General features: G+C 43.0%; 1 protein-coding gene across 5 annotated transcripts; it reads right to left on the bottom strand.

Annotated features, from left to right (window-relative positions):
* Positions 1-6229: 6229 nt before the first annotated feature.
* LOC141145220 (NXPE family member 2-like) lies at positions 6230-217310 on the bottom strand. 5 transcript variants are annotated; one of them, XM_073631721.1, is made up of 6 exons: positions 217213-217310; positions 118322-118422; positions 62005-62696; positions 55920-55984; positions 51505-51720; positions 6230-6855 (listed from the first exon to the last, which is right to left on the bottom strand). In XM_073631721.1, the coding sequence occupies exons 2-6, from the start codon at positions 118415-118417 to the stop codon at positions 6320-6322; spliced, it is 1605 nt and encodes a 534-aa protein (XP_073487822.1). In that variant the 5' UTR covers positions 118418-118422; positions 217213-217310; the 3' UTR covers positions 6230-6319. The 5 variants fall into 5 exon arrangements, with proteins under 5 accessions (XP_073487822.1, XP_073487821.1, XP_073487820.1 ...); XM_073631720.1 differs by lacking the exon at positions 217213-217310 and adding an exon at positions 213889-213985; XM_073631719.1 differs by lacking the exon at positions 217213-217310 and adding an exon at positions 211769-212273.
* Positions 217311-217667: the final 357 nt, after the last annotated feature.

Below are 217667 nucleotides of genomic sequence, written 5' to 3'. Positions count from 1 at the left end.
ATTGACACTTTTTTGATACGTTGTATTAGAGGTGGAGCACATTTTAACCAAATTTACACATTTTGATATTTATTTAAGTCACACAGAGGAGCCGCACGTTCACTTTTAAGAAATATATATATATTTTTCACGCATTTATACATTTTAGCACAAATGTAGGGGCAAGTCACTCACAAAAGTACCCCCCTTTTTTGTTTTACACACTTATTCATTACTTGTAAGGTTTGGGAAAATTCATTTGAGTAAGGCAGCGCCAATTTCCCCATTAGCCCCCTGATCGCCCGGCGGTGATATGCGTCGCCCCAGGCAGCATCAGATTAGCGCCAGTAGCGCTAACATCCATGCACGCACCGTACACCTCCCTTAGTGGTATAGTATCTGAACGGATCAATATCTGATCCGATCAGATCTATACTAGCATCCCCAGCAGTTTAGGGTTCCCAAAAACGCAGTGTTAGCGGGATCAGCCCAGATACCTGCTAGCACCTGCGTTTTGCCCCTCCGCCCGGCCCAGCCCAGCCCACCAAAGTGCAGTATTGATCGATCACTGTCACTTACAAAACACTAAACGAATAACTGCAGCGTTCGCAGAGTCAGGCCTGATCCCTGCGATCGCTAACAGTTTTTTTGGTAGCGTTTTGGTGAACTGGCAAGCACCAGCGGCCTAGTACACGCCGGTCGTAATCAAACCAGCACTGCACTAACACTTGGTGACGTGGCGAGTCCCATAAGTGCAGTTCAAGCTGGTGAGGTGGCAAGCACAAGTAGTGTCCCGCTGCCACCAAGAAGAAGACAAACAGGTCTGTCGTGCCCATCGTGCCCTTCCTGCTGCATTCGCCAATCCAAGTTGGGAACCCACGACTTCTGCAGCACCCGTACTTCCCCCATTCACATCCCCAACCAAATGCAGTCGGCTGCATGAGAGGCATTTTCTTTATGTCCTCCCGAGTACCCCTACCCAACGAACCCCCCAAAAAAGATGTTGTGTCTGCAGCAAGCGCGGATTTATGCGTGACACCCGCTATTATTGTCCCTCCTGTCCTGACAATCCTGGTCTTTGCATTGGTGAATGTTCTGAACGCTACTATACACTAGTTGAGTATTAGCGTAGGGTACAGCATTGCACAGACTAGGCACACTTTCACAGGGTCTCCCAAGATGCCATCGCATTTTGAGAGACCCGAACCTGGAACCGGTTACAGTTATAAAAGTTAGTTACAAAAAAAGTGTAAAAAAAAAAAAATATATATATATATATATATAAATAAAATAAAAAAAAATAGTTGTCGTTTTATTGTTCTCTCTCTCTCTCTATTCTCTCTCTATTGTTCTGCTCTTTTTTACTGTATTCTATTCTGCAATGTTTTATTGTTATTATGTTTTATCATGTTTGCTTTTCAGGTATGCAATTTTTTATACTTTACCGTTTACTGTGTTTTATTGTTAACCATTTTTATGTCTTCAGGTACGCCATTCACGAATTTGAGTGGTTATAACAGAATGATGCCTGCAGGTTTAGGTATAATCTTGGTATCATTCTTTTCAGCCAGTGGTCGGCTTTCATGTAAAAGCAATCCTAGCGGCTAATTAGCCTCTAGACTGCTTTTACAAGCAGTGGGAGGGAATGCCCCCCCTCCCACCATCTACCGTGTTTTTCTCTGGCTCTCCTGTCTCAACAGGGAACCTGAGAATTCAGCTGGTGATTCAGCCAGCTGACCATAGAGCTGATCAGAGACTAGAGTGGCTCCAAACATCTCTATGGCCTAAGAAAGCGGAAGCTACGAGCATTTCATGACTTAGATTTCGCCGGATGTAAACAGCGCCATTGGGAAATCGGGAAAGCATTTTATCACACCAATCTTGGTGTGGTCAGATGCTTTGAGGGCAGAGGCGAGATCTAAGGTCTAATAGACCCCAATTTTTTCAAAAAAGAGTACCTGTCACTACCTATTGCTATCATAGGGGATATTTACATTCTCTGAGATAACAATAAAAATGATTAAAAAAAAAAATGAAAGAAACAGTTTAAAAATAAGATAAAAAAGCAAAAAAATAATAAAGAAAAAAAAAAAAAAGTGCCCCTGTCCCCCCTGCTCTCGCGCTAAGGCGAACGCAAGCGTTGGTTTGGCGTCAAATGTAAACAGCAATTGCACCATGCATGTGAGGTATCACCACGAAGGTCAGATCGAGGGCAGTAATTTTAGCAGTAGACCTCCTCTGTAAATCTAAAGTGGTAACCTGTAAAGGCTTTTAAAGGCTTTTAAAAATGTATTTATTTGTTTCCACTGCACGTTTGTGCACAATTTTAAAGCATGTCATGTTTGGTGTCCATGTACTTGGCCTAAGATCATCTTTTTTTTTTCTTTAAACATTTGGGCAATATAGTGTGTTTTAGTGCATTAAAATTTTAAAAAGTGTGTTTTTTTCCCAAAAAATGCGTTTGAAAAATCGATGCGCAAATACTGTGTGAAAAAAAAAATGAAACACCCACCATTTTAATCTGTAGTGCATTTGCTTTAAAAAAAATATATAATGTTTGTGGGTTCAAATTAATTTTCTTGCAAAAAAAAAAAATTTTTTTCATGTAAACAAAAAGTGTCAGAAAGGGCTTTGTCTTCAAGTGGTTAGAAGAGTGGGTGATGTGTGGCATAAGCTTCTAAATGCTGTGCATAAAATGCCAGGACAGTTCGAAACCCCCCCCAAATGACCCCATTTTGGAAAGTAGACACCCCAAGCTATTTGCTGAGAGGCATGTCGAGTCCATGGAATATTTTATATTGTGACACAAGTTGCGGGAAAAAAACAATTTTTTTTTTTTTTGCACAAAGTTGTCACTAAATGATATATTGCTCAAACATGCCATGGGAATATGTGAAATTACACCCCAAAATACATTCTGTCGCTTCTCCTGAGTAGGGGGATACCACATGTGTGAGACTTTTTGGGAGCCTAGCCGCGTACGGGACCCCGAAAACCAAGCACCGCCTTCAGGCTTTCTAAGGGCGTAAATTTTTGATTTCACTCTTCACTGACTATCACAGTTTGGGAGGCATTGGAATGCCCAGGTGGCACAACCCCCCCCCCCCCCCCCCAAATGACCCTATTTTGGAAAGTAGACACCCCAAGCTATTTGCTGAGAGGTATAGTGAGTATTTTGCAAACCTCACTTTTTGTCACAAAGTTTTGAAAATTGAAAAAAGAAAAAAAAATGTTTTTTCTTGTCTTTCTTCATTTTCAAAAACAAATGAAAGCTGCAAAATACTCACCATGCCTCTCAGCAAATAGCTTGGGGTGTCTAGTTTCCAAAATGGGGTCATTTGGGGGGGGTTGTGCCACCTGGGCATTCCATGGCCTCTGAAACTGTGATAGGTAGTGAAGAGTGAAATCAAAAATTTACACCCTTAGAAATCCTGAAGGCAGAGATTGGTTTCCGGGGCCCCGTACGCGGCTAGGCTCCCAAAAAGTCCCACACATGTGGTATCCCCGTACTCAGGAAAAGCAGCTAAATGTATTTTGGGGTGCAATTCCACATATGCCCATGGCCTGTGTGAGCAATATATCATTTAGTGACAACTTTTTGTAATTTTTTTTTTTTTTTGTCATTATTCAATCACTTGGGACAAAAAAAATAATATTCAATGAGCTCAACATGCCTCTCAGCAATTTCCTTGGGGTGTCTACTTTCCAAAATGGGGTCATTTGGGGGGGTTTTGTACTGCCCTGCCATTTTAGCACCTCAAGAAATGACATAGGCAGTCATAAACTAAAAGCTGTGTAAATTCCAGAAAATGTACCCTAGCTTGTAGACGCTATAACTTTTGCGAAAACCAATAAATATACACTTATTGACATTTTTTTTTTACCAAAGACATGTGGCCGAATACATTTTGGCCTAAATGTATGACTAAAATTGAGTTTATTGGATTTTTTTTATAACAAAAAGTAGAAAATATCATTTTATTTCCAAATTTTCGGTCTTTTTCCGTTTATAGCGCAAAAAATAAAAACGGCAGAGGTGATCAAATACCATCAAAAGAAAGCTCTATTTGTGAGCAGAAAAGGATGCAAATTTCATTTGGGTACAGCATTGCATGACTGCGCAATTAGCAGTTAAAGCGACGCAGTGCCAAATTGTAAAAAGTGCTCTGGTCAGGAAGGGGATAATTCCTTCCGGGGCTGAAGTGGTTAAATTTGTAAGCTATCTTGATCTGGCAAATAGTTAACAGAGGATCGCTCAGATAACAATGTACAGGAAGGAGAGGAGCTAAGGGGTGTGTGGGGGTTATAGAAAGCACAACCCCCTCCTGGCTCCTGGCTCTCTCCTCCTCTCTGCGGCTGTCACTAATGTAGGGACAGAATTTGTACTAGGAGAAAGGGGGATTTGGGGGGAATGTGCTAGGCGGAGGATTTGGGAGCGGGTGGGGGGGTTGTGCTTGGAGGGGGGATTTGAATGGGAGTTGTGCGAGGGGGGGAATTGGTGGGGGGGATTTGTAAGTTTACAACCTACAGACCACTGATCTCTGCCTTGTAGAGTACATTTTGGGGCTTGTCCACACCAGGTGCAGTGCAGTAACAGGTAAAATTACATGTTTTCCCATACCGCACAAAAATGCGCTGCCTTTTGCAGAGGTGTAAATTTAATGACACCCTGAGGCATCTAGCAAATGCACATACGCTTGCACCTGCTAAAACGCGTGGTACCATAATACCATGTGTTTTGGTGCTGCGCAATTTTAAAAATCATGCCGGCACACTTTTCATATGCATAGAGCAGCTCATTAAAAAATTTAACGGAACGTGCAAAAAAGCACGTGCACTTGGATGCACCTCCTGGTGTGTTCTAATCCAAGTATGGGCCTGACAAAGGGGCACTGTGTGGCTCTGAAACTTTGCCATATGTGTACCATGTGAAAAAGCTTTGGACCTTTCTGAAATATCCTTGGTGTGATGATGACATTTCTATACTTTTTCCTGGTGTGAACGAGCACTCAGACTGCTGTGCCCCAGCATTGTGCACAATTTTAAAGGGTGCCTTGACTGAACACAGATTGAAAAACACTGCTCTACCTAATTAAAATCTGGGCAATGAACACACTTCATCCTAGACATAACAGCCAGTAATTTTCAATCTGGCTCAGTTAACTTGTAAATCTACTTTTACCAAGCCAGGTGGTGAATGCAGGGCCACTAATGGCTGGAAATTTTGTGAATTCCTTACAGAATGGGAAGAGTACAAATCTAAGCTATTGTGTGGCCATATGGAGGTGCAATGGGCCTTTGAGGCCCACTGTATATTTTATGTTGACCATCATTGATATACAGCAGATACTACTTTCTTAGATATCACAACTGAAGTTCAAATACATAACTATCTCTAATCCCCCTTTCAGAACTTCATGAGGCTGGTTTACTGAAGAAGTTGAAAAGATTCACACAATAGCTTATGTAGATTAACTTCAGTTATCCAACAATGTGAAAAGAAAATGTCTGTTTACTTATTACATATTGCCGAAAAATTTGTTAGTTTTCGTTTCATTCATTTTGTTTTTTTTTGGAAATTTGTAAATTCGAAAATAAGAAAGGAAAATATGAAAATCCAAAAATTCTAAATAATAACTAAGTAATAATAACTATTAAATTATAGGTATCGGTATTTTCTTTTCAAATTTGGCTGTTAGTGAACGTAACGAATACAAATTTATCTGAAGTTACGAATTATTCAAAACATATGGAACGGAACGAAATAATAATAATAATAATAATATGTTTTTATTAATATTACTGTTATTTATTATTATTAATTTGTTACATGCCATTCGTTTAGATACGCCATTCGTTATTACGTATAATTTGCAACTTCGGGTGAATTTGTATTTGTTACATTCACTAACAGCCAAATTTGAAAGGAAATTCCAATACCTATAATTTAAGTTAAGTTATTATTAGTTCGTTATTATTTCGGATTTTCCTTCCTATTTTTAGATTTCCGAATATTCTGAAAAATTTGGAAATTCGGATATTTCCGAATTGCACATGTCTATTGCTTATTTCATCTGCACAGGATTGGATAATTGAAGTAAATAGTCACATTATTTATATGCAATCAGCCCAAATTTGCATTTCCTAAGGAAATCCTGTTACCTATGGATGGAGGAATGATAATTTCAGGGCTGCAAGCTCCTTGACAAGACTCAATGTGCACACCGACTGAATAGAATTTTCAAATGCATTTTTGGTTCTCAATTCTTTTTATTCAAAAAGACTTTACAGATGAAAATACACATAACTGATCATCACATATTGTATTTTGTATAGTTGCCTAACAAATGTAGGTCATCAGCATTTGAACTTCATTTCTAATTACCGTTTCTGCAGGGTGGATTGCATTTGAGTCAAATGCATTGGTCATATCCCATCCATTGACAAAACCTACAGTTAGGTCAGTGAAAATGATTTCCATTATGGAATAATGAATAGAAGCATGAAAATCGCTCATGGTTTCAAAGTTTTTTTTCATTTCACCTGTATTCTCAGTCTTAATGATAACTTTGGTTTGTGGACTTCTAAGAAAGAGGCGTTCAATAGCACTTCGTATATTAAGCAGCCGTTTAATAAAGTGATAAATAGGATATGCTCTAAAATGTACCCCTATATTTAGTACAATCACAGTACGCTGATCACCTCTAATTAGGTCAATTTCTCGTGAAATAGTACGCTCCTCCTTCCAGGACTGATATGAGGTAGTGATGAATGGATAGGTGTGCCTTTTCCAGGTTATCTTCATATTCCTTTTCAGGTCCAAATGGAAAATCTGATGTGCCCAATTGTCTTCATAAAGGTGGAATTGTGTCAATGCTGAGGAAAGAAAATCATTTAAATTGAGGGCATGCACATAATTAAGCTACGTTTGTACTATGTTAATAAGTATGTCTACACACCATAAGGAGCTACAGGCATTAGCAGCACTAAACTGCAGCACTTGTATCAATCCCAGAAAGATATTGATCTTAAGCACATAACAATAAATGAAAACCAGCACAAAAATAGAGAAGTCTCTGTAGAGTAATCAGCTGCAACAAAATAACCAACAGTGCATAGGGGAGAGTTGAAAAATAGTAATTATAATTATAATTAATTCCTCAGAATCTTCATCCCTTCACCACACCACGTGGAACACAGCTCCCTTAAGATTTTACACTCACCAAAAATCAGGTGAAAATAAGCCTTAAACTCCACAAATGAACGGGCTTCCTCTTCTGGTCATCGAGTCATGGTACGGACTACCGCTTTTGCTTCTTATGTAATTCCACCAGAATTAGATCTGTATGGATTCACACTGTGTTCTATCCCGGAATACCAGACTCCAATAGATTTCTACTGGATCCCAAGCTCATCAGCGATAATACCCAAAGGATAAAGATGCTCTCATAGCATAATTACATTTTAAACAATGTTTAATTAGACCCCAAATCCCCCTTACATATTGCATTTACAGATATAAGGTTAAAAATGAGCATGTAAACAGTAGTTTGCCTGCCTGGTGTCACTCCACCGCTCCTAGTATTGAAAGGATCGCGGCGATGGCCGGGTTGAGCTCCACGAGGGTATACAAGCTGAGTGGCCATGGAGCCCCGCCCTTTTTTTTGCATATTGTCATCGATTTTGTCAGGGCGGGGCTACACGGCCACTCAGCTTGTCTACACTCTTGGAGCTCAACCCGGGCATCACCGCAATCCTTTCAATACTAGGAGCGGTGGAGTGACACCAGGCAGGCAAACTACTGTTTACATCTATTGGAGTCTGGCATTCCAGGGTAGAACACTGTGTGAACCCATACCAATACTGGTGGAATTACTTTAGAAGCTAAAGAGGTAGTCCGTACCATTAACCAATGACCAGAAGAGGAAGCCCGTTCATTTGTGGAGTTTAACTGCTTGCAGACCAGCCAGTTTTACTATGGCAGATTGGCTCCGCTGCGCAAAATAACGTTATTGTACGTGATCTCATGAGGCCTGGTTAGCAGGTGTGCGCACCGCCGCGAGCTCTGTGAGTCTGAGCGCGGGTCCCGCAGACTTGATGTCCGCAGGGATACCCACGATTGTCTCATGGAGAGGAAGAATGGGGAAATGCTAATGTAAACAAGCATTTCCCCATTCTGCCTAGTGACAGGACACTGATCACCGCTCCCTTAATCGGGAGCGGTGATCAGTGTCGTGTCACACATAGCCCATCCCCCCACAGTTAGAATCACTCCCTAGGACACACTTAACCCCTGCAGCGCCCCCTCCTGGTTAACCCCTTCACTGACAGTCACATTTACACAGTAATCAGTGCATTTTTAATCGCACTGATCGCTGTATAAATGTGAATGGTCCCAAAATAGCACCATAATGTCGCAGTCACATTAAAAATCGCCGATCGCTGCCATTACTAGTAAAAAATGTATTAATAAAAATGCCATAAATCTATCCCCTATTTTGTAGACGCTATAACTTTTGTGCAAACCAATCAATATACACTTATTGCAATTTTTTTTACCAAAAATATGTAGAAGAATACGTATCAGCCTAAACTGAGGAAAAAACTTTTTTTTATATATTTTTTTTGGGATATTTATTATAGCAAAAAGGTAAAAAATAATGCGTTTTTTTCAAAATTATCGATCTTTTTTTGTTTATAGCGCAAAATATAAAAACCGCAGAGGTGATCAAATACCACCAAAAAAAAAGCTCTATTTGTGGGGAAAAAAGGACGTCAATTTTGTTTGGGAGCCACATCGCACGACCACGCACTTCAGTTAAAGCGACGCAGTGCCAAATCGCAAAAAGTGCTCTGGTCTTTGGCCAGCCAAATGCTCCGAGGCTGAAGGGGTTAAGGCTTACTTTCACCTGATTTCTGGTGAGTGTAAAATCTTAAGGGAGCGGTGTCCCACGTGATGTGGTGAAGGGATGAAGATTCTGAGGAATCAATGATAATTATAATTATAATTTTTCAACACTCCCCCATGCACCGTTGGTTATTTTGTTGCAGCTGATTACTCTACAGAGACTTCTATATGCTTGTTTATAACAAGGACATTGTGCTGGTTTTTCATTTATTGTTATGTGTTAAAGCCCAGGTTCACACTGAGCTGCGTGAATGAAGCCATGCCAGTTCAGCTGATTTCAGCTGAAATTTCAGAGACTTTTGTGCAGGTTTTTGCACAGATGTCAATGTAAATCGCAGCACGAAATCGCAAAAAGTAGTACAGAAACGCCTTTTTGAAATTGGTGCAGCGCCACAGATGCAGCGTCGCAGCAATTAGGACGGTGCCATTGATGGCAATTGCTGCCGATTTGACATGCGATTTGACATGTCAAATCGCATGTCAGAACTTACCAGTGTGTGTTTATTTTAACAGATTCATGAGCGCTGAGGGAAAGTGAATGATTGCTGTTCAGTGATTACTTACTTTTATTATATATAAAGGGGGTTGTGACCTGTCCCAACCAAAATATTAACAATGACATACCTCCATCTCTAATTTGTATGAGAGCAAGGGATAGAAATTGGAACGGGACTTTACATGAGGCATGTCAAGGAGTTGATATAAAGTTGTTGAATCAAAGGATAAATTAGATTAATTTTTACCAATACTAAATCAATGATCCATGGTATTAAACTTATATCAATAAACAATAATATAGACTGAAAGGCGTAATCACAAAGGATTTACATAATAATATTCATATAAAATGATTTAATATTATTAATCACTGGACATGATAGAGTTGGTACAAAATACATCGAACAATAAATATAATTGATACAAAGGTCAATACATAAAAAATGAATGAATATGAAAGTTAAAGGCATATCCATCAGTTGGTAACTCAACACGTTTCTTGGCTTTCAACCAGTCATCAGGAGTCAGATGCATAGTAGCTATAAAATAGGATAATGAAACGCCTGTTAGTAGATAAAGCCCTCTACTTGGGTAAAAGGTAAGTAAAAAGGAAACACCAGTTTCAATGATACTCACAAATCACAATCAGTGGGAGTGAATGTTACATCCATAGGTACACACCAAGGGATGAGTGTGTGTAAATATATTAAGCACTAAGGGCCACTAAGAGACATGGACCAGCATGGCTGTACCGGGTCACAAATTTGGCCCTGGACTTCATCCAGAACGGCCCACTTTAATTTTGCAAACAAGCACAAAAACAGTATATAAACTATACACAATTGTGCAAAAAAAACATAAGGAGTCCTCACTAACCTCTTTTATTATTTCACGTATTCTCCTGTGTATTTTTCTCATCCTTCTCACATCACTGCGTGAAATTGAGGGAGAGCCGCGCAGCCATTACTTTGACAGGCTGTCACAGAAACCGGCCCACTGAGCGATCGGCCCACCGGGAAACTCCCTGTAGTCCCGATGGCCAGTACATGCCTGTGGACCAGATATGTGTAAGAGTATGTGAAAAAAACATAACAAAAATTAAAAAAAAGAAAAAGATCAATTTATGTGGACCATAAGGGTATGCAGCAAAAACAAAAACAAAAAACACAAAAATCACAATGGTGGATGTGGAGGGAGGATGAATAGTGAAGTGGTTACCTGTCTCGTCAATGTGTAGCGCAGACTGATCACTTCCCCAATGCAGCGGTGTATGGAGTGAACTGGCTAGTGACCACCACTGAAGTACTCTGGGTAGGGGGAATCATGTGAAAGTGTTAGAGCAGCGTGTAGGAAGGAAGGGATCTCCCCTGCGTTACAGCGGTAGGCGGGCGGGTATCGCGAGGGGAGATCCCTTCCTTCCTACACGCTGCTCTGACGCTCTCACATGACGCTAGCGTGAACACGCCCCCTACCCAGGGTACTTCAGCGGCGGCCACTAGCCAGTTCACTCCATACACCGCTGCAGTGGGGAAGTGATCAGTCTGCACTACACATTGACAAGACAGGTAACCACTTCACTATTCATCCTCCCTCCACATCCACCATTGTGATTTTTGTGTTTTTTGTTTTTGCTGCATACCCTTATGGTCCACATAAATTGATCTTTTTCATCTTTTTGATTTTTGTTGTGTTTTTTCACATACTCTCACACATATCTGGTCCATGTCTCTTAGTGGTCCTTAGTGCTTAATATATTTACACACACTCATCCCTTGGTGTGTACCTATGGATGTAACATTCACTTCCACATTAACCCACTGCTTGCCTTTTTAAATTTACCTAATAATCTACACCTTCCCTTTTTACAGAATCTGATGTGTTTTGCGGCTTGGTTGCCCACTCCCACGTAGCGGTGTTTTGGGGTGCTCCGATGCCCTTGGCGGCTGCTTTCCTTGGGTTATCATGGGGAATTTTCTCTGCCTCAACCCCGGGTGAGACCCTGTTAACCCAGACCACCTATAAATCCCACTATAGGAGTTGTGATCAACCTGTGGTGATTTGTGAGTATCATTGAAACTGGTGTTTCCTTTTTACTTACCTTTTACCCACGTAGAGGGCTTTATATACTAACTAGCGTTTCATTATCCTATTTTATAGCTACTATGCATCTGACTCCTAATGACTGGTTGAAAGCTAAGAAACGTGTTAAGTTACCAATTAATGGATGCCTTTAACTTTCATATTCATTCATTTTTTATGTATTGACCTTTGTATCAATTGTATCAATTATGTTTATTGTTCGATGTATTTTGTACCAACTCTATCATGTCCAGTGATTAATATTATTAAATGATTTTATATGAATATTATTATGTAAATCCTTTGTGATTACGCCTTTCAGTCTATATTATTGTTTATTGATATAAGTTTAATACCATGGATCATTGATTTAGTATTGGTAAAAATTAATCTAATTTATCCTTTGATTAACAACTTTATATCAACTCCTTGACATGCCTCATGTAAAGTCCCGTTCCAATTTCTATCGCTTGCTCTCATACTTACTTTTATTGTTTTAGACTTTGTACTATATTACCAAAAGTATTGGGACGCCTACTTTTACACATGCATGAACTTTAATGGCATCCCAGTCTTCATCTGTAGGGTTCAATACTGAGTTGGCCCACCCTTAGCTATAACAGCTCCAACTCATCTGGGAAGGCTGTCAACAAGGTTTAGGAGTGTGTCTATGGGAATGTTTGACCATTCTTCCAGAAGAGCATTTGTGAGGTCAGGCACTGATGTTGGAAAGAAGGTCTGACGCGCAGTCTCCATTCTAATTCATCCCAAAGGTGTTCTGTCAATTTGAGGTTAGGACTCTGTGCAAGCCAGTCGAGTTCCTTCGCCCCAAACTCGCTCATCCATGTCTTTATGGACTTTGCTTTGTGCACTGGCCCAAATCATTTGACCCTTTGGGTCTGGTGTGGATTTTAAAGGGGAACCTCACACTATTAAAAAATTGCCTGAGGTCCCCTAGGATGTCCATACCAGATCTTTTGGGTCTGATATGAATTTTAAGGGGGACACCATGCAAACACACCCAAAAAAATGCAGAAGCCCCCCCCCCCCAAATCCAAACCAGACCCTTAATATAAGCATGCAGCCTGGCTGGCCAGGAAGGGGGGGAGGAGCATGCATCCCTCCTCCTGATCCATACCAGCCCATATGCTTTCAACATGGGAGGGTGCCTTGCCGGGGGGAACCCCCTGACCAAACACTTGGTACGTATTTTGATGAGGACAAAGTCCAGGGTTGTGGGAGTCTGAGGGCTGGGGGCTTATTGGATTCACCCAGATACCAACCCCCAATGTGAATGAGTGTGGGGTACATAGTACCCCAATCATTTAGAAAAAAAAATTGTAACCTAGAAATAAAGTCACCGGCATAACAAGTCTTTTTAAATAAATTAAATTCCCCCCAAAATTTCCTTGTTGTAAATCCAACATCAAGCGTGATGCCAAATTATATTCAAAAGTGGTGCCGTGCTCCCAAATGCTAATGTGCTAGTATCCCTTTAAATCTGTTTGCACAGCAATTTTCAAACTCAGCATATCATATCAAACATTAACAAAACAAAACAAACAATGCATCATTACATAAAGTGTCCTTTGGTATGAATTTGCTTGCATATGCTCAATCTTTCATAAAAAACAGGCTTGTGTTCACATATCCAAATGACTGCTTCCTTAATTAGTGTTCACCACTATGTGCTCCAGTCATCCACATGTATTAGTGATAATCCCCTCATTCGATGTGCCCTCACCTAGGGGATAAGACCAACCAGTGGCAGCCCGCCTATTAGAGGCGCACAAGGGCGCCGCTCCCCCTACCCATGCGTCCGGCCCCCTGATCTGCATGCAGGGTGCCGGACTTATGGATTCCAATGGGGTTTTTTTTTTTTAAGCATGCGATTAGAGCCAGAGGCTCTAAAAGGCTTCAAAAAAGGGTGGGCTCGGGGCGCAGAGCACTGCTCCCTGAGCCCACCCAGTTGTGTGAAAATAGCGAATGAATATTTGCTATTGTCACACTTATTCTTCTCCCAGCCAATCAGGAAGCAGGTCGTGAGACTTATTACTTACGCACGGCCGAAGGAGAAGCAGAGGAAGACCGACTGACCCACCAGCCACCAATGTGACTTCAGGGATGGCTAAGCTACAGCGGCTCAGCCATCCAGCATCCAGCACTCCCCAACTCGAACAGGGGAGAGAGGAGGAGGGGAGATTGGAGTCATCCCGGGCAGGACATATGCCTCCTAATCTAAGGAGGCCGTCCGTCTCCCGTGGGGGGGGGGTGTTTCCCTGTTCCCCGCACTCTCCGAATTAAGGTCTGTCTCCCGGTAGGGTGGCCTTGTCTCCCGCCAAGGGGTCGGGTTGTGTTGGTTTGCTGCCCCCCCCCCCCCGAATGAGCACCAGACGCAATGCAGAGGGACTACTTGTAAAGTTGGAGCTGTAGTAGCGAGCAAGTGCCGCATAAGCCGATGCCTCCTCTGTAGTGCTGGATCCTGTCTCATGCATAGTGACTCCACCTCTTATCCCAGCTAACCTCCCTAATGGTATTCCCCAGTGTGAATTTTCAGTACCAAAAGCGGTAACCCCCAGCCACACTTGGGATCACATCTCAGGATCCAGGCAAAGTTACTTACCTTGTCCCCAGGATCCTGCGATGTCTCCCTGCTGTGTGTGCGAGCCATGTCTACGCTCAATTCATCACAGTGCCAAGCTCCGTTCCCTGTGAGCATTACGCCGCATGGGGACGGAGCCCAGCGCCAAATTCCAAAAGTTAAAAACACAATACACATACAGTACACTGTAATCTGTAACATTACATAACTGTATCACATCCCTTTTGTCCCTAGTGGTCTGTCCAGTGCCCTGCATGCAGTTTTATAATATAAATACTGTTCTTTCTGCCTGGAAACTGGAGATTGTCCATAGCAACCAAAAAGTGTCCCTTTACATCAAAAATGGTTTTAGACCAGCTAGAAAACAGCGATAATAAATTAGAATAACTTGCAGAATTGAGCGATAGTGATTTGTGGGGAAATCCGTCATCAAGCACTGAAAGTAATGACAGCAACAATTCTGCAACTGAGCAAATTTCAGTGTTTTTGATTTGATTACATTATTGAATATTTTTTATTATTATTAGTTGTTATAATTATTTATTATATTATAATTTATGATTTCGTGATTCAAAATTTATCATACCCAGGATGTCTACTAGACTCTTGTTTGGACAGATTTAAGTGTGTTATTCCTAAGAATTACAGACCTACATTATAAAATGCCAAATTTCCAAAACATTGTACTGCTTTGAGCATCAAAAATCTGACCTAATCATACCACCAGGAAGGCTAGTGGTCTCCAGAGTGGTGCCAGCAGTAGGAAAAAATAGATCTTCAGGTCAGTGTGTTTCTCCACCCCAAACTCGCTCATCTATGTCTTTATGGACCTTGTTTGTGTACTGTTGCGCAGTCATGTTGGAACAAGAAGGGCCAACCCCAAACTGTTCCCACAAAGTTGGGAGCATGAAATTATCCAATATGTCTTTGAATGCTGACGCTTTAAGAATTCCCTTCACTGGAACTAAGGGGCCAAGCCCAACCCCTGAAAAACAGCCTGACACCATAATCCCCCGTCCACCAAATGATTTGGACCAGTGCACAAAGCAAGGTCCATAAAGATAAGGATGAGCGATTTTGGGGTGGAGCAACTTGACTGGCCTGCACAGAGTCCTGAACTCAACCCAATAGAACACCTTTGGGATGAATTAGAGTGGAGACTGCGAGTCAGGCCTTTTAGTCCACATCAGTGCCTGACCTCACAAATGCTCTTCTGGAAGAATGGTCAAACATTCCCATAGACACACTCCTAAACCTTGTGGACAGCCTTCCCAGAAGAGTTGAAGTTCTTATAGCTGCAAAGGGTGAGCCAACGTAATATTGAACCCTACGGACTAATACTGGGATTCCATTAAAGTTCATGTGCATGTAAAGGCAGGCATCCCAATACTTTCGGTAATATAGTGTGTGTGTGTGTATATATTGCATGGGTACTCATTGATTGCACTCACACACACACAGTGCCTTGGAAAAGTATTCATACCCCTTGGAATTTCCCACATTTTGTCATGTTACAACCAAAAACACAATGTATTTTATTTGGATTTTAAGTGATAGACCAACACAAAGTGGCACATAACTGTGAAGTGGAAGGAAAATTATAAATGGTTTTCCAAAATTGGCAGAATCCTATATCTGGCACCCCCCCAAGCAGACAGGCAGTGCACCGTACCCTGACGTCAAGTGATGTTAGGGTAGTATATTGGAAGATGATATAGTGCCAGCTTAGGTGATATAGTACCAGGTTAAGTGATATAGTGCCAGGTTAGGGTGATATAGTGCCAAGTTAGGTCGATATAGAGCATAGTTAGGTGATATACAGTAGTGCCAGGTTAGGTGGTAGTGGCAGGCTAGGTGGTAGTGGCAGGCTAGGTGGTAGTGCCAGGTTAGGTGATAGTACCAGGTTAGGTGGTAGTGGCAGGCTAGGTGGTAGTGTCAGTGGCAGGCTAGGTGGTAGTGCCAGGTTAGGTGGTAGTGGCAAGCTAGATGGTAGTGGCAGGCTAGATGGTAGTGCCAGGTTATTTGGAAGTGCCAGGTTAGGGTGGTATAGTGCCAGATTAGGTGGTAGTGCCAGGCTAAGTTGTAGTGCCAGGTTAGGGTGGTATAGTGGCAGGTTAGGTGGTAGTGTCAGGTTAGGGTGGTAGTGACAGGTTAGGGTGCTATAGTGGCAGGTTAGGTGGTAGTGGCAGGTTAGGTGGAAGTGCCAGGTTAGGGTGGTATAGTGCCTGGTTAGGTAGTAGTGCCAGGTTAGTGTGGTAGTGCCAGGTTAGGTAATAGTGCCAGAGTAAATACATGACAACATGAATATATAAGAGAATGCTGGTCATGTTCCCCTCTTCCTCCATTACCTGGGCTAAAATTATGTATCTATGGCTGTCCCTACTGCTGCAAAACCTCCTTCTCCCCCTCCCTGATGTAAACATAAAGAAAAAAAAACTTACATGGGCGCTGGCACTGATTCTGGCTTCTTCCTTGAACTGAAGTCAAAATGTGGCAGGCGGGGAAGAGGGAGGGGCTGCAGCTCAGACAAAGCATTAATGGCTAACACTGAGATGAGATGCAAATATCCCCCCTCCCTGGTCGGGAGTCGGGACAATGACATAATGCAGCCCTGCATCTTACTGCTGTGTGCACAGGTTGGAGATGTTGTTTTGCACACACACAGGGGTGGGCTTAGAGGTGGAAACACTGTTGCTGGAGCTGGCTCTGTCTTCTGTCATTATGACAAGCAGAAGACCCGGACTGCAAACTTTACACAACAGGACAGGGAGCACAGCAATTACAGAGCGATGCCCTCTGTGTGTCTCTCCCTCTAGCAGCTGAGAGCCTACAGAGAATCACTCTGTATAATTGCTGTGCTGATCATTTTAATTGGGGGGCACAGTATGATGTTGGGGGGGTCAGGGCCCCTGTGGCCCCACCTTGGTGACGTCACTGGTTGGGGGTAATTGATATTGGGGCTGGGTTATTGCCATGCGAACACTGGCTGGGTATGACCACCTAGAGTGGCCACAAACCCTTCTAGCCTGGTGGAAGGACCCCCTGGAATCCTCTGGTTACATCATGATAAACCTCTGCACAACCACTTTGAGGACAAATGCCAAGCAAGGTACATATGTGATTTTTCCCAGGAAAAGGGATGTCAGAAGGTTAATGCTATTTTCACACATGACCTTGCCTGGCTGCAGATGGTGTAGGCCAGCCACCTCTTAGCCTTGGCCTAGAGGGCTGCCAAAAGCTTTGGTCCAGTGTGGCTCCTGTCTTTCAGGCATACAAGCTGCAACACAGCTCTGAAGACACCCAATGGGAGGGGCCAAACTGGTCAAGCGAGGACAGTCATTGACAAGTGAATTACAGCTGATCCACACGCCGAGGCAGCTATCTGATGTTTACAAATGCTTTTTTAACTTTTTAATAAAGCCTAATAATACTACACTATGGGGAGATCACTATCTTCCTTTCCTATGTCACCAGTGGCATAGCGTGGTTTGTCAGCACTCGGGGCAAGGCAAGTAATTTGCGCCCCCCCCCCCCAACCTGTGGACTTTTATCACTCCCTGAGTCCCTTCAAATACAATAGTACTGACCTACCTGATTCCTATACTGACCACTACACCAACCTACTTTATTTCAACACTGACCAACCTGATTCCTTTACTGACCATTACGCACTACACTGACCACTATACTATACTGTCCACTACACTAAAACTACACTGACCACTATACTATACTGTCCACTACACTAAAACTACACTGACCACTATACTGCCCACTACACTACACTGACCAGTATACTGTCCACTACACTACACTGACCACTATACTGTCCACTACACTGACCACTATACTACACTGACCACTATACTGTCCACTACACTAAGAACTACACTGACCACTTTACTGTCCACTACACTGACCACTATACTGTCCACTATACTGATCACTACACTGAAAACTACACTGTCCACTACACTATACTATACTGACCACTATACTACACTGAGAACTACACTACAGTGACCATTACACTGTCCACTACACTACACTGACCACTATACTGTCCACTACACTAACCACTATACTATACTGTCCACTACACTAAGAACTACACTGACCACTATACTGTCCACTAAACTACACTGACCACTATACTGTCCACTACACTGACCACTATACTACACTGACCACTATACTGTCCACTACACTGACCACTATACTGATCACTACACTGAAAACTACACTGTCCACTACACTATACTATACTGACCACTATACTACACTGAGAACTACACTACAGTGACCATTACACTGTCCACTACAGTACACTGACCACTATACTACACTGACCACTATACTATACTGACCACTACACTATACTGACCACTACACTACACTGACCACTACACTACACTGTCCACTACACTACACTGACCACTACACTACACTGTCCACTACACTATACAGACTACAATACTACACTGTCCACTATACTACACTGACCACTATACTACACTGTCCACTACACTACACTGTCCACTACACTATACTGACCACTATACTACACTGTCCACTACACTGTCCACTACACTGACCACTACACTACACTGTCCACTACACTATACTGACCACTACACTATACTCTCCACTATACTGACCACTACACTGAGAACTACACTACACTGACCACTATACTACACTGTCCACTACACTATACAGACCACAATACTACACTGTCCACTACACTACACTGACCACTATACTACACTATACTGACCACAATACTACACTGTCCACTACACTACACTGACCACTACACTGTCCACTACACTACACTGACCACTACACTATACTGATCACAATGCTACACTGACCACTACACTATACTGACCACTACACTGTCCACTACACTACACTGACCACTACACTATACTGACCACTACACTATACTGACCACTACACTACACTGTCCACTACACTACACTGTCCACTACACTACACTGACCACTACACTACACTGTCCACTACACTATACAGACTACAATACTACACTGTCCACTATACTACACTGACCACTATACTACACTGTCCACTACACTACACTGTCCACTACACTATACTGACCACTATACTACACTGTCCACTACACTGTCCACTACACTGACCACTACACTACACTGTCCACTACACTATACTGACCACTATACTACACTGACCACTATACTACACTGTCCACTACACTATACTGACCACTATACTACACTGTACACTATACTGTCCTGCCTAGTCTTCCTATACTGACACTACATATACGGCGCCTGTCTCTTCTCCCCCCCCCCGTGTTTATCCATTCCTCACCTTATTGTCTTGCATCTGTCTGGAGGATAGGAGGAGGAGAAGACAGCTACCCTGGCGGCTCACACTCTCCAGTGCTCATCTCCACCGCGCTCCGGCCAGCATGTTCATTGTTTCCCGACGCACTGTGATTGGGCGTATGGGGGTCATGTGCGGAGGCGGGACTTCAGGAGCAACCGTGATCGCGGATAGGCCAGCCCCACGCCGCACATGACCCCCATACGCGCAATCACAGGGCGCCAAACACTGGACATGGCGGCAGAGCGCGGGGGACACAGGAAATTAAATTAGGAGGAGGCAGCCAGTAGTGACACTACTGGCACGAAATTGCGCCCCCCTAAATGTCGCGCCCGGGGCCAAGGCACCCCCCGCACCCCCCACGCTACGCCACTGTATGTCGCAGAAATGCTGTATTACATAATTACATAGTAGGTGAGGTTGAAAAAAGACACAAGCCCATCAAGTCCAACCTATGTGTGTGATTATATGTCAGTATTACATTGTATATCCCTGTATGTTGCGGTCGTTCAAGTGCTTATCTAGTATTGAGTCCGGAGATTTACTGAGAGAGAAGAAAAGGAACATAAGAGACCATTCATCCACACACCTGATACAGTATGTTTTTTTGACTCAGTGAGTGAATCTACCGTTGCCTGGAGATTATATTGAGAGAGTGGAGGTGAAGTACAGAGAGACTACTCATTTACAAACCTGTCATGCTTGATTGACTCTTGCTGTCGGTGAGTGTGGGACCATAGGAGGGGAGCACGCCACAGAGCTATATCACTAAATAAAGAATAATCACTTATATTGCAATACTGCACAGAACACTTTATTTGAAAATAAAAATGTAAGCACTGACTTGTAATTAACACTATTATTTTCTGATTTATTTTTCTGATTTGTATATTAAATTTATGATGCACGCACCATGTTTATGTATCATACTAAAAGTTGATGAATTCATATAAATCATGATTAGATAGGATGTATTATATACACAGATTAGGTCGATAGTGGCAGCACTGTATTTTTTCGGATTAACATTACAGGTTTTCTAACCAATCATCCAGCAGCAACCCTAATAAATTTACAGTATCTCACAAAACTGAGTACACCCCTCACATTTCAGTTAATATTTGATTATATCTTTTCATGTGACAACACTGAAGAAATGACACTTTGCTACAATGTAAAGTAGTGAGTGTACAGCTTGTACAACAGTGTAAATTTGCTGTCCCCTCAAAGTAACTCAACACACAGCCATTAATGTCTAAACCACTGGCAAAATAAGTGAGTACACCCATAAGTGAAAATGTGCAAAATTGAGCCCAATTAGCCATTTTCCCTCCCTGGTGTCATGTGACTCGTTAGTGTAACAAGGTCTCAGGTGTGTTAAATTTGGTGTTATCACTCTCACTCTATCATATTGGTCACTGGAAGTTTAATAAGGCACCTCATGGCAAAGAACTCTGAGGATCTGAAAAAAAAGAATTGTTGCTCTACATAAGGATGGCCTAGGCTATAATAAGATTGCCAAGACCCTGAAACTGAGCTGCAGCATGGTGGCCATAACCATACAGTTTAACAGGACAGGTTCAACTCAGAACAGGCCTCGCCATGGTCGACCAAAGATGTTAAGGACACGTGCTCAGCTTCATATCCAGAGGTTGTTTTTAAGAAATAGACCTATGAGTGCTGTCGACATTGCTTCAGAGGTTGAAGGAGTGGGGGGTCAGCCTGTCAGTGCTCAGGCCATACACCACACACTGCATCAAATTGATCTGCATGGCTATTGTCCCAGAAGGAAGCCTCTTCTAAAGATGATGCACAAGAAAGCCCACTAACAGATTACTGAAGACAAGCAAACTAAGGACATGGATTACTGGAACCATGGCCTGTGGTCTGATGAGACCAAGATAAACTTATTTGGTTCAGATGGTGTCAAGCGTGTATGGTGGCAACCAGGTGATGAGTACAGAGACAAGTGTGTCTTGCCTACAGTCAAGCATGGTGGTGGGAGTATCATGGACAGTTCATTGAGGGAACCATGAATGCCAACATGTACTGTGACATACTGAATCAGAGCATGATCCCCTCCCTTCGGGGACTGGGCCGCAAGGCAGTATTCCGACATAATAACGACCCCAGATACACCTCCAAGATGACCACTGCCTTCCTAAAGAAGCTGAGGGTAAAGGTGATGGACTGGCCAAACATGTCTCCAGACCTAAACCCTATTGAGCATCTGTGGGGCATCCTCAAACAAAAGGTGTAGGAGCGCAAGGTCTCTAACATCCACCAGCTCCATGGTGTTATGGAGAAGTGGAAGAGGACTCCAGTGGCAACCTGTGAAGCTCTGGTGAACTCCATGCCCAAGAGGGTTAAGGCAGTGTTGGAAAATAATGGTGGCCACACAAAATATTGACACTTTGGGCCCAATTTGGACATTTTCACTTAGGGATGTACTCACTTTTGTTGCCAGCAGTTTAGACATTAATGGCTTGTGTTGAGTTATTTTGAGGGCACAGCAAATTTACACTGTTATACAAGCTGTACACTCACTACTTACATTGTAGCAAAGTGTCATTTCTTCAGTGTTGTCACATGAAAATATATAATAAAATATTTACAAAAATGTGAGGGGTGTACTCACTTTTGTGAGATACTGTATATATATATATATATATATATATATATATATATATATATATATATATTTAAATTTTTTTTTTATTTTTAATTTTGTTTGGATTAATTTTAATTTGTTCACTTTTCTGCCAGCCTCCAGCCCGGGGCGCAGGTATAACTAAACAGCATTAGATTGCTTCATATATGTCCTTATCTAAGATGTCCCAATGGTAGGCTTGTAGCAATAATGCAGAAAACTCTATAAAATTCCTCAACTATATCTTCATATCTTCAGATACTGGCTTAGACCATACCAAATTTTCTAAAATTTTAGGACATATTGGGCTCCATTCACAGAACCAGATTGCATGCGGTATGTAGGTGTCCAGACACATATTTTACCTAAATACCGCATGTGACCCTGAAACCATCAATTTATTATACTGCTCTGCGGTATTTACCACAAAACATTGAAAATGCTAAGTAAATACCACAGGCATTAAACTCAATTCACAGAAGGAAATAAATAATTTGTTGTGATTGATGATGGATCTACACCGGGGCAAAATTGTTTTTATTTTAGTTTTTTACTAATGGACTTGTCAAAAACTGCCTCCTGTGTTTTTTTTTTTTTTTTTTTTGCACTACACTTCTACCATGTACTCCCTACTCATTCACATAAGGGGTAGTTGGGATCTGGGGGTCACTTTGTTAAAGGGGGCTTCCAGATTCCAATATGCCTCCCGCCCGCAGACCCCCACAACCACCAGCCAGGTACTTTGGCGGGCAGAGCCCCCCTGACCCAAAGCACCCCCCCATTACGAGGGCATGTGGCCTGGTATGTTCAGGAGGGGGGTGGTTGCTTATCCTCCCCCTTTGCTGACCTGCTGGGCTGCATGCTCAGATAAGGGTCTGGTATGGATTTTGGGGGGGGGGAACCTCACGCCAATTTTTTTAAAAAATTGCCATGGGAGTTCCCCTCAAAATTCATAGCAGACCTGAAGACCCTAGTATGGATTGAAGGGGGACCCCACACCGTTTTTTTTTTTTTTTTAAATTTCCGGCAATTCTTTTTTTTTACACTCATCGGTTGTTAAGGACTTGCCGGCTGCCCGCTCCTTAAAGTAGTGTTGCACCCTTTTTTTTAACTTGTAATCTATCCCATGCCCATCCACATTTCTATTGTAAATGGCAACTATTTCTTTTTTTCTAAATACCTTTTTTCCTTTATTACCTGGAGCACTTCCAGCTCCAGCAGCCTAGGCGATGCCGTAACTAGACGATTCCCATGGACTCCTAGGATATCGGCGTCCTCTATCCCAGGTGTCCATGAGAATCGCCTAATAACTTAAGCTCGTGTGATTTCCATCTGGGATGTACTCTGATTGACAGGTTGCCATAATAAGGAAGTGGGAACTTCCACAGACGCCGCCATTGCTATGGCAACCTGTCAGGAAGAAAGAGCGCAGCGCAGTAGCATTACTGAGCAAGCACAAGATCAGGAGGTGCATGCTGGTTAACCAGCTGCACCGATTCCCAGAAATGAATACAAGAGAGCCTCAGATGCCCACAACAGAAATGGACCTCGCCTGCTTCCGAGATCAGGTTAGGTTTGCACTATTTAAACATAAAATAAAATGACCACATTACTGACATTATCAAAATGTTGCAGTTGAAGTGTAAACAATTACGGTGGAGCTTTTAAAAAAAATTATGAATTAGGGAATTGGAACTTCGCTTTAACAACTATGAAAGTTATTAGTTGTTAAGGATCCCAGCAGCCGCCCGATCCTTAAGAATGCGGTATTTACTACTGGTAATAAATACGGATGCTGACACCAGGCATTAAATTACCATATATTTTCACTACTAAGATACCATCTGACTTCATAAAATAACTCATGCAGGGTTAGTAGAGTTTTTTTGTGAATGCGAAAAAACTTTTTGAAAAACAATGTGCAGTATCTTACTGTGTACTCAATGTTCCCATCCTTATCAGAGAGTTTTATCACTGTCTCCCCATTCTGACTTTGTTCTCGAAGAGCTTGGGCTAGCAGTCTGTGATGTATTGTTTGTCTTCACGATGTAAGTATCCAATGGATTGCGCTAAGATGTATGTGTTGTATTCATGGATTATTGCTAACTATGTGTAATTGTATGTATTTTTGTTATATTTAGTGCAATATAAACCTGACTATCCTGAAGAAGCGTGTTGACGTTTTTGGACTTGGAAAAGTAATTGGGTATCAATATAGAGTAAATTGGATTAAGATTTGTATGATCATTAGGGGGGTGTCTTACTCCCATTCTACTGTTGGGTATTATTCTTGCAATAGATGTCCCCAATTTTGGAGGTAATGTTTTAACAAATATGATATGCTTTTATTGATTGTAATGAACTTTATGGATTTATATCACCTCTGCCGCATATAGTGCCAATAAACTTTGCCTTTTTGGAACAATTTGTTCCATATATTTTTGCTATACAGGTGTAGCGCTACTCTCATAGGAGTCGCAGGATTTACTGTCCAGGTCTTCTTTCTGCCCCGCAGCCATCACACAACAGGCTCATTCACTCTTTCTCCAAAGACCAGTCTAGGGGATGTAGTTTTTGTTTTTATTTTTGGAGAAATTGCATAGGGATGACAGAAGTGGTGGAATACTCCAAAGATAAGAACTATTGTATGTATAACTGAGGACTTGGTTTTCCTTTCAGGACAAGCTTTGATGAAGTCTGGGCTTGTAATAAACAGTAGAGCCAAAAGAGCAAAGTCCCTTTAAGTAGGAAAGTGTCTGGACAGAGCTCTTCAGGACACCAAACTGTGTCCCCTTTAATAGTCCCACAGCTAACTATAACAGGGCACCAGAGGGATAGCTACAGCACAAGGTCCCCAATATGCTTCAATGTCTGTTCTCACAAGGCCCAAGGACAGATGGACCCTTCTTCCAATCGATGCCCTCCAGTGATGCCAGACAGATCTATGGTAGACAGCTCCCCTCAGTCAGTTTTTCTAAGCACGTGGGATCACAGCATTTCTCCCTCAGGTCACGCATCTGAGGCCTCCTCATGGCAGCTTGTGCCTGAGAGAGGAGCATGCACCCCTCAAGCTAGACTCCTCTATGCTGGTTAAAGACCCAGAGCTGTCTGTGCTCTCAGAATAAATACAGTCTCCCAACGTACCAGCAGGGTCTGACTTTCTGGAATAGGTGGGGGCTGTATCAATATTCATGCTGCCATCTGCATAGCTCACCACCTATCATCCAGAAACTTCTCAAGTTACCTGGATACAGAGGGAGATATCCAGAAGACTGGCAGCAGCAGAGCACACAGATCAGACCTAAATAAACAATCACAGCTCACTAGATACAGTAAGCCAAACTATGCTTTTGCCTACACAAAATTATGGCCACACTGCCTACAGCGTGGCAGCTAAATTTACCTATTAAAAACACACTCTAAAGCCCCATACACACGATAGGACTTTGTACAAACTTTCCCTTGGATTTTTGTACAAAGGGCGTTGCCCAAAAGTTTGTCTTGCATACAGACGACAGGACTTTTCCAGCCAACTTTCATCATATCACATGGTTTTTCAGCTCTTTACCACCACCCTTTGGTCAACTTGTGTATTGTTGTCTGATATCGTGTGAATCTCGCCACTTTTATTGGCGAGATTGACACCTTGCGAGCCGGGTTGACACTGGTGCGGGGATCCGACTTGGATCCCCGCCAATGCCAATGCCAGGCACTGTGTTTGGTATGAATCTTGAGGGGGAACTCCACGACAAATTTTAAATAAAAACCGGCATGGGTTCCCCTCCAGGGGCATACCAGGCCCTTAGTTCTGGTATGGATATTAAGTGGAACCCCCTACACCGAAAAAACAGCGTAGGGGTCCCCCCAAATCCATACCATACCCTTATCCGAGCATGCAGCCCGGCCGGTCAGGAAAGGGGGTGGGGACGAGCAAGCGCCCCCCCTCCCTAACCATACCAGGTGCATGCCCTCAACATGGGGGGTGGGTGCTTTGGGGGAAGGGGGCGCCCTGCGAGCCTCCCACCCCAAAGCACCTTGTCCCCATGTTGATGAGGACAAGGGCCTCTTCCCGACAACCCTGGCCATTGGTTGTCGGGGTGTGTGGGCGGGGGGTTTATCGGAATCTGGGAGCCCCCTTTAATAAGGGGGCCCCCCAGATCCCGGCCCCCCCACCCTATGTGAATGAGTATGGGAAAAAAAGTGTCAATAAAAAACACAGTACACAGGTTTTTAAAGTAATTTAATTAGGCAGCTCCGGGGTCTTCTTCCGACTTCGGGGTCCTCTTCCGACTTCGGGGGTCTTCTTCCGACTTCGGGGGTCTCTCTGGCATCTTCTCCCGGTGTCCGCATCTTCTGCCCGCTCCACCGCTATCTTTTGGCGCTCTTTTGCTAGCGGTGGTCCGGACTTCTGGATCGTCTTCTTCCCTCTTCTCTTCCAGAGATGTTGACACGACGCTCTCTCCAGCCGGAATGGTCTCTGTGCGCTCCGCAACGGACTTATATAGGCGGTGACCCCGCCCCCCTATGACATCACAGTCCCGGGGCATGCTGGGACTGTGAGGTCATAAGGGGGCGTGGTCATGACCCCCGAAGTCGGAAGAAGACCCCTGAAGTCGGAAGAGGACCCCCGAAGTCGGAAGAAGCCCCCGGAGCTGCCTAATTAAATTACTTTAAAAACCTGTGTACTATGTTTTTTATTGACACTTTTTTCCCTAGGTGAATGGGTAGGGGTACGATGTACCCCATACTCATTCACATAGGATGGGGGGCCGGGATCTGAGGGCCCCCTTATTAAAGGGGGCTCCCGGATTCCGATAAGCCCCCCCGCCCGCAGACCCCGACAACCAATGGCCAGGGTTGTCGGGAAGAGGCCCTTGTCCTCATCAACATGGGGACAAGGTGCTTTGGGGTGGGAGGCCTGCAGGGCGCCCCCTTCCCCCAAAGCACCCACCCCCCCATGTTGAGGGCATGCGGCCTGGTACGGCTCAGGAGGGGGGGCGCTCGCTCGTCCCCACTCCCTTTCCTGACCGGCCAGGCTGCGTGCTCGGACAAGGGTCTGGTATGGATTTTGGGGGGACCCCCACGCCGTTTTTTTTCGGCGTAGGGGGTTCCCCTTAAAATCCATACCAGACCGAAGGGCTTGGTATTCCCCAGAGGGGAATTCCCTCTCGTGCCCGCCGCAGTAGGAAAATGTGTTTTTCCTATTACAGCTAGCGCGAGATGTACAGTACCCTGCCGCCGGGAAACATTCTCGCGGCTGCGTACTGTAGTTTGTACAAAAGTCCGATGGCTTTGTGTACACACGATCGGACTTTGCTCCATCGGACTTTTGTTGCCGGAAAGTTTGTCCGTTCGCACAGCCAACAAAAGTCCGATGGAAACTGAAAAAGTTTGTCCAATGGAGCGTACACACGGTCGGATGTTGCTCCAAAACAGCTAATTTGCATGTTTGTTGTAAAAAAGTCAGATCGTGTGCGGCACTTAAAACTTATTGAAGTCTATCCTAGCACCTACCTAGGAGGGTGCTACCCAAGATATGGTTAATTTACTAAAACTGAAGGGTGCAAAATCCGGAGCAGCACTGCATAGAAACCAATCAGCTTCCAGGTTTTTTAGTCAAAGCTTAATAGTACAAGCTGAAGTTAGAAGTGGATTGGCTACCATGCACAAGTAGATCAACCCCACCATTCTCAGCTTTTTTGACTGCTTATGCATTGGGGACCATTTGTATCTGGTAAGCAGGTTTGTTGATTATATGGAATGGGATTTCATCAAGTCTCGATGTCCTTTTTAATGCTCTGGATACACAGATTCCTGCACTGAAAGTATTACACTTTGGACTGTTTTACTTATTGTTACATTTTACATTTTCACTGTGTACAGTTGTTCAAGTTTTGCACATGGATTTGTGGGATTCTTTTTTATTTTTCTATGAATCTGTTCACAACAACTGTTGTTTGGATGTGTGTGTAAAACAGTGTTAATTTCGTCAACAAAACCGCTTTCGTCAAAATTTTTAGTCAGCAGCATTTTTACAGTGTTGATGAAAACGAAACGAAAAGTACACCACATTTTCGTCCACTGACAAAAACTATGACGAAAATCAAATCCGTTTCATCTTGAAAACTGGACGAAAATGTGGGCAGGAACATTTACCCTCATGAATGAACTTCTGTTTTTTCACGGAGCTCCGCCTGCTTCCACAATCCGCTCCCAGCAAGCAACTGCATTCGACTGCACTGTGACGACTGCCAGAGACCAGAGAGAGCAGCACTGTGCATTACAGGCTAGCCAGGCCTTCCAATTCCCCACAAGACTGAGTCTGTCCCACTCCAGAGTCCCGACTCACGAGAGAACCACGCCGCCAGGTGTCCAGAGCAGACAGAACGCAAAGCAGACTGTGAGTGTGTAGAGTAGCAGTTGTGTAGTTCATTACAATTATAGTAGGCCTCTCCTCAGACCACCGTCTGTCCAGAGCACTGTGTGTGCATTACATGTCTCCTCTGACCACTGGCAGTGGTATCAAGGGCACTGTGCATTACAGGCCATCCCTCAGACCTGAAACCACCATCCATCCAGCACTGTGCAGCATTACGACAGGCCATCTCTGACCACCGGCATCCAGGGCACTGTGCATTACAGGCCATCTCTAAGACCTGCCTGAGACTACCATTCAGAGCACTCTGCAGCATTACAGGCCTCTTCAGATCACCGTCCAGAGCACTCTGCATTGTCTGCAGCATTTCAGGCCTCCTCAGACCACTGTCCAGAACACTGTGCAGCATTTCAGGCCTCCTCAGACCACCATCCAGAGCACTCTGCAGCATTACAGGCCTCCTCAGACCACCGTCCAGAACACTGTGCAGCATTTCAGGCCTCCTCAGACCACCATCCAGAGCACTCTGCAGCATTACAGGCCTCCTCAGACCACTGTCCAGAGCACTCTGCAGCATTACAGGCCTCCTCAGACCACTGTCCAGAGCACTCTGCAGCATGACAGGCCTCCTCACTGTCCTCAAACAATCCAGAGCAGTGATGTTAAGGACAACAAGACCCTTTGCAAACCATGTGGAGTGACACTCACTGGTAGAAATACAACAAACTTGAAGCATCATTTGCGGACATTCCAGCAAACTCATCCAGAAATTCATACAAAGGTAAGCAGAGTACACTTAACTTCACTTTTGGACTATAATGATTTTAGTCGACTAAAATGTACTGGAGATTTTAGTCGACTAAAATGTTAGAATGGCCCAGTCAAAGTCCAGACCTAAATTCAATTGAGGATCTGTGGCAAAAATTGTTGTTCACAGACGCTCTCCATCCAATCTGAAAGAGCTTGAGCTATTTTGTAAAGAAGATTGGGCAACAATTTCACTCTAGATGTGCAAAGCTGGTAGAGACATACACAAAAAGACTTGTAGCTGTAAGGTACAAAAAAGGTGGTCCTACAAAGTATTGACTCAGGGGTGCTGAATAGAAATGCACGCCACACTTTTTACATATTTATTTGTAAAAAAAAATAAAATCCCAAAAAATACATTTACGTTTTTGGTTGTAACATGACAAAATGTGGAAAATTTCAAGGGATATGAATACCTTTTCAAGGCACTGTAAGTATAACATGTTTGTTACTTTTAACTAAAAAAAAAAAAAACTAGACTTTAGTATCACTTTAATATGTACAGTCTGGAAGAAAGAAGGGGAAAGGGAAACATAGTTGAAGCCTTAAACCACTTAAAGCAGAGTTCTACCGAAAAATGGAACTTCCACTGATTGGATTCCTCCAGTGTCACATTTGGCACCTTTCAGGGGGGAAGCAGATACCTGTCTAATCCAGGTATTTGCTCCCACTTCCGGGCATAGATCGCTGCAGGCGTGATCTATGCCATGTCCGGCCCCTCCTCCGCCCCACACACTGTCTTCTGGGAGACACACAGGTCCCAGAAGACAGCAGGGACTAGTGAGGATGCGCAGTGCGACTCGCACATGCGCAGTAGGGTAACAATTGCGCAGTCGTGCCACGCTGTACATAAATAAAATCGATGTCCTTTTTTTTCCACAAATAGAGCTTTCTTTTGGTGGTATTTGATCAGCTCTGCTGTTTTTATTTTTTGCGCTATAAACAAAAATAGAGCGAAAAAAAATGTATTTTTTACATTCTGCTATAAAACATATCCAATAAAAAAAATTTTAAAAATCAAAATTTCTTCATCAATTTAGGCCAATATGTATTCTACTACATATTTTTGGTAAATAAAAATCCCAATAAGTGTATATTGATTGGTTTGCGCAAACATTATCGTGTCTTCAAACTATGGGATATTTTTATGGAATTTTGTATTCGATTTTTTTTTACTAGTTATGGAGGCGATCAGCGATTTTTAGCGAGACTGCGACATTGCAGCAAACCAATCGACACTACAACAGACACTAACTGACATTTTTTTGGGAACCAGTGACATTATTACAGTGATCAGTGCTAAAAATATGCACTGTTACTGTACTAATGACACTGGCAGGGAAGGGGTTAACACCAGAGGCGATCAAGGGGTTAAGTGTGCTCCCTGGGAGTGTTTTCTAACTGTGTGGGGGATGGAGTGACTGGGACAACACAGAGATCCGTGTTCCTGCTTAGCAGGAAGACAAGATCTCTATGTCCTCCCCTGAAAGAATGGCGATCTGCCTTGTTTACATAGGCAAATCCTTGTTCTGCCTCTGTGGGGAACGATTGCAGGTGGCCGGCAGACATCGCATCTGCCGGTCCCACTGAATGGCTCTCCCTCTGGCCAATAGGTGCACACACGCCAACACCGGCTAGTGCACGAAACGACATACAGGTACGTTTATTGGTGCAGCCAAGCCACCTTGCCGCAATACAACTGCAGCGGGCAGTCGGAAAGTAGTTAAATTACATCGAGGGGAGAATAAGGTTCAGGAGGACATTTTCAAAAAAAAAATTATATATACACAGTATATATATACAAACACACACACACACACATACATACACAGTTCCTTGAAAAAATATTTATACCCCTAAAATGTTCCACATTTTGTCATGTTACAACCAAAATGTAAAATGTATTTTATTGGGATTTCATGTGATAGACCAACACAAAGTGGCACAAAATTGTAAAGTGGAAGGAAAACGATAAACGGTTTTCAAACTTTTTTTACAAATAAATATGTGAAAAGCGTGGCATGCATTTGTATTCAGCCCCCCTGAGTCAATACTTTGTAGAACCACCTTTCGCTGCAATTACAGCTGCAAGTCTTTTTTGGGGATGTCTCTACCCGCTTTGCACATCTAGAGAGTGACATTTTTGCCCATTCTTTTTTGCAAAACAGCTCAAGCTCTGCCACATTGGATGGAGAGCATCTGTGAACAGCAATTTTCAAGTCTTGCCACAGATTCTCAAATGGATTTAGGTCTGGACTTTGACTGGGCCATTCTAACACATGAATATGCTTTGATCTAAACCATTCCATTGTAGCTCTGGCTGTATGTTTAGGGTTGTTGTCCTGCTAGAAGGTGAACGTCTGCCCCAGTCTCAAGTCTTTTGCAGACTCCATCTTCCCATCAACTCTGACCAACTTCCCTGTCCCTGGTGAAGAAAAGCATCCCCACAACATGATGCTGCCTCCACCATGTTTCACAGTGGGGATGGTGTGTTCAGGGTGCTGTGCAGTGTTCCTTTTCTGCCACACATAGCGTTTTGCTTTTAGGCCAAAAAGGGCACCTTCTTCCACATGTTTGCTGTGTCCCCCACATGGCTTCTCACAAACTGCAAACAGGACTTCTTATGATTTTCTTTCAACAATGGCTTTCTTCTTGTCGCTCTTCCATAAAGGGCAGATTTGTGGAGTGTACGACTAATAGTTGTCCCGTGTCAGATTCTCCCACCTGAGCTGTGGATCTCTACAGCTCTTTCAGAGTTACCATGGGCCTCTTGGCTGCTTCTCTGATTAATGCTCTCCTTGCCTGGTCTGTCCGTTTATGTGGACGGCCATGTCTTGGTAGGTTTGCAGCTGTGCCATATTCTTTCCATTTTCAGATGATGGATTGAACAGTGCTCCGTGAGAAGCTTGGGATATATTTTTATAACCTAACCCTGCTTTAAACTTCTCCACAAATTTATCCCTGACCTATCTGGTGTGTTCCTTAGCCTTCATGATGCTGTTTGTTAACTAAGGTTCTTTAACAAATCTCTGAGGGCTTCACAGAACAGTTGTATTTATACTGAAATTAAATTACACACAGATGGATCCTATTTACTAATTAGATGAATTCTGAAGGCAATTGGTTCCACTAGACTTTAGTTAGGGGTATTAGAGTAAAGGGGGCTGAATACAAATGCACGCCACACTTTTCAGATATTTATTTGTAAAAAATTTTGAAAACCATTTATCAATTTTCTTCCACTTCACAATTATGTGCCACTTTGTGTTGGTCTATCACATAAAACCCCAATAGAATACATTCTGGTTGTAACATGACAAAATGTGGAAAATTTCAAGGGGTATAAATACTTTTTGAAGGCACTGTATATGTATATATATATATATATATATATATATATATATATATATATATATACACATACACACACACACACACACACACACACACACGTACACTCTCTACTGTGCAAAAGTTTTAGGCAGGTGTGAAAAAAATACTGTAAATTAAGAACACTTTCAGAAAAAGAAGTGTTAATAGTTTACTTGTTATCAATTAAAGCAGGAGTAAATAGGGATGAGCTGAACACCCCCCGGTTCGGATCGCAGCAGAACATGCGAACAGGCAAAACATTTGTTCAAATACGCGAACACCGTTAAAGTCTATGGGACACGAACATGAAAAATCAAAAGTGCAAATTTTAAGAGTTAATATGCAAGTTATTTTCATAAAAAGTGTTTGGGGACCTGGGTCCTGCCCCAGGGGACATGTATCAATGCAAAAAAAGTTTTAAAAACAGACGTTTTTTCGGGAGCAGTAATTTTAATAACGCTTAAAGTGAAACAATAAAAGTGAAATATTACTTTAAATTTCGTACCTGGGGGTGTCTACAGTTTGCCTGTAAAGTGGCGCCTTTTTGCCGTTTTTAGAACAGTCCCTGCACAAAATTACATTTTTAAAGGAAAGGAAAAGTCATTTAAAACTACTTGCGGCTATAATTAATTGTCTATGGGAGAAATCAAAAGTGCTAATTTTAAAGTCTTATATGCATGGTATTGTCATAAAAAGTGTTTGGGGACCTGGGTCCTGCCCCAGGGGACATGTATCAATGCAAAAAAAAGTTTTAAAAACGGCTGTTTTTTCGGGAGCAGTGATTTTAATTAATAATGCTTAAAGTGAAACAATAAAAGTCAATATACAATATACAGATAAAAGTCATTGAAAAAAACAGCATGGGGGGTCCCCCAAAAATCCATACCTGGTATGAATATTAAGGGGAACCCCGAACCAAAAAAAAAAAAAATTGCATGGGGGTCCCCTCAAATTTCATACTAGGCCCTTCAGGTCTGGTATGGATATTAAAGGGTACCCTGCGCCAAATTTAAAAAAAAATGGCATAGGGGTCCCCCTCAAAATCCATACCAGACCCTTATCCGAGCACGCAACCTGGCAGGCTGCAGAAAAAGAGGGGGAACAAGAGAGCACCCCCCTCCTGAACCGTACCAGGCCACATGCCCTCAACATGGGGAGGGTGCTTTGGGGTAGCCCCCCAAAGCACCTTGCCTCCATGTTGATGGGGACAAGAGCCTCATCCCCACAACCCTTGCCCAGTGGTTGTGGGGGTCTGTGGGAGGGGGGCTTATCAGAATCTGGAAGCCCCCTTTAACAAGGGGACCCCTAGATCCCGGCCCCCGGTTTGAAATGGTAACGGGTACATTGTACCCCCTACCATTTGACAAAAAAGTGTCAAAATTTTAAAAAACCACATGACACATCTTGGGACAAGTCCTTTATTAAAAAATAAAAAAATAAAAATGTCCCACAAAGTCCATTCATCTTCTTCTCTTGCTCTGCCGAACTAAACCCCCCCCCCGCATGCTGCCACCGATCCGCCTCCATGAGAGGCTCCTGCCGTAATGACCGACCTCTCAGGTGACAGTTCTTTTATAATTGAGGGCAGGGCCACACGGTGACGTACCCGTCACCGCCCACAGACCCCCACAACCACCGGGCAAGGGTTGTGGGGATGAGGCCCTTGTCCCCATCAACATGGACACAAGGTGCTTTGGGGGGCTACCCCAAAGCACCCTCCCCATATTAAGAGGATGTGGCCTGGTACGGATCAGGAGGGGGGCGCTCTCTCGTCCCTCCTCTTTTTCTGTGGCCTGACAGGTTGCGTGCTCGGATAAGGGTCTGGTATGGATTTTTGGGGGGACCCCCACGCCATTTATTTTTTGGCGCAGGGTTCCCCTTAATATCCATACCAGACCTGAAGGGCCTGTATGGAATTTGGGGGGACCCCCACGCAATTTTTTTTTTTTTCGATTTTGGTTCGGTGTTCCTCTTAATATTCATACCAGACCCAAAGGGCCTGGTATGGATTTTTGGGAGGACCCCCATGCTGTTTTTTCAATGACTTATCTGTATTGCCAAAACCCGACAATTCATTATAGCCGCGAGTCATTTTGTGCAGGGACTGTTCTAAACACGGAAAAAATGCGTAACTTTACAGGCATACTATAGACACCCCCCAGGTAGGAAATTTAAAGGAATATTTCACTTTTATTGTTTCACTTTAAGCATTATTAAAGTCACTGCTCCTGAAAAAACTGCCGTTTTTAAAACTTTTTTTTGCATTGATACATGTCCCCTGGGGCAGGACCGAGGTCCCCAAACACTTTTTATGACAATACCATGCATATAAGCCTTTAAAATTAGCACTTTTGATTTCTCCCATAGACTTTTAAAGGGTGTTCCGCAGCTTTTGAATTTGCCGCGAACACCCCAAATTGTTCACTATTCGGCGAACAGGCGAACATCGGATGTTCGAGTTGAACTTGCGTTTGACTCAAACATCAGGCTCATCCCTAGTAGTAAACCACTGCAATAACAAATAAAAAATAATAAAAAAATAAATCCTCTCCCCTGAAAAATTATAGCATAATGTCTTAGTATACTATACAACCGTGCCCCATCAATTGCCCATAGTATGCAGCCACCCTGCCCCGCAAATGCAGCTAACTTTGCTCCGTCAATTGCAGCCTTTGTGCCCATAATATGCAGCCAGTATGCTCGCCCGCCAACCCGCTGTCTACCTGACACTTACCCTATCTTGGTGGTGTGTCAGGCGGTGAGCTGTGGGATGGTAGCTCGGCGATGGATGCTGTGTCCTCTGACTCCTCCGTGCCTGTCTTCTTCCTGTATTCCTTGGTGCAATGGAATCGCCTCTGCCTTCAGCCAATCAGGTGCCTCCTGATTGGCTGAGAAGCAGTTCTGTGTTAGCAAAGCAAATGTTCATTTGCTTTGCTAACACGCCTGGGTGCACTGTAAGCGTAATGGTTTGCGCTCGCAGTGCACCTTTTTTGAAGCCTATTAGAGCCTATGGCTGTAATCAGGTGCTTCAAAAACAACCCCTCGCTGTTGTAATTCAGGCGCCAGGCGCCGGAAAAGGGGCCAGATGCCTGAATAGGGGGTGACTACAACAGCCGTGGATAGATTCATGCAATGCATGAATCTATCCATAGTACACAGAGGAGGTGGCTGGAGAGAAGGGGCAGCGCCCAAGGGTCCCTAATGGATGCACTGCCATTGATATGATGTGAGCATCCTTTGCCTTCAAAACACCATCAATTCCTCTAAATACACTTGCATGCAGTTTTTGAAGAAAGTCGGCAGGTAGGATGTTCCAAACATCTTGGAAAATGCACCACAGATTTTCTGTGGATATAGGCTGCCTCAAATCCAGATAGACTTGATGATTTTGAGATCAGGGCTCTATGGGGGGAACCATCATTTCCAGAATTCCTTGTTCTTCTTTATGCTGAAGATCGTTCTTAATGACAATGGCTGTATGTTTGGGGTCCTTGTCCTACTACAGAATACATTTGGGGTCAATCACATGCCTCCCTGATGGTACAGCATGATGGATAATATCTGCCTGTATTTCTCATCATTGAGGACGCCATTGAGCCTGACCAAATGTCCAACTTAATTTGCAGAAATGCAGCACCAAACTTGCAAGTCATTAGAACAAATCTGTGGATATTATTCAAGTGCAAAATCAAGTGAGTATCCACAGCACATGTGTGAAGAACATCTGAGTAGCGTATATAAGAGACATTGATGACAAGTGTTTGCATATAGAAGCAGAAATTCCATCAGCGTAGTTTAAGGAGTGTTATGCCCCGTACACACGGACAGATTTTCAGACAAAAAATGTTCGATAGGAGCTTTTTGTCGGAAATTCCGACCATGTGTATGCTCCATCGGACATTTTCCATCGGAATTTCCATCGCAAAAAATTTGAGATCTGGATCTGAAATTTTCCGACAACAAAATCCGTTCTCGTAAATTCCGATCGTGTGTACACAATTCTGACATACAAAGTGCCATGCATGCTCAGAATAAATTAGGAGACGGAAGCACTCGGTCTGGTAAAACTAGTGTTCGTAATGGAGATAGCACATTCGTCACGCTGAAATTTTAAAAATATTTTAATGCAGCGCATTCTCTTCTTCTTTATAATGCTAGAAGAATAAAGTTGTTTTGCTGCTCATATTCACACAGAGTTCTCACAAACTGATTTCTTTATTATTTCAATGTACGTGTTTTGTGGGTGCAACCCCTTCCTCGCAACTGAAGTAGGTGAGAGGAAGGGGTTGCACCCCCAAAACATGTCCATTGATCACCCATGATGGGAGCTAGCACATTAGGCTTGACATTAGGCATGGGATCAGGAGGGAAATCTCCATTTTGAATCCCAATGTGTGTGCATCTTCAAAATTTGGCTTTTACAGGGGTGACATCACTCCATCTGATGAAAGCAATATCAACACAGTTTGGACATACTAATGTCTGATATTGCCTTCACTTTGTCAAAGTTGAACTTTGTAAGTTCCTGAGTTGCGTATGTTCTGTTTGGAAACATGCCTGTTGAACCAAAAAAAGGCTATTTCTAATGTGACCAAAAAAGTTATACAACAAAGATGTTGGTTTGTTCAAAAACCCTTTTCTAACGCACATTTGAATGTGCTTTTGAGTAAAATGTTTTCTAATCAACAATGTGTGGCTTCTTTTTTCAATGCTCAAAAGCAGTTTTTGTAGTAAGTTGGTGTTTACAGTGACAATGGGGGTTATTTACTAAAGGCAAATCCACTTTGCACTACAAGTGCACTTTCATTGCAGTTTCAAGTGCACTTTTGCAGTGCACTTGGAGTGCAAAGTGGATTTTCTTTTAGTAAATAACTCCCACAGTGCTTTTTAATTTGCCACAATGACGCCATTTTCGTGACTACCAAAAAAAATCACGAAAGAAACACAAGCAGTAAATAAAAGGAAATATTATTTCTGTTTATCCAAAAAATATTTATTTTAAAATGTTTCTTGATTGTGTGGCATATCAATAGCCCCCCTACCCGCAAAGTACTCCAGATATTTTTGTCTCACCTCATGTGCGCTTTGGGGGGGGGGAAGCCAGGAGGGCCAGCTTCAAGTGCCGTCTGGGTTGAAGTATCAGGAAAGCCGGCCTCAGTCCCAACATAGTTTGTTGCATTTTTCGAATAAAATTGTGCAGAATGCAGCAGGCAAGCACAATATGGTTCAGTTTATATTCCGCCATGTGGATTGGTGTCAGAAATAGGCGGAACCAGCTGGCCATTATCCCAAAAGCGTTCTCCACGACTCTTCTGGCTCTGGCCAGCTGGTAATTAAAAACACTCTGGTCTGGGGTGAGGGTCTTCATAGGGAATGGCCGCATAAAATGGTCCCCCAGCGCAAATGCTTCATCCGCGATGAAGACGAATGGGAGTCCTTCCACATTGTCTTCTGGAGGTGGCAAGTCCAAGTTGCCATTCTGGAGCTGTCGGTAAAACTTGGTCTGGGCGATGACTCCACCATCCGACATCCAGCCATTTTTCCCCACGTCCACATACAGGAACTCGTAAGTAGCCAACACCACCGCCACACAATACTATTAAACCCCTTGTAATTATAATAGTATGACCCCATGTTGGGGGGTGGGACTATGTGGACGTGTTTTCCATCTATTGCCCCTCCGCAGTTGGGAAAGTCCCAATGCTGGGCAAATTGGTAAGCCACAGTTTACCATTCCTGTGGCATTGAAGGAAACTGTGGAGTCAAACAAGAAAAAAATAATTAGTCATTTTGCACATAACATTGCAAGCAGATTAGACACAAACATTCTTGGCCAACATCAGTATAACATTTATTTGAAGGAGTATTTAAAGAAAATATATAAAGTACACGTATCAGATTACTCACCCCCTCTGATGGCCCATCGTAAAAATTTTAGGGGGGGTATGTTTTGGACAGGTAACCCTCTCCACTTCATTGAGAGTAGGGCTGAGCTTCGAGTTCGAGTTGAACCCATGTTCGACTCGAACATCGCATGTTCGATTGTTCGTCGAATTGCGAATGTTATGGGCTGTTCACGCCAAATTCGAGTGGCGCGTCACGGTCCATAATTCACTGCGGCATCGCAGTGCATTGCTGGCTGATGATTGGCCAAGTACGCATTATGACCCGCATACTTGGCCAATCACAGCGCCGTCAGTACAGAGAGCCGCAATTGGCCAAAGCCAGGGTGGCTTTGGCCAATTATGGCTCAGGGGGTTTAGTACACGCCCCACACTATATAAGGCCGCCTTCGTGGCGGCCTTGTGTAGTGTGTTGCGGCGGCGGAGAGAGATAGACAGAGAGACAGTGTCATTTGATTTAAGTTAGATAGAGTAGGCAGGGGAGTCAGTTAGCTGCACTTACAGTGTATATATACGCATCCTAGGTGTTGTGTGTGCATAGGTCAGCGGTAAGGTGCATATTAAGGTGCATGCCTGCTGGACTTATGGTCCAGCAGGCATGGACAGAGACGTTACCTATCTTTCACCACGCACTGGGTGACTCTTCTGGCAGCTGGGAAGGATGCAGGACAGGGCGCAGTAGTGTTGAAAGTTGTTCCGCCACCACGCCTCCAAAATTCTACTAATGGTGATTCTGCCACACCTCTCTGCTCCAACCCCTCCTCTTCTTCTTCCTGCATGGCCTCTTCCTGTGCTGATTTGACCTCGGAACTAGCGGTGCTCTGTAGGTATTCAAGGGGCTACACAAGCACGCAGGCAAAAAGATGCCATGCGGTGCTTGAGCTGGTGTGCTTGGGGGACAGGAGCCACACTGGGGCAGAGATTCTGTCAGCTCTGCAGGGGCAGGTTCAGAGGTGGTTGACGCCACACCAGCTTAAGCCAAGAATGGTGGTTTACGACAATGGCACCAACCTCTCTCTGACAGGGACAACTGACCCATGTGCCCTGTTTGGCCTTAACTTGGTGGTGCAGTGGTTCTTGGGCAGGTACCCGGGCTTACAGGATGTCCTGAGGCAGGCCAGGAAAGTCTGTGTGCATTTCCGCAGGTCATATAATGCCAGTGCTCGGCTGGCTGACCTCCAAAAGGAATTTAACCTGCCCAAGAACCGCCTAATCTGTGACATGCTCACTGGGTGGAGCTCAATGTTGGCCATGCTGCAGCGGCTGCACACACAGCAGAGGGCCATCAATGAGTGCCTATGCGACTATGGCACCAGGACAGGGTCAGGGGAGCTTGTTTTTTTTCCCCACGCCAGTGGGCTATGATCAGGGATGCATGCACTGTCCTGTCACCATTTGAGGAGGCCACGAGGATTGTGAGCAGTGACAGTGCATTCATCAGTGACACTGTCCCTCTTGTCCACTTGTTGGAGCACACGCTGCGTGGAATAATGGACAGGGCACTTGAGGCAGAACAGAGGGAGGAAGAGGAGGACTTAATTACCCCTTTATCCAGACAGTGTTCCTGCGTGCCCGCTGATCACACAGGAAGAGGACATAGAGGAGGAGGATTGTGTCAGCATGGAGGTGGAGCCTGGCACTCAGCATCAGCAGCAGTCTTCAAGGGATCATTTACAGTCCGAAGAAACCCATGGACTTGTAGGTGGCTGGGAGGAGGTGGCTGTGGATCATGTCATCCTTAGTGCCCCAGAGGACTCTGGACCGAATGCTTCAGCAAACCTACGCTGCATGGCCTCCCTGATCCTGCAAAGCCTGCAGAAGGATCCTCATATTCGTGATATCAAGGGAGGGATCATTACTGGCTGGCAACCCTCCTTGATCCACGTTACAAGGGTAAGGTTGCGGACTTTATCTTGCCGTCACAAAGGGTGCAGAGGATGAAACATCTTCAGGAGGCCTTGCAGAAAGGTTTATGCAACGCGTTTCCAGAGCCTGGGAGGTTACAATTTCCTGGTCCTCCTGGACAACGTGTTGCTGAGGCTTCGGTCAGTCATAGAAGGAGCGGTGGAGAAGGTGGCCGTCTGACCGATGCATTCAGACAATTTTTTAGTCTGCAGCCCCAAGGTATGATCAGTTCCAGCAACCATCGCCAGTTAGGGATGAGCTTCGTGTTCGAGTCGAACCCATGTTCGACTCGAACATCGGCTGTTCGATCGTTCGCCGAATTGCGAACGTTATGGGCCGTTCGCGCTAAATTCGTGTGGCGCGTCACGGCCCATAATTCACTGCGGCATCGCAGTGCATTGCTGGCTGATGATTGGCCAAGCATGCACTATGACCCGCATGCTTGGCCAATCACAGCGCTGTCAGTAGAGAGAGCTGTAATTGGCCAAAGCCAGGGTGGCTTTGGCCAATTATGGCTCAGGGGATTTAGTACACACCCCACACTATATAAGGCCGCCTGCACGGCGGCCCTGTGTAGTGTGTGTTCCGGTGTGCTGAGAGATAGAGAGAGAGAGAGACAGTGTCATTTGATTTGAGTTAGATAGATTAGGCAGAACAGTCAGTCAGTTAGCTGCACTTACAGTGTATTGTGTATATATATGCATCCCAGGTGTTGCATATATATATATATACACTGTATTCAGTTTAGCTAGATCCGTTCCTGTTATCTTCTATCTAGACTATTTACATTTAATGCAGTGCGTCCTGCTCACAGTGTTCAGCTAGATCCGTTCCTGCTATTTACATTTAGTGCAGTGCGTCCTGCTCACAGTGTTCAGCTAGATCCGTTCCTGCAATTTACATTTAGTGCAGTGCGTCCTGCTCACAGTGTTCAGCTAGATCCGTTCCTGCTATTTACATTTAGTGCAGTGCGTCCTGCTCACAGTGTTCAGCTAGATCCGTTCCTGCTATTTACATTTAGTGCAGTGCGTCCTGCTCACAGTGTTCAGCTAGATCCGTTCCTGCTATTTACATTTAGTGCAGTGCGTCCTGCTCACAGTGTTCAGCTAGATCCGTTCCTGTTATCTTCTAGACTATTTACATTTAGTGCAGTGCGTCCTGCTCACAGTGTTCAGCTAGATCCGTTCCTGCAATTTACATTTAGTGCAGTGCGTCCTGCTCACAGTGTTCAGCTAGATCCGTTCCTGCTATTTACATTTAGTGCAGTGCGTCCTGCGCACAGTGTTCAGCTAGAGCCGTTCCTGCTATTTACATTTAGTGCAGTGCGTCCTGCTCACAGTGTTCAGCTAGATCCGTTCCTGTTATCTTCTAGACTATTTACATTTAGTGCAGTGCGTCCTGCTCACAGTGTTCAGCTAGATCCGTTCCTGTTATCTTCTAGACTATTTACATTTAGTGCAGTGCGTCCTGCTCACAGTGTTCAGCTAGATCCGTTCCTGCTATTTACATTTAGTGCAGTGCGTCCTGCTCACAGTGTTCAGCTAGATCCGTTCCTGTTAAATTCCTACTGACCGGCAGGCTTGTCTGGTTACAGTATATAAAGCTACCTGAAGAAAATTACAGGTGTTCTATTTGATCCTATTAGTACCACGGTCAGGCAGCTAGACTATTTACATTTAGTACAGTGCGTCCTGCTCACAGTGTACAGCTAGATCCGTTCCTGTTATCTTCCTACTGACAGGCAGGCTTGTCTGGTTACAGTATATAAAGCTACCTGAAGAAAATTACAGGTGTTCTATTTGATCCTATTAGTACCACGGTCAGGCAGCTAGACTATTTACATTTAGTACAGTGCGTCCTGCTCACAGTGTTCAGCTAGATCCGTTCCTGTTATCTTCCTACTGACAGGCAGGCTTGTCTGGTTACAGTATATAAAGCTACTTGAAGAAAATTACAGGTGTTCTATCCCAGCTTAGTGCAGCTACAGGCCATTAGTATGTCTGGAAGGCCAAGAAGGAGAGGCAGACAGTCACAAGCCAATAAGAGAGGGCAAGCAGGCTCTGTGTCTAGTGCTGGTCGTGGAGACGGTGCATCCTCATCAGCACGTGGCCATGGGACACGCTTGGCCTTTTTTTCGGCAGCTGGCCATGTTGAGCCGCAACATGCGGAAGACTTGGTCGAGTGGATGACCAAGCCGTCCTCATCCTCCTCATCCTCTCTCACCCATGCCCAGGGTGCTTTGTCTGGCAAAGCAGCGGCCTCTTCCCTCAGCTCAATGTCATCAGTGACTCCTTCCCTAGCTCCACCATGTCCTCATGAGGATTCCCTCGAACTGTTTGACCACAGTGTTGGGTACATGCTCCAGGAGGATGCCCAGCGTTTGGAAGGCTCTGATGACGATACTGAGCTCGATGAAGGCAGTAACATGAGCGCGGACAGAGGGGGTGCCCAAGAAGGACAGCAATCTGGCAGTCATGCTCCCCCTGCTGCAGCATACTGCCAGGTTTGCTCCAGTGATGAGGAGGGAGGGGATGATGAGGCCACTGACTCAACGTGGGTGCCTGATAGGAGAGAGGAGGAGGAGGAGGAGGAGGAGGAGGAGGAGGAGGCGGCAGCACATCACCAACGAGGCAGGATGCCCTCCAGGGGCCAGCCTAAGGGCAGCACATTGACTGCATCACACCCCAAAGCTCCACATGTGCAGGGCGCTGCAGTCTCTGCGCGTTATTCAAAAAGTTCTTTGGTGTGGGCCTTTTTTGAGACGAGTGCATCAGATCGCACCGCTGCTATTTGCAACATATGTCTCAAGCGTATCTCGCGTGGCCAAAACATCTCCCGCTTGGGTACCACATGCTTGACCAGACATATGTTGACCTGCCATGCAGTTCGTTGGCAAGCGTATCTAAAAGACCCACACCAAAGAACAAAGAGGATCTCTCCTTGCTCCTCATCAGCTGAGATTTCCAACCCCACTAGACCTTCAGTCCTCTCTGAGACCTGCAGTGAGAGGAATGAAGGTGTAGAATTAGGTGTGTCACAGCCAAGTACTTGTGGGCAATCTGCTTTTGGTACACCGACGTCAGATTGTACCAGGCAAATTTCCCTGCCCCAGCTGCTGCACCGCCGAAAGAAGTTTGCTCCCAGCCATCCACATGCCCAGCGGTTGAATGCTAGCTTGGCAAAATTGCTAGCACTTCAACTGCTGCCTTTTCAGTTGGTAGACTCTGCCCCCTTCCGTGAGTTTGTGGAATGTGCGGTTCCTCAGTGGCAGGTACCCAAACGCCACTTTTTCTCACGGAAGGCGATTCCGGCTCTCTACCGGCATGTGGAAGGCAATGTCCATGCCTCGCTGGACAGGGCGGTCAGCGGTAAGGTGCATATTACCGCTGACTCATGGTCCAGCAGGCATGGACAGGGACGTTACCTAAGTTTCACGGCGCATTGGGTGACTCTGCTGGCAGCTGGGAAGGATGCAGGACAAGGTGCAGTAGTGTTGGAGGTTGTTCCGCCACCACGCCTCCAAAATGCTGATTGTGACACACCTCTCTCCTCCACCCCCTCCTCTTCTTCTTCCTCCATGGCCTCTTCCTCGGAACCAGCGGTGCTCCGTAGGCGTTCAAGGGGCTACGCAAGTACGCAGGCCAAAAGATGCCATGCGGTGCTTGAGCTGGTGTGCTTGGGGGACAGGAGCCACACTGGGGCAGAGGTTCTGTCAGCTCTGCAGGGGCAGGTTCAGAGGTGGTTGACGCCACGCCAACTTAAGGCAGGAATGGTGGTTTGCGACAATGGCACCAACCTCCTCTCTGCCCTCCGACAGGGACAAATGACCCATGTGCCCTGTTTGGCTCACGTCCTTAACTTGGTGGTGCAGCGGTTCTTGGGCAGGTACCCGGGCTTACAGGATGTCCTGAGGCAGGCCAGGAAAGTCTGTGTGCATTTCCGCCGGTCATATAATGCCAGTGCTCGGCTGACGGACCTCCAAAAGGAGTTTAACCTGCCCAAGAACCGCCTAATCTGTGACATGCCCACCAGGTGGAACTCAACGTTGGCCATGCTGCAGCGGCTGCACACGCAGCAGAGGGCCATAAATGAGTACCTGTGCGACTATGGCACCAGGACAGGGTCAGGGGAGCTTGGTTTTTTTTCCCCACGCCAGTGGGCCATGATCAGGGATGCATGCACTGTCCTGTCACCATTCGAGGAGGCCACGAGGATGGTGAGCAGTGACAGTGCATGCATCAGTGACACTGTCCCCCTTGTCCACCTGTTGGAGCACACGCTGCGTGGAATAATGGACAGGGCACTTGAGGCAGAACAGAGGCAGGAAGAGGAGGACTTCCTTAGCTCTCAAGGCCCCCTTTATCCAGACAGTGTTCCTGCGTGCCCGCCGATCACACAGGAAGAGGACGAGGAGGAAGAGGAGGAGGAGGAAGATTGTGTCAGTATGGAGGTGGAGCCTGGCACTCAGCATCAGCAGCAGTCTTTAAGGGATCAGTCCCAAGAAACACATGGACTTGTACGTGGCTGGGAGGAGGTGGCTGCGGACCATGTCGTTCTTAGTGACCCAGAGGACTCCGGACCGAATGCCTCAGCAAACCTACGCTGCATGGCCTCCCTGATCCTGCAAAGCCTGCGTAAGGATCCTCGTATTCGTGGTATCAAGGAGAAGGACCAATACTGGCTGGCAACCCTCCTTGATCCACGTTACAAGGGTAAGGTTGCGGACCTTATCTTGCCATCGCAGAGGGAGCAGAGGATGAAACATCTTCGGGAGGCCTTGCAGAAAGGTCTGTGCAACGCGTTCCCAGAGACTGGGAGGTTACAAACTCCTGTTTCTGGACAACGTGTTGCTGAGGCTTCGGTCAGTCAAAGAAGGAGCGGTGGAGAAGGTGGCCGTCTGACCGATGCGTTCAGACAATTTTTTGGTCCGCAGCCCCAAGGTATGATCGGTTCCAGCAACCATCGCCAGCGTCTGTTTTACATGGTGCAGGAATACCTAGGGGCAAGATCAGACTTGGACACCTTTCCCACCGAAAATCCTCTGGGTTACTGGGTCTTGAGGATGGATCACTGGCCAGAGCTTGCACAGTATGCAATTGAGCTACTGGCCTGTCCTGCATCCAGCGTTCTTTCGGAACGCACATTCAGTGCTGCTGGAGGCGTGGTAACCGATCACAGGGTGCGTCTGTCCACCGACTCGGTCGATCGGCTGACCTTCATAAAAATGAATGAGTCTTGGATCACCACCAGCTACCAAGCACCTGATGCTGATGTAACCGAATAATTTTTTTTGAAATCTCAGATCCCTTCAAAGACTGCCTATGCTGATGCTGAGTGACTATCCCTGAGTAATTATCCTCTTCCTCCTCAATCATCACGCTGATAGCTTGTAAGAACATTTTTGGTTCTGGGCGCCACCACCAGTGCCTAAGGCACAATTTTTCAGCCCCTGTTTAACAGGGGCGTGTAATTACAATTTTTGATGTAATACTTTGCAGCAGGGCTCGTTCCTGCGTTCCAACTAGAGTGTCTGTGAGGGGTTGCAGTGTTGTGGCACCAGCACCAGTGCCTAAGGCCCAATTTTTCTGCCCCTGTCTAACAGGGGCGTGTAATTACAATTTTTGATGCAATACTTTGCAGCAGGGCTCGTTCCTGCGTTCCAACTAGAGTGTCTGTGAGGGGTTGCAGTGTTGTGGCACCAGTGCCTAAGGCCCAATTTTTCTGCCCCTGTCTAACAGGGGCGTGTAATTACAATTTTTGAAGCAATAATTTGCAGCAGGGCTCGTTCCTGCGTTCCAACTAGAGTGTCTGTGAGGGGTTGCAGTGTTGTGGCACCAGCACCAGTGCCTAAGGCCTAATTTTTCAGCTCCTGTTCAACAGGGGCATGTAATTACAATTCTTGATCTAATATTTCACAGCAGGGCCCTGTGAGGGCTTACAGTGTTGTGGCCACAGCAACACCTAAGGCCCAAATTTCTGCTGAGTATATAGGGCAGGACCCTACTTTCAAACATCTAACTTACAAACGACTCCTACTTGCAAACGGAAGGAGACAACAGGAAGTGAGATGAAATCTACCCCTAGGAAGGGAAATTCTCTCCTGTAAGAGTTAATATGGGAAAACAAGTTCTCCTTTCCACTGATGCTTTCCAATCCTTGTTCCACAAAAAAAACCAAATTTTCAAAAAACATTTTTCATTGGGACAAAAAAGTGAGGTGAAATCTTCTGAAGAGGAGGAAAGACAGCAAAACAAATGTCACAGGGGTGATAACCCTTCCCTATGTTTTCCAAAAAGCTTAGAAAAGATTTTTTGGCTGGAGCTAAACACGTTAAAAATGTTCAAAATTACAAACAGATTCTACTTAACAACAAACCTACAGTCCCTGTCTTGTTTGCACCGCCTGTATACTGCTGTTCAGAGTATATAGGGCCTGGTGGCCCCACACCTTTCCTTATTTTAATTTGGGTGCGGGGTTCCCCTTAATATCCATACAAGACCCAAAGGGACTGGTAATGGACTGGGGGGTACCCATGCCGTTTGTCTCACTGATTTTCATCCATATTGCCATGACCCGACATGACATTAAACCCGCAAGCAGTTTTAAATGAGATTTTTTCCTTTAAAAATGACATTTGGTGCAGGGACTGTTCTAAACATGGGAAACACGCGTCACTTTACAGGCATACTATAGACACCCCCCAGGTACGATATTTAAAGGAATATTTCACTTTTTTTTTTTTTACTTTAAGCATCATTAAAATCACTGCTCCCGAAAAAACGGCCGTTTTTAAAAGTTTTTTTTGCATTGATACATGTCCCCTGGGGTAGGACCCGGGTCCCCAAACCCTTTTTAGGACAATACCATGCAAATTAGCCTTTAAAATGAGCACTTTTGATTTCGAACGTTCGAGTCCCATAGACGTCAATGGGGTTCTAACGTTCGTGCGAACTTTCGGTCCGTTCGCGGGTTCTGGTGCGAACCGAACCGGGGGGTGTTCGGCTCATCCCTATCGCCAGTGTCTGATTCACATGGTGCAGGAATACCTAGGGGCAAGATCAGACTTGGACACCTTTCCCCCCAAAAATCCTCTGGGTTACTGGGTCTTGAGGATGGATCACTGGCCAGAGCTTGCACAGTATGCAATTGAGCTACTGGCCTATCCTGTATCCAGCGTTCTTTTGGAAAGCACATTTAGTGCTGCTGGAGGCTTTGTAACTGATCACAGGGTGCGCCTATCCACCGAATCGGTCGATCGGCTGACCTTCATAAAAATGAATCAGTCTTGGATCACCAGCTACCAAGCACCTGATGCTGATGTAACTGAATAATTTTTTTTTTAATGTGAGATCCCTTCAAGACTGCCTTTGCTGATGCTGAGTGACTATCCTGTTATGCTGAGTGACAATCCTCTTCCTCCTCAATTTTTATGCTGATAGCTTGTAAAAACATTTTTGGTCCTGTGCACCGCCACCAATGGCTAAGGCTCAATTTTTCTGCCCCTTTTTAACAGGGGCGTGTAATTACAATTTTTGATGCAATACTTTGCAGCAGGGCTCATTTCTGCACTCCAACTATACTATCTGTGAGGGGTTGCAGTGTTGTGGCAGCAGTGACTAAGGCCCAATTTTAATGCCCCTGTTTATACAGGGGCATGTAATTAAAATTTTTGATGCAATAATTTGCAGCAGGGCTCATTCCTGAACTCCAACTATAGCATCTGTGAGGGGCTGCAGTGTTGTGGCACCAGTGCCTAAGGCCCAATTTTTCTGCCCCTGTTCAACGGGGACATGTAATTACAATTCTTGATCTAATATTTCACAGCAGGGCCCATTCTTGTGCCCACCAAGAGTAACTGTGAGGGCTTACAGTGTTGTGGCAACACCACCACCACCAAAGGCCCAATTTTCTGCCCCCTTTCAACAAGTGCATGTAATTACAATTCTTGATCTAATATTTCATAGCAGGGCCCATTCCTGCGCCCACCAAGAGTAACTGTGAGGGCTTACAGTGTTGTGACAACACCAACACCTAAGGCCCCAATGTCTGCAAAGTATATAGGGCATCCAACTTACAAACGACTACTACTTGCAAACGGAAGGAGACAGGAAGTGCGATGAATTCTACCCCTAGGAAGGGAAATTCTCTCCTGTAAGAGTTAATATGGGAAAAGAAAGTTAGGTGAAAGTTAGGTGAAATGTTCTGAAGATGTACCAGTTCAAAATTACAAACAGATTCTACTTAACAACAAACCTACAGTCTCTGTCTTGTTTGCACCGCCTGCATACTGCTGTTCAGAGTATATAGGGCCTGGGGGCCCCACGCCTTTCCTTTTTTTAATTTGGGTGCGGGGTTCCCCTTAATATCCATACAAGACCCAAAGGGCCTGGGGGGGGTACCCATGCCGTTTGTCTCCCATCATTATTGCCGGGACCCGACATTACATTAAAGCCGCAAGCAGTTTTAAATGACTTTTATTCCTTTACAAATGTCATTTTGTGCAGGGACTATTCTATGCACGGGAAACACGCGCCACTTTACAGGCATACTATAGACACCCCCCAGGTACGATATTTAAAGGAATATTTTACTTTTTTTTCACTTTAAGCATCATTAAAATCACTGCTCCCGAATAAACTGCCGTTTTTAAAACCTTTTTTTGCATTGATACATGTCCCCTGGGGCAGGACCCGGGTCCCCAAACCCTTTTTAGGACAATAACTTGCATATTAGCCTTCAAAATTAGCACTTTTGATTTCGAACGTTCGAGTCCTATAGACTTTAATGGGGTTCTAAAGTTTGCGCAAACTTTCGGTCCGTTCGCAGGTTCTGGTGCGAACCAAACCGGGGGGTGTTTGGCTCATCCCTAATTGAGAGCTGAATGCATAAATTATGTGTGTTTCTTTGGCCAGCCCCTCCTTACTTACACTATTGGCAGTCCACTGGACAGGTAAGAAGTGGCATAATACAAAAATATGAATACACACTGTACAAATTGAAACACTTTTTTAAATTCTGCAATTACCTATCAAGATAATAGGAGAACAAAACTTTAAAAAGTACCATTTGAAAGTATTCAGGCAGGCCCTTGCACTACATGCTTTGGTGAATTCATCCATAAATATGACTACAAAAGAGGTAGGTATAGTGTGTATGGGTTTGGCAAAGTCAGCAGATAGAGGATTGGTATCGGTTGGCTTAGCGGTTGGGGGGAGGGAGGGTTCCAAATGATTTTGGGACCCCAAAAAAAAGCCTCTGGCACTCTGCATGAATTTAAGGACACAAATAATATTTGTACACATTTTAGGGGGTGTTTAGGGTAAAGCAGTACAATGGAGCTGACAAAATACTTTGTTAAGTGACTAGGCTAGGTGTGTATGGGCCCAGGATAGCATGCTGGGGAGGTTAGTGAAGGCAAATATGCATGAAGGACAAAAAAGAAAGTTTAAAGGCTTCCAGTATGCATGAGGATAAAGGGGACATTCACAGCATATTACAATCATGGTAATTAGGGAATGATGAATGAAATACAATACATTAGCAAACATGAAATACATAGAATGTGATGTTAAAGGAGAAAACTTACCCTAATATAGTCCTTCTGCAGGACCCGATTGATGGCAGAACAGGTCTCTGGAATAATGATCCCCAGAGCCTGGGGGGAGATGCCTGTCGAGAACTTGATGTCCTGGTGACTTCTCCCCATCGCCAAGTACCGCAACGTGGCGACTAGCCTCTGCTCGGGAGTGATGGCTTGCCACATGCTGACTGCTAATATAAGGGGACAGCAAAGCCAACAAACGGTGAAAAAGGGGGTCCGTCATCCGGAGATAATTCCTGAAATCATCAGGATTATTCTCACGGATCTCCCGCAACAAAGGCATATGAGAGAATTGTTCACACTGGAGCAACCAATTCTTCGTCCATGAACTCCTCCCCACCCTGTTCATGGACTGGGCTTGGGTCAAAGCAAGAACCCCAACATCAAGCCCCCGCATAGCACGAACTCTACGACGAGTACGTAACCGCAACATGGCTTCAAAACAGTCGACTGGTCAGAACGAACTAACAGAAAGCACTGAAAAACAGAAAGGCCTGAGAAGAGCGAGCTGAAATTCAGAAACGAGCTGACAAGATCGCACTGAAAATCAAATATGTACTATAATAATAATAATACGCACTGACAAACAAATGCGAACTGACTACATGCACTGAAGAACAGATACGAACCCACAAGCACAAACTGAAGAGCAGTAATAACGATCTGAAAAGCACAAGTCTGAAAAGCGTGAATTGTCTCTCACCAAACTTCTACTAACACGAGATTAGCAGAAGTAGCCCAAAGGGTGGCGCACTTGGTATTAAACTTCCCTTTTCTAGTGCCGTCGTACGTGTTGTACGTCACCGCGTTCTTGACGTTTGGAATTTCCATCAAACTTTGTGTGACCGTGTGTATGCAAGACAAGTTTGAGCCAACATCCATCGGAAAAAAAAAACATGGATTTTGTTGTCGGAATGTGCGGTCATGTGTACGCGGCATAAGGGATGCATATGGTTGGTCTCTCTCTACCGTGTGGGAATAAACCTCATGAAGCAAATGCGAAGTGTCCAGCATATACAAAACACAGAACTATAATAGAAATGACCATCCTCATACAAGATGACCTATATTCAATGCTGTCAAAGCATCATCAATGGGGAAAGAGGAGAAACAAAAAGGAAGAAAGGAAAGGGAGAAAGCAAAAGAAAATATATCTTTTTGAAAGCATTTTTACTTTACAGCATTTCTTCACACCTGCCTAAAACTTTACAGACAGAGAGGGTGAATCTTAATGAGAAAGCCACGGACAGCAATAAAAACCTGACATCCCTCTCCACTCTATCCAAAAATTTTTAAAAAGTTTAAATACACTGTAACAAAAGTTATATTGCACATTTTTTTATCAATGAAGTTTTCAGTAGAAACTGGGACCTGGCTGTCCTGACAACCCATCCTGGATTTACAGTTTCACCAAGGAAATATCACACTCTTTTATACTGTTTCAAACGTACTTTTGATGTGATCCTTAAAATACACTATCCACTGTCTTAAAGTTGAATCGCCAAACAAATAGATGAACTTCCATTTCAAGCATGTGTCCAGTTCTTCCAGATTGTCATATTTCAGCATACTGCATGTCTTTGGATACCATACATCCTTCATGACATATCCACTAGGATATTCTAACTTCATTCCAAATGTGCATTTTTCTTTTACTTCAGTAACACCTACGGAAAAAAAAGAAAAATTATATTTGTTGGTTTGCCTCAAAATATGTGTAGCCCCTTGGTCCTAAACTGGGGCTGTTATGTAAATTTAGCTTTTGGCTGAGCTGTAAACAGCTCAGATTGATTGGAAAGGAAATAAAAAATACAGCGCCAGAGATATTGATGGAAAGAAGTAAAAGGAATTGAGGAGTTTGGGTAAGAATGCTGCTGCTAACTTGTCAGTGATACACTGATAATGTTATTACAGAGGAGCAGCGCAATCTTATACTGTCTCAACCAAACCTATTACACCCACTAATAAGCCTAATAATAAAAACTGGTATATAAACTGTGTTACATGGTTTACCAATAATTTTTTGCATGTAAGCGTTTCATTTTTAGACACATTTATTATGTCTATATAATATATGTTTTTACACTGCACAGTTTATATACCAGTTTTTATTATTAGGTTTATTAGTGGGTGTAATAAGTTTGGTTGAGACAGTATAAAATTGTGCTGCTCCTCCTTTCTTTGTAATAGCTCAGATTGATTGTACATTTTATCTGGTCTTTCCCTAATCTCAATTAGGTTGTGCAATTCTCACTGTCGCCAGTAGGTGTCACTGGTACCACAGGCCAGTATGAGGTAGTACAACTTGGTTGAGTTATGATCATTTATTCTTCTTCCAGCCAGCCCAGTAGGAGGTTCTTGACCACTGGTGCATTCTGGGAGAGGATTTATATTTAGAAGGGGCCATGTGCTCGCTCTCTTCCCTCGGCCCCTCTGGCCTGAGCAGGTGCTGCTGAAGTGAGCTCAGAATGCCTGTCTGGGGCCTACTAATCCTGAGATGGTCTTTAGACTGTCTTGCCCAGCGTGGAAGTAGCTAAACCAAATTGAGAAGACCCAGGGGAGGACCCTTGCTGGAGAGTGCCAGGATGAAGGCTGGTCTCTCAGGAGGACGCACCTACATCTGAAACGTCTATTGGTCATGACCTCATATAAAGTCCCAAACTTTTGTTTACTTTACATCTAAAACGTGCTTACACAGTGTTGCCGGCTTAAAGGTTCTGACACTGTGAAGCTGAATCTTGTTCTACATCTGAAAACGTGTTTGAAGTATCTCCGGGTCGGCTTAAAGGTTCTGGTATTGTGAAGCTGTATTTTTGCTGGATCCAAAGAGTGTGTAAGTGGTCTGCTACTGATATCTGAGACCCCATACCCTCTCTCCTACTACCTTCTTTCAAGTTCCACATTAAAACTTTGAAAAGATCAAAAGTGACTGGTGCCAAATTTCTCCCCATTATAGCCATGGACTCAGCCCTGGGGTAAATGCTAGCTCGCCCCCTGCCTCTGGAGGTTACATCCTGCCTTCAGTAGACCCAGGGGGGTGCTACATATGCTTTTGATAGTTATGTATGTTTATATATACACAATGTGCAGACACACAATATTAAAATAAGAATCACTGCAGGTGTCAGGATCACTTAAGTGCTCCTGCTCCTCATTCAAGCATCCAGGTTGTGGCTATTGCATTCTCCCTGTCTGTGTCCACCTACAAGGTGATTGATGTGGTCAGTCACCTGTTATAAGCAAGCCAAACATTCAGTTCCTTGCTTGTGATAGTGAATGATACCCGTGTTGTTCCTGATTGAGCTCCCTGTCTGTCTGCCCTGCTTTGCTAGTTTGGATTTCCCTGTGTATGACTTCGGACCGGATTATTGGACTATTCCTTGAACTTAGCCTGCCTTTTGCCTGGACTGTTATAGAACCACGCTACCTGTCTGCTAACTGCAAGTTTTTCCTGGCTTTGCTCAGTTCGCTTCTGCCCTGGTGTGGTGGCCAGGCACTATAGCATTATGTATATGTCCTGGGGGCAACCAAGTACCGGTAGACACGCTTGCCTTAAGGGAAAGGGGGCTGCTCTAGGTGAAGCACACAGTAGCCAGCTATAGTGTCTGACCACCCGCGTTGGGGTAGACGTGACAGCAGGTTACCAAAAATGGTGTTAATTACAACCTCGCTCTTATAAAACCCTTAAATTATATGTAAACCCTAACAACATACTTCTGTCCTTTGCCCCCTTTTGGTCTGTTAAAGTGGTTGTAAAGGCAGAAGGTTTTTTTTTTTTATCTTGAGGCATTTTATGCATTAAGATAAAAAACCTTCTGTGTGCAGCAGCCCCCTCAGCTCCCCTAATACTTGCCTGAGCCCCATCTAGATCCAGTTATGTTACACAAGAGGTTTGACTGTCCAGGACTCTCCCTCCTGATTGGCTGAAACACACAGCGGGTGCCATTGGCTCCCACTGCTATCAATCAAACTCAATGAGCCAATGAGGAGGGGGGGCTGAGTCGCGGCTCTGTGTCTGAATGGACACACAGAGCAGCGGCTCAGCTCGGGTCCCCCCATAGCAATCTGCTTGCTGTGGGGGCACTCAGCAGGAGGGAGGGGCCAGGAAAGCCAGCGAGGGACCTGAGAAGAGGAGGATTGGGGGCTGCTCTGTGCAAAACCGCTGCAACAGAGCAGATAAGTATAACATGTTTGTTATTTTTAAACAAAAAAACAAGACTTTAGTATCACTTTAAATATACCATTGGAAATGCAAAAATTGACCCGATCATACTCCCAACATCTATTGATATCCTGTGTCCTGTGTACTCTGCAAGTGTTTTCTCAAACAATGTTATCAGGAATTATGTTAGTACTATAGATCCCCTCATGTGTTAGAGAGAACAGGAGAGAGGGGAAATATTCAGTAGTTCCAGAACAATTCCAGTCCTAATGTGACAGCTCTGCTACTTTATAGATATAGTACAGTGAGTGTGTGTTGTCACCTTAGGACTGGAATTGTTGCTGTCAGGAACACCAGGTAAAAATGAGAGAAAATAGGTGTGAACAAAGAAAACTAATGCAGCCACAACATCTAATGAATGGTTAGTTGCAATATAATAAGTTCTTGTTCTTGGGTTGACATACAATCATTTGTGATATTATAGGGTTTTCACTCAAGTGTAGTACTTCTGTCAAGTGCAGACCAGCCAGGAATGTACCTTTCAAGACTTTTGGTCCTCATTCATTTAAAAAGAAAGTACAGTTCCAACACAAATATGAGTACCCTCAGAGGGGTGTTCAGCATGCTTAATTCAGCCTCCTAACTTACTTTTGCAGTGCTGCTACGCTGGCCTTATATTTCCAGCCTCTATCTGGTCCTCCAGACTGTATCACAAAATTCAGACTCTGTGTCAGCCTCTCTTGCAGCTCCCTTCTGCACTGACCCAACACTCTGATCTCTGGGCGGGGGAGTGCCTGTCTACCAGGTGGAGCCCTGAATCACCACCAGGCCCTTGATTAAAATAACTGTGCATACCTGCATAAGCAGGCTGCTGGTCTCCGCTATGACAAACACAGGGCTACAGATTTCACCCCTCTCAAGACTCTTCGAAGTCTCTGTACTCCAGGATCCACTCTAATCCAATTCAATTACTAATCCCAGAGAAAGCTGTAAAACTAGTTTTCTCCACTCAGAGTAGCCATCCTGGAGCCTCTCACTCTGCATTGGTGATAACCCTGTGTGCCATTTAAACCTAACACAGTAGCAGAACATAGCACTGTTACACGTGTTAATAAGCATACGTGTGGGGTTTTCATATCAGGTGGGCCTGTCAACTTTTCACTGACAAACTTCTTTTCAACAAACACCCACTGCTTTCTCTTCATTCATCTAACCTGCAGCAGAGAGTTGACTATACATCCATTTATTCAACGTGTGACAGGTATCTTCTGTGTAACAGTATGACCAAACAATTACATATATTAAGGCAGGATTACATAGCATTGGTGTTGAATGTGTATAGAAACCAGCTGGTTAGTGCAACATTTACCCTACTACAATAATTCACTAGAAAATTAAATATATTGTAAGTTTTAAATTCAAAAGTTTTTGATAACAGATGTCCTCTTCACAGTCAGAGCCGGAAATGTTGCAGATAGATTTGTGCACTGATTGATACATTGTCAAGTGTAATAAATACATAAAAGTAACCTGAATAATAAAGACAGTCCTAGAAATCTCCCACCTTTATCATGATTTCCTGGAGGCACTTACATCCAAGCTTTACTGTTTTCAGAAAGATTGAAGGATAAGCATGCTCACTTTTCATCTCATCTTAGCAACCATCACAAAAGGAATAAAACATGTTGCAATAAAAACACTTACTGTTGTTGCAGGATATCACACTGATCGTGCCAAAGTCTTTCGGAATTTCAACTCTGATGTTAGACCTTAAAATCATCACAAAAAGTTATTGGTAGATAAATCGACCATAAAAACATTTAATTTGTATTCTATACTTTCAAATACTTTTAACTTAAATGATCCCTAGGCTTCTGGGACTTCTGAAGCACTGAACATCATAAAAAAAACAAAAACAAAAAAAAAAACAAATGTATATTTCTGCTAAGGAAATATGTCTATCACATTGCAAGAACAGTGATGAAATTGAATTTGTCAAGCTTTTTCATACTGCAGCTTCAATATATGACCAACATAAAAAAAAAGAAAAAAACACAATTTATCTCCAGGCAACATTTCTTTTTTTTTTTTTTTTTTTTTTTTTTAGACAGAGTTAGGAAAGTCTATAGCTTCTGTCAAGTCGTTATTGTTGTCTGAAGCCTCCTTGGGAAGAGCTATCCTCACCATCTGTTCTGGCGACAGAATTGAGTTAAAGCAGTAGTAAACTGCAAAATAAAAAATCCTTGCAAAATAATATAATGTGCTAGCACTCATCGCATACTAGCACATTATGAAAGACCTACCTTAGAATGAAGCCCACCAGCGGTGCACTGTCACCACTGACAGGGCTTTCATTTTCTCCAGGTCTTCTTTTTGGGATTGCTGGCTTCGGCTGTTTGACTGTTTTGAGAGTGCCGTGTGCATGCGCTGGTGACATCACAGACTGCTACTATAGTAAATATCTCCTAAATGGTGCACTTTTAGAAAATATTTACTGTACCTTCTTATAAGCTTACCTTTAGGTACAATAAACAATGGGGCTTTACTACCACTTTAAGGGCAAATATGCAATCGGATACTGTCAGCAATGAAAAACTGTCAGGGTTATAGCCTTCCCCTACTGTAATGAACAAAAAGTGTTTTTATTGCCATATGTGTCCCTGTTGGAAATATTCCCTCACTTCCTGTTTTACAATAATTTTACCAAGGGCAACTGAAAGGGAATCTTCCCAATGGAGTCTGTAACAAAAAGTAAAGACCTAACAGAAGTTCTAACCCTTCCCCACTCTACTCAAAACATGGCTTGAGATACCCTTTAAGATAATAAAACAAAAATAAATACATATGCATATAGATAAAATAACTTAATTACAGTATTTCTTAAGTCCTTGCTGACCATGACCACTTTTACTTCATTGTATTACTTTTCTATGAAATTCAGGCATCACTTGCAGTTTCTACATATACATAAATAAACTTTCTTCTTGTGACACTTTAGTCTCAATTAAGGTGATCTTCCAGATAATCCCCAAAAAAGCTGAGGGTGGCTGTTACAGAATATTTTATTGTGCAAATAAGACATTATATTTAGACTGCTATCCAGGGAACTGGCATTCCCTTTCTTTAAACATTTGCAAGCTATAAAAACTTGACAGGTGTTCTAATCTTCCCTACTCTAATAATAAGTTTAAGAAAAAAGTTGGCTAAATTACACTTTAACCACTTGACGACCGCCTCACGCCGATTTACGTCGGCAAGGTGGCACGGACAGGCAAAATCACGTACATATACATGATTTGCCTTCCACGGGTGGGGGGTCCGATCGGACTCCCCCCCCGGTGCCCGAGGCGGTCGTCTTTTCTCCCACGGCGATTGGAGATGAGGGGGAGGCCATCCGTTCGTGGCCCCCCCCTCGCGATCGCCGCCGGCCAATCACATCATTCCTTTGCTGCTGTATGCTAAACAGCAGCAAAGGAAATGATGTCATCTCTCCTCGGCTCGGTAATTTCCGTTCCGGCCCGAGGAGAGAAGACAGGTATGTGAGTGCACAACACACACACACACAGTAGAACATACCAGGCACACTAAACACCCCGATCCCCCCCCCCGATCGCCCCCCCGATCCCCCCCAATCACCCCCCCCCCCCCGTCACAAACTGACACCAGCAGTTTTTTTTTTTTTTTTTCTGATTACTGCATTGGTGTCAGTTTGTGACAGTTACAGTGTTGGGACAGTTAGTATTACCCCCCTGTAGGTCTAGGATACCCCCCTAACCCCCCCTAATAAAGTTTTAACCCCTTGATCACCCCCAGTCACCAGTGTCGCTAAGCGATCATTTTTCTGATCGCTGTATTAGTGTCACTGGTGACGCTAGTTAGGGACCTAAATATTTAGGTTCGCCGTCAGCGTTTTATAGCGACAGGGACCCCCATATACTACCGAATAAATGTTTTAACCCCTTGATGGCCCCCTAGTTAACCCTTTCACCACTGATCACTGTATAACTGTTACGGGTGACGCTGGTTAGTTTGTTTATTTTTTATAGGGTCAGGGCACCCGCCGTTTATTACCGAATAAAGGTTTAGCCCCCTGATCGCCCGGCGGTGATATGCGTCGCCCCAGGCAGCGTCAGATTAGCGCCAGTACCGCTAACACCCACGCACGCAGCATACGCCTCCCTTAGTGGTATAGTATCTGATCGGATCAATATCTGATCCGATCAGATCTATACTGGCGTCCCCAGCAGTTTAGGGTTCCCAAAAACGCAGTGTTAGCGGGATCAGCCCAGATACCTGCTAGCACCTGCATTTTGCCCCTCCGCCCGGCCCGGCCCACCCAAGTGCAGTATCGATCGATCACTGTCACTTACAAAACACTTAACGCATAACTGCAGCATTCGCAGAGTCAGGCCTGATCCCTGCGATCGCTAACAGTTTTTTTGGTAGCTTTTTATTGAACTGGCAAGCGCCAGCGGCTTAGTACACCCCGGTCGTAGTCAAACCAGCACTGCAGTAACACTTGGTGACGTGGCGAGTCCCATAAGTGCAGTTCAAGCTGGTGAGGTGGCAAGCACAAGTAGTGTCCCGCTGCCACCAAGAAGACAAACACAGGCCCGTCGTGCCCATAGTGCCCTTCCTGCTGCATTCGCCAGTCCTAATTGGGAACCCACCACTTCTGCAGCGCCCGTACTTCCCCCATTCACATCCCCAACCAAATGCAGTCGGCTGCATGAGAGGCATTTTCTTTATGTCCTCCCGAGTACCCCTACCCAACGAACCCCCAAAAAAGATGTCGTGTCTGCAGCAAGCGCGGATATAGGCGTGACACCCTCTATTATTGTCCCTCCTGTCCTGACAATCCTGGTCTTTGCATTGGTGAATGTTTTGAACGCTACCATTCATTAGTTGAGTATTAGACTAGGCACACTTTCACAGGGTCTCCCAAGATGCCATCGCATTTTGAGAGACCCGAACCTGGAACCGGTTACCGTTATAAAAGTTAGTTACAAAAAAAGTGTAAAAAAAAAAAAAATATATATAAAATAAAAAAAAAATAGTTGTCGTTTTATTGTTCTCTCTCTCTCTATTCTCTCTCTCTTGTTCTGCTCTTTTTTACTGTATTCTATTCTGCAATGTTTTATTGTTATTATGTTTTATCATGTTTGCTTTTCAGGTATGCAATTTTTTATACTTTACCGTTTACTGTGCTTTATTGTTAACCATTTTTTTGTCTTCAGGTACGCCATTCACGACTTTGAATGGTTATACCAGAATGATGCCTGCAGGTTTAGGTATCATCTTGGTATCATTCTTTTCAGCCAGCGGTCGGCTTTCATGTAAAAGCAATCCTAGTGGCTAATTAGCCTCTAGACTGCTTTTACAAGCCGTGGGATGTAAATAGCGCCATTGGGAAATTGGGGAAGCATTTTATCACACCGATCTTGGTGTCATCAGATGCTTTGAGGGCAGAGGAGAGATCTAGGGTCTAATAGACCCCAATTTTTTCAAAAAAGAGTACCTGTCACTACCTATTGCTATCATAGGGGATATTTACATTCCCTGAGATAACAATAAAAATGATTAAAAAAAAAAAAAAATGAAAGGAACAGTTTAAAAATAAGATAAAAAAGCAAAAAAATAATAAAGAAAAAAAAAAAAAAAAAAAAAAAAAAAAGCACCCCTGTCGCCCCCTGCTTTCGCGCTAAGGCGAACGCAAGCGGCGGTCTGTCGTCAAATGTAAACAGCAATTGCACCATGCATGTGAGGTATCGCCGCGAAGGTCAGATCGAGGGCAGTAATTTTTGCAGTAGACCTCCTCTGTAAATCTAAAGTGGTAACCTGTAAAGGCTTTTAAAGGCTTTTAAAAATGTATTTATTTTGTTGCCACTGCACGTTTGTGCGCAATTTTAAAGCATGTCATGTTTGGTATCCATGTACTCAGCCTAAGATCATCTTTTTTATTTCATCAAACATTTGGGCAATATAGTGTGTTTTAGTGCATTAAAATTTAAAAAAGTGTGTTTTTTCCCCAAAAAATGCGTTTGAAAAATCGCTGCGCAAATACTGTGTGAAAAAAAAAATGAAACACCCACCATTTTAATCTGTAGGGCATTTGCTTTAAAAAAATATATAATGTTTGGGGGTTCAAAGTAATTTTTTTGCAAAAAAAAAATAACTTTTTCATGTAAACAATGAGTGTCAGAAAGGGCTTTGTCTTCAAGTGGTTAGAAGAGTTGGTGATGTGTGATATAAGCTTCTAAATGTTGTGCATAAAATGCCAGGACAGTTCAAACCCCCCCCAAATGACCCCATTTTGGAAAGTAGACACCCCAAGCTATTTGCTGAGAGGCATGTTGAGTCCATGGAATATTTTATATTGCGACACAAGTTGCGGGAAAGAGACAAATTTGTCACTAAATGATATATTGCTCAAACATGGGAATATGTGAAATTACACCCCAAAATACATTCTGCTGCTTCTCCTGAGTACGGGGATACCACATGTGTGAGACTTTTTGGGAGCCTAGCCGCGTACGTGACCCCGAAAACTAAGCACCGCCTTCAGGCTTTCTAAGGGCGTGAATTTTTGATTTCACTCTTCACTGCCTATCACAGTTTAGGAGGCCATGGAAAGCCCAGGTGGCACAAACCCCCCCCAAATGACCCCATTTTGGAAAGTAGACACCCCAAGCTATTTGCTGAGAGGTATAGTGAGTATTTTGCAGACCTCACTTTTTGTCACAAAGTTTTGAAAATTGAAAAAAGAAAAAAAAAAAAAGTTTTTTCTTGTCTTTCTTCATTTTCAAAAACAAATGAGAGCTGCAAAATACTCACCATGCCTCTCAGCAAATAGCTTGGGGTGTCTACTTTCCAAAATGGGGTCATTTGGGGGGGTTTTGTGCCACCTGGGCATTCCATGGCCTCCGAAACTGTGATAGGCAGTGAAGAGTGAAATCAAAAATTTACACCCTTAGAAATCCTGAAGGCGGTGCTTGGTTTTCGGGGCCCCGTACGCGGCTAAGCTCCCAAAAAGTCCCACACATGTGGTATTCCCATACTCAGGAGAAGCAGCTGAATGTATTTTGGGGTGCAATTCCACATAGGCCCATGGCCTGTGTGAGCAATATATCATTTAGTGACAACTTTTTGTAAATATTTTTTTTTTTTTGTCATTATTCAATCACTTAGGACAAAAAAAATAAATATTCAATAGGTTCAACATGCCTCTCAGCAATTTCCTTGGGCTGTCTACTTTCCAAAATGGGGTCATTTGGGGGGTTTTTGTACTGCCCTGCCATTTTAGCACCTCAAGAAATGACATAGGCAGTCATAAACTAAAAGCTGTGTAAATTACAGAAAATGTACCCTAGTTTGTAGACGCTATAACTTTTGCGCAAACCAATAAATATATGCTTATTGACATTTTTTTTACCAAAGACATGTGGCCGAATACATTTTGGCCTAAATGTATGACTAAAATTTAGTTTATTGGATTTTTTTTATAACAAAAAGTAGAAAATATCATTTTTTTTTCAAAATTTTCGGTCTTTTTCCATTTATAGCGCAAAAAATAAAAACTGCAGAGGTGATAAAATACCATCAAAAGAAAGCTCTATTTGTGGGAAGAAAAGGACGCAAATTTCGTTTGGGTACAGCATTGCATGACCGCGCAATTAGCAGTTAAAGCGACGCAGTGCCAAATTGGAAAAAGACCTCTGGTCCTTAGGCAGCATAATGGTCCGGGGCTCAAGTGGTTAATAATCCCATAAAGAGTGCATAATTCACTTACGCATTAAATAAACTGTGCTCAAACTCAGTGCATAGAGTCTTGTCATGTCTCCCCCAGCTCTTCATATCAGTAAGGGATTCACAGTTAAAATTCTGTGGTTTGACACAGTAAAAATATTCTTCATCTCTCTGGTCTTTATATTCACAAAGCTCTTTTGTTTTGTCAAGTTCAAATCCACATTCTGCCTCTTGTACTTCTTGATGTCTTGTAAATTTGCCCAAATGGTCTATATATCCATGCCATTGATTTCGAAACCTCCAAAGAGCTGATGATGCTTCGCTTGGGTGTATGATAAATATAGAAATATCTATTTTACCTTCCCAAAATAATGTAAAATGGACATGATAAGTCCCATTTTGAAAATCCTCAATTTTACCAGAAGACCCTGCTCCGAACTCCGGTGTAAACATTCTTGCTCTCAGATAGTCTCCTCCATATGTCTTCTTGTTTCCATTGTAGTCAAACATTTCAACTTGTACTATTAAATGGTCTCCAACACAGTAGCTGCTCTTTGGATTTCTTAGGAAGACTTTGCTGTTTTTAGCACTGGTTGTTTTTTCTTTTATATTAACAGTAGTTTTAGGGAATGTCTGGTTTATTTGATTGAAAATGCGGTTTATTTCCAGTTGAAGTTTTGAAGGTTGTGCCACTGTGGTGTTTGATAATGTGTCAGAGACATCTTGCTTCCACCACTTTTAAACAAAATAGAAGAAAAATATTACAACCACAGTTCAACAGTATATACAGTATGTGTTAAATATATAGCATGTACTTTAATTGTTAACCTTTAAATAGGAGAATGGGCAGCACCAGGTTAGCTAACAGCAATCAAATGATTATTGCCATTGAGGGCTAATGCCGCATACACACAATCGGAATTTTTGTCGGAAAAACCTTGGATGGTTGTTCCGACAGAATTCCGCTCAAGCTTGGCTTGCATACACATGGTCACACAAAAGTTCTCTGAACTTTCGACTGTCAAGAACGCGGTGACGTACAACATGTATGACAGCACTAGAAAAGGGAAGTTCCATACGAATCGTGCCAGCCTTTGGGCTCCTTCTGCTAATCTCGTGTTTATCTCGTTTTACCAGACCGAGCGTTTCCGTCTCGTACTTGATTCTGGGCATGCGTTTTTTTTTGCGCGTCGGAAATGCATACAGATGAACGGAATTTCTGATAGGAACTTTTTCTGATGGAAAAATAGAGAACCTGCTCTCAATTTTTTGCTGGTGGAAATTCCGCCAGCAAAAGTCCGATGGAGCATACACATGGTCGGAATTTCCGACCAAAAGCTCACATCGGACTTTTGCTGGCGGAATTTCCGATCGTGTGTATGCTGAAGAAGCCTTGTTTATTTCAGTGCAGCCTTACATAAAATAAGCTGGCTACAGAATGAGGAAGAGGGTGGTAATACTGCATTTGCCAGGGTTAACAGCAAAGCACATAGACAGGGAAAGGAGCTTTCCCTGCCTATATGCAGGCTCTGCCCATGTAAAGTGTTCACTGAACAAGTAGAGAGTGGTGTGTGTGAGCTGTCTGCCACATTATCAATAGATGGTTTAGATCCAGTAAGCCAGATCCATTCTGGTGGGACTCTGCAACAGTTCTCTATATTGAAAATGTCTGTAATCCCTTTGTTAATTAGGCACAGGACCCATGCCAGTTTTTATTTCACTCTAAAACTAGCGCAGGTGGTGCAGAAAGACCTGAAACAGGCCTGTTTTATTGATGTGACATATGCCATGTGCACCCATTTGTGTCATTATAATATGAATACCCCATGTTTCAAAATTTTTGGCAGATCTAGGACATTCTAATGCCCTGTACACATGATAGGATTTTCCGACAACAAAATCCATGTTTTTTTTCCGACGGATGTTGGCTCAAACTTATCTTGCATACATACGGTCACACAAAGTTGGTTGGAAATTCCGAACGTCAAGAATGCGGTGACGTACAACACATACGACAAGCCGAGAAAATTGAAGTTCAATAGCCAGTGCTGCTCTTCTGCTTGATTCCGAGCATGCGTGGAACTTTGTAAGTCTGAATTGTGTACACACGATCGGAATTTCCGACAACAGATTTTGTTGTCGGAAAATTTGATTACCAGCTCTCAAATTTTGTGTGAAGGAAATTCCGATGGAAAATATCCGATGGAGCCTACACACGGTCGGTATTTCCGACAACAAGCTCCTATCAAACATTTTCCGTCGAAAAATTCTATCGTGTGTACGGGGCATAACAATGTATGTGACCTTGCATTTAACCTATTGACTGCCAAAACCTATTCTAAACATCATTCTAAAAATTGAGGTTGTTCCCCTTCTAGGTTAGTCAATTAAAATTAGAATATGATAAGGCAGTCAAAGGGGTTATGACAAGCTTTCTACTGCAGTAACAATTATGAGTTTATTTTAATTCTTATACTGGCCTCTCCACTAAATGTAGAAGTTATTAGAGCAGCTACTAGGCTAGTGAATGCCTTCTACATATCACTGTCCTGCCATGGATTCAACTTCAGGTCCTGTGCCTTGAAAGGCTTGCTCCAACCTCTTATCACGTGATATTTTTTCAAGATGGCATGTAGGAAAATTTGGAAAAATGGAAGCAAAGCTAAGAACCTGGAGGAAACTCATGCATACATGGGGAGAACCCACGCAAACACAAATAGTATCTTTATTTCCTTCCAAAAAAAAAAAAATCAAAAACTTCAATATTGAGTTGGCCCACCCTTTGCAGCTATAAGAGCTTCAACTCCTCTGGGAAGGCTGTCCACAAGGTTTTGGGAGTGTGTCTATGGGTATGTTTGACCATTCTTCCAGAAGCGCATTTGTGAGGTCAGGCACTCATGTGGACTAAAAGGCCTGGCTCGCAGTCTCCGCTCTAATTCATCTCAAAAGTGTTCTAGCGGGTTGAGGTCAGGACTCTGTGCAGGCCAGTCAAGTTCCTCCAAACTCACTCATTCATGTCTTTATGGACCCTGCTTTGTGCACTGGTGCGTAGTCATGTTGGAACAGGAAGGGGCCATCCCCAAACTTTTCCCATAAAGCTGGGAGCATGAAATTGTCCAAAATGTCTTGGTATGCTGATGCCTTAAGAGGTCCCTTGACTGGAACTAAGGGGCCAAGCCCAACCCCACATCATAATCCCCCTCCACCAAATGATTTGAACCAGTGCACAAAGCAAGGTCCATAAAGACATAGATGAGCAAGTTTGGGGTGGAGGGACTTGACAGGCCTGAACATAGTCCTGACTTCAATCTGATAGAACACCTTTGGGATGAATTAGTGCGGAGACTGTGAGCCAGGCCTTCTCATCCAACATCAGTGCCTGACCTCACAAATGGGCTTCTGGAAGAATGATCAAACATTCCCACAGGCACACTAAACCTTGTGGACAGCCTTCCCAGAAGCTGTTCTAGCTGCAAAGGGTGGGCCAAATCAAATTTTAACCCTACTGACTAAGACTGGACTGCCATTAAAGTTCATGCGTGTGCAAAGAAAGGCATCCCAATACTTTTGGCTAAATAATGTATCTGGAAAGACTTACAATGGTGGTGGAACCCTCCTACACATAAATACTACATTTAGACATAGTTATAGGATCTGGGAGATGAGACAACTTCTCTACATGAAGCAACATGGTTGGGATTTGAACCCGTACACGCAGGGATGCTATGCAGAAGTTCTAACCTCTAAGCCACAGAGCTGCCACATGTGAGAACCTACACATAACTACACATAAATACACATAAAAGCACATAAAAACACATAAATGCTGCATTTCTTTGGACATACAAGTGATGGAATTACATTACTCAAGAGTTATTCTTCTTGATTTATTCTGTGATATTTGGTGTTCTTTTGTGGGTGAGAGTAGAATATTACCCTCAAATTTTTGGGAATTACATTTTGCTTTCTGTTGTTGGTACACATATCACATTTTTTGGGCTTAAATTATGAATATTTTGAAATAATAATAAAAAGCACAAAAAATTGTGATTCATTTTAAATTTGCATCAGCAATGGTATTGTTTGTGGATTGTAAAGACACCTGTGTGAGTTTGGGGTAAAGATTGTTGTGAGATGGAGAGTAACAAGTGAAAGTGACAGAGAAATATATATTTTACCAAAACATCAAAACATTCCACATTCTAGTATTCTTAAAATCAAAATATTTTAAGTAGAAGCAACAATGTTGCAAAGGAAAATTTATTTCACAGAAAGATACATTTCATTTCAACATTAAAAGGTTTTTTTTGTGAAAGTTACAATTATTCCATTAGAATCAATGGCTAATACTTCATTTTGACTAAAATAGAGCAGATTTTCATTTTAAAAAAATGTTCTCTAATTAGTTCTCATTTTGGTATTGACTATAGCGCTGGCTAAAAAAGACACTTGAGTTAAAATGAGAGTTATTTTCAGGTCTGAGCATGCTCAGTTGTGTTGGCACCTAGTTGTCCAAAACGGGGAATTTTTCACTTCTCAGACTTTTAAAGATATTTCAGTGTAGAAATCACTTTTTCACACAGTTTAAAAGCAGATTATCTTTAAATAATATACCGCATATTTCAGTACCATTTAGGCAATTATATCATGCTCTAAACATTATTTCCATGTGCACTACTCCAGGTTTTAGCAGAGTAATGCCCCATACACACGGTCGGATTTTCCGATGGAAAATGTGTGATAGGACCTTGTTGTCGGAAATTCCGACCGTGTGTAGGCTCCATCACACATTTTCCATCGGATTTTCCGACACACAAAGTTTGAGAGCAGGATATAAAATTTTCCGACAACAAAATCCGTTGTCGGAAATTCCGATCGTGTGTACACAAATCCGACGGACAAAGTGCCACGCATGCTCAGAATAATTAAAGAGATGAAAGCTATTGGCCACTGCCCCGTTTATAGTCCCGGCGTACGTGTTTTACGTCACCGCGTTTAGAACAATCGGATTTTCCGACAACTTTGTGTGACCGTGTGTATGCAAGACAAGTTTGAGCCAACATCCGTCGGAAAAAATCCTAGGATTTTGTTGTCGGAATGTCCAAACAAAATCCGACCGTGTGTACGGGGCATTAGGGTTTGGGCGCTATTTGGTTTCAGGGAACTATAGTAAATTTGATTTTGGGAGTATTTTCTCACCAGTGCTATAGTGAATACCGTTTAGCGCTAATTAGCGCCGCAGCTCTATAGTAAATGACCCCCTTAGTGTTTATATATATATTTATATTGTATATTAATATATTGCACATAGTGCACACACAATATACACTCATACATACACATTCAGGATATTGCTGCCTAATCTATGTTTATTTGATCCCACATGCATGTAAATAGTACTATGTGGATATGTAAAAGTATATTACTCAAAAGTAATCAATCACCATAAAATGACAGGTATACTTTGTGTTTCCAGGTAGTTTTCAGGAAAAAAACCCTTACTCTGCTAAAACCTGGAGTAGTGCACATTGAAATAATGTTTAGAGCATGATATAATTGCCTAAATGGTACTGAAATATGTGGTATACATAGGCGTGCGCACAGGGTGTGCCGGATGTGCCCAGGCACACCCTAATTCACCCATGCGCATTATTGCTATCGTTCTGTGTAGCAACAGGAACATGGGAAAGATCTCCCTCTTACCGGCTCTGCCATAAGAGAAGTGTTTATCCTTTTCTCTTTCACTGTGCCAGCAGGGAGATTAATGTGCAGGGGTCATATATATGTAGATACATACACATGCATGTATGTTTGAGCTTAAGGGTGCACACCCTAATGCATTAGGCTGCGCACACCTATGGCAGTATATTATTTAAAGATAATCTGCTTTTAAACTGTGTGAAAAAGTGATTTCTACACTGAAATATCTTTAAAAGTCTGAGAAGTGAAAAATTCCCCATGTTGGACAACTAGGTGCCAACACAACTGAACATGCTCAGACCTGAAAATAACTCTAATTTTAACTCAAGTGTCTTTTTTAGCCGGCGCTATAGTAAATACCAAAATGAGAGCTAATTAAAGAGCATTTTTTTTAAAATGAAAATCTGCTCTATTTTAGTCAAAATGAAGTTTCAGCCATTGATTCTAATGGAACAATTCTAACTTTCACAAAAAAAAACCTTTTAATGTTGAGATGAAATGTATCTTTCTGTGAAATAAATTTTCCTTTGCAACATTGTTGCTTCTACTTAAAATATTTTGATTTTAAGAATATTAGAATGTGGAATGTTTTGATGTTTTGGTAAACTATATTTTTCTCTGTCACTTTCACTTGTTACTCTCCATCTCACAACAATCTTTACCCAAACTCACACAGGTGTCTTTATAATCCACAAACAATACCATTGCTGATGCAACTCTTCAGTAATGTAATTCCATCACTTGTATGTCCAAAGAAATGCAGTATTTATGTGTTTTTATGTGTATTTATGTGTAATTAGAGCGAGAGCAATAATTTTGGCCCTAGACCTCCTCTGTAACTGAAAAAATGTAACCAGTAAAACTTTTTAAAGCGTCACCTAAGGGGATTTTTAAATAGCGAAGTTTGGCACCATTCCACGAGCGTGTGCAATTTTGAAGCGTGACATGTTGGGTATCTATTTACTCGGCGTAACTTCATCTTTCACATTATGTAAAAACATTGGGCTAACTTTCTTGTTTTTTTTTTTAAAGCCCAAAACTGTTTGGGCTTTAAATACCGTGCTAGATAAAAAGTTGCAATGACCACCATTGTATTCTCTAGGGTCTCTGCTAAAAAAAACATATATAATGTTTGGGGGTTCTATGTAATTTTCTAGCAAAACAATTATGATTTTTACATGTAGGAGAGAAATGTCAGAATTGGCCTGGTAGGCAAGTGGTTAAAGTCTATGGGACACAAACATGAATAATCAAAAGTGCTAATTTTAAAGGTTAATATGCAAGTTATTGTCATAAAAAGTGTTTGGGGACCTGGGTCCTGCCCCAGGGGACATGTATCAATGCAAAAAAGTTTTAAAAATGGCTGTTTTTTCGGGAGCAGTGATTTTAATAATGCTTAAAGTGAAACAATAAAAGTGTAATATGCCTTAAAATTTCGTACCTGGGGGGTGTCTATAGTATGCCTGTAAAGGGGAGCATGTTTCCCCTGTTTAGAACAGTCTGACAGCAAAATGACATTTCAAAGGAAAAAAGTCATTTAAAACTACTCGCGGCTAATAATGAATTGCCAGTCTGACAATACACATAAGAGTTCATTGATAAAAACGGCATGGGAATTCCCCACAGGGGAACCCCGAACTAAGATTTTTAAAAAAAAATGGTGTGGGGGGTCCCCCTAAATTCCATACCAGGCTCTTGAGGTCTGGTATGGATATTAAGGGGAACCCCGGCCAAATTTTTTTTTTTAAAATGGCGTGGGGTCCCCCTCAAAATCTATACCAGACCCTTCAGGTCTGGTATGGATTTTAAGGGGAACCCCGCGCCAAAATTTTTAAAAAATGTCGTGGGGTCCCCCCAAAAAATGTGGGGTCCCCCCAAAAAATCCATACCAGACCCTTATCCGAGCACGCAACCTGGCAGGCCGCAGGAAAAGAGGGGGGACGAGAGAGCGCCCCTCCTCCTGAACCGTACCAGGCCACATGCCCTCAACATTGGGAGGGTGCTTTGGGGTAGCCCCCCAAAACACCTTGTCCCCATGTTGATGGGGACAAGGGCCTCATCCCCACAACCCTTGCCCGGTGGTTGTGGGGGTCTGCGGGTGGGGGGCTTATCGGAATCTGGAAGCCCCCTTTAACAAGGGCAGCCCCAGATCCTGGCCCTCCCCCCTGTGTGAAATGGTAAGGGGGTACAAAAGTACCCCTACCATTTCACAAAAAACGTGTCAAAAATGTTAAAAATAACAAGAGACAGTTTTTGACAGTTCCTTTATTTAAATGCTTCTTTCTTCTTTCTTCTATCTTCTATCTTCCTTCAGTTTCTTCCTCCATCTTCTTCTGGTTCTTCTGGTTCTTCTGGTTCTTCCTCCGGTGTTCTTGTCCGGCATCTTCCTCCGCGGCGTCTTGTTCCCTTCTTCTCCTCGGGCCACTCCACATCCATGATGGCATGGAGGGAGGCTCCCACTGTGTGACGCTTCTCCTTTTCTGAAGCTTCTTAAATAACGGAGAGTGGGGCCTCCCGGTGACCCCACCCCCCTCTGACATCACGGGGAATGCCACAGGGAAGTTCCCATGCATCAGAGAGGGCGGAGTCACTGGGTGGCCCCGCCCTCCGTTATTTAAGAACCGTCAGAAGAGGAGAAGCGTCACAAAGCGGGAGCCTCCCATCATGGTCGGATGTGGAGCAGGCCAGAAGACGAAGGGAAGAAGACACCAGCGCTGCGAAGGAAGATGCCGGACGAGAGCACCCGAGGAAGAACCAGAAGAACCAGAAGAAGATGAAGGAAGAAACCGAAGGAAGACAGAAGAAAGAAGAAGCATTTAAATAAAGGAATTGTCAAAAACTGTCTCGTCATTTTTAACATTTTTGACACTTTTTTTGTGAAATGGAAGGGGTACTTTTGTCTGGTATAGATTTTGAGGGGGGCCCCACGCCATTTTTAAAAAAAAATTTTGGCCGGGGTTCCCCTTAATATCAATACCAGACCTGAAGGGCCTGGTATAGAATTTAGGGGGACCCTCCACGTAATTTTTTTTAAAATTTTGGTTCGGGGTTCCCCTGTGGGGAATTCACATGCGCCCCTTTACAGGCATACTATAGACACCCCCATGGTACGAAATTTAAAGGAATATTACACTTTTATTGTTTCACTCAAAGCATTATTAAAATCACTGCTCCCGAAAAAACGTTTGTTTTAAAAAAAAATGTTGGCATTGATCCATGTCCCCTGAGGCAGGACCCGGGTCTCCAAACACTTTTCATGGCAAAGAACTTGCATATAAGCCTTCAGTGAAAACTTTGGATTTTGCAGGTTCGAGCCCCATTGACTTCCACTATTCCAGCATATGTGATCTGACAGGCATTATTGCCGCAATAGCGCTGCTTGCCATTTGCATTAGCGCTGACTTTCTGAGAGTTGAAGTCTTTCTGGCCTTTTTTGAGAGTTATTTTTTGGTACTGCAGGAGAATTTTTTGGCTCTATAGTAAATGACCCCCAGTGTCTCCACAGACTTGTTTATACGGATTCTTGCAGACTTACATGAAGTGCTAACAAATGGCCACAAGCCTCATTCCTGATTTTGTATACAGTGCCTTGCAAAAGTATTCACCCCCTTGGGTTTTTACCTTTTTTGTTACATTACAGCCTTTAGTTCAATGTTTTTTTTATCCAAATTATATGTGATGGATCAGAACACAATAGTCTAAGTTGGTGAAGTAAAATTAGAAAAATATATACATTAAAACAATTTTTCAGAAATGAAAAACTGATAATTGGCATGTGCATATGTATTCACCCCTTTGTTATGAAGCCTATAAAAAGCTCTGGTGCAACCAATTACATTCAGAAGTCACATAATTAGTGAAATGATGTCCACCTGTGTGCAATCTAAGTGTCACATGATCTGTCATTACATATGCACACCTTTTTGAAAGGCCCCAGAGGCTGCAACACCTAAGCAAGAGGCACCACTAACCAAACATTGCCATGAAGACCAAGGAACTCTCCAAACAAGTAAGGGCAATGGCGACCCTAGGGGGGGGGCCAGAGGGGGCCCTGACCCCCCCAACATTATGCTGTGCCCCACCATGTGCCCCCCCAAAAAAAAAATTTTTTTTTTTTTTTTTTTTACAAAAAATCAATGTCTAAGAGGGAGAGAGTCCCCAGTCAGCTCCTGCGGGTGATTCCTCCCCCCTCCCCTGCTCGCTGACACTGCATAATGCGAGCGTTCACACAACCACGGACGCCTGATCTGCTCCTTCACCTGCATCCTCATTGGCAGGGAGAAGAGCGAGTTGCAGGAAGGACTCCACCAGGACTTTCAGTTACTGAAAAAACAGACTGATTTCTCCCGTCCTTAGGACAGGAGAACCAGCCTGTAAATTCCAAGAGATGCCAGACCAGCACTGTCAATAGCAGGGGCAGGACAGCAAGAGGAGGCTGGGGAACCCCACAGTATCAGAACACCAGGGCCCGGAGGCAAGACAACCTTTGCAACCCTGATAGTTCTCCCACTGCTTTGGATCCTTATATTTTCTTGGTATGCTGGTGACATATATCTCTTGTTTTCTGCCACCCTGGGGGACCCCAATACAGTAGGAAGGGAGCTTACTGCAGAACATGTGAAAGGGCCCGTTGTGGGGTCGTAGTAAAGGGCCCAGGATATATATATATATATATATATATATATATATATATATATATATATATATATATATATATATGTGTGCATTTTATAGTTGCCCCCCTACTTTTGTCCCTGTCCCCCCATGTGCCCCCCCTAAATTTGAAAGCTGGAGACGCCACTGAGTAAGGGACAATATTGTTGAAAAGTACAAGTCAGGGTTAGGTTAAAAAAAATATCCAAATCTTTGATGATCCCTAGGAGCACCATCAAATCTATCATAACCAAATGGAAAGAACATGGCACAACAGCAAACCTGCCAAGAGACTGCCGCACACCAAAACTCATGGACAGGGCAAGGAGGGCATTGATCAGAGAGGCAGCACAGAGACCTAAGGTAACCCTGGAGGAGCTGCAGAGTTCCACAGCAGAGACTGGAGTATCTGTACATAGGGCGACAATAAGCCGTACGCTCCATAGAGTTGGGCTTTATGCCAGAGTGGCCAGAAGAAAGCCATTACTTTCAGCAAAAAATAAAATGGCACGTTTTGAGTTTGCGAAAAGGCATGTGGGAGACTCCCAAAATATATGGAGGAAGATGCTCTGGTCTGATGAGACTAAAATTGAACTCTTTGGCCATCAAAGAAAACGCTATGTCTGGTGCAAACCCAGCACATCACATCACCCAAAGAACACCATCCCCACAGTGAAACATGGTGGTGGCAGCATCATGCTGCGGGGATGTTTTTCAGCAGTCGGGACTGAGAAACTGGTCAGAGTTGAGGGAAAGATGGATGGTGCTAAATACAGGAATATTCTTTAGCAAAACCTGTACCACTCTGTGTGTGATTTGAGGCTAGGACTGAGGTTCACCTTCCAGCAGGACAATGACCCTAAACACACTGCTAAAGCAACACTTGAGTGGTTTAAGGGGAAACATGTAAATGTGTTTGAATGGCCTAGTCAAAGCCCAGACCTCAATCCAATAGAAAATCTGTGGTCGGACTTAAAGATTGCTGTTCACAAGCACAAACCATCCAACTTGAAGGAGCTGGAGCAATTTTGCAAGGAGGAATGGGCAAAAATCCCAGTGGTAAGATGTGGCAAGCTCATAGAGACTTATCCAAAGCGACTTGGAGCTGTGATAGCCGCAAAAGGTGGCTCTAAAAAGTATTGACTTTAGGGGGGTGAATAGTTATGCACATTGACTTTTTCTGTTATTTTGTCCTATTTGTTCTTTGCTTCGCAATAAAAAAAGTGGCAAGTGGGTAGATTGACTGGGGAGATACACCTGTCAAATGGTAACGTAGGTGCCCGAAGGCGAGCTCAGAGAGGACAGAAACCTCCCATGGAGCAGAAGGGCAAAAGCTTGCTTGATCTTGATTTTCAGTATGAGTATAGACCATGATCCTTATGACTTTTTGGGTTTTAAGCAGGAGGTGTCAGAAAAATGACCACAGGGATAACTGGCTTGTGGCAGCCAAGCATTCATAGCGACGTGGCGTTTTGATCCTTCGATGTCGGCTCTCCCTATCATTGTAAAGCAGAATTCACCAAGCGTTGGATTGTTCACCCACTAATAGGGAACGTGAGCGGGGGTTAGACCGTCGTGAGACAGGTTAGTTTTACCCTATTGATGATGTGTTGTCGCAATAGTAATCCTGCTCAGTACGAGAGGAACCGCAGGTTCAGACATTTGTTGTATGTGCTTGGCTGAGGAGCCAATAAGGCAAAGCTACCATCTGTGGGATTATGACTGAACGGCTCTAAGTCAGTATCTCCCCTAAAGGTGACAATACCGCAGTGCCACAGAACTCAGGTTGGCCTGGGATACCGGCCCCCCGACCTATTTGCCATAGTGCCACTCAGCTCAGGACCAGAGCTCGGACGGAAGTGGGCTGCCTCTCTACCAGAGTGTATCACGTTTGTTGGGAACCTGGTGCTAAATCATTCATAGACTACCTGATTCTGGGTTAGGGTTTGTGCTTAACAGAGCAGCTACCTCGCTGCGATCTATTTAAAGTCATCCCTTGAACCAAATTTTTGTAAAGATTTTAATGAAATAAATAAAAAAATAACAAAAAAGAAATAATAATAAAGAAAAAGATCACCTACAAGTTCCTCATCTCGTCATCATATAGAGGTACAAGCAATGCCCTGCTCTAAGGCATAGCTCCCAACTGTCCCCGATTTGGAACAATGTCCCTCTGTCCCTCTTTCCTCCTCATCTGTCCCTCATTTTGTCCTGATCTATATAGTTGTATATAAAATGCACTATTTATCTTTCAAAAAGGGTTTCACAGTGCTAAACCATTCATCCAGTTTCTACATTTCTGCATCGGTAAATTTAAAATAACAGTATAGAGGAATAGCAGTTGTTTAAAAAAATGACTTGTGGGTGCAACTGATTATTTTTCTTGAATAATTCTCCTTTAAGGTGGGTGGCGGGGGGGGGGTCCTATGCCCACAAAATTTGCTAATAGGTGTCCCTCGTTCCCATCGCAAAAATTTGGGAGGTATGTCTAAGGTACGGTATATATTCCACCAACAGGAGTATATATAATAGGGTTATTGATGTTACATAGGGCCTAGAGGCTTTTCTAGTGTGAACAAGTTGTGTCAGTTATGCATTTGCATCTTTCCATCTATTAAATCTTCTGCCCTTGTTGTTTTAAATTTAGATAATAAAACATTTTATTCTGCAAGTAAATACCTTATATAGCCCACTTCCTCTTTCTTGTCTGGTCATTAGCTTAGGCTTATGACATCAGGCATAGCATGAGAGTTTGCCAGGAAGGGAGGGGGGATGAGTCATAAGAGGGCCAATGAGAGCTACAGAGCTGGAGGTGTGCCCCTTTTTGTCTGTGTAAATCCAGGAAGTGAACAGGCAGCAACTTCAGCTGCCCACAGTTAAAATAGATGCAGCCAGACTTAGTGGAGGGAGATTTCTGCAGCATATTTGGCAAGTACAGAATCACAGTATGTATAAAATAATATGCAAAGTGGTTGGAGGGAAGCTTCAGAATGGCAAAGATGTTTTTATTACAAATTATGTGAACAGACTGCAGTTCCTTTTTAATGCTTGCCCTCCAGGGCAACTTTAACAATTTTTTTTTACATACATGTTGAAATCAAATTTTTTGCTAGAAAATTTCTTAGAACCCCCATCCATTATATAATTTTCAAAAAGCAGGTGCCCTGGAGAATAAAAAGGTGTGTTTGCAACTTTTTATGTTACACGATATTTGCACAACCATTTATCAAATACACATTTTGGGAAGAAATACAATTTATTTTAGTGCACACAAACACAGTGGGGGTCGTTTACTATAGAGCTGCGGCGCTAATTAGCGCTAATTACCGCGAATTAGCGCTAATTAGCAGTAATTAGCGCTAATTAGCGCTTAACCGATATTCACTATAGCGCCGGTGAGAAAATACTCCCAAAATCGAATTTACTATAGTTCCCTGAAACCAAATAGCACCCAAACCCTTACTCTGCTAAAACCCGGAGTAGTGCACATGGAAATAATGTTTAGAGTATGATATAATTGCCTAAATGGTACTGAAATATGCGGTATATTATTTAAAGATAATCTGCTTTTAAACTGTGTGAAAAAGTGATTTCTATACTGAAATATCTTTAAGCCCGGTTTCACACATGTGCGGTGCGAATTGAAGCTCAGGTTTCACTGGGAAGATAAAAATCTCCTGTTCAAAGGAATCACTGCGTTTTAGCTCAGGATCAGTGAGCAGGGAGAGGGGGAGGGAGAGGGGGGGGAGAGGGGGGTGTAGTGAGGAGAAGTAGAAAATCCATGTTCAGAACGCAATCCATCTGCAAAGCAGATGCGTTCCCATAGAAGATACTGGGCTCGTAATACGCACCGCAATGCCCAGAAAATGCACACTTTTTTGTGCAATGCGCAGTGCGAATGCAACGCACATATGTGAACCAGATGCACTCATATGAATGTATTTTAAAATGTCCTGCGAATTAGATGCGGTGTAAGCCGCATCTAATTCACATAGGTGTGAACCCGGGCTAAAAGTCTGAGAAGTGAAAAATTCCCCATTTTGGACAACTAGGTGCCAACACAACTGAGCATGCTCAGACCTGAAAATAACTCTCATTTTAACTCAATTGTCTTTCCTGACGCCACCATGGCAGCATACTAGTGAATGGCTCCGCCTTTCTCCCCTCCCTCAGGACCAATGAAATAGCATAAATTAAAGGCCAGTTAGGCCCTGCCCCATTCTTCTTTTTGTCCTCATACCTCCACGCACCAGTGAAGAGTAAGCAGTGCTATGTTCCCCCCTCTGCCTCCAGGGTTAAGCCTCTCCCAGTACGAAGTCCCAGTATCAGGCTGCTAAAAGCGCCAGAGTAGCTTGGGAGCTCCTTCTGTGGGTCTCGATGGAGCTGAGCAGTTTTTCCTATTTAGGAATGAAATCTGCCTTTAAGGTTAAGGTGTCTGCAACGCTTGTTGGGTATGGGGAGGCCAGCTTTGCATCCTTCTTACCTTTGCCTTTGTTTGTCTCCTGTCATGTTCTCACTTTCTGCACCTCCTGTTCTTTTTCTCCTGCAGTGGCACTGGTCTGGGTACATTACTCCCCCTAAACAGGTTCTCTGTCCTTTGCTGTCCTAGGCCAGCTGTAGGTATAGCTTATATTTGTAGGTTGTATATGTATAGGTTTGGGGTAGGTGGGTATGTGTGTATATATGTATATGTATGTATGTGTATGTGTGTGTGTATATATATATATATATATATATATATATATATATATATATATATATATATATATATATATATATATATATATATATATATATATATATATATATGTATGTGTGTGTGTGTGTGTGTATATATATATAATATGTATTGTAGGGGATCAGAGGGGTGGACAGCTGGCTCAGAGACAGCCCATTAAAACAAAAGTGGCTTTATTCAGCAAAATGGCAAATTAAACCTAAGATAAGACAGACTTGTCTTGTCTCAAGGTTGTGCATACAGGTACAGCTCACAGTTCAGCAGCACACAGGCTTATAGGTAACAGTTCATGGCTCCAATCAGAGCTACAGTCTTAATGTGGTTAAGCTCACTCAGCACACCATCCAGCAATGGACATTTTCACACACAGTATGTTCCTGTGTCTCTCATTCCTACTCAAACAGCTCCTCTCTGAGACTTTCAGCCCAGCTGACAATTAGCAGGTCTGCAGGGGAAATACCTGCCCTCTTTGATTAACCCCTTCTTAACCCTGCCCCAGGCTTACCCTCTGCAGTATGTATATGTTTGTGTATATATGTGTGTGTTCTTATGTTGGTTGGTATGTATGTGTGTGTGTGGGGGGGGGTTATATGGAGCGGTATGTGCATGTATTTATATATGCATGCATATTGTTTTAAAAAAAAAAAGGGGGAAAGGAGAGAGAGTGTAGATGTATATATTTAGATATACATTATTAGAGGGAGAAGCAAAGTCGTTGTTGCCTTATCTATTTTTCCTCTTCTCGGTCTTTCTGCAGCTGACCGTCTCTCAGCTGGTCGTCCTATTTCTCCACAGTTCGAGTATCAGTCACCACCCATACAAAAGACCCTCAACACTTAGGTGGGGACCACCGTGTCGGTAAGTTTTCAGGAAAGGAGTGCCTTCTCATGCGGATTGCTTTGATTTGCTTCAGCTCCGTGTGCCCACACTCTCAAAGGCCAGAGCCAGAGGCCATAGAAAGGCGGACGTTCTTCAGAGGAGCATAGCTCGGATGCCGCTCCCACTCAGGAGAGAGGTTCCAAGGAAAACGTCTTAGCTCTTCTTTCCCAGACCCATAAGCACCCCAACAAGAGTCCTGCAGGACCTGTGGCGCAGTGCCTATGCCCAGGAGGCTGGTGAGTGAAGTCGGCCTGGTTGAAGTTTGCAGCTGACAGGTAATACCGAATGTCCTTATTACTTATAAGGTGGCACAAAACTTTTTAAACTCATTGTAATTACTCTAGCTAGTCAGCCCTCTTGTTGCAGGTCTAGCCACTAGCAGAACAATCTGCCTCATGGATCACTCATCCTCTCAGTACTCCTGACGAGGGGGCGCAGCCTGCAAATTATTTTAGCTCCCTTGCACCAGAGGAAGATCTGGAGCTACTTGGTGTCAGTTTTTCTTTGGAGAACTGTGCATCCAGGCAGTCATGCAGACCATTACATGGGTTAAAAGACAAAGTCACATTTACCCTTTCAATGAGCAATGACTTTTCCATTTGGAAACTGGTTTAATTCAAGGCGGATATAGCATCGCTGAAATCCATGCCTACAGTGGGACCGGCTGTTGTCCAATAGGGTGGCGGCTGGGAAGGGCCTACCACTCAACAGAGTACTTTGGGTTTCTGCTCCCAGGATATGGTTGGAGAGGAAATCCTTAGGGCTGATATCTTGGGACCCGGCCAAGATGTATCGGCAAATTTCACTACGGAAGCAGCAATAGTCTCAACCTGGTGCCTGGCCAAGGCAATGCTATACTCAGTTATGGCTAGGGGTACCCATTGGGTTGAGACCCGGGGCTGTGTTTGGCTTCCTAGAAACAAAATTGGAATAGTCACTTTATAGTGCAAGATCTCTGTTTGATATGAAACCAGAGACAGCCATGTCAGAAGTGACAGGAGGAGGGTCTGTTCTTCTCCCATAACAGAAAGCAGGAAAGTAAAAAAAAAAAAAAAAAAAAATATATATATATATATATATATATATATATATATATATATAAATTTAAATAAATAATAAAAAATAAAGGGAGAAATATGTTTCTCCCGCTAGGTTCCGCTCCTCTAGGGGCAACCTTTCATAAGGTCCATAAATGAAAATTTTTGGGTGTACCCACAAAACCCTTTTACCGGGTGCATGCCCAGACTTTTAAGGTAAGTTCCAGTGGGCACGCATCACGGGTTACTGGACAGTGGATTGTGCACTTATGGTCACTTCGGTGGATTCCTCACTGTTCCTTCTCCGGACCTTTTTTCTCCCCCTCGGAGCTGCCAGATCCACCGCAACCACGGCGGTTACAATACTTACAGACACTTCAGACTCAGAGGGGAGTTGTCCTGGTCCCATCTCACAGGAGAGATTGTAGGTTTCCTACCCACCCCTGTTTGTAGGTTGCGGGGGTTGGAGAGAAGCGCTAGGTTCCGCTCCTCTAGGGGCAACCTTTCATAAGGTCCATAAATGAAAATTTTTGGGTGTACCCACAAAACCCTTTTACCGGGTGCATGCCCAGACTTTTAAGGTAAGTTCCAGTGGGCACGCATCACGGGTTACTGGACAGTGGATTGTGCACTTATGGTCACTTCGGTGGATTCCTCACTGTTCCTTCTCCGGACCTTTTTTCTCCCCCTCGGAGCTGCCAGATCCACCGCAACCACGGCGGTTACAATACTTACAGACACTTCAGACTCAGAGGGGAGTTGTCCTGGTCCCATCTCACAGGAGAGATTGTAGGTTTCCTACCCACCCCTGTTTGTAGGTTGCGGGGGTTGGAGAGAAGCATTCGCTTGCAGCAGATGGCTGGAGGCTTTCGCTAGATCGTCAGGATTCTTAGCCTCACAACCCGAAAATGTTTTCTTTTCTTTTTTTTATTCCAAAGTAAATTTGTTGATTGGTTGGACACATCTCCGCTTTATCAGCCTACCTTTCAGCCTATGAATTTCTCTAAGAATATTCAGAGGTTTCAGTGCCATGTAAGTTCCTCTTGGAGAACAGGGTCTCCAAATTCGCTAATACCTGGGCGTCATTCCTTTCTACATAAAAAAAAAAAAAAAATGCCAACTTTTGTTTTCCAACAGTTAAAGTGCCTGCGGGGGCTCTACTGGTTCCTCTGTTTTGCTTCCATCAGAAAAGGACGGTGACGGTCATAAGGAGAATTCTGAGATCAGATTCCTCTACTTCCTGGAAGACTTCTAGGTGTCTCAGCCTCCTGGCTGTAATGTTGTCATTCATACCATCGATAACTTGGGTACATGGGCACCGTTGCTAGTTTCAACTACAACAGAGGAAACAGGATCCGGCGCAGCTATGGTCAGTGTCACGCAGTATGTATAGCGGTCCGCGGTGATGGAAAGACTTTGAGGATGTCACGAACCATCTGACTGGATCAATGTGATGAATCATATTGGCAAGACAGCCTGAAAGGCGCACTGCGAGGGTCTGTCGGTCAAGGCAAGCGGAGTTTGCTAGCCAAGGAAGGTAGTCTCGAAACGCTGGAAGGTCCAGCAGCCTTTTTTTATCACTTTGACCTTGCTACACAGAATCAAGGGTGACCAGTCATCTTACGGTTGAGCAACAGGACAGCAATTGCGTATTTTCAGCTCCAGGGAGGATCTTGCAGCAATATGCTGTTGAGAGATGTAGAACCCAGAATGTCTGGGTAGGAAGATCACCAGCAATTTCCGGAATCAATTTACTTCCTAGGGGACTGGAATACACGGACATACTGTCCATCATGCAAGCTTGCCAGAGCATGAGGGGGAGGCTTGTCCACAGGTGGCCTACCACAGACAGGCTTCTTTGCTTCTCAAAGCAAAGGCCAATTTAAGAAGAGGTCTGACTCGGTTTCTGCTCCCCAAAGCAGAGAATAGAAGCTGAGTTTCTCCATGAAGCTGCAATCAAGCCTACTGTATATGTTTCCCCAACTTCTCTCGTAATGAAATTCCTCTGGAAGCTGTCAAGAATGAGCATGGTAGTCACGACCACCCCTCCATTCTGACCATAGGAGTCTTAGTGATTCCTGGCTATCTACTTCAGAATACAGAAGTTGATTCCCCTTCACATATGCACAGACCAGCGATGCAAGCATAATGGTGGGAAGGGGAAGCCGCAGAACCTAGATTGCTTCAGAGTTGCTCCAAGAGTGAGCTTTACTTTGGGGGGTGCGAAAGGCACTCTTCTAACAGCCTCTATGCCAAGATCTGGAACAAACTTGTGTTTTTTTTTTCTATTTTGCATGGCAAGATATTATTCTTACTGTACCTCTGGTGGCAGCTGTTCTGGTCTTCTTGTAGGTCAGATTGGACATGAACCTTACCCTATACTCTTTTGAGGTTGCAGGTATCAGGAAGAACAAGGTTTAATTTGGCCAAAGGCCCTTTAGTTTGCAAAATTTTGGAGACAGTCAGGAGGTTTCGTCAATCGCGAGAGAGAATCTTTCACAATTAAAATCTTTTGATGCTGTTGGGGTTTATTTCAACTGTTTACTCCAACAGGGCAGTGTTCGGTTTAAGACATCACTTACTGACCAGTATTTAGTGCAAATCATCAAACAGAAGTCGGTTTGAGTTTCAAGCCCTTAGAGCAGTGGTCTCAAACTGGCGGTCCTCCAGGTGTTGTGAAACTACAAGTCCCATGAGGCATTGCAAGGCTGACAGTTACAAGCATGACTCCCACAGGCAGAGGCATGATGGGACTTGTAGTTCCGCAACAGCTGGAGGGCCGCCTGTTTGAGACCCCTGCCTTAGAGCTTCAGAAAGAATATTGCTTTTGTTACAGGAGTAGAGCTGCATCCTGTAGTTCAGCTTATATCAGAGGTAGCGACAGCCCTCCATCTATCAATCATCTGTCCATTGCCTAACTTTCCAGACGTTCAAGCAAGAAAAGCACACAAATTGGTTATTCCCAGAGCTTTAAAGAAGTTTCTGTCCACAATTGCTTTTTTCAGTTCGTATGATAAGTCTTTCACTGTTCCAAATGGAATACATCAGGCAAGAGAGGTTGCCTCCTGGACTTTAGCAAGATTGATTGAGAAATGGGTCATGAGCCTCCTTCAGTGACAGGATGCATCCACTTCGAGAGGGGTTGAGGCCTCATAGGCGGCCCAGTTGAAAGCATCTATGGATTCATTCTTAAGGAAAGTGGCATGCTTTTCCAAGCATACCTTTCCAACCTTTACAGAATAGATCTGGGTGCCTTGTCATCAGTGGGCTTCGGAGGAATGACTGTTCAGTCTCCTGTCCCATTTGAAAATATATAAAATAATTATTTTGGTTTGTTAAGTAGAACCCACCCTGTCAGCTAGGATATGTATCACTAGTATGCTGCCATGGTAGTGTCAGGAAAATGGAAAATTGTATCATACTTACCGTCATTTTCCTTTCCTGACGCCAATCCATGGCAGCATACGGACCCACCCTTGTGCATTTCGATATCTAGCTAATTACGAAGAATGGGGCGGGGCCTAACTGGCCTTTAATTTATGCTATTTCATTGGTCCTGAGGGAGGGGAGAAAGGCGGAGCCTATCACTAGTATGCTGCCATGGATTGGCGTCAGGAAAGGAAAATTATGGTAAGTATGATACAATTTTCCGTTTTTTTTAGCCGGCGCTATAGTAAATACCAAAATGAGAGTTAATTAAAGAGCATTTTTTTAAAATGAAAATCTGCTCTAATTTAGTCAAAATTAAGTTTCAGCCATTGATTCTAATGGAACAATTCTAACTTTCACAAAAAAAACTTTTAATGTTGAGATGAAATGTATCTTTCTGTGAAATAAATTTTCCTTTGCAACATTGTTGCTTCTACTTAAAATATTTTGATTTTAAGAATGCTAGAATGTGGAATGTTTTTTGATGTTTTGGTAAAATATATTTTTCTCTGTCACTTTCACATGTTACTCTCCATCTCACAACAATCTTTACCCCAAACTCACACAGGTGTCTTTACAATCCACAAACAATACCATTGCTGATGCAAATTTAAAATGAATCACATATTTTTGTGCTTTTTATTATTTCCAAATTTCATAATTTGAGCCCAAAAAATGTGATATGTGTACCAACATCAGAAAGCAAAATGTAATTCCCAAAAATTTGAGGGTAATATTCTACTCTCACCCACAAAAAAATCACCAAATATCACAGAATAAATCAAGAATAACTCTTGAGTAATGTAATTCAATTACTTGTATGTCCAAAGAAATGCAGTATTTATGTGTATTTATGTGTAGTTATGTGTAGGGGGCTCTCATATGTGGCAGCTCTGTGGCTTAGAGGTTAGAACTTTTGCTTAGCATCCCTGAGTGTACGGGTTCAAATCCCAACCATGTTGCTTCATGTAGTGAAGTTGTCTCATCTCTCAGGTCCTATAACTATGTCTAAATGTAGTATTTATGTGTAGGAGGGTTCCACCACCATTGTAAGTCTTTTCCAGATACACTATTTAGCCAAAAGTATTGGGACGCCTGCCTTTACACACACATGAACTTTAATGGCCGCCCAGTCTTAGTCCGTAGTGTTAAAATTTGATTTGGCCCACCCTTTACAGCTAGAACAGCATCTGGGAAGGCTGTCCACAAGGTTTAGTGTGCCTATGGGAATGTTTGATCATTCTTCCAGAAGTGCATTTGTGAGGCCAGGCACTGATGTTGAATGAGAAGGCCTGGCTCGCAGTCTCTACTCTAATTCAGCCAAAGGGTGTTCTATCGGGTTGAGGCCAGGACTCTGTGCAGGCCAGACAAGTTTCTCCACCCCAAACTTGCTCATCCACGTCTTTATGGACCTTGCTTTGTGCACTGGTGTGCAGTCATGTTGGAACAGGAAGGGGCTTTCCCCAAACTGTTCCCACAAAGTTGGGAGCATGAAATTGTCCAAAATGTCTTAGTATGCTGACGCCTTAAGAGTTCCCTTAGCTGGAACTAAGAGGCCAAGCCCAACCCCTGAAAAACAACCCCACATCATAATCCCCCCTCCACAAAATCATTTGGACCAGTGCACAAAGCAAGTCCATAAAATGTGTGGGGCTGCCTGGTGGCTAAGTGGGTAGCAATTCTGTCTAGCAGTACCTGGGATATTGGTTCAATTCCCCAACATGCTTATTCTTGTGTTGAGGTTTATATGTTCTCCCTGTGTGGGTTTTTCACCACAATCCAAAGACATGCTGGCATTTTATTTGTCTCCTGTCGAAATAGGTTCTAATGTAAGAAAGTTAATTTTGGACTTTAGATTGGAAGCTCATTGCAGCCAGGGACTGATGTTAATGTTTATTAGCACTAATCATGCCCAGTGACTTGGACATTTCAAATTTTAGGGTTTACACTGTACGGGTACATATGCTTAGAAAACTGTTGCTTTGTTTATGTGGATGCAAATGGACTTTGATCTTTGTCCTGTAGTTGGAGATTTGATGCACATAGCCAAGGGCTAACACAGTTGCGAATACTATTATGTGTTCCTGCTCATCAGGTGCAATCACTTTAGACATACATGAAGAGACAGATTGAAAGATACTGGTGGGCATGTACTTCTATTGGGTGTGTCAGTGTGCTAACAATACAACCTCTCTTATATGAAGGGCTGCAGTAGGGGGGTTCGTTTGGCCTGAGAAGGTCAGGTTTTTTGCTGTGATTTGTGGGGGAGAAGGAATGATATTGGAAGATTTGATGAAATGCTTTTGCATTTTTTTTTAATCAAAAGTGGGTTTATGTGGCCATGCTGTCAATGTTGTGTGTGTATTGTTCCTGTCTGATCATGCAAACATTGTTTGGAAGTATCTGCTGACCTACTCTTTTGTACACTGAAATGCGGCTTCCAGCAGAACATGGTCACCAATGTATGTATGTATGTATGTGTGGATTGTGGGCTGGTGGTGGGTGTTTTGAATAAGTCTTTTAATATTATGTTGGAATGCTTTGTAAGAATGACTGTTAAGTATGTTTCTATATTCTTGCAGATAAAAATGTGACGTGTTGCCCGTTATACACTGAAATTAAAGCTGTGTCCACTCTAAGGTTTTGTCAAACTTTAGATTGTAAGCTCCTATGAGCAGGGCCCTTAAAATCCCATTGCTAAATGTAGCACCATATATCCTGTCCAAATTTTTTTGAAGCTAGTAAAGGAATGTAAATTTTTTTTGTTTTGCTGCTGGTAAAATAAAAGTACATTATTGAGCTTTGGGGTGTGGGTTTTTTTTTTCTTCTACTTTTTTCTCTTTTAGTTTTTGTGGGTGGTGGTTTTGAGAAAGTGCAATATCTCTTATATTTTATTTCAATATGTATTTGTGCACCAAAAAACTAATCTCTTTGCCCTGGTTCACATTGATGCTACTTTGAAATCACGCTACTTCAATTGAAGTAGCACGATTTCAAAGTAGCAAGGTCAGCGTGATTTCAGGTGCTACTTGATAGACATCCGTGTGGCTTCATACACAAATGTCTATTGAAGTCGCACCTGAAATCAGCAAAAGTAGTGCAGGAACTACTTTAGCAAATTGGTGCGGTGCCACAAAAAAATGTTGCATCGATTGGAACAGTGCCATTGCTGCCAATAGTCATGCGATTTGATCTCTCAAATCGCATGACAAATCGCTCCAATGTAAATCTAGGCTTCTGCACACCTGCAAGTTAATGATAAAGGTGGAATCTTTATCTATAACAGCTGTGGAGAATTGCAGGTAATGAATTCAGCTGGTGGATAGGCAGTGTTGTATGTGTCAGCTTTAGTGCACATTGGTGCGATTTGACATGTCAAAGTGGTGACAATTGCACTGTTTTAATTATTGCACCTTTGGTGTGCAATTTGTATTGATATCAGTGCAGGAACCTGCACAGATGTCTTTGAAATTCCCCCTGCAGTCGAGACTGACATGCGGGAATGAAAGTGTGTGATTTCAGCTGAACGATTTCCTCCGGCTGCTAACTTAGGGACACCATTTCTTATCGAACACCTTTAAATATCATAAGTAGAAATACAAATTTGCATATCTGCAAATAAACAAAAATAATACAATTCTAATAGTGGTTGCGATCAAATATTCGCAGCAGTGATCAAAAGAGTGTGGTTTCGCCTTCTGAGCCAGAAATAAGTCATTGTAATCACCCGGAAGTCCCTGTGCTGGTCAAGATCTCTAGGTGGACATGGCGAGGTCCCTCTTTAGCAAAGAGGCGGTGCTGCTCATTTTCCAGATAAGGGTATGGTATGTACTTGTGCTTAATCAATGTGGGGTGGATGTGGTAGTTAGATTTGGTGTGGGTGGGGTTCATTGATTTGTTTGGCATCCCCACACATTTGCTTCTGGCCCAATTTTTCTGCTGATGTAAATGCAAGTATAAATGAGAGCTCCTTTCTATTAAAATATATATGACTTGTTTCACAGTTGTGCGACTTTGGACCTCCGAGTTGCTTGACAAGTTGTACCTCATGATTCTCAATGATAACTAGGTATGGGCCGAACATCCCCCCCTGTTCGGTTCGCAGCAAAACATGCGAACAGACAAAAAATTTGTGCGAACACCATTAAAACCTATTCCCGCCCGCCGTACACCAAATGACGTCCTCGGCTTTGAGTGGGGATATCTGAGTGATGCCTGTAGCCATAAGAATGATCATAGCGGCTGTTCCGTCACTTGATCGTTCTTACGGGAGGCGAGAGGGGACGTCCCCCCCTCCTGCTGCCCTCCGGTGCTTGTAACGACTCACCGTAGCGGTGAGTCGGTCACAGGATCCGCCAGCCCCAGATGTTTAGCATAGAGATTTCCGGCGGACCAGATGGTCGCCGGAGTCTCTATGATCGTTCGGAGGCCTCTGTATTAAAAAAAACTGCGCCGCGTCAAGCTAAAATAAAAAAAGTAAAATTAACAATTAAAAAAAGAAAAGAAATTGTTAAAGCACCCCTGTCCCCGTGAGCTCGCATGCAGAAGCGAACGCATACATAAGTCCCGCATACATATGAAAACGGTGTTCAAACCACACATGTGAGGTGTCGCCGTGAACATTAGAGCGAGTGCAATAATTTTGGTCCTAGACCTCCTCTGTAACTCAAAATATGTAGCCAGTAAAAATTTGTAAAACTTCGCCTAAGGGGATTTTTAAATAGCGAAGTTTGTCGTCATTCCACGAGCGTGTGCAATTTTGAAGCATGGCATGTTGGGTATCTATTTACTCAGCGTAACTTCATCTTTCACATTATGCAAAAACATTGGGCTAACTTTCTTGGTTTTTTTTTTGTTTTTTTTAACCACTTCAGCCCCGGAAGGTTTTACCCCCTTCCTGACCAGAGCACTTTTTACAATTCGGCACTGCGTCGCTTTAACTGCTAATTGCCCGGTCATGCAATGCTGTACCCAAACGAAATTTGCGTCCTTTTCTTCCCACAAATAGAGCTTTCTTTTGATAGTATTTGATCACCTCTGCCGTTTTTATTTTTTGCGCTATACACGGAAAAAGACCGAAAATTTTGAAAAAAAATGATATTTTCTACTTTTTGTTCTAAAAAAAATCCAATAAACTCAATTTTAGTCATACATTTAGGCCAAAATGTATTCGGCCACATGTCTTTGGTAAAAAAAATGTCAATAAGTGTATATTTATTGGTTTGCGCAAAAGTTATAGCGTCTACAAACTAGGGTACATTTTCTGGAATTTACACAGCCTTTAATTTATGACTGCCTATGTCGTTTCTTGAGGTGCTAAAATGGCAGGGCAGTACAAAACCCCCACAAATGACCCCATTTTGGAAAGTAGACACCCCAAGGAATTTGCTGAGAGGCATGTTGAGCCCATTGAATATTCATTTTTTTTGTCCCAAGTGATTGAACAATGACAAAAAAAAAAAAAAAAAAAAAATTACAAAAAGTTGTCACTAAATGATATATTGCTCACACAGGCCATGGGCATATGTGGAATTGCACCCCAAAATACATTTAGCTGCTTCTCCTGAGTATGGGGATACCACATGTGTGGGACTTTTTGGGAGCCTAGCCGCGTACGGGGCCCCGAAAACCAATCACTGCCTTCAGGATTTCTAAGGGCGTACATTTTTGATTTTACTCCTCACTACCTATCACAGTTTTGAAGGCCATAAAATGCCCAGATGACATAAAACCCCCCCAAATGACCCCATTTTGGAAAGTAGACACCCCAAGCTATTTGCTTTGAGGCATGTTGAGTCCATGGAATGTTTTATATTTTGACACAAGTTGCGGGAAAGTGACAAATTTTTTTTTTTTTTTTTTGCACAAAGTTGTCACTAAATGATATATTGCTCACACAGGCCATGGGCATATGTGGAATTGCACCCCAAAATACATTTAGCTGCTTCTCCTGAGTATGGGGATACCACATGTGTGGGACTTTTTGGGAGCCTAGCCGCGTACGGGGCCCCGAAAACCAAGCACTGCCTTCAGGATTTCTAAGGGCGTACATTTTTGATTTTACTCCTCACTGCCTATCACAGTTTCGGAGGCCATGGAATGCCCAGGTGGCACAAACCCCCCCCAAATGACCCCATTTTGGAAAGTAGACACCCCAAGCTATTTGCTGAGAGGCATGGTGAGTATTTTGCAGCTCTCATTTGTTTTTGAAAATAAAGAAAGACGAGAAAAAAAATTTTTTTTTTTTCTTTTTTCAAATTTCAAAACTTTGTGACAAAAAGTGAGGTCTGCAAAATACTCACTATACCTCTCATCAAATAGCTTGGGGTGTCTACTTTCCAAAATGGGGTCATTTGGGGGGTTTTTTTGCCACCTGGGCATTCCATGGCCTCCGAAACTGTGATAGGCAGTGAAGAGTGAAATCAAAAATTTACGGCCTTAGAAAGCCTGAAGGCGGTGCTTGGTTTTCGGGGTCCCGTACGCGGCTAGGCTCCCAAAAAGTCTCACACATGTGGTATCCCCGTACTCAGGAGAAGCAGCAGAATGTATTTTGGGGTGTAATTTCACATATTCCCATGGCATGTTTGAGCAATATATCATTTAGTGACAACTTTGCGCAAAAAAAAATAAAAAAAATAAAAAATTGTCTCTTTCCCGCAACTTGTGTCACAATATAAATTATTCCATGGACTCAACATGACTCTCAGCAAATAGCTTGGGGTGTCTACTTTCCAAAATGGGGTCATTTGGGGGGGTTTTGAACTGTCCTGGCATTTTATGCACAACATCTAGAAGCTTATGTCACACATCACCCACACTTCTAACCACTTGAAGACAAAGCCCTTTCTGACACTTATTGTTTACATAAAAAAATAATTTTTTTTTGCAAGAAAATTACTTTGAACCCCCAAACATTATATATTTTTTTTAAAGCAAATGCCCTACAGATTAAAATGGTGGGTGTTTCATTTTTTTTTTTCACACAGTATTTGCGCAGCGATTTTTCAAACGCATTTTTTGGGGAAAAAACACACTTTTTTACATTTTAATGCACTAAAACACACTATATTGCCCAAATGTTTGATGAAATAAAAAAGATGATCTTAGGCCGAGTACATGGATACCAAACATGACATGCTTTAAAATTGCGCACAAACGTGCAGTGGCGACAAACTAAATACATTTTTAAAAGCCTTTAAAAGCCTTTACAGGTTACCACTTTAGATTTACAGAGGAGGTCTACTGCTAAACTTACTGCCCTCGATCTGACCTTCGCGGCGATACCTCACATGCATGGTGCAATTGCTGTTTACATTTGACGCCAGACCGACGCTTGCGTTCGCCTTAGCGCGAGAGCAGGGGGGACAGGGGTGCTTTTTTTTTTTTTTTTTTTTTTTTTTTTTTCTTTATTATTATTATTTTTTTATCTTATTTTTAAACTGTTCCTTTCATTTTTTTTTTTTTTTAATCATTTTTATTGTTATCTCAGGGAATGTAAATATCCCCTATCATAGCAATAGGTAGTGACAGGTACTCTTTTTTGCAAAAATTGGGGTCTATTAGACCCTAGATTTCTCCTCTGCCCTCAAAGCATCTGACCACACCAAGATCGGTGTGATAAAATGCTTTCCCAATTTCCCAATGGCGCTGTTTACATCCGGCGAAATCTAAGTCATAAAATGCTCGTAGCTTCCGGTTTCTTAGGCCATAGAGATGTTTGGAGCCACTCTGGTCTCTGATCAGCTCTATGGTCAGCTGGCTGAATCACCGGCTGCATTTTCAGGTTCCCTGTTGAGACAGGAGAGCCAGAGAAAAACACGGAAGACGTTGGGGGGAGGGGCATTCCCTCCCACTGCTTGTAAAAGCAGTCTAGAGGCTAATTAGCCGCTAGGATTGCTTTTACATGAAAGCCGACCGCTGGCTGAAAAGAATGATACCAAGATGATACCTAAACCTGCAGGCATCATTCTGGTATAACCACTCAAAGTCGTGAATGGCGTACCTGAAGACAAAAAAATGGTTAACAATAAAGCACAGTAAACGGTAAGGTATAAAAAATTGCATACCTGAAAAGCAAACATGATAAAACATAATAACAATAAAACATTGCAGAATAGAATACAGTAAAAAAGAGCAGAACAATAGAGAGAGAATAGAGAGAGAGAGAACAATAAAACGACAACTATTTTTTTTTATTTTATATTTTTGTATGTGTTTTTTTTTTTTTTTTTTTTACACTTTTTTTTGTAACTAACTTTTATAACTGTAACCGGTTCCAGGTTCGGGTCTCTCAAAATGCGATGGCATCTTGGGAGACCCTGTGAAAGTGTGCCTAGTCTGTGCAATGCTGTACCCTACGCTAATACTCAACTAGTGAATGGTAGCGTTCAAAACATTCACCAATGCAAAGACCAGGATTGTCAGGACAGGAGGGACAATAATAGCGGGTGTCACGCCTATATCCGCGCTTGCTGCAGACACAACATCTTTTTTGGGGGGGTTCGTTGGGTAGGGGTACTCGGGAGGACATAAAGAAAATGCCTCTCATGCAGCCGACTGCATTTGGTTGGGGATGTGAATGGGGGAAGTACGGGCGCTGCAGAAGCGGTGGGTTCCCAATTAGGATTGGCGAATGCAGCAGGAAGGGCACTATGGGCACGACGGGCCTGTGTTTGTCTTCTTGGTGGCAGCGGGACACTACTTGTGCTTGCCACCTCACCAGCTTGAACTGCACTTATGGGACTCGCCACGTCACCAAGTGTTACTGCAGTGCTGGTTTGACTACGACCGGGGTGTACTAGGCCGCTGGTGCTTGCCAGTTCACCAAAACGCTACCAAAAAAACTGTTAGCGATCGCAAGGATCAGGCCTGACTCTGCGAACGCTGCAGTTATGCGTTTAGTGTTTTGTAAGTGTCAGTGATCGATCGATACTGCACTTGGGTGGGCTGGGCCGGGCGGAGGGGCAAAACGCAGGTGCTAGCAGGTATCTGGGCTGATCCCGCTAACACTGCGTTTGTGGGAACCCTAAACTGCTGGGGACGCTAGTATAGATCTGATCGGATCAGATATTGATCCGATCAGATACTATACCACTAAGGGAGGCGTATGCTGCGTGCGTGGGTGTTAGCGGTACTGGCGCTAACCTGACACTGCTTGGGGCTGGTGCTTGCCAGTTCACCAAAACGCTACCAAAAAAACTGTTAGCGATTGCAGGGATCAGGCCTGACTCTGCGAACGCTGCAGTTATGCGTTTAGTGTTTTGTAAGTGACAGTGATCGATCGATACTGCACTTGGGTGGGCCGGGCAGAGGGGCAAAACGCAGGTGCTAGCGGGTATCTGGGCTGATCCCGCTAACACTGCGTTTTTGGGAACCCTAAACTGCTGGGGACGCTAGTATAGATCTGATCGGATCAGATATTGATCCGTACAGATACTATACCACTAAGGGAGGCGTATGCTGCGTGCGTGGGTGTTAGCGGTAATGGCGCTAATCTGACGCTGCCTGGGGCGACGCATATCACCGCCGGGCGATCAGGGGGCTAAACTTTTATTCGGTAATAAACGGCGGGTGCCCTGACACTATAAAAAATAAACGAACTAACCAGCGTCACCCGTAACAGTTATACGGTGATCAGTGGTGAAAGGGTTAACTAGGGGGCAATCAAGGGGTTAAAACATTTATTAGGTAGTATATGGGGGTCCCTGTCGCTATAAAACGCTGACGGCAAACCTAAATATTTACCTCACTAACTAGCGTCACCAGCGACACTAATACAGCGATCAGAAAAATGATCGCTTAGTGACACTGGTGACAGGGGGTGATCAAGGGGTTAAAACTTTATTAGGGGGGGTTAGGGGGGTATCCTAGACCTACAGGGGGCCTAACACTCACTGCCCTAACACTGTAACTGTCACAAACTGACACTATGCAGTAATCAGAAAAAAAAAAAAAAAAAAAAAAACAATACTGCTAATGTCAGTTTGTGACAGGGGGGGGGGGGGGTGATTGGGGGGGGATCGGGGGGGGATCGGGGGTGTAAGGTATGCCTGGCATGTTCTACTGTGTGTGTTTGTGTTGTGTGCACTTACATGTCTTCTCTCCTCGGCGCTGGACGGAAACTGCCAGACCGAGGAGAGATGACATCACATCCTCTGCCTGTGTGAAACTACACACAGGCAGAGGAGGATTCCCATTGGCTGGGAGCGATCGCGAGGGGGGGGCCACGATCGGATGGTCTCCCCCTCGCCTCCCGACGCTCCCAGTCAGATGCCGACCGCCGCTGGCACCGGGGGGGGGTCCGATCGGACCCCCCGCCCGCGGGAGGCAGATCACGTATATATACGTGATTCTGCCTGCCCGTGCCACTCTGCCGACGTATATCTACGTTAGGCGGTCGGCAAGTGGTTAAAAGCCCAAAACTGTTTTTTTTTTCCTAAAAAAAACACATTCAGGGCGCATGCGCGGAGTCCGCTAAGATGGCGGCGTAAGCTCGGAGCTCCGCACACCGCCGGCCACACAGCATCGATAGCTGCGGCGTGCGGCTGACAGGGACCCCACGACCAACGGGAATCGGTAGCGGAAACGCCCGCGCTCCGATTCATGCAGGGTAGGCAGACCAGACGAGCTCTGGGACCCCAGTTTGAGGCCGCGGACAGGCGGGACATTTTAAAGATGGCGGCCGCGTCTCAATCTCGAGACCAGGCCGCAGAGGAGACTCCTGCAACAACAAGGCAAGTTCTGCTACCGGCTACCCTCACATATACCCCTCTCATGCTTGGCTCGAGCCCTGATGCTGCCACCCCCTCACCGGCATCCACCCTGACACTGCTGGAGAGAACTGTGGGGCCTTATGGACTGTCCCCACATGAAACAACCCCCACCCACACAGACTCTAATACAGCACAGGCCCAAGAAGTGACTTTTAATGTGGCAGACCTGTTCTCTAAAATATCTGAACTACTGGATAAAGGTCTGACCCAAACAGCAGACAGGATTACCGGTGAAATCAGAACAGATTTCCAGAATCTTGGCTCCAGAATCGAACATATTGAGCATAAGTTGGACATGACTATTTCAAGGGCAAATCAAAACACGGATCATCTACACTTCCTGCAGGAGCAGCTAGATACTGCACAAGCGAGGATCGATGATCTCGAGAATCGCTCACGAAGACATAACTTCCGAATCAGAGGGTTACCCGAATCAATTGCTGACGTTCAATCGGCTGTACAAGAAGTTATTAAAACTCTGATCCCTTCGGTCCCAGAACATAAATTGGAACTGGACAGGGCCCACAGATCCCTAGGACCCCCCCGAAAAGACGGAGCCCCCAGAGACATTGTGGTGAAACCGCACTATTACTCCGTTAAAGAAGAAGTGATGAAACGTTCCCGCCAACAAGACCAGCTGAAGTTCCAAGGACAGGTTATCCAAATTTTTGCGGACATCTCTCCGTTTACCATACAGAAGCGGAGAGCGATGAAACCCCTTCTTACCGCCCTCACCAAGAGAGATATCAAATACCGTTGGGCATTCCCTTTCGCCCTGAAATTCTCCTTTAAAAGAAAGCAACATACTATCCACAGCTTCCCGGAGGGTGAACGTCTACTTTTGGATCTAAAGCTCATCACCCAGGATTCAGCGATGGACACATCCAACACTCAGCAGGGCTCTGCCAAACGTCATATCCCTCATAGTCCTACCTCCCCAGTATGGGACACAGCTAAACCCAAGAGAGTAAGAGACAACATGCCCCCCTGATGATGGAGAACCGGATTTACCGAATTGCTCTACTACTTTTTCCTTCTAAAAGGAGTCGGCAGCCAGAGAACTAAAACTCGATTTCTTCCCCTTTTTTTTTTTTTTTTTTTTTTTTTTTGTTAGTCTGTACAGACTTCGCTTGTCCCCCATTTTTGAGTCTGAGGTCGGTGTGGTTTTGGGGACATAGACCAAGTTTTGGATACCACTATATGACTGTTTATTATCTATCCCGGTCTAGGGCACCCTGTTATAATATGGTCTTTCCCAGTAGGATACTTTTACATAGGCTGTTATTAGGGGTTTCTGTTAGTCGCACCCGCATACCTTTCAGTTACATTGATATTTCAGTGCTGTTCAGGGCCGGGGCTGTTGCCTTGTGCCTCCTCCCACTATTCAGTTTGATCGTTTCCGATCTTGGATAGTGGGAACGTAGCCCTATTTATGGGCTATGGAAAGATTTTGATTTTGAATGAGAGGAGGGAGATACTCCTCCTCCCTCATTCCAGGCCTGGTTCAGGCTTTACAGTTCATGAGATGTTATTGATCTGTCTATCTCTTTTTTCTTTTAACTGCCCTAACCTTTTTTATTTTTCAGCTGTCTTGCTGGTGTCTCTCCCTGGCAAGAGGCCCTTGAGCTTTCTTCTATACCGACAAGAGATTGCGCTTCTCCCCGCCCATATTTGGAACGAGGTAAGTGACCATAGAATGGATAGCGTCCATCCCTCTCAGCTCCACGGCTAATGTCAACACTACCCCGCATCCCTTACGAGTAATCTCCCACAATTCTCAGGGACTAAATTCACCAGTAAAAAGACGGAAGGCCCTACAAGTTTACCGATCTCACCATATAGATGTGGTACTCTTGCAGGAGACCCACTTCCCAAGGCGGTACACTCCCTCTTTTCTTCATGCTCATTTTCCCACATTCTATTTAGCCAATGCCGAGGATAAAACGAGGGGAGTTGCAATTTTATTCTCCAAACATTGCAAGTTTTCAGCTAGTTCGGAGCTCAGGGATCCAGAGGGAAGATTCCTTCTGGTGAAGGGTATTATAGATGATCGGCTTTATTCATTCATATCTTATTACGCCCCTAATAAGGGACAGTCAAGATTTTTTCGACAGATGTTTGCCACTCTCTGACCGATGATGGAGGGCATCATAGTCATGGGCGGGGATTCCAATATGGCGTTCGACTCAGGATTAGACAAATCCAAACCCACTAGTACACGTCTAATCAAACCCAGCAAAGCTAGCGTCCACATAGCGAGACTGATTTTTCAGTCTAACATGACTGACATATGGAGAGAATTAAACCCGACTGCCCGAGACTTTTCCCATTTCTCACATCCGCACCAGACATACTCACGCATTGACCATATTCTGATCTCTAATCGTCACATTCCGTTGGCTCTCGCTTCCAAAATCTTGGAGGTGGCCTGGTCGGACCATTCTATGGTTCTTCTAACGTCACGCAGGGACGTCCCCATACAACGACCCTCCCATTGGACGCTCAACCAATCTATATTGAATGAACCCATCAGGGTGACTGAAATAAAGGAGGCACTACGTGAATATTTTCACTTTAATGATGTAGGGGAGGTCTCAGAGGAGAACCTTTGGGCAGCACACAAAGTTACCATTAGAGGCAAGCTAATGCAAATTGCAGCCCAACGGAAGGAAAGGCTGGGAGACATAGAGAGACTGGAGAGGGAATTCCAAACTTTGAGCAAACGACACAAACAGGACCCGTCCGAAGTTCCTAGACACGCGCTAGATGCTGCCCGAGCAGCTCTAAACTTGGCCCTTACGGCGAATGCTGACAAATCCATTAGATGGACTGGGGCCAGATTTTACCAGAAAAAAGACAGAATAGGACCCATGCTCGCATCAAAACTTTCCCCCAGATTTTTTTCGAATTCCATGCCCAAAATTAGACAGGCTAACGGTACCTTCACTATGAATCCCCAGCGCATCATGACGGCCTTTCAAGAATTCTATACAGACTTATATAAAGCAGATCACAACTTAAACCTCTCTAAAGTCGAAGAATTCCTTGAGGGATTACACTTGCCCACATTGCATGATGATCACACAGCGGAAATGGAGGCCCCCATTTCTGCGGGGGAGGTCGCGGAGGTTATTAAATCGTTAAAGGGGGGAATGGCGCCGGGACCAGATGGGTTCTCCACACCCTATTATAAGACTTTTTCTGAAATATTAACACCTTATCTCACTAGATTCTTTAATTCAATGATTAAGGGCTCCCCGGTAGGAAACCAACTTAACATGGCATTTATATCTGTTATTCCCAATCCAGGTAAAGACGCTAGTCAGATTGGTAACTATAGACCCATCTCCTTGATAAATAATGACTTAAAAATCTTAACCAAAGTTTTAGCAAACCGTTTAGCGTCGTTTATTGGACTATATGTTCATAAAGACCAAGTTGGGTTTATTCCCGGTCGTCAGGGACCAGACCAAGTGAGAAGAGCGGTGGACCTCATATCGATACTACAATCAGGCTGGGCGGGCGACAACAGACAAGAGGGCATGTTGCTATCACTGGACCTCAAGAAGGCCTTCGATTCAGTATCATGGCCATATCTATTCGCAGTATTACGCCGCTGGGGTTTTGGGCCAAATTTAATAGGGATCCTTGAAGCCCTTTATTCAAGACACGTGGCCAGAGTTAGACTCCAGGGGCTTTATTCTGACCCAATCAAGATAGCTAGGGGTACACGCCAGGGGTGCCCTTTGTCTCCCCTGATATTCGCCATAATGATAGAATCACTGGCAATCGCTATTTGTGCACATCCAGTTATCGGGGGGGTACAGTGTGCTCACACCACACATAAATGCGCTTTATTTGCAGACGATCTCTTGCTATTTGTAACCTCCGCGACCTCCTCTCTCCCAGCTATATGTACTCTGTTAGACAGATTTGCGGGGATCTCAGGCCTTCAGGTAAACATGTCTAAGTCCCAGGCTCTAAATGGATCTCTCTCTAGTTCTATAGCCTCCTTCCTACAAAACAAGTATAAATTTGACTGGAGTGATTCTTCCATTAAATATTTGGGGCTTAATATTACCTCAAAAGTCAAACCTCTACCAGGCGAACTACCCGTCAATGTTCCGTAAACTAGCAGCTGATCTCAGCACCTGGGGGTCTCATGAAATAGCTTGGACAGGCAGAATTAATTCAGTCAAAATTAACCTCCTACCCAGACTACTATACCTATTTCGTTCCCTTCCCATACCGATTAAACAGGATCATCTTAAAGCCTTTCAGAGTAAAATCACCAAATTCATATGGCACAAGAAAGGTCCTCACCTTTCGACCCGCGATCTTTTTAATCTTCCCTCACAGGGGGGTTTGGGACTTCCGAATCTCATATGGTATTACCAGGCAGCACAGTTAGCACAATTATCTACCATATACCTCAAAACGGAGAAACCAGACTGGATAGCTATAGAGCGACAAGCTGTACCTAAGTTTACTCTTGATTATTTGTTATGGTGTCCCCCCAAAGATAGACCCCCCATCCTTTCTCCAACCCTCTCACATTCACTTTCCTTGTGGGATGTGCTCAGAAAACTTCCCGCCCTGGTCTCTGAGCTCCAACCACTAGCTCATTTATTTCGAAACCCTCTTTTCCAGCCGGGCATGGACATTAGAGCGTTCAAGTGGTGGCTGGACAGGGGTGTGTGCCGCATCGGGAATTTCTTCTCCTGCATGAGTCCACTACCCCTTAAACACTTTGAGAAGGAACTAGAAATCCCTAGTTCAGAAAGGTTCAGATTTCACCAGATTTCTAGCTTCATTTATTCTATATGGAAAAACAAACCTAACCCTCCAAGATTTACGGAATATGAACGCTGGTGTGGTCAAGACATGGAGCTGAGGGGAGGGATTTCCGTAATCTATGCGTCACTAGCCACTAATCTAAACAAACTACCCTATATGATTGCATGGGAAAAGGACCTCCAAACCACCTGGGAATTGGAGGACTGGCACAAACACTATTCATACTCGCTCAAAGGCATCTACAATACCTCTCTTTTGGAAGCCAATATCAAACTCTTTACGAGATGGTACCTGGTGCCGACTAGATTGGCCGTCATGTTCCCCTCCACATCACCTTTATGCTTCAGAGGATGTCAAAGCATGGGTTCCATGATCCACATCTGGTGGGAATGCCCAAAACTTCATGGGTTTTGGAACAAAGTCTTTCACATTATCCGTACTGTTACGGGTTGTGCTATCCCTCAATCGCCAGCATTAGCTCTACTTAATGGACTGGTGCCGGGCATCCCCAAAACTACGCGTAAACTGATTTTGTTTATCTTGACAGGAGCTAAATTGACTATAGCCAAAGCATGGAAGTTACCTACAGTATCCATTGGGGCCATGAAAAAAGAAGATTTCATGGATAATGACGCAAGAAAAACTGGTCAGTTCTATCCTGGATACAACTCCCCAGTTTGAAGCAATCTGGGAGCCCTGGGCTCAATATATGGGAATATCCCTGATCCCGGGTGTCGCGGGCAGCTCGAGATGCTAATTGCTGGGACTGACATCAGGTAGGCAGGCACTTCTTCTTGTCCCCCTTCTTTCTCCCCCCCCCCGTTTTTTTCTCTCTTTTTCTTCTTCTTTCTCCTTGATTTCTGCTCCCTTCTCTAGGGAGATTACATAAGTTCACGAGATGGGCACTAGATTACTGTTGAGGTCCTTTGCCTTACTTGGAGACATGGTTACTCCTCTTATATGTGATCATAGGAAGCTGATATCACTTTTTCTAGTTGTCAGGTGACATAACTACAGCTTCACGAGACATGGCGAGAAGAGGCCTCGGCACCTCATTGGACACAGTAAGATCCCGTTTGGGGTGTCCGGTGAGGAGCAGAGCCTCAAAACCTCGCAGTAATGTGAGTTACTTCATGTACGGTCGAATGGCCAGACGATCATTAACCTGAATAATTCTAACCTTGTCTTAGTTACGCAGGTTACCAATGTGCCTTCAATGTTAAAATGTAGCAACATGTTACTTTTATGCTTCTGACATTGTTTGTTTTCTGATGTGAAACGACAATAAAAATTTTAATGACAAAAAAAAAAAAAAACACATTCAAAAAATTGCTGTGCAAATACCGTGCTAGATAAAAAGTTGCAATGACCGCCATTGTAGTCTCTAGGGTCTCTGCTAAAAAAAACATATATAATGTTTGGGGGATCTATCTAATTTTCTAGCAAAAAAAAAAAATGGCTATTTTTTTGGGAGCAGTGATTTTAATAATGCTTCAAGTGAAGCAATAAAAGTGTAATATTCCTTTAAATTTCATACCAGGGGGGTGTCTATAGTATGCCTGTAAAGGGGCGCATGTTTCCCATGTTTAGAACAGTCTGGAAGCAAAATTACATTTCAAAGGAAAAAAAGTCATTTAAAACTACTTGCGGCTATTAATGAATTGCCGGTCCGACAATACACATAAAAGTTCATTGATAAAAACGGCATGGGAATTCCCCACAGGGGAACCCCGAACCAAAATTTAAAAAAAAAATGATGTGGGGGTCCCCCTAAATTCCATACCAGGCCCTTCAGGTCTGGTATGGATTTTAAGGGGAACCCTGCGCCAAAATAAAAAAAATGGCATGGGGTCAACCCAAAAATCCATACCAGACCCTTATCCGAGCATGCAACTGGCAGGCCGCAGGAAAAGAGGGGGGACAAAAGAGCGCCCCCCTCCTGAACCATACCAGGCCACATGCCCTCAATATTGGGAGGGTGCTTTGGGGTAGCCCCCAAAAACACCTTGTCCCCAAGTTGATGGGGACAAAGGCCTCATCCCCACAACCCTTGCCCAGTGGTTGTGGGGGTCTGTGGGCGGGGGGCTTATCAGAATCTGGAAGCCCCCTTTAACAAGGGGACCCCCAGATCCCAGCCCTCACCCCTGTGTGAAATGGTAAGGGGGTACAAAAGTACCCCTACCATTTCACAAAAAAACTGTCAAAAATATTAAAAATGACAAGAGACAGTTTTTGACAATTCCTTTATTTAAATGCTTCTTCTTTCTTCTATCTTCCTTCAATTTTTTTTCCTCCATCTTCTTCTTCTTCTGGTTCTTCTGGTTCTTCCTCCGGTGTTCTCGTCTGGCATCTTCCTCTGTGGCGTCTTGTTCCCTTCTTCTCCTCGGGCCACTCTGCATCCATGAGGGAGGCTCCCGCTGTGTGACGCTTCTCGTCTTCTGACGGTTCTTAAATAACTTAGGGCGGGGCCACCCGGTGACCCCGCTTCCTATGACATCACGGGGAATGCCACAGGGAAGTCCCCGTGCGTCAGAGGGTGGTGGGGTTACCGGGTGGCCCCGCCCCTCCGTTATTTAAGAACCGTCAGAAGAGGAGAAGCGTCACACAGCGGGAGCCTCCCTCCATGCCATCATGGATGCGGAGCAGCCCGAGGAGAAGAAGAAGAAGAAGAAGAAGAAGAAGAAAGAAGAAAGAAGAAGAAGAAGAAGAAGAAGAAGAACTCTTGTCATTTTTGACACTTTTTTTGTGAAATGGTAGGCCCTTACCATTTCACACAGGGGGGAGGGCCAGGATCTGGGGGTCCCCTTGTTAAAGGGGGCTTCCAGATTCCTATAAGCCCCCCACCCGCAGACCCCCACAACCACCGGGCAAGGGTTGTGGGGATGAGGCCCTTGTCCTCATCAACATGGGGACAAGGTGTTTTGGGGGGCTACCCCAAAGGACCCTCTCAATGTTGAGGGCATGTGGCCTGGTACGGTTCAGGAGGGGGGGGCGCTCTCTTGTCCCCCCTCTTTTCCTGTGGCCTGCCAGGTTGCGTGCTCGGATAAGGGTCTGGTATGGATTTTTGGGGGGACCCCACGCCATTTTTTTTTTCAAATTTTGGTGCGGGGTTCCACTTAAAATCCATACCAGACCTGAAGGGCCTGGTATGGAATTTAGGGGGACCCCCCACGTCTTTTTTTTTAATTTTGTCATTTTGCTGTCTGACTGTTCTAAACACGGGAAACATGCACCCCTTTACAGGCATACTATAGACACCCCCCAGGTATGAAATTTAAAAGAATATTACACTTTTATTGTCTCACTCAAAGCATTATTAAAATCACTGCTCCCGAAAAAACAGCCCTTTTAAAAAAAAATTTTGTCATTGATCCATGTCCCCTGGGGCAGGACCCGGGTCTCCAAACACTTTTTATGGCAAAGAACTTGCATATAAGCCTTCAGTGAGAACTTTGGATTTTGAAGGTTCGAGCCCACTATTCCAGCATATGTGATCTGACAGGCATTATTGCCGTAATCTCGCTGCTTTTCATTTGCATTAGCGCTGACTTTCTGAGAGTTGAAGTCTTTCTGGCCTTTTTTGAGAGTTATTATTTGGTACTGCAGGAGAATTTTTTGGCACTATAGTAAATGTCCCCCAATATAATAATCAATTTTTGGTAAAATATAGAATTTGATGTTTTGTTGAGTAAATAGATATCAAACATATCATGATTTAAAATTATAAAATGGCGACAAACTACAGTACCTGAAATTATTCATAGACAACGTTTTAAAAGCCTTTACAGATTATCAGTTTTAGAGTTAAACTTGAGCTCTGGTGCTAGAATTATTGCTCTTACTCTGATGTTCGTGGCAATACCTCACATGTGTAGTGAAATCACTGTTTACATATGCGTGCCAGACCTACAGTATGTGCATGTTTGCATTTACACATGAGCACGGAGGGGGGGACAGGGGTGCTTTCATTTTTATTTTTTGCTATTTATGTTCATGTATTTCTTTTTACACTATAAATTTTCTTTTTTTCATTCAAATGTATTGCTATCGCAAGGGGCTACATATTAGACCCCTGATCCCTCTCCTGCCCTCTAAGGCATCTGATCAGTTTGTTTGATCAGAAGCTTCCCTAGCTGGATTGGCCAGGGAAAGACAGCTCTAAAACTAGAAGTGAGGAAATCCTTGTCACTTCTGGCTTCATCCATCTCTGTGGGCAGCTGACCTGGCCACTTACAGTGGTCCAGGAGTCCCCGGTGGAACAGAAGAGCCCGGAAGCAGCAGCGTGCGGCGACAGGAGAGGGGAGCCTTCTGAGCCATGTAAAATGGATTGTGAGGCTGTAAAGCCCCTTGGATAACTTTTACATGAAATCTGGTTGCCGGCTTTAGAAAACAATACCAGGATCATGGCTGCAGCCATAAACCTGGTATAACCTCTGGACGAGAAGTGGTTAAGGACCATTCAAGACTAATTCTAATATTGTATATTGTATACAAATGCTGTTTGAACCAGTCACCCAGCTGCAATTGATGCAAGGAAATAAAAAAGTACAGTTAAAAAGGAACCCATCAGAGCTGCCCCTTTCCCATTAAGTTTTATACTTGCCCTCAAGCCCTTGCTCCATCATATCAGAAATACCTTGGACATATAAGGAAACCAGTCAGAATACAGAGAACATAAATTAACTGCTTATTCAAATAATCTGCTTTTCTTTTAAACCAAACCTGAGACCTCTCTTCCTAACTTACTTGCTAAACTCAATTGCTACAGGAAGCTCTGTAACTTTAAAGTAAATATACAGAAATGCTACGCCATAAACATCAGAATTGCTGTTACTGAATTATGCAGAGCCTTAAAAGGTAACTCCTATTTATAAAAGTCCAGTGATGTCGACACCACAGATGATGTTTCCATCAGCTGTCGGGTGCTGCCGCCGCCATTACCGGTAAGGAATCCCGGTAGTGAAACATTACGGCTTCATACCGGGTCCCTACTGTGCATGCGCGAAGCAGCACTGTGCTCTCCTACTGGCCGGTGGTGGAAGGAGGAATGAGGAGGGGGGTAACCGAGCTGCTAATGTAATGCGCCGTGGCCTGGTCTCCCGGAAGTGGGGATAGGGTACCTGTCAAAGACAGGTATCCAATCCCCCCTCTCCCCTGAAAGAGGCCAAATGTGGCACCGGGGGGGGGAGACAAATGAGCGGCAGTTCCATTTTTGGGTGGAACTCCGCTTTAAGTGCATTATTGCCAAAATTGCCTGAATGCAGTTCACCTTTTCTGTCACAAGATCTAGCTAGTAGACACATTGTTCTCCTAATTCTCGAATATAGAAGGTTGAGTGCTGGGAGATGTAGCCTGGGCCATAACTACAGTTGCTGGATAAGAAACTACAAGCCTCAATGCACCTGAAAGAGGGTATAAATATAAAGTTGAGAAAGATCCGTGGCTGCATTGCTGAGTGGTCGGTGGGACATTATTGCTTCAGATTGCTGTACTGAGACCTGTAGAGTATCTGCATCTGCCTGCTGTTGCCAGATCCAGCTCTGAGGCCTGTTTATCTGCTACCAGTGGGGGGGGGGATGAGAACAAGAGCATAGAACCCTGCATACTGATCTGGTCCTCCTGCCGCCCAGGTCTGCTTTAGGACTGCCGACAGACTGCTACTGCACCGGTGGGACCACCATTCATCAGATCACATAAATAATGCTGCCTGGAATCATCATCACACTAAAGGGAGCCCCTCTGCCGGCAAAGCCTGCTTCAAAAGAGCTGAGGGAGCTGAACAGTACGTCATTGATTGACCCATTATTGCCCTATTTTCTGACATTGTGCAGATTCTTTGTGAAGGTTGATCACCTTTGCCTCTCCCAATATTACACTTGCCCACTAGTAAGCACCCCTAGACCTATTTGGCCAGAGATTATATCACATAACCTTAACTCAATACCTTACCCCTCTACTTCAGAGTCTTAAAGGGGTTGTAAAGTTATTATTTTTTTTTTTTTTTAAATAACAAACATGTTATACTTACCTTCACTGTGCAGCTCGTTCTGCACAGAGTGGCCCCGAACCTGGTCTTCTGGGGTCCCTCGGCGGCTGTTTCAGCTCCTCCCCGCAAGCATTTACCACCTTCATGCGAGCTCCCTCGCACGGTGGTGAGTGCTTGCGGGCGCGCTCCCGTGATACAGCCGGCGGCTATAGCCGCTCGCTGTATCACTCGGCCCCGCCCCCCGGCGTGCCGCGTCATCGGATGTGATTGACAGCAGCGCGAGCCAATGGCTGCGCTGCTTTCAATCCATCCACTGCAGCCAATCAGCGACCAGGCTGAGCTGCAATGAAGATGACGAGCACGAGCAGCGAAGATTCGAGGCGTCAGGTAAGTAAAACGGGGGGGCTGGGGGCGGCGGTACTGTCAAAAGTTTTTTCACCTTAATGCATAGAATGCATTAAGGTGAAAAAATTTTTACCTTTACAACCCCTTTAAGAAGCCCATTTTTTTTTTAGGACTATCTCACTGGGTGCTGGATTATCCAACACCAATTAGCACACCAACTTCTTCTTCTTCTACTCTGTCATTTGCTATGAAGACTCGAGTCTAATGTCAGGGTGACCCTTAAGCATCCCATAGATGATTCTGGCTCAACACTGACTGTGTTGATGGCGGAATGCCTCTTGCAGCGATATTGTATTCTGCTTGTGGTTGAGGGTGTGTGGGGAGCCAGCAGAACAAATAGATTACTGCTAGCGGCTATAGACGACGGCAGTAATCACATGTAAAAAAATTCAACATTCTGCCCATAGATGGATCAAATCTCGGCTGGTCCCTGCTGAACAAGCCAAATTTCAATTAATGTATGGCCTGCTTAAGGTATTGAGAAACTGCTAACATATACCTGCTAAAGTGGTGTACCCTGAGGTGTCAGTGGGGGTGAGGCCTTTATCAGCCTTTATTTAACAGCCGTACCCCCTGTCAGAATGCAATAAATCAGTGGAAGAGATCCCTGCATCAACATTGTTTGTGTTGATGACGGGATCTGTAAGGTTTTTTTCCTTCAACCTGATGGTATGGTAAAGGAATTCCCTGGTAAAGAAATAGGTCTCCCTAGAGCAGGACTTTTCTCCTATCCCACCGTCAGCTCCTTGTCTTTCCCAGAACATTCCCAAATCTGGTACCTATTACCTACCCCCTTAGTTCTGGCGACCATTTGAATGTTGTCCACAGGGGCTAACAAGCTCTGTGCACCTCATTGCCTCACAGTTATTGGTAAACCCAGCTTTGCTGAAAAAGATGAAGTAGATGTGGCGCTGTTCATGTGATTCATGCAATACTAACTGACTAAAGATATCTGTCTAAGGATATTAAATTAATTGGTGTATTAAAGGTGATTACAAATTAATTGGTGTATTGTAGTGACTTCATAAAGTGAAAAGTGAAAAATGTTACATAGTCTCTGTGGGGTGTAGTCTCATACGATTATGATCAAAGGTATACTGCCGATATGTAAATAAAAAAAAACACCTAAAAATATAATATGTGCAAATTCATGAATATTAGAAAACACCTAAATATAATATGTGCAAATTCATATGTACCATACAAATTGGTGAACATCAATCCCAGATAGGGATTTAAATAAAATTAATTAGATGAAAAAAATAAAAATAAAATAAAAATAAAACTAGGGATAGCTGTCCCTTAAAGTTCAATAATTAGTGCTCAATAAAGTGCTTAGTGCTGGTGAAAAAATATATAATATATAGTAGCGTTGGTTTAATTTCCTCTTCATAAGGTGATTACAACATGCGTGACTTATCCGTGCTCCTATTGTGGCCGCACTTACTAGAATTTTCTTCCCCGCTTGGGGTATGTGGCATTCACAGTATTTGCCACTGTGTAGCACCCTGAATCCTGGCCAGTCCGGGATGTTTTGTTGATATTCCGCTCATATACCGTAAAAGAGAGAGGGATACCAATAGTGTAATACTGTTTAAACTTTTATTCCAGTTAAAATTATGTGGAAATGTACTCACATTTTAGCAAACACAATAAGGCATGTATTGCTGACACTAACGCCGACGACCGGAAGTGATGCAAGAACGTATGTTGACTCCGCCCTATGCGTTTTTTCACTCTGATGTCATCTGGAGTGTTTATTCGTGCTTGCCTCGCCTCCATATATAGTGCACCGTGACCTGCATAATTACGGCAGCCATTTTTGATGAGATTTTGCAGACCGAAGTACAAAGTGGTTTTACTATATACAACTACAGCAGCCATTTTGGGTATGATTAATTAGACAGAAGACTATAGTGTTCTAAATGTTTCGCTGCGCCATGTTTGGTGAGATTTTGAAGACCGAAAATACCCTATGTATTACCTGAGTATTCACAACGCATAAAACTAAAATTGGGGAAAGGAAGAATAAAGCCCTTCTTTAATATTTCACTCAGACAAAGGGCTTAGCTATGGGGGCCAAGTATGCCCCCAGTGTACCCAACTTATTCTTAAACCATTGGGAAGAAGAACAAATCTATAGTGTACAGTGAAAAAAACCTCAAGTTTTATCGGAGGTATATAGATGATATTGTGATCATCTGGACAGGGACAGAGGATGAATTACAATCTTTCTTTGATTAAATTAACCCAAACATCTATGGTATCACCTTCTCGGGCTCTTTAAGAAACAAACCATTAACTACTTGGATTTACAGCTTTATAAGAACAATGGACATTTTAATACAAGAACTTTTTTCAAATCAACTGAGAGAAACGGGTATATCCCAGTCAACAGCTGCCATCACCAACAGTGGATTGGGAATATACCAAAGGGCAATCTAATGAGGTTGTATAGAAATTGCAGTAACATTGAAGATTACGACATCCAAGCAGATATTATTATAACAAGGTTTGTGGAAAAGGGATACAAGAGATAGGAACTAGAGATACTAAAAGAGAAAGTGAAGAAAATGAATAGAAATCTGATGAAAGAAGGTAAACCCAATGATAAAAAGAAGAAAAAGAATGACAAGAAAGTTGACATGGCATTTCTTACGGGCTTCAACATACAACATAAATCCCTGGAAATGGTTATTAAGAAACACTGGCCGATTTTACAATCTGATAAAATCCTGAAAACCATTATACCATCAAGACCTATTTTCATCTATAGAAGGCGCCAATCCTTAGAAACAGATTGGTACACAATGCCTTAGATCCACCAAAGCAAATCAAAATATTTAAACATCTCAAAGGTTTTATTAAATGTGGAAAATACCTTCCATGTAGGGTCAGTAAAAAAACTAATAAGAAAAAGACGGATTTTACTTCCTTGGCAAATGGAACGAACTACAATATAAAGGAACTCATAACATGCAATAACACCCATGTCACATACATGATAGAGTGCCCCTGCCACAAGCAATATGTGGGCAGGACGAGAGAATTACATGTAAGAATCCGAGAACACATAACCATAACGGGTTCAATAAACATAGTGTCTCAAGACATTTCAGGGACTATCACAAAAAAGATCCTACATGTATGATTTTCTATGGCATTGATAAGATCAAAGGACATTGGAGAGGGGATAATAAGAAAATTAAAGTTTCCCAGAATTAAACCAAATGGATTTTCCAATTAGATACTCTCCAACCCACAGGACTAAATATAGATGTACATTTGAACTGTTTTTTAACAAGTTTTTAACTAAAGTCTTTATCACGTATGTATTTTCCTAGTCACTTCCATTGAGACATATATTAACTTTCAAATTTATATATTCCACCAACAGAGGATATACACCACGGTTCTCTCTTCTCTCTCCCTTTCTATATATATATTTTCTCATATTTAGGCACTTTCAAGTGATCATATTTTAATTTATTTCTTTATAAGTATTACTTTTTTTTGAAGATATACCACTCCACACTAATCTGCATGATCTATTATAACATAGGGCATTTACAAGTTTAGGGCTCTATGCATATATTGAGTGGGTTGAGTAGGGTTCAATTTTAACTTTTAATTTAATTTATTTTTATTTATATACATTTTTTTTTTTTATTTTCATTCTCATTTTTCTATGTCCATTCATATATTTTATTTTTATTTTCGTTTTATAGTTATAATGTTGTATATAACATTTTTTATATGGAATGATTTTTTTAGGTCTGATACAGCTTAATATTCAAATAAGGGTCGGAATCAAAATGTGTGGCATTTTTAAATTTCAAATTTTTTATTTTAATTGATTATTGAGATATAGATAGATAGATAGATAGATAGATAGATAGATATGTGTATATATATATATATATATATATATATATATATATATATATATATATATATATATATATATATATATATATATATATATATATATATATAGATAGAGATATATATATATATATATATATATATATATATAGATAGAGATATATATATATATATATAGATAGAGATATATATAGATATTCCTATTGTATCTTATTATGTATATGGTGCAGCATGACCATGCAATATTTATAAGATATTTTTATATTAGCGTTATACTACGAAAGGTGAACTGACCGTTTCACATATTACCAAGATATGACCGTATGATATACAATTAAGTTATATCCCAAGAGGGACTTTATTCTTCCTATCCCTGATTTTACTTTTATGCGTTGTGAATACTCAGGCAATACATAGGGTATTTTCAGTCTTCAAAATCTCACCAAACATGGTGCGGCTAGACATTTAGAACACTGTGGTCTTCGGTCTGATTAATCATACCCAAAATGGCCGCTGTAGTTGTATATAGTAAAACCACTTTGTACTTCGGTCTGCAAAATCTAACCAAAAATGGACGCCGTAATTATGCAGGTCACGGTGCACTATATATGGAAGTGAGGCAAGCACGGATTTATGCTACAGATGACAGAGTGACGAAACATGTATCAGCACACGTTCTTGCATCACTTCCAGTCATCGGCGTTAGTGTCAGCAATACATGCCTTATTGTGTTTGCTAAAATGTGAGTACATTTCCACATAATTTTAACTGGAATAAAAGTTTAACCGCTTCAATAGAGGGCATTTTCACCCCCTTCCTTCCCAGACCAATTTTTAGTTTTCAGCGCTGTCACACTTTAAATGACAATTGCGCGGTCGTGCAATGTTGTACCCAAATAAAATTGACGTCCTTTTTTCCCCACAAATAGAGCTTTCTTTTGGTGGTATTTGATCACCTCCTGTGGTTTTTATTTTTTGCGCTATAAACAAAAGAAGAACGACAATTTTGAAAAAAACACAATATTTTTTACTTTTTGCTATAATAAATATCCCAATTTTTTTTAAAAAAACTAATTTTTTCCTCAGTTTCGGCTGATACGTATTCTTCTACATATATTTGGTAAAAAAAATCGCAATAAGCGTATATTGATTGGTTTGCGCAAAAGTTATAGCATCTACAAAATACGGGATAGATTTATGGCATTTTTTTTTAAAATTATTTATTTATTTATTTTACCAGTAATAGCGGTGATCTGTGATTTTTCTTCATGACTGCGACATTATGGCGGACACATCGGACACTTTTGACACATTTTTGGGACCATTCACATTTATACAGCGATCAATGCTATAAAATTGCATTGCTTACTGTATAAATGTGACAGGCAGGGAAGGGGTTAACCACTAGGGGGACACAAGGGGTTAATTATGTTTCCTAAGGGAGAGATTCTAACTGTAGGGGGAGGGGACGCACAAGGGGAGGAGTCCGATCAGTGTTCCTCTGTACTGGAAACACAGATCGGTCACCTCTCAACTGACAGGACGTGGATCTGTGTGTTTACACACACAGATCCACGGTCCTGCTCGGTTAACGGGCAATCACGGGGCGCGCGTCCCCTAGATGGCTGGGAATCCCAGGACGTCATATGACGGCCACCCAGGATGGGAGATCTCATCTGTGGCCGTCATTTGACTATGGCCCGGTAATGAAGTGGTTATACATTATTACACTATTGGGATCCCTCTCTCTTTTATGGTATATGAGCAGAATGTCAACAAAACATCCCGGACTGGCCAGGATTCAGGGTGCTACACAGTGGCAAATACTGTGAATGCCTTATACCCCAAGCAGGAAGAAAATTCTGGTGAGTGCAGCCACAATAGGAGCACGGATAAATCACGCATGTTGTAATCACCTTATGAAGAGGAAATTAAACCAACGCTACTATATATTATATATTTTTTCACCAGCACTAAGCACTTTATTGAGCACTAATTATTGAACTTTAAGGGGCAGCTATCCCTATTTTTATTTTTTTATTTTATTTTATTTTTATTTTTGTTTTCATCTAATTCATTTTATTTATATCCCTATCTGGGATTGATGTTCACCAATTTGTATGGTACATATGAATTTGCACACATTATATTTAGGTGTTTTCTAATATTCATGAATTTGCACATATTATATTTTTAGGTGCTTTTTTTAATTTACATATCGGCAGTATACCTTTGATCATAATCATATGAGACTACAACCCACAGAGACTATGTAACATTTTCACTTCATGAAGTCACTACAATACACCAATTAATTTGTAATCACCTTGAATACACCAATTAATTTAATATCCTTAGACAGATATCTTTAGTCAGTTAGTATTGCGTGAATCACATGAACAGCGCCACACCAACTTCATCTTTTTCAGTTAATTTACTCCACCTAGTGGAAGTAATTAGTAGAGGCAGCAGTTCTCCTGATTCCCTCCTTGCTTCCACATTTTATTTTACTTATTTTCTACTATATATATTTTTTCTCTCTCTGATGGTACTTTGTCCTTTGCTCGGAATCACATATTTAGTTTAAACCCAGCTTTGCCCCTAGTCTTCAAGGCTCATCATTCTCATCTCTGCTGCACTCTGAATGCTTCAGGCTTCTCCACTTCCTTTCCAGTAATGAGCCCAAATCGCTCAATGACCTAAGACATGGGTGCTCACCTGTGGCCCTGCAGCTGTTGTAGTACTACTATTCCCATCATGCCTCTGTTTTCGGGAGGTATGCTTGTAACTGTCAGCTTTGCAATGCCTCATGGGACTTGCAGTTTTGCAACAGCTGGAATGCCACAGGTTGAGCACCTATGACCTAACATAACTGACATCACCTCCTCTATCTCAGTTGAGCGCCATGCAACTCTGATGTTTGTTGATCACCATTGTGAGAGATAGAGGCCACACTACTCTCTTTGATAGATTTGTCCTGATCCAGGCAGTCTGACATACACCTTCCCAATGCTACTCCTTCCTCATAAAATCCTCTTAAGGTTTTTTATCCCTTGTATATTTTCCAGTGGGAAACTGATTTAGGGGAAACAGTAAAAGATGATCAGAGAGACTATGTCATGGATTTCACCCACAAGGCATCGATCACCAATACATTTCAAGATGCAGGCTGCAAGCTGCTAACTAGGTAGTACTTTGTCCCAAATAAACTACAAAAACACTTTCCTAGTCCCACCTCCACATGCTGGTGGTGCCATCAGGATAAAAAGTACACAGTTACACATACCACCCAACTTTTTAGATGGGAAAGAGGGACACCAATTAGCAAAAGTATGTAGGCCTAGGGTACACCTCCTGCCACACCCCATTAAAGGAGAATTATACAAAAAAAGAAGATTAGTTAAACCCACAAGTGCTTTTTTTTTTTTTTTTTTACTACTACTATTCCTTTATACTGGCTTTTGAAATTTACAAATGCAGTAATTTAGAAATTGCGTGAAAGTTTTAGCACCGGCAAACACTTTTGAAAGACAAATAGTGCATGTTATATACAACTATACAGAAGGACAGAGGGACTTTGTTCCAAATCAGGGACAGTCCCTCGTAATCAGGGACAGTTGGGAACTATGCCTTACATATCTTTTAGGTCTACCGTGTTCTCTGCCCCTTCTGGAAAAAAATCCATGACATAATTCTTAAACTCACAGATATACTACAGACTTAGGCCAGGCCATCTATAAGTAGTTATTACATCTTCAGGACATTTCCATAGATACAGGCAATTGGTAGTAATCCACCTTCTCAATGAAGGTAATTCCACTGCTCTATGGTTGACAAAAGTAAATGAAATAAAATAAATGTAAAGAGAGCAGAATAATTCAGGAAAACATGGATTTACTGGTAAGATTTTAATTGTAATTTCTAAATACCTGACATTACTGTTTGACCAGGCCCCTAAACTCCTTAAATCATGTCAACTTTCTGCCTGAATTCTTATTTTTTCCCTATTTTTTCTTTTTTTTGTTGGGCAGTGCAGTGGATCTCTCCTTCCCAACTCCCAATCATGTCCACCCCTAGCCTCTAAATTTTCCCTCTCCTTCTTCCTTTCCCTTCCAACCTCCCACTTGCCTTTTTTTTTTACCCTTTTCACCCTCCCCACTTATTCTCCCTCTTTCCATGTTTTTCTACACCCCTCCACATACTCGTCACTTCTTCTTCTGAGTTTCTGCATAGACATTGAGCCACAACTTCACCAGTTTCTAATCTTGTGCTGCCTTTGATCCAGTATATATCTTCCTGTGTGACCCTGATGATCTACTGTGTGTGTGATCCAAATGCCTGCACTATGGCCAGCAGGCAGGCCTCCAACAAGGGGGTACCACATGGGGGGGCTGGACAGCCATGGGATTGGTAAAGAGGGATGGGAGGACAATTACAGAATGATGCACTGTGTCTGTGTCTCTACCTTCAGCAGCTGAAAAATGGTTTCTCCCCCCTTCCCTCCTGCCAGCTTTTAACTGCTGGAGGGAGAGAGATAAACACAGTGCATCGTTCTGATCTCCCTCCATGTGCTGCCCACGTCTGATTTCCCCCTGTGGGCCCCCCCTTGTCCCCCTGCAGCACTGCCAGCATCTCTCTCCCACCGGCTGCTGTGGGTACACAGGAGGATGGAAAGTGGGGGAAGGGGCTAGTAAATATGTAATTTACCAGCCCCTTCCTTTTCTGAATTGGACACTGTTTACTCTGCTTCAGTTTATGAATTAACAGGAACCTCTGTGTCCTGTTCATTCATCTTCAGTGCAACCGAGGCTACACAGAATGGAATTAAAGAATCTGTTTCCTCAATCCCTGTGATGGGAGTCACTTTGGGCAGGGGGCTTGTGTAATCCAGCTTACCTTAGAGAGCTCTGGAAACCCATTTTCCAGCTCCCCCGGCCCTCTTATGTGTAAGTTACCCTGTGTCTATTAGGGGCACAGGGTGACTGAAAGTCCCAGTCGGAGTCTGGTTAGGACAGACCCCAGTACAACCACACCGGACTCAGCATTTTGTTTTACCCCTGTTATCTGGATTCTATATGTGTGGTTTGTGTTAAAAGGTGAAGGGGCTCTTTTAATTGGGACAGTAATATTTATGAACAATCTCTCTCAAGAAATATATGAAGATAAATAATTCCACCTTTCAGACTTCTAGAATATTGTATGAGTGTCTCATAGACAATTGCTAGATAGTTTGAGGTGGAGTTTGTTATGTGTTTATTGTTAATTGGCTGTATCCCATTGTCCTATTGTCTGCCTTGGGAGCAAACTAGTATGGGAGGTATATGTTTATGTGGATTAGCTTACGGGTTAATAAAATCACTGTCAGCTATTAGTTGCTAGATGGGAGTGGGGGATTGCTCCAACAGCCCTGCCTGCTGATAAGACTGTCTACTGATAAAAAGTACTGATGAATGTACCTGTGTCTCTTGTTACTGAATGTAGTTTACCCCACCCTGTGTCGTTATGCAAAGAAGGGGGGATTGTCCCCAGAGTGTATATCTCTTTGTACCTATGTTTCAATAAACAGTTTTATGTTTCTTACCATCCTACATTGAGTTACGTCTAGTGACTGGGTGGGCTAAGGGATCTTGGATCGTGCTGGTACCAGGCAAGGGAAGCTTATACGGCGGACATACTCCTCTTGAGTACGGGGTCCATCACAACAGCTTGTAAATAAAATAAAATTGTAAAGAATAATATAAACAAATTCACACGGGTTCTTTGGCCCATATAGTGTGAATGAGTGTTATTGGAACTGCCTGTTCTAGGAGGATGCAGTGGATGTATGAATACAGCCATACATCCTAATTTGATAAGTGTGCAGGTGTGGGTAAGTGGCCCGGAATGCACATGTCTGTGTTTGGGGCCATATACCTGCATCCACATGCCTGTTAAATTAGAACCTTTGGTTGTGTCTGTACAGCTTCTATGTCCCCATAGCATAATATAGACTGCCCGCACATAGAAATAGCCACATAAAAAAAAAAAAAAAAAAAAAAAAACACTGATTCACACTGTACAGTCCACAGAACCTGTGAACAAGCTCCAATACCTTGTTTACGCACAGAACCTTATTTAGCAGGAATTTTTTAAGTTATGTTTTGTTTGTGTCCACTAATAAATCGTTTTTAATGGCAGCTCTGCCAGCAGGCTTTGAAGGACAAATGCAGGGGGTTTTAATTAGGACACCCCTCCTTACTATCAAAGTGGGGGGCACAGAACAGCCATAGCCACATTTCAAAATCAAACATTTATTGTATTGCAGCTTACCAATTCTTTTTTTTTTTTTTTTTTTCTTTCTACTAGTTTCATACGGTGATCCAGCCAGAAAGTCTGTTTTTTGTTCTTGTTTTTGTTTTTTTTTTTAATTCTTTATTTTGCATGGGTTTCACAATACAATTCATTGCACTCATATAGTGCCAGCTTAATACGTCTTAAGTAAATCTATTCATCTGCACATCATATGTTACCTTTAATTGACACTTTAATTCCTTGTGAATTCCCTTTTTCTACTATTAACCCATTGCTCAAAAAAAAAAAAATATTTCCCCTTTTACCCCCTCCCTAACCCGGAGTAAATAAAAAAAAAAAAAAAAGAACTCCTCTTGACCTCTCCCTCTCTCTCCTCTCCTCCATCTCTCCCCACTTCAGTCCATTCCCTCCCTATAGTCTCCCTATAGTCCAAATATGGGGCCCATGTTGTCCGGTACATCTCATCTTGGTCTTTCTTTCATTATCAAAGTAAGATTTTCCATTTGTTGTATTTCTGCAATTCTGGCCAACCATTGTGCCCTAGTTGGAGAGCTGTCTTTTTTCCACAGAGCAGGGATACATGGCCTAGCTGCTGTTAAAAGGTGTCTCAGCAGCGAAATTTAATTTTTTTCTGTTGATAGTGGGAAATCTAGCAATAAAAAAGTTGCCGGATTATTTCCCAAGGAGAAGCTTGTTATTGTTTTAGTAGTTTCTGCAACCATTTCCCAGCACTCTCTTATTCTCGTACATTCCCAGAAGATATGTAGAGATTATGTCCCTTCTTCTTCATGACATCTCCAACATGCCTCTGACACCTGGGGGTAAATCCGATGTAGCACATTCGGCGTCCTATACCATCTGGTAAGGATTTTATATCCCCCCTCCTGATATCTGCTTGCTACTGATGCCTTTTGATTAAATACTAAAATTCTATTCTTCTGTTCTTGGGAGAATGATGTCCCTAAGTCTCTCTCCAACACTTGTAAGAAAGTTAGTTCCTGAGGCTATTCTATTCCCGTCAATACAGTATAGAAATAGGACAACGGATGTCTCATTGTTTCTCCCTTCAAACACATATCCTCAAACCCGGTCAATGCTCTCACTTCTGTATAGATATTAGATTTTGATTTAATAAACGCTTATAGCTGCATCATTCTAAAAGAATCGAATTCAGGTGCTATTTCTCTTTCAATTTCTCTTTTTAATAATAAACGATTGTCCCTTGAAAAATGTATGATCCTACTGAAACCTCTACGTCGTATTGCTCTGAACTTGGGGTCTGTCATTCCTGGCTGAAATGTTGGTGTCCCCAGAATCGGGAGCATTGGACTAGAATTTGTTGAGATGGGCATTTTTTTGAAAATCTTTTTGATCATCCGCAGAGTTACGCCTATTGTTGGGTGTTTCCTCAGTTCAGCTGGCAACTCAGTTTCTGGTATCCATACTAACCCTTCCAATGAGATGTCTGTTGCTGCCTGTTCTGCCTGTATCCAGGTGTATCCACACCATTCCATTACTCTGGTTAAATGCAACACTTGCGTCTTCTGGTGTGACTCCATTGAAGTCTATTACACGCAAAATGCAATCTGCTGTGGAAAAAAAAGTCCCTTTCCAAAAACACACGGGCTGAAAATTGCATAGATGTGAACGTGTACCATACGAAATCATGTTAATTTAACTGTAGTGCATTTCTGCAGCAAAACAGAAAACGCACAAAAAAAGCGCATAGGTGTGAACGTAGGGTTAAAGCTGTTGTAGGGAAAGCATAAGGAAAGCTGACAAACTGCAAAGGTGAGAGATTAGGATCAGGTAGGAAACTGTACTATATTCCCGATTGCTAGATTTTTCATTTATTTTGTGGTTAACGTCAGCGGTCACCTTTTTTGCTGCAATTCTTCCCTTAAAGGAGAAGTACAGCCAAAGCTTGTTTGGCTGTACTTCTCCTGTGGATCACAGGAGTGCAGTTCGTTTCGCACTCCGGTGACCCATTTTCAGCAGAGAGCGGGCTGAAGTCTGCTCTCTGTTGACGTCACAGGAGTTGGTCCAGGCTCCGCGTCATCACAACCACAGAGTTGGGATCCGCCCAGATCCCTGGACCGCCACCTGACTCAGCGTCTCAGTGAGCCCGAGAGCTTGAGCTAACTGCTCTGCCCCTCCACAGCCCAGCACTCCAGTGAGCAAGGAGGGGGCAGAGCAGAGAGCTGTGAGAACCGAGTGATCGGTGGTATACGATCGCTCGGTTCTCAGTGTAGCGGCATCGGGGGGGTACAGCACTGGACCGATGCTGCATCCACCGGACCCTCCTTTCACCCCTATAGCGCAGCAGATGTCAGACATGACATGCCCGCTGACACCGGCCGCTATACGATTCGATCATGTCAAATCCATTTGTCTGGAGGATCGGATAAGATCGGGTGAAAATGGACAGGCGGTCGGTTTTCACCCGATTTCACCATAGGGGAGAGCAGAACTCTGACTGTCTCCGCTCTGCATAGTGAGCAAAGACGGACCTGTCATCCGCTTGCTCAGCTGAGCGATCTCCCGCTGAGCAAAGAGGAGTCCGCCAAGCAAAAACCACCCATACAAGAATTGTGTGCATCTAAATGCAAGAATTGTGTGCATCTAAATTACCTCACATTATGTTACTCACATTTACAGCACCAAATCCCCATGGATAAAATAAGGTATACAGCAGTCATGTCCTTCATGCCCTATTAAAACTGTCCTGTAGCTGGCCAGTTTTACACTGTTGTATCCTCTTCAGTGTCTTAATTCTTTTGGTAAAGCCCTAGCTCTGTGCCCTCTTTTTCTTGAATATCGTGGTCCTCACATTTGTGTCTGCTAAAAACTACCTGGAAAAAAAAACGTTTTCTCAAACTAAAATGAATTAGGTTGAGGTGTAACTGCTGTGTGTATGCCAAGCTAATTGCAGTAGAAAAAAAAGCCAAATATGTGATACAGTGTATGCTGTTAATGAGGCAGCCTGTAAAAATCATACTGTCCTGAAACATGTACTTCAAAGTACAGCTTTAAAGTATCTCCCAAGCATGATTGTTAGCGAATTTGTGTATTTTCAATGTTGCCCTCAAAGCTGCAAGAAAAGACCTACTCCCCTCTGTATGGTGTTTTTTGTATGTTTGTATGTTTTTGAATTGGTACATGTCCCCCATGACAGTGCCAAGATTTTCATGCCTATTTAACAGTATTTTGCCTATTAGCAAAACCACAATTTAACAAAATGACCCACCCCCCCCCTTCATAGACTTCAATGGGATCAGGTTCAGTTCAGTTCAGGTTAATTCAATTTCAAGATTTGCCTCAGCAAATTGAACCAGGGCAGATTTGCTCATTATTCGCTCATTATTAGCACTCATGTAAAGTCTCAATTTCTAGACATCATAGAAACAAAAAGCAGACTTTCTGTTCTTGTCATAATCACTGATTCAAAAACAAAGAAAACCTACAGAAAACTCCAAATAGAGCAGGTAAACATTTTGTGCAGGTGGTATAATGTTTGCCTTGTTAATACAAGTCAGTATGAAAGCTGCAGCATTGTGTTCTTCACTATTGTAGACTACAGTGAAATATGGTCATATGTAAAAGTGCAGTTAAATTCTAAATGAACCTAAAACATCCTGAATATAGTACATTTATAAGCAACTTTATGCTGAGCATTTAATATGAAAAAAAAAGGGGAATACCAAGCTTATAACTAGACAAAGATCATTACCGGTAATTAACCTTTTGAAAAGTTATTAGACAAAAGTACTACTAAATTATTAATGTTACCTTCAGTTTTCGGTTTCGGAAGTAAATCGTGCTTGATAGGAAACAAAACATACAACTCACGATTAGAAGACTTTTCATTGTTGGTAGGAAATTCATTCTACCTACAAGAGACAAAACAGAGATGAATATGTTTGTTCAGAAATTCGGTATATGTATTTTTACATCAAAACAGTAAAGACACAGAGAGCACTTACTATATTGCCGGTGCCAGAATTTCATTGCGGTCAGTGTGAAGTGATAGTTGCAGAGCAAGCTTATTTAGTTCTATTTACAGTAGGCTGAACTGTGAACAATGGTGTTTTTACTCTTCCTTAGCTTTTACATAGGTAATTGAGGGAGTGTACTAAACAAATCTAATTAAAGCCCACGACTTAGCAAAAAATAGACAAGGTAGTACAACAGTAAAAATTAGTGGATTAGTAGTGAAATAGCATTACCTGCCATTTTGCTGTTAGGGTAAGCAGTAAAATCAACACACCAATTTTAAAACATCATTTTTTTGCATTTTGTATTGTTTTTAGTGCATGCATTCTCTCATAGTCAATAATGTGTACTACTTTTTCTATAAACTGGTTGATGTGTCATCAGTTTCTGGCTTTTTGGTATGGACTGGCTGCATTCGGGAGAGTACAAATTGGAGATGAGAGAAGATATGGGGTAGAGAGAGAGAGAACATTCACAAGATATAGAAAATGCTGAGCAGGACATAGCAGTTGTTAACAGGTGGGGTAAGCAAGACAAATAGGAAGATGATTAAAACCACAGGTGTTAATAAATCAAATGTGGGATTAAAAATAGAACAAAGTGGAAAATTAATTTGGAAGGTGTAAGGCACTGGCTCCAAAGTTGCGGATGGTGCATATGTGACACTTAGGTTTCTCACCCAAACATGGTGAGGGTTTCGGGATTTGTATCTGTTAAGAAGAAGACAAATATTTTGTTTTCTTAGGCTTTAATCACTTGACCCCTGGAAGATTTACCCTTTTTCATGACCAGTCCATTTTTTACGATATGACACTGCATTAACGTGAAAAAAGTGTGGCGCTAGTGAAATAGGAAAATACTGTATATGTTCGTTATTGAGCGGAGCCAACCTGAATGTCCGTCTGGAAGGCAATTGTGCGCAATAAAGTGTTTAGTGAAAAACAGGACTATTCCTGTATGTGCTATTAGCTGGCACTCATAAAAATAAGTATCTGTGAGATAGTGATATCAGTGAGAGTATAAAAATAACAAAAAAAGAGTAATAAGTAATGTATACCCTAAAATAACTGTCTACAGCTCCACATATTGGGAAAGAACGGTTTCATAAATAGGGAGATCTATGAACCGATACTAGTGTTGAATTGCTTGAAACAGAAAACCCAATGGTGCAACAAACATGAATAAGTGATAATAAAATATAAACAAATAAAATTAAGATAATTTTACCACAATTTGTCTGATTGTTGTGTTGGCTGCTCTCCTCACGTTTTGGGTTGGCGCATTATTATTTTAGATTTTTTTATGGCACTGCGTTACTTTAACTGACAATTGCGCAGTCATGTAACGCTGTACACAAATAAAATGTCCTTTTTTTCCCACAAAGAGAGCTTTCTTTTGGTGGTACAGTATTTGATCACCTCTGCGTTTATTTTTTGTGCTATAAGCAAAAAAAGACCGACAATTTTGAAAAAAAAAAATATATATATTTTTTTAATTTCTGCTATAAAACATATCCAATAAAAAAAAAATTAATTTAGGCCTATATGTATTCTACTACATATTTTTGGTAAGAAAAATCCCAATAAGCGTATATTGATTGGTTTGCGCAAAAGTTATACAAACTACAAACTATGCTATATGTACTGGAATTTTTATTAATTTACTAGTAATGGTGGCGATCAGCAACATATAGCGGGACTGTAATATTGCAGCAGACAATCGAACACTGACACTTTTAACACTTTTTAGGAACCAGTGACACTAATACAGTAATCAGTGATAAAATGATGCACTGTCACTGTACTAATGACACTGGCTGGGAAAGGGTTAAACATCTAGGGTGATCAAAGGGTTAAATGTGTGCCTAGCCAGTGTTTTGGCTTGCTATGTGTGCTGCTTTCACTAAGGGAAGTAATGGATTTTATTCCCTGGTTTGCAGTGAAAGAAAATACATTACTTCCCTGCTGACAGGACAGAGCTCTGCCTTATTTACATATGCAGAACCCTGTCTTGTGTGTCTTCCTGACAATCGGTGGGTGCTGGCGGTCATCCATTGGCCGGCACCTGCTGATCAGCATATGCTGTGTATAATCACAGCAGAGCTGGGTCACCAGTGGTGCCCGTGCCCCCTACCCAGAAGTGCCGGATCACGTACCTAGTATCTGGTGCAGGAGAGTAGCCTTGCCAACGTATATGTAAGTTATATGGCTGGCAAATGGTTAAACATTTGTGTAGCATCCGATAATACCTCATTACCAGGCCATTTTTAGTTTTCAGTGTTGTAATAATTTGAATGACAATTACTCGCTCATGCCACACTGTACCCAAATAAATTTTATATTATTTTTTGAGACAGATATAGCTATTTAATAATCACTGGGTTTTTTATTTTTACTATAAAAAGGAAAAAAGATTAAACATTTTGAAATAAACTGAACAGGAGAAAACCCCCTAAAATGACCCCTTTGTGGAAATTAGACATGTGCAGTTCATTTAGTTCCGAGTTGAAATTCGGACGAACTTCCAAATAGTACCGAATTGAAATGAATCCGAAAAAAAGAAAAGAAAATTCAGACGAAATTCGAATACAAATCGCTTTTGAATCATTTTTTAATACTTTTTGAATTCGAATAGTTTTCGAATTTCCAAAGAGAATAAAATAGAATAGAAAATAAAGGAATAGAATAGAAAAAATAATAGAATAGAAAAGAATATAACAGAAAATAAAAGAAAAGAATATAATAGAGTAAAACAGAACAAAATAGAATAGAAAATAAAAGAACAGAATAGACTATAATATAATAGAAACAAATAGAATAGAATAACATAGATAGAATATAACCATCTTCTGAAATTCGAATTTCAAATAGAATAAATTTGAATACATTAGAAAAGAACAGAATGGGGAAAAAAAGAATAGAATAGGTTATAATAGAACAGAAAAGAATAAAAAGCAATAGAATAGAAAGAATATAACCATTTCCCAAAATTCAAATAGAATCAATTCAAATTTGAATAGAATAGAATAGAAAATAACAGAATAGTATAGAAAAAAACAACAGAATAGAATAGAAAGAATATAACCATCTTCCGAAATTCGAATTTCGAATAGAATAAATTTGAATAGAAAAGAATATAATAGAATAGAAAATAAAATAATATAATACAAAATAATAGAATAAACAAGTAGAAAAGGAATACAATTTAAAAAACAGAATAGAATAGAAAGAATATAACCATTTCCCAAAATTCAAACTGAATCAATTCAAATTTTAATAGAATAGAAAAGAATAGATTAGAATAGGAAGATGGTTATATTAATTCTATTCTATCCTATTCTATTGTTTTTCTGCTATACTATTGTGTTATTTTCTATTCTATTAAAATTGATTCTATTTGAATTTTGGAAAATGGTTACATTATTTCTATACTATTCTGTTCTATTTTTTTTATTCTATTCTTTTCTATTAGAATTTCAGAAGATGGTTATAATCTATTTAATTATATTATTTTTTTAATTATATTCTATTCCTTTCTATTCTATTACATTCTATTATTTTATTTTTTATCTTATTTTATTCTGTTTTACTCTATTATATTCTTTTATTTTCTGTTATATTCTTTTCTGTTCCATTATATTTTTTCTATTCTATTCCCTTATTTTCTACTCTATTTTATTCTCTTTGGAAATTAGAAAATGATTCTAAAACTTTTCGAATCGATTCAAATTCCAAAATTCAAATCGATTTTCAGGACGCTGGGTGCATGGATTCCTATGGTGGGGTGTTTTCTTTTGAAGCACCTGATTAGAGCCAGAGGCTCTAATAGGCTTCAAAAAAGGGTGGGCTTGGGGCGCAGAGAGTGCACGCACTAATCCCACACAATTGTGTGACCATAGCGAATTAATTTTCGCTATTTTCGCACTACAGTTCCTCCCCGCCAATCAGGAGGCAGGTCAGTGAGACCTGTTTCCTAATTGGCCAAAGCGCCAGCCAATCCTAATGGATGCCTACCGGTGCTTTGGCAAGCGGAAGCATCATAAGGAGCTGCCGCTGCTGCCTGCACTATGGAGGAGAGTGGTCAGAGCCAGGGTTTTTTGCTGTCAGTGCTGTGAGGGGGGAGGAGTGATGTCAATGGTGCCGCAAGCCTCTGGGGGGGGGGCGCTGTCAGTATCTGTATTGCTGGGCTGTATACACTATCTGTATTGCTGGGCTGTATACACTATCTGTATTGCTGGGCTGTATACACTATCTGTATTGCTGGGCTGTATACACTATCTGTATTGCTGGGCTATATGCACTATCTGTATTGCTGGGCTATATGCACTATCTGTATTGCTGGGCTATATATACTATCTGTAATGCTGGGCTATACACACTATCTGTATTGCTGGGCTATATACACTATCTGTATTGCTGGCCTACTTACCCTAACTGTAATGCTGAGCTATATACCCTGATCTGTGGGGCTGAGCTATATACCATGATCTGTGAGGCTGAGCTATTTACCCTGATCTGTGAGACTGAGTTATATACCCAATCGGTAATGCTGAGCTTTATACCCTGATCTGTGAGGCTGATCTATATGCTCTGTCATGTGATGCTGAGCTGTATACTCTGTCCTGTGATTCTGGGGCTGTATAATCTGACCTGTGATGCTGAGCTGTATACTCATGACACTATGGGTGGAAGCAAGTGGAATACAGAGGACAGAGTGGGTGGATTCTATAAGAGATGAGGCTTATTAGAGGTGGGAGGTGTCAAAAAGGAAGGGTGGGGTCTGGCGCCCCGTCCTAAAACTTCACCAGCCGCCGTATACTTGCAGAGCTCTTGCTGTAGACTCACCACTGCAACATTGCTCTTGCTCTTGCTAGAGACTTGCCACACAAATTTGCTACAAATTGGAAATGTGTCAACTAGAACTTGTGCTTCAAGTGCTCTGCAAGTGTACAACTTGCCAGTGAAAATGTGCAGCAAGTTAACAGACTTACAATTCAACACTGCCACACATTTGTGGCAAGTTATCTTTGCTATCTGGGAATACACAGAGCTATAATACCGGGCTCACAGGGGTTCTGAAGAGGTGCATGGAATTTATTGCAGTTATCAGGGGCAACATCTGGAAGGTCCACTACAGCCACCACCATCACCACCACTGCTTCTATCACCTCTGGAGCCGCTGTCACCATATACAGAGGTGGCTTAGAAGAGGATGGACCCAGGGGGGAGTGAAAGAAGACCCTTTACCTCAGGAAGCAGTCCCGGACCACCAGAGTGCCACCTGAAGAGGAGGGTCCTCAGCCAGGGGGTTGCTGAAGAGGAGGCATCGGCAGTGCCAAAGATATTTCCCTCTCCTCCCCGTACAGCAGGCAGTAGGAGCGCTGGGCTGCATTTTCCCCATTGGAGATGTGCAGCAGGGCCAGTGGCCAAAGGTGGGAAAGCTGCTGTCCATCAACCTCAATGAATGGAGCCAGGGCAACAGAAGACGCTGAAAAGCAGCAGAGGGGCCACCAGCTTGGCATCTGGGTGTCCTCAGAGCAGCAAATCCCAAAGGCAAAGAAGCAGCAGAGCCAGATCCAAAGCAGTTTCATCAAAAGAGAAAGAAGTCTGCAGCATGCCAGTCATTTGTATCCAGCTACTCAGCAGAACCCACATTAAGAATATAACAATGGTGAGTACTCACCATTGAATTTATTATGTAATTTGACTGATTCATGTCTAAGCTAGTTAGTCTAGCTAGTCTTCCTAGTAGGAAGTCTGATGTAATTTAAATGTTAGTTCTCCTGTTGTTTGGTCTGCACACAGCGTTACTGATGCAACTAGCAACAGTTGTAATACCCTACATGAGTCTAATGCTGGTGTTAGTGAGTAGTCTCCGGATGCTTTCATTTGCAGGCCACAGAGTACTCCTGGGACTTCCTTAACCATTGGTGACCACCTACCGCAGATATACTGCGGCAGAGTGGCCCCGCTGCACTGGATCATGTAAATGTATGTGATCTGGCCCTTTCAGGTAGGGGGCATGCCTGCCTGCCACCCCAGCTGTGCTGCCATTTCTCCAGCACATGTCAATCAGCAGGGGTCCTGGCCAACGATTTATGGCCGGGACCCTCTGATTGGCTGAGCGAATGACAGAAGAGAGCCTGCGTTGCATATGGTGGACATGTCCACATATCCAAACTTTCTGGAAGGAAGTACACCGCATTACCTCACATGTAACATCCTATGACCTGAAATTATCCCAACCCAGTTTCTCCTGTACCACACACACATACCTCACACTTCCTACCACAAATCACTAGCGATGCATATGATCAACACGGCAAAACAATGTATCCCTGTCCATTGGAAGACCCAAACCATCCCATCACTCAAGGAATGGTTTGGAAGAATAAAAAAAAATAGCTGAAATGGAAGAACTCATCCAAAGCGCATGAGATACTCCAAAGAAATTTGGAGTTAAGTGGGCCTGCTTGACACACACCCAAACAATGACAGAATTTTCCTGACTAAACGCTTTACCAATTTAAATACTAGTAAAATAGAGAGCTTGAAATAATGGTTCAGAAGAGATATACACCCCCTTACAATTTTCTATATGAATACTGGAACCCCACTACTAGGAAGACCGCGTCCTCCCCACAAGTCAAAAGCCAGAACGAACACTTCAAATAAAACCATCTTCCTGGGGAGGGAAGCAAGAGTCGGTCACTAATACCATTCCCATAGGCCTTCACCCCCACCCCCCTACACTTTTCTCCTACCCCCCCTTTCCTTCTTCACTACCCAGATGCCCCCATCTACTCATATGCCCCCGCCCACACTCCCCCCAGGCATTTTCCCTAATCCTTGGATTGACATTCTCAATATCATCAAACAAAGACGAACACACGCATACCCCACATAGGAACTTCTCACGACGTATCACACAGACCCCCAGAAGGTTACAAACTCCTGTCCTGCTGAGAGTGGCACCAAACAATTCTGAGCACTTACACACAGGTACTCCTAGCTGAGTATCAGTACTCAATATCTCTCCCCGAGCTCTTACGCTTTGTTGCATCTAACAAAATAAAGATTTTCTGATCTGCATATTGCCTGAAATCCCACATATTTATGAATGCATCAGACAATGTTAATGTGTTAATGTACCATTTATGTTGAAACAACCTGTACAATGTAAAATGTTACTTTGTTTGATTTTATCAATAAAAATATTTGAAACAAAAAAAGAAGAGAGCCCTGTGTTGGTCTACAGACAGCAGTGCTGTGACATTTTTTTTCCCAGCAGGGAGTAACCTACACATTGCTTAGTTAAAACACCACACAGTAAACGTTGTTAGGCACACAGTTAACCCTTTGATTGCCCCTAAATGTTAACCCCTTCCCTGCCAGTGTCATCAGTACAGTGACAGTGTATAATATTAGAATGATAAAAGTAAGTATTGTGTTGCGCTATCATTTAAAAGTGTATAATGATCATACAATCAAGTGAAAAAGAAAAATATGTGATTTAAAACATACAGTATCTCACAAAAGTGAGTATACCCCTCACATTTTTGGAAATATTTTAGCCTATCTTTTCATGTGACAACACTGAAGAAATGACACTTTGCTACAATGTAAAGTAGTGAGTGTACAGCTTGTATAACAGTGTAAATTTGCTGTCCCCTAAAAATAACTCAACACACAGCCATTAATGTCTAAACTGCTGGCAACAAAAGTGAGTACACCCCTAAGTGAAAATGTCCAAATTGGGCCCAAAGTGTCAATATTTTGTGTGTCAATATTATTTTCCAGCACTGCCTTAACCCTCTTGGACATGGAGTTCACCAGAGCTTCATAGATTACCACTGGAGTACTCTTCCACTCCTCCATGACGACATCACAGAGCTGGTGGATGTTAGAGACCTTGCGCTCCTCCACCTTCTGTTTGAGGATGCCCCACAGATTCTCAATAGGATTTAGGTCAGGAGGTATTGGAGACATGCTTGGCCAGTCCATCACTTTACCCTCAGCTTCTTTAGCAAGGCAATGGTCATCTTGGAGGTGTATTTGGGGTCGTTATCATGTTGGAATACTGCCCTGCGGCCCAGTCTACAAAGGGAGGGGATCATGCTCTGCTTAAGTATGTCACAGTACATGTTGGCATTCATGGTTCCCTCAATGAACAGTAGCTCCCCAGTGCCAGCAGCACTCATGCAGCCCCAGACCATGACAGTCCAAACCACCATGCTTGACTGTAGGTAAGACACACTTTTCTTTGTACTCCTCACCTGGTTGCTGCCCCACACGCTTGACACCATCTGAACCAAATAATTTTATCTTAGTCTCATCAGACCACAGGACATGGTTCCAGTAATCCATGTCCTTAGTCTGCTTGTCTTCAGTTTCTGGGCTTTTTGGGCATCATCTTTAGAAGAGGCTTCCTTCTGGGATAACAGCCATGCAGATCGATTTGATGCAGTGTGCAGCATATGGTATGAGCACTGACAGACTGACCCCCCACCCCTCCAAACTCTGCAGCAATGCTGGCAGCACTCATACGTCTATTTCCCAAAGACAACCTCTTGATGGGAGGCTGGACACGTGCACTCAACTTCTTTGGTCAACCATGGCGAGGCCTGTTCTGAGTGGAACCAGTCCTGGTAAACCGCTGTATGGTTTTGGCCACCATGCTGCAGTTCAGTTTCAGGATCTTGGTAACCTTCTTATAGCCTAGGCCATCTATTTGTAGAGCAACAATTTTTTTTTCAGATCCTCAGAGAGTTCTTTGCCATGAGGGGCCATGTTGAACTTCCAGTGACCAGTATGAGAGAGTGAGAGCGATAACACCAAATTTAACACACCTGCTCCCCATTCACACCTGAGACCTTGTAACACTAATGAGTCACGTGACACCGGGGAGGGAAAAAGGCTAATTGGGCCCAATTTGGACATTTTACAAGCTGTACAATCACTACTTTACATTGTAGCAAAGTGTCATTTCTTCAGTGTTATCACATGAAAAGATTAAAGTGGTTGTGTATTGCTGGAATTTTTTTTTCTTTCCTGCAAGGTAAAGTCATAATGTGTAAGTATGCATAGCATACTTGCACATTATCTGAAACTTACCTTATAACGAAGCTATTGCAGCGCCACGATGTCAGCGCTGCAGCCACTTCCATTTTCACCCGTATTGCTTCCAGGTTCGCTGACTCCGGCTCTGTGATTGGCCGAAACGGCGATAACGTCACTTCCGCGCATGTGTGCGGTAGCCTCCATTCACAGCACGGGGGTCGGAAGGAACGGCACCCATGGCCATTCCTTCAGAGAGCATGCGCCAGTGATGTCACTGGCTGTAGTGCCTCGTAGTTCAGTATGTTTCAACAAAGGGTTTATTAAAACAACACACTGTACACTTACATCAAGGCAATCAGAAATCAGCAAAAAGCACACAAAAACAGAGAGGTGGTTAGCACCAGCCTACTCAAACGGATAGATGTCTCAGAGTGGGCTCCACCCGACGTGTTTCCCCGTAATAGGCTTCAGCTGGGAAAGGAGACTCACCCAAGACGTCTACTAGCAGCATTTAAATACAAGTGGATGTGCGTGACACCGGAAGTCCAATTGATTAGAACGTCCTTATGGTGTCACCTATAATGGACATACAAATTTCTCTAAATAGATTTTAAAACCCACTTTACCAGGAATAATCAGCAATATAAGTGGCAATCAAATTAAATTATCTAAAACAAAAATAAAAATGAATATTAATTATTTTAAATCAAAATACAACGATAAAATTAATTGATCCACAATCTTCTCAATCACTGTAGGTATTAATATAACCTTAGGTAGATGAATACATTGCTATAGATAATTTCACATACCCCATTTGGGCAAATGGTTAATTAGAATATGTGTGTAGCATGAAAAATTTTTTTAATAAAAGTGTTTTTAAAAAAAAAAACTCTATTAGATTAATACATCAATTAGTATAAAAACACTTAAAATATATAAAAAGAATATATTAAAAGTTGATTGACAAGCCTAAATACTAGCATACATAAATTAAAGGAGCAGAGTCAGCTATTATCAATGAAACAATTAATATCCCATTCAATATTCATTCCCAAAGGTCTATATGTACATAAATAAAAGATGCAATGTGTTTCACGGCGAGATATAGATTTTTTCATATTACTCCCCCTCCAACGGGGGGTAAATCTCTCAATGCCTATGACCCGCAACAACGCTGGATTCCTATTATGGCATTCACGAAAGTGCTTAGACACTTAAAGCCCCTTAAAGCCTTTCCTGACGTTAGCTAGATGTTCTGCTATTCTCACTTTTAATGCCCACTCGGTTCTTCCAATATATTGAAACCCACAGGGGCACCTCAGAAGGTATATAACACCTATAGTTCCGCATGTAATGAATTCCTTGATGGAGAAGGTACTTTTAGTAGTATGGGAGGTAAAGGAAGCGGTTCTCGTGGTGTTTGAATCCCTACAAACTTTACACCGTTGACACGGATAAAAGCCTTTTAAATTTCCAAACATTCTGGCTTTGGGGATCATCTCAATGGAACTAGGAGCTACCAGATCCTTCAAGTTTGAGTTCTTCTGAAGATGATATTGGGTTTGTCTGGAAGAGCTGGACCCAATACATTGTCTCCCTTCAAAACCTTCCAATGTTTAGATAAAATTTTTTTAACCCAACTGTGCTGGGATGAAAAAGTGGTCAAAAATGACCAAATTTGTTATAAACATTTTCTTACTTATCTTTGGGAACTAGAAGTGTGTTCCTATCAAGAGTAGATATTCTCTGGATTTCTGACTCCAGTGCACAACTGTCATAGCCTTTCTCTATAAATCGACCTCTCAAAGCACATGCTTGCTGGTTAAAATCTTCTAAATAAACAATTATGTCTGATCCGTTGGAACTGACTTTTGGGTACAGACTGTAACCAGCTGGAATCCTACTGGTTTAAAGCCATTTTTATCCTTAGCCTTGAAAAAAGTATAGTCACATCCGGAAAATTAATGGAAGTGCTACTACATTCATGAGTGAACCTGATGTCCCAGTCTTTGGAATTCAGGTCACTCATGAAAATCTGGAGCGAATTCTCATCCCCCATCCATATGAAAAAGGCATTGTCAATCTAGCGACGCCAAAATCGCAAATTAGGATGCATATCTGTAAAGATGACTTCATTTTCCCATAAGGCCATAAATAAATTGGCTACACTGGGGGCAAATTTTTCTCCCATCGCTATGCCAGTCTGTTGTAAGTAGTAATTCCCTTGATAGAAAAAAGAATTGTGTTCCATGACAATGGGTCTCCCCGGTGGATGACTTAAATTTTTGTGAACTTTCGGCAAGTAATATATATGATGGGGATTCTAGGTGTCAATGGCACCAGGAATTCTTTTTCCTTCTTGTTGATTAACCCTGTTTCGAAGCCCTCTTTCACTATTTGATTCAAACGTTTAACATACAAGTTAGTGGGGTCGTTTTTTTTAAATACTATAGGTAGCCCTGTTAAATATGAGATTATTCATCTCTCCTTCGTAATCCTGTCTCTTCAGAAACACAATCCCCCCCCCCCTTATCCGCAGGGCAGATGATAAGATCTTTCCAATTGCAAAGGGATTTGATTCACTGATGTATATCTCTCTGTTGGGCCTTTATAAATCTAGCTTCATGAAGGTTGTTCAACACTAAATCTTTAAAGACCAGAAGACTAGGGGAAGGTTTTCCTGGGGGTTAAATAGGGAGGCATTCCTAAGTTTAGAACCTTTAATAGAGGAGCCCTCATGCTTTCCCCTGACAGGCTGATTAAAAAGAAAATGTCTTTTAATACTTACTGTATTTATCAGCGTATAACACATACTTTTTTCCCCTTGAAATCAGGGGAAAATCGCGGGTGCGTGTTATACTCGGCTATATGTAAATGGGCGGCGCTCGGCTTCGCTCACAGTCACGCCCATCCTAGGCAGGAATACGAGAGGAGCCGAAAGTGGCCGAGAGCCGCCGAGATACACAGGACCGGCTCTGTGTGTCTCGGGGGGCACCATTTTCAAACTGCAGTGACACTGGCAAGTCACTGCAGTTTAACTGCAGCCTGGGCAAGGCTGCAAATGGACACTTACAAAGCTGCAAATGGACACTGACAAGGCTGAAAGGCTGCAAATGGACACTGATAAGGCTGCAAGGCTGCAAATGACACCAAGGCTGCAAATGACACCAAGGCTGCAAGGCTGCAAATGACACCAAGGCTGCAAATGACACTGGACAAGCATGCAGATGGACGCTGTGCAAGGCTACAGATGGACACTGATAAGGCTGCATTGATGGGCATTTAAATGTAAGTTTCTTTCCTTTAAAACATTTTTTTCCTTAAAATTCCCTCCTAAACTTGGGGTGCGTGTTATACGCCGATGCGTGTTATACGCCGATAAATACGGTAATTCTCTAATACATTCTGAACGTCTATAAACATATCAAACTTATTGAGGGATTTGTTGGAAGCAAACTTAAGACCTCTTCCCAAAATATTCATTTCTGTATCAGTTAGTTGAATTGCACTCAGATTACAAATCCCTTCATTTTTCATGGTTTCCTTTTTTTGGGATTGTTTCCTTTTCCCTGCTCTGCATCCTCTCTTTGTTTTCCCTTTCATGGTCCCTGACTTGCCTAAAAAAATGATCAGATCTAGTTCTAAGGGTGCCATTCCTGAGTTACCCCCTCCTGTGGGGTAATGTTGTATACGTGGTGCATAGTTGTGATCGTACTCCTTCTCATCATCTTGTTCACATAGAGGCTCATATTAATTTTCCACCTGAACTCCTCCCTGGGGGCACCAAGGGCAATCCCCCTGTCCCGCTGAATAGTAATTGTGGGACTGCGGCCTTCTATAGGCTTTAGGGTGATTCCCTCGATTGCCTCCTTGTTGCCTTACTGGATGTCTTGGACCCTTTACTTGAATATTATGTGGTTGGTTGTAATTCTGAGAATAGTGGCCCCTATTCTGTCCGTATTGTGGTCCCTGTTGTGATCTACCTGGCTTGTTTCCCCCATACTGGGGTGAAAAATTATCCTCTCGCTGAGGGAATTAGTTGTCCTAGGGGTGACATTACCTGCTATAGATTCTTGAGTGTATTGATTCAAGGTAGCACCCCCAACTTCTCTCTCCTTTCTTACTCTAATAAGTTAATTAATAGAAACTGTGCTAGTATTAGGTCCCCTGAAATTTTCTTGCCATTTAAAAACATTCTGGGATTTGTAGTCCTCCACATCTCTATTGTATTTTTTCTGTTTTTTTGTTTTCTGTGGATCCTCTTCTTCCGCTATAATTTCTTTTAATTCCTGCATATATACCTGATACATTTCCTCCTTGTTATGGGGGGATTAGTTTTTCTTGAATATCAGTTATTTCTGCCTGTAATCTAGCAGCTTTTGCTCTAATTTTGCCTACCAAAAACTCAAGAAAACCCAAGCCTGCATTGTTAAAGTACGGAAACCACTACTTCAGCTCTTTTTCATTTTTATCAAACTCCTTGGAATCATCTTAGCCTTGATATACCTTTCCAAAAAAAAACACATCCCACGATGTGTGTAACTCAGCAACGGGAACATTTTTAAATCTCATAAAAATGTCTCTCATGCCATTGGATTCTGATTCAGGTTTATAAAAAGATATCCTCTGATATAATCCTTCTATTTTTATGATATTCAAAAATATCCATAATAATTGAAAAAAATAAGATCGCAGCAAGGAACAGGTATTCATAGTAAAGATGTAAAAAAAAAAAAAAAAGTAGAAATACTGTGCTTATCATACTCTCCTGGTTGAGGCAAATGATTAAAACTATTGATTATTTAAAGTAAAACTGAATAAATAAATAACGAAAGCTTGAGACACAGACCTGAGAGTATCTGTAGAAACCTTCCGCTGGGGAAAGCCTAATACATCTGGATATCCCTCCTAGCCTCAATCACCAGGACATCTTTTCAATGGATCCCAGATCCAACAAGCCTTGTATGACCCCCCTGAGTAAGGGCGGTCGCAGGCTTTCTGGTAAGCCTCTTGTCTTTCCGTGGTGACGGTCTCACGTGGTCAAGTTTATTCTTACTTTTATGTGCCACACTTCATGAACAATCCACCTTACTGAACTCATATTGCACTAGGATCCCTTTCATGAACTCAAGTCACCTACCAATTATATAAATATATGGACATGTGTAATTTGTGCACTTTTTGATGCATTGGACTTTTGCTTAACGAATTGTTGCTATGCACTGTATTGTTTTTTATGATTAATGATTCATAATCACGGTTACATTTGCACTTTGCACTATACATTCTAATATTCAGTTGTGGTACATGTACATTTGTATCAACTAACATTCATTTTAATTTGTAGCGCTGCACTTTTTTGTTATATATCTGCTTTTGTGCCTACTATCTGGGTTATAGTGCTTAGCTGCTTATGATATTGTTGTTTTACCATAGCGCGGATATTTCTTTTATCTTTATAGGTGTTATATACCTTCTGAGGTGCCCCTGTGGGTTCCAATATATTGTGAGAACCACGTGGGCATTAAAAGTGAGAATAGCAGAACATCTAGCTAACATCAGGAAAGGCTTTAAGGGACACAGCCTGTTTAAGTACTTTCGTGAATGCCATAATAGGAATCCAGCATTGTTGCAGGTCATAGGCATTGAGAGATTTACCCCCCATTGGAGGGGGAGTAATATGAGAAAATCTATATCTCGCCGTGAAACACATTGGATCTTTTATTTACGTACATATAGACCTCTGGGAATGAATATCGAATGGGACATTAACTGTTTCATTGATACTAGCTGATTCTGCTCCTTTCATTTATGTATGCTAGTATTTAGGCTTGTCAATCAACTTTTAATATATTCTTTTATATATTTTAAGTATTTTTATACTAATTGATGTATTAATCTAATAGAGGGTTTTTTGAAAAAACACTTTTATTAAAAAAATTTTTCATGCTACACACATATTCTAATTAACTATTTGTCAAGCTGGGGTATATGAAATTATCTATAGCAATCTATTCATCCACCTGTTATATTAATACCTACAGTGACTGAGAAGATAGTGGATCAATTCATTTTTATCGTTGTATTTCGATTTAAAATTATTAATATTCATTTTTATTTTAGTTATAGATAATTTCATTTGATTGCTACTTATATTGCTGATTATTCCTTGGTGGTAAAGTGGGTTTTAAAATCCATTTAGAGAAATTTATATGTCCATTATAGGTGACACCATAAGAACGTTCTAATCAATTGGACTTCCGGTGTCACGCACATCCACTTGTATTTATATGCTGCTAGTAGACATCTTGGGTGAGTCTCCTTTCCCAGCTGAAGCCTATTATGAGAAAACGCGCCGGGTAGAGCCCATTCTGAGACGTCTATCTGTTTGAGCAGGCTGGTGCTAACCACCGCTCTGTTTTTCTGTGCTTTTTGCTGATTTCTGATTGCCTTGATGTAAGTGTACAGTGTGTCATTTTAATAAACCCTTTGTTGAAACATACTGCACTACGAGGCTTTCCTCTTCTTCTTATATGCTCTGGAATTCATCCTGGAGCTTTCTAGATTTGATACAGCTCTCCCACTGACAGAGAGATCTCTGGGTCTATTAATGAATTGAATCTGCAGCCTTAGCTCAGCTGTTTGGAGCGTCTGGGGATTGTCATACCTGCCATACCAAGGCTTGATACCTTCAATGCCATCCCTTCCATTCCTACAGAGGTTCCAGGAGTCCATTGATGAATTTGATCCACTATCCGAGATCAGCTTGTCAGAGTACATTGGGAGTATTATCCAGTGCTTGATGCCTTTTACCGTCTGGCATGAAGTGACTTCATGTGGTGATGGGATAATCACGGTTAATGTAATGTGCCATTTGAGGAACACTGAAGTTTTTATTTGGTTCACCTCTATTCCCTTTTTTATAAGGGTCTTGTTGGACACTCACTCATTTAGGATTGAATTATATATATATATATATATATATATATATATATATATATATATATATATATATATATATATATATATATATATATTCTATTTTTATATATTGGTATATACTTATATTAATTTTTTGTGACATATTGTTGGAATTCAACATGAATTAATATCATATTTCTGGAGGCTTACTTCCTGGTTGATACAGCCAGGTGGCCTAGGTTGGAATGTAGCCAATTAAGCCTAACTCTGCATGACAATACTGACTCAGATCTGTCTATGAGAATTCCTGATTATCTACTCTGCAAGCAATCTTCAAAGAGAGTTGGGCTGGCAATGAGAGGGGGTTTGGATGAGGTGTGACTGAGGTTTGTAAAAAGGGCTGTTGCAACCAAAGAGCTCTCTCTCTTCCGATGCTGGCCTTTTCCTGAGCCTGAGCCTCATCTCTCTCTTCCCCTTTCCCTTTGGATCATGGCTTGGGCCTAAGCATTATGGCTCTGGCCCTCTCTTCAACATCTGAGCATAGCTGAATATACAAAGCCTCGCAGAGAGCCTTGTGATAAGTATCCTTGATATTCTTGTATTATATGTTCTGATTGTAAGCTTTGTAATATTGTAATATCTTTCTCTAGTATTTCATGTTAGCTTTCTTATTTCCTTGGGAAATAAATAAGACTTTATTACTTATAAACCGTGCGTTTGGTTTCATAGCTAACCTTGTATTATTGTGATATCATTAGTAACGTGCTTAGAGTTTAATATAGACTAACTAATTATAGGGATTAGACAAATTAATGAATAGGTACAATATTTATTAGTGTAACATATTTACTTTAATTGGCACCCCAGAAGGCATGTGAAATTTATTTTTACACAGAATCCACAAACCCTAATGTATTTTTTGTCTTGAGTCTTTTCTATGGATATGCAAAAGTTTAATTGATTTGAATGATATCAGGTAAAAGTGGTAATGAATGAAGAATATTGAATGCTAGAAGATTGATTCGTTTTTTTTGTGAGTTGTAAGAGCTAAAGATAATTGAGTTTGGTTTATTACTCAGTGCAGTGTTGGAATGTTAGTATTAATAGAATTGTGTATTGTGTGGATTGTATAGTTGTGAAATGGAACTTGTGTATACATATGTTATAAAGTACGCCTCTGCCAGTTATCATTCATGTGCAGATAAACCTCTTAAAAGCCAGTGTAATGTACTATTGTCTCAGTGTCAGCAAGATAATAGCAGATTATTGGGTAAACAGCTAAAAAAGAAAGTAAAGAAAGAGAGGTTGGCAAATGAAATTGCAGTGTTGCTCAGAATTAAATTTATATCTGAGGAAATGGGTGGGAAGTGGAAAGCAGAGAGGAGATGTCTCAGGGAGGATATAGAGAAATTCAGTGAAAACCTTCTAAAGCTTGCAACAGCCTCCAGTAGTGAGATGGATGAATTGCGGGCTACAACAGGCAATTTGTCAGGAAGAAACAGTGAGCTACAAGAACAGCTTCAGAGGTGCAGCATGGACTGTGAAGATGAAGAGCAAACTTTTAGAGTCATTGCAAATAAAGAGATGGAAGAGTTGGTTATGTCTTTAGAAAGAAAATTAGCAAATGCACACTCCCAGCTTCTTACTAAAGAGCAATGTATAGTATCGCTCAATGAGCACAAAGGAACATGCCAATTGGCCAATATCTGCACAGTCAATGAGGAGAAGGGCCGTGATGAAACACAGTCAGCTATTGCACCTATGCTTCGAGGCAGAATAACAGGTTGATTAAAATCAAGGAGAGACTTACTTTGTGGCAGATTCTAGGTGAATTTAATGTCCTGGAATCACCAGCGAGTCTGTCCAATACATTTGAGGCTCTAATGCTTAAATTCCATTTGAATAATGAGGTTGCATGCACTCTTCTAAAAGCATGGCTATCAGGACCTTTGGCAGACCAGTTATCTGCACAGGTTAATGAAACTTTCAGATGCAGAGGTGCGGAGGAAAGAGTTGCAGCGTATTGTGGGCAGTCGTGATAACGGTATGAGTGATTTTCAATAAATGAAATTTAGGAGAGGAGATGACCCAATATTGTTCTGCAGTGAGTATCTTGCATTGTATACGAAAGTGTTCAACTGTCCTGACTTATTGGAGGATGATGCAAGTTTCATATACTCACTAGGGATGAGCCGAACACCCCCCGGTTCGGTTCGCACCAGAACCTGCGAACGGACCGAAAGTTCGCACAAACGTTAGAACCCCATTGACGTCTATGGGACTCGAACGTTCGAAATCAAAAGTGCTCATTTTAAAGGCTAATTTGCATGGTATTGTCCTAAAAAGGGTTTGGGGACCCGGGTCCTACCCCAGGGGACATGTATCAATGCAAAAAAAACTTTTAAAAACGGCCGTTTTTTCGGGAGCAGTGATTTTAATGATGCTTAAAGTAAAAAAAAAAAAGTGAAATATTCCTTTAAATATCGTACCTGAGGGGTGTCTATAGTATGCCTGTAAAGTGACGCGTGTTTCCCGTGTTTAGAACAGTCCCTGCACCAGATGTCATTTTTAAAGGAAAAAATCTCATTTAAAACTGCTTGCGGGTTTAATGTAATGTCGGGTCCTGGCCATATGGATGAAAATCAGTGAGACAAACGGCATGGGTACCCCCCAGTCCATTACCAGGCCCTTTGGGTCTTGTATGGATATTAAGGGGAACCCCGCACCCAAATTAAAATAAGGAAAGGTGTGGGGCCACCAGGCCCTATATACTCTGAACAGCAGTATACAGGCTGTAGGTTTGTTGTTAAGTAGAATCTCTTTGTAATTTTGAACGGGTACATTTTTAACGTGTTTAGCTCCAGCCAAAAAATCTTTTTTAAGCTTTTTGGAAAACATAGGGAAGGGTTATCACCCCTGTGACATTTGTTTTGCTGTCTTTCCTCCTCTTCAGAAGATTTCACCTCACTTTTTGTCCCAATGGATTGGAAAGCATCAGTGGAAAGGAGAAATGTTTTTCCCATATTAACTCTTACAGGAGAGAATTTCCCTTCCTAGGGGTAGATTTATTCTCACTTCCTGTTGTCTCCTTCCGTTTGCAAGTAGGAGTCGTTTGTAAGTTAGTTGTTTGAAAGTAGGGTCCTGCCCTATATACTCAGCAGAAATTTGGGCCTTAGGTGTTGCTGTGGCCACAACACTGTAAGCCCTCACAGGGCTCTGCTGTGAAATATTAGATCAAGAATTGTAATTACATGCCCCTGTTGAACAGGAGCTGAAAAATTAGGCCTTAGGCACTGGTGCTGGTGCCACAACACTGCAACCCCTCACAGACACTCTAGTTGGAATGCAGGAACGAGCCCTGCTGCAAAGTATTACATCAAAAATCGTAATTACACGCCCCTGTTAAACAGGGGCTGAAAAATTGTGCCTTAGGCACTGGTGGTGGCACCCAGAACCAAAAATGTTCTTACAAGCTATCAGCGTGATGATTGAGGAGGAAGAGGATAATTACTCAGGGATAGTCACTCAGCATCAGCATAGGCAGTCTTTGAAGGGATCTGAGATTTCAAAAAAAATTATTCGGTTACATCAGCATCAGGTGCTTGGTAGCTGGTGGTGATCCAAGACTCATTCATTTTTATGAAGGTCAGTCGATCGACCGAGTCAGTGGACAGACGCACCCTGTGATCGGTTACCACGCCTCCAGCAGCACTGAATGTGCGTTCCGAAAGAACGCTGGATGCAGGACAGGCCAGTAGCTCAATTGCATACTGTGCAAGCTCTGGCCAGTGATCCATCCTCAAGACCCAGTAACCCAGAGGATTTTCGGTGGGAAAGGTGTCCAAGTCTGATCTTGCCCCTAGGTATTCCTGCACCATGTAAAACAGACGCTGGCGATGGTTGCTGGAACCGATCATACCTTGGGGCTGCGGACCAAAAAATTGTCTGAACGCATCGGTCAGACGGCCACCTTCTCCACCGCTCCTTCTTTGACTGACCAAAGCCTCAGCAACACGTTGTCCAGAAACAGGAGTTTGTAACCTCCCAGTCTCTGGGAACGCGTTGCACAGACCTTTCTGCAAGGCCTCCCGAAGATGTTTCATCCTCTGCTCCCTCTGCGATGGCAAGATAAGGTCCGCAACCTTACCCTTGTAACGTGGATCAAGGAGGGTTGCCAGCCAGTATTGGTCCTTCTCCTTGATACCACGAATACGAGGATCCTTACGCAGGCTTTGCAGGATCAGGGAGGCCATGCAGCGTAGGTTTGCTGAGGCATTCGGTCCGGAGTCCTCTGGGTCACTAAGGACGACATGGTCCGCAGCCACCTCCTCCCAGCCACGTACAAGTCCATGTGTTTCTTGGGACTGATCCCTTAAAGACTGCTGCTGGTGCTGAGTGCCAGGCTCCACCTCCATACTGACACAATCTTCCTCCTCCTCCTCCTCCTCCTCCTCCTCTTCCTCCTCGTCCTCTTCCTGTGTGATCGGCGGGCACGCAGGAACACTGTCTGGATAAAGGGGGCCTTGAGAGCTAAGGAAGTCCTCCTCTTCCTGCCTCTGTTCTGCCTCAAGTGCCCTGTCCATTATTCCACGCAGCGTGTGCTCCAACAGGTGGACAAGGGGGACAGTGTCACTGATGCATGCACTGTCATTGCTCACCATCCTCGTGGCCTCCTCAAATGGTGACAGGACAGTGCATGCATCCCTGATCATGGCCCACTGGCGTGGGGAAAAAAAACCAAGCTCCCCTGACCCTGTCCTGGTGCCATAGTCGCACAGGTACTCATTGATGGCCCTCTGCTGCGTGTGCAGCCGCTGCAGCATGGCCAACGTTGAGTTCCACCTGGTGGGCATGTCACAGATTAGGCGGTTCTTGGGCAGGTTAAACTCCTTTTGGAGGTCCGTCAGCCGAGCACTGGCATTATATGACCGGCGGAAATGCACACAGACTTTCCTGGCCTGCCTCAGGACAGCCTGTAAGCCCGGGTACCTGCCCAAGAACCGCTGCACCACCAAGTTAAGGACGTGAGCCAAACAGGGCACATGGGTCATTTGTCCCTGTCGGAGGGCAGAGAGGAGGTTGGTGCCATTGTCGCAAACCACCATTCCTGCTTTAAGTTGGCGTGGCGTCAACCACCTCTGAACCTGCCCCTGCAGAGCTGACAGAACCTCTGCCCCAGTGTGGCTCCTGTCCCCCAAGCACACCAGCTCAAGCACCGCATGGCATCTTTTGGCCTGCGTACTTGCGTAGCCCCTTGAATGACTACGGAGCACCGCTGGTTCCGAGGAAGAGGCCATGGAGGAAGAAGAAGAGGAGGGGGTGGAGGAGAGAGGTGTGTCACAATCATTAGCATTTTGGAGGCGTGGTGGCGGAACAACCTCCAACACTACTGCACCTTGTCCTGCATCCTTCCCAGCTGCCAGCAGAGTCACCCAATGCGCCGTGAAACTTAGGTAACGTCCCTGTCCATGCCTGCTGGACCATGAGTCAGCGGTAATATGCACCTTACCGCTGACCGCCCTGTCCAGCGAGGCATGGACATTGCCTTCCACATGCTGGTAGAGAGCCGTGAGAAAAAGTGGCGTTTGGGTACCTGCCACTGAGGAACCGCACATTCCACAAACTCACGGAAGGGGGCAGAGTCTACCAACTGAAAAGGCAGCAGTTGAAGTGCTAGCAATTTTGCCAAGCTAGCATTCAACCGTTGGGCATGTGGATGGCTGGGAGCAAACTTCTTTCGGCGGTGCAGCAGCTGGGGCAGGGAAATTTGCCTGGTACAATCTGACGTTGGTGTACCAAAATCAGATTGCCCACAAGTACTTGGCTGTGACACACCTAATTCTACACCTTCATTCCTCTCAGTGCAGGTCTCAGAGAGGACTGAAGGTCTAGTGGGGTTGGAAATCTCAGCTGATGAGGAGCAAGCAGAGGTCCTCTTTGTTCTTTGGTGTGGGTCTTTTAGATACGCTTGCCAACGAACTGCATGGCAGGTCAACATATGTCTGGTCAAGCATGTGGTACCCAAGCGGGAGATGTTTTGGCCACGCGAGATACGCTTGAGACATATGTTGCAAATAGCAGCGGTGCGATCTGATGCACTCGTCTCAAAAAAGGCCCACACCAAAGAACTTTTTGAATAATGCGCAGAGACTGCAGCGCCCTGCACATGTGGAGCTTTGGGGTGTGATGCAGTCAATGTGCTGCCCTTAGGCTGGCCCCTGGAGGGCATCCTGCCTCGTTGGTGATGTGCTGCCTCCTCCTCCTCCTCCTCTCTCCTATCAGGCACCCACGTTGAGTCAGTGACCTCATCATCCCCTCCCTCCTCATCACTGGAGCAAACCTGGCAGTATGCTGCAGCAGGGGGAGCATGATTGCCAGATTGCTGTCCTTCTTGGGCACCCCCTCTGTCCGTGCTCGTGTTACTGCCTTCATCGAGCTCAGTATCATCATCAGAGCCTTCCAAACGCTGGGCATCCTCCTGGAGCATGTACCCAACACTGTGGTCAAACAGTTCGAGGGACTCCTCAGGAGGACATGGTGGGGCTAGGGAAGGAGTCACTGATGACATTGAGCCGAGGGAAGAGGCCACTGCTTTGCCAGACAAAGTACCCTGGGCATGGGTGAGAGAGGATGAGGAGGATGAGGACGGCTTGGTCATCCACTCGACCAAGTCTTCCGCATGTTGCGGCTCAACATGGCCAGCTGCCGAAAAAAAGGCCAAGCGTGTCCCATGGCCACGTGCTGATGAGGATGCACCGTCTCCACGACCAGCACTAGACACAGAGCCTGCTTGCCCTCTCTTATTGGCTTGTGACTGTCTGCCTCTCCTTCTTGGCCTTCCAGACATACTAATGGCCTGTAGCTGCACTAAGCTGGGATATATATATATATATATATATATATATATATATATGTACTGATACTGCAGCTAGCAAAATCAACTGCCTGCCTGTAGTATGAGAACACCACCAACCTTCTACAGGTAGCTTTAGCTGAACACTGTGAGGTGGACGCACCCCACTAACTTGTAGGTTTAGCAGAACACTGTGAGCAGGACGCACTGCACTAACTGTAAATAGTCTAGCTGCCTGACTGTGGTACTAATAGGATCAAAAGAACACCAGCAATTTTCTTCAGGTAGCTGTATTTACTGTAACAAGACAAGCCTGCCTGTCAGTAAGAAGATAACAGAAACGGATCTAGCTGAACACTGTGAGCAGGACGCACCCCACTAGCTTGTAGGTTTAGCTGAATACTGTGAGGTGGACGCACCCCACTAACTTGTAGGTTTAGCTGAACACTGTGAGCAGGACACACCCCACTAACTTGTAGGTTTAGCAGAACACTGTGAGCAGGACGCACTGCACTAACTGTAAATAGTCTAGCTGTCTGACTGTGGTACTAATAGGATCAAAAGAACATCAGTAATTTTCTTTAAAATACTGTAACAAGACAAGCCTGCCTGTCAGTAAGAAGATAACAGGAACGGATCTAGCTGAACACTGTGAGCAGGACGCACCCCACTAGCTTGTAGGTTTAGCTGAACACTGTGAGGTGGACGCACCCCACTAACTTGTAGGTTTAGCTGAACACTGTGAGCAGGACGCACCCCACTAACTTGTAGGTTTAGCAGAACACTGTGAGCAGGACGCACTGCACTAACTGTAAATAGTCTAGCTGCCTGACTGTGGTACTAATAGGATCAAAAGAACACCAGCAATTTTCTTTAAAATACTGTAACAAGACAAGCCTGCCTGTCAGTAAGAAGATAACAGGAACGGATCTAGCTGAACACTGTGAGCAGGGCGCACCCCACTAGCTTGTAGGTTTAGCTGAACACTGTGAGGTGGACGCACCCCACTAACTTGTAGGTTTAGCTGAACACTGTGAGCAGGACACACCCCACTAACTTGTAGGTTTAGCAGAACACTGTGAGCAGGACGCACTGCACTAACTGTAAATAGTCTAGCTGCCTGACTGTGGTACTAATAGGATCAAAAGAACACCAGCAATTTTCTTCAGGTAGCTGTATTTACTGTAACAAGACAAGCCTGCCTGTCAGTAAGAAGATAACAGAAACGGATCTAGCTGAACACTGTGAGCAGGACGCACCCCACTAGCTTGTAGGTTTAGCTGAACACTGTGAGGTGGACGCACCCCACTAACTTGTAGGTTTAGCTGAACACTGTGAGCAGGACACACCCCACTTACTTGTAGGTTTAGCAGAACACTGTGGGCAGGACGCACTGCACTAACTGTAAATAGTCTAGCTGCCTGACTGTGGTACTAATAGGATCAAAAGAAAACCAGTAATTTTCTTTAAAATACTGTAACAAGACAAGCCTGCCTGTCAGTAAGAAGATAACAGGAACGGATCTAGCTGAACACTGTGAGCAGGACGCACTGCACTAAATGTAAATAGTCTAGCTGCCTGACTGTGGTACTAATAGGATCAAAAGAACACCAGTAATTTTCTTCAAAATACTGTAACAAGACAAGCCTGCCTGTCAGTAGGAATATAACAGGAACGGATCTAGCTGAACACTGTGAGCAGGACGCACTGCACTAAATGTAAATAGTCTAGAAGATAACAGGAACGGATCTAGCTAAACTGAATACAGTGTATATATATATATATATATATGCAACACCTGGGATGCATATATATACACAATACACTTTAAGTGCAGCTAACTGACTGACTGTCCTGCCTAATCTAGCTAACTCAAATGAAATGACACTGTCTCTCTCTCTCTCTAAGCACACCGGAACACACTGCACAGGGCCGCCGTGCAGGCGGCCTTATATAGTGTGGGGCGTGTACTAAATCCCCTGAGCCATAATTGGCCAAAGCCTCCTTGGCTTTGGCCAATTATGGCTCTCTGTTAAGGCGGCGCTGTGATTGGCCAAGCATGCGGGTCATAGTGCATGCTTGGCCAATCATCAGCAAGCAATGCACTGCGATGCCGCAGTGAATTATGGGCCGTGACGCGCCACACGAATTTGGCGCAAACGGCCCATATCGTTCGCAATTCGGCGAACGATTGAACAGCCGATGTTCGAGTCGAACATGGGTTCAACTCGAACACGAAGCTCATCCCTAATGGACACCCCTTGCCTGTACTGCACCTTGTCCTGAAGATATCGGAAAGGAGAAGATACAGAAGACACAGAATGGTAACATGGAAGCTGTCATGGAAGAATGATGTTGGTGTGTCACTCAGTAGCAAAGCAGCACGTGTTGGGAAGCACAGCACCTTAAGACCGTTATGGACTGTTCCATAGGAGCTGTTTCTGAAGCACATGTTGAAAATGCAACACGTTAAGACAGTTAAGGACTGTTCCATAGGTACTGGTTCGGAAACACATGTTGGGGAGCCACACGCGTTAAGACAGTTATGGACTGTTCAATAGGAGCCGTGTCTAAAGAAGGGTGATATGTGCCCTTTAGGCGCAAAGCTCTCTCTCTTCCAATGCTGGCCTTTGCCTGAGCCTCATGGCTCTCTCTCTCTTCCCCTTTCGCTTTGGATCATGGCTTGGGCCTAAGCCTCATGGCTGTGGCCCTCTCTTCAACATCTGAGCATAGCTGATTATACAAAGCCTCGCGGAGAGCCTTGTGATAAGTATCCTTGATATTCTTGTATTATATGTTTGTAAGCTGATTGTAAGCTTTGTAATATTGTAATATCTTTCTCTAGTATTTCATGTTAGCTTTCTTATTTCCTTGGGAAATAAATAAGACTTTATTACTTATAAACCGTGTGTTTAGTTTCATAGCTAACCTTGTATTATTGTGATATCATTAGCAACGTGCGCTTAGAGTTTAATATAGACTAACTAATTATAGGGATTAGACAAATTAATACATAGGTATGATATTTATTATTGTAACTTATTTACTTCACATATGCATATTATTTTTATATTCAGTCACTGGTCACTTCACATATTTGTCATTCATTTTCTCATTAATGTTCTGTGGGGACTTAGATGTCCCGTGTTTTTTTTGCATTGTGAAATTACAGATTAGCGCACCTGCTTTTCTTATTTTATATGTTTGTGTCAGGACCTTTTCGTTATTTACTTATTCAGTTTTACTTGAAATAATCAATAGTTTTAATCATTTGCCTCAACCAGGAGGGTAGGATAAGCACAGGATTTCTACTTTTTTTGATATAGGTAAATGTTAGAAAAGGAAGTTCACTTCCTCTTTAAGTGTTAAAGCGGTGTTCCAGCCATTTCCGTGTTTTTAAAAGTCAGCAGCTATATAAAGTGTAGCTTATGACTTTTAATAAACACACACACTCATTTGTCCCACGATCCAGGTCGCCCAAAGCTTTCGTTCTCTCCCCTGCTTCTCCCTGGCGCTGGCTATGACAGCTTGCAGCTGCGCGTCCTGAATGGCCAGGCAACCTTCTGGGACCTGTGACGTGTCCCTGAAGATTGCAGGGTGGGATGGCTCAAACGGAACTGGGAAGCTGTCAAAACTAGGTACCCATTCCCCCCAAAGTTTTTTGAGGAGGAGGGGGTGACCCACTGTGTCAAAGGCAGCAGAGGTCCAGGAGTAGGAGTACATAATTGTGTCCATTGGATTTAGCTGTTAGCAGATCGTTTGTGAGGTTTAGGAGAGCAGTTTCCATGGAATAGGGATGGGCTTTATGTTCGGGCCGAACATGAGTTCAACTCGAACATTGGCTGTTCGCCGAACAGCGAACAATTTGGGGTGTTCGTGGCAAATTCAAAAGCCGCAGAACACCCTTTAAAAGTCTATGGAAGAAATCAAAAGTGCTATTTTTTAAGGCGTATATGCATGGTATTGTCATAAAAAGTGTTTGGGGACCTGAGTCCTGCCCCAGGGGACATGTATTAATGCAAAAAAGAAGTTTCAAAATGGCCGTTTTTTCGGGAGCAGTGATTTTAATAATGCTCAAAGTGAAACAATAAAAGTGTAATACTTCTTTAAATTTCGTACCTGGGGGTGTCTATAGTATGCCTGTAAAGGGGCGCATGTTTCCCGTGTTTAGAACAGTCTGACAGCAAAATGACATTTCTAAAGGGAAAAAAAGTAATTTAAAAGTGCTAGAGCTAATGCCGGCTATAATGAATTATCGGGAAAAAAAGTCATTTAAAAGTGCTAGAGCTAGTGCCGGCTATAATGAATTATCGGACTGGCAATACACATAAAAGTTCATTGATAAAAACGGCATGGAATTTCCCCACAGGGGACCCCGCACCAAAATTTTAAAAAAAATGCGTGGGGGTCCCCCTAAATTCCATACCAGGCCCTTCAGGTCTGGTATGGATATTAAGGGGAACCCCGTGCCAAAATTTTTTTTTAAAAATGGCGTGGGGTCCCCCCAAAAATCCATACCAGATCCTTATTCGAGCACGCAACCTGGCAGGCTGCAGGAAAAGAGGGGGGGATGAGAGAGCAGCCCCCCTCCTGAACCGTACCAGGCCACATGCCCACAACATTGAGAGGGGGCTTTGGGGTAGCGGCCCCCGGAAGCACCTTGTCCCCATGTTGATGGGAGAAGGGCCTCATCCCCACAACCCTTGCCCGGTGGTTGTGGGGGTCTGCGGGCGGGGGCTTATCAGAATCTGGAAGCCCTCTTTAACAAGGGGACCCCCAGATCCCGGCCCTCCGCTGTGTGAAATGGTAACAGGGTACAAATGTACCCCTACCATTTCTCAAAAAGTGTGTGAAAATTGTAAAAAAAAGACACTACACGCCTTGGGACAAGTCCTTTATTAAAAAAATTTAAAAATAAAACTGTCCCACGGAGTCGTCTTCTTCTTCTTCTTCTTCTTCTTCTTCTTCTCGTGCTCTGATGGACCGAAAAAGAAAAAAAAAGCCGCAAGCCGCCTACGATCTGCCTCCATGCGAGGCACCCGCCGTAATGACGGGCCTCTCAGGTGACAGTTCTTTTATAAGTGAGGGTGGAGCCACACAATGTCATCGCCAGGGGACCCTGCCCCCCTCTGACGTAAGGGGATATCCTTATGGCTTTCCCATAGTGTCAGAGGGGGGCGGGGTCACTCGGTTACATATTGTCTTAATACCAAAATTTCTAAAGAGTTATCATGATATAGCCAAAAAACATGATAAATTATAGAATTGAAAATAATATTGAAGAGATGTAAAGTTATCTATAACAGATCTTCTTTTTTTTTAATTTATTTTTTAATAAAAGAAAAAAATAAGTTCTGAAATATAATTGAATGTTTTCTAAAATGTACATTTTTCATGTATGTAAGTGACAAAAGAATTCTATTGGTTAGATCTATTGTCACATAATACATTCATTATCTATATAAATATACCAGAAATTTTTGGAAAATATGTTTATAATGTAATTATAAATATGTATCTTATTAAATTTATTGCACAATAGCATAGGTGAAAATAATAAAATGTAATTGAGAAGGGAACTAAGGTAAGTATTCTGGGCGATAGGTCAGCAGAGAGCTGCTCTGGACATCATTTTTTTTTACCTTTGTGCACAGAATGGACAATGCTAATAAACTTCAGCCTTTTAAACATATTTTCAGTATTCTATTTTTATCACTAATAATGATTAGCAGACTATAAAGACAGTCTTCAAGACACCAATAACGTATGAATATACATGTTTAATTAATTTCTAAAAAAGATTATTAGATGTTTTACTAAAAATATTGAAAATCATTGAAAATGTCCTGCTGCTGGCATTTCATTTTTTTATTACAAATTTTAGCTTGGAATGAATAGGCAGTTGTTGGGGACAGTTTGTTCAAGCTGTATTTTTTCACGCACCTCACTGCATCCTAAAAAAAAATAAAAATAAAATAAAAACCCTCTGCACCCAAAATACCACACACCTTCACCCCAGGTTAAAAAAAAAAGTTTGCTTCTCAGTCACATATCAACCACACTATGCTGCAGGCCTCTCAGATGTGACACATGAAGCAGGGCAGTCTAGTAATGAGTAACGAGCATTTATTGGGCCACCTCTAGCCAGTGGGACATTGTTGACGCCCATGGATATGACTGTTTGTAAAGCTGCGTACACACGATCGGATTTTCCGATGGGAATTGTGTGATGACAGGCTGTTGGTGGAAAATCCGACTGTTGGTATGCTCCATCGGAAAATTGTCAGATTTTCCACGGACAAATATCTGTTGCGGATTTTCCGAGCGTGTGTACACAAGTCCGTCGGACAAAAGTCCAAAGTACAAACACGCATGTTCGGAAGCAAGGACGAGCTGGAAGCGGTCGGTCTTGTAAAACTAGCGTTCGTAATAGAGAATTCACATTCGTGATGCAGCAAATTATGAAATTTAGAAATGCAGCGCACATTCTCTTCTTCTTTATAATGGGATAATAATGAAGCTGCTTTGCTGGTGATACTGATGGAGTTCTGCCAAACGTGTTTAACCGCTTCAGCCTGGAAGAATTTACCCTCTTCCTGACCAGAGCACTTTTTGCGATTCGGAACTGCGTTGCTTTAACTGACAATTGTGCGGTCGTGCGACGTGGCTCCCAAACAAAATTGACGTCCTTTTTTTTCCCAAAAATAGAGCTTTCTTTTGGTGGTATTTGATCACCTCTGCGGTTTTTAAAAAATAGCGACAATTTTGAAAAAAACGCATTATTTTTTACTTTTTGCTATAATAAATATCCCCAAAAAATAATGAAAAAAACATTTTTTTCCTCAGTTTAGGCCGATACATATTCTTCTACATATTTTTGATTAAAAAAAAAAATTGCAAACAGCGTTTATTGATTGGTTTGCGTAAAAGTTATAGCGTTTACAAAATAGGGGATAGTTTTATGGCATTTTTATTAATAATTTTTTTTTACTAGTAATGGCGGCGATCAGTGATTTTTATTGTGACTGCAATATTATGGTGGACACATTGGACATTTTTGACACATATTTGGGACCATTGTCATTTATACAGCAATCAGTGCTATAAAAATGCACTAATTCCTGTGTAAATGACACTGGCAGTGAAGGGGTTAACCACTGGGGAGCGGGGAGGGGTTAAGTCAGTACTAGGTAGTGATTCTAACTGTAGGGGGATGGGCTAGCTGTGACACATCACTGATCTCTGCTCCCGATAACAGAGAGCAGATATCAGTGACACTGTCACTAGGCAGAATGAGGAGATGCTTGTTTACATCAGCATCTCCCCGTACGTCCTCTCCGTGAGGCGTTAGCGGGTATCCCCGCGGCGATCGAGTCCGCGGGACCCGCGACCCGACTCACAGAGCTCCCGGCCGGCGCACACACGATGGCACAGCGGGGAATTCAAATGGGACGTACAGGTATGCCCATTTGCCCAGCCATGCCATTCTGCCAATCTACATCGGCGTGCGCCGGTCAGGAAATGATTAAAAAGGCTTTTTTTTATAGTTAGTGATATCAAGAAGAATTTTTTATTTTGGGGGGGGGGGGGGGGTCAAGTTACCACAACACCATTATTCCATAGTTTTTCAGATCAAATATACAACTATGTTGGTGTCCCTTGTTAATTTTACATGGTATTTTTTAAATATACCTGCCTACTCCCAAACTGTCATTATAAGTAAAACACATAGCCAAGTATTTTTCAAATTATTTTTTTTTATTTAATAGGGATCACAAGAAGGTCCTATAAAAATCAAGAGGAAGGCAGCAATAGAGAAACTGTCGGAATTGGTGAAGCCTTTGTACCCCCAGGCAGATCTCAATTCTGTGAATAGCAAAACTGGGAACCTGAGGAGTACATTTAAAGGGAGCACAAGAATGTCCTGGACTCTGAGAGTTTGGGAACAGCAGCAGATGACTGGTATGTCCCCAGACTGTGGTATTACCACAGCCTGCAGTTTTTGACAGACCAGACCAAACCCAGGCCATCGCTGTCAACGCTCCCTTCCACATTGGCTGAGGCCATTTTTTTCTTGTGCATTATTCCAAAAATTAACTCAAATAAATTAGACATGTTATCTGCCATCAAAATTCAATAACTAAAACAAAAAGTGCATTCTCTGTATACAAAAATAAAAAAAGTATAACAACTAAAATCATAATAAAAAAAAGAAAAAAGAAATTAAAAATTGTATGGATGAAAATCCCCAGCCCAGCGGCCTTGTCGGGGGTCTTGGGGCTGGAACTGCCAATGTCCAGCATGCTGCTGTGGTGGGTGGGGTTGCTGTGGTGGGTGGGGTTGCTGTGGTGGCTGTGGAGGTGGTGGAGGTGGGGCATCCAAATCTGAAATATGTGTTTTTGAGGAAATTTATCCCCTCCCCCTTGTTGAGGAGCTGCAGAATTAATTCCTCACACATCATCCTTTGCTCCCCATCCATGTCTCTTAACTTATTCGTTGTCAGACAGCCAAATGCCTCAGCTGCATCTGGGGCCATACTGATGGCCGTTGTTGCGTCGCTGAGGAAGGCAGCTGTGGCCTTGTCTAGGTTCCTGCTCTTTCTGGCCCTTTTAGCAGGAGGGCGTAGGGGAGGGACTCGGGACTCTGTGTGGCTGCTGGCCACTGGCTCCTCCAAACTGCCACTTTCCTGTGGTCATCAATCACACACAATTTAGAGCTCATGACTGTTGCAAATTGAATGTGGAGAAATAGAAAAGACTATCATTCTGACCCCAGCATTTTTCCTTCTTGTCCCAATAATTTTTGGCCACTACTGTCTATTGATATGGAAACCACTTTGTTAAGGCAGAAAATGTTTTAACAATAACGTCTAGTTGTCATCATTCTATTTTTGGATACAAATATGTTCAACAATGCTATACCTGGGTCAAGCTGGGCTCCTCCACATCCTCATCCTGTGTCGAAGGACCAGGGTGGACCTCATGAGCTGTGGCCTCGTCCGATGTGGAAGGGAGTGTTGAGAGTGATGGCCTGGGTTGGGTTTGGTCGGACAAAAAACGCCAGCTGTTGTAGTACCACAGCCTGGGGACATATATGTCATCTGCTGATTCTCCCGATCTCTGTGATTCCTGGACCTTTTTGTGCTCCCTATTAAACGTACTCCTCAGGTTCCCAATTTTGCTCTTCACAAAATTGATGTCTGCCCTGGGGTACAGAGGCTTCACCAATTCCAGAAGTTTCTCCATCGCTGCCTTCCTCTTGATTTTATTAGAGTAATCCCTACTTTTCACCTTCCACAGACAGGGCAGCTCCCGGTATTTGTCGATAAATTGAGGCAAATAGTCAGGCACACTATTTTCAATGATTTATCTGATGCCTGCAAGATAGAACACAAGACAAACCATAATGTCAGGCTTAACTCATAATCTGGTCTCAATATAGGCCTCAATCTAAGCACCGATGCCCCAATTTACAATTGTACCTTCGTTTTATGGCTCCTTTTGCATGTTGGCGATCGTTCATCCTCCACTCCCAGATCGTTCCTACGGCCGTTACATCAATTGCGTGTTATGGCTTTATATACACTGCGCATGTATGAAACTCTGCCCCTCCTTCTTTCTGGTGTATTCACCGCTTCTTCTTTTTTGGGCAGTGGGAGAGCAAATGGTGGCGAGACAGAAGGTGTGTGGTTACAGCAGCAATGATGAAAATGAAAAAGAAAGAAAGAAAGCTATTTCCAGATCCAGGAGGAGCTATAAGGCCACAAATATGTTGTTTGAAGAAATGGTTGAGATAGTGGATATCTTAGTGAGGACAGACTATGATGGGAAGCATGGACTTTAAAGAACCCCAAATGCCAGAAAGGCCAAGATCATGACTAAAGTTGTGAGAAGTCTGTCCAGGAATTTTGGGGTACAATGAAACAAGGATCAGTTGAGAAAACGCTGGTCAGACCTTAAACTGAGAGAGGAAGATTGGTATAGAAAGATCAGGAAAGTGTTGTGAAAAAATAAGTATTTGTCCTGTGTTCCTATTATTACTTTTGTGCTGGTCCATGTTCTTTTCTTTACTGTTCTACAGTTTAAAATGCCAAGTTTTATTTTCGTGGACACAGGAATCTTTTGTGGGACATGAAACATCACTTTGATCGACCACTAACACTTCATTATTGGGAGATGCACGTTAAATGCATTTGTTATGGCCTATTTGGATGTAACAAATAAGTTCATTAGGTTGTTGTCTAGATGTGTTTGTAACTAATGAAATGTCAACTTTATTCAGTGTCAGTAGAGGACACTCAGCAGCTGTTACGCAGCTGGACGCAGGAGCACAAGGGTGTTATAGTGTCCCACACAGGTGCTCCAGTGCATACTAGGGGTATCTCCATGTGTGAAACTTGCACAAAACAGATAAGTATTCCTGCTTTGGAAAGGGAAAAAAATGATGTATTCAGCACGGATCCCTGCCAAAACAGACAATTGAAAGATACTTCCAAACAATGTTTCATTTTACTATTTCTAGCCTAACATATCTGTCTGCTAAGTATACCTTTTTTGGATTCACATAAGGGAGAAAAGAAGAGGAACATCTGAGCTGTGTGTTACACCAGTAACCCAGCACCTCCTGAAGATCCAGAAAGTTAACTCACCACACACCCTGAAGAAGATGTTGATGCTGATGTGCAGGAAGTACTGTGTGAAGTTCTTGAAACTGTGTCTACCACAGGTCAGTGTCTGAGACCACAGCTTCAAGTAATGGATGGATGCCTGCATATTTCTAATACATGGTGTGTTTTATATTTTTTAGGTGATGTGGATGTTGTGGAAGGCCAAACTCACTTCAGCAGTGCAAGTGCACAAATACTTATCAGTGAGCTCTTGGTTTGCAATAGGGAATTGGAGAAAATGAAAGAAAACATGAATGGTCTCCAAAACAGAGTTATCAACATCATTGATATTTTAGCTAAAATTTAAAAACCAAACATGTTTTATTTGTTCGTTCTGGTGTACATGTGTTTGTACAGTTTTAACCGCTTCAATACCGGGCCAATTCTGACACTTTGCTCCTACATGTAAAAATCATCATTTTTTTGCTAGAAAATTACATAGAACCCCCAAACATTATATATGTTTTTTAGCAAAGACCCTAGAGAATACAATGGCGGTTGTTGCAACTTTTTATCTCACACAGTATTTGCGCAGGAATTTTTCGAACGCTTTTTTTGGGGTAAAAAAATGTTTTGTGTTTAAAAAAAAAAAAACAGTAAAGTTAGCCCAATGTTTTTGCATTTTGTGAAAGATGAAGTTACGCCGAGTAAATAGACACCTAACATGTCACGCTTCAAAATTGCACACGCTCATGGAATGGCGCCAATGTTCGGTACTTAAAAATCCCCATAGGCGACGCTTGAAATTTTTTTACTGGTTACATGTTTTGAGTTACAGAGGAGGTCTAGGGTCAAAATTATTGCTCTCGCTCCAACGTTCGCAGCAATACCTCACATGTATGGTTTGAACACCGTTTTCATATGTGGGCGGGACTTACGTATGCGTTCTCTTCTGCGTGCGAGCACACGGGGACAGCGGCGCTTTAAAAAAAAAAAAAAATTTTTATTGTTAATTATATTTTATTTTTTTTATTTTGACACTTTTTTGAAAAAAAAAAATTGATCACTTTTATTCCTATTACAAGGAATGTAAACATCCCTTGTAATAGCAATATGACATGTCAGGTGCTCTTAATAGTAATATCTCACCACTAGGCTGGGAAGCCTGAAATAAAAATAAATCGATCGCCGCTTCTCAGCCGAAGCGGCGCCGTTTTTTTGAATGGAGAGGCCGGGCGTGACGTCATAACATCGTGCCCGGTCTCCGACGATCATAGAGACTCCGGGGACCGTCTGGTCCGCCGGAAATCTCTATGATCTACATCCGGCGCTGGCGGATCTACTCTCTGCCTCACCGATCGTAATGGTGAGTCAGGGCAAGCACCGGAGGGCGGCGGGAGGGGGGGGGCGTCCCCTGTCGCCTCCCATAGGAACGATCAAGCGGCAGAACGGCCGCTATGATCGTTCCTATGGTGTAGAGATTCGCCTACAGGCATCATTCAGATATACCTGCTCAAAGCCCAGGACGTCATATGACGTCCGTGGGATAGAAGTGGTTAAATAGACATGTGCAGGATGAAAAAATTTGTTTAGTTTCGATTTGTTATTTAACTAAATTCGTTTAGTTAAATTTGTTGCATTCGTTACATTCATTTTCGGGATTCATTTAGTTTCGCATTCGAAATCGAAAAAATTCACCCACATTCGAAAAAAATTCTACCGCATTCGAAAAAAACGATCAAATTCGAAAAAACTCTACCGTATTCGAAAAAAACTATCAGATTTGAAAAAGTAAACTATATATAACCATTTTGCGAAATTCATATAGAATGAAATCGAATTCCAATAGAAAAGATTAGAATAGAATAGATAATAATATAAAAGAATAGCATAGAAAAACAATAGAACAGAATAGAAAAAAATATAATATATTCTATTCTAATCTTTTCTATTCGAATTCATTCTGTACCAAATTCAAAATTCCAATGGTTATTTATATATATATATATATATATATATATGTGTATATATTATATTTTTTTCTATTCTGTTCTATTGTTTTTTGTATTCTAGTCTTTTCTATTAGAATTCTATTTCATTCTATTTCTATATAACCATTTTTCGAAATTTGAATTTCGTATATTCGCATTCAAATAGAAAAGATTAGAATAAAATAGAAAATAATAGAAAAGAATAGCATAGAAAAACAATAGACCAGCATAGAAAAAATATAATATATATATATATATATATATTCGAATTTCATATAGAATTAATTCAAATTCAAATAGAAAAGATTAGAATAGAATAGAAAATAATAGAAAAACAATAGAACAGAACATATATATATATATATATATATATATATATATATATATATATATATATATATATATATATATATATATATATATATATATATATATATATATATATATATATATATATATATATATATATATATATATATATATATATAAAACCATCTTCCGAAATTCGAATTTCGTATAAAATGAATTTGAATAGAAAAGATTAGAAGGAATACAGGAAAACAATAGAATAGAATAGAAAAACAATAGAACAGAATAGAATATATATAATATATATATATTATATTTTATTCTGTTCTGTTCCATTGTTTTTCTAGTCTATCCTTTTCTATTTTCTATTCTAATCTTTTCTATTCAAATTCAAATTCATTCTATACGAAATTCGAATTTTAGAAGCGATCTTCCGAAATTCAAATTTCGTATAGAATGAATTCAAATTCGAATAGAATAGAAAAGAATAACATAGAAAAACAATGGAACAGAATAGAAAAAAAATATAATATAATATTATATATATATATATATATATATATATATATATATATATATATATATATATATATATATATATATATATATATATATATATATATATATATATATAATCTTCCGAAATTTGAATTTCATATAGACTGAAATCAAATTTGAATAGAAAAGATTAGAATAGAAAATAATAAAAAAGAATAGCATAGAAAAACAATAGAACAGAATAGAAAAAAATATAATATATATGTTATATTTTATTCTATTCTGTTCTTATGTTTTTGTAGTCTGATCTTTTCTATTATTTTCTATTCTAATCTTTTCTATTCAAATTCGAATTCATTCTATACGAACTTCAGAAGCCATGTTCCAAAATTAAAATTTCGTATAGAATGAATTTGAATAGAAAAGACTGTTATAGAATACAACAGGATAATAAAAAAATATTATATATATGTTTGTTTTCGAATTCATTCATTTTTTTCAGATTCGTTTCAATTTGATACTTTTGTAATTCGGAAATTCGGAAGCATACAAATTTTTCGAATAATGAAAAATTTGCCCGAATTTCGATTCGGAACGAAACTAAATGCACATGTCTAGTTTTAAATTGACTAACCTTTGCACATTTTTTTAATAGTTGCAACTGTTATATTTGAATGTACGATTTCACTTTAGCAAAAGATTGACATATGAACCTGCAACTCCATGACTTGTCATGATCTTTTTTGTTGCCTACATCATCTTAACCACTTCAATACAGGACATTTATACACCCTTCCAGCTCAGACCAATTTTTCGCTTTCAGCGCTCTCACACTTTGAATGACAATTAGTCATGTTGAATGACAATTAGTCATGCTACACTGTACCCAAACAAAATGTTTATCATTTTTTTTCTCAAAAACAGAGCGTTCTTTTGGTGGTATTTAATCACCGCTGTTTTTTTATTTTTTGCAATATAAGCAAAAAAGAGAGAACATTTTGAAAAAAAAAACACTTTTTTTAAGTTTCTATTGTAAAATTTTGCAAATAAGTAATTTTTCTTCATAAATTTGGGCCAAAATGTATACTGCTACATATCTTTAGTAAAATTAACCCAAATTAGTGTAGATTATTTGGTCTCTGTGAAAGTTATAGAGTCTACAAGCTATGTTGCAAATGATTGAAAATTGATCACACCTGATCACACCCGATGTACTGACGGTCTATCTAATTTCTTGAGACCCTAACAAGCTAGGAAAGTACAAACACCCCCCAAATGACCCCTGGAGCAGACATTCCAATGTATTTAGTAAGAGGCATGGTGAGTTTTTTGAAGTTGTAATTTTTTCTTGGGAAAATTAACAATTTTTTTTTTTTTTTTTTTTTTACACACAAAATTGTCAGAATAACAAGTTATTTCTCTCACACAGCACATGCATACTTGCAATGACACCCCAAAATACATTCTGCTACTCCTCCTGAGTATAGTAATACCACATGTGTGAGGCTTTTACACAGCCTGGCCACATACCGAGGTCCAACATCCAAGTAGCACCTCCAGGTGTTCTACGAGTATAAATTGCACATCATTTGATGACAACCTATCATACTTTTGAAGGCCCTGGAGCATCAGGTCAATGGAAACGCCTACAAAATGACCCCGTTTTGGAAAGCTAACACCCTAATGTATAATCTATGTGGCCTAATGAGTCTTTGGAATGGTTCATTTTCTTCCAGAGGTTTTTTGAAAATGTGTAAAAAAAATGAAAATGCATTTTTTTTTATACAAGGTTGTCCATTTATAAAATATTTCCAACACATAGCATGTACATAGCAAAAATGACACCCTAAAATACATTCTGCTACTCCTCCTGAGTATGCTGATACCACATGTGTGAGACTTTTACACAGCCTGGCCACATACAGAGGCCCAACATTGAAGTAACACCTTCAGGCGTTCTACAAGCATAAATGACACATCTCATTTCTCAACCACCTATTACAATTTTGAAAACCCTGGAGCACCAGGACAATGGAAACGCCCACAAAATGACCCAGTTTTGGAAAGCTAACACCCCAATGTATAATCTATGAGGCATAATGAGTCTTTTGAATGGTTCATTTTTTTCCAGAAGTTTTTGGAAAATGTGGAAAAAAATGAAAACGCATTTTTTTTACACAAAGTTGTCTATTTATGAGATGTTTCCAACACACAGCATGTACATAGCAAAAATGACACCCCAAAATACATTCTGCTACTCCTCCTGAGTATGGTGATACCACATGTGTGAGACTTTTACACAGCCTGGCCACATACAGAGGGCCAACATTGAAGTAGCACCATCAGGCGTTCTAGGAGCATAAATTACACACAAATTCCTGCCAACCTATCACATTGTTGAAGGCCCTTCATATTTCTAACACATAGCATGTACTGTACATACCAATTACAAACCAAAATACATTCTGCTGAGCATAGGGTAAAGAAAACATTACCTGCAGTTTTAGTAGTGCAGTGGTCAACAGAGGAGAGCATCGGTCCAGGCAGCAGGCAGGAATGTGGACAGCAACAGCAAAACAGGCAGCAGGCAGGATCAGTCAGTACAGGTAGAGATGTTGTTAGCACAGGCAAAGCATTGGTCCAGATAGCAGGCAGGGATGTGGTCAGCAGCAGCAAAAGGATCGTCCATGCAGCAGGCAGGAATACTGTCCATAGTTAGTACATGCAACAGGCAGAGATATGGACAGTACAGCCAAAGTATTTGTCCATGGAGCAGGCAGGACCATCAAGCTTAGGGCATCAGTCAGGAAAGAATGGGGACAGGGGAAGAGGCTTCTCACACCCAAATCACTTTGAAGCCTCCGGGCAACCAGACCCTGTTCTGGGAACACAGAAAACCAAAAACTGGTTTTCTCAACTCAGAACACTATTCTGGAGCCCCTGACATATGTGAGACCCCTGTGTAGAAGGGTGAAAGATCAGTCCAAGGGGCAGGCAAAAACATGGTCAACAGGCCGAGGTCAGTGCATGTAAAAGGCAGAAGTAGACGGTAGACAGAGACATAGTCGATACAGTCCAGGGTTAGTTCACGTGAAAGGCAGAAACATGGTGGATAAACAATGCAGACGGCAGGCAGAGGCATAGTTGAGAAACAGGCCAGGGTCAGTTCACATGGAAGACAATGATATGGTTGGTTGAGGCACCAGGGACATATTCAGGACAGAAATTGAAAACGGGGGAAATGGCAGTCTATTAGAAATATGGGCTAATAGTTTACAAGAGTGTGGTAGTGTTTGAAGCATTCTCCGATGCAAAGGCTAGGTTGGGAGGGACATTGGGGACAATGGAAACTGGTGTCTTTCCTAACTCCTCTTTTGGTGCACACCCGACATTTTTTTTTGCCTTGTCTTCCAGATGCTGAAATATGGTCAGGAATATGGTGCTCATCTAGTCTGCGGACACAATCGGAGCGAATTCTTTCTGGGGGGGATTTGTAGCCTTGTGGTGACTAGACTCTGTGGAAAGCCCTTTCTGTTTTTCCTTGCTGTACCGCAGGCCAAAGTTTTTTTTAGGTATAGGTGGCGGAAAAGGGGCAAACTGGTATAGTAGTTGTCCATGTAAATGTGATACCCCTTTTGGAGGAGTGGGAATGCCAACTCCCAGACAATTTTTCTGCTTATTCCCATGTACGATGGACACTCAGAGGGCTGGAGCTGGGAGTCTTTGCCTTTGTACACGCGGAATGAGTGCACATATCCATATGGAGCTTTTGCAGCGCTTGTTGAGCTTCAACCCGTACCTTGCCCTCATACTGGGGATATATTGCTTGATTCCCAGTTGGCCTGTGATATGGACCAGAGATTCGTCCACAGAGATGTTCTTGTCAGGGATATAAAGTTCGGCAAACCTCTTGAAAAAATCAATTAGGGGGTGAATTTTATATAATTTATCAAAGTTTGGGAGATTTCGGGGGGGGGGGGGCATTGTGAGTTATCACTGAAATGCAGGAAGCACATTATAATTTCATATCGGGGCCTGGGCATGACAGAGGAAATAATTTTTAAATTTTTTTTTTAAATTTTTAAATGCTCCATATGCAAATGGAACAGCTGACTGCATATTAATTATTATGCTGTGTAACACTAATGGGGACCGAGAAATTAAATCAATCAATAAATAAATGATTATGCTGCATAACACTAATGGGGACGTCTGACGTCACAGCGAAAGCCACAGGGAAGTCCCCGTCAAGTCCCCGTGCGTCAGAGGGGGCGGGGTCACCGGGTGGCCCCGCCCTCCGTTATTTAAGAACCGTTAGAAGACGAGAAGCATCACACAGCGGGAGCCTCCCATCATGGATGCGGAGCAGCCCGAGCACGAAGAAGGGAAGAAGATGCCGCAGAGGAAGATGCCGGACGAGAACACCGGAGCAAGAAGCAGAGGATCGGAGGAAGAAGAAGATGGAGGAAGAAACCGCAGGAAGATAGAAGATAGAAGAAAGAAGAAAGAAGAAAGAAGATAGAAGATATAAGAAAGAAGATGGAAAGAAGAAGCATTTAAATAAAGGAATTGTAAAAAACTGTCTCTTGTCATTTTTAACACTTTTGACACTTTTTTTGTAAAATGGTAGGAGTACTTTTGTACCCCCTTACCATTTCACACAGGGGGGGTGGGATCTGGGGGCCCCCTTGTTAAAGGGGGCTTCCAGATTCTGATAAGCCCCCGTCCACAGACCCCCACAACCACCAGGCAAGGGTTGTGGGATTGAGGACCTTGTCCTCATCAACATGGGGACAAGGTGCTTTGGGGGACCCCAAAGCACCCTCCCAATGTTGAGGGTATGTGGCCTGGTACGGTTCAGGAGGGGGGCTGCTCTCTCGTCCCCCCCTCTTTTCCTGGGGCCTCCCAGGTTGCATGCTCGGATAAGGGTCTGGTATGGATTTTTGGGGGGACCCCCCCCTTTTTAAAAAAAATCTTGGCGCGGGGTTCCCCTTAAAATCCATACCAGACCTGAAGGGTCTGGTATGGATTTTGAGGGAGACCCCCACGCCTTTTTTTTTTTTTTTTGGCACGGGCTTCCCCTTAATATCCATACCAGACCTGAAGGGCCTGGTATGGAATTTAGGGGGACCCCCACACCATTTTTTTTAAAATTTTGGTTTGGGGTTCCCCTGTGGGGAAATCCCATGCCATTTTTATCAATGAACTTTTATGTGTATTGTCGGACCGACAATTCATATAGCCGCAAGTACTTTTAAATTACTTTTTTTCCTTTGAAATGTCATTTTGCTGTCAGACTGTTCTACACACGGGAAACATGCGCCCCTTTACAGGCATACTATAAACACCCCCCAGGTATGAAATTTAAAGGAATATTACACTTTTATTGTTTCACTTTAAGCATTATTAAAATCACTGCTCCTGAAAAAACTGCCGATTTTAAAACTTTTTTTTGCATTGATCCATGTCCCCTGGGGCAGGACCCAGGTCCCCAAACGCTTTTTATGACAATAACTTGCATAGAAGCCTTTAAAATTAGCACTCTTGATTATTCATGTTCGAGTCCCATAGACTTTAACAGGGTTCACGTGTTCGAACAAATTTTTTGCCTGTTCGCATGTTCTGGTGCGAACCGAACAGGGGGGTGTTCGGCTCAACCGTGGTGCTAACGTCACACGCTGTTTCCACAAGCTGTTCGTTACTCTCCTCTACAGGACACAGCCGGCCTCCTCCCCGCCTCCTTGTGGCATCATTCTGGTATAACCACTCAAAGTCGTGAATGGCGTACCCGAAGACAAAAAAATGGTTAACAATAAAACACAGTAAACGGTAAAGTATAAAAAATTGCATACCTGAAAAGCAAACATGATAAAACATAATAACAATAAAACATTGCAGAATAGAATACAGTAAAAAAATAGCAGAACAATAGAGAGAAAATAGAGAGAGTGAGAACAATAAAATGACAACTATTTTTTTTTATTTTATATATATATATTTTTTTTTTACACTTTTTTTTTGTAACTAACTTTTATACCTGTAACCGGTTCCAGGTTCGGGTCTCTCAAAATGCGATGGCATCTTGGGAGACCCTGTGAAAGTGTGCCTAGTCTGTGCAATGCTGTACCCTACGCTAATACTCAACTAGTGAATGGTAGCGTTCAAAACATTCACCAATGCAAACACCAGGATTGTCAGGACAGGAGGGACAATAATAACGGGTGTCACGCCTATATCCGCGCTTGCTGCAGACACGACATCTTTTTTGGGGGGGTTAGTTGGGTAGGGGTACTCGGGAGGACATAAAGAAAATGCCTCTCATGCAGCCGACTGCATTTGGTTGGGGATGTGAATGGGGGAAGTACGGGTGCTGCAGAAGTGGTGGGTTCCCAATTAGGATTGGTGAATGCAGCAGGAAGGGCACTATGGGCACAACGGGCCTGTTTGTCTTCTTCTTGGTGGCAGCGGGACACTACTTGTGCTTGCCACCTCACCAGCTTGAACTGCACTTATGGGACTCGCCACGTCACCAAGTGTTACTGCAGTGCTGGTTTGACTACGACCGGGGTGTACTAGGCCACTGGGGCTTGCCAGTTCACCAAAACGCTACCAAAAAAATTGTTGGTGATCCCAGGGATCAGGCCTGACTCTGCGAACGCTGCAGTTATATGTAAGTGACAGTGATCGATCGATACTGCACTTGGGTGGGCTGGGCCGGGCGGAGGGGCAAAACGCAGGTGCTAGCAGGTATCTGGGCTGATCCTGCTAACACTGTGTTTTGGGAACCCTAAACTGCTGGGGACGCTAGTATAGATCTGATCGGATCAGATATTGATACGTTCAGATACTATACCACTAAGGGAGGTGTACGTTGCGTGCGTGGGTGTTAGCGCTACTGGCGCTAACCTGACGCTGCTTGGGGCTGGTGCTTACCAGTTCACCAAAATGCTACCAAAAAAACTGTTAGCGATCGCAGGGATCAGGCCTGACTCTGCGAATGCTGCAGTTATGCGTTTAGTGTTTTGTAAGTGACAGTGATCGATAGATACTGCACTTGGGTGGGCTGGGCCGGGCCGGGCGGAGGGGCAAAACGCAGGTGCTAGCAGGTATCTGGGCTGATCCTGCTAACACTGCGTTTTTGGGAACCCTAAACTGATGGGGACGCTAGTATAGATCTGATAGGATCAGATATTGATCCGTTCAGATACTATACCACTAAGGGAGGTTTACGGTGCGTGCGTGGGTGTTAGCGCTACTGGCGGTAACCTGACGCTGCTTGGGGCTGGTGCTTACCAGTTCACCAAAATGCTACCAAAAAAACTGTTAGCGATCGCAGGGATCAGGCCTGACTCTGCGAACGCTGCAGTTATGCGTTTAGTGTTTTGTAAGTGACAGTGATCGATCGATACTGCACTTGAGTGGGCTGGGCTGGACGAAGGGGGCAAAACGCAGGTGCTAGCAGGTATCTGGGCTGATCCCGCTAACACTGCGTTTTTGGGAACCCTAAACTGCTGGGGACGCTAGTATAGATCTTATCGGATCAGATATAGATGCGTTCAAATACTATACCACTAAGGGAGGCATATGCTGCGTGCGTGGGTGTTAGCGGTACTGGCGCTAATCTGACGCTGCCTGGGGCGACGCATATCACCGTCGGACGATCAGGGGGCTAAACCTTTATTAGGTAATAAACGGCAGGTGCCCTGACACTATAAAAAATAAACGAACTAACCAGCGTCACCCGTAATGGTGATACGGTGATCAGTGGTGAAAGGGTTAACTAGGAGGCAATCAAGGGGTTAAAACATTTATAAGATAGTATATGGGGGTCCCTGTCGCTATAAAACGCTGACGGCAAACCTAAATATTTACGTCCCTAACTAGCGTCACCAGTGACACTAATACAGCGATCAGAAAATTGATCGCTTAGCGACACTGGTGACAGGGGGTGATCAAGGGGTTAACACTTTATTAGGGGGTGTTAGGGGGGTACCCTAGACCTACAGGGGGCTAATACTAACTGCCCTAACACAGTAACTGTCACAAACTGACACCATGCAGTAATCAGAAAAAAAAAAAACTGCTTGGTGTCAGTGTGACAGGGGGGGGAGGGGTGATTAGGGGGTGATAGAGGGGGGTTCTGGGGGTAAAGGGGGGTGTTATGTGTGCCTGGCATGTTCTACTGTGTGTGTGTTGTGCACTCACATTTCAGTCTTCTCTCCTCAGCGCCGGAACGGAAACTGCCGAGCCGAGGAGAGATGACATCACATCCCCTGCCTCTGTGTACTACACAGAGGCAGGGGAAGAATCTCATTGGCTGGGAGTGATCGCGAGGGGGGCCACGATCGGATGGCCTCCCCCTCATCTCTGATCGCTGCCAGACCAAAGGCGACCGCCTCAGGCACCGGGGGGGTCCGATCGGACCCCCCGCCCGCGAGAAGGCAATCACGTACCAGGTACGTGATTTTGCCTGCCCGTGCCATTCTGCTGACGTATATCAGTGTGAGGCGGTCGTCAAGTGGTTAAGAAGAGACCTGGTATATTTCCATAGTGTGTTTAATAACTTAATTGTGGGGAAAGTGTTTAGCAAATGTGTAAGTCCTGCATCTAAGTGTGCCAGAGCTGAAAGACCTGATTCATTGGGTACCAACAAGGATCTGACTGGGTCAGATGTATCTACTTCCCCCCCAAACGCCTAGGTGTTGTAGCTGTGCAGCTATAAAATAGAATCTGGCGTGTGGTAATGCCATGCCACCTTGATCTTTAGCTAATTGTAAAGAGCTCAGACTGATATGTGCAGTTTTGTTACTCCAAATTAAATCTCTGAATTGGGCATCCACTTGGGTGAACCATTTATGTGTTATCCATATAGGGGAGTTGTGAAATATGTAGAGAAGTTGAGGAGCCCATACCATTTTAATTAAATTGACCCTTCCGGTGACAGTGAGGGGTAATTTTTTCCATGCAGCACTTTTCAGTCTGAACCTTTTAAGCAATGGGACCATATTCAGCTCGAGATATTGAGTGGGGTCTGGGGTTACTTGTATGCCTAAGTAGCGGAATTCCTCCACCCCAACTATATCTGCCGCACAGTCAGGTAAAGGTCTCAGCAATGGGTCTAGGGGCATGAGTACAGACTTATTCCAGTTGATGCTAAAACCCGACAGCTTACCGAAGTCAGCTATCAGAGTCATCCCATTTCTCAAAGAACTATCAGTGTCTCCTAAGTAAATCAAAGTATCGTCTGCATATAGAAAAATAACATCTTGTCTGGACTCCCTGTTGAAATCCAGTAATATTCTGTGCCACTCTGATATGTATGGCCAAAAGTTCTAGGGCAAGGGCAAACAACAGGGGTGACAATGGGCACCCCTGCCGTGTGCCCCTGTGAAGCCTGAAGGAATCAGATACATCTCCGTTAATACGCATTCTTGCTGATGGGGAACTATACAGCAGCTGAACCCATTTTAAAAATGATGCACCTACCCCAAATCTGGCCATTCGACGCTATCGAATGCTTTGGCGGCATCCAAAGAGAAGATGGCCTTATTACCTGGATTGTCAGTGGGGATCTGTAAATTTAAAAATATGCTACGCAGGTTTTGTGATGTAGATCTTGTCGGTATGAAGCCGGATTGATCTCTGTGGATCACTTGTTGAATACACTTGGCCAATCTGTTCACCAGAACCCTGGCCAACAGCTTGACATCAAATGTAAGTAACGATATAGGCCTATACTAATCTGGCGACGAGGCATCTTTACCGGGTTTCAATAATACTACAATAAGAGCTTTGTTCATTGATGGAGGGAGAGTCCCTGTCTCAAAAGCGTAATTATAAAAACTTTTAGAAGGGTTGGGATAAGCTACGTGGTATAACGCCTGTACACTTCCGATGGAAAGCCATCAGCTCCAGGAGCCCAGCCGTTTCGTGCATGAGCTAGGGCTTCCAACAAATCGTCTTCCGTCAAGGGAGCGTTAAGCATGGCCGAGTCCGATTCAGAGAAACAAGGTATGAGATATTTGTCTAAAAATGAGCAGATATCTTCTTGTGAAGGTTGGACTTTAGAAGAATAAACATCTTGGAAAAAATGTTTAAATACATCTATGATGTCTTTAGTGGTGTGACATGGAGCCCCCTGTGCGTCAGTCACTGCCCCTATATATGTGGACGATTGTTGTGATTTGCCCAGCATTGCTAACATATGTCCCATGTTTTCCCCTTCCTCGAAGTGACTCTGCTGTAAAAAGAATCTTTTGTTTTCTGCCAACTGCAGAGATAAATCCTTAAGCATGGATTGAGCTGCCAACCATGCTCTTTTTGTGTCATCAGAGGGGTCATCTATGTATTTTGCCTCTGAACACTGTGCTTCCTCTAAGACTGACATTTCCCATTTTTTTGTAGAAGTTTTAACCTGGGATATGACTTTAATAAACTAACCGCGTAAATATGCCTTAGCTGTTTCCCATACTATGCCTATAGTTGTAGAATCTATATTATATTTGAATTGAAATGTGTGAGAAGTTCTGGAATCGGGTCAGGGTCTGGAATAAGTGATAACCAAAAGGGGTTGAGTTTCTGGAGGGTATTACCTTTAACCGCCCCCATTTGTAGGTCTATCGAGAATGGGGAATGATCTGATACCTGTCTGGTGTGGTATTGCGAGGATTCCACCAATGGTAAAAGAGAATCATTACCTAACCCCAAATCAATTCTAGATAAACCCCCCACCGAGGCAGATTGGCATGAATACATCTTAACATCCGGGTTACGCATTCTCCAGACATCAGTAAGACCCATCTCCAAAAGAAGACGAGCAAACGGTGTGTGGGATCATATCGTCTCTGTGACATGTCCCCTGTCTGGGCGTGCAGCTTGTCCCTGTCATGATCAATGTAATTGTTAAAGTCCCCTATGGCCAAGACTGGCACACCAAGAGAGCGGGACATAAAGTCTAACAAGACACTGGTCACCGCCCACACCCATAACTGGCCTTCACAGTAAGGAGCACATGGAGGGCATATACATACAAGAAAAAGACAATTCCATAGCTCAACTCACCAACCAGTCTGCTGACCAACCAAATTTACCTGTCTAACCGTATGTTAAAAGCAGGGGTTTAGTTAGCACACATTTGCAAACGCATGTGAAAGCTGCAAGGCCTCGTCAAGGCACCCTGTATTACTTGCAGTCCTAACACTAAATTTATAAGTGTCTCCACAGTGGAAGCACATGCATTGAATGGATAGGTGTGAGACAGGTGAGCCAGGAGGCCGCCCTAGCCCCCTTAAAGGGACAGGACACACACTGGACACCCAGCAGTAGCAGCAGAGGCGTCCAGTGTGTCCCCGACCCAAATATACAAATGGTAACAAGACACTGGTCACCGCCCACACCCATAACTGGCCTTCACAGTAAGGAGCACATGGAGGGCATATACATACAAGAAAAAGACAATTCCATAGCTCAACTCACCAACCAGTCTGCTGACCAACCAAATTTACCTGTCTAACCGTATGTTAAAAGCAGGGGTTTAGTTAGCACACATTTGCAAACGCATGTGAAAGCTGCAAGGCCTCGTCAAGGCACCCTGTATTACTTGCAGTCCTAACACTAAATTTATAAGTGTCTCCACAGTGGAAGCACATGCATTGAATGGATAGGTGTGAGACAGGTGAGCCAGGAGGCCGCCCTAGCCCCCTTAAAGGGACAGGACACACACTGGACACCCAGCAGTAGCAGCAGAGGCGTCCAGTGTGTCCCCGACCCAAATATACAAATGGTAACAAGACACTGGTCACCGCCCACACCCATAACTGGCCTTCACAGTAAGGAGCACATGGAGGGCATATACATACAAGAAAAAGACAATTCCATAGCTCAACTCACCAACCAGTCTGCTGACCAACCAAATTTACCTGTCTAACCGTATGTTAAAAGCAGGGGTTTAGTTAGCACACATTTGCAAACGCATGTGAAAGCTGCAAGGCCTCGTCAAGGCACCCTGTATTACTTGCAGTCCTAACACTAAATTTATAAGTGTCTCCACAGTGGAAGCACATGCATTGAATGGATAGGTGTGAGACAGGTGAGCCAGGAGGCCGCCCTAGCCCCCTTAAAGGGACAGGACACACACTGGACACCCAGCAGTAGCAGCAGAGGCGTCCAGTGTGTCCCCGACCCAAATATACAAATGGTAACAAGACACTGGTCACCGCCCACACCCATAACTGGCCTTCACAGTAAGGAGCACATGGAGGGCATATACATACAAGAAAAAGACAATTCCATAGCTCAACTCACCAACCAGTCTGCTGACCAACCAAATTTACCTGTCTAACCGTATGTTAAAAGCAGGGGTTTAGTTAGCACACATTTGCAAACTTATGTGAAAGCTGCAAGGCCTCGTCAAGGCACCCTGTATTACTTGCAGTCCTAACACTAAATTTATAAGTGTCTCCACAGTGGAAGCACATGCATTGAATGGATAGGTGTGAGACAGGTGAGCCAGGAGGCCGCCCTAGCCCCCTTAAAGGGACAGGACACACACTGGACACCCAGCAGTAGCAGCAGAGGCGTCCAGTGTGTCCCCGACCCAAATATACAAATGGTAACAAGACACTGGTCACCGCCCACACCCATAACTGGCCTTCACAGTAAGGAGCACATGGAGGGCATATACATACAAGAAAAAGACAATTCCATAGCTCAACTCACCAACCAGTCTGCTGACCAACCAAATTTACCTGTCTAACCGTATGTTAAAAGCAGGGGTTTAGTTAGCACACATTTGCAAACGCATGTGAAAGCTGCAAGGCCTCGTCAAGGCACCCTGTATTACTTGCAGTCCTAACACTAAATTTATAAGTGTCTCCACAGTGGAAGCACATGCATTGAATGGATAGGTGTGAGACAGGTGAGCCAGGAGGCCGCCCTAGCCCCCTTAAAGGGACAGGACACACACTGGACACCCAGCAGTAGCAGCAGAGGCGTCCAGTGTGTCCCCGACCCAAATATACAAATGGTAACAAGACACTGGTCACCGCCCACACCCATAACTGGCCTTCACAGTAAGGAGCACATGGAGGGCATATACATACAAGAAAAAGACAATTCCATAGCTCAACTCACCAACCAGTCTGCTGACCAACCAAATTTACCTGTCTAACCGTATGTTAAAAGCAGGGGTTTAGTTAGCACACATTTGCAAACGCATGTGAAAGCTGCAAGGCCTCGTCAAGGCACCCTGTGTTACTTGCAGTCCTAACACTAAATTTATAAGTGTCTCCACAGTGGAAGCACATGCATTGAATGGATAGGTGTGAGACAGGTGAGCCAGGAGGCCGCCCTAGCCCCCTTAAAGGGACAGGACACACACTGGACACCCAGCAGTAGCAGCAGAGGCGTCCAGTGTGTCCCCGACCCAAATATACAAATGGTAACAAGACACTGGTCACCGCCCACACCCATAACTGGCCTTCACAGTAAGGAGCACATGGAGGGCATATACATACAAGAAAAAGACAATTCCATAGCTCAACTCACCAACCAGTCTGCTGACCAACCAAATTTACCTGTCTAACCGTATGTTAAAAGCAGGGGTTTAGTTAGCACACATTTGCAAACGCATGTGAAAGCTGCAAGGCCTCGTCAAGGCACCCTGTATTACTTGCAGTCCTAACACTAAATTTATAAGTGTCTCCACAGTGGAAGCACATGCATTGAATGGATAGGTGTGAGACAGGTGAGCCAGGAGGCCGCCCTAGCCCCCTTAAAGGGACAGGACACACACTGGACACCCAGCAGTAGCAGCAGAGGCGTCCAGTGTGTCCCCGACCCAAATATACAAATGGTAACAAGACACTGGTCACCGCCCACACCCATAACTGGCCTTCACAGTAAGGAGCACATGGAGGGCATATACATACAAGAAAAAGACAATTCCATAGCTCAACTCACCAACCAGTCTGCTGACCAACCAAATTTACCTGTCTAACCGTATGTTAAAAGCAGGGGTTTAGTTAGCACACATTTGCAAACGCATGTGAAAGCTGCAAGGCCTCGTCAAGGCACCCTGTATTACTTGCAGTCCTAACACTAAATTTATAAGTGTCTCCACAGTGGAAGCACATGCATTGAATGGATAGGTGTGAGACAGGTGAGCCAGGAGGCCGCCCTAGCCCCCTTAAAGGGACAGGACACACACTGGACACCCAGCAGTAGCAGCAGAGGCGTCCAGTGTGTCCCCGACCCAAATATACAAATGGTAACAAGACACTGGTCACCGCCCACACCCATAACTGGCCTTCACAGTAAGGAGCACATGGAGGGCATATACATACAAGAAAAAGACAATTCCATAGCTCAACTCACCAACCAGTCTGCTGACCAACCAAATTTACCTGTCTAACCGTATGTTAAAAGCAGGGGTTTAGTTAGCACACATTTGCAAACGCATGTGAAAGCTGCAAGGCCTCGTCAAGGCACCCTGTATTACTTGCAGTCCTAACACTAAATTTATAAGTGTCTCCACAGTGGAAGCACATGCATTGAATGGATAGGTGTGAGACAGGTGAGCCAGGAGGCCGCCCTAGCCCCCTTAAAGGGACAGGACACACACTGGACACCCAGCAGTAGCAGCAGAGGCGTCCAGTGTGTCCCCGACCCAAATATACAAATGGTAACAAGACACTGGTCACCGCCCACACCCATAACTGGCCTTCACAGTAAGGAGCACATGGAGGGCATATACATACAAGAAAAAGACAATTCCATAGCTCAACTCACCAACCAGTCTGCTGACCAACCAAATTTACCTGTCTAACCGTATGTTAAAAGCAGGGGTTTAGTTAGCACACATTTGCAAACGCATGTGAAAGCTGCAAGGCCTCGTCAAGGCACCCTGTATTACTTGCAGTCCTAACACTAAATTTATAAGTGTCTCCACAGTGGAAGCACATGCATTGAATGGATAGGTGTGAGACAGGTGAGCCAGGAGGCCGCCCTAGCCCCCTTAAAGGGACAGGACACACACTGGACACCCAGCAGTAGCAGCAGAGGCGTCCAGTGTGTCCCCGACCCAAATATACAAATGGTAACAAGACACTGGTCACCGCCCACACCCATAACTGGCCTTCACAGTAAGGAGCACATGGAGGGCATATACATACAAGAAAAAGACAATTCCATAGCTCAACTCACCAACCAGTCTGCTGACCAACCAAATTTACCTGTCTAACCGTATGTTAAAAGCAGGGGTTTAGTTAGCACACATTTGCAAACGCATGTGAAAGCTGCAAGGCCTCGTCAAGGCACCCTGTATTACTTGCAGTCCTAACACTAAATTTATAAGTGTCTCCACAGTGGAAGCACATGCATTGAATGGATAGGTGTGAGACAGGTGAGCCAGGAGGCCGCCCTAGCCCCCTTAAAGGGACAGGACACACACTGGACACCCAGCAGTAGCAGCAGAGGCGTCCAGTGTGTCCCCGACCCAAATATACAAATGGTAACAAGACACTGGTCACCGCCCACACCCATAACTGGCCTTCACAGTAAGGAGCACATGGAGGGCATATACATACAAGAAAAAGACAATTCCATAGCTCAACTCACCAACCAGTCTGCTGACCAACCAAATTTACCTGTCTAACCGTATGTTAAAAGCAGGGGTTTAGTTAGCACACATTTGCAAACGCATGTGAAAGCTGCAAGGCCTCGTCAAGGCACCCTGTATTACTTGCAGTCCTAACACTAAATTTATAAGTGTCTCCACAGTGGAAGCACATGCATTGAATGGATAGGTGTGAGACAGGTGAGCCAGGAGGCCGCCCTAGCCCCCTTAAAGGGACAGGACACACACTGGACACCCAGCAGTAGCAGCAGAGGCGTCCAGTGTGTCCCCGACCCAAATATACAAATGGTAACAAGACACTGGTCACCGCCCACACCCATAACTGGCCTTCACAGTAAGGAGCACATGGAGGGCATATACATACAAGAAAAAGACAATTCCATAGCTCAACTCACCAACCAGTCTGCTGACCAACCAAATTTACCTGTCTAACCGTATGTTAAAAGCAGGGGTTTAGTTAGCACACATTTGCAAACGCATGTGAAAGCTGCAAGGCCTCGTCAAGGCACCCTGTATTACTTGCAGTCCTAACACTAAATTTATAAGTGTCTCCACAGTGGAAGCACATGCATTGAATGGATAGGTGTGAGACAGGTGAGCCAGGAGGCCGCCCTAGCCCCCTTAAAGGGACAGGACACACACTGGACACCCAGCAGTAGCAGCAGAGGCGTCCAGTGTGTCCCCGACCCAAATATACAAATGGTAACAAGACACTGGTCACCGCCCACACCCATAACTGGCCTTCACAGTAAGGAGCACATGGAGGGCATATACATACAAGAAAAAGACAATTCCATAGCTCAACTCACCAACCAGTCTGCTGACCAACCAAATTTACCTGTCTAACCGTATGTTAAAAGCAGGGGTTTAGTTAGCACACATTTGCAAACGCATGTGAAAGCTGCAAGGCCTCGTCAAGGCACCCTGTATTACTTGCAGTCCTAACACTAAATTTATAAGTGTCTCCACAGTGGAAGCACATGCATTGAATGGATAGGTGTGAGACAGGTGAGCCAGGAGGCCGCCCTAGCCCCCTTAAAGGGACAGGACACACACTGGACACCCAGCAGTAGCAGCAGAGGCGTCCAGTGTGTCCCCGACCCAAATATACAGGACATAAAGTCTGCCAATTTTTTGAGGAGACTAGTTGAGAATGGAGGTGGAATGTACAACCCTGCCAGTATACATTTAGTCCCATAAAGGGAGCATAACAAAAAAATGTAGCAGCCATCAGGATCAATTTTGATTTCTATAACAGAAACTGCATATCGCGTCTTACCAGGAGACTCACTCCCCTTGAATACACAGAATAAGTAGAATGGTATTGATGACAAAACTGTCATGTAGCAAATTGAGGAGTGGAAGTCGGGGGGGAGTGAGTCTCCTGCAAACAGATCACATCCACATTAATGTGCTTAATTGTGCGAAGCACAGCCAATCGCTTAACAGGATTATTCATACCCCGGACATTCCAGGACAAAATTCTGGTTATCTTAGACATTTCACTATTATAACCGTAATAACAAGGATAGATTTGTATACCAATGCAGTATAACTAGAGAGCAAAAGGCAAGAGTAAAATGGGAAGAAGATCTCTCTCCAGTGTCCTGAGGAGGAGTAGTGATTAAGTATCTGCAGATTCAATGGGCGAGGTGGCAACGAGAGGGAGTACATGCTAATACTGCAATGGTTGAGATCCATACAAAGCAAAGGGGGTGGTAGTGGTGGAGACTCTATAGCGGTGCAACCAAAAAAATAAAAAAACAAAATGTAACTGGCCAACAGGGCCATACTGAAAAGTCAAAAGGCAAAGGGAGGTCTGGACCAGACCATCTTGGGGGCAACAGTGGAAGTGCACTTCAGTGTCTTAACAACTTCTCAACAGCTAGAACAAGTAGCCCTGGTGGTAAATATAGGACCATATATCCGCAGCTTTCCCCGCCTTGGCATTTGTAAATGTAAGAACAATATAATGCCTGTTAAAGTAATGTTTCACCCGTCAGGAGGATTAGGTCATCGTTTGTTCTTCCCGGTCCAACCATTGTGCAGCCGCAGATGGTAAATCAAAGTAATGCACCGAGCCCAGTGCCTCTACTCTAAGATGCAGGATACAGCATAGCATACTTCAAATCCAGGGATCTAAGGCGTTTTTGACATCCATAAACTTTGCACGCTGCCTTTGCAGGTCAGCAGAAAAATCTGGAAAAAAGGATGTTTTGGTATTGTCAATTTTTAGGGCCTCTGATTTAATCCTGGCATTGTGTAGTATTGCATCCCTGTCTTTATAGTGAAGAAGCTTGAATAGAAAGGGCCTTGGTGGGGCTCCCGGTTGCAGAGGCCTAGCTGGAACTCTGTGTGCCCGCTCCACAGAGAACATGGGGGTAAACACATCCTTGCCAAAAGCAGCCACTAGCCATTTTTCAATGAACTCCACCGGGTTCTTCCCTTCTATTCTTTCAGGCAGCCCAATCGCTCTGATATTGTTTCTTCTCATTCTATTCTCTAATTCCTCTAAACGGGAGGAATATTGTGTGAGAAGATGATTATTGTAGTTAAGATCCCTCTGCATGGGTACCATATCATACTCCATGGAACTGACTCTCCCCTCTAACGCAGAGGTTCTCTCCCTGAGCTTTTGTGTATCTTGTTGCAGGAAGGAGATTTCAGCTTTTACCCCTTTTATCTCAACAGTGAGAGCTGACAGAGAAGCGTTACATGTGTTCACTGCCGCAAAGATGTCTCTAAAAGAGGGTTCATTGTCATCATAGGGGCTTGCTGGGATATGAGGCCTAGTGGAACTATCCTCTGGATTACTCACTGTGTCCCAGGCAAAGCCCGATCCGTTGGCATCCTCCAAGGGTACTGTGTCATCCGCTTCAGATACACCTCCGGACGAATCCTCCAGTGTGCCAGATGAAGTGGCTGGATCCGTGACAAGGGATCTAGAGAATAGCTTTTCTGCTGCTTCTCTGTGGAGCTCCTTAGCAGAGCACTGTGTCTGGGTGCCATTTTGGGCCATGCTGTCTGCAGTCCGGGACGCGTTCTGTTTCCATGTGGCGGACATCGGTCTGTAATCAGGCCGTTATAAGCAGGGTGGCAATCGGGGGACCTTCCGAGAGCCAGCTAGTCTCGATTGCGGATCCGTAAGGTGAGTTTTCAGGATGATGTAGTGGAGTTTCGGCGGAGAGAGCTGAAGGTGCGTCCGGCTACATCCGCTGACTGGCCCGACCCTGAAAAAGTCGTTTATGATAAAATAAAATTATGATTCTGGATCAGCTACATTTTGCTACCAAGCCACTGCCCCTCTACCCACAAAATATTCCATATATTTTTGGCAAGTATTGCAGGCATTTTGGGAGGGCAACCCAGCAAGGGCAGGTTCGAGAGCCATCATGTTGCCCACCGATGGACGAGCTGCAGCCTCTTTAGCTGGGCTTGACATTATGGGGTCCACATCAGCTGTCAGTGAGGAAAGGTAGCTGCTAGTATTCCTGCGTAAAAAAAATGGAGGATAAATAACAACATAGTTTATTTTATATAGTGCCAGGTTATTGGGAGTTAAAAATAGCCTGAAGCGACTGGAGAGGATGCCAAAGGCATTTTCAACCACCCTTCTGGCACGAGAGAGCCTGTAATTAAAGATTCTCTGCTCTGGGGTGAGGTTCCTTATAGGAAAGGGCTTCATAACATGTTCCCCAAGAGCAAAGGCCTCATCTGCCACAAAAACAAAATTGTGGCCCTCAACATTGTCATGAACAGGTGGCAAATTTAAGGTGCCATTCTGGAGCTGATGGTAGAACTCCATCTGCGTTATGACATTATGTCTGCATTATGACATCTCCATCCGAGTTGCGGCCTTTCTTCCCAACATCCAGAACAAGGAATTAAAATAATATGAGCCCGAGTTGGGTGGTGGGACAATCCTCACATGTTTCCCATCAATAGCACCCCCACAGTTGGGAAAATCCCACTGATGCTGAAACTGGCCTGCAACATTCTGCCATTGCTGTGGTTTGGAAGGAGACTGTGGAGTCAAAAAAGAAAGAAGAAATTACTACTTCTGCACATAACATTGCAAGCAGATTTGACAAAAACATTCTTGGCCAACATAAGTATAAAATGGAAATGAGTATTTAAAGACAAAAGTGTCAACTTATTAGATTTCTCACCCCCTCTGGTGGCCCATTAGAAAAATGTTATGGTGGAGGGGAGGTAATGGGTAGATGTTCTGTACAGGTAACCTTCTCCACTTCCATGAGAGCTGAATGCATAATGTGTGATAGTTTGGCCAGCCCCTCCATACTTACACTATTGGCAGCCCAGTGGACAGGTAATAAGTGTCATAATCTAAAAATATGGATACACACTGTCCAAATGGAAGCATATTTTGCCATTCATAAATTATCAAGATAATATGAGACAAAAACTTTCTACATTACAATTTGAAGGTAATCAGGCAGGCCCTTGCACTACATGCTTTGGTGAATAAATCCAGAAATATGACCACAAAAGAGGAATAGTGTGTATGGGTTTTGCCAAGGCCGCAGATAGAGTATTGGTATCGGTTTACTTAGCATTTGGGGGGGTTCCAAATGAGTTTGTGCCCCCCCAAAAAATGGCCTCCTGCACTCTGCCTGAATATGAGGACAACAATAACATTTGGGCACATTTTAGGGGGTGCTTAGGGTAAGCACAAAAATATAGCTGACAAAATACATTGTTAAGTTACTAGGCTAGGTGTGTATGGGCCCAGAATAGCATGCTGGGGAGGTCAGTGAAGGAAAATATGCATGAAGGACAAAAAAGGAACATAAAAAGCTTACAGCATGCATGGGGACAAAGAGGACATTCACAGCATATTACAATAATGCTAATTAGGGAATCAAGATATTAATACAATACATTAGCAAACATTAAATACATAGAATGTGATGTTAAAGGATAAAACTTACCCGAATATAGTCCTTCTGCAGGACTTGAATAATGGCAGAACAGGTTTCTGGAATAATGAGTCCCAGAGCCTGGGGGGAGATCCCAGTCGTAAACTTGAGGTCCTAAAGACTTCTCCCCATCGCCAAGTACCCCGAGGTGGCTATGAGCCTTTGCTCGGGAGTAATGGCAAGCCACATGCATGTGTCCTGCTTCTTAATACAGGGGGTCAGCAATGCCAAGAGATGGTGAAATCAGAGGTCTGTCATCCAGAGATAATTCCTAAAATCATCAGGATTATTCTCCTGGAGCTCCCGCAGCAAAAGCATATGAGAGAATTGGTCATGATTAAGCAACCAATTCTTGGTCCAAGAACTCCTCTTCCTCCTGTCCCTGGACTGGACTTGGGTCAAAGCAATAACTCCAAGCCCAATGTTAGCACGATCTCTCAGACGAGAATGCAACATGGCTGATTGATGAACTGCCGTTCAAAAATGAGCTGACAAGCACAAACTGAAAAGCACGAATCGACACTCACCAAACTTCTACTAACATGAAATTAGCAGAAGGAGCACAAAGGGTGGCGCATGACAATTGAACTTCCTCTTTGTCGACTCATAGTATGTCTAGTACGCCACTACGTTCGGGTTTGTTGGTCGACAATTGTGTACCATTTGTATGCAAGACAAAAGTCAGCAGAAAATCCGATCATGTGTACGAGGCTTAAGTGTCCCAGTTACAGCCTTGCCATCCATGCTTTTTGCTTGTCTGACCAGTACAGAGAGGAAAAAAATGAAAAAGTTTAAAATTAAAATGATAACAAAAGCTAATCTGTAAATATCTGTAAAAAAATAAGTAAAAATACTGATTGCAAGTGGGAAAATGGTTTGGTCTGGTATTTGTTTTGCTCTCAGCACTATTAAAAGACTGATAGGAGCCATTAATGAATAGATAGGTGTGCCTTTTCCAGGTTATCTTCATGTTCCTTTTCACATACAGGCTAAAGCCCCATTCACACTTTTGCGACCTGTCATGTGACTTTGGACCCCAAAGTCACATGACAAGTTGCACGTCATGTTTCCCAATGAGTACCGTTCATAACTGTGTGACTTGAAGTCGCAGTGACTTTAAAGTAGTTCCTGCACTACTTTGGTCCAACTTTCATGCGACTTGAAGGTCATAGCCATCAATATAAACCCTGAAAAGTCGCTTGAAAGTCACACATGCATGATATAAATGCGACTTGTGTGTGACTTGGGTGCGACTTGTGAAAAGAATGCTGGCAATAAAAAAAACAGAAAAAAACAGTGTGGACCCAAAAAACGCATGGCAAGTCGCACTCCATGTTTCCCAATGAGTGCCATTCATAACTGTGTGACTTAAAGTCACAGCAACTTTAAAGTAGTTCCTGCAAAACTTTGGTCCAACTTTCATGTGATTTGAGGGCCATAGACATTAATGTAAACCCTCAAAAGTCGCATGAAAGTCGCACATGCATGATATACATGTGACTTGTGTGTGACTTGTGTGAGAATTGTGAAAAGAATGCTGGCAATAAGAGAATTTTTTTTTTTTTTTAAATGGTGCAATTGAGCGCCCCCCACCTCCTGAACCTTACCAGGCCACACACCTGAACCATACTAGGCCACATGCCCTCAACATGGGGGGGTGCTTTGGGGCAGGGGGGCTCTGCCCCCCTTGTTGATGGAGACAAGGGCCTCTTCCCTACAACCCTGGCCGGTGGTTGTGGGATTCTGCTAAATCTATAAAAGTTTGTACAATTAGACTGCTAGTTTTCCACCTGACCAGATATTTTGTGGCAATAATTGTCTCAATTTATCTTGTTTTCAGTCACCTAAAGTAGACCATGTATGAAAATGCAAGGTCTGCTTTAACGGCAGCCTTTTACTCCCCAAATTAAAAAAGCTGTTCCAAATGGAGGCAATACATTGCTTTCTTGGGAAGCAGGGGTGAGGCATGGTGATGCCACTAGTGCCTCAGCAAGTGAATAAAAGCTGGGATTTTAAATTTTTTCTACAATGTCTCATTTTTGGACCCCTCTTGTAGGTTGTAAGAGTTTATTTGGCAAAGGAGCGGGGGACTCTCTTAAAAAAGTGGACCTGCATTTATCTCTTAAATAAATCGAATTACTGATGGTTATTTTAGGTTGAATATGTGTTTATTGAATTTCAAGAATACAATAAAAGAAAGAGGGTCAGAGGTAACAATTGCCGACTCCATAACAATGATGATAAACAGCTATGCACATGCTAAGAAATGAGCATATGATGTACATACATAGTAAAATCTTAAAAAGATATAGTTTGATCCAAGGACCGTCAGTATACAGAATATGGGAAACAAACGGTCAGCTATAAGAATCAATGCACCCTCTATGGGTCTATATAGGAGTGTGTGTGGAGGGGGGGGGGGGACACTACCAAACAAGAGGAAAGGGGAAAAGAAAAAGTTTAGAATAGAAAGGAAAGGAAAAAGAAAAGGAGAAGGAGAGGTGTGTCGAGGACCTGGGGCATCAATCCAAAAATCAGGCACTGAAAACCATCAGCAAAGGTTATCGAAACCAGAAGGAGAGAAGGTTATGTAAATTAGAATGGTGACTCTCCAGGGGCCAGACATCACCTAAAATGAAATTTAAAAAAATGGTGTCTCAATCTTAACGGCAAAGGGAGAGCTGAAGGGGAAGACCCAGACACTAGGAGACTCTAGAACAGTCATCTGGAAAGCAAATGTTTAAGCTTGTCAGAAGTAGAATAATGCATCCATATATACCACAAAGTGGTGAATTTGTCCCTTGAGTCTGTCTCCTGTACCTGCATCTTCTCCATCAGCATAATATCGTTGACAATGTCCACCCACTGGGGCAAAGTAGGGATAGAATCAGACTTCCAGAACCTGGAAATCAGTTTCTGGGCTGCAGAAAGAAAAAACTGTGGTAAACTATTTTTCTGGGACCTGACAGAGCCTGGAGTATCAATAGCAAGGCATTAGAAGGAGACAGCGTGAGACACTTGTCGTAGATCTCATTATATATCTGAAAAATGTTATTTCAAAATGTCTGTAACAGAGCACATTCCCACCAAATATGCATATACGTGCCTCAACCACTGTGACAACGCAAGCAGGGGAGCACGCTCAAATCTACTGGGGATATATTTTGCTCCACAATCGTGGTGGCTTTCCATGATAGTAACGCTGAGAAATTGTAAAGTTCAAAGTCAGGGGGGCTGACTCCCCTGGAAAGTTTAGAGTTGCATAATACCTTAGAATTCATGCAGGACAATCTAGGGCACCAAATAAAATGAGTTGCGAAGAAACATAGGGTGCGGAAAAAGTAACCAGTATGGAAATGGCAACAGTCTGAAAGATATAAAGCAATTTAGGGAGGACAGCCATCTTTAAAATGTTAAGCCTACCAAACCAAGGGATGTTCATGTCTTGCCAGGTGCCCAGGGATCTGCGGATTTTAGGGAGGGGCTATAATTTAACGCGTAAAGGTCTGAGAGACGAGAAGGTGTAGCAGTCCCTAGATATTGTGACACGATGCATGTGAGCATCCAGCGGCCCATTTCGATTTACTCCAAGAAAACCGAAGGAGGTCTCAGTCCATGCAGTCAAAAGCCTTCTCTGCGTCAAATGAGAGAAGGCAAGTTGGAATCCTAAGCTGTTGTGCGTTAGATGTGAGATGTAAAGTCTTCATGGTATTATCCATGGCTTCCCTGGAGCCGCGTGTTGGTTGTTTTCAGCTTATTTGCACTTATATATGAAAATAACATTATGGCCATAAAGAACATTATAAGTTAGTGCAAAAAAGCCTTATGTTACTTTATGTCTTGGGCCATAAAAGAAAACTACTATCTGTAATAATTGTTTCCTACAGCTTACATCACAAGTCCTCAACCACTGGTGCATGATTAGGGGTACTTCTACTTCATATAGCAAATGCATCAAACACTGTTGATGTTTCTTTATTAAAAAAACAAAACATAAATAATACAGAAATTTGCGTATTTAGTTATTTAGCAACATAGAAAACTGTTTAGAAAACATTAGACAAAATTACAGACAGCAAATGGATCATGGCAAAAGGGTACTGGAGGCTAGGTAATCTACTCTAGGGGGTGCTCAGTAAATAATAGTTTTTACGCATCCATACACGTTAGATTCATCTGTCTGTCTGTAACCAATCTGTCCTCATTTCTCAATCCACCAGATCTGGGGAAAATAAGCTTCCTTACACCAAAGTGTTGTAAGCAATATTTCCAAAGGTTTATTACGACGCATTGGTAATAAACAGAAAAAAGATAGGCGTTTCTTAACATTAGAATAACCAATAAAACATTACATTCTTATCAGTATAACTACATAAAACAGAAACTAGAATAACTCAAGGGGTCTCACACAAGGAGTACCCATTTACAGAGAAATGAAACTACAAAAGAGAAATTAAACTAGAAACTAGAAATTGTTACACATCTAAAATGGAGGCATTATACAAAATGGATGCCAATTTAAAGATATATGTTTCCTTTCAGTTTCCTCCCTTTTGTCACAACGTGACAATACAGAATTCACAGTTTATTTCCAGTATGTATCTGGATTCTTTAAGAGCCTGTTAAAAATGCACATGCAAAACTTAGCAACAGCATGGAGTACAAATATAAGTAAGAGGCATAACAAAATCAGTATAGCTACTTTCTTAATCCATCCAAAGAGATCGCCAAAACTTTCCAACACTCTAAAAGGGTTCCAGCCACCCTCAGCTATGGACCGAGCTTGAGCTTGTAAAACGTTTACCTGGGCTCTATGACTCTCAATAACTTCATAATAGGCCAGAATCTCAGCAGATGTATTTTATATCTATATACAACACTCATAGTCATTAGTAGATTCACATAGCCCAGACAATGCTGCACCCATTTGTTCTAGTTTCTAGTTTCCTCAACACCCAAAGTTCAATGTTGAGAAGACCCACCTCTAGCTGTGTTTCATTTATAATCTGTTTGTATTCCATAATAAGTGAATAATTATTTACTCTTTTCATCAATTCTATCCCCCACCCAGTCTATGCAGGGAACCATGACGATGCCTTGACTTCTGTTTTAAATATTTCCCATTTGTACCTATGTTTTAAAGAATATTGGGATAAGTATTAGCCTGTAAAGCATCACTGTATGTCCCACCCATAACATCCATTATAGGGACCAAAGTTGCTAGATAGCACCACCCTTCCTGTTGCAGGGGGATCCATGGATAACAAGCTTTCCTGCAACATACATGTATTCCTTCCGTGAAGGCTGCTGATTGATTTTTCAATGCCTTGCTTACATTTGGGTTAGGGTAACCAACTAAAGCTAAGTTAGTAAATATATGTTACACGTTATAGTTTCTATATATTTTTTCCATCTATTTTTAGTAGTATTTATTTGTACAAAGTTATCATCCACAGCTACCTTTCCAGTAACATTAAGCTTAGATTTGCTACAAAATTCTTCTCCCCCAGTTGAATTGTTGCCTAAATGAAAACAACACTCAGGTTCCATCATCACTCCACCCCCTGGCTCACAAATATCATGCAGTAATGCCTCCAACTGTACATAAAGGCTACATCTCAGCATTGGAAGGAAAGCACCTGATTAATGTATACTCCCACCACCCGGTTTACCTTAAATGAAAAATGGGGGATCTAAAGTGTATCTAATCTAAAGTGTAGATACCTACTTTTCTTTCCCTGTCTGATTTACCTACTTAGAAAATCAAATTTTGCTATTTTAGGGCTGAAAAATATAAAAATATCCAAAGTAAAAAAAATATAAAAAAATATATGTTGGACTAACAGAAGAACACCAAACTTTTCCTTTCGAAAGCACAGGAGCGGGTATGAACATCAAACTTTCCTTTCCAAAAGTTTAAAAGTGTAGAAACTTATCAAAGTCCTCCATACCTGGTGATGGACAGCAGAGTCTAATGCCCTGTACACACGGTCGGATTTTCCTACAGAAAATGTGCGAACGGAGCTTGTTGTGTGTGGGCTCCATCGGACATTTTCCATCGGAATTTCCGACACACAAAGTTTGAGAGCAGGCTATAAAATTTTCCGACAACAAAATCCGATCAAGTCAATTCCGACCGTGTGTGGCCAATTCCGACGCACAAAGTGCCACGCATGCTCAGAATAAATTCCAAGACGGAACAGCTCGGTCTGGTAAAATTAGCATTCACAATGGATATAGCACTATCGTCAGGCTGCAATGTTTTAAATAGTTTAATGCAGCGCTCTCTCTTCTTCTTTATAATGCTAGAAGAATGAAGTAGTTTTGCTGCTGATATTCACACAGACTTCTCACAAACTTCTTTCTTTATTATTTATCGTGATTTCATAAATATAATATTTATATTTGTCAGATATGATTAAAAAAAATTTTTTTTTTTTTTTTGGTTAGTATTTTTTTCAAGCCTGATCTTTTTTTTTAATTTTTTTAAACTCCAGAATATTTTTGTGTGTGTTTTGTATGTCAAGTTACCACAACACCATTATTATCTTGTATTATTTAATCTCAAGGAGATTGTTTGGTGTCTCTTGTTATTTGACATTGTATTTTTGAAATGTACCTGCCTCCTCACAAACAAACTGTCCTTTTTGAAGGAAAACACACATAGGCGAGTATAATTGAAACAAAAAATCCTTTATTAAGGACTTATAACCAAACAAAGAGAGAGGCAACGCTGGAGAAACAGCAGAAATTGGCGAAGCCTTTGGCCCCCAGGGCACACATCAATTATTTCCAGGCAAACTTGGTGGCCTGAGGAGTCCATATATAAGGGAGTGCAGTCTGGTCCAGAATTCCAAGAGATCATGAACAGCTGCAGATGACATACATGTCCCCAGGCTGTGGTCATACAAGAGCCTGCATCTTTTGTCAGACCAGACTGAACCCAGGTCATCACTCTCTGGTCTTCCTTCCACGCTTCCTTCCACGCTGTGTCTGTGGTGGTGGAGTTGTGGCAGGAGGAGGAGGATGGTCCAACTCACACAGGTGGGTATTGGGTATGATTTCGCCCCTCACCCCCTTAGTTAGTGTTTTGTAAAGAAGGTCCTCACACATGAGGCATTGTCACTTCTGCATGCCCTGCAGTTTTGTGGCAGACATGCAGGCAAAGGCCTCTTCACGAGTGGGGGTGGCTCTGAGGGACGTAGAAGCCTCCTGAATCAGCCTGAGTGCTGAATCCTGCACGTTACTCCCCTTCCTGGGTCTTTTGGTTGGAAGGCGGAGGGGAGGAACCTGCATTTCTGTCAGGCTCCTACTGGGCCCGGCCTTCTCCTGGCTGCCACTTACCCCCGCCTCCTCCTGGCTGCCACTAACCCCCGCCTCCTCCTGGCTGCCACATTCCACAGAGTCCTCCTGTGTGCCACATTCCACAGCCTCCTCCTGGCTGAGGTCTTCCTCCGTATGAAAATGGGACATCGTTTTAGTTTTTTATTCATAAAGCACACACAATTTTCACCTCATGACTGTTGCAAATTGAATTTTAACAAGTATAACCGACTAGAATTCTGAGCCCAGCATTTTTCATTCTTGTCCCAATTTTTGGTGCCCACTACTGTCTGTCTATTGATATGTAAAACACTTTATGAAATCAGCAATTAGTGATCAATAATAACATCTAGTAAACATCATTTATTTATTGACCAGAAATCTGTAGAACAATGCTATACCTGGCTCCAGCTGGGCTCCTCCACTTCTTCCTGGCTGGAAGTCCCAGGTTGGACATCGGAAGCCTCAGCTGGGGTAGAAGATAGAGTGGAAGGAAGAGTGGAGAGGGATTCCCTGACATCAGTCAGGTCTGACAGAAATCGCAGTCTCTCATAGTACCACAGTCTGGGGACATAAATGTCATCTGCTGCAGCTCCGGATCTCTGGGAATCCTGGACCTTCTTGCGCTCCCTAAGATAAGTGCTCCTCAGGCCACCAATTTTGGCTTTTAAATAGGGGATGGTTGCTGTGGGGACCACCGGCTTCACCAACTCCAGCAGTTTCTCCAGTGCTGCCTGCCTCTTTTGTTTATTATTACACTGCGGGTGTTTCACCTGCCACAGACAGGGCAGCTCCCTGTATTTGTCTATGAACAGGGGGAGGAAATTGTGGTAATTGAAGCCATCCATTTTATCTGCAAGACACAAGACAAACCCTAATGTCAGGCGAAACTCTCTTAATCTTGTCCCAATATAGGCCTCAATCTAGAAGCAGTATAGGTCCAAGTTTAAATCTTACCTTCGTTATCACGATGGGCGCCTCCGATACTCCTTCCTCCGCTCACAGATCGTACGTACTACGCACGCGTGTTACGCTTTATATACACTGCGCATGCGTGAAACTCCGCCCGCCCCTGACATTCTTTCTAGTCTATTCCCCGCCCCTTCTCGTTCGGCACAGTGGGGGAAGAGCACATGACGAAGACACAGCATGTGCGCGCTAATTACAGCAACGAGGAGGAGGAGGAGGAAAGCCCAGAGCCAGAAACTAGAATGAAATGCAAACTAGATTCTGTGTAAGGAGAGGACACTCAGCAGCTGTTTACACATTTGGACACTGGAGCACTAGTGGGGGACACCAGAACACCCTTTTTATTAGGGGGTCCTACACAGGTGCTCCAGTGTATACTATAGGGGTGACTCCATCTGTGAAGCTTGTACAAAACAGGTAAGTATTCAAGCTTGACAAAGGAAAAAAATATTTCTTCATCTTACAACTCTGCCAAAATAGACAAGTGTACCCCACTTCCAAGCAATGTTTCATATTCCTATTTCTGTCATAAAATATCTGTGTGTTAAGTATACCTATTTTTTTTACATAGGGGAGAAAAGACTCGGAGGACACCACTCATCCAAGGAGACAACAGACTCCCCCACCTCATGAGGAAGTGGAAATTCACCAAATTCAACAGGAGGAGGAGGAAGGAGACGTGGTAGAAATTGTCACCACAACAGGTGAGTGTCTGCGACCACAGGCTCAGGTAAGAGATGGATGCCGGCATATTTATAATACATGGTGTGTTTTTTTTTAATATATATATTTAGGTGATCGTGATGTTGTGGATGAAGGAGATTTCACCAGTGAGAGTGCCCAGATCCTGATCGGGGAGATCATGGGGTGTAATAGGAACTTGGAAAACATCCAGAAAAACATCAATGATGTTAAAAACAAAATGAAGAACATCATTGATGTTTTAGGGAGAGTTTAAAACCCCTTGAAATCCCTAATGTAGTTTGCATATTTTCCACAAAAAATTGTTGCACCTTTTTTTTACATAGTGTCGAAAAGACAAATTTTGAAGATGCACACAGTGTGTCAACATGTGCTATCTGCCATCACGGGAGATCAATGGACGCGTTTTGTGGGTGCAACCCCTTCCTTAATAATAAAATAGCTGAGAGGAAGGGGTTGCACCCACAAAACACGTCCCTTGATCCCCCGTGATTGCAGCTAGCACATGTTGACATTCAGCAATTTGTGTGCATCTTCAAAATTTGGCTTTTCCGGGGGTGACTTCACCCCATCTGAACGCAATATCAAACACAGTTTATAAATACTCATGTCTGATATTGCCTTCAATTTGTAACAAAGTTGAACTTTGTAAGTTCCAGATTTGTGTATTTCTTGTTGGTTTTAAACATGCCTGTTTTACCTTAAATGGACATTTCTACTTTTATTAATGTGACCAAAAAATTGTTATACAACAAACATGTTGGTTTGTTTTAAAAACCTTTTATAAATGCTCATGTGATTGTGCTGGTATTAAAAAGATTGATAATCAAGAATGTGTAGATTATTGTTTCAATGCTCAAAAACTTTTTTTGTGTTTAAATTGTGGTTTTCTGTGACAATGGGGGTTATTTCCTAAGGGCAAATCCACTTTGCACTACAAGTGCAGTTTCAGTGCAGTCTCAAGTGCACTTGTAGTGCAAACTGTCTTTGCCTTTAGTAAATAACACCCAACAATGCTTTCTAATGTTACCCAATCACGCCATTTTCAGGACTACCCACATTTCAGTCAGGGTCAGCTAAAAGAAACACAAGCAGTAATGTCAGCAAATATTTTAGTAGGTAACTATTTTTTTATTTACCGAGGCAGCATAGTTGACAGAATTTCACCTTAAAAAGTTGTGGAGAACACAGCATGCCAGGATGATATGATTCAGTTTATACTCCGCCATGTGTATGGGTGTAAGAAATAGGTGGAACCGGCTGGCCATGATTCCAAACGTGTTCTCCACCACTCTTCTGGCTCTGGCCAGCCGGTAATTAAAAACCCTCTGGTCCGGGGTGAGGGTCCTCATCAGGAATGGCCGCATAAGATGGTCCCCCAGTGCAAATGCTTCATCCGCAACGAAGACGAATGGGAGTCCTTCCACATTGTCTTCTGGAGATGGCAAGTCCAAGCTGCCATTCTGGAGACACCTGTAGAACTCCGTCTGGGCAATGACTCCACCATCTGACATCCGGCCATTCTTCCCCACGTCCACATACAGGAACTCATAAGTAGCCGACACCACCGCCAACATCACAATACTATTGAACCCCTTATAGTTGTAATAGTATGACCCTGAGTTGGGTGGTGGGACAATGTGGACATGTTTCCCATCAATTGCCCCTCTGCAGTTAGGAAAGTCCCATCACTGGGCAAAGTGGGAGGCCACAGTCTGCCATTCCTGTGGATTGGAAGGAAACTGTGGAGTCAAACAAGAAAAATAAATTAATCATTTTGCACATAAACATGGAAAGCACATTGGACACAAACATTCTTGGCCAACATCAGTATAACATTTAGTTTAGGGAGTATTTAAAGACAAAGGTCCACCTATCAGATTCCTCCTCCCCCCCTCTCATGGGCCATTTCTAAAATTTTATGGGGGGGATATGTTTTGGACAGGTAACCCTCTCCACTTCATTGAGAGATGAATGCCTAAATAATGTGTATTACTTTGGCCAGCCCCTCCTTACTTACACTATTGGTAGCCCACCGGACAAGTAAGAAGTGTCATAATACAAAGATATAAATACACACTGTACACATTTAGGCACATTTTGACATTCTGCTATTACCTATCAAGATAATAATAGGATACAAAAACTTTAAACAGTACCATTTGAAAGTATTCAGGCAGGCCCTTGCACTACATGCTTTGGGGAATTCATCCATAAATCTGACCACTAAAGAGGTGGGTATAGTGTGTATGGGTCAGCAGATAGATGGTTGGTAACAGCTGAGTTAGCAGTTGGGGGGAGGGAGGGTTCCAAATGATTTTAGAACACAAAAAAAAGCCTCTGGCACTCTGCCTGAATTTAAAGCACATATCACAATTTACCAAATTTTAGGGGTTATTTAGGGTAAAGCACTACTATGGAGCTGACAAAATACATTGTTAAGTGACTACACGAGGTGAATATAGGCCCAGGAGAGCATGCTGGGGAGGTAAGTGAAGGCAAATATGTATGAAGGGCAAAAAAAATTACCTAAAAAAACAGCATGCATGAGGACAAAGGGGACATTCACAGCATATTACAATCCTGGTAATTAGGGAATGAGGAAAGAAATACAATATATTATCAAACATTAAATACAATAAACTTTGATATTAAAGGATAAAAATCTTACCATAATATACTCCTTCTGCAGGACCTGTATGATGACAGAACAGGTCTCTGGGATAATAATCCCCAGAGCCTGGGGGGAGATGCCTGTCGAGACCTTGAGGTCCTGCAGGCTTCTCCCCATCGCCAAGTACCGCAGGGTGGTGACTAGCCTCTGCTCCAGAGTGATGGCTTGCCTCATGCAGGTATCCTGCCTGCTGATATAAGGGGTCAGCAAAGCCAACAAATGGTGAAATACGGGGTCCGTCATCCGGAGAAAGTTTCTGAAATCATCAGGATTATTCTCACGGATCTCACGGAGCAAAGGCATGTGACAGAACTGGTCACGCTGGAGCAACCAATTCTTGGTCCATGAACTCCTCCCCACCCAGTTCATGGACTGGACTTGTGTCAAGGTAAGGACCCCGACACCAAGCCCCGGCACAGCACGAACTCTACGAGGAGTACGTATATGAAACATGGCTAGAAAATGGTCGGCTGCTCAGAACGAAGTAACAGAACGCACTGAAGAACAGCAAGGCCTGTGAAGAGCGACCTGAAAAACAGTAACAAATGAACAAGAACACAATGACAAGAGTCAAAGGTAACTCGCTGCATGCACTGAAGAGCAGATACAAACCCACAAGCACAAACTGAACAGTAGAAATGATCTAAAAGCCACGAGTCTGAAAAATCGCAAATCATCTCTCACCAAACTTTTACTAACACAAGATTAGCAAAAGGAGCCCAAAGGGTGCTGCGCTTGGTTCTGAACTGCCCTTTTATAGTCTCATCATACGTGATGTACATGACCACGTTCTTGGCGTTCGGAAATTCTGACAACTTTGTGCGACCGTGTGTATGCAAAACAAGTTTGAGCCAACATCCATCGGAAAAAATCCATGGATTTTGTTGTCGGAATGTCCGATCAATGTCCGATTGTGTTACGGGGCATTAGACATCCGGGGATCAGATAGCAGCTGCAGTACAACATTCACAATGCTGTAGAACTGAAAGAACTGTAGAATACAAAGTCCATATCCTCTGGACTATTGCAGATCACAAGTCATAGACGTGCAGGCACATAACCACATGGTAGCAGGAACTTTAGAGGAGTTCAGGCACTTGACCATCCGAGCAGATAAAACAATTCAGCAGCGGATGGAACAGTTCAGGTAATTGACCACCAAAACAGGTGGAACTAGCACCAACAGTTTAAAGGGGTTGTAAAGGTTTGTTTTTTATTTTCTAAATAGCTTCCTTTAAGCTAGTGCATTGTTAGTTCACTTATCTGTTCCTTCAATTTCCCTTCTAAATGTTATTTTTCTTTATCTGAATAACTCACTTCCTGTTCCTCCTCATGAAGATTGCCCCCCTCATCCGAGCCGTTCTGCCTGGGGGTTAGACAGCGTGCTCGCCCCCTCCCTTGGGACTACATCCCTGCATGGAGACGCTCTGTTAGTTCACAGGCACGAAGGCAGGGGATACGTGGGCATGTCTACAATGCTGTAGCTCCGCCTCCCATGCCTTGTTATTGTGCTGAATGAACATCTAAGACTTGAATGCCCCGCCTTAACTCCGCCCCCATTACTTGCTGCATTGCATATATATATATATATATATATATATATATATATATATATATATATACACACAAGGGTAAATAAAAAACAAAATTATACAGATTATTATCTTTAAATAAATGATTGGTAGGTAGTTAGGTAGGAAATACAATCTTAACATTATCAATAAAGATTTAAATATATTTATACATTTTTTCCAAAGTTACTACGATTTGGTAATTTATGTTATGGGCGTGCTGGGGAGGCGGGAATGGGCGTCTTAAATGGGAGGCGTGTGAACATGCAAGCCTGAAATAGAAAGGAGAACTATGCTCATTCTCATTAGGTGACATGGCAAAAAAGCGGCAATGCACATGCGCAATGCCACTAAGCCTCAAGGGAAATATAGCTCCTTGGATGCCATGACGTCGCCTTAGTGAATGCGCTCCGAAACCCGGAAGTAGAGGAGTGAATGAATAGAGGAAACGATGAGGACATGAAATAGCATACTAATTGAACAGGTTTATACATATTTTAAACGGAAATAACAAAGATATTCAATATCTGTATAGCAAAGAGATCACTTATAGGCAAAAAAATGTAAACCTTTACAACCCCTTTAACTGTTGATCAGTGGCAAAGTCTTTATAGACGGTTGCTGCTGTCAAAAGCCTTTGTCTTCTTTTCCCAATATGCTTGTGGTTGACGTCAAGGCAGGTGTAGGACTGTCATTCAAACATTCCATAACTAACATACCCATATAGCCCCTGATAGATTTCTGAACAGTGAAATCAGCAATCCCAAGCGACGTGGCCTAACACTAAAAGAAAAACTTAGCTTTTTTGTTCAAGGTGAAACATTGGTACAGGAACACCACCCACTACTATGTATCTAAACTAAACTATGTTCAACCATAGGCCCAACTTAAAACTATTTAATGTGTGCATTTCCTCTGTGTACTCTGGTCCCCTCCCACACTCTAAACATATGATGGCAGGCTAACTGGCTTTTGTCTACATTAACCCCAGTATGTGTGTACAAATTACCCATACATACTGTATATGTCACCATATTCTACACACCAGTCCCAAACCCAACAAAATGAAAGGTCTTAGTGGGTTATCATTACATTTCCCACCTAGAAATAAACAAATGGATAGCAACAAACACATATTAATCACAAAATGCAAACCAAGTTTTCTACCTATATTAAATGAGCTCATATTAATTCATTATCACCACGTGGATTTTCATTAAAGGACGTCCATCAAAATTTGTCAATAATTCACCATAATTTTTATTTTGTGTTCATCACATTGTGCACAAAGATTATACATCACCAAATCCATATTGATTTTTCTATTTCAATCTCTTGTTTAATCCCATACAGATCTTGAAAACCACTAGGAAACAATCTGGTTCCTTCTGTATTAATGAAAAAAACTTATAAAACAATTATTAGTGTTGTATTCTACAGTATCACACTTCAATACAATCACCAATAAGGAAATACAAAGTAGACATACAGTAGATATTTATCTACAGTGATCACACATTGTTGTCCTATCTTATTTTTAGCGCCACTTTACCGTCGTTTTATCGGCGGTATTCGGCCACTAGCGGCTGGGAAAGGGTTAAAAACCACCACAAAGCGGCTCTGCAGAGGCACTTTGCCGGCGGTATAGCCGTGGTGCCCCATTGATCTCAATGGGCAGGAGCAGTGAAGGAGCGGTGTATACACCGCTCCTTCACCGCTCAAAAGATGCTGCTAGCAGGACTTTTTTTCCCGTCCTACTAGCGCACCGCTCCAGTGTGAAAGCCCTCAGGGGCGCTTTGCAGGCACTATTTTTAGCGTTGTAACGCCTGCAAAGTGCCCCAGTGTGAAAGGGGTCTTAACTTGGTAATACATCTAACATGTTATACAGAACTTGTCTAGTCAGCTGTCTTGCTCAAATAACTGGCACAAAAAGGGTACAACCAGGTTTTTATCAGTAGGCTGGAATGGAGAACTAAAGATTTAAATAATTATAATAATCATGGCAGCTTTTAGGAATGTTAAAGGTGTCGACCGCAATCCATTACATAGCAAAACTAACCATTTCAACTAGGATTTTATTTCTACAACATAATTAAACACTTCCGTTACCTTTCAAAGTTTTTCACATCACCTACTTTTGAACTTCACATGTTATACTAGTCAAAAGTTAACACATTATCCTGCATTTCACAGATACAGTCCCTCGTGCAGGAGGCCTCAGACAGGATATCTCCATTGAAGGAGGGAGAGGGAATGTCTACAAACTCACACACAAGAGACACAGGCAGTGCCAGACAGGCAGACAGACACAGACACACATAGGACATGTAAGGGAGGGGTCGAGTCCCTCTCTGCTACACATGATTTCTCAGTTAACCCTTTCATGACTAAGCCTATTTTTGAAATTTGATGTTTACAAGTTAAAATCTGTATTTTTTGCTAGAAAATTACTTAGAACCCCCAAACATTATATATATTTTTTAGCAGAGAATCTAGAGAATAAAATGGAGCTTGTTGCAATATTTTATATCACACAGTATTTGTGCAGCGGTGTTTTAAATGCAAATTTTTGGGAAAAGGGACATTTTCATGAATTTTAAAAAAAGCAAACAGTAAAGTTACCCCAATTTTTTTCTATAATGTGAAAGATGATGTTACGCTGAGTAAATAGATACCAAACACGTCACGCTTTATAATTGCACGCACTTGTGGAATGGCGACAAACTACGGTACCTAAGAATTTCTATAGGCGACGCTTTAAATTTTTTTACGGTTACCAGATTAGAGTTACAGAGGAGGTCTAGTGCTAGAATTATTGCTCTCGCTCTGACGATCGCGGCGATACCTCAAATGTGTGATTTGAACACCGTTTACATATGCGGGCGCGACTTCCGTATGCGTTTTCTTTGCTGCCATTGGCAGCCGAGTAAACAGGAAGTAACGTCATGACGTCGCTTCCGCGTTTACAATTAGAAGGCTGGAATGAAGCCACCCACAGCTTTGTTCCAGCCCGCCCCCAGCTGCCAGAGGCAGCTAATTGGTCAACGGGCCTCCCGATCGAACGGGAGGCCTGGTAACAGCGGCGGGAGGCGGCGGGAGGGGGGGAAATCCCCTCCCGCTGCTCCGGTATAACAGCCGAGCGGCTTTTAGCCGCATCGGTTGTTATACTCGGGTAGCCGATCGCCCGCTGTAAAAAACGGTACCGGGATGATGCCTGCAGCTGCGGGCATCATCCCGGTATAACCACAGAAACCTGAGTACGCACATCTGCGTACGCTCGATGGGAAGGGGTTAAAGTGGTTGTAAACCCATTACAACCACTTTAACCTACAGGTAAGCCTAGATTAAGGCTTACCTGTAGGTGCAAGAAATATCACCCAAACCTTAAAGGTTTAGGAAATATTTGCAGAAATAGCGGCACTGATGTCTGCGGCACATGCGCCGCAGACATCGGGCGCAGGCACACTGAGCGAGCTGTTTCTAACGGTGGCAAATGAGGGCCGATGCAGGGGCTTCGATCTCAGGTAAGTAATTCATAATGAGCTAGTATGCTATGCTATGCATACTAGCTCATTATGCCTTTGTCTTGCAGGGTGTATTTTTTAGACATCAGGCGCAGGCACACTGAGTGTGCCGTTTCTAACGGCGACCAGCGCGCATGCATGGGAGTGACGTCATTGCGGCTCCGGCCAGTCACAGCACTGGAGCCACGATACCCGGAAGTTACTCTGGGATAGATAGCGGTGTCGGAGGAGGCAAATGAGGGTCGATGCGGGGGCTTCGATCTCAGGTAAGTAATTCATAATGAGCTAGTATGCTATGCATACTAGCTCATTATGCCTTTGTTTTGCAGGGTGTATTTTTTTTCAGAGGCTTTACTTCCTCTTTAAACATACAAAGACTTTCTAAAAAGGCGTCTATCTTTCTCATATACAGTACCACTTTACAGAGCTTTCACCTTAATTTGATTACTTATCTCTCCCAATATTAAACTCACATAGATTCTCAAACATGAGTAGCAAAACTTATGTTACAAATCAGCAATACTTAACGTTACCTTTCTGTCGTAATTCAGGTAACATTGTCACATTTACTACAGAGAAAACAAAATGCATTCAACATCTTCATACAAGCAACATTTCCTCATCATTAGTTAGCTAACACAACACAAAGGGGTTGATTTACTAAAGACCCGCGCCTGTGGTGCAGTGGAGAAATTGGAGCAATTGCACAAAAAATGGGACTCAAAACATTTATCAAAAATTATGGTGCACTTATATGCACCAAACCATATTTACATAGGAAGCGCTGTTGCGCACTTGCATCTTTCGCGCCTACCATTAGCAAGCGCAGCCAATGTAATGTTCAACATTTTTGTCTGAATACTGTAGATAACTTTACTAGTTTACCATCTTCTGTTACCAGGCTAAAAAGTATGTATATAATATTGTTTAACCGCTTCAGATCCGGGCCATTGCCAAATGACGGCAACAGCGCGGATCTGAAATACCGGGACTACGTCTATTGACGTTGTCCCCTTTCCTCGTTCCCAGCATGCTCTCATGAGCACGCCTCGGGGAAAATCTGTGTTGGCCATGTCCCTTGGACACAGCCAATCACAGATCGCTGTAAACGGCCAATCACAGCGGCCGTTTACAGCGCGATCGCCGCCTCCAATGAGAGATGATCTAAAAGGTAAACAATTGAGATCATCTCTCATTGCCGGCTCTCTCTCCTCACACAGAGACAGCGTGTGAGGAGAGAGAGCTTCTGTGAGTAGTGTTATCAGTATAACAGCGAAGTGTGCCCAAAAAGTGCCCACAGTGACATCAATATAGTGCCATCTGTGCCCACCTGTGCACATCAGTGCCCACTTGTGCCCATCAGTGCATCATCAGTGCCCATCTGTGCCCGTCTGTGCCAGTCTGTGCCCATCAGTGCCCGTCTGTGCCCATCAGTGCACATCTGTGCAATCAGTGCGCATCTGTGCCAACTCATCAGTGCCCATCTGTGCCACCTCATCAGTGCCCATCTGTGCCATCTCATCAGTGCCCATCTGTGCCATCTCATCAGTGCCCATCTGTGCCACCTCAACAGTGCCCATCTGTACCAATCAGTGCCCATCTGTTGCTTCAGTGCACATCTGTGCCGCCTTATCAGTGCCCATCTGTGCCGCTTCATCAGTGCCCATTTGTGCCACCTCACCTGTGCCACATCAGTGCATATCTGTGCCCACCTGTGCCGCCTCATTAGTGTAAATCTGTGCACATCTGTGCTGCTTCCTCAGTGCCCATCTGTGCTGCCTCAGTGCCCATTTGTGCCACCTCATCAGTGCCCATTTGTGCGATCAGTGCCCATCTGTGCCGCCTCATCAGTGCCCATCTGTGCGATCAGTGCCCATCTGTGCCTCATCAGTGCACATCTGTGCCATCATTCAGTGCCACCTCATCAGTGCTGGCTTAGCACACAGCTGTGCAATCTCATAACCACCAGCAGCCATGTCCAAAAAAAGCTTTTCCGCCGAGGAGGAATACCAAATTCTTTCTACGTCCGACGAGAGCAACGGGGAGCTTTCTTTTTCAGATTCCCTTTCTAATTCGGATTCTGACGTAAATTACGAGCCAGTCCTCAGTAGTGAAACACTTACAGACTCAGAGGAGGAGAAACTCGGCCTGTCAAACGAAGGCGTTCTAGTGAGGAGGCAGTGGCATCCACCAACACCGCAGTGGCATCCGCCAGCACCGCAGTGGCATCCACCAGCACCGCAGTGCCATCCACTAGCACCGCAGTGCCTCGGCAAGAAAGGCCAAGTACCAGTGGGGTGTCAACCCAGCCCCAAAGGGTTAGGTCCCATGCCAGCCTTCCCAGCCTTTCCACTAGCACCGCAGTGCCTCGGCAAGAAAGGCCAAGTACCAGTGGGGTGTCAACCCAGCCCCAAAGGGTTAGGTCCCATGCCAGCCTTCCCTTTGCACTTCAGAACCCCTTGTGGCTTCCTCCTAATTCAGGAGAAGCTGGCGTTCCCCCTTTCCTTGCCCAGCCAGGAGTCCAGGTGGATACAGAGAATTTCCCCCCAATTAATTTTTTTAATTTAATTTTTACGGAGGACATGTTGGCGTCAATTGTGGCCCAGTGCAACCTGTATGCACAGCAATTTATTTTGCAAAATCCCACATCATATTATGCCCGTCCCTATGAGTGGAGAGACCTGACAGTGGAGGAGTTCAAGGTTTTTTTGGGCCTCACATTTAATATGGGGCTCACTAAAAAAAACGAATTCCGTTCCTATTGGTCAACCCACCCCCTCCACCACATGCCGCTCTTCTCCGCGGTAATGCCCAGAACCAAGTATCTGATGATAATGAGGTTCCTACATTTCAGCGACAATACCCAGTGCCCTCCCCGAACTGATCCAAATTTTGACAGGCTTTACAAAATTCGCCCAATATTAAATTATTTTTCCGAAGTATTCCCCCAGCTGTTCACCCCAGACCAACAAATATGTGTGGATGAGTCCCTTGTGAAATTTAGCGGCAGGCTTAAAATTAAGCAATTTATCCCCAGCAAAAGGGCCCGCTATGGGGTGAAGGTGTACAAACTATGTGACAGAGCCACAGGGTACACATATTCCTTCATAGTGTACGAAGGGAAGGACACCCAGCTGCAGCCTCCTAATTGCCCGGACTACTTGGGAACCAGCGGGAAAGTTGTTTGGGACCTCATATACCCCCTACTCGACAAAGGATACCACCTGTATGTAGATAACTTCTACACTTCTCTGCCCCTGTTCCACAACCTTCATCGGAAGAAGACGCCAGCATGTGGCACCGTAAAAAAAAAATCGGAAGGGCTTTCCTCAAAGTCTTGTTTGTTGAAGTTGAGAAAAGGAGAAACGGCATGTCTGCGTAACAAAGAGATTCTGGCAGTGAAGTGGAGGGACAGAAGGGATGTGTATATGTTGTCTTCCATCCACAACAACACCTATGTGGAAATCCCCAGAAGGAATGGCCCCATCCAGAAACCCACATGCATCCATCAATACAATTTGTTTATTGGGGGAGTCGACTTCAACGATCAAATGTTGGAACCATATCTTGCCACAAAAAGGACATACCATTGGTACAAAAAAGTAGCGATTTATTTTTTTCAATTTGCCATATACAACTCCTATATCATTTACCTCAAATCCACCCAAAATCCCCAACCCTTCCTTGGCTACCAGGAGGAAATTTACACTGCCCTTATATTCCCGAACGACCCACCAGTAAACATCCAATCAGATGTTGTTAGTCGACTCTCCGAACGCCACTTTCCAGATAAACTCCCTCCCAAACCAACAGGCCAAAGACGTCAAAAAAGATGTAAGGTGTGTACCAGAGCAGGAGTCAGAAGAGACACATCTTATTATTGTGCACAATGTCCTTCCGAACCAGGCCTCTGTATAGGTGAATGCTTCCGCCGTTACCATACTTCACTAAATTATTAGTGAAGTATGGTAACCGTAATCCTCAGTTCCTGCCTTCACACCCCTTATGCCACTGCCTGCTCTGTAACTGACCCAGGCTTGTTATTTGATCACGCTTCTGCCTGCCGATTTTGTACATACCGCTGCCTGATCTGGAACTGACCCTGGACTGTTATTCGACCATGCTTCTGCCTAACGATTCTGTACATACCTCTGCCTGATATGGAACTGACCCTGGACTGTTATTCGACCATGCTTCTGCCTAACGATTCTGTACATACCTTTGCCTGATCTGGAACTGACCTTGGTCTGTTTGACCATGCCTCTTGCCTGCCTCTTGGACTGATCTTGTACCCTGCAACTGGACTAATGGGATTCAACACAGGGGTCTCACATATGTGAGGGGCTCCAGAATAGTTTTTCTGGATGAAGAAAACAATTTTCTTTGTTTTCTCATTCCTAGATTAGGGTCTGGAGACTCGGAGGCTTCAAAGAGATTTGGGTGGGAGAAGCCTCTACCCCTGTCCCCATTCTGTCCTGAACGAGGCCCTACTTCTGCCTGCTGCCTGTAGGACTTACTGCCGTCATACCTCTGTTTGTCGCACTGACCACAGCACATGGACCTTGTTCCTGCCTACTACCAAGACCAATATTTTGGCACTGCTGACAATCTCTGCCTGAACTGACCCTGCACTGCACTGACCTATGGACAGTATCCCTGCCTGCTGCCTGTACTGACTATGGACAGTATTTCTGCCTGCTGCCTGAAAAATTGTGTTCGCTGTTGCTGACCAAGTCCCTGCCTGCTGCCTGGACCAGTGCTATCCTCCTGTGGACAACTGTACTACTAAAACCACAGGTAATCTTTTGTTTCTCTTTGCTCAGCATAATGTATTTTTGGGGTGTAATTCTTGGTATATGCATGCTATGTGTCCCTGGAACACCTGATGGTGTTCCTTGCATGTTGGATCTCTGTATGTGGCCAGGCTGTGTAAAGGTCTCACACATGTGGTATTGCCATACTCAGAAGGAGTGGTAGAATGTATTTTGGGGTGTCATTTTTGCTATGTAAATGCTATGTGTTGGAAATATCCTATAAACGGACAACTTTGTGTAAAAAAAATGCGTTTTCATTTTTTTTCCACATATTCCAAAAACTTCTGGAAAAAAATGAACCATTCAAAAGACTCATTATGCCTCATAGATTATAAGTTGGGGTGTTAGCTTTCCAAAATGGGGTCATTTTGTGGGCGTTTCCATTGTCCTGGTGCTCCAGTGCCTTCAAAATGTAATAGGTGGGTGAGAAATGAGATGTGTAATTTATGCTCGTAGAACGCCTGAAAGTGCTACTTCAATATTAGGCCTCTGTATGTGGCCAGTTAGTGAAAAAGTCCCACACATGTGGTATTGTAATACTCAGGAGGAGTAGCCGAATGTATTTTGGGGTGTCATTTGTGGTATGCACATTCCATGTGAGAGAAATAAGCTATTACAATGACAATTTTCTGAAAAAAATATAAAAAATAATAAAAAACCTTAATTTGCAAAGAATTGTGGGAAAAAAATGAAAACTTCAAATAACTCACCATGCCTCTTACTAAATACCCTGGAATGTCTACTTTCCAAAAAGGGGTCATTTGGGGGGCATTTGTATTTTCCTGGCTTGTTAGGGTCTCAAGAAATGAGATGGACCTCAGTATATCAGGTGTGATCAGATGTGATAATTTTTTTATGATTTGCACCATAGCTTGTAGACTCTATAAATTTCACACAGACCACATAATATCCACTAATTTGGGTTATTTTTACCAAAGATATGTAGCAGTATAAATTGTGGCCAACATTTATGAATAAAAATTGCTAATTTGCAAAATTTTATCACAGAAACGAAGAAAAAAGCATTTTTTTTCAAAATTTTCGGTCTTTTTTCATTTATAGCGCAAAAATTAAAAAACCCAGAGGTGATCAAATACCACCAAATGAAAGCTCTATTTGTATGAAAAAAAGGACAAAAAAATTGTTTGGGTACAGTGTTGCATGAATGAGTAATTGTCATTCAAAGTGTGAGAGCACTGAAAGCTGAAAATTGGTCTGGGCAGGAGGGGGGTTTAAGTGCCCAATAAGCAAGTGGTTAAATGCACAAATTCTGTCCAGAACATGTAGATCTGTCTTACAACTAATCAAGCCTTTTTACACCCTTCTTTCAGTTACTCGACTACACATGTGCATTGTCAAAGCACACCATTTTATGCTTGCCTGAGAGGGCGCCAGCATTGTAGTTTGTTAAATATGTGTGTTGCACACGGGCGCATCTGCGTTCTCCAGCGTGCACAACTTCCTATACATTGGGCACGTGCTCATTGTAATTCCAGTCATGTTAGTGAGCTTTTCCTTATCACATGGAGAATATTGCTTCCAGTTTTATTGATATTGATATATATATATATATATATATATATATATATATATATATATATATATATATATATATATATATATATATATATATATATATATATATGTTATTGATATACTCACTTATCTGGATGAAAGTTTATGCAATTGTCTTGATTTTGTTATCTATGTCCTAAAGAATTGTCTGTTCTGAGTGTTCGCTCTTTTGTATGTGGTGTGTTTTGTTTGTTTTTCTGTGCATAGGCAACTTTCACATGATTTTTCTAACGGCCAAGTAATTACTTTCACAGTGCTGTTTATTTGCCTTTATTTTATCTTTTTTTTTTTTGTGAACTTTTACTGTTTCTCAAATAAAGTTGTAAAATGCTTTGCAGTGCTTTTCCTGTGTGATTGGGTCTTTTTTCATGATAAAGGTGAACTCAGATATCAATTCCCATAGCATGTGTTCAATTATTTGCAAACAGATCAGATATTCCTTTTTTAAGTTTGAAACGATAAAACTTTCTCTGTTTTTGGTTATCTTGGGTTTACATTGAGGGAAGTTTACATGCCACAGATTGTACATGAAATGTTTGTATTGGTTGCAGTCTCCAATGTTTTGAGGAAGAAAAAAGCCAAAAATAAATAAAATTTTAAAAAAAGCAAAATACTTTTTGATTATTAATTCTGCAACTCCAGTTTACATTTAGAAAAATAATCAAGAACTTTTCATGCACAAACACACAAAATACGTAGTATGTGAATGTTTGTGGGTGAATGCTCAACCTCTATGCAGATGATGCACGACCCCTGGAAATATGACTACTTCCTGGTTCATTGTTAGGCTTTCGTCCAATCTGATTTTTCCAGGAAGTTGATTGATACTGCTGCCAGCATGCCTCGCGATCCCACTGGTCTCTGCTGTCTTCTGGGACCTGTGTGTTTTCCAGAAGACCGGGGGGGGACGACAAAGAAGGCGTCAGATGTGGCGTAGGTTGCCGCGGCGATCTATGCCGGGAAGTGTGAGCAAATAACTGCATTACACAGGTATCTGCTCCCTCCTCTCCCCCGAAAGGTGCCAAATATGACACCGGAGGGGCAGAGGATTCTGAAAAGTGGAAGTTCCATTTTTGGGTGGAACTAGGGTTGCCACCTGTCCGGGATTCCCCCGGACAGCTCGGGTTTTGAATCATGTGTCCGGGTTTCAGGCGGACTTAAACCCAACAACATTATTCAGACCGGGCTGTGGCTCCCCAAGTAACCAAGATAGTCACACATAAATCTGTTGCCGTTTGGGGGCAGGTTCAGTATCATTGGGGGCAGGGCTATGATGTAATCAAGGGCAATTTGATCACACTCACTGTTCGCTCCGACACGCTATGCGCACCGCATTACTACTCTCCTTGGGGCACCCAAAAGTGTCCCAGGCCACTAAAGTGTTTGGGTTTGGCTTGAAGAAAAGGTGGCAACCCTAGGTGGAACTCCGCTTTAAAGGCACAGTGTAAAATTCAAAAGTAAAATAAATACATTTTTTTTTTTTTAAAGCACCCTGTCCCTCCCAGCTCACGCACAGAAGCGAACGCATATGTAAACGGTGGTCAATCCACACATGTGAGGTATCATCGCAAATGTTAGAGTGAGAGCAATAATTATAGTACTAGATCTCCTCTGTAACTTTTTAAAGCGTCGCCTATAGAGATTTTCAAGTACCGTAATTTTTCCCCATTCCACGAGCATGCGCAATTTGAAAGCGTGACATGTCAGGTATCTATTTACTTGTGTAACATCATCTTTCACATTCTATTAAAAGTTTGGGGTAACTTTGCTATTTTCTTATTTTATTTTATTCAAAAATGTGAATTTTTACAACAAATGCATTTGTAAGACCATTGCACAAATATGTTGTGACATAAATGATTGCAATGATCTCCATTGTATTCTTTAGGGTCTCTGCTAAAAAAAATATATAATGTTTGGGGGTTCTAATTAATTTTCTAGCCCAAAAAAAAAAAGATTTTAACTTGTAAACAACAAATGTCAGAAATAGGCCCGGTCCTTAATTGGCTAGACACATTACATATTTATGGTCACAATCTGCATAAATGTATGACCATGCTGTGTTTTTTTTTATATATATTTATTATAATATATATATATATATATATGCATCATATGCAGATTTATAGAGATAGAAAGATCAAGAGAAATTGCTACAGTTTGTTTAGAATAATTATATGACATATGATGGCTAATTCCAATATAGATTGATATGGTAAAGTACTAATGCGCTACCAACAGTGTATCAGTCAGGGCTTTTTTTCAGCCGGAACGCGGGGCAACGCAGTTCCAGCACTTCCTGGACTGACTGTATGTAATGGCAAGGGGTATTGGGGTGTGCTACAGGGTATTGATGACTATTTTTGCAGGGGGGGTCTATTGTTGCTGGTGGGGGACCTATTGTTGCTAGGCGTGGGTCTTATGTTGCTGGGGGGTCAGTTGTTGCTGAAGGAGACCTACTGCTGGGGGAGGGGTCTATTGTTGATGGCTGCCAGAGAGTCTATTAATGCTGGCTGTGCGGAGAACTGTTGATGCTGCCGGGAGTCTATTGTTGCTGGGGGGGGGGGGGATTTTGTTGTGGGTGGTACATTGTTGTTAGGGGGATCTATTATTGCTGGCTGAAGGGGATCTATTTTACTGCTTTTCTAGATATCATTACCAAATTCCATACAAATTACTTAGCACCACAAAATGATACTTGGTTCTGTATTGTCTAAAAGGGGTGGTACTGGGAGGTGGGTAGGGGATGGAACCAAGGGATGGTGCTCGGAGGTGGGTAGGGGCAGGGAAAAGGGGTGACTCGGAAAAGGGGAGTTCCTGCACCTATTGTCTGAAAAAAAAAGCGCTGGTATCAATACAAATAAAGTGCTAATTAATAAAGTGCATACATATAAAGTGCTAAATGAAAAAAGCAGCTAAACTTCTATAGTGTAACCAACACCTCTAAAAATGTATATTGTGTAGTAAAGTAGCGTTAATATAGCACGTTAACAAAAAAAACAAAAAAAAAAAACAAACAAGGAATTTCTCAGATGCTCATGGCAATTATAAACTCATATAGGGGGGCATGGCCTAGCACATGGAGCTGTAGGATGCACGGCGCGGCTGCTCCCGGTCCAGCTTCCACGGGATCATCTCTTATACTCCATCACCCGTACGGCTACCAAACCGTCCTGATGGGTAAAGGAAAGCCCAGGGAACAATCTAAGCCCTCTGGCGACCGGACACAAGGGGATTTGGGACATTTTGTGACCCGATCCTCTGCGGCCTACCTGAGTCAGAGACCATCCAAGATGGCGACGGCGCCTCCGTCCCCGGCCTGCTCTGAACCTGCTGACGCTGAGCAGGTACATTCTAGAGGCCGCTTGGTCTCCCTGGCTGACCTGGAGCCCCCTCTATACACTCCACACAGCCCCCACAGCCTCTCACAGGCATCCTTATGCTCCGGGGATGGATGGGATATGGAATCACAGATGCGAGCTATGCATGCCTATTTACGCTCTATTCCCACTAAAACTGACTTTGAACACTGCGTCTCCCGCATAGGGGGGCAGGAGGGGGGTTTAAGTGCCCAATAAGCAAGTGGTTAAATGCACAAATTCTGTCCAGAACATGTAGATCTGTCTTACAACTAATCAAGCCTTTTTACACCCTTCTTTCAGTTATATATATATATATGCATCATATGCAGATTTATAGAGATAGAAAGATCAAGAGAAATTGCTACAGTTTGTTTAGAATAATTATATGACATATGATGGCTAATTCCAATATAGATTGATATGGTAAAGTACTAATGCGCTACCAACAGTGTATCAGTCAGGGCTTTTTTTCAGCCGGAACGCGGGGCAACGCAGTTCCAGCACCTCCTGGACTGACTGTATGTAATGGCAAGGGGTATTGGGGTGTGCTACAGGGTATTGATGACTATTTTTGCAGGGGGGTCTATTGTTGCTGGTGGGGGACCTATTGTTGCTAGGCGTGGGTCTTATGTTGCTGGGGGGTCAGTTGTTGCTGAAGGAGACCTACTGCTGGGGGAGGGGTCTATTGTTGATGGCTGCCAGAGAGTCTATTAATGCTGGCTGTGCGGAGAACTGTTGATGCTGCCGGGAGTCTATTGTTGCTGGGGGGGGGGGATTTTGTTGTGGGTGGTACATTGTTGTTAGGGGGATCTATTATTGCTGGCTGAAGGGGATCTATTTTACTGCTTTTCTAGATATCATTACCAAATTCCATACAAATTACTTAGCACCACAAAATGATACTTGGTTCTGTATTGTCTAAAAGGGGTGGTACTGGGAGGTGGGTAGGGGATGGAACCAAGGGATGGTGCTCGGAGGTGGGTAGGGGCAGGGAAAAGGGGTGACTCGGAAAAGGGGAGTTCCTGCACCTATTGTCTGAAAAAAAAAGCGCTGGTATCAATACAAATAAAGTGCTAATTAATAAAGTGCATACATATAAAGTGCTAAATGAAAAAAGCAGCTAAACTTCTATAGTGTAACCAACACCTCTAAAAATGTATATTGTGTAGTAAAGTAGCGTTAATATAGCACGTTAACAAAAAAAACAAAAAAAAAAAACAAACAAGGAATTTCTCAGATGCTCATGGCAATTATAAACTCATATAGGGGGGCATGGCCTAGCACATGGAGCTGTAGGATGCACGGCGCGGCTGCTCCCGGTCCAGCTTCCACGGGATCATCTCTTATACTCCATCACCCGTACGGCTACCAAACCGTCCTGATGGGTAAAGGAAAGCCCAGGGAACAATCTAAGCCCTCTGGCGACCGGACACAAGGGGATTTGGGACATTTTGTGACCCGATCCTCTGCGGCCTACCTGAGTCAGAGACCATCCAAGATGGCGACGGCGCCTCCGTCCCCGGCCTGCTCTGAACCTGCTGACGCTGAGCAGGTACATTCTAGAGGCCGCTTGGTCTCCCTGGCTGACCTGGAGCCCCCTCTATACACTCCACACAGCCCCCACAGCCTCTCACAGGCATCCTTTTGCTCCGGGGATGGATGGGATATGGAATCACAGATGCGAGCTATGCATGCCTATTTACGCTCTATTCCCACTAAAACTGACTTTGAACACTGCGTCTCCCGCATAGGGGGGCAGGAGGGGGGTTTAAGTGCCCAATAAGCAAGTAGTTAAATGCACAAATTCTGTCCAGAACATGTAGATCTGTCTTACAACTAATCAAGCCTTTTTACACCCTTCTTTCAGTTATATATATATATATGCATCATATGCAGATTTATAGAGATAGAAAGATCAAGAGAAATTGCTACAGTTTGTTTAGAATAATTATATGACATATGATGGCTAATTCCAATATAGATTGATATGGTAAAGTACTAATGCGCTACCAACAGTGTATCAGTCAGGGCTTTTTTTCAGCCGGAACGCGGGGCAACGCAGTTCCAGCACCTCCTGGACTGACTGTATGTAATGGCAAGGGGTATTGGGGTGTGCTACAGGGTATTGATGACTATTTTTGCAGGGGGGTCTATTGTTGCTGGTGGGGGACCTATTGTTGCTAGGCGTGGGTCTTATGTTGCTGGGGGGTCAGTTGTTGCTGAAGGAGACCTACTGCTGGGGGAGGGGTCTATTGTTGATGGCTGCCAGAGAGTCTATTAATGCTGGCTGTGCGGAGAACTGTTGATGCTGCCGGGAGTCTATTGTTGCTGGGGGGGGGGGATTTTGTTGTGGGTGGTACATTGTTGTTAGGGGGATCTATTATTGCTGGCTGAAGGGGATCTATTTTACTGCTTTTCTAGATATCATTACCAAATTCCATACAAATTACTTAGCACCACAAAATGATACTTGGTTCTGTATTGTCTAAAAGGGGTGGTACTGGGAGGTGGGTAGGGGATGGAACCAAGGGACGGTGCTCGGAGGTGGGTAGGGGCAGGGAAAAGGGGTGACTCGGAAAAGGGGAATTCCTGCACCTATTGTCTGAAAAAAAAAGCGCTGGTATCAATACAAATAAAGTGCTAATTAATAAAGTGCATACATATAAAGTGCTAAATGAAAAAAGCAGCTAAACTTCTATAGTGTAACCAACACCTCTAAAAATGTATATTGTGTAGTAAAGTAGCGTTAATATAGCACGTTAACAAAAAAAAACAAAAAAAAAAAACAAACAAGGAATTTCTCAGATGCTCATGGCAATTATAAACTCATATAGGGGGGCATGGCCTAGCACATGGAGCTGTAGGATGCACGGCGCGGCTGCTCCCGGTCCAGCTTCTACGGGATCATCTCTTATACTCCATCACCTGTACGGCTACCAAACCGTCCTGATGGGTAAAGGAAAGCCCAGGGAACAATCTAAGCCCTCTGGCGTCCGGACACAAGGGGATTTGGGACATTTTGTGACCCGATCCTCTGCGGCCTACCTGAGTCAGAGACCATCCAAGATGGCGACGGCGCCTCCGTCCCCGGCCTGCTCTGAACCTGCTGACGCTGAGCAGGTACATTCTAGAGGCCGCTTGGTCTCCCTGGCTGACCTGGAGCCCCCTCTATACACTCCACACAGCCCCCACAGCCTCTCACAGGCATCCTTTTGCTCCGGGGATGGATGGGATATGGAATCACAGATGCGAGCCATGCATGCCTATTTACGCTCTATTCCCACTAAAACTGACTTTGAACACTGCGTCTCCCGCATAGAGAAGACTTATAGGAAAGAGATTGCTGACCTCAAGAGGGATTTGGGGACTCACATGGAGGATGTAGAGAATACTGCTGACGGCATTTGCAATACATTGCAGTCCCATGAGGAGACCCTTAATTCCCACACTGTCATGCTGCAGCAGCTCATGTATCACCAAGATGACATTGAAAACCATAGCCAACGGAATAATATTAGGATACGTGGCATTCCGGAAACCATAGAATACAAAGTTTTGACTGGAGCAGTTACTGCCATTTTCAATCAAATACTACAACAACCTAAAGACACCCCTATTGAGCTGGACAGAGTTACACAGGACCTCGGGCCAGAGGAATCCTGACTCCTCTTTCATCCGCGACACGCTTTGCAGAGTGCACTTTTATAGAGTCAAAGAGGAGATCATGAGAGCCGCCAGCACACAGGACTCCATTCGGCTGAATGACACTCCTGTCATGAGACCTCTCACGCCAAACCCTGGCCATGCGGCGTGCACTTAAACCAATTACATCCATCCTTCATGAGAAGAAGATTAAATACCAGTGGAGGTTCCCTTTTCAGCTACGGGTACACCATGAAGGCAAGACGGCCCTCTTTCGCACCCTAGGAGACCTACCATTGTTCCTAAGTACGCTGGAGCTACTCCAGATCTCTCTGCCAGATTGGCCCCTCCCGCCTACTACCCCGGGACTTCCATTTCAAACGCAATGGCAGAAGGCTGGCAAGAGTAAGCGACCCAGAGGTTCCCCTCAGAGGCCACCGGATGACTGACTCCCCTTCAGCCTCTGCCAATTGCTTGCCTTTACCCTGTAACCGGGATTGTTCTTTTTTGTTTCGGTACAGGACATCCCCTCTCTGACCAAGGTTTATGGTAATGGTTGCCCTAGATCTCCTGAATGATCTCTGCACCAACAGGGTTTCAGACTCACCTCCTCTTTTTTTTTTAATTATTTTTCGGTTTCTTTTTATTGCACAGATAGAGGACGCTTTTGCAGACACTAACCAGAAGGTTTGGTTTAGTTGTTAAAGTTTATCCTCCAATTTCTGGGTTGCTTCCTTCCCGTGTTCTATGTCCTGATAGAGTTCCTTGAATGTCCCTACACACTTCTAATGGATGCGGGAGGGAAAGGGGGAAGTGTCTGCTATATGTGATGACTCTGTGCCTATATATTCTTATTCAGTTATTATAACTATACTTTATTGATGGTTGATTATTGTTTTAAAACAGTTATTGTATTCCTGTGGACCCCGGGACCAGGAGGCACTCTGTGTGCTTACCAAATTTACCCCCCCTTAGGACCGATAGTGCCTGAGTGAGCACTATACTTGTGTTAGTTTATTTTCACATTTCAGACATATTACAATATTTGTATAATTATTCAATGCTGCCACTTGTTCTTTTTTCTCCTTACTATGTTCTTAGCGATGATCTCCTTCTCCAATAGTACTGATTCTCTGCTTTTCCTGTTCACGGAGAAGGTTTTCATACACCCGTACTACTTTTATTCCTTCTCTTTCTTCTCTTTCTTCTTCCCTTATCCTGCTTCCCCCCCCCCCGCCCCCCGTTTACCTGCTCCTCCTACTCCCTTTTTGCTTGGGCTGGGCGGACCTTGGTGCTGACGCAGATGAGACCTGATGCTACCTCTCAACAACAATACCATGTTATCACTTGATCACTTAACCTTATCATCTTTTAACTGCAGAGGTTTTAATACTCCTGAAAAAAGAAGCCAAGTGTTGTACCATTTCCACAAAGCCAAAACCAAAATTCTGCTTCTGCAGGAGACCCATTTTAAGGACTTGGCTATCCCGACTCTTAAAAATCCTCATTACCATCAATGGTTCCACAGTACAAATCCTCAGGCGAAGTCTAAAAGGGTATCTATAGCCTTTCACAAATCATTTCATCCTGAAGTCTAATGCCCCATACACACGGTCGGACTTTGTTCGGACATTCCGACAACAAAATCCTAGGATTTTTTTCTGACAGATGTTGGCTCAAACTTGTCTTGCATACACAAGGTCACACAAAGTTGTCGGAAAATCCGATCGTTCTAAACGCGGTGACGTAAAACACGTATGTCAGGACTATAAACGGGGCAGTGGCCAATAGCTTTCATCTCTTTATTTATTCTGAGCATACGTGGCACTTTGTGTGTCGGATTTGTGTACACACAATCGGAATTTCCGACAACGGATTTTGTTGTCGGAAAATTTTATATCCTGCTCTCAAACTTTGTGTGTCGGAAAATCCGATGGAAAATGTCTGATGGAGCCTACACACGGTTGGAATTTCCGACAACAAGGTCCTATCACACATTTTCCGTCGGAAAATCCGACCGTGTGTACGAGGCATTAGATTCCCATATTGACCCACTAGGACGTTATCTATTTCTTAAACTAAAGTCTAACTCTTCTATTTTCACAGTGGCTAATGTATATGGACCAAACCAAGACCAGGGGAGCTTCCTTTCTATGGTTTTAAACAAGTTGCTTTCTTTTGGTGGACCCTGTTTCATCCTAGGTGGCAAACTTAATGTGACCCTTTCTCCAGCCGTGGACACTTCCTCGGGTAAGTCTGCCATATACCACACTGCTCTCACACACATAAAAACACTCCTGCATTCCGCACAATTGTTGGATGTATGGAGTGTACAGCACCTATTTGAAAGAGACTACAGCTGTTATTCCGTGGCCCACAATTCCTATAGTCGCATTGGATACTTCTTAATTTCCCAATCCCTACTTGACATACCGCTCAAAGCTTCATTAGGTAATATACTATGGTCTGACCATGCCCCCCGCACATCTTAGCTTAGCACACCCCCCGGCATCCCGTACTAGGCCCTTGTGGCGCCTAAACGTCAATTTACTGAAAGACACTCCGTGTGTTGCAGCAGTTGAAAAGGCGATTCGTGACTTTATTGAAGTCCACCGTTTTGATGACACCAGTCCCCTCATTAAATAGGAGGCCCTGAAGTGTGTACTTCGTGGAACTCTCATTCAACATGGCTCCTGCCTAAAGAAAGCCAGAACGGCTGACATTTCACTCCTATTATCCATATTAAAAATGCTTGAACTGACACATAAAGGAGACTCGGACCCTGCAACGTACGTTGACCTTTCTAACGCACGCAGAGAACTGCTCCGTCTGCAGGATGCTAACTCTCTTATAGCAAGGGACAAGGGACGCAACCGACACTACACTCTAGCTAATAAAGGTGGACAACACTTGGCAAGGGTCTTGCAGCCCCGTCCCTCACGCCGACCTATTCAACATATCTGTACTGCAGATCAACAAAAGATAAGCAACCCAAGTGGTATCTCGGATGCCTTTAAACACTATTACTCCAACCTGTACAACTTACACCCATCGACCACGGCGACCGATACGGGAGACCTACACCTATCCAATATGAAGGATTACATTTCAGAAATGGCCCTACCACAATTAGACCCCGAACAGGCCACTGACATAGATAACCCTCTAACGGTAGAGGAATTTTCGGCCGCTATTAAAGGACTGGAATCTGGTAAATGCCCGGGCCCGGACGGCTTTTCCCCTAGGTTTTATAAGTCCTTCAGCCAGCACCTCGCCCCACTATTATCCACTACGTTTAACTCTATAAATGATACCCATTTACCCTCTAGTAACCTACTATCCGCTAATATTTCGGTTATACCCAAGCCAGGCAAAGACCCCTCACAATGTAGTAGTTACTGACCGATTTCGCTCCTCAACTTTGATATCAAACTCTACGCCAAAGTCTTGGCAAACCGCCTCTCTCCCCTCTTACCCACACTTGTTCATAAAGACCAGGTGGGTTTTGTCCCTGGTCACGAGGCCAGGGACAATACCAAAAAAACTATTCATCTCGTATCCTATATACAGAGACACAACCTAAAGGCATGCCTGCTCTCGTTTGACGTGGAGAAGGCCTTTGACCGGGTCAGTTGGGATTTCTTGCGCCTCTCCCTGGAACAGATTGGTCTTGGCCCTGCTTTCGTGTCTAAGGTTATGGCACAATACTCCCACCCCTCTGCGTCTGTCCTGGCCAATGGTTCCTCCTCCGCTTCATTCCAGATCTCCAATGGCACTTGACAGGTCTGCCCCTTGTCCTCCTATCTTTTTGTTTTAGTAATCGAGCATCTAGCCCAGGCCATCAAGCAGAACACATCTATAGTGGGGATCCAGACACCCTCCTCTGAACATAAATTCTCACTTTATGCGGATGACCTCTTGGTCTACATCCAGCAACCCCACACAACCCTACCTTCATTGATGCAGGAATTTCACAGGTTTGGAAAATTTAGGAACTTTAAATTAAATATGTCAAAGACAGAGGCCCTTAATATATCTTTACCACAAACAACCCTTAAACGAGTACAGGCTAACTTCCCCTTCCAATGGGGCTCCAGGGGTATCTCCTACTTAGGGATCATGATTCCCTCTAACCTCTCCGATCTCTATGTTTTTAATTATCTACCCCTAGTGACCTGCCTTAGGAAGGAACTAGACGTCTGGAACTCTTCTCCATTACCTTGGTTTGGGCGCATTAATACTTCAAAAATGGATACCTTACCGAAATTACTTTATTTATTCCAAACTGTACCTATCGCGGTTCCTAAACACTTTTTTACCTCCCTGCGGTCTATGTCCATACGATTCATATGCACCATGGCATGTCTGCCACACCCTTCTCACATATCCCAAAACTCGGGGCGGGGTGGGTCTCCCTGACTATGAGCTATATCATAGAGCGGCACTCTTTAGGGTTTTAGAGTGGTTTCCTTGCCCCTTCCCCAAAGCGTCCACCATGGTGGAACAAGACTTATCCGCTCTTGACCTCCGAGCCTTACTTTGGGGACCCAGACAGCATTTGCACCTACTCTCCTCTATCTCCCCACTGACGACTGCGGCCCTACACCTTTGGTATAAAAAAGGTATGCAATCATTATTGTCCTCAGATCCCTCACCCCTCACTTCTTTGTTTGATCACCCCGCACTGCCTCAAGGTAAGGGTTCCAACACATTAGGCCCCTACTCCCACTCCGCCTGGCCTGTGGTGAGCACATTTGTGGACCCTACCTCAGGCACACCTGTCTTGCCAAATGTCCAGGGCAACTGGCTTACAGCCCTCCGTATATCCTCCTTCTGTGCAGATCTTTTTTCCTCTTCCCAGATTCACAGACTCCTAACGGGATATGAACAGCTGTGCTCTCTTTCAGAAACTCCCAGACACCTGCTTTCTACCATGTACACGTTGCAACACGCACTACATGATCAACCCCCCTCTTACACCAGGAAGTGGTCCACGGATCTGGGAAGGAAACTTCACTTAGTGGACCGGCAAAAGTCATACTATTTCACACACAAATCCTCAATATCTTGCTATACCCAGGAGAAAAACTTCAAACTTTTCTCCTGATGGTATAGGGTTTCTCAATCTCTCCACAAAATATTCCCATCCATACCTCCCTCGTGCTGGAGATACGGATCAGCAGATGGAAGTTATTTACATATATGGTGAGATTGTCCATCCATTCAGCCCCTCTGGTCACAGGTTTTTGCCATATACAGCAGTCTCTATAACCGACCTCTGCAGCCCTCCCCAGAAATAGCCCTACTATCCATGCTCCCTGGCTCCATAGCTTCCCAGAAACGTACCTTACTGCGTTTTTTTCTATCAGCTGCCAGGCAAATTATACCCCTATTTTGGAAAACTACCACTAGCCCCCCCCCTGGCCTTATGGGTCTCCATGGTCAATGACATCATGCGCATGGAAGAGATGATAGCCCTGGATAATGACACTTTTGACAAATTTAGGATCTTATGGCTCATATGGACTGACTACTCTGCATCGGACTCATTGAAAACTTTGTTGACACCTCAAGGTCAACCAGGACACATATTCTAACTATTCCATACAGGTTTTGTCGCAACAAGGTCTGCCTCAACCCCCCCCCACCTTTACCCCTGTCCTCTCTTCCATTTCCCTATCTTCTCCCTACTTTTCTTTTCTCGCCTTCTTTATTATAAATATAACTTCTTCCGCACAGTCAGATGTTATATCCTTCGACCGGATTGGCCCTCACATCTTCTTGAACAGATTAATACCATCTGCTTTTGTTGGATGGTGGGATATTGGTGCCCTTTTTTGGCACTACTTTGTGTTATATAATGGAAATGTGACATGCTTTGTACTACTTTTGCTATTGACGTCTGACTGCTATTTCTGTTACCTTATTTTGTTAATGATAATAAACATATTTGACTCCAAATATAAACTCATATAAAAGTGTTCAAAGTCCTAAAAGGTGCATGCCATAATATAAATCTGAGCAATAATGCAATAAAATCCAGTAAAATGTATCACATAAAACTAAACTAAAAGTAAATTGTTTTCCAGGAGTAATCAGCATCCAAAGAAATCAGGTGACTCAGAGAGATGATCAGTTCCAAAGTGAAAACTATAAATCAGAGTAGATAACCGAAGAGATGAGGGGGATAAGGACAGGTGAAAGAGTCCAAATTAATTAAAGATGTTAAACATGTCTTTCTGCAATCCTCCTCCAGTAGTGCTAGCCTCTCACCTTATAGATAGACCCCAACGGGTCTAATGGGGCAAAATTGAACGAGCAGCCTGTCGTTGAAGCTTTCCTCACAGCTTTCAAGGGATCACTGCAACTTTTCTCCGGTCTTCCTTGATGAAGTCACGTGTGTTGTGATGCAATGCATCAGGAGGAGCTTGGTGACGTCACTTCCGGTTATCTACGCTGATTTATATTTTTCACTTTGGAACTGATCATCTCTCTGAGTCACCTGATTTCTTTGTATGCTTATTACTCCTGGGAAACAATTTACTTTTAGTTTAGTTTTATGTGATACACTTTACTGGATTTTATTGCATTATTGCTCAGATTTATATTATGGCATGCACCTTTTAGGAGTTTGAACACTTTTATATGAGTTTATATTTGCCATGAGCATCTGAGAAATTCCTTGTTTTTTTTATTTATTTTTTTTAAAGTGCTATATTAGCGCTACTTCACTACATAATTCTAATATAGATAGATCATTCATTTTTTTGCGGGGGGAGGGGGGGGGGGGGGGGGGAGGCAGGTCAGGTTCCAACACATTAGGCCCCTACTCCCACTCCGCCTGGCCTGTGGCGAGCACATTTGTGGACCCTACCTCAGGCACACCTGTCTTGCCAAATGTCCAGGGCAACTGGCTTACAGTCCTCCGTATATCTTCCTTCTGTGCAGATCTTTTTTCCTCTTCCCAGATTCACAGACCCCTAACGGGATATGAACAGCTGTGCTCTCTTTCAGAAACTCCCAGACACCTGCTTTCTACCATGTACACGTTACAACACGCACTACTACATGATCAACCCCCCTCTTACACCAGGAAGTGGTCCACGGATCTGGGAAGGAAACTTCACTTAGTGGACCGGCAAAAGTCATACTATTTCACACACAAATCCTCAATATCTTGCTATACCCAGGAGAAAAACTTCAAACTTCTCTCCTGATGGTATAGGGTTCCTCAATCTCTCCACAAAATATTCCCATCCGTACCTCCCTCGTGCTGGAGATACGGATCAGCAGATGGAAGTTATTTACATATATGGTGGGATTGTCCATCCATTCAGCCCCTCTGGTCACAGGTTTTTGCCATATACAGCAGTCTCTATAACCGACCTCTGCAGCCCTCCCCAGAAATAGCCCTACTATCCATGCTCCCTGGCTCCATAGCTTCCCAGAAACGTACCTTATTGCGCTTTTTTCTATCAGCTGCCAGGCAAATTATACCCCTATTTTGGAAAACTACCACTAGCCCCCCCCTGGCCTTATGGGTCTCCATGGTCAATGACATCATGCACATGGAAGAGATGATAGCCCTGGATAATGACACTTTTGACAAATGTAGGATCTTATGGCTCATATGGATTGACTACTCTGCATCGGACTCATTGAAAACTTTGTTGACACCTCAAGGTCAACCAGGACACATAGTCTAACTATTCCATACAGGTTTTGTCGCAACAAGGTCTGCCTCAACCCCCCCCCCCCCACCTTTACCCCTGTCCTCTCTTCCATTTCCCTATCTTCTCCCTACTTTTCTTTTCTCGCCTTCTTTATTATAAATATAACTTCTTCCGCACAGTCAGATGTTATATCCTTCGACCGGATTGGCCCTCACATCTTCTTGAACAGATTAATACCATCTGCTTTTGTTGGATGGTGGGATATAGGTGCCCTTTTTTGGCACTACTTTGTGTTATATAATGGAAATGTGACATGCTTTGTACTACTTTTGCTATTGACGTCTGACTGCTATTTCTGTTACCTTATTTTGTTAATGATAATAAACATATTTGACTCCAAATATAAACTCATATAAAAGTGTTCAAAGTCCTAAAAGGTGCATGCCATAATATAAATCTGAGCAATAATGCAATAAAATCCAGTAAAGTGTATCACATAAAACTAAACTAAAAGTAAATTGTTTTCCAGGAGTAATCAGCATCCAAAGAAATCAGGTGACTCAGAGAGATGATCAGTTCCAAAGTGAAAACTATAAATCAGAGTAGATAACCGAAGAGACGAGGGGGATAAGGACAGGTGAAAGAGTCCAAATTAATTAAAGATGCAAGATGGTAAACATGTCTTTCTGCAATCCTCCTCTAGTAGTGCTAGCCTCTCACCTTATAGATAGACCCCAACGGGTCTAATGGGGCAAAATTGAACGAGCAGCCTGTTGTTGAAGCTTTCCTCACAGCTTTCAAGGGATCACTGCAACTTTTCTCCGGTCTTCCTTGATGAAGTCACGTGTGTTGTGATGCAATGCATCAGGAGGAGCTTGGTGACGCTACTTCCGGTTATCTACGCTGATTTATATTTTTCACTTTGGAACTGATCATCTCTCTGAGTCACCTGATTTCTTTGTATGCTGATTACTCAGATTTATATTATGGCATGCACCTTTTAGGACTTTGAACACTTTTATATGAGTTTATATTTGCCATGAGCATCTGAGAAATTCCTTGTTTTATTTATTTTTTTTTTTTTTACGTGCTATATTAGCGCTACTTCACTACATAATTCTAATATAGATAGATCATTCATTTTTTTGCGGGGGGAGGGGGGGGGTTGGCAAACACGCGAAGCTTCACCTTTTGGGTGGAGCCCTACTTCAACTTAATCTTTTCTGTCCATTTAACAGGCGTAGTACTGCTTGCAGTTCCAGCTGGGAGAAATCCATCTTCAGGTCCTCCACTTGGATGCATTTCTGGAAAGTGGATACGTTGTGGTAGAAGGCAAGAACTGGCATCAAGGATCTGCATAAACACCCGGGAATGCCAGAGGTGGTGTGGAAGGAGCACAACAACCTCACCATCCATGTCCTCTATGAAGCTGGTGGGGGTACATAGTCATTTCTCTGTTCATCAAGAGTCTGAGACAGACATCGGAGTCCCCATACTTTCAAAACACGTGCATTCCCTGTGTTCTCAATTCTGCTTTAATTAATGAATACAATTTAATTGTACTGATCGGTGAGGCGTGGTCACATCTTAATTATTTATTGTGGGCTGGAACATTGGTTAATCAAATTTCTGACAAAATTAATATTTACTGAGCTAAACTGTACCAAAGTAACACTGGCCATACGGTGTGGAACCTGGTCAGATTGCTGACTAGATTTAAATGTTATCCAATCAGATTGCACAGTGTATGGGGAAAGAATGGTTAAAAAAGCTGATTAGATTTAAACGTCATCCAATCATATTGCACAGTGTATGGGGAAAGAATTGCTCAGAAAGATGATTCGATTTAAACATTATACAATCAGATTGCACAGTGTATGGGGAAAGAATTGCTCAGGCAAATGAGTGGATTTAAATGTCATCCAATCAGATTGCACAGTGTATGGGGGAAATGAATTGCTCAGAAAGATGATTAGATTTAAACGTCATCCAATCAGATTGCACAGTGTATGGGGAAATCAATTGCTCAGATAGATGATTAGATTTAAACGTTATACAATCAGATTGCACAGTGTATGGGGAAAGAATTGCTCAGAAAGATGATTAGATTTAAATATTATACAATCAGATTGCACAGTGTAGAGGAGTGGTAAGTGGTCACGTGATCTCCCCTTACATCCGGTTTCTCTGGTTACTGCACACACTGGGTGGAACGCATGCCGACCATCGAGGTGGTGTGACGGCATCTTTACTGAAACTCTTACCCAGATGAGCGAGCAGCCCCAGTGCTGGGTAGGCACTTTTTAATGTAAGCGCCCATTTGGCTTTAATTTGTTTTCTACAATTTTATTAAACTGCTTTACACTATGGAAGATTTTATTGTCTTTCACATATCCCATGTCTGAGTACCGAGGCAAGAAGGGTCCTTTGCCTATTACCATCCAGCATCCAGCCATCCTATGTGAGCAGGCACAACCCTGCACAAGCGCTAATGACTCTCTTTTTAATTAAAGGAGTCATTGGTATCTGGTAAGCAGATATCTATCTACCACTGCAAGGTGCACTTTTACTCTTGGTGAAGGATTTTCCATTTGTGTATATTGAGGAATCAATCTATCTTGGAAGATTTTCTTGTTCTACTGTCTTATTGAGTTATTTAATTATTGGGACTTTATTATTATCACGTTTTATATTGTGTGATACAATTCTTTATTCATAACTTTATTATTTTTTCACAATTTATGGTTTTGTCTGTGACAAGTTTTTTACATAGAGATTTAGTTGCATCACTCTCTTTTGTTTTTTTCATTGCTAACCTTTAGCGCCCCCTATCCACTTATATACATTTTGATCAATTATTTGCACAATTTGGGGTGCAGCTCACTATGTATTCATTTTTAAAAATTTTTTTCACTTTTTCATTTGGCGCAGAGTTTGTTTTTTCCTATCACCACAAAATGCACAATTACAAGTCCAGGGAAGATCCGCACGGTTGTTGATAGGAGGAAGATCTCTAGAATGATTATTGAGTTGTTTCAAAAAGAAGTGAATGAATGGAATAAAAGTGGAAGCAATATTCTCCATGTGATAAGGAAAAGCTCATTAACTTGATTAGAATTACAATGAGCACGTGTCCAATGTCTGTTCTATATTTAAGAATGTGTCTGCGCCCATACGCGCAGCGATTCCGCAAATCCGGCGCAAGTCGACAGCTGTTTTCTATTTGTTTAAACATGCGCCATGTCGCAATAATTGTTCCTGCATGCGCGAATGCGCCAACATTTTCGTAATTCAGCCCAAAAGAGTTTAACGTATACACACATATCTTACGTTATTGCAGTTTTACAATCTGAGCGGTCAGCTCATCGTTTTTGATATTAAGACAAGTCTCGTTGCTCTGAAACTTCTACAATCCAAAGACCAATGCTTTTTACTGTCTACAAAATGAGGCTTCCTGATGATACAATAGTTTCATTTGTATGTCAGTCTCTCGCCCCACATTTAACAAACAAAAACAAAATCAAGAGCCGGTGTCCAGTCATGGACACCTTTGTCCGGTCAAACCCTGAGTCCCAATCATATTCCAAGATTCCATCAATTATAAATCTCATGTCTTGTGTTGTGTGCACTGTCTACCCCGTGTGGCTCTTTTTAAATAATTTATACAGGAAGTTGGATGCGGGGGCTTAGGTACGTTGGGCCGAGATCCCTTACCATGGACTTTACCCATCTTAAAGCAAAACAGCAGTTAAGCAAAGCACTAAATGCAACACAAATATCTACTTAACAGTTTCTTAAAATGCAGCAATAATGCACTTATACTTCTAAAATGGAACAGAGAAATGAGGACTTCCTCTGAATTCACAATATTATTCCTACCCAGGCTTTTTTCCTGAGGTTCCAAACCTCTATTTCCTTTGAAGCTCCAAGCCTCAAACAATTCCTGTGAGACCCAGTCTCAAACGGTTAATCTGGCTGCTGCATAAAATCCCTGGGTCAAAGGGGGACAATCAGGGTAAAACTAAAACTTATTGCTCAGCTTACCTGATTAGCCAAACCTTTGTCTCACTTCTGACAGCACTTGTTAGATTCCTCTATCTGTCTGTAGCCAATCTGTTCTTGTTTCTCAATCCAGCAGATCAGGGTAAAATAGGCTTCCTCACACCAAAGTGTTGTAATCAATATTTCCAAAGGTTTATTACGGCGCATTGGTAATATACAGAAAGAAGATAGGTGTTTATTAGAATTAGAATAACTAATAAAACATTACATTCTTATAACTACGTAAAACAGAAACTAGAATAACTCAAGGGGTCTCACACAAGGAGTATCCATTTTACAGAGCAATGAAACTACAAAAGAGAAACGAAACTAGAAACTAGAAATTGTTACACATCTAAAATGGAGATATTATACAAAATGGATACCAATTTAAAGATATGTTTCCTTTCAATATATATTTGTTTTTAAAAAGGAGCTGATGCAGAGGCTGCTTGGCA

Source organism: Aquarana catesbeiana, linkage group LG05 (assembly GCF_042186555.1).
Source record: "Aquarana catesbeiana isolate 2022-GZ linkage group LG05, ASM4218655v1, whole genome shotgun sequence".
NCBI lineage: Eukaryota > Metazoa > Chordata > Amphibia > Anura > Ranidae > Aquarana > Aquarana catesbeiana.
This window is presented reverse-complemented; position numbering and strand designations above follow the sequence as displayed.

What these genes read in the sequence shown, in the direction of transcription:
- LOC141145220 (XM_073631718.1), bottom strand. Translation starts at nt 118,540, where the DNA reads ATGAAATTCTGGCACCGGCAATATA. An exon ending in TCCGAAACCGAAAACTGAAG is followed by an intron (nt 62,697 to 118,321) that starts GTAACATTAATA and finishes TTTGTTTAAAAG; the next exon opens with TGGTGGAAGCAAGATGTCTC. An exon ending in GAGCACAGTTTATTTAATGC is followed by an intron (nt 55,985 to 62,004) that starts GTAAGTGAATTA and finishes GATGATTTTAAG; the next exon opens with GTCTAACATCAGAGTTGAAA.